At 41.1% G+C, this 288,358-nt stretch overlaps 1 protein-coding gene and 2 long non-coding RNA genes across 6 annotated transcripts in view; 1 reads left to right on the top strand and 2 right to left on the bottom strand.

Annotated features, from left to right (window-relative positions):
* Nucleotides 1–2,519, bottom strand: part of LOC311526526 — a 14,611-nt gene extending 12,092 nt beyond the window's left edge. Inside the window, exon 1 of one of the 2 annotated variants that reach the window (XR_014713040.1) lies at nt 2,271–2,519. This is a non-coding gene — a long non-coding RNA (uncharacterized lncRNA). The remainder of the gene's footprint in view (nt 1–2,270) is intronic. The other variant, XR_014713041.1, reaches the window with a different exon arrangement.
* Nucleotides 2,520–2,535: 16 nt separating this feature from the next.
* On the top strand, nt 2,536–6,818 carry SLITRK2 (SLIT and NTRK like family member 2). Of its 3 annotated transcripts, none has more exons than XM_084639670.1 (2): nt 2,536–2,622; nt 3,756–6,818. In XM_084639670.1, exon 2 carries the CDS (start codon nt 3,801–3,803, stop codon nt 6,375–6,377), a length of 2,577 nt encoding a protein of 858 aa, XP_084495796.1. In that variant the 5' UTR covers nt 2,536–2,622; nt 3,756–3,800; the 3' UTR covers nt 6,378–6,818. The 3 variants fall into 3 exon arrangements, with proteins under 3 accessions (XP_084495796.1, XP_084495797.1, XP_084495795.1); XM_084639671.1 differs by lacking the exon at nt 2,536–2,622 and adding an exon at nt 2,713–2,731; XM_084639669.1 differs by lacking the exon at nt 2,536–2,622 and adding an exon at nt 3,125–3,343.
* A 41,980-nt stretch (nt 6,819–48,798) lies between these two features.
* Nucleotides 48,799–286,982, bottom strand: LOC311525749. The gene is made up of 3 exons (XR_014712856.1): nt 286,881–286,982; nt 156,939–157,040; nt 48,799–48,933 (listed from the first exon to the last, which is right to left on the bottom strand). It is a non-coding gene; the product is annotated as an uncharacterized lncRNA (long non-coding RNA).
* Nucleotides 286,983–288,358: the final 1,376 nt, after the last annotated feature.

Below are 288,358 nucleotides of genomic sequence, written 5' to 3'. Positions count from 1 at the left end.
GTATCCCTATGTTGTATTCAATTCTTTTTAATAGCCAAGGGATACCATGCAGGCTCTAAGACCATGCAGGAGCTTCCATCTGCTGTAGCATATTTAACCTGCATAAGGTGCTCTCACACTATTTGAAGCTGTCTAGGCTTGGATCAAGCGAGTCCTGCATTCATTCCTATCCTTCTACACTTGAAAAATATCTACATGGAGAACAGAGATTCGATAAGAGAGGGGACGTCAATGTCGCAGACAAAGATATAAAAAGATCCTGTAGCTGGAAACTGAAGCTAGAACAATTTAAACTTGAAATAAGGTGCAAATTTTTAACAGTGAAGGTAATTCACAATTGGAATAACTTACCAAGGTAGATTCTTCATCACACAAAATTGTTAAATCAAGACTGAATGTTTTTTTTCTAAAAGATGTGCTCTACTTCCAACAGGAATTAATTCAGGTAAGTCCTATTGTTTGTGTTAGGCAGGAGATCAGACTAGATGATCACAAATGACCTGATCTATGAGTCTTTTCCTCCAAGTGTGTGTGTTGGGGGGGGGAGGTATGGGGGATAACAAAAATTGTCTGGAAAGCCAGCATTTTTGGGCAGAAACCAGCATCTCCCTAAACCACTACAGCCTCTCTGCCTGTTGACTCCTTTGACAACCGAGAATGTAAGTATAAAATTGAAGTTTGTTGAAGGCCACCATCAGATTGAGGCTCCCACACAATCCTAATGCCTGGAATTGATCTGGATTTAATTAAATGAAGTCAAGGGGGGGAGGGGCAAAACAGGCAGAAAAGCAAATGCTTTTACCATTCACTTGTTAAGTAAAGGGATTATAAAACATTTATGGTGTACTGAGAAAATCATAACTTTGCTCCTAAATATCCCCTTTACTCCTCCTACTACCGTGATCATTGTACATATGCACTTGTAGTGTAATGGCATCAGCATCTTCTCTGTGCTTATTACTCCTGCCATCCCCTGACACGCTGTTCCTTCCATCCCACATACAGCTGGCAGTTACTGCTGAGATGCGCAGTGTCTGAATACTCTTTCCACAGACATCATTAGCAAGTGACATAAATGCACCTTGGTTCTAAGGCACACGTATGCAAGCCCAGCATATACAGTTCCACAAACCAAGTCCAGGACAGGACACTTTAACACTAGTACACACTACATGTCAAAATAGTTCATGCACAAAACCGCACATGCATACATAAAGCCATCAGAAAGAAATGCAGTGGACTTACTGTTGCCTTCTGCTTTTGCAGTCTGTTGGAGAGAGTTGTGCATTTCTCAAGAGAGTGTCAAGGATGTTACAGTGTTGTGTATACGTGTGGTGCATGGAAGGAGGCCAGGAGAGGGTGGGTGGATGCCTGTGTGTGTGGACACTGACACTCCAAAGTATTACCCCCCCCCAGGGAAAAAGTGGGTCCTGCATATCTTTAGTCCCAAAGTCTCCAAATTGTATCCTCAAAATAGAGAACAATCTAAACACGCCTACTGAAAAAAAAAAATCATCCAAAGCAGGAGCACTACAAAAACCTGGACCCAGCATATAGATGCTTCTGAATCCAGCCAAATTTTGCCCTCAACTTCTAACGTCGAATGAGAAAACAAGCAAAAAGCGGCTGCAAAAAATTCTGGACGTTGATGCATCCCACTGCAAAACTCTGGATCCTGTACATGGATCTTGGCAAATTTTGGCCCCACGCTGTACTCTATGTGTGTGTGGGGAAACATAGGGCACCCAAAAATTCAGACCCTGTTGCAGGTTGGAGCAGCAGTATTGCAAAAATGTGACTCCAACACCCTGATTCTTTTTTTCAGGCTCCCCCTCCCCATTTCCTAAAATTCCTAAATAGAGAATAAGTGCAGCTGCTCAGATTGCAACGCCAAGCCAGTGCATCCCTGCTCAGCACCATCTCAGAGACGTCTATCCAGTGCTGGAAGCCTGATGGCTCTTACCTTTTTTTTGACACCCCCCCTCCCCCCAAGTCCCCAGCAGAATAGGCAACACATGTTGCTGTTCCTAAAATCCGAGCTCCCACACATCCTGGTTAAACAGCCACACAACCTCCTACAGCAGACACCTAGGTGTTGCCAGGTCCAGCAAATTTTTGGCCAGAAAATCTCTACGTTTAACTTCATAAATAGAGATCTCCCGCTATAAAACTCTGGTAATACTGCATCTTGGCACAGGAGCACTGGAAAACAATCGTCATGAATGATCTTGTCCTTCCCCCCGACAGACCCCCCTCCCCCAAAGTTTTACCTTCTCAATAGACGGCAAGTTCAGCCCTCCTTTTACATCAGATAAAACTGTATCCAATGCATTGTGCTTAAGTGAAGCCCCAGCAACCCGGCTCTGACATCTCGTTCTTTTCTAGCGGCAGCCAAATCTCATGCCGTAACCCTGGCAGTTTGGCAGCCCAGATAGTCTAGCCGGTGTGAATGATCACATTATATGTTGTTTGAGCCTGGTCAGCTCTTGGCTGAGCTACTCCAAGCAACGTAAGGGATTTCGAAACACCTCTCCCATTCACTGTCAACCCCCGCGGAGGGGGAGGCGGGCGTGTTCAGACCCCCTTAGTGGGTTTGCAGCTCTCCCAGCGTTGGGTACGGAGGTAGGCGCTAGGGACGTTGGGGGGCGAGGGTCGGGGCCAAAATTGGGCTGGATCCGGATGCCGGCTCCGGGTTTTTTGCGGAACCCTCTGCTCCGGCCGCCAGATTTTGGTGCGCAGCCGAAGCTGCTGGACGCCTCTTGGCTTTGGACCGTGCGACTGCGGTGGGGGGGTGGAAAGGGGTGTGTGTGGGGGGGGGGGACTCGGGGGCCAAACCCTGGCAGGATCCAGGTGAAGCCGGCTTTTGCCTCCCCCTCCCCCGGCTGCTGGGGAGGGCCACGCTGCCGGTGTAGCGGCGAGCTCAGCGCTCCCGAGGCAGCGGCGCGGGCTTGGGGGGCGCGGTGGGGGGGACCCCGCAAGAAGAGGCTGCGGGGCGGGAGTGGGGCGGGGAGGGAAGGGGGGGGAGAGACGTGCGTCCCCCGGCAGCCCCATCCCCGGGCGTGACGTCAGCCCCGGCTCCGTCCAAGGGCAGCCTGCAAAAGCCTCGGGATTCAAAGCGCTCGGCGCAGCGGCGGGGCGCGGGCTGCAGCCGGGACGGGAGCGGCGGGCGGCGGCGTCTCTCCCCCTGCCCAGCCCGCGGGGCGAAACTTCCATGCGGAGCGGCCGCCTCTTGCTGCCGCCGGGACCGGAGCGCGGCGCGGGGCGGCCGGTCTCCCCGGCGGCCGGCGGGATGCGGAGCGCGTGGGTCGGTGCGCGGGCGGGGAGCCGGGTGCGGTCCTGATGCGTGAGTACCGCGGCCCGGGGTCGGGGGGTCCGGGGCGCCCCGCTGGCGCTGCCCGGCCGGGGGAGCGCTCGGAGTCGGGGCGCAAGGAGCCGCCCGGGAGCGGGGCCGCTCGGGGCTGAGCAGAGGCTCTGCAGCGGGAGGGGCCCTGCTGGGGGTGTGTGTGGGGGGGTCCCCTGCAGCTGTTTGGAGGCGGGGGGGGTCTGAGCCAGTTTTGGGGTAACTCGGGGGGCAGGGGGTTAGCAGGACTGCTCTGGGCTGGGGCAGGGCGAGCTGCCCCCAGGGCCAGTGGGAGGAGGGGGTGTATGTGTGTGTGGGGGGGAGGGGGGGGCTTTTGCCCTGATCTGCCTTCTTGCTCCCCCCTTTCCTGGCTTCCTTAACTGGGGTTCTCCTTCCCCTCCCCACCTGCTTGCAGGTTTGTCTGCAGGTACCGGAGCTGGGACCCACGCGGCGCCTAAAGATGCTGAAGGGGGTCTGGTTGCTCAGTGTGTTGACAGTGGCTGGGATCTCGCCCACGACGGAGAGCCGCAAGCCCGCCAAAGACATTTGCAGCCGGAGCCGCTGCCCCTGCGAGGAGAAGGAGAACGTGCTGAACATCAACTGCGAGAACAAAGGCTTCACCACCGTCAGCCTCCTGCAGCCGCCCCCCTCCAAGATCTACCAGCTGTTCCTCAGCGGCAACGCCCTCACCCGCCTGCACCCCAATGAGTTTGTCAACTATTCCAACGCCGTGACCCTGCACCTGGGCAACAACGACATGCAGGAGATCCGCACCGGGGCCTTCAGTGGCCTGCGGACCCTCAAGAGGCTGCATCTCAACAACAACAGGCTGGAGGTGCTACGGGAGGACACCTTCCTGGGCCTGGAGAGCCTGGAATACCTGCAGGCCGATTACAACTATATCAGCGCCATCGAGGCCGGAGCCTTCAGCCAGCTCAACAAGCTGAAAGTCCTCATCCTCAACGACAACCTCCTGCTCTCCCTGCCCAGCAACGTCTTCCGCTTCGTCCTGCTCACCCACCTGGACCTGAGGGGGAACAGGCTGAAGATGTTGCCCTTCGCCGGCGTCTTGGAGCACATTGGTGGGATCATGGAGATCCAGCTGGAGGAGAACCCTTGGAATTGCACCTGTGACCTGCTCCCCCTCAAAGCCTGGCTGGACACCATCACCGTCTTTGTCGGGGAGATCGTCTGTGAGACGCCCTTCCGGCTGCATGGGAAGGACGTGACCCAGCTCACCCGGCAAGACCTCTGCCCTCGGAAAAGTTCCAGTGACTCTCACCAGAGGGAAAAGCACCCTTCCCACTCAGACACACACATCCAGAGGCTCTCACCCACAGCCAACCCTGCCATCAGCCCCACCAGAGCCCCAAAAGCCAGCCGGCCACCCAAAACGAGGAACCGTCCAACGCCTCGGGTCACGGTGTCAAAAGACCGGCAAATTTTCGGACCTATCATGGTTTACCAGACCAAGTCCCCTGTGCCCATCACCTGCCCCAGTGGCTGTGTCTGCACTTCGCAAAGCTCTGACAATGGTCTAAATGTGAACTGCCAAGAGAAAAAGATCAGTAACATCTCAGATCTCCACCCCAAACCCACCAGTCCAAAGAAACTTTACCTTACAAGTAACTATCTACAGGTTGTTTATAAAACTGATCTCCTTGAATACAGTTCTCTGGATTTGTTACATTTAGGAAACAACAGGATTGCAGTGATACAGGAAGGTGCCTTTACAAACCTCACCAGTTTACGCAGACTTTATCTCAATGGCAATTACCTTGAAATCTTGTACCCTTCTATGTTCAATGGACTGCAGAGCTTGCAGTATCTCTACTTAGAGTATAATGTCATTAAGGAAATCCTGCCACGCACTTTTGATGCTCTGAGCAACCTTCATCTATTATTTCTGAACAACAACTTGCTGAGGTCTTTGCCTGATAATGTGTTTGGTGGTACTTCCCTCACGAGGCTCAATCTGAGGAACAACCACTTCTCACACTTGCCTGTGAGAGGCATCCTTGACCAGCTCTCGGATTTAATTCAGATAGACCTCCAAGAAAATCCTTGGGATTGCACGTGTGACATAATGGGGCTCAGGAACTGGATAGAGCATGTCACTGAGCAGAACAATCAACAGTCAAGTCCCCCTGTAGTTATCAATGAGGTCATATGTGAGTCTCCAGCTAAGCACTCAGGAGAACATCTGAAATTCCTGAGCAAAGAGGCCATCTGTCCAGAGAACCCTAACTTGTCAGATTCTACTCTCTTCTCTATGAGTCATAACACAGACACACCACAGTCCCTTAGCGTCTCGCCCAGCTCCTATCCAGAAATACACACAGAAGTTCCACTCTCTGTCTTAATTTTAGGCTTGCTGGTTGTGTTTATCTTGTCTGTCTGTTTTGGGGCAGGCTTGTTTGTCTTTGTTCTGAAACGCCGAAAGGGAGTGCCAAGCGTGCCCAACAGTGCAAACAACTTAGACATAAGTTCATTTCAGCTGCAGTATGGGTCTTACAACATGGAGAGCCACGATAAAACTGAAGGGCATGTTTATAACTACATCCCCCCTCCTGTCGGGCAGATGTGCCAAAACCCAATCTACATGCAAAAGGAAGGGGATCCAGTTGCATACTACAGGAATCTCCATGAGTTTAGCTATAGCAATCTTGACCACAAAAAGGAAGACTCCGCCAGCCTTGCATTTACAATCAGTGCCGCTGAATTGTTGGAAAAGCAGTCCTCGCCAAGGGAGCCAGAGCTGCTGTATCAAAACATTGCAGAGAGGGTCAAGGAACTCCCCAGTGGAGGGGTTGTTCATTATAACTTTTGCACCTTACCCAAAAGGCAGTTTGCTCCTTCCTATGAATCCAGACGCCAAAACCAGGACAGGATAAATAAGACTGTTTTGTATGGAACACCCAGGAAATATTTTGCAGAACAGTCTAAACCCGAGCATCCTTTGCTGCAAGGAAAGCTACAAACGGAACCAGACTACCTCGAAGTTCTGGAAAAACAAACTGCAATTAGTCAGCTGTGAGGGTGGATGGGGGGGGGGAGGAGGAGGCATTTTAAAAGGGTCTTAAAGTCAAACTTGATTGGTATTGAGTTCTGAATCAGTGTGACTTGTCACATTCTCAATATTTCCACTTTTTAAATTCTGAAAACAAGCAAACACAGCCCTCTTATACTGTGCTGAGGGTGTAGTGTTGCTTTTGCAAAGGTCCCTTTAAGTTATTTCTACATCTTTCTTCTTTTTCCCCTCCCCTTAGGAACTGTCTCTGCAAATGAATGTTTCGACAATAGATTTTTGCATAATTCTCTTTTTTTTTTTTGAGTTGGGAGGAAGGGGGACTTTTTATTTCTCTTCAATTTAAAGTGGAAAGGTAATGTATTATGTAGAAGATCTCCAAAGATCTTTTTCCTGGACTATAACTTTTTTTTGTAAATAATAATATACAATACTGCTGTTTCAATTACAAGTATAGCCACTGGGTATCACTTTCTTGTGTTAAAGTGCCTTTGCACTTTAAGTACATTATTACTTAATTGTTGCTCTTAGCTTTGATAAATTGAACCTATTTTAATGTGTTGTATTTTTGAAATTAAAAAAAATGTAAAATAGATCTATATGTCAGCTGCATTAAATCAAACCATCTTGCTTGAGTTATAGGAAGCCAGACCTTCTTTAAGGGAATGTAGTTCTAGGACTTTATAGATTGAACTGTAAATTATTTGGATTTTTTCCCCCCCTTTGGGTTTGGTTTAAGTGATTCATTGAAATCAACTAAGAGGACTTAGCAATGGATTAGAGGTAATCAGCTGCCTCAGATGGGAGTAACAGTTCATTAATAAAAGACATTTAACATGACATCATAGTGAACTGTACAATTAATGTCCCTTCTCAATTCATTACACTGCAGCTCTAACACAGCCAATAATGTTCAGTGGTTTAAGATTTTTTCATACTAAATAAAACATTACTCTTCTTGTAATATATATTTTCTGCATTAAATTAGATATTTTTATACATTTAACAACAGAGTTTATTTTTCTAACTTAATTGGAATTACCAGTTTGTTTTCTTGCCAGGTGTAGTACTTTTAAAATAAGCATGCACACCAGCAGGGGCCGCCACACAACCTCATTAAACACACAGCCATACACTTAAATGAATAAACAAACTTGCAAAGACACTTCAGAAGTGAGATTAGAACCTGGGTCCCCTCAGTCTGCTAGAGATTGATAGATACATCATACTAACTTTCAGCAACGTGAACAATTTCATGTTTTCCCTATCTAAATAGAAAGTAACAGCACAACCATCCTAACCCAGTTGATAAACAACTCCTACTAAATACAGTAGTTTAAATTTTTAGAGGGGTTTATTAATCAATTACCTTTTAATCTCAATATGGGTTTTAATAAGAACATCAGTAAACATAGTCAATATGTTTTCTGTTCTGCCTTTGACTTGGGCTTGTGTTACTTGAATCTTTACCTTCACAATCTAAAATGTACATTTCTTTCCTTCCTGAAGAATATTGAAAACATTTTAATTAACAAGTGAGATACACAAACTTTATAGAGCCTTAGTAGCCTGTAAATAATTTTTAGATCCAAACATTGTGTGATTTCAACAAACATCCCTTATTTACAACAAAAAGTTTTGTTTTGTCTATTGTAAATCCTTATGCAACTGGGATGGTGATCTGCATATAAAGTAGGCCAGGCTTTTCAATTCCTTATTAAAGCAATTGATGGGGTCTGAAAGAAGCACACTGTTTCCTTTTCATAAATAGGTTACTCCACATAATAATCCTTTATTATCATGCAGAGATTGAAGTGGACTCTGCTGACTGATTTTTAAAGCTTTACTCTAACTAATGATATATTATCTGCAACTTTGAAGAATTTTAAGCAATAGATTTTCGTTATAAATTACTACAATCTGTGTTATTTTAATCAGGACTTTTGCCAGCAGGTAGTAGCTTTATATTTAAGAAGTAAACAAGGTTTGCATGTATAGGGTCAAATATATGGGTCATGCTGCAAACTGTTTTCTAGTGAGTTATGTGACATATAAGTACATTAATATGCTAACATGTCAATTGCTTATCTTTAGAGGCCGTAACTTCTATTGCTGCTCATTAGATCAGGTTTAAAACTGAAGTGCTGCAATGAACCACTGAAGAATCAGTCTTCAAAATGGTCTCATTTCAAGAAGGAGAAGTATTATCATATTAGTTGAAGTTGGAATATTTGCCTGGAATAGCATCCATCTTTGGGTGAGGTACTTATTTGAGAGCTTCCAATACTATTGTCTTATGTCTGGGACACGGGATACAGCTAAATGTATTTATTGCTGAGAAAACTAGGAAAATCAGGTGTAGGGATTACTTAGAGTGACAGTTTTGTGACAGGGTTTGCTGCATTAACTCTTTCTAAATTCCCTTTTAGTACCGTTTGCAAAGACTGGCACTTTTCTGTATCTGGAGTACTTTAGTAAATCGTCTTCCTCCCTTCTCCAAACAGAGCAGAACCAATGCTAAATTTCCTTCTGCAAATTTGGGTTTTCAATTCTATAATGTTTAAGAACAACATGGTAGCATGCAGATTATGAATTCATTTAGTAGCTATTTATGGTTCAATTTTTATGTTTGTTTTGCTTCCCTGAGTTTTGCACATGGTTCACCTCAGTGGCAAAGAGAGATTTTTCAGGTATTGTTTTCCTTTACATTTTTTTTTTTAGATCTATTAATGTATTTTATTTAGTAAATGCATTTTGATTTGCCTTATCAGTGCAAACGTTTCAAAACAATTTTTATTCTAGGATCTTGTTTGTTGTATATTATTAAACTTTAATTTTATTCACAGCTTGCATAGGTTTGAGAGATTTCTTTTTCTTTAACAGTTAAAATGCTGCCTCTGATAGAGCAAGTTGTGTCTCTCAGCTGCTGTCCTGTGGAAGATCTGTCGGCCTCCCTTGCTAGGCAGCAGTGGCGGCTGCTTCTTGCTCCTAGGAGATGATGCCTGCCTTGGTAGCAGCCTCATAGTTAGCAGCAATCTGAAAAGATCTCCCCGGTTGATGGCTCCTTTCCAGAGCTCACCTGTGAAAAAAAGAGTGACCAAATCAGTGGAAGACTGTCTCTGTATAAAATAAGATGAACAGCGTTTCTTTTCCTGGTAAATTGATGTATTTATGACGCATGACAGAATGGCCCCCAGATTAAAGATGATGGGTGAGATAGGGTGGCACAGTACTAAAACTATGTAGCTATTTGCAGTGCAAAAAAAAAGACTGCCTACGTTTGTCTCTCTGGATATAGAGCATTAAATCAATAGGGCTACTGGTAAAGTAAGATCTAAATAAGGTTATCAGAAGTTGACCCACCATGAACACCTGATGAGATGAGGCCGAACGCTACCCTGATTTACACCCCTGTGCATGGGGGGATGGGTATAAGGAAAGGTGTAACTGAGGATAGAATTTGGTCTATGGTTCCTAGGCGGGCATCTCCTAGGAGAAATTCTATTGCATGTGTGACACACCTGTCTTTCCTGTCTGCTTATTTGTAAATGCTCGTTTTTTCGATAGGGAGATTGAGAGAGAGAGCTGCAGTCAGTGGTGTCCATGGCACTTTTCACTAGAGCAGGGCTGCTAGTGCTCCTATTCTGGCCGGCTTCTAGTTTGGGTAATTGCTAGAGGTTGACATTGTAAACCCCCCTCTCCCCTCAAAAAGAAAAGATTGGTAGAAGGGCCACGGGTATGCTATCTCTCAATGTGCCACCCTCTGCTGCTTGTGACTTTCTGAAGCCTCCCGGTTGTCTGCTTCCTTCCCCCCTGAAGATTCTATTCTCCTCGCAGTTTTCTTCACCGCCTCGACTCTCTTTGCCTTCCAAGCTGCCTAATCACCTTCTGCAAGCTCTTTCCCTGCACTGATTCAAGTGCTCCCCTCAGATGTATCCTTCTCTGCTGTCCCCCTTTCCTCACAGACAAGCTCTTCCTGTGCCCTATTTCCCTGACGCTGAATTTCAGCACCGAAGGGAGTGATTCAGCCTGAGCAGTCAAGTTCCCCTTCTTTCTGCCTCCTTTGACAGCAGCAGTGTGTGTCTTTCTTGGATGCTGCTGCCTAACCGTCATAGTAAACATGGGCCTTAGCACTAGAGGGAGCTGCACGTAGCAGTTCCCTTCCCCTGCCACTGTGTGGTCCTCTTCAGCTGGAAGAAGAGGCTAGCTGGCCGGCTTCTAAAACAGAGCAGTGCTCTTGCGTCCACAGTGGATTTAACGTGTGCTACCCAATCTAAGCACGGCTCTGCCTTTGCTGAGGGACGTTCTGCATGAGGCTTGGCAGATTAGTAATCTTAAACCATAGTAACTACATTCTGCCTCCCTAATGCCCTCTGGATGTTGAATTCTTCGTTTCTGTCCCTAAACTGTTGCGTGTTGTTGCTGTGCACTGTTAAACATCTGCCTTATTCCACCCCTGAGGTGGATGCATATTGTTGGTGGCTGAAGTGATCCCTGTCGAATGTGGGTGATTTGGGATGAAAAGCACCTATAAATTCTTTTCGTATCTACAGAGAATTGCACATCAATCTTTTGTCTTTGTTTTTAGTTTATAAAAAAAAGCAACCAAGAAACCCATTTTTTCTTAGTTTTAAGTTGTAACCATTTGTGTCAAGATAATGGTGTAAACAACTTGAATTGCAAAAATAAAACACTTTCAAAAAGAAGATTGACCTTGCATCAGAATACAAATGCCATAATTTTAAACTGCTCATGAGTGAAATGAGATACTGGAAACGTTAATGAAATGTTTTAGGCTCTTCCAGGCTAATCACTGATACAGTTTGTGATTTCACATATTACCACTATAGCAGATGGCAAATGTCAATTAACATAGTGGAAGCATTCCTATTTACCAAAAAATACAGAGTAATAAACTTTTCTGGGAGATGTGACGTTTCTCGGGTTTTTTTTTGTTTTGTTTTCAATTCTTTTTTCAAAGCATTCTGTAGAAGAAGTAGAAAAATGATTCTTTAGGAAGGGGATTATTAAGTCTGTATTATCGATCTCATCTTTTTTTCTGGGCATGGGGCCAATCATTTTGACTAAGTTTTTGTTTTTAATCCTGGATAATAAGAGAGGTGGATTAATGAGAGGGTTTTTTTTTTTCCTTTTTGGAAGTGGACTATTGACATGTTTGTGAATATACTGAGTAGATCATTTTGAATGGAAGAAATTATGGAGGAGCGGTTGGCTTTTAATCATATTACAGAGAAGTTCAAGAATATTAGTAATGTTTGAAATATGAGAAATCATGAAGTCTAATTTTATTGTTGATATTATGAACAAAGTCACCCATTTGACTATAGTAATGGCTTTCATTACATAGTGTTTGGTATCTGGATAGATGAAATTAGAGGTCAGATACACTTCATTTATCCTAAAGTACATTCACGTAATTGAAGTGTTTGGGATTAGCAAGATTTTTATCGCTTTCTTGTTTATTACCCTATGTCTGTACGTGTCTACGAATATAGCACTATTGTTACAGCTTGGCTGTAGGTGTCTAATAACCATAATACAGTTACCAAGAATAAACCTAGTTAGAATATTTCCTTGTCACTCATTAATATACTTTTTTAAAAATGCCCTGGATTAACTATGTAATAGATCCTGTAGTCCATTCACTTCTAAGGGCCTTAGTTGAAACCAGATTTTCATAAGGGCATATAAAGTACATGTTTCTCCCCTGCTGTGATCAAATTAATATGTGTTACTCGTTAGGAAACGAGACCAATCTGTACTTTGCTGACCCTGAAAGTAAAGATCATGAGCATAAGATGGCGTTACCATTTTGAAATGGAGGTGATTAACTTGTGTCTTTGCAAGCAGTAGCAATAACTATTATACAAAAATTATTCTGAAATGTCTGCAATGCCAGATGCAGGTTTCTCTCAGGCTATGACTTGTGCTTCAGCAGCATTGATTCCCTGTGACTTCTCCATTCACCATGCCTCTTGCTCTTGAGTGCAGAAGTGCCGGGTGCTAATTAGCCTCTAAGTAGCAGGCAGTGGGACCATTTGAGGAATGCTGGTTTTGTTCGAGCTGGTACAGTGATTGCGTATGGACCTGGTGTAGCTATCTCCTTTTGAGATTGTTGTTTCCGTGAGAAGGCTGTAAAATATTTTCTCTCGAGACCACTGATATTATGTCAGACACTTTTTTTTTAAATTGTTTTGATTTCCATTTTGAGTGTCACTTCACTGAGGTGGCTTGCATGAACTAGCTTGTTTCTCTTGCTTCCTCCATTTCAATAATAAATCTTATGTCAGTTCATTAGTTGGGCATCTTAAGTTAATAGAAAAGAGTCTGTGAGAACTGTGAAGATTAATGATGAATATGTAAATTTTCTAATACCCACAAATGAAAAAAAAAACACCAATGTTATTCAGAGACAAGATCATAGCGTTTTTTGGTATTGGGCCCTGTTCTGACCTCAGTTATACAGGTGTAAATCCAGAGTAAGTCCGTTAGCTATGAGTCTGAATGATGTCAGTGGAGTTACCTTTAATTCATTCCTGGTGGAAATATGATCAGAATCTGGCCAATAACAGGCAGTCATGACACCATATCAGAACCTCGTAGGGGGAGGGAGAAGGGAAAAGCAATGTTAATGGGTTTTGTCCCAAATATTTTAAACCTGAAAGGCTCTGAAGACTGCCCATGTCAGTTTGACTCATGTGACTTAAAACAATGCTCTGTGGCTGAAATTCATCCTTGTGTAAACAGCTAGCACCATAGACTATGCTGTAGTGTAATTTGGCCCTCTGTAGAGGGTGAATTCCATCATTATGCATAGTACTTCAAGTAAGCACTTGCAAAGGACAGCAGGCTCCTTCCCTCCCTTTTTCAGGAGCGAATGTTCATCCAGAAGTGCTGAAAACCTCATTATTATGCCACAGAGAAGGCATCTTAAAATGGCATTTATGGTTAAGCATTGGTCTCCTATCATTTGATCCATTCCTTTTTTTTTTTTCCTTTGAATTGCTGGGTTCTGTGTGGGCGGGATGAAGAATTTGCTTACTGTTTGACGTCAGCCATCTCCCCTCAATGTAGAGAGAAACTTTTGACTACCGTTGTTAGCTTTTTCTTTTAATTTCAGCCCATCGTACGCTGCTTTGTGGGTCCTCCAGTTTGTTGAATTAATACTTATCAGCTGAAATTCTTAGGTTTGATGAGGATATTTGGGTTGTGCATTAAGCCAGCTTTGTATTTCTCCTTGTCAGGAGCTTTGACTGCAATGGCTCAAACTCATGCAAATAAAAATAAATCTGGACTGTGTCTGTTCCTGCTCCAGTTGAAATTGATGTTAAAACTCTAATTGACTTCAAGGGAAGCTCAATCGGGCTCCAAACTGAAATATATTTATATTACTGCTCTAAAATGCATCGCTTAAAAACCCACATGCATGTTTCAAGCTAACAAACAATTGAACTCCGCTTCAATTTATGTAAATCTAGACTCAATACAGGTACTCCAGATTTAGACAGGAGTCACTGAGACCAGATTCTCACTACGTTTTTGTTACCAGATGTTGTAGCCTGTTTACTTCCCTATTTATTTCTATCCGTTTCTCTGATCCTTAACGCTCCCATCACTGTTCTGTAAGGGGCAGATTTTGCATGTGAGCTCAAGATCATTATCTCTTTCAGTAAAAGTTAAACAAACCTGATCAATAAGGTTGCATTCTTGCAATTCAGGACAAGTGTAATCTATCCTCTCTCTTGTCTTTTCTTCTCCCTCACAAGTGGCCAAGTTCCTCATCACCAGGGAAACTGACCCTTGGCCAACTCAGATGAGTTTCTGAAACTCATTGATCCACTCCAGTGAACAAAGCTCTCAACTGACAAGCTCTGCTAAGCTTTGCCATTCTCATCAGATCTAACTGTTGTGTTCTGCTGAGCTTTTGCATCCACTCAAACGTGTTTTGACTTGAAGCATAAACACACTGATAAATACCTAGAAGAATCTTGTAATATTCAGTTGATGTGGCTCTTTACAATAGCGGGGGGTGCGGAGGGGAATGTAGTTGGGGAAGGGGGGTTGAACTATTTCAAATGTTCTCTGCTTTTCCAAAGGTTTTCTAGGGGCTGATTAAGAGCATTAGTGAATCAAAAGAAAATCCAGCAACTCTTTTTCAGATGCTTTTAGGAAAGGCTGTAAATAGACTCTGTTTGCCTGAACTACCAAGGTGCTAGAAAATGAGGTTAGCAGGAAGCTAAGCACTTTAGCGTTGAATGCTAAAACAGCCAGCTTCAATGTCTGTTTGTTTGAGAACATTTTTTAAAGGCAAAGAATAAATTTAGGCTGGTATTTTGAAAGGGCTTTGGACACTCAATTCTCTTAAGTGGCTTAGAAATCTAAGCCTTAAAGTTACGATACTCGATTTACAGCATGGAACCACAGCACATGTGAATAGACAATAACAGTGGGGAAATGCCTAATGCTACAGTTTACACTTTAATTAATGGTGTAGTTTTTCTTGTTTATGTATTCCTAGACCATATTTACTGTACAGTCTAACTTCTAAGCTACTTACTAGAGCTGAATGGATAATTCTCATTTAGTAATGTAGCCTCTTTTCCTGCAATGCCATGTTTACACATTGTTCATGGGCAGCTTATAATTTTCGTAGCTTTCTGTTGTTCACCAGATAATGTTTATGAATAATTCTTGGTCTGTAGAGTCATCCTCATGAGCAGTTCACAGTAAGTGTTCACTATTTGAAGCGTCAGCTATCTTGCTCAACTGGTAGAAAGTGTATTATTATTGATGCACTTCAGGTGACTTATGCCTTTATCCGCTATACACCCTTAGCCTATTAATTCATACCCTAGTGTGTCTTATATCGGCATTAGAATGTGGTGGATTAATTTCACATTTAGTTCTTTTTTTAAAATTAAGAAGAGTGTGTGGGGGGGCTATCTCTTCATGGAGTCAAGTAGCTCCTGCTGGAAGGAGAGAAAAAATATGGGGGAAAGTAATAGAGTAATTTTTGCAGCTTATTTTTAATGCTAATTTTTTTTATCCTTTCTCTTTCTGTTTTAGGTGCCCTAGACTAGACCCTGATCCTTCCCATTCCTGCCTTAAAGCAGTGTTTCCCAATGGTGGGTCCTGACCCAGCAGCGTGTCACAAGAAAGTACTAGATTGGTTGCAGGCCCGGTGTGGAAGAGAGACCTCGGGGGGAGGGTTGGAGAGTGAGCCTGACCTACCAACCCCACAGTGGTGGCTTCTGTCCTTTGGGGCCCAGCTTTCCATTCCAGGTGTTGCCACTTGATGCAGGGGATCAAGTGCCCCTCAGGTTTGGACCAGTGACATTTCCACCATGACAGGGAGAGGAGCTGTCACTGTTGGGTGAGTCTGGGATGGGCTTGCTGTCCCATTCTTCCTGCCCATCCCCTGCGGCTTTTCCTACACACCAGCCTGGACTAGGGTTGTTGGGCTGGAGGGTGCAGTTGTGGGTTGTTGGGGCGAGGAGGAGGAGAAGGGTGCTCGCCTATGATTTTAGGTGCATGTCCCACTCCCATTAATTTTGACCTTGGATGGGTTGCAAAAAAAGGACAAAATGCTGTAGGTGGGTCACCTGAGTGAAAAGCTTGGGAACCCCTGCCCTATGGAGTCCTTTCAGCAGCAAATAGCCTAACTGTTGTTCTCAACTAATTTTCTTCTGTATAAAGAAACGTCCCCTGTCGAACACAATTGTCACACTGGAAAGTGAGTTAAAAGTAGCTCAGCATGAGAGAGACTTTTGCTGAAATGGCAGCTTGACTCTTTGAGGACAGAGTTTGGCCTCTTACTTCCTCCTCATCCCCATCCACAATAACCTCTTCTCTCTTCCTGGCCCCAAAGGGTGCTTTATTTTTGTATCCCAACCCCCTTACCCATTGTTCTCTCATCCCTGAATACAAGGACTACAGAGGGGGCTGTGTGTGTTTTAGTGATGAGGTCCCAGCTGCACACTGTTGGAGATTTGTACACTGCTGTCAAGTAATCAAAAAGGCCCAACCAAAATCTATCTTTGGACAATCAGTATCCCCAGCCAGACTTCAATCATATTTGAAGAAGACACATAAATTGTGAAACACCTCTTGATCAGCAGTTCTGCACTAACAATAGTTTCCATGTGTACATGCATGTATAGACACAGTGGTGCAAATTATATGTTAATAGCAAAGTTAAGGTAGTGCTGGGGTGAGAGACAATCCAAGACACAAAATTCAGATCCAGACTTTGATTTTTCGAAAAAGAGCAAGGCTAAGTGGATCTAGAGTTTTGGGGTGGTCTCTTTATGTAAGGTCTGATTCAGGGATCCACTGAATTCAATGGGATTCATTCATCTCAGTGAGGCCAGGATTTCACCCACAGTAATGTCAGTGGACTTTGGATCAAGCCCATGAAGTTATTGGCCAGCCATGCAGTTCTGCTCCAGGTTCAGTTCCAAGGCCCTCCAAAGTTTCAGGGTGCTTGGTACGTGGTTTTGGTTTGGGCCCATCTCTAGGTGAAATAGGAGATTTTAGGCCCATGTATGTGTGAGATTGTTAGGTAGTGTAAATGATGTGATTTTTCTGCTGATTGCAACGAGCTAAATACTATTATATTCACATTTCTTTCCAGCTAAGATGAAGCTATTTAGAGGCAGATTGTATAAAATACATACGATACATTTTGCACCACAAGATATTTCTAACACTGCAAGGTGTCCTGGTAAGTAGCTCTTCTGTACTGGCAGAAATGTTTAGAATACAAAGGCTCATATAAACACTCAAATTGTTTATTCAAATACTCACTCTGTCTAAGCTCTTAGAAAACACTTGATCAAGTATTGAAAATAGTTAGGGATTATTTTGATGTCTATTTTACATTTCATTATAAAGAGTTAATGTGAGAGATTATTGTTATCTATGGGTTTGTTTGCTTCCTCCCCACCCCACCTAATCTCTAGGGTGGTGACAAAAGAAATAGGGAATTTGAATTTACGAGGTAAACCACTATTTGTGGTGAAGTTGTTGTTCTGTGTTTGTAAAATATTTTTGTAGTGTGCAGTGCATAGGTGTTTGACATTTGTGTCTAATCCTGCTGTCATGGGAGTTAAGGGTAAAAGACCCCTTTACTTTAATGTGAACAGGATTGAGCCCTTAAAATAACAAGTGTGGATGACTTGTTTGAGAACGTCAACTCTGTATTTGCAGTGCTGGTAAAAAATTATTTCAATGAAGGGACTTTCAGTTTCTCTCTCTCCCCCCCCTTTACAAGAGGGAAGTGTGTGTGTGTGTGTGTGTGAAATAAATAGATCCTCATATGGTGTAAAATGGTGTAGCTCAGTCTGTCTTCAGTTGTGCTGACTTCATTCGCCCCCTGCCAGTTTACAACATCTCAAGATCTGGCTTACTTTCTACATGCGATTTATACTTTGACTTCCAGTCTCTTACTTCTAAGTAAATAAACATTTATTTAAATGACTTACCAACATTCTTATCAATGCAGTAAAATATCATTCATTTGTACTTTGGTCATTTGTACACCTGAAAGTTTACAAGGGCTTTTGGATCTTTGAGCCTCTGAAATCTACTGTAGAAATCCTGGGATCCTCAGCAGCTAGTCCTCATTAAGATGCAAATGAGCAGTTTATAGCAATAAAATTGCCTCTTGTCAATACATTTTGTCATGCAGTTATTTACAAAAATCATTAATTCTCAAAGGGCCTTGCAGTCATTAATGTGCATTAGTGAGATAGCAGGGTATATCTTTTTGTTGTATATTTGGGGCTTGTAATTCGCATTTAGAGAGTTGAGGTATTTAACACACACCCTCTACTTTTGGGTCTGATTCTTTAGTCAGATATCAGCACCTCCAGTAATATTAAAGATGCATTCAGCGCAAACACTGTGGAATCTAAGCGCAGCTTGTGGCATGGGTGAAGTCATGTTCAGCGTGTCATGTTTTTCCATGCTTAGTTACAACTGTCTTATTGTTTTGTGACCAACGATAGGGTTGTCTTTAGCACCTAACATATAACCTTGTTATCATTCAGCTAGCTGTGCCGTGTTCTAGAATCAGGCTTGCTCTGTTCACAGTAAATAGTGTTCCTATATCACTACAGATAACAAAAGTCCAATTTCAGCTAACGTTCTGTATATTTTTCTCCCCTTTTTTTAGTGAAAAACTGGCTGACTTTTTTTGGCCCTATTCAGTACTTTCTACAGCGAAAACTGAAGGTCTGCTTCCCCACACGTTGAGATGCTGATCATTGAAATCAGCTTCTTTCTTTTTATTTCCTTTAAATAAAGGAAAGTGCTAGGGGGAAAAAAGACTTTGCTCATTCTGGAATGATACAAGAAGTGCAAATCAGGAATAATTGAAAATAGTTTTGATCATTCCTTGAAATCCTAGATGAAGTAGTTTTGCTAACACTCAAAGACTTTCATTCGAACCTTTTGATTTATTCCACAATGCTTAGAAAGCTTCTTTTCTTCCTTTTTAGGCTCTTACCCTTCCAATAGATGTTTATTCTCTAAGTAGCATTGAAATGAAAGTTTGAAGTTCTCCACTTTTTCCCCTTTAACCAGCATTCACTTGGTAAACACAGAGCATCATGACTAGAGCTGTGTTAATCCTCTGAGTTTAGCGTAGTGAAAAAGCCACAGAAAAAGTGGAGAAAGTTTTAAACATTGCAAAATTAGCAGAACTTTGCACAGAGACTGCTAAATATCACTAATTTCCCACCACTCTGAGATTTCAGAATAACATTACTGGCCTGTTCGCTATTGTTTGAGATTTCAATTCAATAATGTCCTTGGCAAATTGTATCCATTCATAAAATATGAACTCGTAAATACTGAAAAAAACACAGGGCCAGATTCTCAACTGCTAGTAAGGCAGTATGTCTTCAATGGAATTAGGCTGATTTATGCCTTCTGATGATCTATCTCACATTTTTCAGTCTTTGCTAATCTCATTGGAGATCTGATAGCTTGGTAAAAAGAATGGGGCTAAGGACCTCATCCTAAGTGGCAAGTATTGTAGCAAAGAAAAAAGGTTCAAACAGCACTCTTAAGAGTGCAAGATATCCCACCCAGAGGGAGTACTAAGAGGCTGTCCACATCTTCCTGATTTCATTTATTACACAGCGTAGACAATCAACAGGACGGAAGGAAAGGTAAAATATAAGAGGCCCTTCTGCAGGGGCCAGCCCTAAGATAACTGATGAAACTGTCAAGAGAGAAGAGGTGCCTGGTGTTAGGCACACTAAGCAGGAGTCCAAAGGTGGATCCTCTGAGATAAGGACAAGCCGCCTGTTTACAATACTTTGAATGCCGGTGCTGCTGTTTTGCTTGAGCGTGCAAGATGCTGCCGCTGTTGCCACAGTAGAAATAGCGGTAAGATTACAGTCTGTGCTGCAATGTGTTCTGCCACTATTTCTCATGTTGAGTCGGATTTTGCTCTGTGAGTAGCCCCCCGAAAATCAGTGTGACTACTCATAGAATCAAGTACTACTTAGCAAGAGTAAAGGTTGCAAACTCTGGCCCTGTGTCTATTGTAAGGGCTAGATTGCTACTTGGATTGCATGTCTGAGAGGGGAGTAAAGGAAGGAAGAATGTCACTCCATTTCTGCAGGTGGGGTCGGTTAGGTTCAGGCATGCAGAAGAATTCACCTGGAGGAATGGAGATTAGAGTTTAACAGAGACGCAGTATCTAGTTTATGACTTATTCACACGCATGATATGTCCTAGACCAAAGTGGTTTTATTTCCCCAAATCACCCTCAATATCATGCAAAACCTATGTAAAAAAAAAAAAAATGCCAAACTGAAAAAAATCTAGTCTCTGGAACTCAGTATGGGAATGCTCAAAGAACCGGCAGTTCTAATGTAAGATAAAGTCTAATTTGTCCCAAATATATGAACAGGAAATTCCTATAGATCTGAGTCTTAGATGGGACTCCCCAGTGACCACAAGATTCAAAGAACAGATGAGTTCTGTCTTCTTTACTCTCTGGCTCCTGAAGTGCATCCTGATGATGGAGAGAGCTCTGGACTATTTCTGTTCCTGGAATAAAGTGGGTCTTATTGCACCATCAATTTTTAAGCAGAGCTTCCCCACTGGAATCAATGCTTGACTTGTGCTTGATAACTCTAATATAATATGGTCCGTTTAGCCTCCAGCAGAGAATTGGAGCTCTCTAGGCCAAATGGGGCAGTGTTTGACACTGTTTGGAACAGAACAGGAAGAAAATTAGACTATTGCAATTACAGTGAAGGGTTATTTGGCAGATAAAATTGAAGGACTACCTGCCTATACAGACGTTCACAGACAATGGATGTTATGTTTCTTTCCTCCTTTTTTTTTTTTTGTCATTCAGCGACTTATTTTAATAGTCTCTGCCACCAATCTATGTCTGACTGTATGTAGTTAGATTGTCAGTGGTGTGGCTGTGTTGGTCCCAGGGTATTTGAGAGGCAAGGTGGGTGATCACTCCATATCTGACCTCTTATTCCCTATCCTCAAAGGAAACCTGCACACCGTCTTCAAAAGATGATTCTGGGAACTTGAATTCATTTTTGCTGGACACTAAAAAACATGGACTTAGTAAAGGCACAGGGTTTATGGCTCATTACAACACTAACTTGCTATCCACAATTGCAGAAGTGTTAACTTTGAATGGTCTCTTGCAACATGTTGTTAGCTCCTTATGCTTAACAATCTGTTCCACCTTGTATTTAGACCTGAAGAAGAGCTCTGTGTAAGCTTGAAAGTTGGTCCATTATGTCACCCACCTGTTTCTCAATATGTAGTTAGACTCATTTGCCTGGCAAATTAAACAAAGAATTTAAAACAAGAGAGAGGGACTTATATTTGGGCCATTGAACTGGAAACAGGCTTGCCTTCCCCTCTATTAGGGGAAGATGCTACTTCATATAGTACTGTAGGAAAGTAAGTGGGGTCCATATAGGTCTTAAAGCCTCATGTAGAAATGGCTGAATTTCCTGGCGTTTCCTCCAATGTGTATATGCATTAGTGGTGGGGTTTTCAAAGGCACCTAAGCAAGGTGGGTAACTAAATCCATTTGGACTCCATCGTTAATTCCAGTGGTATGTCATTGTGGCATACTATGCCTCCTAAAACTGTTTATTAAGAGGAGGCTGCACTCTTTGACTTCTTTCTTTGTTCCCTCATCTTACTAGTTTATCCCTTTCTCTTCTCATTCCTCCTCTTTTCATCTGTTTTTTTTAAGTCCCTCTGGCAAACACAATAGTTCTTAAGATAACTAGATAACTAGTAAGAGAAGGTTGTTCTATTAAAAGGACGAGGCAGATTTAGGGTTTGCTTTACCTAACCAACTTCAAATGCAATAATGCCTCAACCTGCCATCTTCTAAGATAAGCGCAGGTTGAGCTGAGCACATATTTGGCTGGGCTATTTCTAGAGAAAAGGTAAGTGCTACAGGAAATGATGCCCTTGATTTAGTTAGTGACCTTTGCCTGTCCTGTCTGTTTAGATTGTAAGCTCTTTGGGGCAGGGATTGTCTCATATGTTAGCACAGTGCCTAGCATCATGCAATTGGTTGGCCCTTACACGCTGTCATAATGCTGACTAAAAGATGTTGCCGGTTGTTTGACTACACTCGCATTTCATTCTTTAAAATGTTCAAGAGATCAAATAACTGAACTTAGTCAACTGTATTGTCTAAAGACAAAGTAGTGTACTACGAAAAGGAGACATAAGTACCCTCTTCTGGAAGGCAGATTCTCACCATGTGTTCATCTTATGCAGAAGGTGTGCTTCAAAGACACACATTTCAGTTAGTAGTATTTATAATATGATTTTACAACATACAAAACTCTTTGTGTATCTAAAATCCAACCCACCAGTTTGTAACAGTTCCTTAACTTTTTGTTTTGTTCTCTGCTTTTCTTATCTCTGTTTTGGATACTACATTCCAAACCAGTTGGGCGTAGAGGTACATCCCAACTTGTAGTAGGACACATCATTCATCTATCTTGACTTTGACAGGCTTTCTATTCTCTAATGCTAAAGCTGAGTACAGTTTTGCAAAGCGTTGTGGGATACTTGACATGGGTGAACTGAATTGCGTGGAGAGCATAATACATTCAGGTAGCATAACTTCACAACACTTTATAATAGCCAAAAATGTTTAACAGTAGCAAACATGATAAAAAAAATAACTGTTCGTCGCCTCCTGTCATAAAGTGTCGTATGGTGTTGCTATGTACTGTTAAATATGTGTTAATATATTACATAAAAGTGGCTGCACTTCAGTTTGGGGCCAAATCATTCTTTACTCACACAGATATATACGCATACAAAGATCGTGCAAGCAGTAACGTTTTTAAAGCTCTTTTCAAGCCTTTTGCATGAAAGGTGATCTACAAACACATGAGCGTTAGCCTCATAGCATATATCTAGAATGCAAAAAAAAGGTGTGTTAATGGAGTTAGTTAACTTGGCATAAAATAGCAGTGAAGACACAGCAACTTGGCTCTCAACTCTAGTTAGCAGCTCAAGTTGAAACCCAAGTTCCCTATAGGCTTTAATGCAAAGGACTAATCTGAGGCAAAAGCTGAGCTTCTGTGTCTTCGCTGCTATTTTATGACCCAAGTTAGCTCACATGGATTAGCTCACCCACGTTAAGAACACGCCCTTTTTTGTAATGTAGACGTGACTTCATTGGGTATGTGTACACTGCAGAAAAAGAGCCATGGGAGCACGTCGCAGAGCCTGGAGCAACTGGCTTGGGCTTGCGGATCTTGCACTATGGGGCTAAAACTAGTGTTCAGTCTCAGGCTGGAGCCCACCTTTGAGCCTCACCCACCTTGCCAGGTTTCAGAGCCCAGGCCTCCAGCCCCAGCCCCGATGTCTACACTGCTATTTTTAGTCCCATAGTGTCAGCCCAAGTCAGTTGACCCAGGCTCCCAGACTTGCTGTCATGGGTCTTGTTTTGCAGTGTAGACATATCCAGTGGCACTTTTTCTTTGTCCGTTTGTCCTTTTCCAGTGCCCCCCATCCCCTTCTCCTAAAGGCAGCAGGATGATTGCTTGTATCCTGTAGAGAGTCTGAATACAGCTGATCTCAAAATCCACTTATCCTCCCAGCCTCCTTCCTCTTCTGTGATGCAGGGGTTCTGTGCATTGCTTGGCCCAAATATTACAGCTTTACAAAGTGGCTACCCAGAGAAGGTGCAAGAGGTACATGTTTGAAGGTGTGCTTCAAAGACACGCATTTCAGCTAATTGTGTGTAGACGGTGTTCTTACAAATGACAAAACTCTTTATGTGTCACATTTTTGGCTGTTTCTATGTATATGTGCACATGCTTGGTTTGTGGAGCTGGGGCTTTGGTCTTTGAGACTGCTCTTAAGCCTATTTGGGATTGGAGCCTGCAGACTGATATAGCATTATGTACTCTGAGTAACCTGCTGTCTTTAACAGGGCTGCTCCCAATGTGTAACATGTGGGAGTAAGTCTTTGCAGGATCAAGGTCTTAGAAAGTAATATTTACTGATTTTCTCCCTCCCCGACCCCCCTCATTTTTATTAAAAATGTCTCCCCGCCTCTGATAATTACAGGGGGTGGAGCAAACTGCAGAACAATTTCTGAAATTGATCCCTCAAAGAGCTTCCAAACTATCCAATGTGCTTTGGTTCAGGAAATAGATCAGGTTTTGGAATTCATTGTGTTTGTGAAATGAGTTCTGTGGCTGCGAGGCACAGGTGCAGCTGTGGATGGCAGAAACCTGACCTTAGCCTCAGAAATAAAGGATGACTATTGCCACTGCTGTACAGTATGACAGCTCTGTGCCTTGACAGGACCTGGACAGATTTTATGGGTCTATTGTGGAGAGACCCATCATCTCCTCATAGCTGGGCTTGTGGCAAGCCTTCCTTATGTTAATCTACCAATAGCTTACACATTGCTAACCATTATGGGCAAGATTCTGGGTCCCTTTGTGCAGCTCCAAAGGCATAAAGAGGCCATAAAGCCAGCTCACGCAGGCAACAGAGGGTCCACCCTGCAGCCTCGACTCCAAAGCTAGTGTCGGTGAGGAGCTCTTAAGTTATGATTCTTAGTTGCTGCTGCCACCCCATTGTGGAGGAGGGATGAGAAGAAGCCTGTCAGGGGAGCAAGACATTGGTAGCAGGGTGTGTTCCTGTTCTGCAATTGTTGCATGATTCTTGGGGAAGAGCACAAATAAGTTGAGATCCCCAAGAAATGAGATTGTCCTTTCCTTCATTTCTCTGTCCCTGGCTGTTCTGCTTTCTCACTAGCCCTTCCTCCTGCAAGTGACAGGGAGCCAAGAGCCACTGCAGTTTCCCTGCAGTAGATATCCTTCTTCCTCATCTTTGAAGACTCCCAAGGGCAGATACTGTCCCATGGAGCTTGCTGTCCATTTACACCACATGCCTTCACCCCAACTTGTTTCTCTGTGTTTGGAGATTGTTTTTTTTTCTTTTTCAGATTAGGGTTGGCAGAAAGAAGATGGAAATAACCTTATTTATATGTAATCCTTTTCTGAGCAGGGAATTTGGGGATGATAGAATGGAACCTGCGCTCCACAGATCACCAGCAGTGTAAAAGGGCCACTCCTACTCCCATGTGCCCTGAGTTTCCTCCATATACACACATCCAGCTTGAAGACACCTGTCCCCAGATACACCTTTCCCAACCACAGTATGCACTTTACTCCCTCTGCTCAGCCCTCTTCTCAACATGGGCCACCTTTCTAGTGAAGGTTCTGAACCCCTCATAGATCACTAGGACTGGGGCCATCACCTGCTCCATCAGCATGGAAGGCAACTCAGGATTCTTTCGGGCCCATGGGCTGAGCTTTGCAGTCCCCTCAATAAACCCAGCATGCCCCCCCCCCAATAATTTTATGTACCAGATACAGTTCAGTGACACAGGATGCCCCGGTAGCAGCAACAGATCCACATGCCCTTCAGCTGTTAAAGATGGTGCTGGGAACAGTCTTGCACAAAGTGAAAGATCCAGAGAGCTTAGAGTGGCATTGATGATTGTGTCTCCTCTATTTTCAACTTGCTGAATGAGATGGATGACAGAGGGAGAAAGTCATTTGGAAGAGGCCCTGTGAGTTGCTATCACAAAGGGACTGAACTTGCTTCCACCCTGCCAGTTCATGCCCAGGCACTTAGAGAGAGATGCAACTGTGTGATGCGTACCGTAATGTCAATCACTGAGCCAATGCCAGCCACGTGCAACAATAGCACATGGCAAAATATACATTATTGTGCTTATCCAGCAATTGTGTTTTGATTTTATCAGGGGGTGCTTATAAAGGTTAGCGTGAACACTTTACTATTGTTCACATAGCTAAATCACTCCACACTTTTAACAAACTTCTCTATAAATGGAACAAGGTAAAAACCCAATCAGTTGAGGAAGCTTGCTGGAGTCTGCCTGAGTGCGCTGAACAATGAACTTCCCTAAGACAGCAGTCCAGAAAAGGGAAAATACGTTTTGGGGTACGAATGATTCACTATCTCCTCAAGCTTTGGTTAGGACTTTGTAAAAGACTCTTGATTGTCTAATTTACCCTAGCAGTCGAAGCACGAACAGCTAATTTTTTTCTCAGTGAGTTATGAGAGTGTATAATATGTGGTGGTTTTTTCTAATGAGGTTTTTTTTTATTATTAGGCTAAACGTTTCCCAGGCATGAATGACTTTTAGTATTTTGGCAGATTCCAGATTTGCGGCTGTGCTTGTAAGTAAAAATGAAAGATCCCTTCCTGTGCCTCAGTACTTAAGGACCTGTTCTCATTTCAGTTATAAATTTATGAAAGGGACTGTACACAAGCACACTAGATTCTTTAAGCCTCAATGTACAGGGATTTGTCAGGTTGCATTGCAATTGCATTCTCAGTGAAATTCACCTTCCCAAGGGGAAATCGGGTCCTCCTAACCCATGGAAAGGCTGTTGGATTTTAACAACCTTCTGTCGCCCTTCTTCCAATCTGTGGGTGGAGATCCACACCTGTGAGTCCGCATCCCTGCCAAGCCCCCTTCTCAAGGATTTGGGACCTCTGGAGCCACTGAACTGTGGCCCATATGGCTCTCAATGGTCCCCCCTGCTCTGGCTCTACAGGAGCTGGTGAGAGGCCCTGAGCAACTGCCTTGTTCGCTCGCACCCTTAATGAGCCACACTGAACAGCTGTTTGGAAATACAATGTATGTAACAAAAATGTTTTCCCAAATCAGCTATTTAATATCTTAGTCATAGACCCCACATGATTAATCTTTATCTGTTTAGAAAGCCAGTGATATTAGTTTCTAATAGTTGTAGCAGGTAAATAATCATTCTTTTTAATTAGTTGACACACTAGAAGTAATAATAAAGATAAATAGATAGATATATTTTAGACTCCTGTTCTATATTAAGAAGACAGAAAGATAAAGTGTGTTTCCTTCAACAGTTTTAGTTGAGTCCCTCTTTTGTTCTGTGTTATATATTTCCATGCTACATTTTTCAGGTACATACAGCATTTATGTTTTATATGTTTAGCAAAGCTCTGCCTGAAGGACATATTCAGATTCAAACTGATCAAATATGGCAGTTCACCGCAAGCAATACAATCTGATCTTTTCTATTGGCATGATAGGAAGGATTATAAGAAAAATAACTTGGGTGATTTCTATTCTTGCAGGAATTTTAAATAACAATAGCAAGTGAATTTGGTAAATGGGCAAAAAATGCAACCCATTCATTTCCTTCTCATGGCAATGACCTGAAATATAGAAAGTTAATAACTTGAAACATTTCTTTAAATGCTTTGTATCTACATCATATTTATTAGAAAAATCACTCAATTCTTTTCAGAAAAGGGCCTGACTTCTAGTGTGGTTGTTACACAATTTATTAAACTCCATCTCCTGGCAGACATTACATAACCCTGAGACCCCCAAATGGAGGTGCTATAGAACTGAAAAGAAAGACTTTATTACCACCATTCCATTCTGATTTAACATCAGTCACTCTCTATTTGAGACTGCATGGTAGACATACAAATGGGAGCAATGGCTGCAGCTGTTGTTGCTAGTATCTAGCAAACACTAATGCCTCTCTAGGGTATCAGTTCTCCAGACCCCCACTCCTGGAACGATGCTTCTCCGTCCACTTCCCAGCATCCCTCTGCCACAAAAAAGTTTTTTGTTCTTCAGCTGTGTGCACAAGAAAGAAGCCATTAGAAACAGACACAGAGCGGGGACTGTTACACTGCTCTGGGTATCTCTCCACAGCCCGTGGCGGTGAGCTCCTAGCTCAGGTTGACAGGCTCAGGCTCAGGGGGCTTGAACTACCGCACTAAAAATAGCGGGGTAGACAGCACTGTGAAGCCGTGGCTCGGGCTGGAGCTTGGGCTATGAAGCCTAGGGAGGCGTGGGTGGGCTTCAGAGCCCGCGCTCCAACCTGAGTCACAATGCTACACAGCTATTAGCATGGTAGCACAAGCCCGAGTCTGTTGATCTGGGCTGGGGGGCTTGGTGCCGCAGGCTGTGTGAGCATATCCTCCTAGATTTGAATGGAATTGAATGCGTGTGTCTGAGTGAATGATAGGTACCAAAGGCACCTGTCTTTCAAATAGGGAATAATAACTATTTATTTTCTGTTTACCTTAACCTATAGAAGGCGGGGTGAGGGTGGATGTGTGTAAAACCTGAATGTCCTCATATTACTTCTTAAATAACCTGTTGCTATTAAATGCTTTTGCCCACCTATTTTTCCATGCAACACTCAACATACAAGTAAGCCTGTCTTTTATGACAAAGAGACTCATTCCAAAAATATACAGTTGCTCTTCTGTTAGGATATACTGTACTGCAAAACGTACATCTATCCTGTGTCATTTGCTTCTGAACGGGGGGCCACAACCCTCTGCACTATGTTCCGTCATTGAAGGTCAAGGAGCGGCATTTCGGTATGGCTGACCTACTGCTGTGGAGTGTGCAGAGCCTGTCTCGTCCTGGATGGCTTCGCAGTACCACAGCTACGTGCAGTTTGCCATTTGTCAGCGCCGCCATTCCGTTATTTTCAGTTTATTTAGTTGTGTTTCAAAGACTTCACATTCCTTATAAAAATTCCATTAGCACAGAAGGATAAAAAGTATTATTAGGCCAATAAAATACAATATCTTTTAAAGAGAACGATAAGGAAAATAATATTAACATACGTCTGAGGCAATTTCCATTCTTGACACTGTTCGCTTTAGTTGTTTTTTTCTTTTTAAGTATTAATAGGTTGAAGCTGTCTGAACAATGAGGAACCATAGCTCAATTTTTATACTTTAATCTAGTCAGAGTAAAACCACCTAATACACAAATACACATTTCAAGCAAATATGACAGAATGAGGCCATTATGATTTTGACTCTCTGTATATTTGGAAGAGTAAGAAAAATTTACTAGGATTGTTACAGTAACTGGAATTTATACAGCAAATGTCACTCAAAAGAAGAGGAAACACCTACAAAGAGTTGATTAATTAAAGCTAACTTCAGGGAGGGAGAAATCCCCTAGAAATTAGACACATGCCCTGATGAGAAGAACTCAATTTGCCAACATGTGGAGCTATATTGGTACAGTTAAGATAATTGGGAGTTTCTTCCACTGCCCACTTTGTTCATGCCATAAAAGGAAGGGAAAGTGAAAGAAGAGAGGATATAGATGGGGTAAGTACTAAGGAAAAAATACGATGTGAGTGCAATAAAAGAAAATAGAAGAGAAAAGTAATAGGAAGCAAGAATAGGAGCAAAGGCATATGACACAGATTGAGAAGAGTGGGAAAAAAGATGCACCATTAGATTCACCACAAAGCCTTTAGTATTTCATTGTCTCCCATAGGATGCTGGTCAAGTGGTTAATTTCATGTTGCAGGACACAAACCCTCTATTTCTTTTGGAATTGGAGCATGACGGTGATTATTGTCATTACATCTCAAGTCTCTTGCAGCACTCTCTACGCACTCATGGAATTTCTGCTCTCTTTTTCCTGCGTCGTCATGTGGAAGGTCTCAATACAAAATGCAGTATTGTCTATTCTCTGCGCACTTGAATTTTCTTCCTCTGGGAAATTAGTACAAAAAGTGTTACAAGGGCAAAGGGAATGATTATAAAGCAGTCCAGCCCAGATCACATTCTAAATAATAAAAATATTAAGATCCCCAGTGTTTGTAAATTGGCTGGAGATCTGGCCCATAGCAGTACAAATTAGCAACTGCAGTACATTTGTCATCAAATTTGGTGGATTTCTGAATCTTTTATTGCAAAGAACAGTTCACAATTCCTGTAGCTTGGACATACATTTATTCCATCTTAAAAAAAAAAAAAGTTCCTTGCCCTTATCAGTAGGGCATCATTTAACTCCTAGAATATCAGGGTTGGAAGGGGTCTCGGGAGGTCATCTAGTCCTACCCCCATCATGTTTCATAGCGTACTAGAATGTAGTCCCATAAAACCAGCTACCATCTAAATCTACACTGCTCATCTTTTAAATGGTTTAATTTTTAATTAGAACAATCAAAGGTATATACAAAGGACAAGAGTCTCAGATAGGGAGTGAAATTCAGCCTCAGGGAGCCTCATCATGCAAGGAGAAGGTACAGGTAGAGTGGTTGACTACAAGACCTACACATCCACTGTGTGCCATAGAGCAAGGGCCCATGCCGGCTTCAAATATCCTAGCAGAGAGCAGAGTTCTCGGAAAGTGGAGCCTTGCGTGTGCCATGCCATCGGGTATTACAGCCCACTGGGATGGAAGCCTGTCTCTGGATTGGGGGAATTAAATTTATCCCCCTCTATTTCCTACACAAAGGCAGAATCCGAGAACATTATGGAGGGGAAGGGATTGTGAATTCCCCCATCATACATGCAGTGTGAACTCTTGGAAAGGGCCATTTTGTGTGAGCTGTGTGTAGGACACCACATAATGTGATATCAAATCACGTCCTGAAAATGTGTCACTTCTCAACAACTTCTTCTGCACAGAATAAAATAAACAGCCCAGCTCTTCCCACCATACAGTGAGTTCATATGTTGTCCTGACGTTACATTTACGTCATCCTAAAGATATTATTTATCCTCAAATAGCTCTTTTCTCTTTCTCTGAGAAGCAGCAGAAATTTACCTGGCATTCTTTTGCATATTTTTATTCATTTTTCAGAGTCTTTATCTGTGTCCATCTTTCCTGCCAGAATTCAGTTTTCCTCAACCCTTCTCTCCTTCCCCTACACCCATACACCCACCGCCCCATGCTGCCTTTGATACGAGCCACTGCCCTACAGTCCTTTCCATGCTGGAATTCTTACCAATGGAAGTGGGGAACTGTCAAAATGGCTGTAAAAATCTAGCTGATCAAAATGGATGGTGTTTTATGCCCCCTGTGTACTAGTACAAAGCGCTGAATGAAGGACCTGATCCAGAACCTTCTGAAGTCAAATCGGAGTCTTCCCATTGACTTCACTGAGCAACACAATAGGTCCCAGGTACCAGAGAGTGGAACAAAGGAATTGCCAGACTTGATTGGATCTGAGGTCTATCTAGACCTAGTATCCTATATCCGATAGTGGCCAGTTCAAGACGCTTCAGAGGTAAGTGCTACAAACTTTGCATTAGGCAGATGTAAACTAATCTGCCCTCAATACTATGTCTCTTAAGCCCTCATAGTTAGAGACATATAAATGTCCTTTCTGATGATATCTTTTAAAGTTATGCTTATCTTTTGGCATCAGTGACAACAAATAGTTTTGTTTTTGTTCAAATTTTCCAGCCAACTCTAATTATAACATTTCTTACACATCCTAACATATTTTGCTTGTTTTGACTGCAGATGTACATTCTGCCAAGGTCTTCATTGACCTCTCTACCACAATGCTCAGGTCCTCTTCTTGAGCTAATATAGTTAACGTAGAAGCCTTTGCATTTTTGTATTTATTTAAATATTTTGCATTTGTTCACATTTAAGTCCCTTTGCTATCTTGTTTTTCATTCACCTAGTTTGGAGAGGACCCCCCAAAGTTCCGCACCATCTTCTTTGGACTTAACTAACCTAAATAACTTTGTGTCATCTGCAAATTTTGTTAACTCACTTTCCTAGTCATTAATAAATATATTAAACAACACAGGGCCTATTACAGAACCTTGAGACCTCAGCTCTTAGCCTGTTGCCATGATGAAAATTTACATTTTAACCTTGTCTTCACTGCCTGTCTCAGAGACCGAGGAGATTCAGGCCCACTGTTTATAATCTAGAGGTCCCTTGTCAAAAAAGGGACATTTTGAAAGTCATGGGAACTTTGTGCTTTGTAATAGGGTTTTATACACACAAACATGCACACACACACAAACACTTTTTATTTGGTTATGATATATAGCCCATGAGAGAATACGTTATTCTAAAGAAGAGAGATAGAGTAAGTTGACTATTTGGCTTCAGCCTTCATTAAAAAGGTTAATGATCACCTGGTACTCAACACAATTTATAGTAACAAGGGGGAAGGAATGCAAGCCAAAATAAGGAAAGAACAAGTTAAAGAATATTTGGAAAAGTTAGATGTATTCAAGTTGGCAGGATCTGATGAAATTAATCCTACTAGCTGAAGCAATCTCAGAACCATTAGCAATTATCTTCAGGAACTCATGGAGGATGGGTGAGGTCCCAAAGGACTAGAGAAGGGCAAATATAGTACCTAGCTTTGAAAAGGGGAATAAAGAAGATCCAGGAAATTATAGTATAGATCAATCAGCCTAACTTTATTACCTGGAAAGGTACTGGAACAAATTATTAAACAATAAATTTGTGGGTTTCAGAGTAGCAGCTGTGTTAGTCTGTATCTGCAAAAAGAACAGGAGTACTTGTGGCACCTTAGAGACTAACAAATTTATTTGAGCATAAGCTTTCGTGAGCTACAGCTCACTTCATCGGATGCATGTAGTGGAAAATACAGTGGGGAGATTTTATATACACAGAGAACATGAAACAATGGGTGTTACCATACACACTGTAACCAGAGTGATCAGGTAAGGTGAGCTATTATCAGCAGGAGAGTGGGCGGGTGGGGAGGGGGTGAAACCTTTTGTAGTGATAATCAAGGTGGGCCATTTCCAGGGGTTGACAAGAAAGTGTGAGGAACAGGTGTGTGTGGTGGGGGAATAAAAACATGGGGAAATAGTTTTACTTTGTGTAATGACACATCCACTCCCAGTCTTTATTCAAGCCTAAGTTAATTGTATCCAGTTTGCAAATTAATTCCAATTCAGCAGTCTCTCGTTGGAGTCTGTTTTTGAAGTTTTTTTGTTCAAGAATTGCCACTTTTAGGTCTGTAATCAAGTGACCAGAGAGATTGAAGTGTTCTCTGATTGGTTTTTGAACGTTATAGTTCTTGATGTCTGATTTGTGTCCATTTATTCTTTTATGTAGAGACTGTCCAGTTTACCTCATCATGCTGGCACATGATGACATATATCACATTGGCAAATTTGTAAGCACCTAGAGGCTAATAGGACTATAGCAATAGTCAACAAGGCTTTTTCAAGAACAAATCATGGCAAACCAACTTAATTTCCTTCTTTGATAATGTTACTGGCCTAGTGAATGGGGAAGGGAAGTAGGTTTGATATATCTTGATCTTAGTAAGGCTTTTGACACACTCCCATATGACATTCTCATGAGCATCTAAGGAAACATGGCCTAGACAAAATTATGACAAGGTGGGTTCAAAACTGGCTGAGCCTGAACTCAAAGAGTAGCTATCAATGGTTCGCTGTCAAATGGGGACAGTACATCTAGTGGGGTTTCACAGGGTATGATACTATTCAATATTTTCATTAATAGCTTGGATAATGGCACAGAGAGTATGTTTATAAAATTTGCAGATGATGCCAAGCTGGGAAGGATTGCAAGCGCTTTGGATAACAGATGTAAAATTGCAAACAACCTTGACAAATTAGAGAACTGGTCTGAACAAGATGAAATTCAGTAAAGATAAGTGCAACGTACTACACTTAGAAAGGAAAAATCAAATGCACCACTACAATATGGGGAATAACTGACTAGGCAGTAGTACTGCTGAAAAGGATCTGGGGGTTATAATGGATCACAAATTGAATACGTGTCAAAAATATGATGTGACTGGGAAAAAGGCGAATATCATTCTGGGGTGTATTAACGGGAATGTCATATGTAAGACTTGGGAGGTAATTGTCCCGCTCAGTACTGGTGATGCCTCAGCTGGAGTACTGTGTCCAATTCTGGGTGCCACACTTTAGAAAAGATGTGTATAAATTGGAGAGAGGCTAGAGGAAAGCAACAAAAATGATAAAAGGTTCAGAAAACCTGACCTATCAGGAAAGGTTAAAAAAAACTGAGCATGTTTAGTATTGAGCAAAGAAGAGTGAGGGGGTGGGACGGGGGGGAACCTGATAACAGTCTTCAAATATGTTAAGGGTTGTTATAAAGAGGATGGTGATCAATTGTTCTCCATGTCCACTGAAGGTAGGAGAAGAAGTGATGGGTTAATCTGCAGCAAGGGATATTTAGGTTAGATAGTTGGAAAAACTTCCTAACCATGAGGTAGTTACGGTCTAGAAAAGGCTCCCAAGGGAGGTTATGGAATCCCCATTATTGGAGGTTTTTAAGAACAGGTTGGTCAAGCACCTCTCAAGATGGTCTAGGTTTACTTGGTCCTCCTCAGTGCAGGGGGCTGGACTTGGTGATCTCTTGAGGTCCCTTCCAGCCCTACATTTCTGTGATATTATGACTGTTGACATAAAATGCAGTGAAATCCAGCATGCCTTACGAGGTATAAAATGGCATGTTACCGCTTTGGTACTTCATGGTAATGGACTTCAGCTTAATGTTTTTGTTGTACACAGAGTCTGTTTTAATAGCACTCCAATTGTAACTAAATGAGACCATCATTCATGCTATTCATCCACAGAAAAAAAGTAATTGAATTTAGTTAGGGGTAGTGACGTGAGAAATCCCTTATTCACTCTCATGCACCTTATTAATTTAGCCCCCTTTTAGTAGTCAGGAAAATACTTTGGACTAGCAACAAATAATTAGTTCCTCCAGTTGTTTAATTCATGCTCAGCTACATATAAAGTACCCAAGATCTGGCAGTGAGCACATGCTGGGGCACTCTTGAATCTAGGGATGGATGCGAGAGTCAAAGAACGTCAGGCATAGATCAGTACCATGCCACATGTACAAACTGTACAAGCATCTCATTTTAAACCTATTACCACTTGTTGAAAATAACCTATTCCCAGAGCAAGCTGGATTCTGAGCAGGCAAGTCATCCACCACCAACTGCTGAATATCACTCAGTACATCAGAGATGGCTTTGAAAAGGATATGGCAACAACTGCTGTATTTGTCAACCTATCAGCAGCATATGACACTATGAATCACCAAAGGCTCCTTGCTAAAATATACAAGACGCTGAAAGATTACCACCTCATATGAGTAATCCAATCTCTGTTACAGAACTGGCATTTTTAAGGCAAACTATGCGAGAAGTGGAGTTAATGGCGGAAACAGACAAATAGTCAGCCACAAGGGGACATACTCTCGCCAATACTTTTCAACATCTACATGCATGACCAACCAATCCACCTCAGCACAAGAAGTTTTATCTGTGCTGATGACTTATGTGTCATTGCCTAACCCAAGGATTTAACCCAGATCAAAGTTACACTTACATTGGCTCTGTCTAGGCTTTCAGTTTATTGCATGCCAACCCAGACTAAACACAAGTGAGTCTCTTCCATCTTTGGAACTGTGAGACCAATAGACAACTCAACATCACCTGGTAAGGGGTATCACTTGTCCTGTGCTGGAATCCTGTCTATCTTGGAGTGACACTAGACGGCACTCTCTCCTTCAAGACACACATGGAGAAGATAAAAGACAAAATTAGTGCCCAGAATGCCATACTTAGGAAGTTTGCAAATTCAAAATGGAGAGTCAACCCAGCAACACTAAGAGCCACCGCACTTGCACATTACTAGTGAGGGCCAAATATGCCTGTCTGGTGTAGGAAAGATCAGCTCATGTGAAGAAGCTGGACCCAGTTCTGAATGACAGCTGTTAATATATTGCAGGATGTCAAAAATCAACAATGGTGAACAGCCTTTATGTGCTTCCTGGAATTGCTTCTCTGGCTATCAGGAGATTGGTGACAAGCAAAAGGAAACAGTTACAACAGGTCAAAGATACCAGACATCCACTCGATGGCCACACTGCTGCAGTTAGCCACTTGAAATAATGGAAAAGTTTCCTGTCTGCAACAGAACTGCTTTAAAAAATTGCCAACAGCCACATGACTGGAAATGTGGTGCACACAGGTAGAAATACTCAACAAGGATGTCAAAATGCACATTGATGTTGCTCAGCACCTTCCCTCAGGCATGGAGAAGGATTGGTTGACCAGGCAATGTTTAAATCACGTCCAAATAAAAGTTTGCAGGTCAAAAGTCAATATGCAGAAGTAGGGCTACTCCAATGGCCCAAAAACATATGATTGCAGTGAAACACAGATCCGGGAATATCTGTTGGTTCCTGCAGGAACTGTTCACCATGGAAGACCTTGCCAGGGTCACAGACCAAGCCATATCATGTGCCCAACACTGGAAAAACCTATGATTGTGGTGGAAAAGCACAAGAATAATAATAAGAAACAACCAGAAACTGAAGTTAGCAGAACAGGTGAGGGAGAGTGTCCATGGGAGAGTGCCATTTCTTCATCATTCTTCTCCAATCCCTGGGACTTCACTGAAGATCTTCTGCTTCAGCTTTGTGGGGAAAAGGCTTTAAGGCAATTTAGGGTGGGACTGGGAAGGGATGGAGCCAGGCAAGGATATACAAGTGGGAGTTACTGGGGCTTGAGGCTCCTGGAGGCTCCTCCTACAGCATGACACTTACTGTGCAGCTACCGGGCAAGCAGCTAGTGGAAATGAGTTCTGCTGCTGGGACTGAGGATGGGATTCCCCACATATCTCCAGGCTTCATGGGTTTGAGGGACTGTGGAACTTTACATCCCTCTCATCTGATTGGAGCACGCAAAGGAACCTCTTAGAGTTCTTGGGGCCCTTCTGCTGAGAGATTCCTTTGCATGTCCCTATCAGATGAGATGGGGTTCTCTACAGGAGGAACTCCTGGGACCACTGTAAGACCACTTTATATAAATCTAGCCACATGATAGATGGACAGTATTTCCCTTAATGTCCTTCACAATCCAGGACATTGAAACAGTAACATCAAATGCTAGACTTAATTTACAAAGAAATTAAGCATTTGCAGCATTTGATGAATAATTATTTTCTGGTTAACATTTAATTGGTTATATACCACTGGAAATATAGTATGATAGTGCAGAAGGCTAAAGAGCACATCTGTATATATTTTTGCAAATAGTTTCTTTCAAAAATTGTTAACCCGAGGTCATTACAGTGTAAAGAAACCATACCCTGGTAATGACTCGCAGTTTTCCATTTTAATCTTCTATGTTGATATTATAAAACTACAGAAAAATGTACAGGGAGCAATGAGAAATAGTGTTGGATTGCCTGACATTCAGTAGGTTTTTCTGAGTTAACGAGATGAGGATAATTAGCAGAGTTCCATGAGTAGTAAAAATAATTATTTATAATATTCAACCCTTGGTTTTTGTCTCACAGAATATTAAGGGCCATATTGTGCCACACTCACTACCAAACACCTCCTACCTTCTTAACACATGCCCCTCGTTCCCTTTCGCCATACAGTGGCATGCTTCAGAAGTAGCTTCATTGGACTGATCAGGCTATTCACCACAGCACTACCCAGCATCATTAATGGAAGTACAATCAGGCACAATGTGAATTAAGGCTAATTTAATATTGATCATGAATTATAATTTAGCAGTAAAGACATTCTTTAAAAGCTTTTCTTTTACTGTGTTCAGTTCAAAATATCCTGAACCTACAACGAGAAGCAATCAGGGAACGCTGTCGAGCCCAATGCAATTATTAAGACTCTGTGGGCACAGGGATCCAGCCACATAGAACCATCTCCCTTAATTTGTACTAAGAGGATTACTCAAGTATGTTTTATGCAATCTTAAAAGGAGAATATACAATACATGTAAAGTGACATGCCTTCGTCAAGCAAAGGAAATAAACTTTATAACTTGTAGTGATTGCTGGTAATCTCAGATGTTCATACCTGGTTTTATTGATACATGTGGACCATTTTTAGTCTGCCAAACTCACAGTGATAGAGACTAATGGTGCAACCTGAATTCATCTTTAAGCAAAGTAAGCCATCCAGTAAAATATAGTGACCACTCACGCTATATTTCTTTCCCTGTTTGCACTGGCTTGTTTGCCATCCATCAGTTGTTTTTAAGTCTGGGGCACCATGTAAATGGTCCTACTATCCATTAGAAACACCCTGCTGCAGAATTACTTTCAGATAAGCGCTTTTGACTTTTGTATAAAAGGTTTGTAAATATAGTGGATGAACAAGTGAAATGGCAATTTTTGGCCCTGGATTCTGAACTGCCCAGTGGGTGTGCTTCACATTTTAAAAGCTTTTCGTCTGCCAGCAACTGCGAATCTTTGAACAAGGTCAACAGCCTCCTGCTTTGCCATGAAGAATGTTACTTGTAGAAGTGACGGTTGATATGCTGGGAAGAAGACATTAGTTTTGTTTTATCAACAAGCAAACCATATTTATATTGTTTATCTATATTAAATTACACTAAATCACTAAAAGAGAAGAACCGTGGCAAAAATCAAAGCTGTGACCGGAGATCAGCTATCCTGCTATGTGGAGAAAATAACACTAGTTAAAATTCAACTTTTGCTAACATAAATAAAGGTCATTCTTTTGTGGTGAGGTTCTTTGGGAAAATAAATTATAAAATGGCTGTGCAAAAATAAATGATCATTAGTGATCACGAGGTGTTAATAGATCATTCCAGTTACTCAAAGCCAATTTTCAGCTGCATCACTTATTTCTTTTCCTTTGACACAGGTTGCTGTGGCTTCAAAACTATGACTTAAAAAGAAGCACGGTTTTACATTGTCTGATTTGGGGCAAACTAGTTCAGCGAACTCTTCTTGAGGGGTCTGGATGCCCATTGTTGAGTAGATGGGGTCAGCTCCCAACTGCTGCACTGGGCAGCACAGTATGGGGAGGGGGTGACCAGCCCTCTGTGAAGAAAGAAGTGGTTTAAGACTATTTAGAAAAGCTGGACGAGCACAAGTCCATGGGGCTGGATGCGCTACATCTGAGGATGCTAAAGAAGTTGGCGGATGTGATTGCAGAGCCATTGGCCATTATCTTTCAAAACTCATGGCGATCGGGGGAGGTCCCGGATGACTGGAAAAAGGCTAAGGTAGTGCCCATCTTTAAAAAAGGGAAGAAGGAGGATCTGGGGAACTACAGGCCAGTCAGCCTCACCTCAGCCCCTGGAAAAATCGTGGAGCAGGTCCTCAAGAAATCAATTCTGAAGCACTTAGAGGAGAGGAAAGTGATCAGGAACAGTGAGCATGGATTCACCAAAGGCAAGTCATGCCTGACTAACCTAATTGTTTTCTATGATGAGATAACTGGCTCTGTGGATGAGGGGAAAGCAGTGGACGTGTTGTTCCTTGACTTTAGCAAAGCTTTTGATACTGTCTCCCACAGTATTCTTGCCAGCAAGTTAAAGAAGTATGGGCTGAATTAATGGACTATAAGGTGGATTGATCATCAGGCTCAACGGGTAGTGATCAATGGCTCCAGGTCTAGTTGGCAGCCGGTATCAAGCGGAGTGTCCCAGGGGTCAGTCCTGGGGCCGGTTTTGTCCAATATCTTCATTAATGATCTGGAGGATGGCATGGATTTCACCCTCAGCAAGTTTGCAGATGACACTAAACTGGGAGTAGTGATAGATACTCTGGAAGGTAGGGATAGGATACAGAGGGACCTAGACAAATTAGAGGATTGGGCCAAAAGAAATCTGATGAGGTTCAACAAGGACAAGTGCAGAGTCCCGCACTTAGGATGGAAGAATCTCATGCACGGCTACAGACTAGGCTAGACAGCAGAAAAGGACCTAGGGGTTATAGTGGACAAGAAGCTGGATGTGAGTCAACAGTGTGCCCTGTTCCCAAGAAGGCTAACGGCATTTTGGGCTGTATAAGTAGGAGCATTGCCAGTATATCAAGGGACATGATCATTCCCCTCTATTCAGCATTGGTGAGGCCTCATCTGGAGTACTGTGTCCAGTTTTGGGCCCCACACTACAAGAAGGATGTGGAAAAATTGGAAAGAGTCCAGCGGAGGCAAACAAAAATGATTAGGGGGCTGGAGCACATGACTTATGAGGAGAAGCTGAGGGAACTGGGATTATTTAGTCTGCAGAAGAGAAGGATGGGGAGGATCTGATAGCTGCTTTCAACTACCTGAAAGTGGTTCCAAAGAGGATGGATCTAGACTGTTTTCAGTGGTAGCAGATAACAGAACAAGGAGTAATGGTCTCAAGTTGCAGTGGGGGAGGTGTAGGTTGGATATTAGGAAAAACTTTTTCACTAGGAGGATGGTGAAGAACTGGAATGGGTTACCTAGGGAGGTGGTGGAATCTCCTTCCTTAGAGGTTTTTAAGGTCAGGCTTGACAAGCACTGGCTGAGATGATTTAGTTGGTGATTGGTCCTGAGCAGGGGGTTGGACTAGATGACCTCCTGAGGTCCCTTCCAACCCTGAGATCCTATGATTCTATGTGCAGGTATTCTGCCTACACCCAAACAGGTGCCACCATCTTTGTTGTAACCATAGGATCCATATTGGCAGAGGCACACCATCTAGCTGAAAGACAGTGACTGTTAAGTACAATGTAGGAGGCAGCTTTAGAATGGCAGGTTATTAGATCAATGGTTTTCTGTTTATCATGCACTGATGCAGTGTGCCTACTTGATGGATGGAGACTGGCATACTACTTTGACCCTTCTGTAGCAGCACCACAATATTTGCACCTCACTACTGTACTCTAAATTGAACGGGAAGCTGCAAAGATTTAGAAGGTAATTGCAATTTGTTCTATTTCCAAATAGGGATGGGAAAATGATCTCCTTTTGGACAAATTGAAGTTCAGATAGCGAGGGAGTGGATGTGGAGACCAGAAAGAAAGCTATTAAAATAAATCCGATGAGAGGAGATGAATGCATGAACAAGAGTTTTGGCATAGGACTGGTCAAGATAATGTGTAATGGAGGTGATGTGTGTGAGACTTGACAAAATTATTGATACATGAAATGGGGAAGGCAACAGAGAATTTCTATGACACATGGGCATGTCCATGATTTTTGATTGGAGGAAACGGATGGCAGTGTGGAGTTTTGCTGAGGTTTTCTTCTTACCAGTTGGTAAGATAAACGTTTTGGGTACTTTGGGTCTTGTTCATGCCCAAGGGCATTGGTAGCTACCACCCCTGTCACCTGCAGGGGTATCATCTCTGGAGGGGAATTAATCGCTAGAGGAAATAGAATAATGGTACCACCACTTCTCTCCCATGGGGTTCCTGCTGAAGATCGTTGCTGTGGGATGAGCCCACTCTCTGGGGTACACATGCCAGCTCTGGTCCCCTGGTGGTTGGGGATTGTTACCAGACTGGCTGGAACCACTCTGGGACCAGGGGCCCAGAATCTGAATGATACCGGCAGTGAATTAAGCCCCTGGAGCTCAAGATTTGAAGTGACTTATGGAGGAGCAAGAGGCTGGTATGGATGAAGGCTACAGGGGTCAGTACTATCAGCTTAGAAGTAATATCTGTTGCAGGCTGAATATAGAAGGAAGGAGGTTAAGGGAATGATGTGAGGAATACATGGGGGCTAAGGACTATACCATTGCAGAGATACCATAGTGGAGAGGTTTAATGGTAGAGGAGCATTCATTACTGTATCAAGTACAACAAAAGAAAAGCAGATGAAGAAATAGGAATGAAACCAGGTACCCCAAGAGACTTTGCTAGAAGCCTGCAGGCTACAAATGGTAGTGTCAGATGAAGCAGTGACCTCAACTAGGATGAGCCAAAGAAGGGAGCCATGAACAAATAAACAAAGTTAACTAAGCACATACAGGGCATGCCTATATGGAGGGTTAGCACAGAGCAAGCTGGGGTGTAAATCTACTGCACTCTGATATGCTTCACAGTAACTGGCTGTGTGGATCCTGCAGCAGTAAGTCAAAGCACAGGATGGATGCTTTAGTGCACAGTAGCATGGTCGGTATACCAACTTAGTGCATGGCCCTCTACACCACTATAGATTTACACCCCAGCTTTCTGCAACTTAGCTCTCCACACAGATAACTCCATAGCAGGCTAATTACAGTACCCCTGTGAAACAGGTGGAAGTCAGATCAGCGACAGCTGCACAGAATGTTGGGCAGAGCCAAGATAGGGCATGTAGTGAGGTGGTTGCCCCACACCAGAAGAGCAAGGGTTAAAGCAGGTCAGAGGGAGCCTACGCAGAGCCCTCCAATTAGAAGAGGGCTCGCTAAGCGAGCCAATTGGTAGGTGGCTTGTTGCAGCAGCCAATCAGGGCCAGCAGGGGGCACATATAAAGAGCTGCTCAACAGAGCAGATGGAGTCTCTTCCTAGCCTGCTGGGGAGAAAGACTAGCTGCTTTGGAGCACCACAACTAGAGCTGTTCTAGGCAGGGTAGCAGAACAGAAGGAGCTTCTGGCTGTCCACTGCCAGACTGAGGCCCTAGAGGAAGGACAGATCCGGGGCTAGGGCTGCCCCCACTTGCCCTGAGGGAAGTGGCCAACACAGACTGCAGTTTGCCCCTGGAGCAAGGGACTAGACTGGTGACTGCAGCAGGCCACCACGGCAAGTGGTTGGACTACAGACTGCTGGTTCCCCCGAAAGCGGGGGGAGACAGCAGAGCAGGGCACAGCCAGAGGGCTGTGCTCAGAAGAGGACGTTGCGGTCCGTGGAGTGATGCGGGTCACAGAGTAGTGCAGACAGCAAAGCAGGAGTAACGGCGAGTGAGACACCCACTGGAGGAGGGCGCCCTGTGGAGGGGTTTGAGCTAATTCCAGGATGGCCAGCAGGAGGTTCCATGGTGGTGAGTCCCGCACCGCTACAGGGCAGTACATAATCATGGTTTGACAACCTAGTGAAATGTTGCTGGGGGTGGGGGGGGTTAAATATTAATCACAGCACATTAACAACTCAAGATACATTCAAATATTGGTTCAAACACCAAAATTGTCTGTATATTTCCCTGTCAAAGTTACAGTCTTTTCCCAGTGCTCCCAAGAGAGTGCCTTTAGTTTTCTGTGTGGAATCGTATGAGGGATTAAAACCCCACATTTCACAATATGTAAAAATAAACAAGTACGAGGCTGATGCTCTAGGTTAACAAATATAGTTTTCTCAATCAATTTAGTTAAACCAGTGTAAACCTCTGTAATGGCACACCAGCCTTTATCGATATAGCTTAATTCGTAAATGACCAAATTAAAAAGAAACTATTTTAGTTAAAGTTAAGGTTTCTTAGGTAGATAAAACCTGATATGTAGTCTATACACAGCTGAGCCACCAATTTGATGTATATGGCATTAATAAATTCACTTACTGATGAATTTTCAATGTCTTTTTTGAGTTTTTGTGTTTCTGTATGACTCCTTTTTCAGCACCTTAAGCATTTTGGAAAGTTGGAATTTAAGCATCGGGTGCCAAATTACATAAAACAAATCACCAAAGAATCTACACAAATACAGAAAAAGTTTCCAATTTCTCTCAGTTCTGCAGTGCATATAATTTCTGATTTCATCAGTTTTCCCAACAAAGGATATAGTACAACCTGGATCAACCTATTCATAGTGCTGACAAACTAAACCAAGTTTGCTTGAGCGGTCTCACCAACACATTGCAACCAGCTCTAAGAGAAGCTACTCCTTGCTACGATTACACATTGACAGTTTTCAAGAAAACTGCTTTATTTACATTTACTTTCCCAGTGAAATGTTGATGACTTCCTCTGCTTAGAAAAAAAATCGCAAAATGTCTAAGCATGTGGTGAATTCAGTTCCTAAAACTCTTCTGATTCCAAATATATTTAAAAGAAAAATATACATAGGATTTGAATTGTAACACAAGATTGATACACTATTGTTGGTGGTTTTAGTGTAATACAGCTTCACAGTTATTTCATACAGAGAAGTATCCTATCAAAAAACATGAGACACAAAAGAAAATCCCTTCACCCCAATACACATGCTTAGATTTGAAACGGATTGTATTTACAACATGTAGATTCTGAACCTTGCCATACTTTAAATGAAAACATGGTCCAGCTGAAATCCATGAAGTACGCTTTCTGCCATGTGTATCGTAGGGGAGCAGGTTAATTCTGAATAGGAATCCCAATGGAGGAAGGAGTTGTAACTAGTCATTACCATATGTTTTGTTATTATTAATTTTGAAACTATTGTCCACAGAGAGGCATTTAATTTGAATTGTGTGGAAACGATTATTAGTAATATAATATAAAAAATGCTGCAATAAAACACAGACTTTATTTTACATTGAGAACAAATTTATAATTGCAAAGGATCATATTCTTTGAAGCATATTTCCAAAGGGACCCGTCATTTTATTTTTTGCCTAGATTTGCTGTTTGAAATTGAGTCTTTCCATAATATTAGATTATTCATTTAACTTCATTTATTAGTTTCTAGCTATCGGCCTCGTGCGTCCTGACCTCTTTTATTCCATGTCTTGTTGTGGGGTTTTTTGTTTGTGTTTGCATTTGTTCGCAAGTAAACACAGCCTTGTCTCTCTAGCTGTGTTTTAAGTGTTATGCTTGCAAAAGTAAGCTAATTCCCTGTGGGAAATTCTAGATATTCTTTAAACAGAACTTTCCTGGCCAGATATGGTATGACAGATGGCACAGTGCTGGGTGGGATATATAATAATATAAATAAAACTGCAGTGAGTATCTGATTTTCAGAAAATAAAGGATCACATTCTTTGCAGGTTATTCTTTTGAGAAAGGAGTCTGCTATTCTTAGAGAACTTTGAAACAGCCTTTAAAAGCCTTCTTTGAGGACACCTTAAATCGTTTTGGTTTTTTTCCCCCCATGGAAAAGCAAGCTGAATCATTGTGCCAAAATACACACTGAAGGTCTCATTTTTCAAAAGGTCAGGTGCCTAAAGCCAATGCAGAATTGCATGAACAATTGTGTGCTGTTTGCAAATGCAGTTACAATTGTGCTCATAAATGACCCATTACATTTCTAACTCATGGATTTTTTTTGCTCTGTAGGGAAGAAAATTCCTTGTAGGGTGGACTTTGGCCTGGTCATTTAACTGAAGGTGTGACATTAAACCAATAAACTGTAAAAACTGTTGCCTCATTGTTTGCTTAGGCTCCTCCTGTCTCTGTGTCTGCATCTATCTATTGTCTCTTGTCTTACAATGTAAACTCTTTGTGGCAGAGACCATCTGTTTGCTCTGTGCTTGTACAGCTCCGAGCACACTGACCCAAGGCTGGGCAATACAAATAAATTACAATTTGGTTAAACTAGTGCACCTTTCTGGGTGGACATTGTTATCAGTGTAAGAGTTTAGGAGTGTGTTAAATGAGTTTAGCTTAAGTAGGTTTATGATCAATTGTGCTAAAGTGTTTTAAGACTCTCTTAAAATGACTGAAGAGTTTCCACACTGTGGTGGTGGGAAAAAGTGGGGGGGGAGGGAGTTGTGTGCAGAGAGGAGTGTACTGATGTAATGACAAAATGGGATTCTACAGCAATGTAGTTAAATCAATGCACAAAAGAGTGTGTAGACAGATAAATCAGTGCACAGTTTGTGTATAGACAAGGTCAGTGCTTCCAGGAATAGAGAGGAATTAATTAGGGCGGCTTAAAGGGGTATGACTAGCTGCAATAGGCTGAATTCAAGTAAGGGGAAATTCAGGCTAAATATCAGGAAACCTTCCTGCTATTTGATTGACTAGATGCTAGAACAGTCTCAAATGGTCATACATAGCACACGGTGAATGAAGGATATCTGTCTAAGTATCTGCCTATGTGCCAGCATAAAGCTTATGTCCTTCTCAACTCCCACAGAAATCCTATTTGGAGGGCAGTATGGTATATCGGTCTTGTGTGGGCTGTCTGCACATGGATGAATTTCACCCTAAATGAATAATGACTAATATGCAAACTACAGAAAGGAAGAAAGCAAGTTAATCAGCAAATAGCATACAAAAGAATAAGCTACTGTATAAACTCTCAGTAACAGAATGGTCCAATTTACACTGTGCAGATTTTTTCTTGGAGAATTGTGTTATTAATTAATTATCAATATTAATTATTTGTTTATGTTTCAGTAGTGCTTAGGGGCCCCAGTCCTGAGCCAGACCTCATTGTGCGAGGCGCTGTACAAATACAGAACCAAAATCTGGTTTCTGCCCCGAATGGCTTACCATCTACATAATTAAAGTAACGCATTCAACTATACCTTTGTACAGAATGTTAAAACATGCTCAGTGCTTCAGTAGTAAACCATTCTCCGTTCACTCCTTCCACTCAAATCCTCTTCTTCTTTTTTTTTTTAATTTCAAAACAGATTCTAATCAAGGAACTTTGGCGAGATCCTCAGCCGGTGTAAATCTACAGAGCTCCATTAATTATGCCAATTTAAATCAGCTGGGAGATCTAGTAATGTACACATAGGGCTGGTCTACACTACTGCTTAAATCAATGTAATTTACGTCGCTCAGGGGTGTCAAAACAGCACCCCCCGGAGCAAAATAAATTACATCGACTTAAAGCAATGTCCACACCGTGTTATGTCGGTGGGGGAGTGTCTCCTGCTGACATAGCTTCCACCTCTCATGGAGGTGGAGTAACTATGCCAACGGGAGAGCACTCTCCCGTTGGCATAGTGCATCTTCACCAGACGCACTAGAGTGGCACAGTGGTGTAGACTTGCCCTTAGAAAGGAGTAGTGCATCATTTTTGTGAGCCAACGTGGAGCTGGCATCTCTTTCCTTTGTCAGTCTCTTGTGTGGTTTCTAGCAGCATTGTGATCACACAGCTCTCCTTCAGCTGCTGTTGAAGCTGTCCCTTGTGCAGTTGTTCAGCTGGATCCTATTGCCTCTCAGCTCTCCTCAGTCTTTCCTCAAAATAGCTGAATTAGAATTTTCCAGGGCTTAAAACTGGACCCTTATCAGGAAATAAACACTTCACTTGATTGTAGATGCATGCAAGGCCGTCCCAAAGGGGGTGCGGGGCCTGGGACATAGGTACCAAGTTTCTAATCTGCCAGGGGGTCTCCCCCTGTCTCTGCCCAGGCCCCGCCCCACCTCCCCCCAAAGCCCCACCCCTGCCCTGCTTCTTCCCTCCCTGCTCCTCCCCCGCCCCACCTCTTCCTGCAAGGGACGGCTCTGGATGCACGGTATCCAATGTATTACACTATAATATTATGAAAGAGAGAGAGAGGAAGAACAAGTGGTGACGGGGAAAAAGTGGATCTGGGTTAGAGGCACTGAGTCCAAATTCCTGATTACGCTGGATGGCCCATGTAAGCATCCTCTGGAGGTACGCAGGAAGAAATTCATCCCAGACAGCAGTTAGTCACACTACAGTTCCTGGTAAAATTTTCAGATTAAATTATGTGTCCAATATATTGATACATGCAAAATGGATTCCCCTATAGTTAGCCATGTGAAGCTGGGTGTAAAGCCATTACTTCCTGATTGGTATGGTTTTGCTTTAGGATAATGTTTTTTTTGTTACCAGTACATTCCATGGGACCATTTTTAAATGCCAACTGTTCCCCAATTTCCAGCAATGAAATGTCAGTATTCAATAACATCCATTTTCTTTATGACTTCGAAATAATAGCCTCTTAATAATCAGTCTGAATGTTCAAAGTACAAACCATTCAGTTCTTCTTCTAACCCCTCTAACAATTTAAAGGTGAGGCGATCCGACATTTTAAAATTCTAGCATATTAAAACAATACATTCTAAATGACAAGTGAAGAATATAGAGGTCACATGTGCTAAATGAGATATTAGTGCTATGATCCCTAATCCCTCTCTTCATAGATCAAGTGGTAATCATAGTAACCCTCCAGCTTGTATCCATAACAATTCTGGCAATAGCATAAGTTAGTCCATTACACTGAAAATAAATCAGTCTATGAACTAGAGGAAAGGTGTAGATAACACAGAATTGTGTTTCCAGGGCTATGGAAACTCTGAAAGATTCTTTTAAAAAAATCAATAGTCCTGAACTTGTTGATCAATTGCAGCTCTGACACAGAATTGAAAATCTCTCCCTCTCTCTCTCTCTCTCTCTCTCTCTCTAGATATATATGTATATGGTTACACTTTGTGTTTTACATATACAGAAATGGGCAGAACTACCATTGAACAAGCAGAACTGGTAGTTCTGCCCATTTCTGTATATATAAAACACAAAGTGTAACTAAGGCATCTTTAGGGTGACTCCCAAATCATGTGTATTATTATTATTATAACAAAGACTTTTCTGAGGTGCTCAGGCTAGATAAAACAAAAGGAAGCATAAATTGCAGGGAACCTAGAGTCTTGCAAGTTAATTGGAAGTAATGAGAATTCCACTATTCACCAGCACATTCAAAGAGACAAGAATGAAAGACAATGACCAAGGGATTAAAGCTGAAATGGCAATAGAAGTTAGAAGGGTGTCAGGGTGAAGAGGCTAAGCCATGTAACTACTTTAATAGAAGGACAAAAAAGAGGAAGAAATTGTTGTCAGAGCTGGTTGGAATGTAGTTGTTGTTTCCTCAGAAGTCAGGAAAGGTGATGGAGTAAATTACTTGTTTGAGCAGTAGGGCAGAGAGAGATAATCGGAGACTTTTACTGGCACTAAGGTTGCTTGAGTTGACTAATGGACCAGGTGCTGAAGTCCAAAGATGGAGTGGAGCTCTTGGCAAGTTAAGCACTGTGACAGATGGTGTTTGCTTGAAAAAGCACAAGAGGAGGAGGAACAACTGTTTATTGACTACACAGGGAGTGCAGGAAGGAATCTTGGAGGCAGCTAACAATTCTTCACCTGTGGTGCAACAAATAAAAAGATCCCTTCCTGGGAGCACAAGAAAATTGTGGCATGGATGTTTGTTAGCATGATAGGAGAGAAACACGTTTGCTGGTTTATTGATCTATGTGAGATATATAGGAATTCTTTTCTAATATACAAAGAGATTTTTAAAGAGAGACTTTGCAGAAGTCTACCCATGTTCATGGTAAGAAATATGCCAAGCAATGGAATTATGGTAACATTCCAGATGTTCTTTTAAAGAGATCAACAGTGTGGGAAATATTTGCAAATGACTTAATCCAAAGCCCATGGAAGTCACCTGGGGGCTTTCTGTTTTTTCTTCAGTGGGCTTTGGAATAGTTCCAACAGCTACATCATGATCCTTTGAGGTGTCGCGGGAATCCTGGGGAAATGTTCCCGCCCTCATGGCACTGGACCTGTAATGAAGAAAGTGCAACAGTAAAATGGCTGCTAATGGAGACAAAACAAAGCTTCACAGGAGAGTGACAACATGCTGGCAGTGTAATCAAGAGTTATAGTTTGTCATGAACAGCAAGAAGGAATTACTGAGGTACCCGGAAGTGGAGAGCAGTGAACATTGTGAGAATACATTGCAAATCACTTTGGGTTCCAAAAGTAAAATTTATGGATCATAAAGCACAAAATATTTTCAAATGCAACAAGTAAAGTCTCATTTGAAACTTCCTGGCTTTTGACCACTTCACTGTGACCTGAAACTCTATTGAAGACTTTTTTTAAAAAAATACCCACCAGTGTGTATATTTCTCTTACATTAAAAATATTTGCAGTTTGTGAGTAGGTCTAGCCCAGGAAACAAGGTTCATCTTGATTCTTGGTAAATTAAGTGTGATTAAATAATATTTAGATGTCAAATTCATTACCCCAAGAGAAATAACCTGGCTTCCCTAATAAAACACTCTTAATGTTGCCTGACTAAAAGATCAGAGCTAGTGTCAATTACAATGTAGCAGTTTGCCAGCTTCTCTTTAAGCAAAAGTGTGCAAGATGACATAAAGCCAGTGGGAGGGAGTGCTGTCACTGAACACTCTCTAGATGAGGACACTTAGGCAATGTCAGCCTAATATGTCTTACTGCCACCGGCAACAAGGGGAAATAAAATACACTAGGAGATCAGACAAAAATAACAACGAAAATAAAACATGTTCCATCCATTTGAATTTTCCCTTTTAAATAAAAAAAAAAAAAGCCAATCTCAGAAATATCTCAACACACAAGTTTCAGCCTCAGTGTTCCTCAGCGAAATGGCAGTGACAGACAAGTCATTTCAAAGCTGCTCACAACACTTTCACTCAGAGAAAAAATAATAATCTGCAAACTCCTTGCAGTTAATTCTTAGTGGATTGGCCAATAGGGCTTATAAATAAATAAATCAGGATGAAGATTATCAGTGAGAAAGAGAATAAAAATGCAGACAGTTGTGAGGTTTAAGTCCTGCAAACCCTCTGGATTTCAAACCACCAGGCCCATTTGGGTCAGGTGTAGGCAGGCTAAATTGAACTGAGTATTATTCCCAGCTGAGGGGAAAGTATTTGATAAGTAGAACTGTGCTTCTAGTGAAATGCATGCCACCTGCTTCTACTGACAAGACATATGTGTTCCAAGGCAACAGTGAGGGCCCCTGTGGATTGTCACTTACTCTGGAAAATAAAAACATTGCAATGGAACCATGAGTGTTATCGTTTTTGTCAATTACATTAGGTGGAAACAGTGAATAAAGGATGACTTGCTCTTTTTATGGATTATTGCATGTTTTTATTTATCAGTAGTAAATATATTGGTCGTAGTCAGCATCCTGTGTGGTACAGATTTAATCATTAATGCTGTCTCAGTTTTAATTTACCGGTAGCTTTGCATTCACACACAGTCTTCCTTAAGCTTATACTGAATATAGTAGTTTTTAATAAAAAAAAATCTCAAGGGCTAAAAGATTTTCAGTCTGCAGGCAAGGTCATGTTGACTGAATAATATATCTGGTGTTCGCTGGGAGGGAAATGCTGTATCTGTTTCATCATTGTGAAGTGTGAAAAATCCAGCTATTTGAGCAGCCATTTAGTACTGTGCTGTAATATGTGTATTCAGGTATTATTGAGATGAATAATCCCAAATCTGAACCAACAATATGTAAGGTAAGAAATGACTTTAAAAGACTAGCATTTCAGTTGCAAAGTCAAGCACTCAAAACTTTGGAAATGGCAGAGTTAAGGTTGCCCTGGCAAGCATAATTCAGCCCCCTTGTGCATAGGCATTATGATACAGCCTCTAATTACATGCCTACCTACTATTTTTCCTGCAGGCCCCCTGCCTCATTCAGGCACAGGATGGATGATGCTCACTGAATGAAGTAACTATTTGATATTTCTTTTTTATCCTCCTGATTCAATGTGTGGCTGACACATCTTACTGACTGCCTACCATCCAAACCCTGCACTGAACATGCAATGAGCTTTTCTATGGTGCTCATCTCTGCAGCATCAGAGTGCTTGGCTCGAGTCTGCAGCTTAATCTGTGCCCACGCTGCAAAATGACAGGGCTCAGACCCAAGTCTCAGTGGGACTTGGGCTCTGACCCACCCCCCTCACAGGATCCTAGCACCCGTGTCCTAGTCAGACTGATTTGTGTATGGACAGAAGGGGGACTTGGGCTCAAAGCTGAGTCAGAGCCCGGGTACTGTGTGCAGTGTAGGCATACCCACAGAGAGCACTAATTTACTTGGCCCGTAAATGACTTGGACATTTCATTAATAAGAGGTGTAAATCTAAGGAGAATGGATGAATAAATACTTCTCTCCATGGAGAGCTGGAAGCTGTTTTTACCCATTTCCATGGCCATCATGTAGCTTAAAAGGATACCGACAAAGTTGACAGGCCCCAAAACGTAACCTTAAGATTACTGGGTGAAATCCTGGCGTTATTTGAAGTCAATGGTAGTTTTGTCATTGACTTGAGTAGAGCCAGGATTTCATGTAAGAGTTGGAATTGTTATATGGATCTATGACAATTTGCACCAGCTGAGGATCTGCCCAAAGTGTGTGTGATTAAATGTCACGTGCAAAATTGTAGAACTGGTCAGTTGTTCAAAAGTAGGACATCAAAACTGATGAAATAGAAATTTAGCTACTTGCATCAAGCTACAATAACTAAACACAGCTGCTGGATTTGTTCATGACCATGGGGCTCTGCTGGCTCTGCCTGGCCTGTCTCTTCTTGAATATGGTCAGGATGCTGCTATGGTTCACCTCAATTCCACTAGCCACTGAATAGTCCTTTGGTCAGAGTAGTGTCACACTTGGGGGGTCATGTGCAGGCAGCAGTGGTAACAGAATGAACTTGGTGTTTTCTTATGATGCCTTTGGCTTTCGTGAAGATATAGACACAATAGGTGTCACACTGCATCTGAAGACAGTTTTAGCCTATACGTTGCTCTAAGGAGCCAAGGAGGATCATCCATGGAGGATGTCTAAGAAACTACCAATGCAAGAATTAGGGGTGAAATTTGGTGGAGAGATGGAAATGGGAAGGAGTGGGGAAAGGAGTTGGCAGTAAAGCAACTGAAACCCCAATCAGATAAAATAACCAGTCAGTTTCCACAGCTTCCATAACCCTGCACAGCTATCTCAGTCCCCAGTGCTCCTGAGCCTTCAAGGGGTATAATCGTCGCTGTCTTGCTAGTATAGTGGTGTGAACAGCTTTGGACTTGGTGCGTTTACAGTGACATAACTGGATGTGTAGTCAATGTGATGTCAAGACTGTTTAAACTGTAGTAAGAGGATTCTGGGCTAGATTCACAAAGGTAATTAGGAACCCAAAGATGCACATAAGTGCCTAGTAAGTGTGTAAGGAGGTTAGGGAGTTCGGTACCCACCCTTCTTAGATGCTTTTGCAAATCCCACTAGCACCTACTTGCATCTTTTAAGTGCTGAAATACCTTCATAAACCTGGTCTGTTGTTGTTTCTTGAAGCTGTGGCTCAGTACTGTTCCCTAGTGGAGCCAGGCTAGGCCCCTTCGAATTGTTGGAGCTACACGTATATAATGAAGTGTGAAGAAACTAGGATTTTTATGACTGTTGATAACTTGCTTGTTCATGGGCTCAGAGGAGTGACAGCGGTGTGACGACATGTGAACTGGCACGTAGTTGGTCTTCCAGGCATGCTGCTGCTGCTGTAACTAAATGACCTAAACTTCACCAAATGGGTAAGACAAACTTCTGCCCTAAACCTTGGGCAGTTCAATATTGAAATGAAAACTATCCAGTGGACTTCAGATGCTTTGAGAACCACAATACCAAAAGCGAGAGGGTTGATAATGAACAGAAAACTGACCTTGCAATAGGATATAGTAGCAAACTAAGTGGGTCACAGTATAGTATTGGTGATACAACATCAACAATACCAGGTACAGATTTGGGTACCAGAGAGCTGTTGAATTCTTTAAGTGAATTTAAAGGAAGAAAAGCCAAATGAATTAAAAGGCTGGAGAGAGCGACGTTTCAAGTTATGAAAATCTTGATGGTTTCACTTCACAGGAGTTTGGTTTTGACGTGGGTGGCATCATATCTCCTGAATTTTGCTTCATTTTGTATTAGAACAACTCCCAGATGTCAACATGGAAACTCATTTGACATATCTGTGTTTCATCTTGTTTTGTCTGAATATTAAACAAATTGCAAATTTTACAAGATTTCTATGCACAACCATAACCTGTGCTCACATATACTCGAAAAACTTCATGAACCTTTTCAGTAAACCTGCCAAGATTGCAGTGAAAGCAAAAACCAGGATAGTTTTCTGAACATGCGTTCAAAGTCAGGATTAGTATTTTGGCTTTAGGTGCTCATTTGCAAATGAGCAATTCATCATGTGAAACAGAAGGGAAATAGCTCCAGGTTTGTGTCATATTGTTATGATGTGAAGTGCTGCTCATCAATGTGACTTTGATGTAGACCTTACACGTGATGAGAATAGTGTAAGTGATTTTTGCTTCAGACTTTTCACATTGCTCCGTTTATGACTGGGAGAAAGATTCAAATATCTTAATATGTTCAATTTGATCAAACAGATCAGAAAAGTTTCTGAAGGATGTGAATACCAAGGAGGGCAAAGTCTTCTTTAAGGTGGTCCCAGGTGGTTGTTAATCACAAGAGCCTGAGCAAAGAGAAAAAGTAAGCTAACTTCCCTGGAGAAAATCATTAAATGAGGTCTATTGGTCTGTGGAGCTATCGCCCAGGGGAACAATAAAATAAAATTTAAAAAATCTTCAGTCATTCAAGATAAGACTGCACAAAGCAGTCAAGGTTGTAGAGTAGGAAATAATCCTGTATGGGCAGTGGGGGTTGGCCAAGATAATCTAACATATCTTTTACAGCTCTAAATTCTACTATTATGTGATGTTTCTGAGATTCTCACTTGATCTGAGAGTTATGGTAACTGGAACAAACTGTATGTGAAAAGGGTATTTGTGAGTGGAGTCAACTTAATGATTGAGCCAAATCAGCTGGGAGGAAGAATTTAATAAGAAAAAATGTGAATGATAATGGGTAATCATTTAAGAACACCTAACTAGATGCCCAAAGAGCCAAAATCCCACAACGGGTGAAGACTGTGCTGGTTTAAAACAAAAAAGACCTGATTTAGAGAGGAAGTGAAGGCAGAGCGCTCTCTCTCTCTAAAATAAATGGGAGAAAGGGGATATTGATAGTAATGAATATAAATCAGAAGGAAGGAGTTGTAGAAAATTAATAAGGGAAGCCAAGGGACACAAGGAGAAATCTATGACCTGAAGAGTTAAGGACAATAAAAAGGAGTTTTTAAAATATATTAGAACAAAAATACAATGGTATTGGTTCATTACCAGGTGGAAATGGTAGCATTATCAATAATAATGCAGAAATGGCAGAAGCGTTCCTATAATATTTCTGTTCTGTAATTGGAGAAAAACAGATGATAGATTCTCAACATATCATGATGAGTACACTCTTTCCATTCCACTAATATCTCTGGAGGATGTTATAAAGAAGCTATTAAAGTCAAACATTTTTGAATCAGCAGTTCCAGGTAACTTGAATCCAAGAGTTTTGAAAGAGTTGTCTGAGGAGCTTGCTGAACAATTAATGTTGATTGTCAATAAGTCCTGGAGCACTGGGGAAGTTCCAGAAGACTGGAAGAAAGCCAGTTTTGTGCCAGGTAGTTAGAGGCCTGTGAGCCTGACATCAATCCCGGTCAGCATAATGGATAATGATACAGGGCTTGAATAATAAAGAATTAAAGGAGGTTAATGTAATTAATGCAAATCAATATGGGTTTATAGGAAATAGATCCTATCAAGTTAACTTGATTTTTTTTTAATGAAATCACAAGTTTGGTTGATAAAGATAATATGTTAATGTAATATCCTTAGACTTCTGTAAGGCATTTGACTTGGCACTGCAAGACATTTTGATTAAAAAAAAGAATATCAAATTAATGTGGCATGTATTAATGAATTAATAACTGTGTAACTGATAGGTCTCAAAATGTAATTATGAGTGGGGAATTGTCATCAAGTGTGTGTTTCCAGAGGTTTCCTGCAAAGATCTGTTCTTGGCCCTAAGCTATTTAACATTTTTATCAATTACCTGAAAAAAAAAACATAAAATCATCATTGAGCAAGTTTGCAGATGATAAAAAATTGGGGGAGTGGTAAATAATGAAAAGGACAGATCACTGATTCAGAGCAATCTGGGTTGCTTGGAAACTGGGCAAAAGCAAACAATATGCATTTTAACATGGCTAAATGTAAATCTATCCATCTTGGAATAAAGAGTGTAGGCCGTACTTCCAGGTTGGGGGAACCCTATCCTGGGAAGCAATGACTCTGAAACAGATTTAGTGGTTATGGTGGATATGAACATAATCTCCCATTGTGATACTGTGACCAAAAGCAGTAATGTGATCCTGGGGTGCATAAACAGGGGTGTCTCGAGGAGGAGTAGAGAGGTTATTCTGTAATTGACACTACTGTGACCACTTTTGGAATACTGTGTCCAGTTCAATTCAAGGGGATGTTTGATAAATTGGAGAGGGTTCAGAAAAGAGCCACCAGAATGGTTACAAGATTAGAAAACATGATTTATAGAGATCGATTTCAAGAGCTCAATCTATTTAGTTAAACAAAGGGAAGGTTAAAGGGTCACTTGTTTACAGTCTATAAGTATATACATGGGGATCAAATATTTAATAATTGGCTCTTCAATCTAGCAGAGAAAGGTATAACACAATCCAATGTCTGGAAGTTGAAGCTAGATAAATTCAGACTCGAAATAAGATGTAATTTTTTTAATAGTGAGAGAGAATAACCATTGGAACAGTTTACTAAGGGTCATGGGGGATTCTCCATCATGGACAATTTTAAAATCAGGACTAAATGTTTTTCTAAAAGATATGATGTAGGAATTATTTTGGGTTTGTTCTATGGCCTGTGTTATACAGGAGGTCATACTAGGTGATCACAATGGTCGCTTCTTGGTCTTGGAATCTGTGAAACTTCAAAACATATGAATAGAGCTGGCAAATAATTGTTTTTTACAGTTCAGCGGCTGACCCAAAAATCCCATTCCCTCCACCAAAAAAATTTTGTTTGGGTTAAATTAAATGTTTTGAATGTTGATTTTGAAACAACATTTCAAAACAAAAATATCAGTTCAAATGGAAATATCAAAACAGTTCTTTGCTACATTTAGGAAATGTCAAAATGGTTTATTTAGAAAATGTTGAAATCAGTTTTTTTGTTTTGTTTTGACCAACACTATTCACCAAATGAAAACCAAATTCATTAATAGTTTCAGTGCCCCCCCATTGCATTTTTCAATGAATTTACTGTTTACCCGCACCCGTCCGCCCCCAAAGTCATTCGGGACCATCCTGCAGTCTATTCCATAGGCTTCAGGGTGGCATCATTTCTGACTTAAAGCTGATATTGTATTCTCAAAGGAATGCATGGTATCTGAAAATGGATTGACAGGGAACCAGCTGGATTGGTTTCTTAACAAATGATAAAAATCAGCAGGGAAAAAAAAACTTGTGAGATATTGTTATTCCTCTCAATATGCTTCCCACTTACCTGCTTGCTACTTTATTATGGTTAGAGCAGTGGTTCCCAAACTAGGGGTGCCGTTTGTTCAGGGAAAGCCCCTGGTGAGCTGGGCTGGTTTACCTGCTGCGTCCACAGGTTCGGCTGATCACAGCTCCCGCTGGCCGCGGTTCGCCATTCTTTGCCATTGGGGGCTGCGGGACATGCTGGCCACCCTTCCCACCACCCCCAATGGCCTGGAGCAGTGAACCACGACCAGTGGGAGCCGCAATCAGCTGAATCAGCCGCAATTGAACCAAACGCAATCGGCAGGTAGACAGATTCGGCAGGTAGACAAACCGGCCCGGCTCGCCAGGGGCTTTTCCTGAACAAGCGGCGTCCCTAGTTTGGGAACCACTGGGTAAGAGAATGTGCAATCTGTTATATAATTAAAGAACAAACATCTGACATATCCTATGAAAATGTCGTTACTTTAAAAAGTATATTTTGGGGAAATTAAGTATATTTGTCCCTTGCATGTTGCCATATTATTTTAATGAGCCTAATGAATACTTTTATTTTTTAATTGCATCAAAAGGATGGATTGAATTTAGGGCTATTCCAAGTACCTATTCCGATTTTGTTAGGGAGGTAGATGTTAGTTCAATTATGACTAAATATGTATTTCTGTGAAAGAACAGGAATGCCTCTTTCAGCCATGACATCTATAATGTCTTATTACATATGCATAGATGGTTGAAAGTGATTTTGTTTTTCATATTCAATTATAATAAGCGTAAGATAACATGTGATGTAGCTCATTACAACAGAACTAGAAATCTTTAGGTTTACCTTGCTACACCGGGCACACAGATCATCCACTTGTGATCCTGCCCATGGTAAGGAGCACTCTTGGTGCGCTGCCTTTCGGGAGGTTGTGACTCAAGGAATCAGTCTCTTCTCTGGTCCACAGGGGAGTAAACTATGCCATCTCTACACAGCAGTGTAACGATTCTGCTGGACATGTGTGTTTGTGTGCAAGGGGCAGAGTCAAAGCTCGTGATGGTCCTTGGGAAGCCTGGTACCACAAGCAGCCTTGTAACCCCCGTTCCTCCAGCAAGAGGGAGAATGGCTTATTCTTAACTGTGTGTCATCTCCCTGACACCTCCAGTGTGTTAGCCAAACAAACAATCTCTCTGGGCTATGGCAGCCCTTACTTTGCCTTGCAGGTTAACAATAGGTACAACCCAGTCCCCATGACTCTTTGAAGCATTCCCCTGTAGTGTTCAGCCCCTTATCCACTGAACACGCACACACTTAGGAGGTCAGCTGCCCCTAAAGGAATAGTGCACAGACCAGCTTGTTTGGTTCAATTCTGAGTCTGCTCGTATGCAACTTCACAGCACTGAGATTGATTTAGAGTGAAAACAATCATAAGTTTATTTTCAAATGTTAAGATTTAAGAGAGGGAGTAAGGCTAATGGAAACGGAAGGGTTATATATAAAACAAAATCATAACACTAGTCCTAGAGACTAAACTTAACTTCAGCAGGCTAACCATCTGTCTAAAGAAGCTTGTCTCACCCCAAATGTCCTTTTCAGCTGTTCATCCAGGCCTGGTTGAGACCCTGTTTTCATGAGGGTAAATGTGCTGTTCATTTACTTCCTCAGGTGCACATTAACTGTGTGTCTTTTTGCCTTCCCTTTATATTCCCCAAAGTTCATTGTCTTTGCACACAGTTGGGCTGTTGACTCCACACGTAAATGGAGTCTCCATTGTGTTGGCTCACAATGCTTACTCTGCGTCCTTGATCTGATCCCAGACCTGTTTGTCATGTCTGCCGTGGACACAGATTTTAAATCGTATTTTCTGTCTGTATGCACATCTTAAATATCATCTGTCCATAATCTCTCAATGATTATGAGGGTTGGTATGACATAAGCTTTTATTAGAGACCTCACATAACATCATTGATGGATAAATACCATGAAAGTGGAGTGCTAGATGTAATGAGTCTGTCAGGCCTGTTAAGAGTTGGTGTTGCAGAACGCTGAACCCTTTGCCAGCTGACACTCATGGTCTGTGTGCCACAAGGCTACACCCTTTTCCAACCCCTTCCACCTCACATAGATGACCAGGGAACAAAGAGGCTCTGTGGTGCATGTATTCCTGGCACAGGAAATAGCAGTAAGGTGTATCATCAAAAGGGTGAGAGGGGCTGCATTATGACCCCTTATTCCTTCATACCAGTGTGCACCATGCACCATCAGTCTGGTCCTTGAGAAATATTAATTTTGTTCTATAATCTTCAGAATAAGTCATGTCTTTGACGGCAGTCAGTAATACTTTTATACAGGAGTTAATCCAAAATCTATTTAAATTGATGGAATAGCTCCCGCTGGCTTTAATGGGATTTCAAGTTGGCCAGTTCTGATTTTTTTTAAAAAAAAATATAAATGAGAAATGGTATAAGTTATTGCCTAGATACTTCTAAAATTTCATGAATAGGTAGGTGGTATAGTTTAAAGCTGGGAAACAAACACAAGTAGGTTTTTTTTCCATTAACAAAAGCTATTTATATATTTGGATCACTGGGAACTCTGTACATAGGTAGTGGAAGCCAATAGTTTCATTCAACCAAAAATAATAGAATGGGCAATTTCCCCTCTATTATTCCCGATGGCGTAAGGTCTAGACAAAGTCACATCGAAGAGCAGCAGTTAACATCGGAGCAATATGACACAAACCTGGAGCTATTTCCCTTTTGGTTCACATGATGAATTGTTGATTTGCAAATGAACACCTTGAGCCAAAATACTAGCACGGAGTTTGCCTGCATCCTACTATTCTGAAGAATGATTATAACAACAATATCTATTGATATTTATGTAGGAACCTGATGTGATTTGTCACTGAATAATTTAATTTGTTAGTAGTTAATATTCACAGACATAGTCTTCTAAATTAAATCACATTTCACAATGCACAAACTCTATTAACCTTTGTGTTTGTTAGTATAGGCTGGTATTCTGAAAGCCATCTATTTTGTCACTTCTGTAGCCAGTTTCTGGGTAGGGGAAAGAGATCTTGTTGAACAAAAGTAAAGACTGTTCTTCTACAGTTCAGTAATGGGAATGTCACACTGAGGAAAGTGTATATTTTAAAATTAGGATGGTCTTTAACAGCTACCTTTTCATATCTCTACTTTCTCAGGTTAATTCATACTTATAGCACAGGACCTTGATTTTGGCTTTAGATACTAGTCCTATGAATGGGTCAATGTGTAGCTGCTCAGCTTTGGGAAGGAACTGTGTCTCTGAAGCACAAAACCACTCTCTACGTCTCTCTTACTCTGTGGGGAGATAGTCATTTACAGCTGGCTTGCACCAGCTCAGCGATTCTGGCTGCTGCATTGGGAATGATTGAACCTCTCCAGTCCTGCCCACTCACCTGGTCCAGTGTGCCCAGACCCAGGCATCAGGTAGCCTGTGAAATGGCATAAGAGGAAGGTTCTTATTTACCCTTGCTCTCCTGCACAGGACCACAGTCCAAGATACACTCTAGCCCTTGAAAAACCACATGTGCTATGTATATTTACATACAGAAATCTATCATAGAATCTCAGGGTTGGAAGGGCGCTCAGGAGGTCATCAAGTCCAACCCCCTGCTCAAAGCAGGACCAATCCCCAGTTTTTGACCCAGATCCATCTATGGCCCCCTCAAGGATTAAACTCACAACCCTGGGTTTAGCAGGCCAATGCTCAAACCACTGAACTATCCCTCCCTCTGTCTGTGAGCAAACATTCTTCACATAAGGATCATCCCATATCTGACCTTTCAGTCCTCATCCTCAAATGAAATCTACAAAAGATCTTTGAAAGATGAGCCTGGGAGCTTAAATTCATAACTCTGCTAGACACCAAAAATCAGGGACTCAACAGAGACACTTTCTAATTTTGTCCTTACATTCTTGTGGTGTTGGGTTTTTTTATAGTCATCCTTCATAATATGATCTAGTTTCCACTTTTTGTATAACTCTTTTTTGAGTTTCAGGTCACTGAAGATCTGGGTAAAAGACCACCCTGACTTAACATATTTCCTATCTTTCCTATGCATTGGGATAGTTTGTTCTCGTGCTCTTAATAATTTCTCTTTAAAAAACTACCTACTCTCCTGAACTCTTTTCCCTTAGACTTGTGTCCCATTGGCTCTTACTAACCAATTGCGCAAGTTCGCTCAATTCTGCCTTCTTGAAGTCCATGGTCTTTATTCTGCTGTTTTCCCTCCTACCATTCCTTAGAACCCTGAACTGTATCATTTCATGATCACTTCCACCCAAACTGCCTCCCCCCTTCAAATTTTCAACCATTTTCCTCCCTATTTGTCAGCATCAAATCTTGAACAGCCTCTCTCCTAGTCACTTTATCCACCTTCTGTTATAACAAGTTGTCTCCAATACATTCCACAAACTTTTTGGATAATCTGTGCCCTGCTATCCATGTCCTGCGCTTTGGATGATTGTGTTCGTTGTTTAAAAAAGCCTCCCCTACTTCTTTTTCCTGGTTAGGTAGTCAATAGAAGACCTCTATCATGACGTCACCCTTACTTTTTACTCCTCTTTTCCTTAACCAGAGACTTTCAACAGATCTGCCTCTTACTACTTATTTTAACCTGAGTGCATGAATATCTATTTTTGAGATACAAGGCACACTTTCCCTGCCTGTCCTTCCTGAACAAGTTGTAACTTTCTACAGTGATATTCCAGTTGTGTGAATTATCCCACCAAGTCTCTGGGAAGCCAATTATGTCACAATTGTGAATATGTTCTTTAAATATATAGTTTTGCCTAGGATATATTCAGTGGTGACAGAAGTAGTATTAATTTTGTTTCAAGATATTAAGGCTTTCTTACTGTATTGCAGGCATATATATATATCTCATTTTGCTATAGTATGATTTGTAGGCTTAAAGGAGCACCAGAAGTATGTTTTAAATGGCCTCTCCAGCACACCGTGCATGTGTTTAAATTATGATTACAGGGCATTGCATACATGATTGTAACATTTCATGAGTCTGAAAACACAGTGAGCTAAATTAGATCATTCTAAATTTTCTGAAAAAAAATATAAAATATCTAAGCGTGTACAAGATGAATAAAGATTTGATTATTATGTCCTCTAATGCAGGTAAACAGGTTCATTTATTTCCACACCACAATAAACATTTTTAGCATTACAATATCTATGCAGATCATTTATTGAAGAGGCTAAATAGGTATTTTTAATAACTTCAGACCTTGAAAGCAAATGAGAGAGAATTCTGGGAGGCCTGTTTCCCATGAACCCTACAATCAAGAGATGGCACATTCTGTGAACTATAAATTGACATTCTCAAAGGAGTGGGGAAAAGTTTTTTGCAATATACATAAATCAGGTCAGGGATGCCAATTAGAATATTATACCAGTGTTTCTACTGCTGTAAGGGACTTCAAACTGTTTGAAAATAAAAATCCCTTCAGAAACCAGCATCTGAGTGCTTTATTACTGCTTAATCTCAAATTGTGAGGTTTTTCACCAATTCATTTCTTGTATTTTATTTTTTTAAATTACAGTTAATTTTTTGTGTCTTGTGAGTACACTCCTGTAAAACCTTCAGAATAAATAAAAATATTCCAATTAAAGAGCTTGTTCCTGCTGGACAGCATCATTTGTATTTGTTAGTTTCCATATCTGGTGTTTAACCATCATTCTGGCATGTTTTAGTATATGCCATGGAGCCCCCAATCTACTCCTCTTGATTAAATATATATTAAAATAAACCAAAACGCATGGATGTTTGAAATAAGAATAAAACATAACATTCTCCTTGGGCGAAATATGCTCCTTCTTAATCTATTTAGCAATGCTTCTAAGAAAAGAGTGCTGTGAAATACTTTAGCAAATCACCTCTTGTTCCATTCATTCAAGTCTTTCATCTGTCATTATTACTTAGTTTTTAAAGATCATATAAATGCCATTGTCTTCTCTTTTTAATAATATAGGCATCTTTTCAGCCCATAATGCTCTTTCTTTCTTTGGGGATATTGGGTGGGAATTATTAATGATGTATTTTATCAGCCATGAGTCAGCAATTCAGGTCTATCTTTCATTCAGGCAAGAATAGCACTAATGTGTGATAGGAAACAGACAACTGGACCACTGGCTGCAACACAGATTTTTCCCTCCTTTGTCAGCTTGGAAGCCATTACGTATTCCTCCGGTGGTAAATCATGGAGAAAACTGAGAATTTCGACCACTTTCTGTTGTTCAATTGTCCAGTAAATCTCTAAAAAGAGCACAAGTGCTGGGGGAATTTGAAATACTGACTTTGAGTCCTCAGTTACCCTGACAAAGAAAGAGATCTGCTTCTGTATGAACAGCTGGCAGCACAGGCATTCACTGACACTTCCACATTACCTCCTCAAGGGGATATTTCCTGATGAATGTAGTTTTGGATTTGGACACCGAGAAGGATTTTCTAAAACAAGGATTATTGATCGATAGGCCTGGTAAACTTACACAAGCATATACATCTATTTCACAAGCTTGTGGTGATCATCATCTTTTTTGCAAGTGGCAGGAGACTAAATCAACCTGCCCTGAAGGCAGAGAAGGAGGGGAGGCAGTAGTCACATTCATTACTTAAATCCTAATCATGCAGGGCCTGACCAACCCACTGAGACCCATTTAAGTCAAAGTAAGTCCTCCTGAACCCCATTACCAATGACTGGACAGGACCATGGATCCAATGCTCTTTAGAACAGGTTGGTTAATGCCTAATTTGCCAGACTGGGCATTTACCCTGTATCCTGGCCTGTGTAGAATTGGGAGAACCAAGCACACCCAGCAGGGAAATTATAAGATGAGGCAAGTGGAGTGACAGGTAGGGGAAAACTATGCAATCAGCAACCAGTTAATAATGGATTCTTGAGTGTATCACATGGGCCATGAGCATTATAAACATCAAGCCCCCACCCTCCCAGAAACACCTTTTAAAAGAACATCAGCAACCTTCTGATCTGAGTAGTCTAGCAACAATCACCAAAGCCCACTAAATAGAACTGGAGTAGCGGCTCTTTCTTGTACAGGGTCAACTTCACCCTCTCTGAAAATACAGGTCATTCCTTCAAAGAGCCTGGCCTTCCCTGCCAGCAAATTGGCCCCTGTGATGACCACCACATATAGTATATATATACACACATTTGCAGGAAGAAGATGAGGTGCCAAGTGGACTTGTTTGCCATCTGGCTGCTGGTTGTACACACGCAATGAATTGCCATTTCCAGGTTATCAGAGAGAATCAACCCTAATTACTGACCCTTACCTCCCCTAGTCATTTTAGTGTCTTGAACCATCTTCCTGCAGAAAGATGCATCACAAACATGTGCTCTTCCTATAATACAGTCTGAGCTTTACCAGTAATATGTCGACATTCATGCATAGACAACCATCTGAGGCTCTTGCTCAGTGATTATGTCCTGCTCAAACTGAAGGGTAGCCACCAGTTGAATACGTTTAAGCCACAGCAAAGGAAAACATTCTGCATTTTCCGTCTTTCCTGATCCATTGATTTTCATTTCTGGGGAGACACAAAAGGCGTATGGCATCATAAAAGTCTGAAGTTTAATTTTCTTTTGCCTTTAGGGAGACACACTGCACCTCATAATAACCCTATCACTTCCTGTTGTTTTTTTCAGTCACAATCTTTTATGCTTCGAGCTTTAGGATGTCTGTCTAGTGCAACATGAGGAAAAAACTGAAAACAGCTGTAAGGGTGCTGTCTCTAGAAATCCACATTTATCCCATCGCATCACCAATTTGCTATAGGCTTAGCACATCACATCCAGAGCTAGGGCTTATAGAAAACTGAAGGATCTCTAACATTGTAGCATTTTCTCATTGATGTGTGATTGTTCCTGGAAATACCACAGTCAGGAATTATACTGACATCCTTGCTTTATTCATTTTTACAACTTAAAAAAAACCCACCTGCCCCAAACTCTAGGAATTAAGAATAATGCAAGATGGCAGCATTCACCACTTTGAGCCTAGTCCTATACTTCTTATTTAATCATTTACCCTGATGTCTGTCAGAAGTTTTTGCCTTCATAATGAGCATAGCCTAAGGCTCTGTGTAGATTGGTAAGAAGTTAAAACACCTGACTTACTTGCATATTTCTACTCCTATTTGAACCCTTCAAATTCTATATGGAAGCGAAATTTTGTGGAAAAGTGGTTTTACTTGTTGCTAAAATGCTGATCCTGGACGTTTGGGGTGAACTCAGACCAGGAACCCCAAATCCCTTGGGCCTTTCCAGATCTGAACTACTCCCAATGATTTTTGGTTCTGTTTTCGATCTTAAACTGGGAGTGGCTATTTTCTGGTTCTGCACTAGGCCACTGTTTAGTCAACCCGGCCTTCTGTGAGTCTGCAGTGACATTGCCTGAGGGCTAGAGGGAAGTTACTGTGCCTCAAATGAGTGAGCTAGAGCAAAGGCTAAAGCAGAGGATGATGCTGGGGAAAAATGCCTTAAAACTAAGTATGAAACCTGATTACATTCAGGAATTCTGCATCTTTTTAATAACCCCTCCAGACTGTCAAGCATTTCTCTATGGTACCACAAATGCTGCCACAGTCAGTTTCAGGGAATGTTTTTCTTCTTCCTTGCATGCTGAGATTTGGATCATGTTTCTTTTAATTCTGGATGGGGCAGGTGAGGTATCTAGAGAATAGGTTTCCATCCTCACAGTCTCATGGTTAGCAAATGCAAATGTTTTCGTACTTACAAAATCGAACCTTTTAAATGTGAAGACCATGTTTTAAAATGTGGTAAAGTTCCTTACAACTGGCACCAACAAAAGTCATCAGTGTGGTGTGCTACGTGTGACAGAAAGTACCTGCCCTTGGATGAGCACCGTCAGTGCAAGACTCTTATGTGGGGGATCATAAGCAACAGGGAAACACAATTTGGCTGCACAAAAGCAACCCAAAGCGGATTTAACCCTGGTGCCAGAGGGCAAAAGATCCTAAATGCTCACCCACAGGGAAAATGTCCTGGGAGGGAGAGAATGAGCTCCTAACACATCTTTCTGTACCTTTCAGCTTTAAAAAGGAGAGTCCTACAGTAGATTGATGTATATCTGTAACAAGGGTGGATGCAGTTATACCAGTATAAATATGATTAGATTTACATAGCTTATTCAGATAAGGCACCTTTATACCTGTGTAACTGCATCCACAGTAAGAATTGTACTGGTGAAAGCAATTCACAACCCTAACTGAATAGTTATACCAGTACAGCATTTGTGAATAGACTAGGCCTAAGTAGGTTAAGCACAGTAAACATAATTTATTCATTTAGCACATAAAGCTCACAAACATTGATTATTAGAAGATATTTGCATTCTCTACCGGGAGGGTATGTGTGTTGATATAGTGTTTGCATAGAGAAAGAGATGACAATTACACAATCAGGTATTGAGTGTTATGAGAGGCTCACAGCTGGATCTCGGCGGGAAATGGATTTCCCAGCCCACTACAATTTTCAAGATTTGGAAAAATGTTCCCGTTCCAAATCAGGACAAAACTGAGACTGTTCAAAGTTCTACACACAAAAAACAAAAGGAGTACTTGTGGCACCTTAGAGACTAACCAATTTATCTGAGCATGAGCTTTCGTGCTCAAATAAATTGGTTAGTCTCTAAGGTGCCACAAGTATAGACAATCCAGGAAGTTTTTGGAAAGCGTAGGGGACAATTTCCTGGTGCAAGTGCTAGAGGAGCCAACTAGGGGGGGCGCTTTTCTTGACCTGCTGCTCACAAACCGGGTAGAATTAGGGGGGGAAGCAAAAGTGGATGGGAATCTGGGAGGCAGTGACCATGAGTTGGTTGAGTTCAGGATCCTGACGCAGGGAAGAAAGGTAAGCAGCAGGATACGGACCCTGGACTTCAGGAAAGCAGACTTCGACTCCCTCAGGGAACGGATGGCCAGGATCCCCTGGGGGACTAACTTGAAGGGGAAAGGAGTCCAGGAGAGCTGGCTGTATTTCAAGGAATCCCTGTTGAGGTTACAGGGACAAACCATCCCAATGAGTCGAAAGAATAGTAAATATGGCAGGCGACCAGCTTGGCTTAATGGTGAAATCCTAGCGGATCTTAAACATAAAGAAGCTTACAAGAAGTGGAAAGTTGGACATATGACCAGGGAAGAGTATAAAAATATTGCTCGGGCATGTAGGAATGTTATCAGGAGGGCCAAATCGCACCTGGAGCTGCAGCTAGCCAGAGATGTCAAAAGTAACAAGAAGGGTTTCTTCAGGTATGTTGGCAACAAGAAGAAAGCCAAGGAATGTGTGGGCCCCTTACTGAATGAGGGAGGCAACCTAGTGACAGAGGATGTGGAAAAAGCTAATGTACTCAATGCTTTTTTTGCCTCTGTTTTCACTAACAAGGTCAGCTCCCAGACTGCTGCGCTGGGCATCACAAAATGGGGAAGAGATGGCCAGCCCTCTGTGGAGATAGAGGTGGTTAGGGACTATTTAGAAAAGCTGGACGTGCACAAGTCCATGGGGCCGGACGAGTTGCATCCGAGAGTGCTGAAGGAATTGGCGGCTGTGATTGCAGAGCCATTGGCCATTATCTTTGAAAACTCGTGGCGAACCGGGGAAGTCCCGGATGACTGGAAAAAGGCTAATGTAGTGCCAATCTTTAAAAAAGGGAAGAAGGAGGATCCTGGGAACTACAGGCCAGTCAGCCTCACTTCAGTCCCTGGAAAAATCATGGAGCAGGTCCTCAAAGAATCAATCCTGAAGCACTTGCATGAGAGGAAAGTGATCAGGAACAGCCAGCATGGATTCACCAAGGGAAGGTCATGCCTGACTAATCTAATCGCCTTCTATGATGAGATTACTGGTTCTGTGGATGAAGGGAAAGCAGTGGATGTATTGTTTCTTGACTTTAGCAAAGCTTTTGACACGGTCTCCCACAGTATTCTTGTCAGCAAGTTAAGGAAGTATGGGCTGCATGAATGCACTACAAGGTGGGTAGAAAGCTGGCTAGATTGTCGGGCTCAACGGGTAGTGATCAATGGCTCCATATCTAGTTGGCAGCCAGTATCAAGTGGAGTACCCCAAGGGTCGGTCCTGGGGCCAGTTTTGTTCAATATCTTCATAAATGATCTGGAGGATGGTGTGGATTGCACTCTCAGCAAATTTGCGGATGATACTAAACTGGGAGGAGTGGTAGATACGCTGGAGGGGAGGGATAGGATACAGAAGGACCTAGACAAATTGGAGGATTGGGCCAAAAGAAATCTGATGAGGTTCAATAAGGATAAGTGCAGGGTCCTGCACTTAGGACGGAAGAACCCAATGCACAGCTACAGACTAGGGACCTAATGGCTAGGCAGCAGTTCTGCGGAAAAGGACCTAGGGGTGACAGTGGACGAGAAGCTGGATATGAGTCAGCAGTGTGCCCTTGTTGCCAAGAAGGCCAATGGCATTTTGGGATGTATAAGTAGGGGCATAGCGAGCAGATCGAGGGACGTGATCGTTCCCCTCTATTCGACATTGGTGAGGCCTCATCTGGAATACTGTGTCCAGTTTTGGGCCCCACACTTCAAGAAGGATGTGGATAAATTGGAGAGAGTCCAGCGAAGGGCAACAAAAATGATTAGGGGTCTGGAACACATGAGTTATGAGGAGAGGCTGAGGGAGCTGGGATTGTTTAGTCTGCAGAAGAGAAGAATGAGGGGGGATTTGATAGCTGCTTTCAACTACCTGAAAGGGGGTTCCAAAGAGGATGGCTCTAGACTGTTCTCAATGGTAGCAGATGACAGAATGAGGAGTAATGGTCTCAAGTTGCAGTGGGGGAGGTTTAGATTGGATATTAGGAAAAACTTTTTCACTAAGAGGGTGGTGAAACACTGGAATGCGTTACCTAGGGAGGTGGTAGAATCTCCTTCCTTAGAGGTTTTTAAGGTCAGGCTTGACAAAGCCCTGGCTGGGATGATTTAACTGGGAATTGGTCCTGCTTTGAGCAGGGGGTTGGACTAGATGACCTTCTGGGGTCCCTTCCAACCCTGATATTCTATGATTCTATGATTCTAAGTACTCCTTTTCTTTTTGCGAATACAGACTAACACGGCTGTTACTCTGAAACACAAAAAATAGAGATACCTAAGTAGCTAGGCCATTCATATGAGCCTAATTCAGAATGATTCTTCTACATCCCAGGTGCCCTAGTCATTGGGTTATCCCAGTCTCTTTCTCTCGCTCTCTGCTTTTGACCTGAAATTCCACCCTGGAGCTAAGAAACCTTTCCTGACTAAAGCTTCATTGAAACGGATGCATTTCTGTGAAAAGTTTAGACTTTGATCTGGCATTTTCTGTAAAAAAGAATTGTCAAAAAATTCCTGACCAGCTCTACTCAAAGCATTAGTTTGGCTTCCAGGCTTCCTCTAAACCAAGATGGCTCTGAAACCAGATTCAGTGCCCTGTGGATTATGTCACATGCCATGTTTAGATGTGTTTTGAAAACTAGGTTTATTTCTCACTAATTTCCCAGGTAGATATGCATACACAGACAGATAATATTACATCACAATTGTAAATGTAATGCCATGCACTGGAAAAAATTAACCTATAACTAAAGAAAATAATTCTAGAATACCTTAGCACTTGGGAGTTTTTAGGATACATACAGTGTACTCTAGATACAAAGAGTGAGGATAACATTGCTCTGGACACATTACTGCAAGTGCACTGTACATATGCAAAGGTCTGTAGGCTCCTTTGAACGATTCCATTTGCCTCTGGGGATGATAAGCAGCTCTTGAGTAATAAGATGCACAAATGTTTTCTGCTTCCATCAAACTTTGGGATGCCAGAAAAACAGCTGACTCCTTGTTGGCCTCAGGGATAAATGATATTAGATACCCACATAAACTGTATAGTGGTTTACATATAGTTCAAACATGATGTTGAGATCTCCATTTTGTATCTGGACATGCTGGGCAATCAGAAGAGTCACAACTGGTGGAAGGTATGATTCACTAAGCCAGCATTACTTTAGATGGTATAGTTTAAATACAGAGGAAGCAAAAGAAGGGAATAATTACAGGCAATCAGCCACCATAAGATGATAAAGCAGTTTCAGATAAAACTTCATTTTACAGTTTCTTGCTAGTTGCTTTCTGACTAGTACTCCATTCTTCTGACCCTGGTCATGAAAGTTGCACCAGCTAACAGAGCGTCCTGTGGCAACTCTCAGCTCCTCAGCTAATGTAAACTTGTATTACTTTACTCTGGAGCTATGCTAATTTACATAAGGGGAGGAACTGGCCCTTTAAATCTGGTGAGTTGACTGACTGTGAATACTTACACTCTGGACAGACAATGTAGGTACACAATGTATAGGCACTGAAAAGGGTATAGGCAGCAGCAAAAGGACTGATCAAGTTTAGCCTGTGCCTTGGTAGTACCATGCCAAGGGTTAATTGATCCTTAAAAGGAGAAAAGATTTTCAGTCAAATTCCCTGTTACTGAGGGTTAAATATTTCTGAAGATTTTAATCACATATCTCTTAAGCAGGTTTGCAGTCATAGAACTTGTCATTACACAGGCAAGCCATGTGGCAGTGATTTAATCTTACTGAGCCAGATTCTGAAGGCCTTACGCATGTTGGATAGTGACTTACTCCATGAGTAGTCCCACTGACTCACCAGTGAGTGAAATCAATGAGGTTACTCATGAATTAAGGGTGTCTATTAAGCATGAATGAGGGTGTACAGTGTAACTGCCAAATTATCTTGAAGCAGGATATTTCCAGCAGCAGTGGACTGGGGAGAGAATATTTTGATCTAGTTTAAGGCTTGGGCCTAATGGTGCAGAAATCTGGCAAGTTATTTTTTACAAGGCTTTGTTCCAAATGGTGGAACTCTTCCAAGTGATTTGGCAAAGGATAACAAGGCTTATGAAAAGTGTGATTGGGTCTTTACTTTCTATGCAGAATCAATATGACTTTTGTAAAAGTTTTTAGCTGAGAGACCTATCAATGATTGATATTAATAAACATTAGTATCTGATTCATTGTTTCATAAATCAGAAGTATCCCTGTGAATTACTGCCAAATCATTTCTAAAATATGTGCAGTAATTACAGTGAATTTTGCAGTCATTTCCTTGTCGGGTTCTACTATTTTTGTACACATGTGTGTTTGTGCTGTTGACCAGCTGAGAGAATATAGCGTTACTAAAGTTAAGATTACGGTGTCATATAGCTCCATTTTCACATATAAATGACATGCAAATCAGATTTATGCAGCAGAATAAGGACATACTTTTAACACAGTTTGTGACCAATTCTCTACCTGTGTTCTAGCCCTTCTTTGCCTTCTGAGCAGTACAGTGGGCCCAAATCTGACTGCAGGTATCTTTTCAAGACTTCCCCTAGCTGCAGGAGAGTTCTCTGATGGTATCAAGTTGGAGAATCCAGAGCCTATGCCATCTGCACCCCCCACTTCACTTCCTGCTGCATGCCAGTAAAGGGGACATGCTGAGGGCAGGGTGGCTGTATTGTGTCAATTCACAGTTCACGTGTGTCCCCGATGTACCATAGCCAGTTTTCATAAGTTAGAGCAGCCTATAAACTGCATTAATTTATTACAAGGCAGCTTAATGATGAAGGAATCGTCATCTTCTCTCTGACAGCACCCCCGGTTCCTGTGCTGAGACGTGTGTGGAACAAGAGAGAAACTCTGCCTTTTTCTTTCTTTTTACTCTATTTTTAGGAGCCATCGTACTGTTTCTGAGCGATCCTTTCCTAATTTCAAGTCCTTTCTGTTGCCATAGTGAATGCTGGGTTTTTTGATGCCTCACAAAGAAAAAAGTAACGCCGTATTCGAAGGAAGCAAGTGTTGGATTCTGCATAATTAATATTTTAAAAACATCTTTAAAAAATTCAGCTTATTAGGTTGCTCTCACTTCCTAAGCCCCATCAAATTCTATTGTAGTCACAGTGCTGTTCCAGTTTAGTTTCATTTATTTTAAGACCCATGGAGTCTTTAAAATGCTGTGTCCCATCCCCCCGACTCCCTCCCCAGCTTTATGGCACTGAACTTGCTGTAGATGGGAGGAGAATGGAGGGTGTTCACAGAAGCAGAGGGATACACGCTTTTCCGAGGAAGAGTGCATTCCTTTTTAGAACTAAGGTAGATCTCCACCCACCTGTTTATAATCTTGATGGAGGTTTCTTCCCACAGGGCCAAGTCCGTCCCTTATGCAACTCCATTGACTTCCCTTTGGCTAGAAGCAGTGAACCCCAGGACAACTGGAGGTCACAAATGGAGTAGTCACTGAATTACTAAGGGTATGTCTACACTACAATTGTGGGGTGTCTCTACAGCTCAGTCAGGCATACACCAAAGTAGCTTTAATCTCACTAGCTCGGCTACTGGAACCGTGAAAATAGGGCAGTGCACACTTCAGCATAGGCTAGCCCTGCAAGTGAGTACCCGTGGCTCCAGATGGGCTTGTATAGCCTGCACTGTAGCAGCTTTGCTTCTCCAGGACCCATGCTAGGTAAATTAAAGCTAGCTCGGGTATGTTTGCATGAGCTGTAGCCACACCTCATGAGTGCAGTGAAGACATCCCCTGTGATTAAAAGAATTGGGAAACCAACTTTTCTTTTTCTCTACTATTAAGTGCCTAACTGCTGAAAAGTCATAGGTGGTCCTATGTGACATGAACAAATACGGGATCATACAGTTTAAAGTAAGGATCAAACTACTGCGTACAATACTGGCCTGATCCTGCCACCCCTCCTCATTTGAGTAATCCAAATAGGACTAGGGATAGGATACAGAGGGACCTAGACAAATTAGAGGATTGGGCCAAAAAACATCTGATGAGGTTCAACAAGGACAAGTGCAGAGTCCTGCACTTAGGACGGAAGAATCCCATGCACCGCTACAGGCTAGGGACCAAATGGCTAGGCAGCAGTTCTGCAGAAAAGGAGCGAGGGGTTACAGTGGACGAGAAGCTGGATATGAGTCAACAGTGTGCCCTTGTTGCCAAGAAGGCCAATGGCATTTTGTGATGTATAAGTAGGGGCATTGCCAGCAGATCGAGGGACGTGATCGTTCCCCTATATTCCTCATCTGGAGTACTGTGTCCCGTTTTGGGCCCCACCCTACAAGAAGGATGTGGAAAAATTGGAAAACGTCCAGCGGAGGGCAACAAAAATGATTAGGGGACTGGAACACATGACGTATGAGGAGCGTCTGAGGGAACTGGGATTGTTTAGTCTGCGGAAGAGAAGAATGAGGGGGGATTTGATAGCTGCATTCAGCTACCTGAAAGGGGGTTCCAAAGAGGATGGATCTAGACTGTTCTCAGTGGTAGCTGATGACAGAACAAGGAGTAATGGTCTCAAGTTGCAGTGGGGGAGGTTTAGGCTGGATATTAGGAAAAACTTTTTCACTAGGAGGGTGGTGAAACACTGGAATGCGTTACCTAGGGAGGTGGTGGAATCTCCTTCCTTAGATATTTTTAAGGTCAGGCTTGACAAAGCCCTGGCTGGGATGATTTAGTGGGGATTGGTCCTGCTTTGAGCAGGGGGTTGGACTAGATGACCTCCTGAGGTCCCTTCCAACCCTGATATTCTATGATTCTATGAATCTATGACTATTTTTGAAATAACACACTCTTCACTAGGTTAGATTTTGATCTGAGTTTCACCAGTGTATATCTAGAGTTACGTGTGACTGAACTTGGCATTTGGCCCAGTGTTATTTTAAAATGCAGAATCAGGCCCTAAATGTGCAAACTGTACTAAAAATTAAATAGTTCTGTTATTGAATTACATCAGACAAGAGGAGGGGTGATTGTTCCAGACACAGTACAGTATTAAGTACATTCGGAGTTGGAGCCAGTTGTTCTAAATAGTCATTTGACTTTTTTACCTCTGTGACACAGCCCTGAAAGCCTCTGGATAAATATTGGTACTGTCAGCAATCAGGGAAGCAAGGGGACATGAATAAAGTCATAGTATTGGTTTGAGAAATCACCAGAAATTACTGTAACTTGAAAGCCTCCACAAAAATCTCAGGGTGAAAGTTCCCAATGGATCTCAACCTGGCTTCTAGCACTGTGCACACAGAAATTTGTGTGCCCATTTTTTATATTCAATTATTTCTGTCATGCAAAATTCATATGTCTGCATACAACATAGACAATTACAAAAGGGCAGCTTCTCATCTCCTTATTCATGATGAGTAATACCTTACTTAGCAAATAGTCCCGTTAGGAGGACATGCGGAATAAGACACTAGGTTATATAAATAAAGGTGCCAGAACCTGGCACTTATGTATTTAACTACTCAATATGCATCTGTAAATATAGTTCAGATGCAAATTCAAATGTATAGTTCCCATGCAGTAAAATGCAGGCATATAAAATGTGCATGCAAACATGTAGGACTAGACTGGGGTAGCCCATACATGGCCATATATCATGGGAGGGAGGGAGTTCTTAGTCCTGCCTTTAAATCCATTTAAGGGCAGGCCAGAACCACAGTTCTTGTGCTCAGGAGAGTGCAGCGGATGCTTCTGTGTCACTCCCCTAGAAGCAACTTTCTCAAAGAGGAAAGGGGAGTAGACAGAGCCATGACTCCACCTCCCTGGACATTTGAACTTGCTGGTGGTATGGGGGGTGTGAGCAGGAATCATGTCATAGCTTTTTGAGAGCTTTAAGAAATTGTTCCTCCCCCTGGACAATCGGGGAGCTCAGAAGGCATCTCTTACTTGCTAGAGGCTCTGCTTAATTATTTTGCCTTTGGATGCGCAATTTTAGCGGCCCTGTTTAGAAACCCTCTTCCTCAATATGCAGCTTCATTGCAAAAGTAAATGATGTCACAGAATCAATCATTTAATCCTGTTTGCTCTTGCTCGCTCAGTCTGTCTTCAATACAGTCTACTGCATGTTTTCATAAAAGAAAGAAGAAAGGTCTTTTAAAGTTTAACAATTATCCAGTGAATTCAGTATTGCTTAGAAAGTATGGTTTTAAAAAGCCCACTGTTTGTGAGCTAATTGTTTTATATAGATTAATTACTTGACGTTTCCGAGGTAATTGGTTTTTTTAAATCTGTTTTCTGCATCCTATCCGTGAGACTGGAGATCTGCATTGAAAGTTATTTAAACAGACAATGTAAGATGGCTTGATCATTTAATTGTTTCAGGAATTTGAATATAATACTCAAGGCAGTTATTAGCAGCTGAGTTTAAGCCTCGAGTTACTGACATAGATTCATTGTGTGGAAAAATGTGAATTGTAACTTTTTTAGGGCTACCATTTGTTTTTAACCACAGCATTTTTTTTTCCCTCTAAAAATTCCTGGTACTATTAAAATAATCAAAGGCTGAGTTCTCAGATGATTGACAACTCACACACATCATTGGAACTGGGGGAACTGGGATTGTTTAGTCTGCGGAAGAGAAGAATGAGGGGGGATTTGATAGCTGCTTTCAACTACCTGAAAGGGGGTTCCAAAGAGGATGGATCTAGACTGTTCTCAGTGGTAGCTGATGACAGAACAAGGAGTAATAGTCTTAAGTTGCAGTGGGGAGGTTTAGGTTGGATATTAGGAAAAACTTTTTCACTAGGAGAGTGGTGAAACACTGGAATGTGTTACCTAGGGAGGTGGTGGAATCTCCTTCCTTAGATATTTTTGAGGTCAGGCTTGACAAAGCCCTGGCTGGGATGATTTAGTTGGGGATTGGTCCTGCTTTGAGCAGAGGGTTGGACTAGATGACCTCCTGAGGTCCCTTCCAACCTTGATATTCTATGATTCTATGATTGTATAGGAGAAAGTCACAAAGACCAAACACTTTGCACAGCTGACATTAAATTGGCTTTATTCATCGAAGTTGGTTACCCATTGTTTAAAGGAGCTACTTTTCACATGGGTGTTCAGGGGCTGCGTACAAAATGGAATGAAAATTTAAGAAAAAAAAAAGTACTAGAAGGATCCCCCCACAAGTGAACATAAAATGTAGAAAATATTAGATGCCCTCAAAGAGCTTTAACTTGCGTTATGCGATCTGCACTCCTATTGCATATTCAAGATCTGACTGAGGTAATTTTGGCAGCATATTATGGGTAAGATTAACATAAAGATGAATTGTTCTGGAACAGTTTCTCCAAAGCACTGGGGACAAACATGTTCTCATTTTAATCATTTGTCCATAAAAATAAATGTTTTTGTCTAAGAGCAGAAAATTGAGATACAGAGTTGAATAATGGGAATGCTTTCTTTGGAGCATTATTCTGTATATACCAAAATAACATACATTTATTTGTTTTAGTATATTCATATTTCATATAGCTCTGTGACAGCTGGGCACTTCCTACAAAATCTGTAAATACAAGTTCAGTGGCAAGAATCTGTGGAGTTTCCTGGGTAAAATAAGTGAAATATGTGACTCTTTATGCCAGCTATGTACCTGGTACCTGAAATAATATAGAAACAATTACAAATCGTAAAAATAAATGTTTTTATGAAACCCCATTTGTATGCTAGTTCAGGTTGTATCTGAGATCTCTGTAAAATCATGGTTTGTCTGTGCTAGTCTATTATTATCCAGAAAAGGAGCAAAACTGGAACACTGAATCCATAAAAACATTTGAATTTTAGGGTTTGACTCTCTAGCCCCAAGAGTTGTGGTTCTGGGTCTGATCCAGGACTGGAAAAGGCCCATTTTACATTCCTCTGTGAATCATAAAATTGTACACCAGCCTTCCATTGCATGAAATGAATGATTTCATAGGTAGTAATTGGTGAAGCATATGAAGAGGTCATCTGGTTCAGGAAGCTGGTAGCAAAGTGAACTAAGCATATGTTCTTTAGCATCCGTTGTTCTTTTACTCAACAAATATGAATAGAAACTGAAAGCTTATGAAGAGAAATAAAGACCAAAAAAAAAAAAGAACAAGGCTTCTCACAAGAGTTTGGGATTTTCAAATCTGACCTTAGTTTCAGCCCTTAATCAATCCCTGATTCTGAAACGCAAACTGTACCCTGAACTCAAGCTGGGCAGGGAATGGTTTTCCCATCCTGTGAATATTTTTGAGAGTTCAAAAATTTTCCCATCCAAAGCTGGGACAGAAAGTCCCAATTTTGAACCAAAAAACAAAATAAAAAAAATTGGCACAGGCCAAATATTCAGGTCAAAATTTATCATTTTGGTCATTTGAAAAGTTTCATTTTGATTTTGACCTGTTTTCTTTTTATTCTCTTTTTTTCAGTCAATCTAACTGAAATTTCAAAATTAAAAGTCATTTCAAACTGGAAAACTGGAATTTTTCATTAAAAATGTCAAAGCAAACCATCTGGACAATTCTGAAACTTTTTGCAACAAGGTTTTCAAGTTGGGAAATTTGTTGAAACTGTTGTATGAACCGTTTTGGTTTCATTTTTTAAATGAAAAAAAAATTGGCCCAAAACTTCCCCACCAGCTCTAGCCTAAACCTCTTTCGGATATAGTCACAGATCTGAACCAACCACACTTATTAATGCAGAATGGGAAACTTAGTTTTGCCCTTGAGTGCCTGTTATTTTAATATCTTAAATGCTTTGGATTTTGTTTCACTGTCACACAGTGCATGATTCAGATTTTCACAAACATGATGTTACTGAGATGAGTAGCACAACTCTGACATGTAATTAACATGAAAATTGTTCTGCCTTTAAAAAGAAAAGATGCATACCACATGAAGACATGCCAGCAAGTGAATGTGATTTAGACGATTGTGTATGTAACTGCCAAACTGGGAAGATAGACATGAAAGAATCTTTTATTTCTATTAACTACAATTCTTTCTGTTGTTGTTTTTCAGAATACTAGTAAAGGTTTGTACAGAAAATAATTGCCTACACATCTCTGTGGGCCACGTACATGTCGCATAAGATGATGTGTCATTACCTGCTTTTTACCTCTCAACCCCAGTATTTTATCCTCCTGTATGAACATGACTCAGGTTGTGGGGGAGGAAATACAAGAGAGAGAAGGAGGAAGAATTTAGTTCAGCCAACTTCAGTATTCTAGTCCTAAGTAAACAGAAAACCCAGTTATGTAAAATGCACATTTTAACAATGGCTGTAACTCACTCCTGCGCATGAGATATATGTGAATCCCTTCAGAGGGATTTCAGAGTAGCAGCCGTGTTAGTCTGTATTCGCAAAAAGAAAAGGAGGACTTGTGGCACCTTAGAGACTAACCAATTTATTTGAGCATAAGCTTTCATGAGCTACAGCTCACTTCATTGGATGCACAGGCTGTACCTTCAGAGGGACTAAGTGTCATTTCAATGGTGCATATGCCTTGCACTAGCTACCTGCACAATGGTGAGTTTCGCTCCGAAAGATTAATGAATGTGTAATTACTGGAAGTATCTCAGCTTCACAATCATATTCTTCTCACTTGTTCATGTCAGACTTGAGTCTATCCTCACTTACACCACCGCAAATCATGAGCATCTCTGCTAAAGTCAATGGTGTTACTCTAGTGTGAAAGGAGAATCAGACCCTCTAGGTATAATTAGAGCCTGCTGACAAGCTGCTTGCTTGCTCTGTAGAAAACCTTCAGGTTCAATCACAGTTGACCATGCCTCTCCATGGAGTCTTGTCTCTCTACTGGAAAATGGGAGCAACAATTAGGAAACCTAAATGTGCATCATTACATGAAAATTGCTCTCTAATTTAAAATCAAGAAGCAGCTTCTCTGCTCTCACTGCTCCACTCACAGGAGCTATTTCCTGTAATTGGGTTTAACTTAGAGAGTGAGGTCAGACCAGTGGGTGTGACTGTAGGCCAAGCTAGTAACACATTAGACACAGTAACATTTTGATGTTCTACTGTTGGCAAATCCCAGCAGTGACTGTGCTACTGGGTAAGTCAATCATAACTCAAGAACTCAGCAGGGGGTTGGACTAGATGACCTCCTGAGGTCCCTTCCAACCCTGAGATTCTATGATTCTATGAACTCGTCCACTACTCTACCTTATTCAAGGAAACTCATTGCCTCAGAAGCATTTTCTCCTCTTAATTGATATCATTTTTACACTGCAGCTTTGTGGCCCAAGACAGTAAATACACAATGTTTATCATTTAAGACAAGATAATTGCTGGGGTCAGTTATAGGCAGAGCAATGGAAAGGACTAGCCATAACTAACCTTTACCTTCTCATTCATATTTAATCTTTATGCTCAAGATTTTATATTTAATGTTATGTTATAATGTTTTGAAATTATTGAAAAAAATGAACAGTATCAAAACAAAACATTTCAGAAATGGTCATTTCAATATTTCCAAAACTGGGTATTTCAGAATTTCCATTCTGTGGTATATTTTGAAATTTTGACTTTTTGCCTCGATTCAGGATAAAAGGAAATTTTTGGAATGTTGCTATTTCCTGCAGAGTGGAAATTCTGTTTTCTGACCATCTGTAGTTTGCATCTTTTCCCCTGTTGGGGATGGTAATGGTTTATTCATGCTTTAAGTTCTGTGGAACAAGAGTTATTAGGGAGCCTTAGACTGAGAAGCTACAAAAGACTAGAAATGATGTCGTCATTCTTTGGGGTGGAAATGGTATGATACTAAAACAGGCCTTAATTTGGTAATTCTGGCTGAATTTTGCTTTGAGACATCTCTGCCTGAAATGCTGGTTGCTGCTTGCAGACATTGCTGTTTAATGGAGGCTTCCTGGCAGGATCACTGAGAATCAGATTGTGATAAATTCATGCCAAGGTTTCTCAGACTTTTGAAAGTTGAGCCTGCGTTTCAACCCCACCATGTTTGCAAGGCAGCATGGGGATAGCTTGGATTATTCTGTACCCTTCCACATACTTCCTGGCTAGTTCTTCATGCTGCCTCAGGGGATGTGTTTCACACTTGAGAAAACACTGCCTTACTCTCATTGAGTACCAGGCCCTGCTGACTTCAGCAGGGCACCCATTGAACTAAGATGCTGTGCAATGGGTGAAAAGGGTATCACTAGAGATTGTCAAAATCCGGGTTTTCAGTCTCACAGGAAATTTGGATATTTTGATTTTTTTGACCCAGTTCGAAAAGGTCAAAACATTTTGTTGAATTTCAGCATTGAACTGTGTCCACGAATAGTGCTTCATGGGAGTACCTCCAGTGCTTCCGCATTTTCATTCATGGGGCAGGCTCCGAGGATGAACTACATCTCCCATAATAAAACAATGGGACTTTCATGATGTGCTGTGGACATTCCACCGGAAGGGAGACTGCTGTGGAACAACGGACATGTAGTCCAACCCCAGAGTCTGGTCCATAGAGAAGAATGGGGGCATGAAGCACCCAAACTGCAAATCCCATGAGGCACTGCAGTTGCTGAGGTGGACACAGTCTGATGTTGAACTGAGCCGAAATGAAGCCATTGGATTTGGGTCAATAAACTGAAATATTTTGTTTAGATTTTTCTGACATAAAATTGAAAAATGTTGACTTTTTCTGGAAACTGCATTTTCCATTAAAAAAAACATTTCACTGGAAAATTCCTGACCCACTCTAAGTAACACGATTTGGAACTGACCTGATAGAAGAATTAGGCTCTTTTTGGCTGAAAGACAAAAGGCGAGTCTATACTAGAAGCATTACCGCAGTGCAGGTGCACCATGTCGACAGGAGAGTGCGTTCCTGTCAGCACAATAACTCCATCTCGGTGAGAGGTGGTGGCGATGTCGGTGGGAGAGCGCTCCCGCTTGCCAACTGCTGTCCACACCAGTGCTTTGGTTGGTGCAACTTACGGCACACAGGAGGTGTGGATTGTTCACACCCTGAGCGACGTAAGTTATTGCGAAGTAAGCTCTCGTGCCGACCAAGCCTCAGGCACTAATTGTATGTTTCACCACAGAATCATGACAACCTAAAGTCTAAGCCCATGGCTACACTATTATTTTGTCCCACCATTACAGGCCCACTCCATTGATCCCACTGAGGCACTAATGCAACTCCAAAGGCATTTGATTTTCCCCAAAGATTCTCCTTTAACAAGTTCAATGTCACTCTTTTTTGCCAACATTTATATTAACTGTGCGCCACACAGTACAGGAGCAGAGCAGCATGTGTGTGTGAGAGGCGGGAAGAAGAGGTTCCTTCCATGCCCTTCCCCATGCTCACAACCTCCCATAATGGTCACTCAAAGCCTGCCCCTTAATTGGCATCATTTTGCATCCCACACATAAATGTGTCGTCAACTGCTTTTACTATATGCCAAGAAATTTAAGGTCAGGTTAAAATGTTGCCAAGCTTTACATTCGTACATTTCAGAAATCACAGAGCCTGCTGACTTCAGTCAAGTAGCTTACATACTATTTATACTTTTGGCCAGATTCTGGCCTCCTCTAGACTGTTGTCAATCTGGAGAAACTCTGTTGGGTCCGGTGAGATTATTGTGCATTTACACTGGCCTCATGAGGTCAGATTCTGCACATGAGTGAGAACAAATGGCTGGATTAGTTTTTATTTATACTACTGCTGCAAGCTATTGCTCTTAGCAGCACGATGTGGAAATCTCCAGAAGTATAATTGTGCCAAATTGTGCTGCTTAATTTATGATAATTGTGACATGAGGTACAATCTGAAAACTACTCTGAGACAAAATCTTTTGATAAAACAATCTAAAATGGTCTCAGAGGTACAAGTCGGTATTTATCAGTTCTTCTCGCCTTGTGATATACTTTAGCCCATATTTAAAATGCCATTTAAGAGAATTTCTAAACTTAACTTCTGGGATTAAGTCTTCTGCCCTTTAATTGTATGAAAGCCCATATAATCACTGGCCATTTAAATATAAAGAGAATACGTGAAAGCCCATATATCTAGGTTATGAGGCTCAGGCATGGGAAGAAGTGTCTTCTTGAATAAAGTTAATGAGGTTAGAGCATGTCCTAAAAGCTTTCAGTCAAATAACATTTTTCAAACTCACAAAATATTAACTGTAAATCATTATATTTAATTGGGAACAGTTCTCAACATACTAAGTTCGTGGTAATTAAAAAAAAAATCTAATCTTTTATATCTATCAAAATGTTGCACCACAGAAAATGACCGGGAATAAACATTTTCCATTGCTCTGCAACAGTCTTTAAATAACTAACTTAATCTTTGTCTTTTCTCTATTACATAGTCACTTTGATTAAAAATTCAATATAGGAACCGATCTTGCTGGATTAGCGGCTAAATCCAAGGCCTTCCATTGTTTTTATCCAGAATTAAGTGCCACATAGTATCTGCTAAAAAAGCACTCAGGACAGAACTGATGCAAGGAGACAAAAAACACTTTGCTCTTCCCAAGATGAGAGACAGCCTTCCACCGGTCTATGTTGGGATGAAGATGCTTTCACAACATATGGGTCCATAGCTAAAAAAGACATTCTTTCCCTCAGCTGCCACTCCCTGATCATTTATGAAAATAAATTCTCATAAATAAATAAACTAAGTGTGTGTGTGTGCGTGTGAAATGAACAGAGTGTTTGCACAGCATCTCCCTGACATGCTTTTACTTCAATGTCTCATTATTTGTTCTTTGTCTCTGTGTTTTTGCTAGTCTCAGGAAGGAACTAATATTTACAATGAAATTCTGTTGAGCGGGTATAGGAGTTATTTAATGATGAAAAAGACACAAGCTGATGGAAGCAACCTACATACTTCTTCCTGATAAACAAAGCATGACAGGTGCTGGCTATAGGGTAATGTTCCTAATGGTTTGTCTCCCAGCATATGGCACGGCTGGTAATAGTGTCAAAAATGTCCCGGTGATGATGAAGGAAGGGCCGACCACAGACACTTCAAATATTGTCTATTTTGCAAGATGCTGTCTTGTAATCATACCCTGCTGTGTGTTGTGTGCAAGATATTTGTTATCAATATAATTTAAGTACGTGCATATTGTCTGTATTATACCTATTGCCTTTACGGTACAGCACCAAGTCTGGCAATAGATACCCTGTAATGCAAAAGTATAATGCAACTAATGTGCTGTAATTATAAATGCAGCATCTGCCTTTGAATAGAAAGGAATCAAAAGTTAAAAGTGACTACCACTAGAAGATGCAGTGTTGTAGCTGTGTCTGTCTCAGGATATTAGAGAGACAAGGTGGGTGAGGTAATATCGACCAACTTCTGTCGGTGAGAGAGAGACAAGCTTTTGAGCTTATAGAGCTCTGTGTAAGCTTGAAAGCAGAGCTCCATGTAAACACAAAAGCTTGTCTCTCTCACCAAAAGAAATTGGTCCAATAAAAGATATTACCTTACCCACTTTGTCTCTTGTACAGCTAGAATAATAACTCGATCTTGTGTCCTCCAAGGGAGAAGGAGTGACATTTATTAGTGAAGAATTTCATTGTATGAGTATGAGCTTTATCTCTTGTAAGGAGAACTCTTCCAAAAATCAGAAGACATAATCCTGTTGTGTTCTTCAATAGGATCTCATGATTTTTGTAAGCTACCATATCATTTCCAGAATTTGGACTTGATAATGGTATTATGTGAAATAAGAAGCTCTCTTACTAAAAGTTTGGGGATACAACACTAACACAATCTTCTCTTCAGGAGAGAACTTTGGAACTGGTGTTAAATACATCCAAACAACTGCATAATTTAGATGATCATTTCCTTAGCTCTGAGCCTAACCTCTGGGAACATTCTGTTCCATTTCCCAGGAATTGGGAGCAAACCCAGCGAACATGAAAACCAAGACAACCTTTTTTGTTTTGTTTTGAGTCCACATTTAGAAACAAAAATTATAATTTTGACATGTCAAATCATTCTGATCAAAAATATCAGCATTTTTCTTTTTTCCATTTCCAATTCCAACTTTTCAGAATCTTTTGTTTGGCAATTTTAAAAAAAAAACATTTTGATTTCATTTCCTATAGGATGAAAATTCTGTTACCTCACTAACTTTACTGTTTATTTAGCCTTCAGTCACTCATATAAGTATTAATGTCCTAAGTGGCCATGTGAGCCATACGCCTTCCTCTGACGACTTCAGTGGGAAATGAAAATAGGAGCATCTAGGAGAGGTAGACCAACACCTCAGAGGATGAAAGCTTCTATAGGATGGTCCCTGTGTCTATGTGGAGCTGTCAACTGAGCTATGGTTGGACGTAAGGGTCCACTCAACTGTATCCAAATACAGAATCAGATCCTAAGCCTTTTCAAAGGGGCCTGTTTGATTTTTTTCAGAGGCTCAGTGAATTTCAGTGGGGCTTGGGGACCTTTGATAGATCACATACTCCACACTGGTAGAGGAAGAGTTAACTGTAGCCGGAGAGCAATTAGTACATCCACGTTGAGCCAGGCCCAATTTAGGACTAGGCCCGATTGGGGAGGAGATAGGTGCCTGAATTAAGAATGAATCCCAGCTGGGTGGAGTGGGGTGACTAATAATTTCAGGGCAGTAGAATGGAGGTTGGAGGCCCGCGGGAAAAGTAGGCCTTGGGATCCTCTTCTGAGAAAGGAGCTCTGGAAAGGTTCAGGAGAGACCTAGGGAAGCTGAGGACTGGTAGGGAGCAAGCTTCTGTGGTGATCTTTGACAAAAGACCACAGGGAGGCAGGCTGGGGGTTGGATTTCTGGAAGTAAGAGACATGGACCCATAGAAAGCACTGGGAGAGGCAGATACTAGTTGGGTCTGCAGAGAAAAAGTTCTGGGAGCACTTGCTTGGTACAAGAGTAGGAAATAACTGCAGAGCCCCAGGTAGGGGCAAAAAGCCTGTACAGGAATGAGCGCAGGAAAGGGCTGGAGAAAAAGGGCACTAAAGGCAGGTTTAGGTAAGAAGTGGGCCAGGGAGGCAGCTGCTTGCTATGGGGTCAATGGACTGGAACCCAGAGCTTGGGTTTCCCTACCAGCCCTGAGGAAAGTGGTGTGAAAGCTCCCTGACATAGAGGTGCTAGGACAATTGAACCCAGAGTCAGGCTGAAGATCATCTGTAGGGTCACTGGACTGTTGCTTGGTGAGACTCACACTCCAGAAGGGAGGGCAAGTCATGAGAGCAGCAGCCTTCCACAGGACCCAAGTGACTATCAGGATGGGGAGCCAGAGGAGAAGAACTAGCTAGGTCACACCTAGCCATGAGGAAGTGCACTGGCTGGTGAGTCATTCTTCTAAAGGGCCTAACTCCTGTAGGCTCATTTGAAAAGTTCCAATGTCTCTCTGTGCATCTGTAAAGCGATACCGACATCCAACTAAAACATCCCACATTTTAAATCCTGAATCCTCCAGAGACCTGCTTGTATGTGAACAATCATTACCTGAAGAATAATTCTGAATATTGAATAAAATGAAGACAGTTGCAATCTGCTCACAGGCAATTCATGACCAGAGAAAGAGTTCAAATTCATGGAATAAGTAGCTTATCAATGATTCACCCAAAGCTACTACCAAGGTTTAAGACAATGGAGGATAAAACCTTCGTCAAAGGCAAAGGGGAGAAATATTGGTCTCAGTGCTACAATCTGATCCAAGCAGACAGACACACATCGAAATCTGTGGAGATCTTCATAGGTGCAAGGGACCACTTCCACAGATCCAACTGGAGGATCAAGGCTATAGTATTTGTGATGATACTTTTCCAACAGGGTGTAGTATAACATGTAGGTATGCATAGGTATAGGGCGATGTCTAGGAACGTAGAGAATTCCACTTTCAACAAGTACTTCATAAGAGAGAGAACAGCATATGTGAAGGAAGGAATAAAGCCTGAATGTTGCACTGTATTTGCTCTTTCTCTTTTTATGCTCAGGCATACAACAGTATTAAAACAGCTTCTGATCTACTGATTGATTTTTGATGGGATCTCTCCTGCATTCTCTGCACACTCAAAATTCCCTTCAAAGTGGTGGAAATCCAAGGAATGGAGGATGATCTTCAACAGGAGTTGCATTATTTTCTAGTTTTATACAAAACTAGAAAAGCAACTTCAAATGTTTATTAAAGCATACAATATCCTATTTGCTTGTACAATTGCACTCCTACCTAAACACCATGAAAGAAATTAGATTGACAGTGTATGATGTTCATCTTGTAAATTATATTTTAATTTAACAGGCAGTTTTACAACTAATACCTAACCCCTCACAACAACATACTTGGTATTTAAACTTAATTCAACCTGTAGGTCTGTTCCTTTACTTTGATAGAAACTTATTAAGCTATTAAAATATCAGACCTGTCTAAGGGGTAATTCAGAATGTGTGAAATGGATGAAATTTACTGGTTTTTTAAAGTTTTTTAATGTTACTTCCTTTGGCATGTGCATGCAGTCAGACCTGGTTAATCCAAATGCATTTATTTCCCCCCATTTACTGCATGAGTTACATTCTATTTATATTGTATTAAGTCAGAAAATTTTCTTTCCCAAGTAATAATATCTATCATGGACGTGATGAAGAGTGCACTGGGGTAACTTTAGTTTGCATCATTAACCATTAGAAATAGTTAGAGAGGAATTATATAGCAATTCCTTACTGTTTTAAGTAGAAAGCATTATTTTCTAAAATGAGCAATCTAAACATAATCACACTTTATGGCAGGCAAACAAATTCACTTTCCTTATGAAAACATCATGGGCATTCCAAAAAAGTCATTATCATACTTCCTTAACAAGCTGTCGGTTCAAAATGGCCTTAAATATTCATGATTAGCATCGTGAATATGCATGATGCATTTAGTCAGAACTCCAATGATACTCCAATGATTTAATTGGGGTTGGTCCTGCTTTGAGCAGGGGGTTGGACTAGATGACCTCCTGAGGTCCCTTCCAACCCTGATATTCTATGATTCTATGATTCTATGGTGTCGCATGAGTTGGTTAAAGAGCAAGTGCTAAATTAGAGGTCTAATTTATTCACAACAAGGTATCAGAATGATTTCTGGAGGGAAACAATGAAATTGTACGTAGCATGTGAACAAAATGTTATAGGTCAACTTCTGTTCTTGGAAGGCTGGTAACAACCACATTGAAGTGTACTGAATTAGTTTAACATAGAATGTTACCCATGGGCACCAATCTATTTAGGATTGTTGTTTTGACGGTGTGATAAACAGTATGTTTGAGAAATATTATTGTACATACAAAGTATGGTAGGTAGTAACCGGGATGGGTGAAAAGCATAGTCTCCTAGTGGAGCGACAAAGGAATTACGTAGGCTGATGATCTGGCCCATTGACTCAAGGGTAGATGAATCATGTGTAACACTGTAAGAGATGTGCTGGCTTAGCTACATCAGAGTCCACATCAGAAAATCTCTGGAATATGTATTTTTTTTTCTCTTTAAAGTGGCAGCTTTTCATAACTTTACATCCTAGACAGCCTCAGATACAAAATGGGCAAATACTAATGAAACATATCAGTCCAGGTGTTTCCTGTTGCAAATAAATCAGTGGTACTAAGCTAATATTATAAGTTATAACTGCACCTTTTTGCCCACGTTGGGGTTTATATTTTAAAAAATCTGGGGAGGGGAAAATCCTCTTCTTTAAAACTAAGGGGGTTATACATTTACATTAAGTCCACAACCCATTTTATGAAGGCTATATTCAATACTTTCCTGGATGCAACACATACGACTTGATTGGGGAGATAGTTTGAAATAGGTAAAAGTCAAAGTGCTTAAATTGATATCTTAAGACTGCCAAAAGTTCTTCTCCTTTCTGTCCTGCTGTTGCTCCTATTGAAAGTCAATGAGAGTGTTGCCACTGACTTTCATTAAATAAGGATCAGGCCCTGGGTTACAGCACCCAAGAGACTAGCAACCCAATAGCTGGAAGCTAATGCGTCTTAGACTTTAAGGTCTCTGGGTCAGAATGTGTCTCTTTTGTTCTCTCTCTGTACAGCACCTACCATGAGGCCCTTAACTGGGGTTCCTAGGCACGACCATTAATACCAATCAATAATAGTATTTTCTGAAAGATCCTTAGAAAAGATTGTCAAAGGACAATGTGCTGCATCCGCAAATACAAATATGATCTATACGCTGCCAATGTTCTTTCTACTCTCAAAGAATGCTAACGCAGTAACTTAAATTCCAGGCTGATTATTTTAGAAAACATGTATTTTCAATTTCATTAGCGACATGTACACCTTGAATAATCATAAGATTCCTTTTTCACATACTCTATTAAATTACAATCAAAGACACTAGGCAAAAATCTCACAAAACAGTCAAATTGATGCTCAGTCAGATGATTAATTTCAAATCTATAGAAATAGTTGTTCCTCTGAGGTGAAGATTCAACAGATCTACACTATCTTACAAGGAGTGAAATTACATTTGAGACAATGATGGATGAATGGACAAAATGCCAGACAGAATTATTTTGGTCTCTCCCATTCCTTGAATGCAATAGGCTCAAAATAAACTTTCCTACTTATGCAAATATGCTTTTTTAAAAAAAATAGTAACTAAACCCAGCAAGCACTGTAAAGCTGTCCAAAATAATTCACAGTGCCGTCACATGGTACATTCCATAGTTAGGCCTGTGATGAGCTGTATAAAAGCAATGAGGGAGCAAAGCAGGGCCGCTCATAGCAAAACCTCAATAGCACGATACTCATGTGGTGAGACTAAAGTATGTATTTCATTTTTTGGCCAAATAAGTTCAGTTCTCAGTGGGGGAAAAAAATCTACACACTCCTTTTTATGGATTTATTTGAGTTGAATGGGCATAATGACTGAAATCTCCTCGCAGCCCTAGAGGTGGTTCCTCTAGGGCATTGGTAAGGCACAGTGGTGGCCTTGGTCCATGCTATACGTCATCCATGCCAGAGTCTTCTGTTTAGAAACAGATCCATGATGTCCAAGGTGCAGTCCCTGGTGCTGGTAATTCACCTGGGGGCACAGCATTACAAGCGGTTCTACAGAAGGCTCATACACCTCTATCGCTGACCCAGCCACTCCTGGAAGGGGACAGAGTGCCTCACCAAGTGGGTGCTACCAGCTCAAACACCTGTTCAGAGTAGGGTTTACTGTCAGTTAACAATAAAAAGGTTGCGGAAAAGTGTCAACCTGCAATCTTTCATGGCCATGAAGCTTTAAAAAACCCCAAAACCTGAAAGGGAACAGTACTGTGCATGCCATTAATTTATATCTGAGTGACTCTGAAATGAGATTAGAAAAGAGGAGTTAAGTCATAAAAATTCACACTTTGAATGAATTCCACATTGATAAATGTCATTTCATACATTGTAAGAAGATAAAGTGCATCACATGGGTGGTAATATGCCCCCACATAGGCCTCAATGTGCCACTCTACTAATGGGTTTGAAAAGTTAGGCTACTAAAAGTCACTCAAGCCACTTCTGAAAAGTTGATATGGGTGACTACTTCCTGACCATGAATGGGTAATGTGAGGAGAACAGGATAGGACAGTCAGCAATCTATAGTGATTAACAAGAGTATGGCCCACCCAAAGAGAGCTGTAAATTTTAGAGGCCCCTCTCCACAGTCAACAGAGATAGCTTTCTTTCCACCCAGATAGATAGTGTTTCTCTGCTACAGGAATCAGTTCTACCAAACATTAGCCAAATCCCTACCGTGTGGATATGAATTTAATGACTTAGTCTCACTGGAGATAAAAAAATGCGAAGATGGGTAAAACTTCCTTTCTAAGACTACTTATTGGTAGCAGCACCTTGCTTTTGTGGATAGTTTTCCCTGACAATGGCATTTAGGGAAGCCTTGCCTGTGTGCTTACATATACCAGCTCATTTTTTATACTGGAAAAGCATGCATCTGCTGAAGAGCCCCAGGAAGTGAAACTAAAGGATAGGCACTTATAGTGATCCAAAGAAGGTTTTGCTGCTTTGGATAAAACCACATGAATTGATTAGCTCTCACTCTTTATCCAATGGGTCCATATATAATATATGAAACGGCGTACGTTAGGTTTGCTCTAGCGCTTGTGGAACTAAGCACTTGAAAAACCAATGAGTAACCCAGGGGCCAGATGCCCTGATATGCTTTGATTGTTTTGCACTGCTCAAGCCATGCAAATTAGCTGTAAACCTACCTTAGCCACCATTGAAAGGCAGCTGAAGGGTCTCAGTGAATCTGGCTCCTGGTCTGGCAATCAGCATATTCCAGCTATCCACTGAGATTAAAATACTTCTGTACAATGGCTTAGAAGTAGCTTTCAGATTGCCACAATTCTCCCATATTGGTTTATTTGCCTCTTCATTAATAGATCTGTTGTTTCTGGTGGGCTATTTGGCTGGTTTGTTTATTTTTTTAAATTGTCTTAGTGTCCACATTCTTCCAAAAAATAATTAGCTAAAAGTAATTTTTGGTTTGGCTTTTCGGGTTTTTTATTGTTCTGTTTAGTGTATTAACCTAAAGTATGGCCCCAGCCCCTTGTAAAGTGACAACATTTGAAAATACCTATAGATGAACAGAGATAGCAGATAATTAAACACCTGCACTATTTTGACAATCATCTTTTCTTCATTTGTTGCCATTGTTCCATAACAAGCAAAGCCTCCAGTCCATTTGTGAATCAATAAACATTTGTATTGTTTTTGCAAAAAGCAAATGCAGCTTTTGCAAAAGAAAATGGGCATATTTCAACTAAAGTCCTCCAGGTAGCATGGCAGTCTCCACCGAGAAATATTTGCAGAAGAAAATAAGTTATCCAATCCTTGTGAGTATGTGACTGGATTGCGATGAAATCTAATTTATGACATTACCCACCAATAAGAGCTTCTGGGATTTAGGGAGGGTTTCTGAGCAAGCAAACAACAAATGACTTTCCAGTGCCCAATATGGAATGTACTAGTCTTTATTTATGCTATAAATTAAGAGCTGCTCTGGGTTAGATATTCAGGAAAGAAAAAGGAAAGGTAATGGTACGACCGAAGGAAAATAGTAAAAATGGTATTTCAGATTAATGAAGCCTTTTGATCTCAGATAACACAGAAGTGCTTAAAAAAGCAGCAAGTGTAGTGCACAAAGCTAAAGAATATTACTGATCTGCAGTGGGTGGAATATTCAAAAGTTTCTTTTTAATAATATGAAAACTTTGCACTTATACAGTACGTAGGGTGACCAGATGTCCCATTTGAAAGGTACAGTCCCATTTTTTGGGACTTTTTCTTATAGAGGCGCCTATTACCCGCCCCCCCCCCCACCCCTTCTCCCGTTTTTTCACAGTTGCTATCTGGTAACCCTAACAGTACTTGTCATCTGAGGGTCTCAAAGAACCTTATAAAGATACGTTCAATTTCCAGATAGTAGATGGGGAAACAGACAAAAAAAAGGTACTTGCTCCAGCTCCACCCAGTAAGTCAATGGCTGACTCAAGAAGACCTAGAAAGATCCAGGGCGTGAGGTAATATATTTTATTGGACCATTAAAAGTTGGTGCAGTACAAGATATCTCTGTTTTTTTTCACACCCCTGAGCAACAAAAAGTTTGCCAACATAAGTACTAGTGTAGACGTGGCCTGAGTACCTTTCCCAGGCCTGAGGAAGAGCGCTGTGCAGCTTGAAAGCTTGTCTATCTCACCAACAGAATTTGTACAGGCTTATGCTCAAATAAATTGGTTAGTCTCTAAGGTGCCACAAGTCCTCCTTTTCTTTGTACAGGCATAAACGCTTGTGAGCACAGTGCTATGTTGGCGGAGACGCTCTGCCGCCAACATAGCTACGCCACTCGTTGAGCAGGTTTTCTGTCGATGTTGCCATATAGCATGGCTATATAAGCGCTTAACAGTGGCACAGTTGTGCCACTGTAAATGTAGGTTTCAGAGTAACAGCCGTGTTAGTCTGTATTCGCAAAAAGAAAAGGAGGACTTGTGGCACCTTAGAGACTAACCAATTAATAAATTGGTTAGTCTCTAAGGTGCCACAAGTACTCCTTTTCTTTTTACTGTAAATGTAGACGTGGACAGTTAAATACAAATGTAGTTAGCAATTAGTCTAAGGGACCATTAAAGGTGAAGTGGCCCATTAACACTCCTGTAGTCATAGGAAAAAAGGAGGGCAAGTGGGTTACAGGTTGTTGTAATCACCCAAAAATCCAGAGTCTTTATTAAGACCATGAGTTTTAGTGTCTAGCAAAGTTATGAATTGAAGCTCCCAGGCTTGTCTTTTGAAAGTGTCGTGCAGGTTTCCTTTGAGGATGAGGACTGATAGGTCAGATATAGAATGACTGCTTTGTGAAAAGTGTTCCCCCACAGGTGATATAGCGCTTTTTTGTCTCTTCTCATTTTCCTATGTGAGTTCATGTGGTTGTCTGGTTTCACCCACATAATTGTTATTGGGGCATTTGGTGCACCGAATGAGGTACACTACATGTTGTGATAGGCATGGGTAGGACCCCTGGATCTTGAAAGGTGTGTTGTGGGGAGTGCTTGATCATTGCAGCAGTGGAGATATGTCTGCTTTTGCATCTGTTGTTCTGGCAGGATCTGGTGCAGCTTGGAGTTGGTGTGTGCTGCTCTGTGGGAAGCTAGCTTCTCATGATGAGCTTGGAGTGGTTGGGGGGGGTTGTTTTGGAGGCCAGAAGAGGAGGTTCAGGAAAGGGGGTTCTTTCAGAATGCGGGGCCCATTGAGTATGGATTGTAGTTGTTTGATGATACCCCGTATGGGTTCGAGTGCGGGGTGGTAGGTGACAACTAGTGCTGTGCGGCCAGATGGGGGTTGTATTTCTGTACTGAAGCAGGTTCTCTCAGGGTATTTGAAGAAGAGCTATGGAAGTCCTTGGTAGCTGGTAGATGGCACAGTCCAGGGTAACTGCACTTGTATTCATGGGCATAGTTTGTGGGGGACATTGCCCCTCTAAACTGCAAGCCTCGGCCTGGCTGGAGCTCCCTCCCCCTCCACAAACACAAAAAATAGAAGTCAAACTACACCTTTATTCCCCCCTTTTATGGTCCAGCAAAGGCACCCATTCTATGCTCATACCTTCTCCACCCATGTCCTCTCTTGGGTGGAGATCAGTATCTCTCTTCTTCATAAACAGCATATTTCCAGACGGCACAACTTCCTGCCTATGCTGTGAATTTCCTAGCAAAGTCCAGCTGCCTAAACAGGCCTGCTTTACTTTTCTCCTCAGAGACAGTAAACAATGTAATTACACAGTCAAGTTACCACACAGTTCTTTCTTATGCTAATACATTTATTCTTAAGGTAAAAGTTTCAGAGAAAACATGAAAAAAAAATAAAAAAAACTACATACATGCTAATAAGCTTACCAGAGATCACCCCCTCATTCCAATAAGGGCTCTGTTTGGTAATTAGTCCTTCAAATCCAAGACAGGGGTGTTTCTTGTGGTCACAAGTTAATCACAGCTTCAGCTCAGAATAAGCACACTCACAAGTCAGTGAATCCCTCTGTTATCCAGTTTGGGTCTTGGAAGAAACTGTGAACAGCTATTTAGCTAGACAGTGGTCTCCCCCTTCAAGGTGATGATTCAAAAGGCTGAGTTCTTGTATAACCAGAGTCAGTGCATTTGCATACCTCTTAAAAGAAGTTACATATAATCCCACAGTAGTACATAAACATTTGCCTTTTTAATACGAGTTCCTAAAATACTTAAACAATTTAATAAGGTATGTCCAGGATATTGTCATGTATGTCACAGATTTATTCTCAAGCTCTCTGCTCTAGCCGTTAGCTGTAAGAATTGTTAGATTATTTCTGCTCCTTATTAAAAAAGGAAACAGACAATGAATATTTGTATCTTCATGAGAAGTTATTCCCATCAGTAGTGTAAATATTTTGCAACAGCTTCTGATAGTAATTACCCCTTTGAAATTTAGTTGTCAAATAAATCAAATTGCCTAAATTACATAACAGATATTATCTTATGTTCTTTTGTATTCTGATATGTTTTCATGGACTGTCCATCCATATGAACAAAGATAAGGAAACACCTGATGTGTCATTCAGTGTTCAAAATGTCAGGTATGCTTAACTTTATTATATATTCTCTGCTTCAAATGCAAGCGTGTGTCATCTTTCTCAAGGAGATCCCCTAACTATAAGTGCCCCCTTTCAATAGACACTCTAAGGAAATGAAGGGTTAAATAATGTGAGTTACTTCCGTAGGGAAAATGTCATCTCCATCAAACTGGCATGTACTTAGATCACCCAGCTCAGTACTTCTGTTGTAGAAAATAATGCAAAATATATTTCTTTTTAGAACCACACACAAACAATAAGAAGTCTACTCAAGAAAAACATTTGATTCTAATAGTCTTTGCTGGTTAAAAAGAAAATGCCTTCCCTTCTATTAATTTTGACAAGTTCAGCTTAATTGTTTTCCAATTCTGTCACTTGCATTGTTCATCTTAAATAGGAACATCAGTTGAAAGTGGCATTAACACTTTAACTAAAGGTTAGTTGTTCAAACAGTATCCTGTACAAAATGGGGTATAAAAAAGAAATACCTTCCCTTTTCATTATTGTGGGAAGTCACCTTATTTTCCAAACAAAATACGAGGTGGATACAAACCGTGGAAGAAGTCCAACATTTTAATTGTGAGGATTTTGATGGCAGACACTGTCAATAGAAAATACCTCTTGTAAATGGGATCTCATTTTATCTTAATACCCTCATCTCTGTTACACACTTTCTATTCTCCCTTATGTTGTCATTAATTTTCTAAATCTTTTGCATGATCTTTTCCCTTTTGTGCTTTGCTGAGTCTTGTGACTTCTCTGCTTATCACAAAAAACTGACAGGAAACAGAATATGATTTAATGAACAAAAGTTACAAGTTCTCGAACAACTGGGGCAGAAATTTACAAGAAATACATTATGCCTGGTTTGAAGTCATTAAAACACGATCATTCAGCACAAAATGTGGTAACACTGTGGATTAGCATTTAATTTAGATTTAACAAAACTACGATTTTATAGAATTTAATATAATTCCTCTCTTAGAAGAGCACATCGGGGGGGGGGGGAGGGTTGATGCAGATACATTTAACGTATTATACAAACCCACTTAGTTTGTTGCCATTTAAACACCTTTTATTTAATATAATAATAGATGTTCAGGTAATGTCAGTTTTTCCAATACTAACTATATAAAATATCTAGACATATTAAAGATGCATTTTTTTTGTGCTGTGGTGAATTTCACTCCAACACAGAGGGCCAGCTACAGGTCTATGCATGCACCACTTATATTCCACTTAAACCCTATGTGTCGGCCCTTTCCCTTTCACCACCAATATACCTCAAATATATTAAGGAAATGGCCTCCAGGGCTATGTAAGGGTAAACTTGTTCCCCATGCTTATTCACTCCTTGGTCTTTGCTAATCCAGCCAGACCCACTTGTAAGGACTTTTTTTTCAAATGTGATCATCTGTCCTCTAGGACTTGGACTAGGTCACATAGAAAACCCAAGAGCCAAGCGGATCATTTACTGGCCGTTGCCAGATTCAGAACTGAGAACCAGATGTGCAAACTTCCACGTGTCATGGCCAGTCCCTGAGCTATACAATTGTGACTCCATTAAATGACAATGATACGCACCCCTTCCTAATTAAACCTCACTAAGTACCCTTTTATCAATCGTTTGGTATTGAATTAACATAGAAAAGCTGACCTATAAAATTGAACTCAGTCCTAGCTAAAATCCATTTCTCCCGAGGCTCCCTTCTTCTGTGTCAGATGTCACAAATGTGCTATTGATAAAAACCAAATTAGCCTTAAATAGCACAGCCTTTGGGGACTTGCGGAGTGTGACACTTATGGAGTCTGCTCAGTTGAGACAAATTAGTATTAGAAATTCCATGATCAAACTTTTTACTCCATTCATAATATATGAGAACGCAGACACAGAGGCAACTCTTTATATGGTTAGTGTTTTACCACATTGTATTTGTCAGGGTGTAAAAACCCACTAGACCAGACTCTTTACCAGTGGCATACCAATGTAAAACAGCATAACTCATCCACAGCCTTCCCAGACCCTGACATGCCCCCTCAACATACCCCTATGCTGCGGGGGTGGGAGGGAGAGGCAGGCAGACAAACCCAGAGCTGGCTCAGTTACACCCAGCAGCAAGTTCCCTTATGCCTGGGGGAATCCCCTGATGAGAATTGGCAGCTATATTATAGCAATTTTATGCTGTCTAAGTGATGCAAAAAGGCTGGATCTTATGTGACTGAATATAGTGGGCCAAATAAAGCCCTCAGATACATCTTTTTAGTGGCATGGGATGGGAAGAACTCTCCTATGCAGAGGAGGATTGTTTACCATTGATGGGAGATAAGACAGTAGTTGATAAAAAGTATATAAAATAATGTATGGTCTAGAGACGGTAGTTGCGGAGCTCATGTTCCACCTGTCTCATAACACAAAAAACTAGGGACAGTCAATGGTGGAATAAAAGTTGTCCAATACAAAGCTGATAAAAGGAGGTACTTTTTCACTCTGCGTAATTGGTCCTCATTGCCTCTGGATGTCAATGCCCACATCTGCCTGCTGTGGCATATTTTTGTACCTTCCTCTGAAGCCTGAGGTACTGGCCATTGTCAGACAAAATAGCAACCAGCTTTCCTGTGGATATGATCCAGCATGGAGTTCCTATCAGTGAAATCTCATGGCCCAGCTTCTTCGGGTTAGAGCCGCTTTCTCGGGACCTTCGTGTTATAGAACAAAATGTTTAAAAGAAATGTAGCATTGTTGTAGCCAAGTTGGTCCCAGGATATTAGAGACACAAGGTGGGTGAAGTCATATCTTTTAGTAGGCCAACATCTGTTGGTGAAAGAGACAAGTTTTCAAGCTACACAAACCTGAAGGAGCTGAAGAGAAATGTATAGACACAAGCTGGATGAGGTAATATATTTTATTAGACCAGCTTCTGTGGTGAAAGAGACAAGAGGAAGATAATACCTCACCCACCTTGTTTCTCTAATATTCTGGGACTGATATGATTACAATGTTGCATACGCCAGGGAAATGTAGACAGTCTCCATCTTACGCACTTCTGGCACCATTATTGTAGTATCTGAGTGCTGCACTGTCTTAATGTATTTATCCTCTCTACACCTCTTATGAGGTAGAGAAGAGCTATTTCTCCCACTTTACAGATATGAGGAGAAACTGAGGCACAGAGAGACACTAAGGATATTCCGACATCTTTGGGCACTTAACTCCCATTGAAACCACAGGAGTTAGACACTTAAATACCTTTTAGAGGAACTGGGCCAAAGTGTCATTTTAACACCTGTTTCCCCTTTCTGTCTTCCTCCCCCTCTAGTTTACTTCCCCCACCTTAACCAACTCCCATCACTTTCCCCCACAATCCCTTCCTTTCCTGCATATCAACCCAGGGAGCTCCTTCCCCCACACTGAAGCAGAGTCACAAATGACGTCTGTGGTGGAACAGGGACTTGAATCTGCATTGCCATCTGATGACTGCACCGCTGGACCATCCTTCCTCTCAGTTCTGTTAGCTAGCAAGATAACAGTGCAATATCCCATTAGAGAACATCATTTCAGAAGTTATTACCCCTTCTGGGAATGCATTTCTCTCCAAGGTGTTCCCACAATAATAGGGGCGAGTTCCAGGTCCTAAGTAGGTTTAAAGTCCATCCTTCCCTGAAGGAAGCAAAGTCTCCTGTCTCTTCCAAATTCACCTACAGCATTGATAGGTAGCAGTATAAAATCTTAACATAGATAGAGCTTCCCTGCCCACCTCATAGGGATATTGTGAGGGACTCAGATAGTATGATAATGGATAAGTACCACAGATAGATTTTGGATATTTCTCAGTTTGCATTGATATGTCTGTCAGGGAGTTTATGGAGAGTTGGACTACTAAGGGGTTAATCACAAACGGGTCCCCTTTTTACTTCATATCTAAAAAATGTAGTATTTAAAAACAAGTCACCTCAGAAGCGGAGTTTAAAAAGGATGTCAAATATGCAATCTCCCAGTGCAAATGAGTTCTTACTAAGCTGTTTTCTGAATATTTCAGCAATTGTCAGCGCCACTTTTCACACAACTGTCTGCAATCAGAGCTATGCAAACAGAAGAATGCTGTTCTTCTGTATTTCCCTTCAGAAGCAGGAGACAAGTTTGATCTGGTTGAAAAACATTCTGAATTTAAATTGCAAATTTATATCTGATTGTTTTTGTTTTCTGGAGAGTTAAAATGCATTTAAACATTGCTATTGTCTTTTTAACTTCTGCATATACAATATGTATTAAAAAAAAAAACACCCCACTTTAATATAAAGCATTAGATTTTCTCAATTCAATAAAACTGGATTTATAGCAATTTCAGTGATTAACAAAGGGCCTAGAGGGAAAAGTCCTTTTTAAATGGTTTGTTGAAACTGAAAACTTCTTACAGTAATGCGAGGATAAGATTCTTATTGGCAATTTACCAGTAATATATTCCATAATATTCACAGGATTTTCAGAGATTAAACAATGGGGAAGGAACACATTCAGGTTACCCAGCATGGAAGGAAGAGAGCGTAGCTCCTAACTAAATGTTAGATAGCTTAGTTTAATCTCACAAGGAGGTCCAAGCTATTCCCTCCCCACCTGGGCACATTAGGCCTAGAAGAATTGGTTCAGTTTCATTGTATGGAGGGTAGTGAGATGGGGAAACCCTGGTCGTAGCCCCTCCCCTGCCCCAAGCCCCCCTCCCCAGCTTGCTATACAGGCTTTCCATCCTGCTCAAGGGGAGATTGTGGTCAGTGTTTGCAGAGGTTTCCACAATAACTATAATTGGGTTAAATAGAGTTCAGTGGGTCCGGCCTTATTATAATCATCACCACTGGAGATGCTTCAGAGATTTGCATTGATAAGTGCAATTTCTTTCTGTCTATACCCACACCTCCGGTGTGGAAACTGGGAAGTCTGTTTTGACTTCTTTGTAACTTTGAATCCCATTCTGCACTGGGACTTGTTTGGACAATAATACCAGCTGTAGTCAGCACGAGGAGCTACTCAGCACAGAGAGAATAGGGTTATGTCTGAGGGGGAAAGCTCAGAAGGTCCTTTTGTACCTGAACATGCGCTAATTGTACTGTGATTACTGTCTGATTTGTCTCCTTTGCTGCTTTGCCATTCAGAGTATTTTTATTACATTATAGTACAAATGACCAGATATTTCTTCTCCAAGGAGAGTATATTTTGATCCCACTAATCCCACGTAGCCCACCAGCCACTCCTCAGCTTATACTAGTGCAGAAGATGGTACAGAAAGACCCATATATATTTACTTGATTAATGTAAAACTATACCAGTGGACTGCTGACTTCAGCGGAAATGCTAATGAAAGGCTATTAGCTATAGCAGTGCAAATATATATATAACATACAATTCATCATATGGTTGTGCAGGAAAACAAACCCTTTAGGCTAGATCTGGGCTTGAGACCTAGATTCTCATGAGCAGTGTAATGCCTGACTGGTGGCTGCATAAGGCAAAGGGAGTTGACTCTAGAGGCATTTGGAAGAAATTGCAAGTTCCTTTGACTGTGCACAGCATGTCCCTCCCGCACCCACACCCCAATAGTGTCCTCCAAGTGCTAGTGGATAAGCAGAGGGAGACCATATTCTAAAACCACGTCTGGCATCAACCAGCACCACAGCTTTCCCTCAGAACACATATTCCTCAAATCTTACTGCTCCCTGAAAAAAAAACTTCACCCCTAGCTCCCGGCTCTTCCATGCAGGGACAGTCAGTGCTATTCCACTTCTCTCTTCCACTGTCTGGAGGCTAGGTGTTTTGATGGTCCCCGGTCAAGTATGTTTACTGTCACGCTGTCTGGTGCGGCTCACCACCATGAATGCCTACTTCAGGGCAGTCACCCCAACCCAGCACCAAAGTGAACTCCCAAAATAATGCAATCTTCTTATAATGGAGTCAAGCGACAGTCCCCTTCTACACTCCAGTTTATCTTGCCACTTAGGCAAGCTGGACTATGTGATAAAGGTCACTTACACCAAAAATCACAAAATCAGGGACAGCCTTAGGGAAAATAGCACCCTGGGTGAACTTGTATTTTGGTGCCCCTGGCCCCCGCTGCCACCCTGGGCTCGCCACAATGGGTCAGCAGTCCAAGGGGAGGTGCAGTGTCAGGAGGGCACCAGAGGGCTTCGGTGTCAGGGGAGCATGGTGAGCTGAGGGTCCCGGAAAGGGTGGGAGGAACCAGAGGAGTATTGATAAGAGTCTCACTGGTGTGGGGATGCAGAGGGGTCAGTGACATGAAGGATCCAGAAGGACATCTCTCTCCCCACACCCCTATAGTGAGCATCCTCAATATTCAAGTGCCCCTTCCCTGTTCTTGGGAAAGGGTTATTGAGGGGTGGGGGATTTAAAATGCAAATGCTCCACTGCACTGGAGATAGCTAAGGTGGGTTGTGATAGTGGAAGATTCGCTCCTGAAATAGCCTCACCCCCCTGCACTGACATCTCCCTTTGGGATAAGCAAGAAAAAGGAGGAGCCCCTGAGAGTTGGGGAGCATGGGGAACTTGGGGGGTCAGAATGTAGCATGTGGGAGGGAGGTGTCAAAGACCTAGTGAAACACCCTGAAAACTGGAGAGAATGGGGGACCCTGAGAACTGGGAGGCTAGGATCTGGGGGCACAGGGAGGGGCTACCTGGAAAATCGGGGGGGGGCTGGGAATTGGGGTTATGGACAGGGATCTTTGGGAGCTGGGGAGTACTATAGAGGGGGGCTGGGACCTGGCAGCACAGGGAGGTGTCCCCTGGGGGGCCCTAAAGGGAGGGATGGGACCTGGGGGCATGGGGAGGGGCCCTCTGGAACTGGGGCACAGGGTCAGGACCCCTGAGACTTACTCATCTTTCCCCTGAAGTTTCAGCTCCCTTCCCCTCTAAACCCAGAAGAGGCTGGCAACTTCCCACTCCCAATGGCTGGCCGAGTTGCCACACTCACTTTCCGTTGGGTGGCATCCCTTTCATTCAGGCTGCCCATGGAAGGAGGAATGGCCAGGGCTGGGACAGTCCCTGAGTGTGGGGGGAAGAGGCTTGTGATAACCCATGATTTCTAGATGTATCAGTCTGACTCATGACACGGTTGAGTGACTGACTGATAGAACTGGGTGGGTAGGCTGCAAGACTCCATCTAATTGTGTAGCTCTTATCATGACAAGAGGCCACTTTCACAAGCATCACTTTTCCAGGAGTGGAAATGAAATGTGTCAACAGTGGTGGGAACAGGTGAAAGGTCGAAGGCTGTTCTCCACTTGTTGCTACATGTATTCTGGGGCTGACTGCACGGAAGATCAGCTTCCACCTGGGGGAATGGGGAGTAGGGGAGAGATCATGTGGAAAAGCCTTAGACAGAAACAAAGGAAATAATCAAAACAGATTAATTATGTAACCGTTACACCCTGCTTTGAACATGTAAAGTGCCAGGAGAATGCCACTGGTCTAATCCTCACCCCACTGAAACCAATGATGGGATCAAGGGAGAAGAGTGATCTTCTAGTGGATAGGGCATGGGTCTAGGACTCAGGAGACCTGGGTCCAATTCCCTGCTTTGCCACTGACTTTGTGTCTGACTTGGGGAAGTCACTTAATCTGCCCTATACCTCAGTTTACCATCTGTAAAAAGGGGCTGATACTTTCCTACCATAGAAAGGAGTTATGAAGATAAACATGCATTAATGACTGAGTAGCTCCCATACTATCGTGATCAGAGCCATATAGGTACCTAGGAAGATTTGATCCTAAATATCATTAATACATATCAATACTGTAAATCAGGGGAAGGTTTTCCCCCCTAAATAAATGATTGAAAAACCTTATTTACCCTTTTAATTTCTTTTTCAGGGTGTGTGTGGGTCAGGGAAGGTTAGTAAAATGAGATCTTTTGCGGTTTCATATTTTAGTGCAGCCAGAGTTGCAGAGGGAAATTAAACAGAGACGTGCACGGAAAAACAAAGGGGGAGGAAAGGGTGAGAAGAGAAATTCAGTACAGGCATAAAACTCTTCCAGCTCCAGTAAAAGCCAATCCCGCAGCTAACTAAACTGTGTTGGGCACGGCAACCATATAAAAGCTAAGGTTCCCCACTAGCCATCCAACCTGGCAAAACAAGTCCTACGGCAACGATAAAAGATCTCCCTCCCCAACTCCTGTCCACTGATGTCTTTCCCTGTCGTTTAAAATAAGCAGAGTAAATGGCAGGGAAAGATACAGGAAGAATCGGCTGCTTGCATGGCAGCAATAACAGAGGCAGGAGCACATGCTATCTCGGGGAGCCGCTCCTTAGCATTTGCTCTGCCTCCCCCTGGGGTGTGTGCTAGCAATACCAAAAGCAACCGTTACGTTCATTTCAATGTAGCTGCAGCTTACTTAGGATGTTCAAGTACATTGTGTATTTAGTCCTCTCAGTCTGAGCCAGTCCCTCGGCTGATTTGTACCCAGGCTTGTAAAAATCTTCTTGATGGGACGCACAGCGCTCCCATGTGCGGGCTGGGTGAGCCAACAAGCTAAAGCCAAAAAGTGAGCGGCATTGGAATAGGATGTGAATGGGCCACCCTGGATGGTCATTTTGGAAGACAGATAAATGGGAGGAGAGTAGAAGGTTGCCACCTGCCATGCACCGTCTCTGCCTCACCTATAAAAACATCTTATAGAATTACTTCCAAGGAAAAAGAATGACCTTGCTATAGGTTTTTAAACCACCCTATAGAACAGGGATCGGCAACCTTTGGCACGCGGCCCACCAGGGTAAGCCCCCTTGTTAGGGGGCTTATTCCTTCACCCACTTACTTCCCTGGTCCTTCTCACATGAACAGAGAGCAACAATACCCGAAGTCCAAAAGTGCAAACAATTCGATGTTTATTGGGGTGAACTTCCAGCAAGCATGATTCCAGTTTCCTTCCTTAGTATCCTCCTTCCCTGCTCTGACACCACAGAGCCTTACACCTGTGTCCCTTGTTCCCATTCCTGCCCTTAGCCAAACATGATTCCAATTTCCTTACTCCCATTCCCTGTTCCCATTTCCCCCTTTAGCAAAACATGATTCCAGTTTCCTTACCCCCCATTCCCTGTTCCCATTTCCCCAGTAAGCAAAACATGATTCCAATTTCCTTACCCCCATTCCTTGTTCCCATCTCCCCCACCCACACACCCACCCCCATTCCCTGTTCCCATTTCCCCCACACACATTCCCACCCCCACACCCACTCACTTCCTGACTGACTGCAGACTATATAGTAAAACTTGAGTTCTGCTTTGCTATACCTTAACCAATCATTTTCCTGAAATTTAACTAACCAATCCTAACATATTGTAACATGATTATGTAACCAATTATATCCCACCACCTTAATTAGTTCACACCCAGCAAAATTAATTATACCACAGACAGAAACAATCACAGAACCAGACAGAGATTATACAGACAAACAATAGCAAAGTGGGAACTATAATGACAAAACAATACAGAAGTGAGGATTTCACATCCCAACTATTGATAAGTGAGTTCTTGCCAGACAGGATGCTTTCAAACTAAGTTTCCTTTTACATTTTTTAGGCACTTCCCTTTCTCTGGAGGTGATAGGCACTATCAGGACAGGATTGTATTCCTAACAGCCCAATAGCACCTTATTTCAATGTGACTAGTTTGGAATGCGAGGATGTGACCCTTCACTTCCCAGCTTATGGCTGCCTCTGTTGCTTAGCCAAAGGCCTTAGCCTAAGCACAGGGCCTCAAACTGTCACAGTAAGACAAGGACCTTACACTGGCAGACAGTGATTTTGATTCTTTCTTTTATACCTCTATAACTAGCCAAGTGATCAGAATACACCTAAATTCTTAAAGTACAGGCCTTTGCAGACAGGCCTGAATATCTATATCCTAACATCCCTGGCGGGTTGGGCTGGTTTGTTTACCTGCCGCTTTCACAGGTTCAGCCGATCACAGCTCCCCCGGCTGCGTTTCGCTGTTCCAGGCCAATAGGGGCTGCGAAAAGCAGCAGCGAGCACATCCCTCGGGGGCTTACCTTGGCAGGCTGCATGCCAAAGATTGCCAATCCCTGCTACAGAATTCAGTATAGAATTCCAAAGGATGGCTCATAAAACTTTCAGAAAGGATACTCTTTATTGCACACTACAGATATCATTAAAATTCTATTCCATTCTGTAGGCTGCAAGAAGAGGAAGGGTGGTCCAAGTGTTAGGTTGTTAACCAGAGATTCAGGAGAGCCACGTTTATTTCCCTGCTCCTCCACAGACTTCCTGCGTGACTTTGGGCAAGTCACTTAGTCTTGCTGGGCCTCAGATCCCCATCTGCGAAATGGGGATAATAACTCTGCCCTACCTCACAGGGGAGTTGTAAAGATAAATTGATTCAATATTGTAAGGTGCTCAGATGATGGTAATTATGCCTTTGATAGAAGAGCAGCCCTATTGATCTAATGGTCACACTTTTAAGGGTCCATTTATGAACGGTTTAGAAAGCGGTAGTACATGATTGATAGATATCATCAGCATGTTACAGACCAGGGTAGTATGTGTTATAGAATGGTTGTAAGCACTTCAGCAGAAGGTGTTCTGGACGACTATAACCCACAGCTACAAGCAATCCATTGACCTGCAGGACTCTATAGACATCTATTAACCATTTATTAACACACCTACTCATCAGCTATTAAAGTGTTTATGAACTATTTATCGACAGGACCTTCATATAAAGGGTAACACATGCTTTCACAGAGCTGGTGAATGTGCATGATAAGAACAGCAATGGGAAGGCTGAGGTGCATCCAAGGGAACATGCATTATTCCCATCACCATGTCCTGCTGGCAGAAAAGGCAGTAGCGGGTAAATACAACTTGAGATGCACTAACTCATCCGTGGCTCACTCTGCGCTGTGGAAATCCCTCTTAAGGCAGGCTGAGGGGAGGGGATGAGATAGTGTCTGTGACACGTGAGGGAAGCCATGGCAGTAGAACTGCAATGGAAGTGTGCTGTCAGAAAGCAAAGCGTGGGTCCTGGAGTCAGTTGAGACACACAATACTCCCAGGAGCCATGGTCACAACTGATCAAACGTTTTCTGACAGAACATTTTTCCCATTGGAAAAATGCTGATTCATCGAAATAGAAACTTTCTGTGGGAATGTGTTGATTTGGGCAACATTTTTTGGGGTGGGGGCAATTGAAATGAAGCATTTTGTTCAGGTCAACTTACTGAAATGTTTTCATTTTTCGTTTCAAAATGACTTTTGTTTGAAATTAATTTTGTCTTTATAATATCAAATGAAATGAAAAGTTTTGATTGACTGGAATTTTTTTTTTAAATTGGATTATAGAAAAGTTCATAATTCTACCATTTTGCTCTGATCTGACATGAAAGGAAGTGTAGACATTCCAGTTCCCCCAAATCTCTCTCTGTGGTATTGACTGATTTCCCCAGGGAAATTATTCTGGCAAAACATGAGAGGGCTCTGACAGTATCACCTCTTCTCTCCACTCCCTGATGGGTATTTGCAAGGGAGAGGAGACCAGAAACTTGACGGTAACTAGATTTGGTTGAATAATGAAAGAATGTATTCACAAACAAATTACTCCACAATTGACAAGAAAAGATAGCAAAAATAATTACTCCAAATAGTGATTTTTTAGTCTGGTTTGTTAACATCTGACCATTGTGTTCCAAGCAGAGAAAAGTCTTACTTTGCCTTCTCCTTTGAACTGTTCTGGAGAACACGGGTCACTTCACTCCCCAAATCTGTTGAGTTCAGTTCAAATAATCAGATTAATCATAGCAGCTCAACTTTAGGCAGACAACAACCCCAAGAATCAAAATCTCTCCTTCAGCACTGAGTCAAAAACCACACAGCTTTAAGGCTTGACCAAGAACTGACTTAGCACTACAGATAAAATCTCAGGGTTTTTTTAGGCTGACTGCATAGAGTAAATAAATTAAAAAAAACCCTCTAAATCTACCACAACTCTGGGGGGAAACCCCCCCCCCATTAGGGCCACAATTAGACTCCTATATTCATATGTAGCTACATAAGTAAAAGGCATGATTTTCAGATGCAATGAACAGCAGTTCTCTTGGGCCTGATTTAAGAGAAAGCAACAATAAATTATTTTTCATCCTTTAATGTAAGATATTTAGTTATTCATTTCTTTTCTTTTATCTTCCACTGGTGCGATCAGTCATTTGGGATGTGCTCTCCTATTTGTCTGGAATACCTTGACAAAACCTGAGTGTGGGATTAGGCCATTTTGTTGTTGTTGTTGTGGAAGACATTTTCTTCTCTCGCTTATTTTAGCTCCCTGAACATTTTCTACTGAAGAATTCTACTTGCCATTTTTTCTGTTACCTCAAGCCAACAGGGATTGCCACTGGCTACAACAGTCACTTCCTTCCTTCTGGATAGAAATCAAATGTGTCATCTCTGCAATGCACTCAGTCTCTAGAAGCCTAAAGACGAATGGACTTGATTTTCCTTTCAAACTGGAGTTTACACATAACACTGCTACCATATCAGTCAGCTTGTTTATTGCAATTTCCTTTGTTTGAGAGCTGCAGAGCCCTGACGTTGCATTAAGGCAAAGAGGCTAAGATTCTCAAAAATCACAAAGTACATGACCTGCTTTTCAGAAGAGCCAGGCACCCAACACTGACATCAACGGGAGCTGTTTGGTCCTTAGCACTTATGGAAATTGGATCACTTATCTAGACTTTTATTCTTCGTGCAGAAGGTATTTATCATTATACAAGGAGGGATTTTTGCTCATTTCAACACAAAGTAATTAGGCTTGTTAAGGTTTATCGTGCAAGTTAGTTGCCAGTTGCCAGTTCAGTGATGACTCTGGTGTTTTACCAGATAAGAACAATTAGCTTAAAGTAGATTAAGATAATTTATTCAGTTTGGATTTATATTAAATATTTTTATGCATTTTTCATGTTCTGTACTTTCCCTTTTTCAAATTCTATTCAAATTCTATTAATTGTTTTAAACTCTAACATTATTTCTCATTATAATATGTCTAGCGTAGCTCATTCCAGGGGTTCTAACCTACAAAGTACTTGTATACATATGGTAAAAAATCCAGCACTCATTTTATGGCAAGCAGGTCATACAATCCAGGCCAGAACCTCAGTTGCTGTAAATCTGGGTAGCTCCCTTGATGTCAATGGAGCTATAGCCTATGACTATATACACCAAATTAAGGATTCTGATCCGCTCTTTCTAAATTGCACATTACTAGTAGCTAGGGGATACAAAACAGCAATGTGCTTTAAAGCTTCCTATTTCCCCACCCAGCCCAGGTGCTAAAAACATTAAATGTGCACTGTTCTAAGGCATCATCTCATTCCCAAAGGTGAGCTGTCAATCCTGAGGTTACTCCTCAAGTCATAAGGATAAGCCAGGCAATCTGCCTGACCTACTGGGTTTTGATATTTCACTAATTATTATTTCATAATCACATGCAGTTTGAAATAAAATTTCCTGGATTTAAAAGAGGTCCCAGAAGACAAGGTTTTGGGGCTTAGCTTTGACTAAATCAGGACATCTGGTTTTGTCTCCAAAGATTACAACATTTTTATGCTACTTTTCACTTTACATAACACATTTACCATTTATTTCCTAGAGACTTACAGCATCTCTCTCTGGGATCATTTCCCTATTGTCCTAATAACACAATTTGTTCTCAAAGTTAGCTACCTAATATTTTAAGTTTTACTTTTACAAAACCTTGAGCCAATTGCTGAAATCCTGACTCCGGCAAATCTCTCCTTTGGAGATGGTTCTGGGATAAAATTTGAGGGAGGAAACATAGTTTTGGGGATAGAGTGGAGGACAACTGGGAGTCATTCCAGATTCTGTAGTCTTGGGAAAATCTCTCTCCTCCTAAGTAATATTTGAGATCAGGGTGACACTACTTATGTTCTTTTGTAAAGTGTTTTAATATCCCCAGGTACAATGTGCAAAGTATTAATATAATCCTGCCTGGAGATCAGAACCCTTCAGTATATCCCCAAACCTTGGGGTGTTTAGTAAACTATTTTGAGGAGAAGTTAGACTGGGAGAATGTAACCTGAACACTGCAAAGAAAAGGAAAATAGTAATCTGATATCACTCTAAAGTCAATAGAAGTAGGCATGCTGAAAGAGTCCCAGAGGTGAAAGCAATGCCCAAGCCTACAATATGGCCTGTCACATGAGTAGCTGCTTAAAAATGTTGAACCAATTGCAGTAACTCTTTTATTGGTGGTCTTTGATGGCTCGTGGTTCTAGGACTCCTTTGAAGAAGACACTAAAGTATCCAACAATCAGCAGTTTGAACACTGCAGTTTCCTGACTGAGCTGAACTCAGGAATCTTGCTGAGAAATAGCCAAATATACTTCACAGAGTGGTTGGTATTTCAGTGGGAATCATAAAGACTGTGTCTAGTGTACCTACAGACACTGGAAGCAGCTGGCTTCACCTTGAGCTGTTCTTTACAATCAATTTTCCAATCTTGGATGCTGAATTACCAAAGCATTTTGAGGGACATGGTTGTCCAAACAAGCTTTGAACAACAGTACTGCTAATTCTTATTAATATGTAATAAATCCAGTTTAGTATCTAAGATAAAATCCTGAGGCAAACCTCAGGATTAATGGACCTATTATGCTCCCACTGAAGTCAGTGAGACTTTGTCAGTGACCTCAGTAGGCATCGATTCAAGTTCTGAGGGCAAAGGGACTTCGCCACTTATCTCCCATTGATTTAAATGGAAATCAATGGGAGTTCAGTGCCTAAACACCTTTGAGGATTTGGGCCTAAATGCTTCATCCTTGGTTAACAGCAATGAGTACCCTAAAAAAATCCTGAGAGCTTAAGCAGAGCATTACTTGCAAAAGAATTTGCTTGTATTTAAACCATGTTCTGTGTTTCTTCAATACAGTTCTGTCAGCTGGAATGGCTCCTATTCTCCTGCCCACACCTGCATCCTCTATGATTTAATTTGCTTGGAGGTGTCTGGTATGAAGAGGGAACAAATACTTCAATAAACTCAGGATGGATCACTGAATCCTGTGCAGGGGTTAAGGTAACAGATGTCAGAGAGGACTATAATATCTCTCAGATGCTGACCCAACATGCAAACTTGTAACGTGCAATAAAAGGAAGGAAAGCATATGCAAACTCAAACTCCACTTACAGATGCAGAGTCATGCAGCACAGCAGGTTATGATCAAATATTCTTGGGTACTGTTCTTTGTTGCACTTCACCATAATGTCCAATTTTCCCACAGTCATTACATTCTGCCTTCAGCACAGGGGCATACTTAGAGGAATTTGCTAAGTGCTTTGTAAGGCCATAACAGAACATGGGCATGAATATTAATTTGGCTTGTGAAGATAGTGCTTATAGTGTGAGTGCAAAACTTTCACTTACCCTGTTTGGATTATGGTTCTTCAAGACCACTTAATATAACTCATTACTATTGGCTGGGTATCTCTTCCAGCAAGTAGCTATGAATTACTACCTAGTTCACTTTGGTTTACTAGAGTAATCATTTTCCATACTGGAAGATTAGGTTCAAGTAACAGCACACACAAGTGTGCTCCTGATTTCAGACTTTGTTACCCACATGAAATTCAGCCTGTTAGATACGTGCTTCCCATAGTGCACTAATGCAGTAACTAAAGGTTAATTAACTAAGTGCATACAAATAGGTTAAGATGAAATTCCTGTGTGTTGCTCTCTTCCTCTTGTTTCATGAAATGTTAACATATTTTTTACACTGCCTACTGCTTTGTTGTGCTTAGATTTATTTTGAATTTGTTCCTATATTTCTATTACATGCATTGGAAACTGAACCAAAGAGGTGTCATGCTGTATATGCAATTGAAAAGGACACAGTAACTTAACGAGTTAGAAAACATGCCTTACAGTGATAAAGCCAAGGAGCTCAATCTATTTAGCTTTACAAAAAGAGGGTTCACTTGATTAGCCTATAAGTATGTACATGGGGAACAAATAATTAATAATGAGCTCTTTAATCTAGCGGAGAAGGGTATAACATGATCCAATGTCTGGAAGTTAAAGCTAGACAAATTCAGACTCAAAAGAAGGTGTATATTTTTAACCTAGAGAGAAATTAACCACTTAAACAATTTCCAAGAGTCAATTGTACCAAGTACGGACAATTTTTAAATTAAGACTGGATGTTTTTCTAAAAGTTCTTCTTTAGAAATTGTTTTGGGAAGTTCTGTGATCTGTGCTATACAGGACGTCAGACTAGATGATCACAATGGTCCCTTCTGGCCTTGGCACCTATGAACCTAAAGAATGGGTAAAAATGATAAGCTAATGTCAGACAACTGAGCGAAAGGTTAGTGTTGAAATCAAAGGACTCTCTTCCACTGTAATGGAGTGAAATGTGGGTCACAGGTTGTTGCGTGCATCTAGGAACCTGAAGGCCTCATCACTGCAGTATTTGAGCATCTCACAAACATTAAGGAGTGAGACTTTAAAGAAACCTAAAGGATTCAGATGCTTTTTTATTATGATTCACGGAAAGTAACTGGCTAAATTCCCTAGACTGTTTTGAAAATCTTCCCACACCCCTGTCAAGTAGGGAAGTATTATTGGACCCATTTTACATAGAAGGAACTGATGCACAGAGAGAATGGGTACTAGAATGTCCTAGTTGGTTGCAGAGGGGACTAAAGCTCCTAGTATTCCTCCGCTAAGCCCAGCTCAGATGGCCAGGGGGCTACTCACTTGATCCTATATGCTGTGAATACTGGCTGGGGAGGGAATGTATAGGGGTGGGGTGAAGGAGGAGCTTTGTGTCTGCCCTATCTCTACAGAAGCCATCCTGACTAGCTGGCCAGTTCACAGCCGGGAGTAGCACACAGAAGCTGGAAATGGGCGACGGGGGATGGATCACTTGATGATTACCTGTTCTGCTCATTCTCTCTGAAGCACCTGACATTGGCCACTGACTGAAGACAGAGTACTGGGCTAGATGGACCTTTGGTCTGACACAGTATGACCATTCTTATGTTATGTAAGCTGTGTCATGAAAAAAGATGAAGTAACTCAGTTCATCCCAGATCAAATGGGGAGCAGGGGACAAATTGTAAGCACATGGTAAGAACTGGTTCTCTGGTCTGCTTCTAGGACAGTGCAACTACACACTACCTCTTCCTTACGGTACATTGTAAAGTTAAAATCTATCACTAGGTGATTGTCCAAAGTGACATGGGAAGACCAGTCTAGGGCACAGCCTGGAATTGGATTCAGACCACCTGCTTCGCGCACCAGTACCTTTGCCATAAGACCATTATTCCTTGCCACAAAGCAGCTCTGTAATTATGAGGTGAAGATGAAGGTGACAGGGTTGAACATGCTGTGGATAAAAGTGCTGAGTCTTTCAAGAGATATTGACATGGAAGGGGCAACGCTAGCAGGGTTAAGGGATGAGATAGCTGTCCTGGCATAATGAGGTAACGAGGACACTGAGTCATAATTCTGAATTTCCCTGCTTCTGAGGGATTAAGTCCAATTTCAGCCTGTTTAAATAGTTCTTGCCATTCTGAATTCTTACTGGTATAATGTGCTGCTGTTCATTTCAAAGTACTGGATGGATTCTCTAAGCATGTTCTCACTCTGTTTTCCCTCTAAGTTATTGGCTCTGTGAAATAGCTGAGACCATTTAAAAAAATAAAGTCTGTTTCATTATCTTTCACTTGCATTGTGTCTCATGAAATATCATCAACCATAAGGATTCGGGGGACATCTTTTTGCCATAGCAATTTTTATGGAAACTCTGAGATTTATCATGGTGAACAGGATGAATTCTCAGAAAGACAGTGCAAAAAAGGCACTTAGAGGAGACCACTGATCACATGTGGCGCTCTCCTTTTCCCCAGGCCAGCCAAGAATCAAGGCATTCTGGGATTTGTAGCTCCCAGGACTGAAGGTATTGTCGGAGTTTGCACCACGGCATGCTAGGAGGGGAAAAACTATCTCAGTGACTACTCCCAACAGCAGGCTGCATAAGCAAGAGTAAACATTTAAAAACCATAAAAAATGGAATTATTTTGGAACAGTTTTTTCATTAAGAAATGGCATTCAGTCTTTACTTTTCTACTGCCAGCCTATTTATTCCCACCCACTCTGTGCTTTACTTCCCCTCAATGCCTACAGGGAATTCTCATCACTTTTAATGAATAAACAGGCCAAACAGATTTTTAAGTCAATGATTTTTGTGACTGTCTAAAGTCTAAATGGCAGAGTTAATCAATATTTCAGAATCCTGCTATCTTTTTTTTTCAAAACAGTGGAGCATTCCATGGATGTATTTTACAATCTGGTTGTTTATTTTAAATTAAAATATTAGCATCTTTCCTCCTGTTTCTTAAAACAAGATGAAGGAATTTAAAAGGGGAAAAAAACAGGGCTAATGAAATGCTAAGGTTGCAAAATCAAGCATTCCAAAATTATTATATTTCAAAAATTAAAGGTGTCTGTTGCAGCTTTAATTAATTGTATATGTGTAGTATTTTAATGAATTCCTTTTTTGTTTGTTATTAAGCCCTACCATAATAAATAAAGGCTATGCAACGTGGACAAAGTAACACAGGAGTAGGGACATTCTGATTTTTGTGAGATTTCCTGACATTCATTGTCATGTATGCAACTTTTTTATTTAATAAATATTTAATAAGTAAGTTGCGACTTCTTATCCAAGGATGTGACTGTGTGCGACAGAGCCATTAAACCAACAACATTCCATTTGGAGAGAACAAAGAGGGGAAATATTGAATGGCTGCACTGATGGAAAGAAGGGAGAGTTAATCCAGTCCCATCTGTCTTTATTTCGTTAACCCACTCATGTGGAAAACACAAATCGCTGACAACAGCGACTGTTGTGCTGTTGTTGCTACTTCTGCTTGCTAGGTTATCTCCTTGCCCAGGACATCCGATGATGTAATTTAAAATATGGTTGAAGATGCTTGAGAATGATCAGCTGTGATTCATGCGACAAGGCAACCATGACATGAGATACATGTGTAAGCTGTTTTATTGCAATGCATTATAGATACAAGGGCCACCTATGGTCGTCGCTTCTGAGGCTGGGTCTTGCGTGAGACTGGCATGGAATCAGAATCAGACTTTTGATCTATATCCAAAGATGGTTTTGAGTTCTGTGTGGGTGAAATTATATATATATAAACATTTAAAAGTCACTATGGCAACTCTTTCCCTGCTTCTCATCACCTCAAGACCCCAACTCAAAAACAATTAGACTATAAATGTTTGAAACAGAATGCAATACATCATGACCACATACACAAAAAAGGCCGGCTCCCCAGCTGAGGTAAATCTGTGTCATTCTATTGAAGTTAATTTACACTAGTTGAAGATCTAGCCTCAGTAGTGTTTTTGCTGAAGATCCCAGGTTTGATTCTCACTGACTTCCTAGCTCCTTTAGCTCACCATAGGTATAGAGTTGCTGGGACTAACCACTAATGGGAGACATGATCACTTGTACTAGACAAGTCTATTATATTACACTTTAATGAGGCGTATTTAAAGGGTATGTCCATGATCAAATTTGAAAAACAAATTGTGCTGAAGTTATAAGCAACCAATGACAATTTAGCACCAGAACTCGATGAAGTTTTTTTATGCACTCATTCCCTGCTTAGCCTGAGCCAGGGCTCAGTAGATCCAGGCTGCTGCTGAGAAAATCTGCATGATGAAAATTGTTAACATTCAGCAAACAACCGAAGAAACACTGTCTTAATATCAGGAAGAAGGAAAAATTGTGGTTATTAAATAAAATGATTCTTTTAGGGCCTCTCTGCAATTTCATTTGCATTTTGCAACAATCTTCAATTTCTAACCTTTCATTACAAAAAATTGCCTTCCGCTTTGCCAAGACACAAACATCACAGTATAAATAGTGGTGGTACCAGCTGATCTGTTAACCCAGCCTTGCAGAAAACAACCAAAAAACCCGCAACCCCTCTCTTGCCCTAATTCCACCTCCAGCTTACTACAGTGTTAAAGTTGCACAGTTACAATCAAAAATCAGAAAACACAAAAGTTAATATCCCTAAAGTGACACTAAGGGCATGTCTGGAAGGTATAACTTCCAGCTTGCAGAGCCATACCCATTCTAGCTCTGCTAGAGTCAGCATGCTAAAAATTACAGTGTGGCCATGTCGGAGACTATAGATCCTAGCTAGCATGGGTATGTTATCTTAAGCTGGAATTTACACCGTCCCATACTAGTGCAGACATATTCTAACTCAGGGGTTCTCAAAATGGGGGTCGTAACCCCTCAGGGACTCACAAGTTTATTACATGGGGGCTGTCATGAGCTGTCATCTGCCACTCCAAATTCTGCTTTACCTCCAGCATTTATAATAGTGCTAAAGATATTAAAACATGTTTTTAATTTGTAAGGGAGGGGCGCATTCAGAGGCTTGCTCTGTGAAAGGACTTCAAATTCAAAAGTTTGAGAACCACTGCTCTAACTCATACATGTTGGCAATAAGTATATTATACAATGCCTAATTTATGGCATAAACCATGATATGTTGGGTTCCTCATTTAAGGCACTATTTTGCTTAATCATGGACAATGCCTCCTGAAGCTGTGCAGGAGATCATTTTACTCCAGCTTTCTTAAAAAGGGTGTTGTGTTTGCCCCACTGCATGCCTGCACTCAATGAGAGGCTTTAAAAAATCAAGTTCATTGAGCAATGGATCAGGTCCTCAGTGGACACACTTATGTGATTTGTAGCCTATAGGTATAGGGGAAGGTAACCTTGCTTTGAATTTCTGGTTGTGATGACCTGAAAACTTAAACTCATCTGAAAACAGTTTAGTGTGACTGAGATCAAGAACACAACTCTGGTGGCACTCACATGGAGCAAGAGGGTTTGCTTGAAACCTGACCTGATCTGATACCACTATTAGCCTAGGCTTTCTTGGCAGGTTTGTGTAACTGGGCTGAATTTCTTGGAAGTAGTACCACCTTATTCAGACCCACCTGGATGTTTGTAACTGCACAAGCATTGCAGGAAAAGATATTTAAGGCCAGATTCTGCCATCCTTTTGACTTGTGTTTACTCAGGTAGTTCCACAGACATCAGTGAAGTAAGGTACTACACAATGCTAAGTAGCTGGCCCAGTGAAATTAATCTAAAACTCCAAAATAGCAAAAGCCCGGATATAGTGTTAAAAGCAACATGGAATTTCATTCTTTATAAATGCAAGACGAAATATGGTATGTGAGGCATTATTCAATAGTTAGAATGAGTGAAGAACTGTTGTTTCTTAAATCCCAATGGGCTGAGTATACAGTAGGTATATGATGTCATCAGATGTAGCTGAGTTTTCTTTTGTTCTTTTTCTTGTCTTTTCTTCTTGCTGTTACTTTTAAGGTTTGCTCATGTAATAATAGAAGAATATTACCAGTAGGGAGATCTGAAATGACTACACCAATTATACAGTGACACAAGGTCATACCAGAGCATATTCAGGCCAATTCACTTGTGTAGTAGCATAGATCAAAGCGCTTGTTGAAGGTAGAAGAGTTCATTTGGTGTTTAGACTTATAAAACTAATTGGACGCTATTTGCATTGTTTTCTCTTACCTATTTCCTGTTATGATGCAGCAAACATTTAGATTGTGTATGCCCCGTAACTAAATAACCGATCCATGAAGCCTTGTGGACTGCTAATGGAGGACTTGTATCAGAAAAAGTGCTAATTTCAAAGCAAATGGCCATTGATAACTGGAGGTCAGAGACTCAAAGTGCATTCCGCACTCACTGTCATGAAAGGAAAAGCCCATATGGGTTGGAACACTGTCTGAAGAAGTTACAAATATGGATTTGAGGAAAGATCCTTTCTCTCTGGATTGTTTGGACTCTTACAGAGAACTGTACCAGATGCAAAGCAGAGATCCCCAGACACAACCCTGAAAAGACTTTTGGGAAACTGTCAGTTTATTACATACTTTCGCTATTTGGAATTACAAACTGTGATTCATCTACATACATTTTAAACTCTCCTTTCCTTTTCTTAGCTAATAAATCTTTAATGTATTATAAAATTGGCTGCCAGTGTTGTCCTTGATGTAAGATCTGGGGTAAGTGACTGGTCTCTTGGGACTGGGAGCAACCTGATCTGATGTGATTTTTGGTTTAATTGCCCATTATCACAAAGTCCAGTTTGTCTGGATGGCAAGACAGACGGGAGAGTTTAAGGGGACTGTCTGTGACTCTCTGGTAAGATGGTATAGTCATATAGAAGTTTACATTTGTTACTTGGTTGGTGAAGTCTAATTATAGAACATACCACCAGTTTGGAGTGTCTGCCCTGTTTCTGGCAGTCTGCCCACACTTGTGAGCCACTCCAGACATCATGACAATCAGTTGTAAGATCTGAGGCTTATGTTGCAGATATACAGCAAGAAATAGCACTGTATTGTCGGGCAAGGCAGAATGTTAACCTAGCTACTCCTTGACACTGATTTAATTGGCCTAGCACATATGCGTGCGGTGTTTGCGACAGTAATTAAGGTTTTCTGAGCACTCAGAAAAAACATCTTTGTTATTGTTTTCTATTTTTTTAGAAAAAAAACCAAACTCCCTCTCAGATGAAACTCATGGGCCTAATTAGGGATTCATTAAAATTACTGGCTTCTACTTTAAAATATGCTTGCTTGGTCAGATTCCAGCACAATGTACATATTTTAAGTGGCGGGTATAACCATTTCTATTTTCTGTCACTGTCCCCATCCAAACTTTTGCTGATCAGCAAATTCATCTGAAATAGAAATATTTGCCTGCTTTTGTCCCCCACATCACAACTTTCAGATTCCCATCCTAACCTGGCTTTAACAAACTGATTTGTTTAAAGAAAATAATGGCCCTTTTCTGCTATTTGTGTCCAGCTGTAGCTCATGATCCTGCACCTAGAGATGCTATGATGATAGGTGTGCTTATGGATGCACAGCTGAACGATACATATCCCAACTATAGGTATAAAATGATGGGGTCTCAATTAACTGGTACCACTCAAGAAAGATCTTGAAGTCATTGTGGATAGTTCTCTGAAAACATCCACTCAATGTGCAGTAGCAGTCAAAAAATTACACAGAGTGTTGGGAAACATTAAGAAAGGGATAGATAATAAGATAGAAAATATCATATTGCCTCTATATAAATCCATGGTATGCCCACATACTGAATACTGTGTGCAGATGCGGTCGTACCATCTCACAAAAGATATATTGGAATTGGAAAAAGTTCAGAAAAGGGCAACGAAAATTATTAGGGGTATGGAACAGCTTCTGTATGGGGAGAGATTAATAAGACTGGGACTTTTCATCTTGGAAAAGAGATGACTTAGGATATGATAGAGGTCTATAAAATCATGACTGGTGTCAAGAAAGTAAATAAGGAAGTGTTATTTACTTCTTCTAGTAACACAAGAACTAGGGGTCAGCAAATGAAATTAATAGGCAGCTGGTTTAAAACAAACAAAAGGAAGTATTTGTTCACACAACGCACAGTCAACCTGTGGAACTCTTTGCCAGAGGATCTTGTGAAGGGCAAGACAATAACAGGGTTAAAAAAAGAACTAGATACATTCATGGAGGGTAGGTCCATCAATGGCTGTTAGCCAGGATGGGCAGGAATGAATTCCCTAGCCTCTGTTTGCCAGAAGCTGGGAATGGGCAACAAGGAATGGATCAATTGATGATTACCTGTTCTGTTCATTCCCCCTGGGGTACCTCACATTGGCCACTGTCAGAAGACAGGATACTGGGCTAGATGGACCTTTGGTTTGACCCAGTATGGCCGTTCTTATGTTCTTATGAAATAGAAGAAATAAAATTAACTAGGTAGGTAGCTGTCTAGACCAGTAGGATGAGATAACTGGTAAATAGCTAAATTGGATAGACTACACAACTGCAGACTTCAAACTACATACAATAGTGATGAATTGGTGGGGTAAACTGGTTGTGAACCAGATTTTGAAAATTTTTCAGCTCCCATTTAGGCACCGAAATAACAACCAGATTTCAAACTGGATCACACTTGCACTGGAGCTTGGTATTAAATAAGATAAGAACAAGATGGAGCCAGTGATGTGACTCAGCTAGTGTTGTGATGAAGGTGGAAACATCTGAGTCCCCCCTGGTGGGCTGAAGTGACTATAACTACAGAACTCTTTAGTCAGGTAGAAGTGGGCTGCATGCCACCTCACACAACACTGGAACATAAGCAGTAAACATCACTCTGGCGTTTTAGTATGCCCTTGGTTCAGTAGAGACTCATGATCTAGAGTTCCTGGAAGCAGCAGATTTGGCAGCATTGTCTGCCAACATCCCACAAGTCATGATCTAGTTTGAGCTGGCTGAATAATGACAAACTGAGACAATAAACAAATACTACCAGAAAAACACCTTTCTATACATATCGGCAATAACTTGCATAAGGCACTCTCCAGAGCTCTCCACAATCAATGGTTAGCAGTACAGTGGCACTCTCATGTTAAGTTTGCTTTGCTTGACACCCATGTTCATGCAAAGGTATTTCAAAGTCATTTGAAGCAACAATTCAGATCAAATATACACAGAGGTGCTTTTCACAACATATTTAACTTAACAAAATGCTGTGATTGCATTACATTTTAGTTGTCTGTTTGTTGTTAGTACCTGCGTACACAACAGAAGCAGACTTTATTTTACTACTAATACAATTAATATGGGGCATAAACATGTCCTTGTTTTATGTTTGTTTAGGGTTAATGCACCCAGAACACTTTTCTTGCATTTTTTTTTTGGTCAGAGATTTCTCATATCCTGTTGTCACAGCAACAGCAAACATAACTAGTTAGCACAGTCTTCCCCCCCCCCCCCTTCTGTGCCATTCAGATTGTAATTCAAACATCAAGATTTGCTAATAATGTGACATTTTCCTATTAAGTATGCTCTGAAAGGCTTTTGTAAGCTGTTTTCCTGAAGATTAGACTGCTTGTTTTTCTTTGCTTAAATAAATGTTAGAATTTTTTCCCCTTTAATTTCAAGGTAGACACTCAGCCTTGTAAGTTCAGATCATTTACTGAGGCTATTAGAAAGAATCTTCGAGGTGGAAATGTTCAGAGTCAGTCTGTATTTTTACAACAACATGGCCAGATTTTCTATATTAGACTATATAATAAGGACTTATTCCTTTGAGTACTTCAGAAGGAAGAGTTACTCATCTTACAAATTATTCAGTTAACAGCTTATAGTTGCCACTTTTCTAACCAGTAAATTCTTGTAGAGATTTTCTGCCTAATACATACAAAAAGGAACTGAATTGCAACTCCATTAAAAGAACAGAACAGTTCCAAGATGGCTGCCCAAGTCTCCAGTGCCAAAGTACTGTGAATTAAAAAGTATCTGAAAAAATGATTTGATACAACAACTCCAGAGCATCCAGAAAGGGTTGTGGATAACCAGGACATTGATGTATGGCATTGACGTGTTAGAAATAGATGTCACATTCACTGCCATTATCCAAGTGTTACAATAATAGAGTCACATTGCTCAAAGAACAGCAGAGTTAAGGTTGCATTGGTGTATACATTAACTCAGTATTCCCTGGTTTTCAGAGGTTTGAATTTTGCTGAACTCTTCATTCTGGAAAACCATGAGATATTATTGAGCAACTTTAACTCTGAAGTAATGAAGCTTTTGTGGCAGTGAATAAAAGGCTCATTTCAGTTGCTTATGACATTTTTGACAACTTTTTTTCCCAGCATGAAAATTGGAACACGCTAGGCCAAATTCTTCTTTCTTTCTATACTACTGTAAATCTGAAGTACTGTATATGCATTGGTTTTACTTCGATTTACACTGGTGTCACTGAGAGCAGGATTTTTCTTATGGTCTCAGCTTGAGATCTTAGTTTGTCACCAATCTGGAAAATATCTAGACTGGCCAGTTTTAAGTTGGAGGTTCGCAGAAGTGATATAGTCTACAGAGGGTCTCAGACAAGTTCTTGAGAACCAATCAGTTTGCCTAATTTTAAAGAATAGATGGCATATCTCCTCTTACATCATTCCAGTTATCCTGATTTTTTCCAGCTGCAGTTATGGCCCATTAGTTTTGTCACGCTGTGGTATGTACCGTGACACATTTCAGGTATATATTTTCTTCTGTCAAAGAGATTGCTGTTTAGTATATGGCAGTACCCTTTACTGAAAAAGCTTTATCCCCTGCCACCAGAAATACAGTCCTGGCAACTGAATGCAGAAATGCATCAACCACACTTTTTGCAGTACTTCAAATGATGATACGTCATCCCTCAAACTTGGGTCATAGACCATTTAGAGTTTTAAAGAAGACCTCAGATTGCCCCGTCAAGGTTCCTTCCCCACTCTGAACTCTAGGGTACAGATGTGGGGACCTGCATGAAAACCCCCTAAGCTTATTTTTACCAGCTTAGGTTAAAAGTTCCCCAAGGTACAAACTATTTTACCTTTTGTCCCTGGACTTTATTGCTGCCACCACCAAGCGTCTAACAAATATAACAGGGAAAGAGCCCACTTGGAAACATCTTTCCCACCAAAATCCCCCCAAGCCATAAACCCCCTTTCCTGGGGAAGGCTTGATAAAAATCCTCACCAATTTGCACAGGTGAACACAGACCCAAACCCTTGGATCTTAAGAACAATGAAAAAGCAATCAGGTTCTTAAAAGAAGAATTTTAATTGAAGAAAAAGTAAAAGAATCACCTCTGTAAAATCAGGATGGTAAATACCTTACAGGGTAATCAGATTCAAAACCTAGAGAATCCCTCTAGGCTAAACCTTAAGTTAAGTACAACCTTAACCTTAAGTACAAAAAGACACAAAAACAGGAATATACAATCCATTCAGCACAGTTTATTTTATCAACCATTTAAACAAAACAAAATCTGATGCATATGTAACTAGATTGCTTACTGACTTTTTAGAGGAGCTCTGACCTGCATTCCTGCTCTGGTCCCGGCAAAGGCAACACACAGACAGAGAGAACCATTTGTCCCCCCTCACCCCCCTCTGCTCCAGCTTTGAAAGTATCTTGTCTCCTCATTGGTCATTTTGGTCAGGTACCAGTGAGGGTCTCTTAGTTTTTTAACCCTTTACAGGTGAAAGAGTTTTTCCTCTGGCCAGGAGGAATGTAAAGGTATTTACCCTTCCCTTTATATTTATGACAGCCCCCAATAGTGATCCACAGCCAAACTATTGTCTGAGGCACCAGAATAGACATGCTTGTGTCAGTTCACCCTACCCAGAAGGTAAATAAATGTGTGTAATCTGATACTGTACTATAGTTAAGGTAGGGAACATTTCTATTCGGCAATCCTATATAAACTATATTTGCCCAGTATTATGCCCTATCCCCCAGTGTTTGATTTTATAACAGACATGCTGATGTATAAACAGCCAAACATAAGTACGTAGGTTGACCAGACAGCAAGTGTGAAAAATCGGGATGGGGGTTGGGGGTAATAGGAGCCTATATAAGAAAAAGACCCCAAAATTGGGGCTGTCCCTATAAAATGAGGACATCTGGTCACCCTATAAGTATGGCGCAGCAGGGGTAGTCACAGTATCCACTGATTTGGGAGACAGGGTTGCAGATAAAGAGAGGAGGCAGCAAACTTGGAGGAGGCAGCAAATTTGTCCCAGGATTTGTGGATTTTATGGGTTTAATTTCAGCCTTGACTTCCATTTAATGTACTCTTTTGATTAGATTATCTGCTGTGCCAAGCTGTGTATTAAGGTGTCAGTGATCCTTAGACAGGTTTTGAAGCCATTCCATCGCATAATGGCTATTGGAATCAAATGTTTGTTAGGGTTTGTTACCTCCTTAATGCATAAATTGACATTAGCCAATTAAACAACCAAAAAAGCTCAACAACATTACGTGAAAATTAAGGCTAAGATTTGAACCCAGAGAATCAGGACATCAAGGTTTCTTCACTAGGAAAAAATGTGTTCTTAACTCAAGTTACTTAATACGTGGTAATTAATGCAAGGTAGAATCCTAGTGAAGATAGGGCAGTTTGTAGTTTTCACATGAGTTAGCAAGCCAAAGTAAAGCTGGGATTCCCCGTAGTCTAATTGAAGCTGCTAACTTCTCTTTGCTAGCATTTTACATGGTCTTACTTACCTTCAGTTAAGCCACACGTATCTTCCTTGCGAAGATGCACTCTCAGAGACAGAGTGTAATCTCCACTCCTTATTTTCTGTCAGTAATAAGCACAGTGACAAATCTGCCCCATGCCCCTGATGAGAGTGGCTTAAACAGAGCTGTTAAGGGCTGTCTTGCTGATCCATGGACTGAATAGTGGGGACCTCTAAATACTCTATCGACACTAAGTGGTAATGGCTCGATTCATTGTGTCAATGATCTCTACAGACACGGCCCCTACAAGTCATGAGAGGTGGTATGTCCTTTTTCTTTTCTTTTAACTCTGAGGTATTTTTTCACACTTTCTTTTCTTTTTACTTTTCATTGGTTGGTAACGATAGAAAGTCAGTCTAAGGAGCACCACCAGTACCCTCAGAGGGCTGGCCTTTTCTGGATTCCTACCAAAATGTGGGCTTGCAAGGGAATTTCCTATATGCTATGGCTGCATGAATCCTGCAGCTTTTGATTTTCAAGGTTCTGCTACCAGAGGCCTGTAGAGAATGGTTCATGAGTCAGCACCACCACGCAGGTGGTTCCCAACAAATGCTGCATTCGGAGAGCCACTCTGAGCTGAAACTGCTAGGGAGCCCTGATGATTTCCCTGGGTAACCAGTGCTAAAGACTGTTGACTGCTACCTATTTCTTGGTTGAGAGTTAAATACTGCAGCAGAAGCAGAACTGTTTCCTGAGCTTAACCTACCCCAGATGACCTGGTTGGGAAAGGCTTCCTAGCTGTGCCCTGAACTCTGCAAAGGGTGGCAGAGAAGCCATCCCGAAGACTTTAAGAAGAGAGGAAGGCTCCAGCCCCTCTGCAAGTCTAATTATTAGGAAATGAGCACTATGGGTGGGACCCTTCAACTGAGTGAGGCAACTTCAACCTTGGTCCATTGGTCCTGGGTTTGAATACAACTCAAATGGATTTTAGTTATGACCATTCCTGCCACGGCTGGTTGGTCATTAGAAGTTTGAAGAAGGCTAATTTCACCTGGCAAAGGCCCTTAAATCACAAGCTTTCTCAAAGGACTCAAGACCCAGCATATTCTAATCCTTCCAGGTATAAGAATGTAAGACAGCTAAGAGTAAGTGCCTCTGCACCCTGAGCTGAATAGTTCTTAAATGACCAGGATCAGTTCTATTCAGCACTAAAAAAAGATATCCAAACTATGTTTCCAATGTGATCTTAGCTCTTGTTGGGGCATTGTAAATCTGTGTCAAAGGGAAGATTAATTATTACCATCAGTGATGAAAAACTCTTTGGAATCCAAGCTCAGACAACCACTTCGAAGGTAATGATCTCATCAATTTATTCTAATGACAATATTTTTAGAGAAAAATCACAATTCCACCCCTGTCCCACGCCAAAGAAAGAAACAAACAAAAGAAACCCCAAAACCCAAAAGACAAAATCTAACTATTTTCAGACTCCAGACTCTTAGGTTACCTGTTTGACACGGTTCAAGTGAGTGATAGTCACTACACTCAGTTCAAAACCATGAGCACTTTATTCAGGCTGTTTGATTATCTACCAATGGATTAGTGTGAAAAAAATCTACAGGTTGTTGATAGGACTGGACCAAAGAGAGCACAGATAGAAATGCAGTGTATTGACAGTTGGGCATAACTCGGTCCTTGAGGATTCATTCTTAAAGACTGTTAGAGTTCCGGAAATTCCACCCCCCACCCCCAAAGAAAAGTGACTTTATTTTAAGTGATACAAATGTATGTTCATGTTTAGAGTGTTAGATCTTTGTGAATATTTTTTCCCCATAATAAAAAAAAATAGTGGCAGAGGGAGATGCTCATATCAGTTAATTAATAAGAACCTGCCTCTGGTTTTGAGGGTATCTGAGTTTTTTCTACAGGTTACTTCCCAACCAACTGCTGCATATTTGTGATTATGACTGCTTAGTCATGGGGAGCTATACCACTATAGGTGTATGAAATGATATTTTTATTGCTAATACCGATGAAAACAGCAATGTTTTCTGTCAAGCATAGATTTTCATTGCATGAAAAGTTATGAGTCTAAATATAGGTGAACTAAGATTTTTCCAGTGACATTATTATGAACATACGATGTAGAGTTATAAACATTAGTTATGAGTTCATAAACTGGAGTTTTCGTAAACTGGAGTTTTCCTGTCCAAGTCTAAATGCTTATCCAATACTTACTATTAAAATGTCAGAATTTGCCAACAGGTACCACACAGTGAGATTTGAGATACCAACATTAAGCCCTGTTTTGAAGAGTTAAGAACAACTACAGTAAAAACTGTGTTATCCGGCACTTTACCAACCGGAAAGCTCTAGAAACCAGCCTTTCTGATATCTCCCAATACAATTTTCAATAGGTTTGCCAGGTGTCCAGTTTTCAACCAGAATGCCTGGTCAAAAATGGACCCTGGTGGCTCTGGTCAGCCACACTGACCAGGCCATGAAAAGTCCAGTTGGTGCGGGGTAGGCAGGCTCCCTACCTGGCTCCACGTGGCTCTCCAGAAGCGGTGACATGTCCCTGCTGCTCTTAGGTGGAAGAACGGCCACAGGGACTCCATGCACTGCCCCTGCCCCGAGCGCTGGCTCCACAGCTCCCATTGGCTGGGAACCATGGCCAATGGGAGCTGTGGGGGTGGTGCCTGCAGGCAGAGGCAGTGTGCAGATTTGCCTGGCCACATCTCTGCCTAGGAGCAGCAGGGATATGTTGCCACTTGCGGGGAGCCACCCGAGGTGAGCGCCACCTGGATCCGGCACCCCAAAACCCCTCCCACACCCAAAATCCCTGCCCTGAGCCCTCTCCTGCACCCAAACTCCCTCCCTCCATTGGTAAGTATAACTCTTAGTTAACCAGAATTTTTGACTAACTGGCACCCTCCGTTCCCCCAACATGCCGGATAACAAAGCTTTTCCTGTAATGTGTTGCTTTCTGCTAGCACAGTGCAAAAAGGTGATTTTTTTCCATGGGAGATAATATTCTTTTCAGGTCATGATCACAATAGATATTGACGGTACTCTGTAGATTTTCATGCTCTCTATCAAGAAATAATTTACAGCTATTTACTCTATTTGTAAAACTTTCTCCTTGGGACCCAATTCCCTGAATTAATCATTTGTTTATCTGTCATTCATATCAAACGCCACTTCCTCAGCACAAACAATTAAGCTTAAATTGGTTTTTACCTTCTCAGTTATCTAATTAAATAAATGCTAAGCAACTTCTGTAATGAGCTAGATTAGAGTGTTAATACTTGTCTGAGTTTGTGACAGAGATACATGCAGATATTTAAGGTTATGTATTCAATTAAGCAAACTAGGGCTACCGATCAGCTTGTGGTAAGCAGGTATTTAATTATCCAACACAGGTTTCCACATGTCTCTTTGAAAACCCTTTGCATCTAACCTATCATTCTAATTTCTATTTCAGAAAATAGAGTAGATTGACTAGAAACTTTACATTACAATAAAAGGGTTCCTTTAATTCAATTTTAGTCAGTCTGTTGGAGGACCCTCATTGGTTTTCACACATAGAGTTAGAGGCTGAGGAACAAGTGTTAAAAATACAGGTTGGGTAAACAGTAAGGCCCTTGAGAATTATGGGATTTAAGAGACAGTAGGACAACCAGATCTCTTTCAGGGATAGATAGAAGTCAACATCCAAATAAGATTTTTGTTTTTGTTTTTTGCTAAACCCACTTTAAATTCACCTCCCTCCTCAGTAAATTAACCAGCTGTAGCCTTAGTCCTGACAGAATAGTACAGGGTGGAAATCAGATTTTGTGGAATAAAAGGTGACTGGTGGGTATTCAATTATTTTATGAACCTCCACTGCTGAAATGTTACGTTTTTCTGCTTTTGGTTTCATAGGCAGCAGTTCTACTTGATATGTGCAGTTGTGATGGCCTCCACTTTGCCTGACAGACTGGCTACGGTGTCAATGGTGCTCAGAATAATTTACTGTGGACGATCAAGTGGGAGTGGGAGTAGAGGCAGGAAGTACCTGGTGTCTCAGTACTTCATGTGAGGCAACAAAAATTATTAGGGGACTGGAACATATGACTTATGAGGAGAGGCTGAGGGAACTGGGATTGTTTAGTCTGCGGAAGAGAAGAATGAGGCGGGATTTGATAGCTGCTTTCAGCTACCTGAAAGGGGATTCCAAAGAGGATGGATCTAGACTGTTCTCAGTGGTAGCGGATGACAGAATGAGGAGTAATGGTCTCAAGTTGCAGTGGTGGAGGTTTAGGTTGGATATTAGGAAAAACTTTTTCACTAGGAGGATGGTGAAACACTAGAATGTGTTACCTAGGGAGGTGGTGGAATCTCCTTCCTTAGAAGTTTTTAAGGTTAGGCTTGACAAAGCCCTGGCTGGGATGATTTAGTTGGAGATTGGTCCTGCTTTGAGCAGGGGGTTGGACTAGATGACCCCCTGAGGTCCCTTCCAACCCTGATATTCTATGATTCTATGACAGGTGGCAAGTCAGACTATAGGGTGAGTAGGACATTCCAAGGATCTCTGCTTTTTCTCTCTTTTCTCCCCCTTCCATGGATTCAATCACCCACCTTTACTCCTCTGAGAGATGGTACAAACCATTTTTGGAAATAAGGAAGGTTTTCCTTTTAAATCAAATTCTAAAGTCTTTCAATGTCAGCGCCTTGTCTATGCTGAGTTGGCAGGCAGCCTCTCTGAAGCCAGCAGCGTGAGAATGAACAAATAGTTTCCTTTTCAGAGCTGGCTTTGTTTCAGAAAAATGCCATTTGCAGGGAAAATCAGGTTCTCGGCTCCTATGGAGAGTATTGTTTTTTAATATGTGAATCGTAGGAAAACATTGGGTAAAGAGTTAATAAACTGGACTCTTTTCTTGATGTGCAATATGATAATAATACAATCATAGTTATTCTGTTCAAAATAATAACAATGATCAGAAGCATACATTATAGGCCCAGCTGTGAAACAAATGTACAGTTGCCCTTTGCAGCTTATCCAAAGCACATTAAGCAGAATGGGAAAAACTCTGATCCACTTACATGGGCTTTTGTTCAGATGGCTGATTGAAACACACTACTAACATGCACTTGTGCTCTGTCTGGCATTAGTCCCCTACACAACTGCTCCCTCTCTCCCCGATCAACTCCACATTCTCACCAAGAGCACTAATAATTCTAAAGTTGTGTGTATTGTCTATTGCTAGATCATATGAATGAGCATACAGACCGCTTCACCCAGGCCCTGTCCCACAAAGCCATGGAGGGCATTCATGAAGAGTAGTTTTAGGATGAACCAGGAGACCAGCTTCGGACCCCTATCCCCACCGCTTTTTGCATGGTCGTGAGTTCTTCAGTAGTTTCTGTATATACTTCCTGCCAGACTTAGGCCCTGGGATTTTAGGTGAAGATTTTCAAAAATGCCCAGACATTTTTAATTCAATCCCCACACACCAAACTTTCAGGAGTCTTGCATAGATTCCAAGGCCAGAAAGGACCACTGTGATCATCTAGTCTGACCTTCTGTATAACACAGGTGTCAAGGTTCCTCCCCCACTCTGAACTCCAGGGTACAGAAGTGGGGACCTGCATGAAAACCTCCTAAGCTTACTTTTACCAGCTTAGGTTAAAACTTCCCCAAGGTACAAATTAATTTTATCTTTTGTCCTTGGAATAACCACTGCCACCACCAAACTCTAACTGGGTTTACTGGGAAACGTAGTTTGGACACGTCTTTCCACCCAAAATCCTCCCAACCCTTGCACCCCACTTCCTGGGAAAGGTTTGGTAAAAATCCTCACCAATTTGCATAGGTGACCACAGACCCAAACCCTTGGATCTGAGAACAATGCAAAAGCATTCAGTTTTCTTACAAGAAGACTTTTAATAAAAATAGAAGTAAATAGAAATAAAGAAATCCCCCCTCTAAAATCAGGATGGTAGATATCTTACAGGGTAATTAGATTCCAAAACATAGAGAACCCCTCTAGGCAAAACCTTAAGTTACAAAAAAGATACACAGACAGAAATAGTTATTCTATTCAGCACAATTCTTTTCTCAGCCATTTAAAGAAATCATAATCTAACGCATACCTAGCTAGATTACTTACTAAAAGTTCTAAGACTCCATTCCTGTTCTATCCCCGGCAAAGCAGCATACCGACAGACACACAGACCCTTTGTTTCTCCCCCTCCTCCCAGCTTTTAAAAGTATCTTGTCTCCTCATTGGTCATTTTGGTCAGGTGCCAGCGAGGTTACCTTTAGCTTCTTAACCCTTTACAGGGGAGAGGATTTTTCCTCTGGCCAGGAGGGATTTTAAAGGGGTTTACCCTTCCCTTTATATTTATGACAACAGGCCAGAGAACTTCCCCAAATAATTTCTAGACAAGATCTTTTAGAAAAACATCCGATCTTGATTTTAAAATGATCAGAGATGGAGAATCCACTACGACCCTTGGTTAACTGTTCCAATAGTTAGTTACCTTCACTGTTAAAAATGTATGCCTTAGTTCCAGTCTGACATACATGGTTGTCCTGTTATTCAACAGTTGGCTTGTGATTACCTCTGAACAGAGCTGGTCAGAAAGCAGATTTTCCATTCCACAGGGAATTCCAGCATTTTAAAATTTGTTTTCATTCTGAATCAGAATAAAGAGTCAACATTTCAAAATTTCTTACAGAACAGAAATTTAGATAAAAATTAGAAAAATGGAAATGTTTAAGGTAAAATTGTTTTGTTTCAATAGTGCCAAAATACAATTTTAGAAAACATTAAATGTATTAAAATTATACAAATATTAAAATTAACATTAACAATTAAATTTATAAATAATCAATTATTTAAATTAAATATTTTAATGTTTTATACAAGTAAAAATGAATCAAAAAGTGAAAAAAATAACATTTTTACCTTATTGAAATAAAAGGTTTCAGTATCACCAAAACAAAATGAGAATATTCTAAATGATTCATGTTGACGCTTTTCTGGCAAAATTTTGTTCCATCATGAACGTCCCATGAAACACTGATTTCTGCAAAACCGAATTTTCCCATGGAAGACTCTTCTGACAAAAAAATTTCAACCAGCTATACCCTTGAAGAATGCTCCGGCAAACCATTCTCCAATTACCTCCTAGTGATTCCAGTGACATTTTTATTGTCTAGCAGATGTCAGAATCCAACTGGAGATTGAAGTGGAGGACAAATAATGAGAGAAATCTCCAGAGGGGACAGAGATTATATTCAGTCTGAGGCTCTCTCATTGTGCACCATCTAACAGAAGACTCCTTAGGAATCAAGAACTAGAAAATAATTATGAAAGAGTTTTCATATATACTGTAACTATTGACACCAGGGGAAAAAAATCTAAGCAGCCATCTGCCAGAACTAAAATACAGCACATAAAATATACATGTTGCCTCAGCTGGCCTATGTAATTCATTTAAAGCTCAGACATCATCTGCCATATAGTGAACCTTGAAAATGGTGTGTTTGAGTCAACATACTCAACATGAAAACTATGTCCAACTACAGAATTAAAAATGTCTGGGCATTTTTCAAAATCTTCACCTTAAAACCTTCTAAAACCTCATATTAGCCTCACAGAGCTGACTGTTGTCAACATGCTGGTTGAATCAGAATCCGGGTTCTGAAATCATTAGCAGCACTAAATTCTCTCTTCCTTGGAAAGCTATTTTTGTTCATAACTATGGTAATCTTTATGAGGCTAGTATTTAGGAGAGCCACTTTTAAAGAAAATTAGTTGGAAAATGATTATGAAGGGGAGAAGAGTGGGGGTCTTGTGGTCAGAGTGTCTTATACTGAGGTATGCTATCCTCTCATCTTCCACACTGCCATTTTGTACTTCAGCGTCAAAGCTTTGCATGTATACAAAATAAAGTGAGTATCTATCCCTTGTAGCTGTGAAGAAAACTTTCACAATCTGAGGTAATTGTAACCGATAATGATGCCTGAGTTTGCGGAAAGCCTGAAACAGCAGCTCTAAAAGGTATGACCTGCCCCTATTCATTCCAGTGAGGTGTTAATGCAGATAAGCAATGATAATGATTTAAATGTTCACATTATCTATTTCACCACTTAAGAAAGGAGAGAGAGAGGATTGAATTATGAACATCTGCACAATGTACAGTGAGCAACAGCTCATTTTGAAACCACAGCTGAGTGGGCCACCACTTACTCATCACTCATATGCTGCCTTCTCCTGCAAACAAGATGACATAAAATCTAAGGATTCTAGCAGAGCTCAGGGGGTGCATTCAAACCTCACTGATAAGGAGCCAAGACCCAGGCACCCAGAAGAACTTTCTTGATTATATTTGAACACCTGCACAATTGTCTAAGAGTGGTATCACAGGACACCAGGTGTTCTGGAAGAACTAATTTTATTTTATTATTATTAACAGCATGATTCCTAGTGGTGAAGCCTGGGACTGTGCAAATCAGAAAGCTATCCCTGGGCTTTGGCACAGGCTTCCTGCGTGATCTTGGCCAAGTCACTTATGCCAAAATGTTCAAATTCAGGCACCTAAAGTTAGGCTCTTCCATCCATATTTAGGCACCAAAACCAGTGCCCTGATTTTTCAAGGTGTCGGAACCTAACTGCAGAGACCCAAGTTTAAAGATTTTGGCCTATAGTTGTGTTATCTCCCATTTTACAGATGGGGAAACCGAGACAAAAGACTTCCCTGCCTCACAAGTAGGTAGGGAGTATAAATACATGGCCAATGTCTGGGGGATAGTATGGCGATGAACACCACGGCGTGCTTGTCACTTGAATGTTCGTAAAGGATTACAGGCAATGGCCATGTGATAAAATAGGTTAGAGAAGTTACTGCTTGAAAAGGCAGCCTGTTGCTCCTTCTTGTGCAACACCCTCTGAAAGCCAACTCCGTGTATGCTGCTATTATCCTCCACAGGCAACAGAACCGCAGATGCAGCCATCGCACTAGTGTCGCTGATAACACTCTCTTGGATTAGTTGGCTAAAAGCTCCAGAAGAAAGCTACTATTGTATGCAGTTATGTAGCACATGCCACGGGATAAACCAGAACTCTTTGCTGTCTTAGCAGTCCAATATTCCCTAGTCTCACCATTAGAATCTGACTTACTAGGCATCAACCCATGTTTGTTCTTACAGGCGTGTAGGCTCATTAGGTGATGCTCTCAGTGACAAATGACCAAAATAAATCCAAGTGCTGTACGGATAAGAAACAACCTTTTTCCAAGTTAAATGGATCCTTCAGAACAATGGGGCTGGTTTCTGTTGTTCAAGCACAAGGCCCTACCAAATTCACGGTCCATTTTGGTCAATCTCACGGTCATAGGATTTTTTAAATCGTAAATTTCACTATTTCAGCTATTAAAATCTGAAATTTCACAGTGTTGTAATTGTAGGGGTCCTGACCCAAAAAGGAGTTGGGGGCTGGTTGCAAGGTTATTGTAGTGGGGGGTTGCAGGCCTGGAACCCTTATTTCTGCGCTGTATGCAGCTGGCAGTGCTGACTTCAGAGCTGGGCAGCTGGAGAGCGGTGGCTGCTGGACGGGTTCCCAGCTCTGAAGGCAGAGCCACCGCCAGCCGCAGGGCAGAAGTAAGGAGGGCACGGTATGGTATTGCCACCCTTACTTCTGTGCGGCTGCTGGCGGGGCGCCGCCTTCAGAGCGGCCACCCAACTCGGAAGGCAGCACAGAATTAAGGACGGCAGTACCACGACCCCCCCCACAAATAACTGTGTGACCCCCCCTTTCATTTTCATTCCCTTCATTTCATTTTTATCACTGAATTCCTCAGCGAGCTTGCCAGTGATCCTTGCTCTCCGCTTTTGTCCCCTGGCTCCCCGGCAAGTTATTTTGCCAGAAATAGTAATTGGATTGTCTTTTTTGTGTTTGACTTTAGGCTGGCATTTCTAAGGGGACCTGAGGAAGTTAGCCCCCAATCTCACTGAATTTCCATGGGATTTGGGCACCTACTTCCTTTATGCCCATTTGCAAACCAGAACCTAAATTCTGTATGTAAGTATCCTTCCTTTTCCACTTTTTGGAGACATTCTTCTGCACCAGCTTAATGACTGTGACGCTGGGCTCCTTCTGCTCTTACACTTTTCTGGGCCTGCCTGCTGGTATGCTTTTGACAGCCTCTCTTGCTCTCCCTCCTCTGTCTTTTTTTATTATTATTTAAGTGGATCAAGCTGCTTTCTAAGAAGGTTAGCTGCTGCTCCCAAGCAGGCCCCCCATGGACCCTGAAAGCTGTACTGAGAGGCTTCCCCCGCCCCAATTCTCTGACACAGTAATGGGAACAGAAGCTGGGATTCCAAACGGGGCTGAAGAAAAATCTCACAGGATTCTCAGTCTCAGTAATTCCCTCCCACCCCTTCACATCATGAAGTGGACTGCACACCCTGCTGATATATGGCCCCATTCACCATGCCCACGCCCCTTGTGTTAACGCTGCAAAATGCTACTCACTTTGCACTAGTATGAATGACTGCACGTGGCAGAAGTGAATGAGAGCCATGATCAACACTGGGTACTATTCACATGCAGCAGGGCCATAAAAAAACCGAGGCATATTTACCTGCATTGGTCACCCTTACGTATTCATGATCTAAATATAGGGAACACAATACAGCTTTCCCATAGCCCTTCTGATACTCCTTGGACTGTTAATACCACTATAAAGGTGACCAATGCAAGTAAATATGCCCAGTATTTTATGGTACTGCCACTCACGGTTTCAGAATGGCTTAGTAAATTTTTAACAGAACTTCCCCTTCTTGATGGGAACCACTTTTGCTTTTCAGTTGCTGAACCATTCACTTGGTCCTTTTAAATGCCTCGCCCCAGCAAAAGAATGGGGTGGAGAAAGAGACTGAGATGAGAGGGGAGTGTCAGGGTCAATCATTAAATGAAGAGGGAAACTGGAGGGTATAAAGTGTTAATGAATTTAAGACCCTTTTAAAAGTTAAATCTCTTCTTCCCCCACCCCCACTTCCGTTCTGGGCTGCTGTAAATGATGTGAAATAATTGTTGTGACAGACTTATTTTTCCCCTAGACCAGATGTTTTGATCTCCCTTAGGCCCTTCTTACCAAAGTGACAGCGGGTTTTAATATTCCTGTGCCCATTGTAGCAGCTGTGCAAATATTTCATTAACAGAAGAATGGCGGTAAGTATCTACTATTAATATCTTATGCTTTGTACTTTTCAAGCCATTCAGTTTAATGACATAAATGGGTGCAAATATTGGGATAAATAAATGCATTCTGAATCTCACATTGCATCCAGGAACTTGTTTGCATCCAGGAACTTGTGTATCGTAGTTCACAGAAATGGCATTTTTAGCTTCAAAATCTTTTGCATCAGTACAGTGCTCAGGCTAGAGAGTTGTATAACAAGCATTCAAGAGAATTAACAGAACAAAGCAAATTTTCTACAAAAATATCCATATTGTCAGAATGTCCTTTTATTCCACTTTTCATTAGCATAAAACTCAGGCTATGTCATGCAGCATCTGTTAACTCGGTTTAAACTAATGTTGACATTTTAAGTTTTTGAATTTTCTTCCATAAGGATTGTGAATTATTTTTGCTCTTGGAGGTGATGCAGCTCTTCGATAATTAAAAAATCGCTGTCCTATGTGGACTTTTCTTGGTATTTTCCTTCTTTACCCATCTCATTTCGTAGCTTGGAATTTATTCACTTTGAATTATGGCTATTAAATCACTGCTTTTCTTTTCTATTATGGTGAGTGAATCCATCAACATGGCTGCACATTTAAGAAAAATAGCAAATATACATTTCTAATGATTTTATCCATCTCGTATTAAATGAGTTCGTAGGCAGCTAAGAGATTTCCCAAGCTAGGCCCTGCACCCTCTCTCCCCATTGCTGCTCATGAGTAAGGCTACGATTTAGTCAGAGGTATTTTTTAGCAAAAGTCATGGACAGGTCATGGGCAGTAAACAAGAATTCATGGCCCATGACCTGTCCATGACTTTTGCTAAAAAATACCCGTGATTAAATCTTGGGGGTGAGGGGCATTGGGGCCGCTGCTAAGGGGGGGTTCCTGCATGGGGGATGATGCTCAGGGGGTGCCCGGGGCCAGCGGCACCAGCTGCCCTGGCCAGCGGACCGTGGCTGCTCCAGCCAGCTGGCCAGGGACTGCTGCCTGAGCCAGTGGACCACTGACCGGGTTCGCCAGAGCAGCAACTGGTGTGGCTGTCTCCCAGGCCGCTCCAGCAGTTGCTGGTGTTGCTGTCCCAGGGGCTACCTGAGCAGCTGGTCCTGGACTGAGCTGCTTGGGCGGCCCTGGGGTCACCCTCACTGACCCCTGCAGAAGTCACGGAGGTCACAGAATCCGTGACTTCCGCAACCTCCGTGACAGACACAGAGCCCTACTCATGACCGCATTGGTTTTGACCCCCTCTCCTGAAGCAATGGATCAAAAAATTAAACTGGAAACAGCAAGTCTCACTGGTTTCTTTGGTTTTCGCCGTTTGGCAGTCACGTACTGTATAACCAAATGTTCCTCTCTTGCACCAGCTGTCACCTATGAAGCGTATGTCTGGCTAGGAAAGCAGACATATGCCTTCTGAAGCCGATATATCCTGTATTTCCGTAGTTTGCTGACAGGAGGTGGCAAGGATTGAGCCAGTTGGTGAATACTTTGAGACATTTTTGGATGTGATATGTTGGTGGTTTCCAAACTGAAGAGGAGAAAAAGAATTTGCGTGTGGATGTCAGAGATCTGTCTACCCCTTGCTCATCATCCAGTTACCTAGGCTCTTCTTAACCTCTGAGGATAAGACAAGAAGCAGTGGTCTTAAATTGCAGCGAGGGAGGTTTAGGTTGGATATCATGAAAAAGTTCCTGTCAGGGTGGTGAAGCACTGGAACAAATTGCCTAGGGAGGTTGTGGAGTTTCTGACTCTGGATTTTTAAGAGCAGGTCAAACAAACACCTGCCAGAGATGGTCTAGTAATTATTTAGGCCTGCCTTGAGTGCAGGGGACTGGACTATGTGACCTACTTATAGGGCCCTACCAAATTCACACCATGAAAAACACGTCACAGATCATGAGCTCAGACCTCCCCTGTGAAATCTAGCCATTGGAGAGGTAGGAGAGGGGCAGGGCTGGGGGCGCCCCAGCTGGGCGGCTCCTACCATTCACCAAACTCCAGTTGGTAGTCCACAGGATTGGAGAGGGATGGGATTTCCTCTGCCCCTGCAGGGCCGCTCTTGAGGGAAGATCAGATCCACCTCCGGGTACCTCCCCCGACTCCAGGAAATTCGGTGACTGATGACAGTTCTGAAGGCTTCCAGCAGCACAAGGGAGATCAGACCCACCTCCCACTCCAGGAATCTCCCCCAGATGCAGGAAGCTCCACAGATCCTGCCTTCAGAGCTGGACTCTGAAAGCAGTACAGCCACAGAGCTTCCTGCAGCCAAGGGAGGTACCCGGGGGTGGGGCTGATCTTCCCCCAAGAGTGGCCCTGCAGGGGAAGAGAAAGTCCCATCCTTCCCCAATCCTGGGGACTACCAACTGTAGACTCCCCCAGAGTGGCCATGCAGGAGAAGAGGGAATCCTGTCCCTCCCCAGCCTAGCTGGGATTAGCAACTAGGAGCCTCTGGAAGGGGTGTGCCCAGCAGCACGGGGGAGATCAGACCCACCTTCACATCTGGAAATCACCCCTGGCTGCATAGAAGTGAGGGTAGCAATCCTGTGACCTCCCTACATCAGCTTTGTGACTCCCTGCGGCCCCCTTTTGGGTCGGGACCCCCACAACTAAAATGCTGAAATTTCAGATATAAACATCTGAAAGAAGAAATTGACCAACTAAAAAACCCTCTGTCCATGAAATTGATCAAAATGGATGGTTAATTTGGTGGGGCCCTACTTATTGAGGTCCCTTCCAGTCCTACCCTTCTATGATTCTTCCTCTGCAGATGTGTTGCAGATTGTAGCCAAAGGACTCTGAGCCAGATTCTAACAGGTTCTTACACTACCTCTCTGACAAGGGTCTAGTATTAACCAGGCTGTATTGTAGCTTCTTCAGAAGTCACAGCACCAGATTCTGCCCTCAGATGTGAGCACACTGCTCGCACAGGTGTGAGATCAGAATCAGCCCCAACCTACTTCTGTGCAACCCCACTGCGAATGGACAGAGACAAACAGAATAGTTTTGCCAATTTCTCTTGTTTTGACATGAAAAGGCAAATAAAGTTGTGGAACTTGGTTCAACTTTTAACATAAAAACAAGAGAATGCCTAGAGGTGACTTGTCCTGCCTTAGTGAAAGAGGAAGAAGCAGATGCTTTGAGTTCTTATCAGCCTCTCTCTCATTCTGGCAAGAGCATCTTAATGAGTTCTGGGCTTACTGCAGTCCACTACAAACTGAGGCCGTATTGGGCTCACCTTATTCCAAGGTATCGATCTATCCCCTGGCCACCCCCAGTCAAAGTCCCAATCTATCCTCTCACCTACCACATACCACACCCTGAAGCTACTATTGAGCCTCCCATGAATCCAAACTCTTCCTGCACTGTATGAAGGCTGCAACAAATTACTCTAATTCCCAATGTCCGGGCCCTACCCCAAGGCATATTCACTCTATTCCCACTAAGGAGAATCTAACCTCTGCTACCAGCCCCAGCTGCCTGAACTTGTGTTCCCTGAGTGATACATGAGTTAATTGCACTGTTGAACTGCGATTGTGTGTCTATAGATTGTTCCAGTGTTATGCACCTCAGCTGCCATGCAAACTCACTGAGGGCTATAACTGTGTTATCTCAGCCCTATGCATAATCCTATACAGACAGGTCTACTCAATTACCATATCTCATGCAACCGGTAACCCAAAGGAAAGAGGGATTTTCACCAGGGGGAAGGGATGGAGCAGGAAAAGATCTGCTACTGGCTGTCCCTATTATGAATGACCCCTTGCTACTCAATCCTAACACTGGTTAAAAGTGCTATCATCGACCAATTGCAGCCCTCATAAGAAAGGGCCGCTCCAACTGGAAAGTGATGATGCCTTCCAGTAGGAAGTAGTAGGAGTAGGCCCTGTCCCACATTTTCCTTTAAATTCAGTGGCATTCACTCCTGATTTACAGCAGTGTAATCTAAAGCACCACCAGACTCCATTCTAAATTATGCATTTGTAGCTTGCTGACACCGGGGATCAATCCAGAGACCAAGAATTAAAGCTTGAATCTATACAGCTTGGGTTAATGAGCCAGGATGTATAGCTAAGGCCTGTAACAAAACCCCACATCCCCTATGGATTGGATGCAGACTGACCTGTGTTTGACACAAGCATCCAGGGCAGAACTGATCCCACAAAAGCTATTGACTAAAAATTATGAGCATTTATGATATTGTCAGAATTTTAAAATGTCAAGAAAATACAAGACATTGACATTCTCCACCATCAGTACATAAAAAAGCCCTTCTGCTCCATAATTACTGTAGAGTTGAATTTTAAACTTGTGAACTCTAACCCGCCGCCCCCCCACACCCCTTTGAGTTAATTTTAACTACTCCTGGAAGGTGACAGACATCAGACTCCAGGATTGTCAATCTCTGTTTTTAAATCACAGAACAGATACAGCATGGGCAGCAGCAGTAAAAGTTTCTGTGGCCTTTCCTTGGAGGTAAAAATGTCCTTGCAGCCCTAGCTGGAGAAAACTGACGCAGAGAATTCTTTTGTTTTGGCAACAGTTGAGCAAAATCAGTGTTGGTTTGAAAACAAAAGTTTCCTGCACAGTGAGCAGTGCGCAGCCGAAAAAGAGCATGTTGTGGATCTCAGAAACAGGCAGAGGTCAAATAGAGTGCTCAGTCAAATCCACCTTTAAAAGAACTTGCTGGGAGAGGACAGTACTCTAAATATCTTATGGCCCACTTACTCTTCTTTGACTACTAGAACGCATCCTGCACCAAAGTCAAAAATAGACCTGATCCCACCTGATCCCCTGATTGCTGAGTTTCAGGGACATTTGGAACCAAACTTTGCAGGTCAGGCCATATCTTCTGCAAAACACAAGATAAGCACAAGAATAGATCAGGATTTTAGGCAACTCCCGACCACGGGGAGGCACTGTACTCCAGCAATACCCCTGAGTGTCCCAATTCCCTCTCTCCTTCATGCATGCTCCTAGTCGGGAGTTACTTACTGCCGGACTATGCCTACAATACCTTGTAACCCCATCCTGTCAGTGGCTTGGCTATTCTGGCCAGTGAGTAAAGGGGAAAAACCAGGCTAACCCCACCCACTTACTCTAAGGAGGAAATAAGCAGACGAGTAGCCCAGTTCATCTCTATGTGTATGGGCCCAGGATGTGGGTAGCTCAGGTAAGAGTCTAAAGGGAGTGCTTTCTCTTCGGGCCTGGGAGTAGTTCGAGTCACAATCTAGCCCACTGTCTAGATAGCAGTGACTGCTAGGCTCTCAGTGTGGACTCTTGCCTCAAGTGGAAGCAGCTCAGTAGAATGGTTGGTAGACAAGGCCTAGGACTGATTTTGATCCTGGCTTGGATGCTAAACCCGCTCAGTCGGTCTGAGGGTAGCTCTCCACTTACGGCGGTGGGCAGGGTACCCACGCGGCCCTGCCCAGCTAGCACCGGTACAAATGGCAGTGTAGCCGGTCAGGCACGGCTTAGGCGAGTACAGTACCAGACATGCCAGAACCCTAGGGCATATACCCTACCCGGCTCTCCACATGCCCAAGCTCTGCTTCCCACATCTACCCTGCAATTTGCAGCAATACAGTGTCCTGCTGCCTCCACCAGGCTGGAGCTTTCCCCTGCTGCAGTGAAAGACTCCAGCAGCAGGGAAAGACCCTGGTTGTGGGAGGCCGTGCTGGGGGAGCCCCTCCTCACTACCTCCCCACTGCCGGAGACTTTCACTGCCGCATGTATCTACACATTTTCACTAGGAGGGTGGTGAAGCACTGGAATGTGTTATCTAGGGAGGTGGTGGAATCTCCTCCCTTAGAGGTTTTTTAGGTCAAGCTTGACAAAGCCCTGGCTGGGATGATATAGTTGGGGATTGGTCCTGCATTGAGCAAGGGGTTGGACTAGATGACCTCCTGAGGTCCCTTCCAACCCTGATATTCTATGATACACACCGCAGAGAGTGGACGCGCCCTGCTTTTCACTGAAGCATGTAGCTACATGTAACCTACATGTTGCTGCAGCGTGGGCACGTGTAGACAAGGTTTTATTCCCCGTCAGTAAAATGGAAACAACAACAACACGCAGCTCACAGGGGTGCTTATTGTGATGATTAATCAGGTTTGTAAAGCTCGGAGGAGCTATAATTCAACTTCAGGCATACAGAACACTCTACTGGCTCCCCAAATGTCCATCTCATTTGGACAACTGTCTCTTGAAAAACATTAGAAATGTTGGCCACAATGCAAAGAACCTGTGATGTGAAACAGGGCATAGTTTCTCCTAGGATAGGGGGTCAATGGGGACACAAAGATCCTTCTATCTACTTTTTACATAAAGTTAGTTCATTAACTTTGGCTGTCACAAACATACACCCTGCTTGCTCTGATAAAAATAACTCCTGCCAGTCCAACGCCTAGTGGGTGGGGTCCTTGAGGACTAGAATCTGTTACATTTGAACATGGGGTGTGTATGGAGAGAGAGGGGCAGGCAGCAGAAAATGATTTGGCAGACCCTTCTACGAATGCTAAGGCAAGTTGTAGAGACACAATTTGTATTCAAGGCAGCTCATGAAGTTTTAAATAGGTTTTTCAGATGCCATTCTGCAAAGTTTCCTGTCTGGTATCAGACTACTGCCAGTCGGTACCTCCCAAAAGTCTGTGACCTTCCAGAATATGAATTGGTTTTCCGAAATGAAAACTATTACCAAATACATTACACAAACATTGTAGCACTCACTGGCATTGCATGCATACAGAAATCAAATAAAGAAAGAAAACAGCAATCTAAATTCCTTTCCACTGAAGCAGCAGAGAGATATAACTATGCAGTATCTTTAAAAAGAGCAATAAAAGTTACTTTTGAGAGCTAACCTTAAAAGAGGGACAGTGAAGCAATGATATTTTGGAAGTAGTAATTATGAACTAGAGCTGTGGAATCAATTTTGCATATAATGAGAAATATCTGTTTTCATCTTGTCATATTGTGCCATGGATATTTGTGCAACATTCCTATTGGTTTCAAGGCGAGTTCTGTGCCTGGCTCAATGCCCCACACCCATATTTTCCTGTCTCTCTCTTTTTAATCACACCCCTTTTACTGTATTTTTTTTTTACTGTATTTATTTTGCAAATACAGACTAACACGGCTGCTACTCTGAAACCCCTTTTACTGACACATCTTTACTCTTTTCCCCTTCAATTGCTGTAATTCGGAGGATGGATATGTTTTCCTCTGTATCCAGGAAGGATGCATCGGATAAAATAGGTGAAACCCTCCAAAAACAGTTAAGTGGTTTCTCAAACCTCTCTCTTAGTCTGCCTTCTACCAATTACCGGCATCACACTTGCTCACTTCCTTATGGGAACCATCTCTCAGTAATGTAATAGAATTCTTCTGTGCTGTTTTGAAGCACTTTTACCCAATAAGTAAGTTATTTAAAAAATATCTAGCACTGGAGGTCTGAGATAACAGCCAGCGAACAAACAGCACGCTTCTGGCATACAATTGTTTGCAGTTGAGTAAACAGGCACTCAGAGATTACAGTAACAATTGCCTTTAACAACTCAAAGATTTTCCTAAAACTTCCAACAATGACATATCACCTGTGTCCACATTTCTCAAAAGCTGATGGTTTAGCCCAGGCAATAATCTGAATTGGATTCATGTCATAATTACATCTCTGTACATGGGGCCATTTGTCAACAGGCAGGCACTCTTGAAAGTCCCCCGTATTTCTTTCAACCGTATTTCTTGTGTGCATTTTAGAGGGATAATTTATACCAAAGCTCTCTTGACAAAGAACTCTGTAAATAGATGGTAAAAATTAAGAGGTAAGCGTTCCGATTACTGGGGCAGGGACCATCTTTTTGGTCTGTGTTTCTACAGAGCCTAACACAATGGGGTCCTGGTCTATCACTAGAGCCTCTAGGTGCTACAGCAATATAAAAAATAACATTGTAAAAGCTTGATAAGAGACAGTGAGATTTTATTTACATGTTAATGTTGGAGAAACAGCTACAATCACCACACAAATGGTATACAAACAAAGTGGGAAAGGGACAAGAGGCACTTAAAAAGGATGTGTGAGATCCTGGTATTTATTTTCAAGATAAAAACAGGCCATGCATACACATACAGAGGTGGATCTGATTTATTTATAAAGCATCTGTCCAATTCTGAGCTTTCACTTCAATTTACTAGAGAAGTCCATAAGGAGCATTGGAAAGGAGTGAAAAGGGAATATAGCAAGACCCAGTGGAGGAAGCAGAAATCAAAGAATAAGATTGCAGGACAGGAGATGGGATCTGCCAGTGTCCACATGAGAACACAGTTCAGTTAGGAAGCTCACTATTGTACAGCTGATAGACAAAGGAGCATCAAAAAGGGTACTTGGGCAAGGGCTAGGGGACCATAGATTTATAGGATAAAATCCTAGCCCTATTGCAGTCAGTGGTTTCACTCCCGGACTCCAAGGCCAGAAGCAACTTTAGATCATTTATATTGTGACCTCCTGTATCACACAGGCCATAGAATTTCACCCGGTTACCCTTGCCTCACACCTAATAACGTCAGAGAAAGCTGGGGGAAGTGACCCTCAAGATTTTGAGACAAATATCAAAAAGTTCGGATGGATTTTTTTCTCCGAGCACTTCTTTGTGGTGAAACTATGACACCACCAAAATAGCCAGCAGGGGCCTCAGATTAAAAGCAAGCTATTTAGATCCCAAACCTGCAATTGACTCAGATCACACTGTCTCTGTGTAGGCTTGGAGCCAATTGCAGGATCAGGGCCTAAAGTAATGTACCCATCTTCCTTGTGCCTACTGCACAAAGAGAGTGAGATTACTCTGCCTGGGTTATGTATTTTTGTCACGCTGAATGTTTTCTACATGCAGCTTTATGGCCCTTTCCATCACTAATCGCCAATCCAGTTTCATGTTTACTGTGTGACGGCCAATCCTTTCCTCTCTATAAGGCCTTTTTTGGCTCTAAAGTTTTCTGCTATAGGTGTGAATCCTCAATACAAGTCCTCTTAATGAAGAAGAGCCTAGAAAAGGACAGGAGCAGGCGGGCGGACCACCACCTAGAGGGTAGCATCTTTCCTCTTGCCAAGGATGCCATGTCAAGCTATATCCTGAGCCCCAGTGCTTGCTGGGATTGTAAATGAGACTGACTGTTTCTCAGCCCTTGTCAAAGGAAATTGTCCACGTTGCAGCACAGTCACAATACAGAATGCAGATCAATATGGAGAGAGGAAACATATCCCTACAGCTTCCAGATTGAATGACAGATTTTTACCTCCTACATGCTGAGAGTGGTGACTCTAATTCCTGAGTTCAGCAGAAGCTGAGACATTGATGAGTTTCTTTTGGTGACTAGAGCCATTTCTCATGTTATTAAAAATAAACCACCCGCGGTATTGAGAGTTATTTGTAACAATTACCGTTAAGAAATATCTCTCTATCTCTTTCAAGTCTTAACTCTGTAGTGGTCAATTTTCCTTTCATTCATCAAACTAAAACATCTGACAATGGGAGTGAAACAAATAAAAATCTTCAGCTAATAAGATGTTCTGACAATTTTACAATAGATACCACGTGAGAGGTCCTAAAGGGATGGTTTCATCCTCATAAAAACATTTAGTACAGAGTTTTCAAGAGCACCTAAATAATTTAACAGCTTGAGTCCCATTGACTTTTAATCCTTTCACCACCCTCCCCATGTGTCTAAATCCCTGGCCCATCTGTCAAACCTGCCCACAATTCCAGATGAGGCAGATAATTTCCCCCACCCCTCCAATGTCTAACTCACCATGGATCGTACATCGAGCAAGGAGCTTGATCTCCCCACACATTCTAAATGCCCTATGAGTGAGTTTCTATAGGCATCTGTCTGACTTTGTGTTGGAATTAATATTTTAATGCTGCTGGGATTCCATTGTTTAATAATTTATTAATTTGTAATGACAGGAAGAAACATTTTGGATAGACTTCTCTGTGTCATTTTAAATCTAAATGAAGTAAAAATATCCTCGCACAATTGAGTGGGACTTTCAGTAAAAATTTCCAAAGCACAGAAGTGACTTAGGAGCCTAAGTCCCATTTTCAAAAGTGATTTAGGCACTCATAGTGAATTTTTCAAAAATATGGAAGCAGATTAGGTGCCTGACTCCCATTGACATTCATGGGATACAGGCACCTGACCTGCTTATTAGGTACTAACAGGGTGAGATTTTTAAAAGAGCTCGGTGCCCAAATTTTCAAAAGTAGCCAGAACCCTATGGGAGTGAGGAGCCTTAAGATCTTTGGGATTAAGGCCCCCATTATCCAATCTTATTTGAGGCAGAGATGTGGGCACCTTTCCAATATAGGCTGAAGAGAGTCTTTAAGAACCTATTGTTAATGGTCCTTCTGCAAGCACTGCCTCCAAAACGGCTGACGGGCTTTCACAGCCGATTAATATGCAATTAACATGCAGAACTGTCTTTGTTCAGCTGTGTACACAAAGAATTGTTCAACTTTCCTTTTTTTGATCATTAATCTAATTGAGGCATCACACCACTGAGTACATTAATTAAAGCAAGTGCTGTATGATCCGTATGGAGTCCTGTTATGTCAGAGGTGGTATGGGAGATTTTGTGATTAGTGGCGAATTTCTATCCTGCTACTGGTTTAGGTCACATCTTTATTTATTTTACAATATTTTTCAAATCTGAATACAATACTGTCAGCTCCATTTGATTTATATTCTATTTGTCAAACTCATATTTATATAGTCTTCATACTTGACTTTGATTTTACATACCTTCTCTGTATGAACATACACATCTGAAGGGCAGCACGACTCAGGTTTTGAGCTACTGAGCCTTTTACCTTAAGTTTTTAATCCAAACCCGTACTAGGCCAACAGTGATTGAAAAATCACTGCCATTTGACAGCAGTCTGGTTTTCTGTGTGTGACGTTCTCTGATAAAATATGACCCTGTAGATCATTGTTGCTACCACTGTTATAGAATTGTGTAACAAATCTTGTACAAAATGTGGCATGTAAGAGGTCTATGGAAAGGTTATGATTCCCTGAATAGGATTATGCTGTATGTATCATTTTTGTAGCTGACGTTAGGAATATTAAATATGTACCTGTATTTCTAAAGTGTTTGCTTTTGGGGAGCACAAACAAGGTGTTTAGCCAGCACATTGTGAAGGAACTATTCAAATTAAAAACAACGAGGAGTCTTTGTGGCACGTTAGAGACTAACAAATTTATTTGGGTATAAGCTTTCGCGGGCTAAAACCCACTTTATCAGATGCATGGAGTGAAAAATACGGTAAGTAAAGTATATATATCACAGCACATGAAAAGGTAGGAGTTGCCTTACCAAGTGGGGGGGTCAGTGCTAACAAGGCTAATTCAAACAGGGTGGATGTAGCCTATTCCCAACTGTTGACAAGAATGGGTGAATAACAACAGAGGGAAAATTACTTTTTGTAGTGCTAACAAGGGTGGATGTGGCCCATTCCCAACAGTGGACAAGAAGGTGTGAGTATCAACAGAGGGCAAATTACTTTTTGTAGTGACCCAGCCACTCCCAGTCTTTATTCCGGCCTAATTTGATGGTGTCAAATTTGCAAATTAATTCCACTTCTGCCGTTTCTTGTTGAAGTCTGTTTTTGAAGTTTTTTTGTAGGTTTCCAACACTCCACACAAAGATGGACTACAAGCCATCAGGAACAGTATCCCCGAGAATGTCACGGCAAACCTGGTGGCTAAACTTTGTAACTTTGTCCTTCTATTTGTCCTGAAATAGAAACAACTATTTCAGATTTGGGGACAAATTATACCTTCAAGCACAAAGACTCCTTATTGTTTTTGCTGATACAGACTAACACTGCTACCCCTCTGAAACCTGTCTTCAAATTAAGTGGCTCATCAAGGAACACTTAACTCACAATAGACCATGGAAGATGCCTATGGACTCTTAATGGACTTTCCTGCTGTGACTAAGTGAAGTCATGCACGGACATGTGACTCCGAACTCCATCTTTTACCTGTAATTTTCCACTAGCCTGTGCTGAGGGCTTTGTTTGAAACAATGGATTTTCCTCCACCTGGCAGAAGCTACAAAAGGCATGGGAAACATCTCCAGTTTGCCTCTTTCCTGCTCAAACCTCTGGACTATGGACTTATAGTAATGGGAGCATTATAACCAAAGGGCTGAGGACCGTCCAATGATTTGGAAGCAACAAAGACTTATCAAGCCAGCATTTTATCCCATCACTGCTACAAGCCTGATCCAAGATTTTTGCAATTGTTGTATGTATTTGATTCCTTTAACCAATTTTAACTCTCATCTTTCTTTCTTTTTATAAACAAACCTTTAGATTTTAGATACTAAAGTATTGGAAACAGTGTGATTATTGGGTAAGATCTGAGTTATATATTGACCTGGGTATATGGCTAGTCCTTTGGTATCAGAAGAACCTTTTATTTGATTAAATCAGTTGTAAATAACCACTCATCTTAAAGTCTAGTGTTTTTTATGGTAATACAAGGCCTGGAATGCCTAAGGAAACTGCTGTTCTGACTTGTTAGCCAGTGTGGTGAAACAGAAGTTTACTTTTGTTGCTGGTCTGATATATCTTAAAGGAGAATAACCGCCAGTTTTGGGGTGTATCAGCCTTATTTCTCAGCAGTCTGTCCTGAATTTGGTATTCTCAGTTGTGACCCACGGAAGCACGGTTACACTGTGTACAACGAGTTGAGGGTAGGGTTGAGCCATCTTACTCTGTCAGAGCTACCCGTTCCGAGATAAAGGATGCTATGCTGTGAGGTCTCAGTAGGACTAATTGCATGAGTAAGTTACTGGTGTACGTAAGTGTTTGCAGAATTGGTTCCACAATCATGGCCCAAACCCTAAGTATGATATTTTAAAAGATTTTTTTTAAAGTTGGGAAAAGCAAATATAATGATGATTAAAAGTGATAATATTTCAATTCACTTCACATCAAAACTTGACTGCTCCCATTATGGACAATATACATAGCTCATGTGTTTGACCATCAGTCTTTAAAGTCTCCTGGAATGAGTCAACTGAAAGACAGTGCGGTCTAGTGGATAAGACACTGAATTTAAAGCGAGCAGACATGTTGTGACACCTTGGGCATATCACTTCACTTCTCTCTTTCCCCTCCCACACTTGGTCTGTCCTGTCTATTTAGACTGTAAATTCTTTGGGGCAGGATCTGTCTCTCATTACTTTTATGTACAACAATCAGTGCAATGGGCTCCTAACCTTAATGGAGGCGTCTTGGCACTCCCATATTAAAGAAAAAAAGATTAAGGAGATAAAGGAAACATGTCAGAATTCAGGTGTTGGAAAGATGCTTTTTATATATCCTTTCTATCTATTTCTGAGTTGTTATCTGCATCTAAATCCAGCACACTTTTAAAAGGAAATACAATATTTACATCAAGAAACCATTTTGCATTGTCAATCAGAAAAGATGTAGCCAAGGTCTTAATGAATAATACTTATTTTTCCTGGGTTAAAAAAATAGCTACTTCAACACTGAACTTAAAAAAATGTAGGTTTAAATACAGAAAGATTTTGACAATCTGCCTGGAGGCAGGGGATATCAGGAAACACTCATTTCCTATTTTTCTTTACATAAATTGTTTGCCTCCACTGGGAAGTGGCCAAATTTAATCCACTGAATAGAAAACAACAACAAAAGGAGCTACTACAGCATGGAAATTACTGTTCCTGATTTCAGCATCTCAGAAGGCTTAGTGCCCTCCTCCTTAATTAGCAAAAAGGAAAGGAGTACTTGTGGCACCTTAGAGACTAACCAATTTATTTGAGCATGAGCTTTCATGAGCTACAGCTCACTTCATCAGTATGCATCCGATGAAGTGAGCTGTAGCTCACGAAAGCTTATGCTCAAATAAATTGGTTAGTCTCTAAGGTGCCACAAGTCCTCCTTTTCTTTTTGCGGATACAGACTAACACGGCTGCTATTCTGAAATCTCTCCTTAATTAGGGGGACTTCAAAACCTTTCCAATGGGGTCTCTCTGTTTAAAAGAGAAGCGGTTCACATTCTGATTAAAAGCCTCAGGCAAACTAGCTGGTGAAAGTATAAGACCTGTTCTTTCAAAAGGTCCTGGAGAGTATTATCTATCATATTTCTAATGTGTCTATCATCCTAACAACCAGACACACGATACGAAATTAAGACTCACGTTAAACTTCTGTTGCTCCATTAAGTCTTGACTTGGAGACAGTCCTTCGCTGCAATTCTGTAGGCCAAACTCCATTGCCCTTCATTTGTATTTGGCAGAAATCCGCGCAATTTGCAAGGTCTAGTTCTAATAAGTTCTTGAGCTAAATCAGAATAACTATTAATTTATTCACTTTTCCTTCCAACTGGTCCATTTTAAACTTGCACAATTCCCTGCCCTGTATAGTACCATCATGTTGATGGTGGAGATCATCTTTTTGTTCTCTGTTCGTACAGCACCTAGCCCAGCAGGGTCTTGGTCCATGAGTAGAGCTCCTAGGCACTATAGTAATACAAATAATAAATAACCCTTCCACTAAGGCAAACATGTTCATAGAGGAGGGGAAAACGAACAAGAGACTGCCCTGAAGCCTCCTTTTTCACAATCCCCTATCCATGCTTGGATTTCCTTCATACTTCTGTCCTATAAAGAGACTAAATATAATAACTCTTCAACAGTTAATGGGAAAAATCCCACTCTTACTATTTGGGGTCACTGAGGTGAAAGAAGCTGAGTGATTCTAGACACATGTCATGGAGAAAATGCAGTGCATTTATTTTTTTTGCTCCTTTGTAAAGCATGCCAAACATACTGCTTCCAATCCTACAGACCAAGCCCCAACAGTAGACCAATTCGTGGTGTGATGGACAGAGCAGTAACTGGTCTCCCAAACTGATGCTCCCTTTGCTCCTCCCTCACACACACACACACACACTCTTATGGGGGCATAGGGCGGGAGGGCAGGATTTGAGATCGCAGTCATTCATCAGTTACAATGACATTAAATATTGGTACTGTTTTAATTTAAGATCACCCTTCTGTTATAATTGACACACATTACTATAACTACAAAGCCACAATCAACAACAATCAGTCTTTACAGTACACCCTACTGACACATATTAGAAGTAGTCAGGGAAATTTGGAAATGTTGGCCATTATGTAAGACCAGACAATAACTCAGACTTACTACTGTAACAGCAGCAACACGATGATAGCAGAAACAGAAGGTCCTTTCTCATAGGAACTCAATTAATTATCACTAAGGAAACTAGCAGCAGTGTGCAAATGTAACCCAAGTGTTGTCATAGGGGACTTGACTCCTGTAAGGATAAATGCAAACTGAACTGGAAAACAAAGCTAGCTGCAGTAACAATAGCAGAAGCACTAGCTTTTACGCTTGTCATTTCACTCTGGACACTGTAAAATATTTGACAGGGAAAAATATATTTGTTGGCAATATATGTATACGATATTTCAAAGATGGAATAGAAGGCAGACTTCTAGCCACTGAGAACACAGAAGCCTCCATCAACTAACTTCACTCACTCCTCCCCAGATCCCAGCCCAATATGTCTTAAGAAGCAGAAGTCATACCAGTTCTAGAAACATCCCTTAGAGCAAATAAGGCCAGTGAAATAACAAAGAGTAACAATGACACACTAGTAAAGAATGTGAATATCCATTTTCAAGTTAAGTGCACATATGGATAGTTGGGCCTTGTGTTATCATTTGGCAATTTGGGTGCACTAGACAAACCTAATGCACACATATGATTACGTATATTCACATACATGCATACACACACAAAATGAATATGTATGCACAAACACAAATATGAATGAGATCTATAAAAGTGATTGGCTATACTGTACTGTTTATGTTTTGTGCAAATATGAGAAACCGAGCACGATATTTTGATACTTACCCCAGAAGTAGTCTGTTTGAAGTTAACGGGACTTTATATAGCAAGGTGCTGTTCAACAGGAGTTATAATATCAGAATCTGGCTCCAAGAGTACCTTGAGGTCCTACCTCAAACCAGATGACCATCCAGCTTTCTTCCTCCATCCTTCCCTCTTCCCCATAAAAAATATCCCTCTACCTCTTAGAAAGCCCTTTGGGATCCTTCAAGATGGAATAGGTTATTCTACAGATCGAATAATATTTTACTGTCATAACACCTTTCTTGAAGCTACTAAGATTTTAGATGAGGCTAAGAGTTTTCCTGTGCTATTTGCTTGCCATTAAGTGAGATTCCCATAATTACAGAAGAGGAATAAAATGAAATTCTGCCCAATATTTTAGCAAATTACAGGATATGACTTTATGAAAAGGTAGTCTAATAATCAGTGCTGTACATGCAAGATAATACTTATTGGTTAATATGGAACAACACGACTGGTAAGAAGCTAAACAAACACAGGCTCTCCTGCCATGAAAGCACTAATATGGAAGACATCTGCAAGTTTAATTTGTTGAATTTATTTTAAAAGCTATTTAATTTTTTCATTTCCACTGATGCTTGCAATCCCTTAGAACTGCAGGAATTATTAGTTTCCCAGGAGGCTTTTCCAGCATATTCTGAACCCTAATTCGTTAGTCTCTAAGGTGCCACACGTCCTCCTTTTCTTTTTGCAGATACAGACTAACACAGCTGCGACTCTGAAACCTTTTATTTTGTTGTTATCTAATCAGGATGTTTGTGCACTTTATGAAAGTGAACATTCTGTATGAGACCAGAACTGTGAGTAATGCATTCTGGTTGCATACACATATCCATGCCCTCAACCTTAGGACCTTCAGTACCAAAAGCCCCTACCACTTCAGATAAGTCTCTGTTAATTATGCAGAAAAAACAAGACTAATAATTGCTGAGGAAGACGTGATTATACACAATAAGCCAGAGTGTTATACCAATTCCACAAAGGGATGAGTGACCACAAAAGATTTTAATTCCCTGCATAGGACTGATATTTTGATAAAGAACTTCTACATGCTATTGTGACCTTTGTTTACCTGGGATCTAGTTTGACCTGTGTACCTGTGTATTTACGAGTACTGTATGGAAATAAAACCTATTCGGGGCATTTTTTGAAAAAGTCTTTAAAAAAATCTTCCTCTTTATGTACACTGACAACTCTCAATTGCTACAGTTTGGATATTCACTACGCCAAGCTACCCTCAGCTTTAATGCTTGACCAGTCTCCCTTCAGTAGCTGATCATCACCTCTGCATAACACATTTCTCCCTCAAGCAGCTTTCCCTTTTTTTCACACAATCTGTGAGAGCAAAGGATATATACCAACACTTTTCCAAACAGCTTTCTCTCTGCTAGAAATGTCCACTCCTCTGAACTATGTTACTTATTTATGCACATTGTTCATTTCAACTAGAGAAGATTCAGCATTGTAATAATATCTTTGCTTTTTCCTCAGCCCTATATTCATATTTTTGATGTCATTATCTGCATTGCCAGGATGATATCCACTGTTTGGTAAAGGCAAATTTCCTTCATATCTTTCCCTAACCCATACAGTGTCAGATTTCTTTCCTTCTTTTTTCCCTTTGGAAAACATTGTTCATAAAAGAAACTTTTAGTTATGACAACAAGAGCAGTGGAAGCCAAGCACAGAGGCGACATTCCAGGATGGCTTTTTTGTAAAAGAGATGTTGCCTTGTGCTGTAGGATCCTGATTTGCAAATGAGCATCGTGAACTTAATGAGTGTCTGCATGACCCTCTTTGGAACACTGGATAAATCAGGCTGTTCTGTTATTATAATGTTTTGAGTATGCTTCCCAAAGTTGTACAGTTAAATGACCCAAAGCCCTTTGAATAAATTCCATGGGATTTCTTAACTACTAAGAGATTCACCTTGGTAATGATTCAGTTAAGAGAAATCAGCTTTTGCTTTGTGATCTTCTCATCCAAACTGTGCCCTGACAGCACAGTCCAATGCAGAAAAGACACCCTCCTTATATTTAGAACGTATATTTAGGAGCAATTCTGAAAAGTACCGAGTAATAAACAGAATCCATCAGTTCTAGTGTATGAAGTTTCATGAAAATACACACACTGGAATTTATAGAGCAGCTATTTTGTTCTTTAGGTACTCATTAAGAAAAAACCCACAGGAGGAGATTTGCAGTTGGGTGCTTTAATTCCCATTGACAAATAATGAGAATTAAGCTTGTAAATGGCATTTGTGCCTTTGAAAAACTCCTCCATTTCCAGAGCTGTAACAACATTACTGTAAAAGTCTTTTATAGCTGTTGAAGAGGAACAGAGCTATTGAAATAAATTGGTTTTTAATATATTATAAATGATTGTGACATTTACTGGGATGTACAGGGTCTATTTCACAATAGAAAGTAGTCATGTTTAAACAGCAGCTGTTGGACAAAAATATACTTGGAGCTTTTACAAATGCATAAGAAGATAATGTATGACTAGCATAACTGATACATTTTAATACACATTTTAACCATTTTTTATTGGAACAACATACAAGAAGTATTATTCGTGTTCAGCTGTGGCCACAGGTTTGTGTCCAAAGTCATTTTCTGATGAGCGAGTTGGATCTTTTCTGGTGATGTCACAGAAGTGCACGAACTCCCACACCATAATGATGCACAAAAATGACGATGATGGGAACAAAGAGAAAAACACCTCTGCTCACAGGGCTTGTTCCAAACCTCACTGCAATCATGGGAGTCTTTGACATCAACAGGCTTTGGATCAGAACCATAACAATGTATGCTTAGAAAAAAGGGGGATTTTAGTATTTTTCCTGCTCAGTTTCTCATCTTTAAAAAAACATCTTCTATATGGAACAGGGAGTTTCCTCTTAAAATGTCATTCTTTGGCAATTGTGGTATATCTAGTTATTTGTGCATCTTCTCGTTCAAACTGTTTTGTCAATACTGCAAGTGTAGTGGTGTGCTTATCTAGAGGGGCAGATACTATTTGGGGAGGCAGAGCAGATGCAGCATGTTAGAGAGATAATACAGATTTCTGTACCATTTCATGCAGACTTTTATTGTATTCTTTCCCCCATTCCTTTCATATAAAATAAAAAAGCTTTCAGACAGAGTATATGCTCTTTGTACAAGGAAGACATATCAGATACAAAAAGCCAAAGCTTATAATCGAAGGAAAGGGGATTATTTATCACTCATTTGTTATCAATTATTTGTGTTACCAGGATCCCCTCTCCTGGTCCAGGATGCTGTGTTTATCTGTACAGAAGAAAAAGTTGGTCACCGTCCCAAGGAGCTCATGCCTCTAGTTTCCAATTAAATGGTAAGATTTTTGGGGCAGGGAATAGAGCTGCTGTGTGTCTGTGTAGTGCTTATCACAATAGCACTGTGATCCTGACTGAGCTTGTTTTATGGCATTACTAAAATACAAAAACTAAATACGAATAACTGCCATAACTGATCCCTAGTAATTATGGGGTTTTGTTTCATTTCCTTCAAAATTACCATGAAGTCTCCGGGCTGGGCACTTTTTGTCTAGTGCCTGCTATTATGCTATGCTGGTTGGAACGCTCAGGTACAATTGAAATAAGGAAAAAGTTACTAGCAACATTCTTTCCTTTTGGTGGCTATCAGGAAGTAAAAGAACCCAAAGTAGAACAACCCACAGATAACGAAACAAATAGTCACTCTTGCCAAAAGAGTATCAACATCTTCTGTTTTCAAGACATGCCAGCTGTTTTTCGGAGGTAGCTAAGTTATTGACCAAGCCAAAAATGTAACTGTAGGGCATTTGAGGGTAGCTAGAGTAATCTGGCATGTCACATTGTACCAGTAACATGTTGTATCACAATATGGCATTTGCAATTAGCGATGTGCATGGACAGAAATATCCTCAACTGTCGACAGAATGGGATAATATCTTACCTCTCAGGTGACCTGACACATTGATTATTTACAAGACTGAAATGCTAAATGAAACAAAAAGTAGTAAAAGTGCAAGATTGGAAATATTTCCCAAAGGCACTAGGGGCTAGATTCACAAAAACCTTTAGGCAACGCTCAGCATCGCCACACCTTGCTTTTAGGTGCCTAGAAAATCTCTGGGATTCACAAAGCCTGAGTTTGGTGCCTAGGCTTCCTATGCCATGAATGAGGAAAGATAAAAGCCACAAAAGCCAGCCCATTAGGCAGCTCTCCCACCTAAGCTAGACTGTGGGAATGCCAAACTGAGGTGTGAGTTAGAGATAGGTGCCTCCCTCTGCTTGGGAATCTCAGCAGCAAACCCTCTCTTGAGGTTTGGTGCCTATGTTTTTTTTATGCAAGAAGCGGGAGGGAGAGGACTGCCCTCCTAACTTGTAGCCCATTGGTTAATGGGATGTAGAAGATTGCTGGTTCAAGTCAGCCCTTTGCTAGAGGGAGTTGAACAGGGATCGGCCACATCTCTGATGAGTGTCCTAGGACATTATCCTCAGCAGAACAGCTTCAGAGGTAGAGGCTGAGGGGACCCCACATTAGAGTCTGTCCTAGCCTTGTGGTTAGAGCACCCACCTGAGTTGTGGCAGATTTTTGTTCAGGTCTCTTCTCCCCCTCAGGTAGAGGGCAATTTGAACCAAGGGTCCCCACATCCCACATGAGCACCCTAACCAATGGGATAGAAGTTATGAGGGAGGTCTTTGCTGCCATGTATAAGCTCATGCATAGGGGCCGATTCAGAAGGTGAGCTCTGAGCATGCTTACCAGATTGGGCCCACGGCTGAGTTAAGTGAAGGAACACCTATCTTCTCCCATATTGTGCATTGCTCTAGGGTTTAGGACACCTGCCATGGGGTTGCAGTGCACATGTGCAGAGGCAGGAACATAGATACCTAGGAAATTTATTGCAAAAAATTAAGTACCAAACAATTTTCAGAGCCTATAGGCTTTGGTGGCAGCTGAATGGGGGCTTTGTGATCCAAGTGGGCCTGATTCTGGGATTTAAGCACCTAAAGTGGCAGTTAGGTGCGGTTTTTTTTGTGAATCTAGCCCTAGAACTGCTTCTTACTTGGTTTTGGGACAACCTCCACGTTATTTCATTTTGGCTGAACATTAGATATATACCTAAACCATCATCAGAAAGCGTGTTTATTCCATTTTTCCACTGTGAACAGCAAAAATGTAACGTTGTGAATCACAAAACATACTGTGCTCTTAATGAATACCTTAGGCTCAGGGTGAAGCAGTAAAAGACAAAATAAAGGAATTCCTGATTTTTTAAAAAATTAAACATGCTACTGTAAAATAATGTAACACTATTATATAAAGGACAGATTGAAAAGATCCTCTACACAACAGCAGAATATGCAACCTAAGATGCACTGCTGACCTTCACAAAGGAAATGGAGGAAAAGGCAGAAATGTGAAGGAGAAATGTACTGTGTCTACACTGACCAGTGAGAGAATATTTCTGGAGTGCATTTTTTTAAGAAAAAAGTCTTTTCACTTGTCATCATAGATCCATTGGCAAAGAAGGATTCCTTTGCAACATGACATTCGACATCTATTCGACATTGGTGAGGCCTCATCTGGAGTACTGTGTCCAGTTTTGGGCCCCGCACTTCAAGAAGGATGTGGATAAACTGGAGAGAGTCCAGCGAAAGGCAACAAAAATGATTAGGGGACTGGAACACATGAGTTATGAGGAGAGGCTGAGGGAGCTGGGATTGTTTAGCCTGCAGAAGAGAAGAATGAGGGGGGATTTGATAGCTGCTTTCAACTACCTGAAAGGGGGTTCCAAAGAGGATGGCTCTAGACTGTTCTCAATGGTAGCAGATGACAGAACGAGGAGTAATGGTCTCAAGTTGCAGTGGGGGAGGTTTAGATTGGATATTAGGAAAAACTTTTTCACTAAGAGGGTGGTGAAACACTGGAATGCGTTACCTAGGGAGGTGGTAGAATCTCCTTCCTTAGAGGTTTTTAAGGTCAGGCTTGACAAAGCCCTGGCTGGGATGATTTAACTGGGAATTGGTCCTGCTTCGAGCAGGGGGTTGGACTAGATGACCTTCTGGGGTCCCTTCCAACCCTGATATTCTATGATTCTATGATTCTATGACTCGGTAATCTTATGAGCACATGTTCTTCTCATAAAACAATTCATGCTTCAAACTTGGTTTGCATTTGTTGAAGCAAAAGGTACAAATACTGGGTATGTGACAGTGCCTTGTTTAATAAATGTCTTAATTCATCCTGCTCTTAGGTAATGACTTGCCACTTAGGCAATCAGCAGAGTTTGATGGGGTCACTGAGAACTGCAGAATAGGCCACTACCACTTGAGCTAAAGGAGTATCTCCACCAAGTGACAGCAATGGTAGGCTATTGTCCTCTATGTTCACAGACCACCACAAGGGGATGAAACACTTGCTTTGCCCCTGTATTACATTCGCACAGTTCCCTATATGCAAATTTGTTGGTCTTCGGAGCATCTTGAGCACATATTAAATGTGTTTGAGTGAGTAAAGTAATGACAAACTTTATGTACCACTAGAAACTTTACATAAACTACCACTTTTCAAGGCAAAAATATAGCGCACATACTAAGTTTTTGACAATTTACAAATATCATCCAATAGGGAATATTATAAATTCTGCCAGTCATGAGTGATGCAGTTGTTGTTTTGGTGGGAAGGAAAGGGAGACCGTGATAATGGAAATAATGTATCTTAAGTAATATTGCAGGAAAACAGGAATTTTCCTCCAGAATGAAGTAAAAAAAATTCCGAAGTGGCAGTTTCTCACCTTTACAGGCTGCCTTTTGATTTACTGAAAAAATCATACACGTGAGGGGACACTGCAAAACAATTCACTTTTACAAAGGAGCCAGGCAAAAATGTCGTTTTCCCCACAGGTACTGCAAATCTTTTTTGCACAATCCGAAACAATGTATTTTTCCCTGGCTTCATATAGAAAAATAGAGCTATGCTGTTACAGTTGTACCACTGTAGCATTATCCATGATCATCTACGTAATGTACAAAATAATTACATAATTGTTTCATATACACACAGTGCTGTTCCCAATGATTCATGTAATAGCAATTGCTGTGTGAGTTATTTGTGCTGTGAAATCCTTCCATGCAGGTGGCTTTGCACTGTGCTTCTTAAGATTATGTGGTTTGGTTACGTTTACGGTGATGGTGCATGACTGATAGATTGCCTATTATGCTTGTCACAGGTTTATAATCTACTAGTTGTCCACTGAGGTGTAGCTCAGTGGTATAAATAGGACAGCTGATGCCCTTCAGCTACTTTAAGGTCATGCAGGAGGCCTCCTGCCTGAACAGATCCATATGGCTATAGACTAGGTTTCCTGGCAATGAAAGGTTTCAGAGCACCAGCCGTGTTAGTCTGTATCCGCAAAAAGAACAGGAGTACTTGAGACTAACTTGAGTACCTTAGAGACTAACAAATTTATTAGAGCATAAGCTTTCGTGGGCTACAGCCCACTTCATCGGATGCATAGAATGGAACATATAGTAAGAAGGTATATATATACACATACAAAGAAGGTGGAACTTGCCATACAAACTGTAAGAGGGTAATTAATTAAGATGCGCTATTATCAGCAGGAGAAAAAACTTTTGTAGTGATAATCAAGATGGCCCATTAAGACAGTTGACAAGAAGGTGTTAGGATACATAACATGGGGAAAGAGATTTAATATGTGTAATGACCCAGCCACTCCCAGTCTCTATTCAAACCCATGTTAATGGTATCTAGTTTGCATATTAATTCAAGCTCAGCAGTTTCTGGTTGGAGTCTGTTTTTGAAGCTTTTCTGTTGCAGAATTGCCACCCTTAAGTTTTTTACTGAGTGGCCAGAGAGGTTGAAGTGTTCTCCTACCGGTTTTTGAATGTTAGGATTCCTGATGTCCGATCTGTGTCCATTTATTCTTTTGCATAGAGACTGTCCGGTTTGGCCAACGTACATGGCAGAGGGGCATTGCTGGAAATGAAAGACCAAGGAGAATTAATACAGGCTTTGTCTTAGCTATAAATGTCCTGGCTTGTTTGACACTAAGGAATGTGGTTTCAGTGCTCAAATGAGTATTGAATTGCTTCCACTTAACAACCCTTTTTCGGACAATGACCCAGGTCCTCAGCTGGTATAAATCAGTGGGGCTCCACTGAAGTCACTTTACACAGGTGGAAGAACTGACACTACATAATCCCTGTTGAGGCTACGGCGTCACATATCCAGACTTTGCGCAATCCCCCTCTCACACATCATCTTCTTTTAGGAGACTTTTATATCCTCACAACCCAACTGCATCTTAAAGCCAAGGTTCAGTAGACTAATTTAAACTTTGTTGTTACCAAATAGGGCTTTGAAGGGGTTCTAGGTTTCATCCTGACCACACTGCCAAGCCAGCTACATAGCACCATTTTGACAAAACAAACAAAAAACACAAACACTTAAAATTTGCCTATGAGCTTTTTTAAAACTTGGTTGTTAAACCAGAGTAGATTGTGCCATAAAGGTGACCTCAGTAATCACTCTCATAAGACAATATTTGAGACCTGGGGTGAAATCCTGCCACAATGAAGATAATGACAGGTTTCAGAGTAGCAGCCGTGTTAGTGTGTATCCGCAAAAAGAACACAAGTACTCGTGGCACCTTAGAGACTAACAAATTTATTTGAGCATAAGCCCACGAAAGCTTATGCTCAAATAAATTTGTTAGTCTCTAAGGTGCCACAAGTACTCCTGCTCTTTTTAATGAAGATAATGAGAGACTTGTCACTGTTGTCGATGGGGTCAGGAATTCACTCAAGTTCTAAAACCATTTGGAATCTCTGGAAGGAATCCCTTTGACGTCAGTGGGGTTGAAACAGTGTTCATTCCTACAGGCTCCTGACATTTCTGAAAATTAGACTTGAATGAATGGTCCTATGTTAATTCTTCCAACTCTACGCTCCTTGGTACTGAGGTTTGGTGTGTGTGTGTGTATTTGTTTCCAGATACTGGCTTAGCCATTATTCTAACATCCACTTGGTTCAATCTAGCGGTAGATCAAATTGTAAGCTGTTCCGCACATTGTTAGTATTATCATTTATTACTTGTATTAGAGTAATACCTAAAGGTCTCAATAAAAATCAGGGCCCCATTATGCAAGGTACTGTACAAACACAATTGCACAACTATTTTACTCTCTCTTGATATTTGTTTTGTATAACTATAATTTCATTATTAACATGCTTCACAAACTCGCATTTACTACACAAATATTGTACATATGTACGCTGCCACCCTTTATGTTATTCACTGTTCGTATGCAGCGAAAACTATGTAGAACTAACTAAACACTCTTGTATGAGTCTCTGATGAGGGCTTCAACTACTCTCACATCCTACTACAGGCATTCATTGGTAATTGCATTTCCTTTAGCTTTCCAAAACGTATGCCCTGAAAAACAAAAAGATAATTGAGAACTACATGCAAACAAGGGTTTTTATTTACATCTACTTCACATTACTGTCACAGATAATTGCAGACCTTAATGAGAATAGGTTATACATCTTTAATGGATCAAATTGAAGTATGATAGATATCTGAAGTAGATTTCACTCTTTTTTAAAGGAAGCAAATGCATTAAAAAGATCAATTAGGGAAAGCACCGGTTGGTTGAAAGCTGATGATATGATGGAGTGCTTCTCTCATAAGTAAAGAGCTATTTATTAAAATAATATTAATTATTAATTTAACTCCATTTTTGATTATTGAATCATTCAAGAACTAATACACCTTTTTCTTTAAGGTATTTGCTATTCAGAAGTATTTGTCAAATAGTTTGGTCAAATAATGTTTAGGCCATGGGTAGTTTGAGAATTGTCCACTTTTTCAATATACAAAGCCTTATTTTGTGTGTGTGGTTGGTAATTTAAATCACAGCATTGTTTCTGCTTCCTCAATATAGGCCAGAAATTTCTGAAACAGAAGAATAATGAATAACAAATAGCAAATAATGAAAAATGAACAGTACACTTATCTGAATTTACACGATTGTTTAGGTGATATTCAAATCAAGACAAGAAGAGATATTCTTGCAAGCTTTTGGTCTCATTCAAACCCAGCTAGGAAAACAGGCCACTTCTGGTTTTGGATCAGGCTGTAAACCCACCTCTGTTACCCCTCTCCTCACCCCAAAACAAAATATTTTAAGGGGGTTGGATATATAGTTGTAAACTTGCCTCCTCTCCAGGAGTTACCATCTAGTCACTGTTTAGTGATCAATGTGAAATGAACTGGTATTTTGGTGGATAAGTGTCTAGTCCACAAACAGCATCACCACAATTGACACTAGTGGATGCTCTTATTACATGTCTTGGCTGAACAGAACAGAAGATTCTTCTAGGTCCTGGTTGAGTCAGTTGGTTGGTAAGTATAGGAAAGCCTTAGCCTGAATGACTGCAGCATGTGCTCCCACATAAGAATTTCAGATTACAGGGCTAAAAATTGACAGTTTTTTAAGCACTAAATTCTTTTGAAAAGGTAGCTAGAGTTTTATGGTTGGATGCTCAACTGGTGTAAACTTGTATAGCTCCACAAGAGTCAATGCAGATACCTTGATTTATACCAACTGAGGATCCCATCCATTGTCTTCAAATTAGATGCTCATTGACACCTGTGAAAGTGCCATTACCTTCAGGTGTTACTAACTGGAATTTAGCAAACAATGTGTTGAATACGCAGAGGGAAGAACTGCATTTCTACACCTCTGAGCTGTGTTGCTTCTGCAGTAACAATTTACTTTACCTCTAAAGTACACATCTGGCTTGGAATACAAACAAGAAGCTGATCTGTTAAGTAAGGTGGAGTCATTTTTACATAGTCATTTTTCAGAGAAGTACTGCACAAGTGGTTCCTTTTAATCCACACTCTCTGGCAGAGTTTAACAAATTCCTAGCCACTATCATTCCTTAGCTACTTGTCTATAATATTTTGTAGTCAGCCGGTGGAAGCTCTAATAATCTTCAGTAAAATTACCACCAACTTTGACAATATTAAGTGTTTATCTTAAAGACCCAGCTCCTGGATTCATGGGATTATGTAGGAATCTCAGGTGCAGTTAAAAAAAGCAAACAAGTTTTTATCCCTCATGATTATGGAGCAAAGCTTGAGAAGGTGATCTCAGTGTACCCCAAAGACTCAAACACCAGAGGACAAACAAAAAGAATCCAACATGCATTATTTTTAAAATCTCCTGATTGGGGAGGGAGGTGCTCATTCACAATTTTTTGAGTGCTTGAGGTTGGAAATACCAAGTGCTACCCTTGATTTACACCAGTGTAACTGAGAGGAGAACATACGTCCTTGTGTTGTGAGCTTCCACCCACGGCTGGCATTAGGGGTAACAAGCAGGGCAATTGCCCAGGACCCCATGCCACAAGGGGCCCTGTCCAGTGGGACCCGGGCTTCAGCTCCAGACATTCAATGTGTGAGTGGGTAAGGGAGGCGGGGTGGAGGCACACTCCTTAGTTTCTGCCCTGGGCTCCCTCGAGTCTAATGCTGGCCCTGCTTCCACCAGAAAGACACAGTGCCGTCTTACTTTTTGTGAATGCACAGAACAGGAAGTTCCTGGTCTCCATTCAGAGCTTAAATTGTGCTGGGCTTGTCTGGGGCTCAATGTGACCTTGCATGCACCACCTCTTTCTTTACAATTTACACATCCTCCTTCCTGGGAACTGGAGACCTAGTAGCTCTATGGTTCTACCTGCCACACACACACACACACACACACACACACACACTTCTCAGACAGTGAAAGAGGTAGGGCTGGTTTTAAGCACAAACACCAAAAAGCATTGTGCTGTTGACGGCTCACAGAGAACTCACAACTAGAGCTGACCAAATAACTGAGGTTTTTGGTTTGCTGGCCAAACCAAAAAATAAAATAAAACAACAACATAAAAAAAATTGTGAGTAGGAGGATTTTGTTTGTTTTTTCTTGCTGTAAAATGAAGACAACAAAAATTGTTTCTGGAAAAAGAAAATATGTTTTGCTGGACCCAAAACAAAACCAGGGGGTGGTATGTCACTTTATTTAGTTTTGGGGTGTACATTATCCTTTAAAAAAAACACTTAAAAACAAACCAGTTAACTTTTAAATGAATTGAAACATTTCACGTAAAAAGTGTAAAATCATTTCAACTATTTTTATACATTGTTCAGCGAAGTGAATTTGACCCAAAATTCACCAATAGTATTGGTTGCTCCAAAATTGCATTTTTCAGCACATACACTATTGAACCAAAAATGTTCGCCCAACTCTGTGGGCAACTCACAATCCACTTCTTGTATGGGAGGCACACTTGTGGTCCAGTTTTCCCTCCTGCCTCATGACCAGGAAGACTTCCATTTCTTGCAGTGAACTTTTGACAGGGTGTTCTCCGTGGGGACCCTCTGACTTGAAATTCAACACCCTGGCCCTAAATAGACCATGTTGGGGTTCCTTCACCACATGTTGAAAAGTCCTACTTTTTTTGGTCAGGTGTTTGGGATGAGATGAGGGGAGTATCCTCTGCAGCAGGTCCAGATTTTGGGGGATTGGCTTCTGTTTTTTCTGTGGCTTTCTATTATATTTCATTGCCATGAACTCCATTTTTAATATTTTGTCAGAATGTCTGGAGCCAGAGCTTGGGATAGGCAACTCTTTGTATATTCTAAATTGAAATAAATAAAAGGGCTCAAAACAGGCAGAAGAGAGCCCTGAGACAGTATGTCAGTGCTTTAAATGCATTTTTTCCTCCAGGGGCAAACAGAATTTTAGGTCCCATGTTGGAAATATACAGTTCTGTGATCTGAGTCGGGCTAGTCAGAGAGATAACAGAAGAGAAATATTGTTAAGACTGAACCCGTGAGTTTCAGATACTGATACTGAACATCGTGAGTTTCAGAGAGAAATGAAAGAAGGATAAATCATGAGAGAAAGTTGTCCACACGCCTCAGCTACTTTAGCTTCGTCCACTGTACAGTCTTTGCAGTATCAAAGAAATGCAAGTTAGATGGACAGAGCTATGTAATTTGCTGCTCCTATCTCCAGTGTTTCTGGGGAAATTTCCCGTTAAATACCACCTCCAGAAGAAGGAACACATGACTGATAATATACAATACTGACTGATAGTTTGAACAGCCCAGTATTCTCTATTCCTCCTGTGTGGGAGAACCTGCAAAACAGCCTACTGTACATTTTAGAGTAGCAGCCGTGTTAGTCTGTATTCGCAAAAAGAAAAGGAGTACTTGTGGCACCCTAGAGAATAAATTTGTTAGTCTCTAAGGTGCCAGAAGTACTCCTTTCCTACTGTATATATGGCTCCAGTGAGTGCTAAGCAGCTCCTCACCTGCATGAGCATCACAGGTTTGGGTTTTTTTTTCCCCACCATAAATCTTTTACTCTATAACATGTTTCTGTTAAAAAAAATGCACTAAAGCAACTCCATGACAATGCATATAATGCTCAGTTATAGGAGTATGGCAACATTATAATACAAATACACACACAAACAGGTTTCATCAGACAACTGAGTATCTTTGGAACCTTCAAAATCAAAAAGACGAGAAAAAGGACAAGAGGAAGTAGAATGATAATTGAAAAGGCCAGTAAACTAGAGGAAGAACCCAGAAGAAACATGGCCATATTTCATAAGTTTACATGAATCAGCAGCCCAGTAAGAAGAGATTCAACCGTGCTATGGGACAAGCAGAAATAGTTCTATAAATATTCTGTGCAAAGAACAATTTGGCATGTGTTATGTAAAAGAAACGTTCAAGATATCTTTAAGCCTGCCAGCACTGGCAAAGTTCCGAAGATGAAATATTTGAGTAAGATCATGTACCAAGGGATTGCTCAAGGGTATGGTTTCCAAGATGAGATCTGAATATTTAGAAGGCTAATTACTGATATGTTACAAAAAAGTTCAGGTGATATGGCTGGCTGCAAATGAAAGAGCTAAAGATTTATCAGTTTACAAAAGGGATATCTTTCTTCCCTTTCGGAACATTAAGTTAGGAGAAAGATGGTTGTATATCTGCAAGGAAATAGAATAAAAACTTTAATATGATCAGTATAATTATAATACTATCTGACAAATGTGACAGGGAGTGCCTTCTGGGAGCTGCCTGTAAGAAAAAGAAATAACACAATGAAAGGAACAGGGTTTTGTTCTCATATTTGAGCATGGCTACCAAACTCATAGTTAATATTATTGTGACAGAGGGAGCAGAAGTGTCTCTTATTTTCCATCATGCTGTGAATCCTGCATCAGGAGGGTTTTTTAACTTCTAGGAATCTGCAGAAAGTCAACTAATCACTACCTGGGAGGAGAGAAGTGAAACAAGGAAATCAGAGTGAATTTGTGTGGGGGGGTGGAGGGTGAGAAAACCTGGATTTGTGCTGGAAATCACTTTAGATAAGCTATTACCAGCAGGACAGTGGGGTGGGAATAGGTATTGTTTCATATTCTCTGTGTATATATAAAGCCTGCTGCAGTTTCCACGATATGCATCTGAGGAAGTGAGCTGTAGCTCACGAAAACTTATGCTCTAATAAATTGGTTAGTCTCTAAGGTGCCACAAGTCCTCCTTTTCTTTTTGCGAATACAGACTAACACGGCTGCTACTCTAAAAGGAAATCATAAGGAGTTTGGCTATGAAAGTAATCTTGGTGGTTGAAATACGATTGGTATTTGTGCTGAAGTGTTTCATAGATTCATAAATATTTAGGTCAGAAGGGACCATTATGATCATCTAGTCTGACCTCCTGCACAACGCAGGCCACAGAATTTCACCCACCACTCCTACAAAAAAACCTCACACCTATATCTGTGCTATTGAAGTCCTCAAATTGTAGTTTAAAGACTTCAAGGAGCAGAGAATCCTCCAGCAAGTTACCCGTGCCCCATGCTACAGAGGAAGGCGAAAAACCTCCATGGCCTCTTCCAATCTGCCCTGGAGGAAAATTCCTTCCCGACCCCAAATATGGCGATCAGCTAAACCCTGAGCATATGGGCAAGATTCATCAGCCAGATACTACAGAAAATTCTTTCCTGAGTAACTCGGATCTCACCCCATCGAATATCCCATCACAGGCCATTGGGCCTATTTACCATGAATATTTAATTACCAAAACCATGTTATCCCATCATACCGTCTCCTCCATAAACTTACCGAGTTTAATCTTAGAGCCAGATAGATCTTTTGCCCCCACTGCTTCCCTTGGAAGGCTATTCCAAAACTTCACTCCTCTGATGGTTAGAAACCTTCATCTAAACTTCCTGATAGCCAGTTTATATCCATTTGTTCTTGTGTCCACACTGAGCTTAAATAATTCCTCTCCCTCTCCAGTATTTATCCCTCTGATATATTTATACAGAGCAGTCATATCTCCCCTCAACTTTCTTTTAGTTAGGCTAAACAAGCCAAGTTCCTTGAGTCTCCTTTCATAAGACAAGTTTTCCATTTCTTGGATCATCCTAGTAGCCCTTCTCTGTAGCTGTTCCAGTTTGAATTCATCCTTCTTAAACATGGGAGACCAGAACTGCACACAGTATTCCAGGTGAGGTCCCACCAGTGCCTTGTATAACGGTACTAAAACCTCCTTATCCCTACTGGAAATACCTCTCCTGATGCATCCCAAGACCACATTAGCTTTTTTCACAGCCATATCACATTGGCGGCTCATAGTCATCCTATGATCAACCAATACTCCAAGGTCCTTTTCCTCCTCCATTACGTCTAATTGATGCGTCCCTAGTTTATAACTAAAATTCTTGTTATTAATCCCTAAATGCATGACCTTACACTTCTCACTATTAAATTTCATCCTATTACTATTACTCCAGTTTACAAGGTCATCCAGGTCCTCCTGTATGATATCCCTGTCCTTCTCTGTATTGGCAATACCTCCCAACTTTGTATCATCCGCAAACTTTATTAGCACACTCCCACTTTTTGTGCCAAGGTCAGTAATAAAAAGATTAAATAAGATTGGTCCCAAAACCGATCCTTGAGGAACTCCACTGGTAACCTCCCTCCAGCCTGACAGTTTACCTTTCAGTAGGACCCATTGTAGTCTCCCCTTTAACCAATTCCTTAGTTTCTTGATGTGTAAGTTCCTTAAGTGACACCACATGATGTTTAAAACGGGGAACTGATGAACTAGTTAATCAGTTAATATAAACATCTCCTCTCAACCTTGGTCCATTTCTAGAACTCAAGTTAAGCCAAAATATTTCAAGATTCAGAACACAGTAAGAAACACACAGAGAGAAAGACTGAGAGAGAGAAATTTTTACACTTCTATTTCTGACTAGGACCAGACCTTGAAATGCTAAATATTGAGTGAGACACTTCTGCATAAGAGAGACTGTTCTGAAATTTCCATTCCCACAAGTTTGGAATGCTCGAGATGTTCAGATAATAATTTGGAGAAACATATGACTTGATTATTTTTTCTCTCCATAATCCCTCCCCCCATCACCAAATAACATTGAATGCATTTGCATACATGACTAATGAAGTTATGCTTACTTTCACTTTTGGTCTTATGATGGTCAATTTATTAATCTCTAAGTTATTGTCTTTGGTGGGTGGTTCTTTGTTCATGGTTAAGGCTAAGGTTTTTGCATATTTTTAGTAAAACTCACGGACAGGTTCTAGGCAACAAATAAAAATTCACAGAAGCCCGTGATCTATCGGTAACTTTTACTAAAAATATACATGACAAAATGGGGAGCTCCAGGCCTGGAATGTGTCAATCATTCACACCACACAGGGGGCCTGGCTCAGAGCTGCAGGGTTCCCCCACCACTGGTGGCTCCAAGCTCAGGGCAACTCTCCACTTGTGGTGGCTCAGAGCTCCAGGGTTCCCCTTCCGCCCATGGTGGCTCCATGCTCCAGGGCACCCCCCACCAACCGCAGTGGCTCCATGCTCTAGGGCACACTGGCCAAACATGGCGGCCGGGAGCTGCGGAGCACGCTCGCCGCTTGTGGTGGCTGGGAGCTCCCGGGGGTCCCACTGTCCCTGGCGGCTGGAGCTGCAGGGCACCCCTGCTGTCACCGGTGTCTGGGAGCTCCCGGGAGACTCCTATCCGCAGCGGCCAGGAGCACCCCTGCAGCAGCTGGGAGTTCCTGAGAGCCCCACTGCCTGCAGCGGAGGAGCTTGGGGTCTCCCCACTACTGGGGAGCTCCGGGCATACCTGCCACCCTCAGTGGCTGGGAGCTCAGGCCCCTGTTGTTCCCAGCCACCAGGACTGGCGGGGGACCCTACAGCTCCCAGGCACTGGGGGCATAAGTCACAGCGGTCTCACGGATTCCATGACAAAATCATAGCCCTATTCATGATTATTGTCTATCAGAAGCAAGTCATATACAGAGATAAAAAAAGACCATTGATATATTAAATTAATCTCCCAATGCCAAAATAGTTATGCAATTTTTCTTTAAAAACCCCAACAAAATACACATCTCAACCTGTTTTTCTTACATGCATCAGAATTATTGACCTGACAAAATATAACCCACAAGCATATGAAGGACTCTGGAGTAATCTGGCATGTCACATTATGTTTGTGACATATTGCACTACAATATGGCACTTGTAATTAGATGTACAGAAAAGTGAATACTCCGGACTCTTGATGGAGTGGAAAAATACATTATCTTACGGGTGGCCCAATGTGCTAATTATTCAAAGTTAACACCTGGCCTAAAACTAACTTTGTGAGCAGAAACTCCCAGATGTAGAAGCAAAATTATGAAATGTTTGAAATATAAATCTGTGAAACCAAAGGATTTAGGACTAAATTCACCACCCTGGATTATCGCTTCAGCAGTGGTGTTTGAATTTATAGCCCTCTTGCTTTGCCCGAAAATGTACAACAGAACATTATACATTACAGCTACAGTATAAATGGAATGTGTCAATCTTTCACAAGCAGACAACCTTGAAACTTGGCAAGGAATTTCCATAGATCTACAGTGTCATCTGCCAAAAATGAAAAATGCAAATAATATAGTTAGTACTCAGGAAGACAGACCTAAGAATTCATCTTACTGTATTATGATATATTAGTATCATAAGAAGCCAGCTTCTCCTCCTAACACAGTTTGAATTATCAGATTGTTCCATGTTGAATATGATGTAGAATAATTACTAATTTAAAATGTAAGAGACTAAAAGAAGTTCTCATTGTTAGCATATGGTATTATCTTCACTTAGTAAATTTTGGGATTTTTCTTGGGTCACAGATGGGTTTCTAGTTAGATGCATAAAATGATGCATAAAGTATTATTCCACTTGTCTGGCAAATACAGGGTTTTGACATTTAACTATATTGTATTCTCTTATCCCATTATTATTTATTCGGCACCGTAAATGTGCACAACACTTGGCAAGTAAAGTGATCATGTTCCCTCACCGAAGAGCTTTATAAAAATTGAAGGTCCCAATCCTGCAAATCCTAACTCATAGGAACAATCTTGACTCATCCAAAGTGTTCCACTGAAGTCAACAAGTTTACAGGATACATTTCTAATGTCAGATATAATGAAACTAGTAACATCATGGCGGGGGAGGGAGAGCGCTGGCTTCAACAACAGCGTGCGTCAATTTCAGTGCTCGTCCCACTGAATGACTTACTGCCCTGGGAAATTTCCAATAGAAGAATCACTATAAAACAATCCAAAAGAAATGTGTAAATAAATATACAGCCGGGACTGTAAGTAAAGCTGGCTGATAGAACCATGAATAATAATGAGACCTAAATATCGTCTAATCTCAACCAATATTCTTCAGACAGTGGCCTGCAATCAATGTGCAATACCAAATGTGTGTAGGTGGGATGGAAAGAATCCATTAGCCTATTCACAGCAACATATGATCAAGAATCAAAACACATGATGGCAGAATTCTAACTATGGGTCCCTGAAACATTAAAAAGCTGAAAAATAAAAACAAGCTTCACGCATCAAAAAGTCCAGACAAATGGAATATCGCTTCCCACAGAGAATGCAGTGGATTTTGGAAAGCGCCCATATTCAATCATTTTAGCAGTTTTTTGCACAAGAGCCATTTTTTGGCCTACCGGTGTTTCATCTTGATGGTGAAGGGGTGGGGATGGTTGTGATGGTTCCATGGCCAACACACACATTCAAGAGCCAGGAAATGTGGCTCTGTGGATGAGGGGAAAGCGGTAGACGTGTTGTTCCTTGACTTTAGCAAAGCTTTTGACACGGTCTCCCACAGTATTCTTGTCAGCAAGTTAAAGAAGTATGGGCTGGATTATTGGACTATAAGGTGGATAGAAAGTTGGCTAGATTGTCAGGCTCAACGGGTAGTGATCAATGGCTCCATGTCTAGTTGGCAGCCGGTATCAAGTGGAGTGTCCCAAGGGTCGGTCCTCGGGCCGGTTTTGTTCAATATCTTCATAAATGATCTGGAGGATGGTGTGGATTGCACCCTCAGCAAGTTTGCAGATGACACTAAACTGGGAGGAGAGGTAGATACACTGGAGGGTAGGGATAGGATACAGAGGGACCTAGATAAATTAGAGGATTGGGCCAAAAGAAATCTGATGAGGTTCAACAAGGACAAGTGCAGAGTCCTGCACTTAGGACAGAAAAATCCAATGCACCGCTACAGACTAGGGACCAAATGGCTAGGCAGCAGTTCTGCAGAAAAGGACCTAGGGGTTACAGTGGACAAGAAGCTGGATATGAGTCAGTGTGCCCTTGTTGCCAAGAAGGCCAATGGCATTTTGGGATGTATACGTAGGGGCATTGCCAGCAGATCGAAGGACGTGATCATTCCCCTCTATTCGACATTGGTGTGGCCTCATCTGGAGTACTGTGTCCAGTTTTGGGCCTCACACTACAAGAAGGATGTGGAAAAATTGGAAAATGTCCAGGAGAGGGCAACAAAAATGATTAGGGGATTGGAACACTTGACTTATGAGGAGCGTCTGAGGGAACTGGGATTGTTTAGTCTGCAGAAGAGAAGAATGAGGGGGGATTTGATAGCTGCTTTCAACTACCCCGAAAGGGGGTTCCAAAGAGGATGGATCTAGACTGTTCTCAGTGGTAGCTGATGACAGAACAAGGAGTAATGGTCTCAAGTTGCAGTGGGGGAGGTTTAGGTTGGATATTAGGAAGAACTTTTTCCACTTGAAGCGTGGTGAAACACTGGAATGCGTTACCTAAGGAGGTGGTGGAATCTCCTTCCTTAGATAATTTTAAGGTCAAGCTTGACAAAGCCCTGGCCGGGATGATTTAGTTGGGGATTGGTCCTGCTTTGAGCAGGGGCTTGGACTAGATGACCCCTGAGGTCCCTTCCAACCCTGATATTCTGTGATTCTATGAAATGTGGGCTCTGCAACGGGTTTGCTGTATGAAACTTTGGCTAAATCACAACCGCTTGAAGCTTCTGTTTCCCCATCTATAAATTGTGGGTAATAACGCTTACTAGAGCTGGGAAGGAGCCAGAATTCTCCCCCCTTCCTCCCCCCCCCCAAAATGTATTTGAAATCTACACAGTCTTGCAGAAAGTGGCATTTTCCAGTGAAAAACACATTTTGTCAGAAATGTTTCAACAAGCTCTAATGCTTACCTAACCTCACAGGGGTATTCCTGCCTGTTTGGGAGGTGCTCAGATACTGTGGTGATGAGTGGCATAGAGATAAATACTAATCAAAATCCATCCTCAGTCACTCCTGAGTAAGGAATCATGTAAGAAAAAAAAACCTATAGATACCCCATGTGGTTCTTATGTTCCCATTCATGGGTCCATATTCTGCACTCAGATACACATGCCACTCCCAGCGAAATCAAGGGAGCTGTATGCACTTATCTGAGGGTGAGATTTGTTCCAATGAAATTATTTAAAACTACATGATTCTCTTAGAACGTGTTACAGAGGGGAAAATATGTAGGAGAAGTGGACACAGCTAGAAATACATTGTTTCACGGTCAAACAAGTTTAGTACAGTTTTGTAAGAATCGGTGGATGTTATTTGGATTCAGAAATCTGAATGCCTTTGGGTGTATCTGGGCTTGGTAATAACAAGTACAAGCAAATAGGGAATGGAGGCAGCTAATGAAAGCAGTCAAACATCTCTTAGCATTTGTCTAGCTCTGATGAACTTCCATAGTCACCTTCTAGAAAGGCAAAAAGGAAATCTGAGTGATACACCCACTGATTTTATGATGATTTAAAGCAGAAGGACAAGAGGGCTTTTTGCAGCTGAAAAAGATTCTAATCAAGTTATTACCATCTATTTTCATTCTAAATCCATTTCCCAGTAAGGTAATAAATGAGAGCTCTGAACAATCAGACACTAGTTGTTTTTTTAAAACGAATAATGTATAAATTTAGGCATTTTTTCCAGGAAGGCTGGCTGGATGTTCAAAGGTTCATAGTTAATGTCTGGTGGAGGAAGTATTCTTCCAAGTGTAAAAAACAATGTCCTTGTCGATGAGAGATAAACAATTATGCAAGCTAAAACACTTGTAACATGGTTATACTTTATGTAAAAAGACAGTTACAATCTACTTTGCTATTGTGCTAAAAGGTTAGTAAAACTGTCGAAAGGTATCCAGTTTCTCTTGAATGCGCCAGGCAGACAGATCCTGGATTATAACAACATGCTCTAGAAACACACAGTTTAGAGTGGCTAACAGCACTCTTGGTGCAGGAAGGCTTTCCTTACAGGTGAACTGGAACGAAGTGTTTATTTTTTATAACTTTAATAAACTGTTTATGATTCAATAATATGAATCAAATTTTAATCTCATTAAAACTGAGCTCCTAGGAACCACCGAGGATCAAAATCAGCATCATTCTAGCCCTGTAAAAGGGATTCTAAAAATTTCAAATGCATTTTAAAATCACACGGTTTACTATCATACTCCTGACTAATTGTAAGTGAGTTCAGGATTCTGTTTGTTCCCAAGGTAACTATTAATGACATTTCAAAGACCTGCATGAAACACAGAGAATGTTACATCCCTTTTACTATTCTACCCAATCCCATTGCCAGCATTCATGCAAAATTCCCATTGACATCAATGAGAGTTAAATTGCTGTACTGTTCAGATCCATAAGCTAAAGGTACATGATCAGTGGTTGCAGCAACACCACGGATCTCCAGATCAGCCCAATAGGGGAAAGGCTTTTTTTGTACACCTAGAAAACACATGCGCACACACACGGTGACCTGACAGCAAGTGTGAAAAATCAAGATACTTTTTTTTTTTTGGAGTGGGGGGACACGACAGGGATATAGTTGCTTATATAAGAAAGTCTCTAATGTTGGGATATTCCTGATAATGTCAGGATGTCTGATCACCCTAGCAAACATACACCAATGCTCAGGGCTCTGCAAACTGGTGTTAGCTCTTCCAAGAAACTCTGCACAAAACTATTTTTTACCAGTTTTTGTATCATCTCCATTTGACGGATGGGGAAATTGAGGCTGTGAGGTTGAGCGACATGATTGATACCACAGTGCAAATGAGTCAGTTTGAGAAAAAGGATTAGAACACAGACTTTGCATCCACTTAAGCACACCTATTTCTCAATATACTGGACTCTGATTCTGCAATAGATCACACGTAGGTGGAGTGTTGAGGCTGCATGGAGCTCCAATAAAGATAATTGTGCCCATCCCAATGAACCATAAGATTAGGATCTTAGATTGTGCCATATTTCTCCCCATGATCATTTCTAAGAGCAACTGAATTTCAGCTTCTCCAGAAGTGCCATATTGATCTCTTATTTTAACTAGCGCTGGTCCTTCCCTACCTTTGCGGCTGAGGTGCATTTACCTCTATGACATGAATGTCATATTCAAAAAGGGACTGATTGCGGAGTTGTGAAATCTGTGTTAGTTTATCCTCTCTTTGGCAGAGTCGGCATATACAGTAATACTTGGGGCAAATTGCAAAGCTTTCCTTAGGAACTTGGAAATTAGTAGAGGGAGGATGACCTTGAAATTTACAGATGAAAGGGAAACATTATGTGACAACTACAGCTGTGAAAACGCAAGGAAAATCCTTGACAACATAAATTACAACTCTACCTTAAAATAATAATAATCCTTGTGAAGAGTTAAAGACGATGGAGACTATAAAGATGAAAGGGGAAAATCTGAAGCAGAAAATGGGATTTCAGTTCTTCCTAACATCACAGATAATAAAATATGGGCTAAACCAATGTTCCCAAAACGTGGGACTAACTCCCTGCCTCCTGTGTGAGACACAAAGTCCTACAAAAATTTAACAGCCAATTGTGGTCTATAAAAAGTAGTTTAGGTTTTACAGAAATTACTCTGAAAGTGGACAGAATTGTATAGAGACTGATTTCTGATCTACACAAGTTTGAAATCATGCTGTAGAACTTAGAGTAATATATCGCGACTGTGGGACCACATACATTTGTTTGTAGAGAAATCTACAGACCATTCTCTATTTCAATTTCATATTTTTCCATAAGCAGTAAGCAACATATTACAAACGACTGAAGAGTCTAACCCACTTAGAACCCTGCAGACCTTTCTCTCTCTCTCTGAGCTCTTCTCATTAGCACAGCTCTGACTAAAGGCTAATTAAGTAAACGTAAGCAAGACATAGCACTTTTACTGTTCCCGGGCTCTTCTAGCCAATAGGATGCATATAATATGGAATATTATTAGCCTGCATTAATGAGATGTAGCAGGAAAAATATGGTGTTTAGTGATGCCACTGACCTTGGTAAAACTCACTCTAGTTTTAAAGAGCTACTTGTTAGGGCAGAGTAATGTGATGAAAGTGGAGGGTTCCCAGATGCAGAAGCAGCATAAATGGAAATAGAAAGAAAGATACAGATTGCACAAACCCAAACTTTTCTGTACTATGTATTGCAGAATGTGTGCTGCTCCCTGAATGCCTTTCTGAAACTGCCTCATCTAACCTTTCAATCAGGTCCTTAGACTCTGACAGTTAGCGTGGTCAATTCATGATTTTATCATGATATTTGGGGGTTCCCTTAAACTCCAGCTCCTGGAATCAAGTGACGTGAAAAATCACCGTTTTCATTGGTTTTTTTAAAGAAAAAAATCACCTCTGACTCATAGTGCAGCAATGGCTGTCTGCACACCATTTTGTGCTTTTAACAACTGAAACATTACTCCACAGCTTCATCGACTTGACTGCTAATTCAGAGAAGAACAGCAACAGGCCATCTCCAAATGGCTGGAAATTAATTGACTTCCTTGATCATACACAGTTTGAGTGAAAACAGGGTTGCAAATATCTCCCTTTTTGCATCCATAAATTAATACTCAGCAATGCAAGTGCACTTTAGTGCCCCAAATGACATCCTGATTCAGTTCAGTCATTCAGATGGCTAAGTAATGGATTATGCCCACATATTGTATGACAGGCATTTCATTCATAAGTAACTGTACCCACAAGGGGAGGCTATGTCATAGAAATCTGGCTCACAATGTTTATGTTATATAAAAACACTTATAACTTTAAGTTGAAATGCTGTACAGGAAGGGCCAGGTTCTCAGCTCTGCTGAGCTGCACAAAGTGGACTCAAAATGACTGCAGGAACTTCCTGAAGGATTTCCCCTGTGTTGAGGCGCTTTTCTATACTTGATTCTCCAATGACGGCAGTTAAAGTTGTCCCTCTGCAGCTTTTGCTTGTACTAAGGCCAGACAGAGCAGAATCAGGGAACTGTGACAGGATCCTTGTCAGCCCCCCAAATCCACAGGGCCCACCTCTGAACAGATGCACTGGAGAATTCAGGCCATACAACTATTTATATTCTCCCCCATCATCATTTTTATTCTGGAAACAGATGCACGTTTCAGTTTCATGCCATACATTTTCAACCATAGCTCTGTAGCATCAGGAGTGAAATATTTTCTATATTTGGATCCAGTTGGATAATCCTTACACCCACTTATGAAAATCACCACAATGAACCAGATTCCGCATTGTCCTGTGCCTTGTGTAGTCATTCACCCCAGTGCAAAGTGAATGCAATACATCATCATTCTCGTTTGGTAGCACATTGTATTCACTTTGCATTGGGGTGAATGAATAGAGGCCAGAAACAAGTGACCCTTAACCATTACTACAAACAACATACAAGCAAGAGCAGAGCTACTGGTCACTGGTTTATAATAAACATGAGGCAAGCAATTACTACATTTACCCATGAAGTTCCTGATTCTGATTTATACTATGCCCCTTCACACTACTCTAGTAAGGTAAGAGGGCCTTAAAATGGGTGTCAATGCATCTTACTCCCATTCTAAGTTCCCATTAAACTGGCAAAGCAATGTAAGGGAACCTTAGTTAAATGAGAATCAGACCCATTGTATTCTAGTTATACAGAAAAGATAGTTAAATTATGAAAGATTCTCATGAAGGAAATGTGATGCCTTTGTTATTACTTGGCATTTTGAAATGACAAGTTAGAGGAATGATTGAGAATAGCTTCATTTTCTTTTCTCCCCACCCACCCTCCATACATTTGTGTTACTACAGCCTTATACTGCTATGATGTGGACACCAACCCATCTTGATCCCCGCTGTTGTACTTTGCATCCACTCCTTTCCCACTACCTGCTCTTTGTCTCTCTTTGGATCATGAATTCTTCAAGGCAGGGACTTTTTCTTCCTTTCAGTTTGGAAAGTGCCAAAGACATTGTGAGTACTACTGGAAAGAAAGAATAATTAGTAAAGCAAAGGGGAGTCTATCAGTGATAGACTTTTGATACAAATAAGAGATAAAAACCTAGGGCAAACTCCATAGACTTCAATGGGATCAGAATTTCACCCTTAGAGTCAGTGACATTAAACTCAAGACGGACGTCAACCCCACTAAAGCAGTAGACTCACAGTGCCAGTAATTTCCCTTATTCTAAGAATGGGACATGCCTCTGTACATTTAACAAGGAAGGTTTTGAAGTGTCTAGTGTCTAATGACAACTTTCATAGGTTCCATTCACTGCAGATGGTGCCTCTTCCTGGCTGTTTTGGGGGATTAGCTCTTTTCGGGTCTGAGGCCCCCTTCTGCTACTCACCACATGCCCGCTGCCACACTCTCTTTAACTCTGCAACTCAGTGTGCTCCCTCTTCGTGACATGGTGCTCCAGCCATATCACTATGCATGATGCGCCCTTCCAGGATATCAAAGTCTTTCTTTACCAGCACTCTTAGGCAGTCTTCTCATTCTCTGCCCCTGTGGTGCCAATGGCTGGCAGGGGGATCTGGGGGAATCCTCTACTCCAGATTCCAGCTCAGGAATCCTCTAATCAACAGCCAAGGTCTGCACCATCCTGAATCTTGCTGTGTTTTCCTCTCCTTCTGGTTCCCCTCCTCTGGGTTTCCCAGCCCAAACTCCCTCCTCCCAGGAAATAACTGCAGACTAATTTCTGTAACCCCAAACACACCTCCCTTCCACCAAGGAGTGACTGCAGATTATTTCCCTGCAGCCTCTCTCTACAATCAGCTCCCTGGCTCTCTATAAGCCCCCACCTGTTCCTGCACAGGTGAGCTACCCTTAATTAAGGCTTTCCTCTCAGCCTTAATTCCTCCCATTTTGCAGACTAATAGGCTATTTGGCCTCTCTGGCCTACATTAAGCCCTTCAGGTCAAGTGAGGGGAACGCACCCTATCACGCCAACCAAAGCATCTGAAAGATTCCCAGTGAAAAAGGACTTCAGCAGTGCCATAGAAAACGCTCACCCTCATAACCTGATCAAACTAAAGAGGCTGAGCATGCTGAGACTTAAATGAGATTGCTCACAGGACGGGAAGAAATTAGACAGTGCCAGTACATGTCAAAGAGCAGGGGCTGAGTATCCGTACGATAGGATAACAGAAATACAGTACCCGTTAAAGAGAGAGAGAGACAGAGACAACAGATGCAACCAAATAAGCCCGCATGAAATGACTAACACTCAGCAAACGCCATTCTCAGCATATTGCGAAAACAAAAACCTTCTTTTGGGGATCCCTTGGATGAGAACGTGACTCAGACCTTGCTGGGAGAAAGAATTTAAAGATGGGCAGCTCAAATATAAAAAGGCAAAAGGGCTGACGCTTTTGATACCAGAAATTATTTGTAGCAGAATTCTGCCACCCACAGCAATAGCCAACTGATGTTACTTTGGAATGAACAGAAAGGAAAGGATAATCTGTGGCAGAGGAAGAATTACAGGCCAAGACATGCAGGGCGGAAGTTTCAAATATATCTAAGTGACTTAGCCTCTTTTGAAAATTCCCACCCATTGTGTCCATATTTTTGAAGTCTGCAAGGAAACGGTTGATAGCAGAGAATACAATGGGTTTAAAGTCAAATGTAATAACCCCAACTGATTCTGCTTTGTTTGGATAAATTGTTATCCTGAAAAGCTAATGTTTAAGATATTTTTGAAATTGTATTTATTATTTGAATTATGGTGGCACCTACAATGCACAACTCAGATAATAGCCCCATTGTTTTAGGCACAGTACACACCCAGTAAGAGACAGATTTACAGTTTAAATAGACAAGAAAATAAAAACAAAGGTAGTATCATTTATACCATTTTACAGATGGGAAACTGAGGCACAGAGAGACGAAGCAAGATGACCAACATCACAAAGGGAGTTAGTGGCAACACCAGGAATTGAAACTAGACCTGCTAAGCCCCAGTCTGGTGCCTTAACAGTAAAACCATCTTTCCTCTAAAATCTGAAGTTCTGTTTTGCAAATACAGCTTAGAGAATCTGAAATCCACTGGTGGAGTTAGAGAGACTGGACAGTTGTGGAGATATAGTGAGGAAACCATGGACCAACTAAGCAGTGCACTCCTATTGTTCTATCATGAGAAAAGCAGTACAGCATTTAATAGCAAACTATTTTTTTCACATTTCTGAGAGATATGACACCTTCTATCTACAACAGATGAGCGACAAAGCAAACTGTGTACGAGAAACGAGAAAGTAGAGCACAGTTACCAATATATCAGACTAGCATAAGTGTGGGAACAAGGGTGTGTATGGGGGGGAGGTGCTACTGCACCCCCTAGATTGAAGTGGTTCCCATCATATCCAGGGTTTACAGTTTGGTTCAATGGCTCTCAGCACCCCACTATACAAATTGTTCCAGCACCCCAGCAGACTAGCACAATATACCTTCACTTAACAAGATTTTGAAGAGGATAAAATTGAGTAAAACAGGGAAGGAGTCACAAAAAGTTTTGCATGGCAAAGGTTATCTTCCCTAGATTCTAACCAAATCAGACCTGGGCAATTAGGTCAAAATTAAAGTAGACAGCAAAAGCAAAAAGTCAAGCTTGCAGTCAGAGTATATACGCCAAGATCCTATACTATAAAACCAACCATCCAACGCCTTGCAACTTGCGTAGTCATTTTTACCTCTGCACAGAAAGTCTGGAGAGCCATTCTGCTTTGATCATATCATACACCTTCTTTGCATGGGTATAAATGATTCCAAATAGTACAATGCAGTGAAGAATCAGGCCCACTGCATTTATGTTCCCACGATGTGCGTCCTAATACACTGGGGTCTCCTGAGAAAAAAACAAACAGGTTGTCTTGCATCTGTAGGGGAAATACGGACAAAGTAAAGCCCTTAATATTGAAATCCCACTAGGTAGTAAGGGGAAGGAATTCACCTTCTTTTAAAGTTAATTTCAGCAACTGCAGGGTTCCATAATACATTACAGGCAAAAAACAGTAATCTTAAATCATCAGCGTTTCAAAATTATAGGCTACTGCAGAAGTCTGCAAGGTACTTCAAAGCTGTAACTAAACTACCTGTACAATAGTTTCATCAACTGAAAGAAGTGTCTGACATTTCCTCTTTCTGTTACAAGTGCCTTCAGAATATGCAAATAACCCACTGTGCACACTAGCAGAGTGCTCCTGCTTGTCCTTGTATAAGGAGTGCTGGTAGGGGACCTAATTCATGTCTTGGAATCTCTCACCAGGTATGGATCAGGGTTGCAAATGGTTAATCCTAGAAAACTGGGGTTTTCTTCCCATGGAAAATGTTGAACCTTTTTAGACAAAAAAACAACACCCCTGGAAATGTTTCTGGACTCTTCTAGTTTTCAGCCAAAACCTAAAAGTTTGCAGGTGAAAAAATTTCGGTGTTCCAAGAAAAAAAAAATCAAAGCAGACACTTTCCACAAAAATATTTGTTTTTTCTAAAACTCAGTTTCCCATTGAGCTTATCAACAAGGGTTGGTAATAGCCTTTTACATGACAGGGATTGGTGTCCGCTGATTCGTGTGTCCATTGTTACACATATCTCACAGAAGGAACTACACAGATTACCACTTCTAACATCAGTAGTGAAAAAGTGCTGACAAGACTGAGTTCATTAAACAACAACAGAGAAACTCCAGTTAAGACACAATATCTGACAATTATGGTATGCAGTGTTGCTGTAGCCATGTCAGTCCCAGGATATTAGAGAGACAAGGTGGGTGAAGTCATATCTTTTATTGGACCAACTGCTGTTGGTGAGAGAGACAAACTACCGAGCTTACACAGAGCTCTTCTTCTTCTGAAGACCTCTGTGTAAACTCAAAAGCTTGTCTCTCTCTCTCCAACAGAAATTGGTCCAATCAAAGATATTACCTCACTCACCTTGTCTATCCTTACTATGCAGCATTATCCTCTGCAGGTTCCAATCCACATGCTACCTGCACACTACTGTGAATTCCTTATTCAGGTAAAACTCTCTTAGCTCTAACAGTGGATGAAAGGCTCTGTGCCATATACGTATTATTAGCAATAGCATTTTTAAAAGAGAGGTCTTTAAATTACACATTGATTCTCTACTGCTGAGGGCATTCTGTGCCAAAAAATTAAAAATTCTGAGGAAATAAACCACCTGCGCACAATATTTTAAAATTCTGCAAATTGTATTTGTCAAATAAATCTGAAGGCTCCAGCATGGCACTGGGGGGCACAGGCCACTGACTGCACAGAGGTGGGAGATCACTGTGCAGCTTCCCCCTGGGACACTGACTCAATCATAAGGCTGCACCCAGCCCTAACCCTGCGCAAGGACCAGGCCTGTCCCAGAAACACCCCAGGGCCCTTCCCCTCCATTCCAGGTGCACCAGCTTTGTGCAGACAGGCTCAGCAAGGCAGGATCAAAGTGTGGAGGGGGGGGGGGGTTCAGTGGTGGGGTCCAGATGCTGTGGGAGTGGGGTTTGGTATGGTGGGGATCTGGGTGTGGGTGGCTCATAGGGGTGGTCCAGGTGCAGGGGGAGTGGGGCTCATCGTGGGGGGGGAGGGTCCTGGGGGTGGGGCTTGTCAGGAGGGTCTGGGTATGAGAGAATCTGGATGCACAAGGGTTGGGCAGATAGGGGAGCAGCTCCCTGTACAGAGATCCCTCCCCTGCAGCTGAGGCACGATGGGTGCAGGAAGCGTGGGGGTGAGGGGAGTTTGCAGAGCTTCCTAAAGCTGGAGAAATCTGGGGGTGGGTCTGACACAGCCCTGGATGCCGTGCAGGGGAAGAGGGAGTCCCATCCTCCCCAGCCCAGCCGGGACTAGCAGCTGAAACTGGCGCAGGGTAGGAGCTACCAGCTGGGTCTTCCCCAGTCCCACCCCATACCCCACAGTGATTTACCTCTCTGCCAGCTGCCCTGGGCACCCAAAATATACTGCTGAGGAGTGTCACATGACCCCTCTTGTGGCTTCCCTTTGCTTCCCCATCAGAAAGTCATTTTTCTGCGGGGAAGCAAAGAAATCTGCAGGGAACATGAATTTTGAGCCTGCACAGTGCCGCAGAATTCCCCTGGAGTAATTCTCAACAAGCTGAATTTCACAACTTTAACTATAGTACAGTACCTTTTCTCTTGAAAGAGAAAATTTTACATGATTATATCGTTTTGCTCATCAATTCCATTATTACCAATGTGAAATGTCAAAATGCCATGTTTTCAATAAATGCATACTGAGCCACTCATTACTGATACAGAACATTGCTTCACACACATTGCTCGGTCAGACAAAGTGAACCTTAGAGTGTCAGGCATAATTGAGGATGAATGGGAATAAACATGCACAGGAGGAAGTAGTTTTAGAAGTTACCTGTATCTCAAACTACCTTACAATGAATACAGTTATAATGGGATAACACCAGATATTTTTGCTAAGGTGGAGTTAGCTCCAGAGCCCCATCCAAACAAAGAACTCTTGCATTAAACATTGCAGCAGAGAAAGTGAGCAGAGCCATGATTTCACTTTGGGATACAGGGTGGGACGAGAGAAGATAAATCATTTCAGTAGTTTCGTATAACAATGGTAGTTTTGCCTGAGTGAAGACTTCACAAGAAAAAGGGGAATTTTCATGTCCTATTTTGGAAACAAAAGCAGAGATTCTCCTTCATGAGATTAAAAGGCATGTTCTGTTAACATGGGGCTTTTGCAATCCCAGCAAGTCACCTTCAGATAATCAGACACACCCTTCTAATTCCATGAGTACTAAATTTGTTGCAATACAATTAATGTTAGAGACATAAAGAGGCCAATTTCTACAGGGCCTTAAGGCAGTTTACTTCTGTGCCTGTAATCACTTTAACTGACAATGTGCATTCACAAATATTTGCAGGTAGACATTCAAGTATCTGGTTTGCACACAGAGTCAAACACTTGGCCATCTAAAAGCTATTATTTGCAGACACAACATTAAAGGTCGCTTTAATTTTTGAAAATTGTTCTGTATTAGCAAAAATAAAAATTGTAATTAATTGTGTAAAATAATATTTCTCTCCATAGAAAATTATCACAGCTTCCAACGACGACACAGCTTTCTTTAGTTGGTCATTTTATGTGTATCTGTCATCTTAGATAGACATAGTAATTGAAAGCAAAGGGATGCATATCTACCTATTATGCTGCAGTGAAAAATGCAGGGCTTAATAATTGCTTTGCAAAATTCTGTATACATCAATCACAGCAGACCTGATCAATGCTATCATAGCCTTCATCTTTTTCACCAAATGCATAATTAGAAATGTCTTCTGCCTAAACTCAGAACTGTATCTGTTGACTCATTAACACAAGTCATTGCTGTAATAAGTATTTGGCTTGGTTTCTATAAATTGTTATACTTATTTAGACTGCATCAAATTATGTGCCAAATTAAAACAAAAAATGCACTAGGAATTACGAGATTATGCAAAATTATGTGCATAGAAAAGCATATTTTTGTATCTTAAACATGCAAATCAACAGAAATTATATGAAATCATGCAGAAATATATTTAAACTAAAATGCTCATTTATTGAAATTCCCATTATTGATGCAGATAAATATGGGTAATTATGTGAAAGCATGAACTGTGGGCACTGTAAATTCTTGAGAGATGTCACATTTACTATACATCATACAAAAAGTTTTCTAATAAACTGTTCTGCCAGTGTTAGTTAGTGCAACAAAATTTACTGACTTTCTCTGAACTGGAATACTTTGGCATGTAACCAGAAAATTATGGGAGACATAATTTTTGCCACAGTTTTCAATACAAAATGGATTAAGATAAACAAGAATAAGAGTCTTCACACATAGAGTTATTCAGGAATAGCCATTGTGCTTTAAATTCTCACGTTACCTTAATACAAATTAACTTTCAAGTGTAGACAATCCCTAAATCTCATTGAAAGTCAATCAGACTTAGGCTTCTATGTGCTTAAGCCACTTTAGAAAATGGGATTTGAGAACTTTTGAGAATTTTACTCTAAAAAAACCAAAATGGCATGAGTAAAGGACTGGGGACTAAGAGTTCGGGAGCAAGATGCCCCCTTTCAGATCTCCCAGTGTAGAAGTCATTAGGACAAGTTTCCAACTTGGGATGAGTGACAAAGCAATTTGCTGAGCTTGAACTTTGATTCTTCCATCTCCATGGTGATTAGGAGGGTGAAGCATCCAAAGTTTCAGTATTTAGCTAACTCTAAATAACTGGCCTTTGAGGGATATCTTTTGACACTCTTAATCCCATGGAGTAGTCACTGAATAGCACCATTTATGTGAACAGAATAACTAAAGGAGTAAGGTGCTATGAACAAGGTAGGCACAATCTGGCCCTTAACATTAAATCTGGAAGTAGTGAATAGTACCAGGAGGGGTCACAGTGTAGGAAAACTGTTGGGAAGGAACCAAAGTGGGAATTGGAGCTGGGAAAGAATTGGCAGGAGGGAGTGGACTTGATGTCTGCACATAAAGGAGAGGTGATGGAATGGGTCTCTGCAATAGCGAAGCTAAGTCACAGCACTGGGAAGTAGAACAGAACAGGGTCCCAGAACACCTTCTGTCACGGCCCAACTTCATTAAGGGGAGGAAGTGGGTATTCACCAGCATTAGGGTCACTCTTCATATTAGGGATCCATGTGTACACAGGTTATAAAGGGTCAATAAATGTCTGTAGATATTTACAGACATAGTTAATTAATCACTTTAGATTGTTATACAATCCAGCATGTCAATAGGCTGCTTATGATAATCTATAACACCTGATTTGCTTATAACCATTTACTCATATTTGCTTATAACTATTAATGATGTATTGATCCTTTATAAATTATTTATACAAAGTGTGACATTTGTTTTCAACGTTTCAAATATACAATTATGCTACTGATAAAGTGCTGCTGAATCTTTAACTAAATAAAATATCTAATTAAAGGAAAGCTAGAAAAGGATTTTGATCCACAGTATTTATTTTCAGGGGAGTGGTAGATTTGAAGGTGGTCCAATAATGAAGAAAAAAACTATTTATGCTAAAAAATCCATTGTAAACTTTGGCATAATTAATTATTTGACCAAATTGGGAAGGGACATATAAATCTCTCTCTCTTCTTCAATATTAGGAAGGAGCATTACATTTCACCAGAGTCACCTCTGAAAAGATATGCTTATAGAATAGTTTATTTTTTAAACTGTGCCACCCAATAGCTATAATTTATTAAGACTTTAGCTAGTTATTGACTCTACATGTTTATCATATTGCAATAAAGGACATTAAAATAAACAATTAAAGCAGAAACTGAAGGAAGTTTTCCCCATGAGTCATTTACTTAATAAACCAGATGTAAATGCAGATAGAAAAGTTAGGAAATACAAGCACTGCAGGTTTAATAATACAGGAGGGTCACTACCATATTAGCTGTTCTCTCTCTGTCTTTCCAACCTCTGCAGCTGTTGTCTCCATTTGGACTGTGCTAGGTCCACATAGTAAAAAAAGGACGATCTGAAACTCGTGTTTACACATTGCTTTTGGCTCTTCATCTCATTTAAAAAATTTGGTACAGTTGTTCATTTCTTTGCTTGGGAGAGTCCATTTTGCAAATACCTTCTTTGAAGAAATTTTCCAGTATACCTGATTAATCAGGTTATGGCAAGATAGGGAATTAACAACTTGGTTTACACACTCTGGAAAGTGCCATCCTCTTTTGTAAATGCATAGTCTATAAAACCTGATCCTGATCCTGATCCTACTACGATTTGCACACATGCTTAACTTTATGACTTAAGTGGGACCACAAATCCATACATATGGGTAGAAATGGTTGGGAATTTTCCAATGAAATATTTTTTTTTCATTAGATAACACCAATTCATTGAAACCAAACCTCTTCACGGGGTCAGTTTTGATGAATCTCCCAATTAAAAAATAACTGATTTTTTTATAAAGGGGGATATTTTTACATTTTCTAAATAAAGAGATTTATTTGTCAGTTCAAAATAACTTTTTGGTTTGGAAATTTAGTTAATTAATACCCCCGCAAAAGGTAAAAAAACAATTAAAAAGGTAAAACTGAGAATGAAACATTTCAAATGATTTACACAAAATGTGTCAATAGACCAAATACAATTTTGGAGGGAGGATTTTCAGTTTGCAAAAGTTGTTGAGATTTAGACTTCTTGTCCTGACTAGGGGCAGAAAATAATTTCAAAAATATTGAAAATTCTCTCAGGATGGAAAAAAACTATTTCCCCATTCCATAAAGAGCTGTTGTAAGTCTTTGCATGATCACAGCCTAAGGGCAGGTCTCCACTCAAAGCACTGCATCGGCTCAGCCGCATTGCTGTAGCATATCTGGTAAAAATGCTCTATGCTGATGGGAGAGACACTTTTCCATCACTATAATTACTCCACTTCCATGAGGGCAGAAACTATGTCGGTAGGAGAGCTTCTCCCACTGACACAGAGCCAGTGTGGACAGCGCTCAGGTCACTGTAACTTGCGTCTTTTTCACATCCCTGAGCAACGTAAGTTAGATCAACTTAAGTGGTAGCATAGACCTGCCCTAAGCATTGTGGAAATTGGTGGGGTACTTGAATGAATAAGGCTAAGCACTAATAGCACCTAAGAGCACTAAGGCTACAATCTTGCAAAGATTTATGCATCTGCTTAACTTTACAACCCATCAGTATTTCCAGTTGACTTCAATGAGATTCCTCACTATGTGTTAGGGTAGGCATGTGTGTTAGTCTATGAAGGATGAAAACCTATTTGCAGTACGCTTTAAGAATTAACAGTCAAGGAATGGGAATCCACACAGCATTTTGCTGAAATAAACTAATTGTATTTGGAATATAAACGACATACAGAATAGACTAATATAGTGACTGTATGGTAACTATATATTTAAAAGGGCGTTAAATGAAGTACAAAGATATACATTTTTGAGTTAAGATTTTAAACTTGTTAGGATTTGATGCTCTGCTGTACTTTTTCAGACAAGTCTAAAATCTGAATTCTATTTTCAAAGAAAATGAAAGAAAAAAGTGAACATTTTTATCTTTCATGTTATAAAGAGATAACCCTGAAGTCGATATCTAAAGATTCTTATGAAAAGGAGACTCTTTTATTCATACCAGTGGTCTCTTTCATACTTTTCTGAAGTTTATATACATATATCCCCCCAAACTTTGTTTGAACTACTTAAGGTTGCTTTGGGGCACAGGCCACCCAAACCTTTACAATCAAGCACATGCCAAGCTAAGGACAGACTCGAACAGTCTATTCCACTTTTAATTCCATGGACCACTGTCAATTACACAGTATGCATCCCACAAGGACAACAATGCTGCCTCCAAAATAAATCACAACCCTCTACATACCCAACACCGCATTTGTGCTGTAAGAAAAACCTGAGCAAATGCCCTCACATTGTCCTTACAACCCATGCCCCCTTGCATGTCTGTGCAGGAGCCAGACTGCAAGAGAACAACAAGTAGGGAAAATGCTGCAAGTGTTCCAGAAGCTGTGTATAAGTTAAAAAAAAGGAACATGAAAACTCATCAGCTTTTGTCTTGGACAATGTCTGTCTTACATCAGGAAGGCAACGGAATGTGACAGTAAATAAACTGCTTTCTGGAAACACGGTTTAAAGAACTATGCTTGCTATATTTAGTATTCTTTATTTACCCCTTTCCAGGGGAGAAAGAGAGGTTTTCATTTTCTCGTAGACTTGCGTGAGCTCACATCTGCATGCGCATGTTTTGATCAATAAGCTGCATGGGCATGCGGTGGACTATATTTCCAGAGAGACCCATCTGGGCAAACAGAATTTACATCATCACCTTCATGCACAGGTGTTAATGCTTAAAAAAGAAGAAAACACAAGACTATGCTGAAAGCTGTGTGGACTGAAGTTGAGGCTGGATTGAGGTCTTTTTGAAAATGTATCTTGAAGTGTACGTCCAAACTAGCTCCTGTGTTTCCTGCAAGTCTTCCAAGTGCCAACATGATGTGCCATAGATCCGTCAGAAAAGTCAGTCCGCTGGTTTTAAACCTTCATGAGTCCCCATGATTTAGCTGTAGTGTACATGGTACAAAGAAAATGCAGTTTCATAGATTTCTGTTAGCATACTAGCCCATAGCCATAGCAGATGCAGTGCAGAAAAGGCAGAGAGCTAGAATTTAGTTTTGGCCCCTGTGAGTATAAATGGTGATTTATATCAGGCCTCTGTAGGAGTTGTCAACATGGCCATATTAAAAAAGGCCCACAAAAGGACACAAGGCCGACTCCCACTCTAAGTGGGATACATTGCTTAGCTCCGATTGATTTCAACGGAAATAGAAATAGGCCCTAAAATGGTGTCTATGAAAGTCTTAATATAAAAATAACAAGCTATTGACACCTGTTTCTTACCACTGCTCATCTGTACAGTCCAGCTGTTTCCTCTCCCTTGAATGGGTTTTACTCTAGATTCTAGATGGCACATGACAACTGAAGTGAAAAATAAATGTTGCTAGCAGCGATTAGATCACCAGCTCTTCTGGTCAGGGATTGGCCTTTTCTTCTGTGTTTGTAGAGCACTTTGCACATAGCAGCCCTGGTCCCTGTCTGGGACTACTGGGCTCAATTGCAATACATCTTAATAAGAGGAAGAGGAACAGAGAATGGTTAAATTAGTGCTGAAAGTAAAGAAGTGTTGCTGAAATAAACTCATCCACAGAGAAAGTATTATAAAGGGAAGATAATATTATGGGTCTAGCACTCAAGACACCTGGGTTCAACTCCCAACTATGCCTCAGACTTCCTCTGTGATGTTGGGCAGGTTATTTAATCTTTCTCTGTCTTAGACCCCTATCTGTAAAATGGGGAAATCATGTTTCCTCTCTCCCATCCTTCACCTGTGTTGTCTTTTGAGCAAGGACTATCTCTTTCTGTTTGTATATAGAGTGCCTTGCATAGCACTATTTCTGTTACAACTTTTTATGCTTTTGATGAAAAACAGCTTGCTTTTTAAAAGAAATGTCCTGCTTTGCAGCAAACCAGCACCCGAAAACAAACAAACAATTCTTCAGTTTATTGAAAACCAACAAATGTTACCAAAGGTTTTAAAAACTGGAAACATGTATTTTCATTTATTCCACCACACCCAGTAAATTTCCATGGAAAAATTCAAAATCTTATATTACTAGCTTTTCTCTTCCTTTTCAGAGGAACAATGCAAACATTTTGATTTTAAACTCAAGTTACTGTCAGTTCAAGTTTATTGTAAGTAGACAACAAGCAAATCTCAAATTCTGACGAGTGCCACGTTAAAAATACTTTTCTAAAATCCAAGCATTTTTTTCTAAAATTTGGTGCCTTTTAAATCTTGCAAGTATGTATCCACATACCTAGATCTATTGTCACAACTGGGAAAAGATATGCACAATCATCTAACACCTACATATACCTAGCTAAACGTTAGCTTTGTTGGTCAAAATAAACTCAGGCCCAGTGAAATGTTAATGCAGTGCTATGTGAGCATGTCACTACAGAATTTATTACTTGAGTTTTCCCTTTAATAACAAAGTTCTGCAAACATATATTTAGAAGCCCAAAATTAGTGGCCAGGCTGAGTTCAGCTGTAAAAATTAAAGGGCAATTCTAACTACCTAAGGGTAGGTTCATAGGCTGCAAAGAGACTGCTCTTTGTAAACTACATTTGGTAGTGCGTGTGGCATCAGGCCCTCATTTTGTTACATTTAAAGTGTTCTCAAATGAAACCTTTGCTGAATTATAATGAAAGAATCACAGAATGGCTGTGGAAGGGACCTCAAGAGATCATCCAGCCCAGCCCCCTGTACTGAGGCAGGGCCAAATAAACCTAGATCATCTCTTGAGAGGTTTGTCTAACCTGTTCTTAAAAACCTCCAGTGATGGGGATTCCACAACCTTTCTTGGAAGCTTATTCCAGATCTTAAGTATCTTTATGGGTAGGAAGTTTTTCCCAATATCTAACCTAAATCTCCCTTGCTGCAGATTAAGCCCATCACTTCTTATTCTACTTTCAGTGGACTTGGCAAACATTTGATAACCATCTTCTTTATAACATGTAACTTTATAACGCTTTGAACATATTGAGGACTTATCAGGTCCCCCTTCAGTCCTCTGTTCTCAAGACTAAATTTGTCCAGTTTTTTAAATCTTTCCTCAGAGGTCAGTTTTTCTAAACCTTTTATCATTTTTGTTGCTCTTCTCTGGACTCTGTCCAATTTGTCCACATCTTTCTTAAAGTGTGGCACCCAGAACTGGAAACAGTACTGCAGCTGAGGCCTCACTAATACCAATTACCTCCTATGTTTTACTTCCTGTTATCCACCATAGAATTATATTAGCCTTTTTTCCATGACTGCATCACATTGTTGACTCATTCAATTTGTGGTCCATTATAACCTCCTTTTCTGCATTACTACTCCTTAGCTAGTTATTTCCCATTTTGTATTTGTGCATTTGATTTTTTCCCCCATTCCTACATGTAGCACTTTGCACTTGTCTTCATTGAATTTCATCTTTTTGATTTCATACCAATTCTCCAATTTGTCCAGGTTCTGGATTCTCCAAAGTGCTAGCAATCTGTCCCATCTTGTTGTCATACATAAATTTTATAAGCATAGTCACCACTCCATTATTCAAGTCATTAGTGAAAATTTTGATTAGTACTGGACCCAGAACAGACCCCTGTGGGACCCCACTAGATACATCCTTGCAGTTTGATAGCAAACCACTGAGTATGCTCTCTGAGTATGGCCTTTCAACCAGTCTTATAATAATTTCATCTAGACCACATTTCCCTGGTTTGCGTTTGAGAATGTTATTTGGGACCGTGTCAAAAGCCTCACATCTGTAGCTTTGCCCCTTTCCTCTAGGCCAGTAACCTTGTCAAAGAAGAAAGTTAGGTTGGTTTGGTATGATTTATTCTTGACAAATCCATGCTGGCTATTACTTATCACCCTATTATTCTCTAAGTGCTTACAAATTGATTGTTTAATAATTCATTGCAGTATCTTTCCAGGTACTGAAGTTAAACTGACAGGTCTATAATTCCAGGTCCTCTCTGTTCCCCTTTTTAAAGATAGGTACTATCTTTGCCCCTTTTCCAGTTCTCTGGGATCTCATCCATCTTCTCTGAGGTTCTCAAAGATAATTTCTGATGACTTGAATACATCTAACTTTGCTTAATATTCTTTAATCTGTTTTTCTATTTCGGCTTGCCTTCCTTCCCTGTAATAATGAATACATTTTAACACTAAGGATACTGAACTGAATATTGGACAGTCCAATGTAAGAGCAAGAGAAGGCAAAACAAGAATAAATAAGATTAAAATACAGGGGAAAGAAGTTCATTACTGGAATATCTCTTTGAAACAAAAAAAGAAGAAAAAGAAACATACACTCACCTGCAAAATAAACCCACTTCTGCCATATTTTTCCTGTGCACAGGCTGGTTTGCAGTTCAAAACTCTTAATAAAGCTAAGCTGTATTATAATTATTGTCATTATCTTAATCTTTATCCTCTAAAATACTTGAGCCATGCCATTTATTGGATCTTTGCAATGTGCTCTGTCTCCACAGTTCCTTTTTAACTTAATGTGGTATTTATATCATAGCCGTGTCCTTTGATATGCCTGTGACAAACAGCAATTACAGAAAAATTATAAGCTTGTTTGCCATTACAGCACTTGGTGGCTGATGGATGTTGAAGTTTTTTTCTGAACTTCTTCTTCTTCTTTGAATTATAGTCAGACTTGCTGATAAGAGACTGAATATTAATTCCAATATCAGTGCTACAAAAACTTCAAATCCTGTTGTCATCTAAACCACTGCAATTGGGCTTTCTCTTCAAGCACCACATCTTTCCCCTGCTTCCAACACACACACATTAAATCACTACTTTTCATAATATTTGTTTTAAGTAGCTCTGTTTGCAAAAATGTTGATTTGTGCATGAAACAAGGCAAGCAGCTCAACAACAACAAAAAAAGATTTTTGTTCCATAAAGAGCATCTTAATGATATCTCTAAAATGAAGATAACCACTGAAGAGCCTCAATCACCAATCCTACTTTCTTTTACTATTGCACCTTCAAACCAAGGAGCTCAAAGATATTAACAGATTGTGCGAATATTACTACTTCTGTTTTACAAACTGAGGAAACTGAGGTTGGAGAGGTGATGTGATTTGTCCGGAGGCACAGAGTCAATAGCACAGTCAAGAGCAGACTCCATTCCTGTGATTCCACCACTAGATCATACTTAATGTGGTCTTAAAAGTAGCATATTTTCCAAGTAGTTTCAACCTCATCTCTGACTTTGTGGAGCTTAGTGTTTGAACAGATGCAAACTAGTTCTTCTCGTACAACTTGAGTAGTTCTTATTACATTAAAAGAGTTGTATGGGCAGATCTACATTTTTGGAAGGCAAAATAATCAGGTGTAAAAATTAAAGGTAATTTTAAAAATGGCCCAAGAATAGCAGCGGCACTCTTCTAAAACCAAAACATAAAAGCAAGAAGTCAGGTTGCGTATGCCCTGCAAACATTGGAAACATCTCTGCCACCTAAACTGGGACAACTCTCTATACTGCATTTCAGGATGAGACTGGGATGGCTGGGTGAACATCTGGCCTATGTCATGCAAGAAGTCAGACTAGATGATTACGGCATTAAATTCTATGAAGCTACGAATAATTTAATTAACTTTTGTAGGACAAACAGAAAAATTGGAATTCATAGCTGGGCAGCCAAAAATATTGTTTGTTTCACCTACAGAATAAACCTGGCCCTAATTTGAAAATCTGCAAGTGTTATGTTTAAATAGTTAAATTATTTGTTTTCAAAGTTATTATGCTAACACAGAATTGCTAACTGCCCCATATGCTAGTGGAAGGGGCCACATACAGAAATGTATAAATCTTTGAACTACTGGAGTTGTTCTTTTGATTCAACTAGGTGAGACTCATACTGTTAGGTCCCAAGCTCCCAGCCTCAGTGTCCACTGATGACCTGGCTGGGGGATTCATCACATCAGATTGATTTTTTTTTTCTGCTTTGTATTTGCTTTCAGATCTACCCACAGTAAGATGGTAAAGTAAGGGAGAGGCGGAGAACTTATTCTTTCCCCCAAACAGACCAGTGTCCCAAAAGCCCAGCTTCTTAGAACCAGAAAAATAAACAGCCCAAGGGCCAGATCTAGCCAGCCTTTCCCCAGGCAAGTAGTTGACCTAAATGGGATGATTAGGGTATCGGAATATTCAGCTTGATCTTCAGTGGAACAGATTTTTTTCCAACTTTAAGGCTTTTACAGTTTTTAGTAACTTTTATATCAGAATCAATATTATGTCTGGCATATTCATAATTTAATAATACAGTGATACCCAGGCTTGCCTATTCTGTGCTGGTGTAACTGGTGAAATCAGGCAACTGGATGAAATTGATAATATTGAAAAGAAGGACATTTTTTCCCTATTTTGGGATGAGCTGGTTTACTTTTATACACACTTGTGCCAAACTCTCATAAACCGAAGGGATCAGAGAAACCAAAGTGCCAGTACTGAAAATGACAAAGCAATCTGAAAGCAATCACAACCTTTCAAGAGGTCCCAGTGCCTGTGTGTGGTTTCCTAGACCTGATCCAAACTGGTCCTTTGAAGTCAATGATTCCCCTTGAGTGCATGCTCAAGCCTTCCAATCCTGTGTATTGACAGGTTTCAGAGTAACAGCCGTGTTAGTCTGTATTCGCAAAAAGAAAAGGAGGACTTGTGGCACCTTAGAGACTAACCAATTTATTTGAGCATGAGCATCCGATGCATCCGATGAAGTGAGCTGTAGCTCACGAAAGCTCATGCTCAAATAAATTGGTTAGTCTCTAAGGTGCCACAAGTCCTCCTTTTCTTTTTGCGAATCCTCTGTATGTGTGTGTGTGTGTGTGTTTGGGAAAGGCGTACGGGGGGGGCGGGGGGGGAATGCACGTGTGTATTTACTGGCTTAAAGCTAATGGGCTTGGTCCTTTGGTGCAACTAATCTAGTAGAAAATCGTGCTTTTAAATGGACCAAGGACCAAGCTGATTAGCTCAAAATCAGTAAATACACACAAAACACACATACATGGACACAAATCTGACATCAGGAATCATAACATTCAAAAACCGGTGGGAAAACACTTCAACCTCTCTGGCCACTCAGTAAAAGATTTAAGGGTGGCAATTCTGCAACAGAAAAGCTTCAAAAACAGACTCCAACCAGAAACTGCTGAGCTTGAATTAATATGCAAACTAGACACCATTAATTTGGGTTTGAATAGAGACTGGGAGTGGCTGGGTCATTACACATATTGAATCTATTTCCTTAAGTTAAGTATCCTCACACCTTGTCAACTGTCTAAATGGGCCATCTTGATTATCACTACAAAAGTTTTTTTCTCCTGCTGATAATAGCTCCTCTTAACTAATTAACCTCTCACAGTTTAGATGAAGTGATGAAGCTCAGGAAAGCTTATGCTCAGATACATTTGTTAGTCTCTAAGGTGCCACAAGTACTCCTTTTCTTTTTGCGAATACAGACTAACACGGCTGCTACTCTGAAAACAGTTTGTATGGTAACTTCTGACTTATCTGTGTGTGTATCTATCTATCTATCTATCTATCTATATATATATATCTATCTTACTATATGTTACATTCTATGCATCCGATGAAGTGAGCTGTAGCCCACAAAAGCTTATGCTCTAATAAATTTGTTAGTCTCTAAGGTGCCACAAGTCCTCCTGTTCTTTTTACACAACGTTCAAGTGCTCATAACTTTTATGAGCATGCACCATCTGTGTCATGTGACATGAGCACTTTTTGAATAAAAATAACTTTCTGACCTACACTGTTTAACTCATGCATTAACACGAGGACAAAGACATTTTCGTCTGACAGCCATTGCCAAGAATTTTTTCAGCTCGGCAGTCAAGGCCAATAATTTAAACTGCACTGTTGCAAAGACACTGAAGCTGCAGAGCGGCATGAAAGTATAAGCAGTCCAAGGCAAGAGAAGGTCTGTCAAAGCTTTTCTATGCAAACAAACAAAAAAAGAAAATAAACTCTACCAGTTTTAGCCTCCAAAGGAACCCTGTTGTGTGTATGATTGGAGGTAGAGAGCGACACATTCAGGAAAGCCATCAAAGCAGCATATTTTTAATGCTGATGATATCACGATAAAAATAAATGAAATACTCACAGCAAGACAAACTTATAAAAACAGTAAGAGAATCTTGATGAAAAAAAGAAGAGCCTGAAAGATTCCTCCCTCAGACAGACACACTTAAAAGCAAAGACAGAATTAATTTAAGCCCGTCTTCTCTTTCTTCCCAACTTCCCCCGAGAAAAAGACTAAAAAAATAGGGAGTAAAACTAGTTTCTGCAGGGCTTGGTTTTCCCATTTGTAAATTAGAGACCTAGGCCAAACATTTTAAGATATTTTTAAGCATTGCTCCATTCAGCATTGCACCTAACTGATTTAGGAGTTTACAACTCATGTTCAAGAGGGATGTGGGAATCCCTTTAACTGTCAATGGCCTCCTAAATCTGCTCGGTGTTAAAAAGCTAGGCCCTAGCATCTATTGTAAGGAACACTATTAATTCCAGAAGCAGATTACACTGGTGGGCTCTTCACCAGTTTCCCACTACATTTCCAGGTGGAAGTTGAGGTGTCTGTTTTAGCCTAGGTTTTGACGTAGGTGGTTTGGGATACCTAGTTCCCAGAAAGAAAAGGAGTACTTGTGGCACCTTAGAGACTGACCAATTTATTTGAGCTTAAGCTTTCGTGAGCTACAGCTCACTTCATCGGATTGACTGCATTTTCCACTTTATGCATCCGATGAAGTGAGCTGTAGCTCATGAAAGCTTATGCTCAAATAAACTGGTTAGTCTCTCAGGTGCCACAAGTACTCCTTTTCTTTTTGCGAATACAGACTAACATGGCTGCTACTCTGAAACTAGTTACCAGAGACACTCCTTTCTTCCCCAGGCTGCAATTCAGATCATTAAAAATCCTAGACGCACTATCTTCAGGGAGCTTCTGACTGAGAAGCTGGTCAAAGATAGGGATCAGAGAAGGAGAGGCAAGAATTAAGTCTGGTTGACAAATTTCCATGAAAATCTGTTTTGACAGAAAATCGTGTTTTCAACTCAATGACCTTTTTTTTTGTGAAAGCTGTCTGCTTTCTGTGGGCATTTTTAGCTTCAGTGTTACATTTTCAGCCTTCACATTCTCCACCTTACCTATTTCTGAGTCACTTTCCATGCTGTCTAGGCTCTTCTGTTATTTCCAGAAGGGACCATTAGATCATTATTTAATTATTAATTATTGTTATTTTAGCATTGCCATGGACTAAGTTCCCATTGTGCTAGGAGCTGTACAAACAGAACAGAACAGATGGTCTGGATCATCACCTCTGACCTTTCCTGCTCTTCTTCCATGAACTATTTCACTTCTCCATTAGTTCCTCTACCTATTGCTAGTCCATTTTAGTTAAATAATTTATCAGACAGGAACCCAACTTTGATTCCTGTAGCTGCATTTTTTGGTTGAAGTCAAATGATTAAATCCACAGGCCCATATTTTGGAATGATACCATTTGGGCAGGAGCCTAAAATAGGAACTGAAACTCTCTTTTGCTTATTCATGCTGGCCAATAGTTAAACAAGTCTATGTGTATAGAGACAGAGTAATATTCCTCTCCCCTCCACATATACAAATGAAAGGTGAAAAAATGCATCTCGGCAACTAGGATATTGCCTGCTAAAATCTTTCATCTATTTCCATGCACGCTTCTTAATTTTTAAAAAGACAGAAAGGACAAGAAGGGGCCAGGACAGTCAATCCTGTCAGATCTAGAGAAAACCTGCATTAGTCTTTTCCTCTAAATTGCTTCATATTTCAGCACTCTCACAGCTTATTTAGCAAAGTGAATATTCAGTATACTTTTCTGACCCAAATCCCATGAGCTGCAGACAGCCGGCGTAACTGTGCTGGTGCCATGGTTTTCCACTGCAAGAGGAAAGAGGAGTATTTTCCATTAGGATACACAGTGACAGCGGATACACACCACAGAGATTTCGCAGCCCTGGTAGCTACAGACTAGACGTGGGTGCAAACTATATTTTTCATTTAACAAGAAATTCTATTATTTACATTTTTTTCTCATTCCAAAATGGAAAAAAATCAAAACATTTCAAAACTTCCCGTGAGGAGAAATTCTGAGGGGAAAAAATCATTTTTTGGTCAATCAAAATATTTTATTGGGATAAAAACTGAAACATTTTGTTCCAGTTTTGTCCTTTCAAAAGTTTTTTCAATATATAATTAATGAAATTTGTTTCAAAAGTCATTACGAAACATTGGCACATTTCTTTCTAAAAATGTCAAAATGGGACATCTCAGCATTGTTGTAATGCTTTGCTTCATTCTTTAAAATGAAATTTCATTAAAAAATGACCCATTTTCCCACTGTTTGGATTTTGATGAAAACTACATTTTTTGTCAGAAATCCATTTCAGTGAAAAATTTCTGACCAACTCTAGTACAGCTCAACTAGCCCTGTTATTATGATTATTTATGTGAATTGAGATAGTGCCTAGGAGCCCTGGTCATGAAGCAGGGCCTCATTGTGGTAGGCCCTGTACAAAACAGACCAAAAAGAAGCACGTAGCTTATGTCACAATGAGCCCATGCTCCAAACAGCGCCAGGGATGTTTGTTGGGCTGGACTCTGCACTGCGTAGGCTTCACCTGGGACCCCTTGCATTTGTGGAATAGATCACAGGATTTGCCTTCACTGCAAATACCAGCTTTACAAACTAAAGGCCCACTCCGCTAACGCTTGCTCATGTATGGAGTCCCATTAAACTCACTGGAACTTTTGCACGAAGAAGAGTTACTCACATGAGTAAAGTTTGTTGGGGCAGGCCCTTAAGTATGTTTCTCTTTTCAAGGTGCTGCTTGGATCTTTCAGATTCAAGTGTATGCGCACACCCAAAAACATATGCACATTCTATATATTAAACTTGTAATCAATGAAACAGAGTTTATAACTGCTGGCTGACCTGGTACCCAAAACATAATGCTGGGGAGGGTCACAATGACCGCTCTTGTGGCTTCCCTTTGCTTCCCTGTCAGAAAGCCAGTTTTCTGCAGGGAAGCAAAGAAATATGCGGGGGACATAAATTCTGTGCACGCACAGTGGTGCAGAATTCCCCCAGGAGGATTCTCTGCAGCTTGAAGTCTTTAAACCATGATTTGAGGACTTCAATCGCTCAGACATAGGTAAGAGGTTTATTGTAGGAGTGGGTGGGTGAGATTCTATGGCTTGCATTGTGCAGGAGGTCAGACTAGATTATCATAATGGTCCCTTTCTGACCTTAATGTCTATGAGTCACATCACAGGCCACAAATGGACTAAAAAGAATGCAGCACATTGCCTTTTGCAATCTATTACTATAATAAGGTACAATTACCTGTTTTGGTTCTGCTTATTTCACTTTTTTGTTGCGCTATTTATGATAACAGGAATGTTTGTGATAACAAAACAAATATAAAACCTTCCCACTGGAAAAGCTCTATTGGATAGATCTTTAGATATGTTATCTTAGCAATGCAACAGTATCTCTCTCTCCCACCCCCCTCCCCCGCCCAACACACACTTTTTCAAAATGAAAACGTCTTTATGGCTGTTATTGTAGATCGGGGGGGGGGGGGGAAGCGGAGGGGAGGAGGAGGAAAGGAAGAATATGAAAAAATCAAAGTGTGGAAAGAAAACAATCTTTTTTTTTTAACTACCAGTTGCACAGTGAGAAACATACAGTGCATTCTGTCATCAAACTAGTCATTACATAAGATCACATGAGAGAATATAGCATCCTGTTGGATAGGGACAAAAGTTTTGTGCTTGAAAGATGACACATCAGAACAAAGAACAATACAGATTTCCATTTTCATAAAAATATCACAGACGAGAACCTATATTTTGGAAGTGATTAGATTCTGGCTGAAAAATAGGACTGAAAACTAGTGAAATAGAATAAAACCTTGAAAGCTTAACCCCTTGCTTATCAAGCAAAATATTACCAATAGTTATATATAGTTCCTAAATTATTCCTCAGGAATGACATAATTAATTTGCTTGATGAAAAAAGACCATTTAACAGCACAAGATTATCCTTTTTTGTTTACCTATCCTGGCCCTGCTGTATCCTTCTCTTCAATCAGTCAGCATCATCATGGACTCACAGGAATTATAGAGAGAGACATATGAGATCATTTTGTCAGTTCTCATTCGGTATGCTGTCTTTTGCTGTGCCCATCTAGTTTTAAACATCCCAAGTGATGGGACTTTTGCTTGTTCCCTTTGAACACTAACCTCCAGTCTTTTATCAAACTGTTATAACAGAGATTACCAGATTTGTACATAGAGTCTCACAAGTTCTTTTTTTCTTGGCATACAGCAAGTTTTTAGTCTTGGATGAAATACTGTAGTGTTGTTAGGAGGAGCTGCAGCAAGGAACAAGGGAAGTAAGAGATTAAGATGGAGACCAAACTAGATTCAATTTGTGAGGCAGATTGGTTCCCTGGGAACCAGACTTTAGAGTTTGGCTGAGAACTGTAAAAGAAAAGATTGTCTGCATGCCATATGCCCACCTCTGTTCACTGACAAGTGCATATAGCATAAAACAAACTGGTTGCACAACCCAGACTCTGATTTGATCATTGATTTCTCCTCCAATGGGGAACCAATCTGCAAGGCCTCAACATCCACTACTATTCGGCAGAGGGGCAACAATACACTGGGGCCAATTACAAATATTGCATGTACTATACCTCAGTAATTAACATACTCTCTGTACTTAGAAGGGGAAGCAATGCAAATGCCCTGATATAATTAATGACTACATTTGCACAATACCTTGTGGCCGAATATTTCCCCTCCCCACCCCATCCATATTTGGATGGAACCTTCTGTGTGCATTTCTACTCCATATCTGAAAAACTAATGTATAAATAAAATGAATTAATTGGATGTACTGTTTACTAGCAACTTCAAAACAAGACAGATATTGTCTGAGATATTTTAGGATCAGCATATGTACAGTAGGTAGACCAAAATATTAATGTGGATATTATGTTCATACTTAGTTCTGAGAATTTTCTCCATGTTGTTTACTAAGCCTTACCAGGGTTCTACCTGAAGGATGGTAGAGTGGAGGTACAGGTTCTCTCTCACTAACTTGGAACGATCCCTGACCTGTCCACATGTGAGGACATACTGACTTATGCAACACGGCATGCAAATTATAAGACATTCCTTATACTGATCATCTAATTAAACAATGATTGACATCAACTTTGAAGACAGACCAGGCTAGGGAAACACACACCTTTTTAATACAACAAATTGCTATGGTGTTGTCGCTAATTAAATATCACACATTACAAGCCACAATATTGCCAACTGTTTACTGCCCTCTGTGGTGCTCGTAGCTCCCACTGGTATCAGCAGACGTTCCACCACGCATCAGAAGGATCATATAAATCTTGGATGCATTGCTATGGAACACAGGAATGCCCCTTATGCTATCAGAATACTTGTTGACATGAACTGCAATTGTACATGTTTGTGTACACTGTTTGAATTAAAGGAGTTCATAGAGCTTAACCAGGAAGAGCGTAAGCAATGGGCAGGATATGTGTACAATAAATAGATGGCAATCAGTATGTTTATAAGATTTAGTTTGGATTAAGAAATTATTTTGAACTGTATCACATGGGGCTGGCTACTCTGTAGAACAAAGGATGCTCAATTGTAAGCCTGATCTACACACATTTTTTGTACCAGTTTTTCAGTTAGGGGAGTCATATTTTTTTTTAAGCTGTGAAGTTATACCAGTACAACCCTAATGTGGACACAGTTACACTGGTATAAAGGTGCTTTATATCAGTATAGCTTATTCCCCTTCCCATATAGGAATAGGCTATATCACTACAAGTATTTTGTGTGGTGTAACTGAGCCCACACTGGGAGGGCTGTACTGTTTTAACTATGCCTATATGTACCCAAGGCTGAATGACCACACCGCACCTTCAAGCGGGGTGGATATTGTCCAGCTGGCCGAATGAAGGCAACGGTGCTTTACTGCTGGGGGGGGGGGGGAGATCAGAAACTGCTGCAAAAGAGAAGGGGTCAGTGTGATCCCTGTGAACCAGAAGGGTTTAAAAGGGGCAGCCCATGCTGTGAAGCCCCCTTTCACACGGAGCAGGCTAAGGCTGCACCCTCCTCCTCCCTTCCCTTTAGGTGATGAAATGCCAGGTTTGGTTAAGACCTGCTGTGGGCATTACACTAGCCATCCCTTTTCACGGGGGCTGGGAAGAAATTTTCCCCTGACCATCAGATTAGCCTAAATGGAGTATGTGTGTGTGTGTGTGTGGGGGGGGTGGTCACCTTCCCCACAGCGGGTTCGGGGAGGGCTTTGTTGATGTGTGGCATGAAGGATGGTAGGCTATATGTCGCAACTTATTATGTAAGTGTGGGGTGGGTGTCCAGTGCAGGTACTCCATAGGGAAGCCATCCAGTGACTGGATAAATGGTTTGGAAAAGGACTTAAAAAGGAGGTGTTGGTTAAAGGAACAGAACGGGGATGTGTGTGTGTTTGGGGCCCCTATGATGGGTACAGCAGGGAGCCAACCCCCCTTTCTTATAGTCCATCTTAACCCTCCTATAAGGAGAGGGGAATGGTAAGGTCACAGCAGTGGACTGGCTGGGGGACCTAGATGGAAAAAGACGGGGAGCTGGCGGAAGCCCCCTGGGTAATTATTGAACAAACATGTGGTAACCTGCACTGTACACTGTTATCTGCCAGCTAGTCCCAGACATCTAATAATAAAGTTGGGGCCTGATTAAAACCTTATCAAATGTCTCCTGTCCTTCTTTCAGTATAGCCAGACAATTCAAGTATGGGCAGCCATCCTTCCTCTGCACAAAAGCTCCAGTTGCGCTAAGAGTCCATCAAGTTCGGTGGCACCTTTTGTCCTCCTCAGTCATCTCACCCCTAGCTAGGTGTAGCTGCATTGGCCGTTAACCGTTTCTGTAGGTTCACTATCCCAGGTAATACATGTCAATAAAATTATTACATTTATATGTCTCCTACTTTTTGCCATAATAAATGTGAGAACTGTTAGAGATGAAGTGTTAAGACACATCTATAGAGCTATATCACAAAACACTGGGTAGGACAACATATGTATTTTAATTCAGGGGTTCTCAACCTTTTTGTTTCTGACCTCCTCCCCCCACCCTTCCCCAACATGTAGTAAAAACTCCACAGCCCACCTGTGCCACAACAACTGTTTTTCTGCATATAAAAGCCACGGTTGTCATTAGGGGGTAGTAAGCAGGGCAACTTCCTGGAGAAGCTACATTGCTCAGGCTTCCTCTTCAGCCCCAGGTGGCAGGGCTCAGGGCCTCAAACTTCAGCCCCATGCAGAGGGGCTTAGGCTTTCTGCTCTGCGCCCCAGGAAGTCTAACCCTGGCCCTGCTTGGTGGACCTCCTGAAACCTGCTTGTGGCCCCCCAAGGGTCCCCCGGATCCCTGGTTGAGAACCACTGTTTTAATTATAAACAGTAATAACAGAGGTAGGAACACAAAATGATTAATAATGTGCCTTTTCTTTTTCATGATCAAGATCAGAAATAATTACAATACTTTCCTGAGCAACAAATACTTTAAGAAACCAAAACATAAAACCTTCATTTCAATCTAAAGAAAGTTCCTGATGCTTTCAGCTCAACACTTTCATGATTTTTCATTATTGGTATCAAACAAAATATTCTTATTTTATTGAAATTTTTGCTGGAAAAAAACTACCATGCTGTAAATAAATAAATGTTAGCATGTTCTTTCCTAAGGCAACCTTAAATTGATAAAGTAATTTTGCACTATACAGATCAATTTTCTGGAGGTGGAGTAAATCCATTTATTTAAAGTTATTTCATCTACAGTTATTTCATCTACAGACTTTTGCCCTTACATCAAAATATTTTTGGTTCGTTTTCTAGCATGCAATTTAACTTATGGTTCTGTGAGTTATGCTTCCGTCAAACTAGAAAACATTGTGGTGCTGATCTAAAATGCATGAAGTCAATGGGAAAATTTCCATTTACTTTAATGGGCTTTGGATCAGGCCCTGTTTGGTGATGCATTGTGTAACAAGGGTTTGATTTTCAGACCTTGTAATTTTAACTTGTGCATGCACAGAATTCCATTCCAATGGGACCGATGTTTCACGGATGCCAGATAAAACTGGACAAAATTGTTCAGCTAAAACTTTTGGCAAAAGTGCAGATTCAGTGACCTCAGAATGTTGTGCAAATATGCTTTGGTTTTGTTGAATTGTTCTTGTAATTTCCCTCCCCAAAAAATTCTTAAATGGAATATTTTTATTTGTCAGTTTGAAATAGCTTTGTTTTGAAATTTTATTTTAAAAAATCAAAAACATCAAAAAACGCTCACAATCAAAATGAAAAGCTGCATTTCAAGTCAAATGAAATGTTCTGTTCAAGTCAAAATTTTATCTGTTTACTTACTTCTTGATTCACCTAAAATGTTGAGAAAAAAAACGTTTTTTGTTTGACCCAAAATGGTATCATCCCCCCGCCACCATTTTTCAGAATTGCCAGTGAACTGAAAAAAATTGTTATTCACACAGTTCTGCCATTGAAAATTAAATTTATTTGCCTTCACATTATTGACCTTTTAATATGCAAGCCTTTACATGTATAGTAGGCTGTTGCCCCCTTTAAGTGCAGTCACACATTGATGTATGCACAGGTGAGATTGGGAAGACAAGCAGAGACACGTCTAAAAATATATTCCCCTGCTTTAGTGCCACCAGGATCCTTGAGTTCCACAGATTGGAAAGTTCTGCCTCATAGTCCTGACCCTTATTCAAGGTCACAAACCTCTCCCCAATGACAGGAGAATGCAGTAGGATGAGAGGGTCTGCTCAGACTTTTTATATCATTTTACATAAGTCATGCTTCGGTCTCTATGGGAGGAGGCCTTTTAGCCCTAAGGCTAAAACAGGGTCTAATTAATTAACTTCCTAAAATGTAATATTGATTCGTGTAATTAATGGGACTAGAAAATTGGAGAACAGAAATTAAAATGTGAACTGACTGAATTTTGTAATTGTTACTTTACCTTAGTGAGATTTTGAAGACATGCAACTGAGCGATGACAACTACTTGATGGATACCCTCTACCACCTCCTGGCAGAGGGGGAAAATATCAACCTATGGGCATGGGGTGAAATTTTAAAAAGCATCTAAGTGACTCAGAATAAAAAAAATCACTGGTACTTGTGGTCCCAAGCCACTTACGAACATCTAAAAATCCCACTCATAAACCTAGAGCAGCAGTCCTGTATCTAAAGAGAGAGGATGAGATTTTCAAAAGGAGCAGAAGGGCATGTCAACATTTAAAACACTACCAAAGTTGTGGAGCCTAGTTCCTCACCTACACCAGCTGCTGTGACATTCTGCTTGAAGTTGAGAATTGTCTGTATAAAATGAGGGTAGGGGGGATATTTTGTTTTTAAACATCAAATATATGTGATAGAAAAACAAAATGGAACAGGAAAAGAAAGGAAACTGGGATGAATCGAGCTATGCACGGATAATTCAGAGGATGTGTGACTGGAAGCCAAGAAATTAAAACCAACAACAACAAAAACAACACAAACCCTATGTTATAATTTGGTGGTTTAAAAACAGAGTAAATGAAATAACATAGTATATGATGTTCCACACGATGAAGAGAAGCACAAATAAACTCTTTAATTTAACCACTCATAACTACTTTTCCCAGAGGCTACAAAATGTAGATAGCTACTAGCTCTGCCTATGATTTTGAAGGGCGCAGTGAGATTTTCAGCGTCAGCAGATACCTTTCCATCATGGAAAGAATTCCAATGGAATATAATCACTTACTTCTTCTGTACTCACAGCACCAATCAGCATCAAAATGATCTCAATCCAATTCAACTTCTATTAGAAAGGAACTGAGCAAGTATGTCATCACGTAGTATATTCAGCAACTGGAAAGATTTTGATCACACAAGCCAAAAGGTTAATGCAAATCTGTTAACATATCTTTGACAGACTCCTACCCCTTATACTAACACTATAAGCTGCTTTATACATATAGCCTCCTACAAAACAGTGATAGATATTGATTTTCTATATGGTTTAAAGAGCAGCAGGAAGGAAATGAAATATATTACAACTCAAGAATAAACCTCACAGCTATAACATGGCTAAAAAAATACAATCTATACCAGATTTGGTATGGATATCAGTTTAGATTAAACAGTCTCAAAACTATTTAAAGGACTGCATGCTCTTAGCCAATAACTATTTATAATATTCAAGAAACAGATGCAGTATTGATCTTGAACTACACTGTTCGGTATCAATCAATCATTGCTTATTCCTTTACATAGTAAATACCTTAGGTGAAATCCTTGCCCCATATTCTTACCTCTGTATGAAACTTGTACATTAGCTACATGTGTAAGTAAGTATTATATTCATAAGATATTGATAGACAGACATCTTCAGAGATAATATCTATATCTAACAACGTATATATGGACTACACTTTCAAAAGTGAATTTTGATGCCTAAATGATTGGGTGTCCATTTAGAAGTTCTAAGTACTACCCTCTAGAAATTAAGAATATTTCAAGTGTCAAGTTTGGCATCAAAAAACTCAAGATTATTGTTTTCTTTTGAAAATATAGGAGTTCTATCCTTAAACCATATGCTGTGTTGTGTATTCTAATACTACCCTCAAATACCTGAGCATAAATTTGGGTATCAAAGTGCACTGAGTATGCATGAAACTGTGTTCATATATGGCTCATGTATATCTGATTTCTAATTTTAACTAGGTGCTTTAAATATCCATTGTAGCCACCCTACCATCAGATAAAAGATCTCAATCATGCTTAAATATATGAAGTCCAAACCAGTGTAACGTGCAGTAATAGAAACACATGAATAGTTATCTGTATATTTTACATGGGCATTTACTTGCAAATATCCCTGTAAAACACTAACAATTAAAACATATTAAAGCTTGATTTCTTTTTGGTAAATATCTCTTGAGTATAATTTTGTGGCCACACACCACAATTAACACCTATCATTAAAGGGACTTACCCAGAGTCCACTGGTGTCAACAGACATCGTTCCATAGACTTCAATGGGATTCTCTATCTTCCAGTTAAAAAACAATGCATTGATATTAGTGATAGGTATCTTGATTCTATTTCTTAATAGTCCATTCAACTATATAAAAACATTAGCACCTTTAAAGAATCATTGTTGGTATTAGAGCTGATAACATTTCATGTAACTCCTTCACAGAATCCTTAGGGATTGTTGAAAACTATCCACTCTTATTCCCTAGCCATAAAAACCATAAATCTTGCTTTTAGTACAACTCAATTGCTCCAACCAGTCTGAGTCTCTACAGAATACAACACACTACATTCCTCCAAGGATTAGCTATCTCTTTCAATGGTTTTCTCAACAAAACATCGGTGGGCACCTCATGACCTGAATAATACTTATTATCCTCTCTCTTAAAGATGTTTAGCTATTCTCTTCTGCTGTAATAGAACAGCACAAAGATGTATGAAGATAAAACAATAGATGATTTTTTGTGAGAATAATAAACTAGAACCCCTATAAGAAAATAATTTTGGAACCTTCCCCTTGTAAACAACTTCAGGGCTAACAATTCCAATGTTGTGTTACTATAATTTTTATGTTTTTTTTTTTATCTTTCTTCTCACCAGGCTTTCCATATCTATTGCTATAAGGCATCATCTGTCTACTGTCTTTTAGTCCTGTGGCAGGACAATCCGAAACCTTTCCTGGCTGGATTTTTTCTCTCTAATTAAAGGACTATCATAAATCACAACATTTAACAGTGGGAAACTTGTCAGTCAAGGTTGTGACTCCATTAAAAAATTAGGATACGTCTGGGTTTTCTAAAATTCTGTTCCTGATCTCTGCACCTTTACTAGAGTCTTTCACAAGATAATGAAGTGGTCTTATCACCACTGCATAATCTTGAGAAAGCAACCTGCAAACATTTAAAAAGGACTAGAGCTTAATGCTGAAAAAGGGTTCTCTTCAAGGGATGGAAATTCCCAAGGAATATCAGGGCTAAATGTAAAATTTCTGTACCTTTTCACATACCAGCAATTCTGAATGTTTCATGCAACAGCTAGAACTTTTAGAGGAAATTGCTCTCTCTCCTGACTCAGCATGAAACTCAAGAATTCTAAGCCCCATGAAATTCCAAAAGACTATGACCTGAATGGGAATTTTGGGTGACAAGCAATGCAGGACTGACTGGACCCAGGGAGTTGTGCATATTGTTTTAGTTCAGACGAGGCCTGAACAACATGAGCACGTGTGTCAAGCTACCAGATCAGTATCTGCAGTTAAGTAGCTGGAGGTGCAGGTCCTCTAGTTTTATGCATTCAACTAAATTGCAGGCATCAACATGGAGGTAACAATTTTTCCGAGCATAATTTGTGCCTGCAAAAGGGAAAAATCTACACCGCCATGCCAGACACCCAAAATGTTTGATTTTATACTAGTCAGATTTTTGTGCCGAGGATCATTCCTGGTGGTAACAAAAAAGCTAGAAGGAGAGAGCAAATGGTAAGAGTTGACAAATATATGTTAGAACAAGTGCTGTGGAGGAAAGGATTAGTAATGCAGATGATGATATTTCAGGCATTAAGAAGAATAAAGAATAATATGAAAAGGAAATATCTTATCTTCATGAAAAAGTTGACAATCTGGAAAATTGCCATAGAAGATCAAACAAGAGAGTAATTGGCATTTCAGAATGAGCTAAGGTCTCTGACTTTGTAGAATTTATTCAGTTTCTGCTTAAAGATTTAGCTGCCAGACATAATTCTTATTTTTCCAGTTACAGAGAGGGGTCACAGACCCCAGAAGTGGTAAGAGGAAGCAAGACCAATTCTTGTGAAATGCTTAATTTATAGAAATAAGGAATAAGTAGTAAAAATGGCCCAGAGGCAAAGAAAACAAATTCAATTAGAAAAATAAACTATTTTTTCCTGAAAACTTCTCTGCACAACTGTCTAGAGGAGAAGAAACGTGTAGGTCCATGAACTTTTGAGCCTTTTAATATGCTCAACGATACCTAGCTAAATTGGAAGTTTATTGTGAAGGTCAAATTACGTTTTTTCACTGGACCTGGTGATGCATGAATGCATCAGAACTGAAGGCTATCTGCTGGATGATAATTTGTGTTTGGGTTGCCATTTTCTGATATAAATTCATGGAAGGATACTTCAGGAATGAAAACTGGATGAAGATCTCCTCAAGTTCCTTCTCTACCATTCAGTTGAGCATTACCCTTGCACAATGGGATGGACTGTGGGACCCACTCCCCAAACTCAATGGATTTGTGGAGATCAGTGAATGCCACAATCTGATTAAGTGGGTTTTAGCCGAGAAAGTTTATGCCCAAATAAATTTGTTAGTCTCTAAGGTGCCACAAGTACGCCTCATTCTTTTTAGTGGTGGCAATGAGGTTAACTATGTGGTTGAGAGGTCTACTTGCTCTCATTAACACTGAGCGCATTATGTGAACATGATGAAACCATGTGACAATAATCCCTTTGCAAGCACAGCCAAAGCCCTTTGCCATGAGCTGCAGTGACACATATTGACAAGAATTATACTAAAACTGGAAGTATTTTACATAATGAGCACCTGGGTGGGTTGCTCTAAAGTAGTATCCATTTTATTTTTTACCCTTTATAAATCCCTTATATACCTTTGTCAATATATGCTATGCCTCTTACTGTACTGCATATAGAAACTGCCATTCATTCCCCTTTCAGATCACCCATTTGTAGATTAGCCATAAAATATTTGTAAGGCTTTCTGTCAAACCTTTCATCAAACTATTCCATTGACTTCAAAGACAAAATTATCATATGATTCAATGGGACAAAGAGTTTTTTCTGAATACTTAGGTCCTGATCTTGCAGTGGAATGTGTGCAGTTGGACCTCACTGATCATACGAAACCCCATTCACTTCAGTGATTTCCTTAGGCATATGCACATATCCCATTGCAGTATCTTTACACCATATCTAAAAGCTTAACTTTATTGAGCATCTAAAAGTTGTTTACCAACAGTGGGTTCACATTGGTCTTCGGATAATATTGCACACCAGGTTATTGCAGAGCAGAAGAACATGTTTGCCCAAATGGTGGAAGGCTACAAAAATTGTTCAGGAATTAGGAGAAAGTGGATTGTAAGCAAGGACCTATGTACTCTGTGGCAAGGAAGACCTAAATTCTGCAGCCACTCCCTGCATTCTACAAATACTTTAGAGCAGCAGGCTGAAGATTTTGCAGCCGCTATATTTAAATTTGAACAATGGAAGTTTTTAATGAATTAACTATGAAAATGACCAGTACAACCCCTGCAGCAGCTCATTGTTACAAGTATGAAGAAAGGCTAAAAAAGGCAACATATATTTCTCCACAGTCACAAAACGTCTGAATAACTGTATTTGCAATGAAGCTGAAAAAAAAAGATATTAGTCATTTATCTGTATTTACTCCAGCTGGTATACTGCATTCATTTGTAGTAGTTTAAGTTTAGCCTGATATTTCAACTCTTTCCACCATCAATTCTCTACTTCCTTTTCTAGGACAATCAGGTGAACACAAAGCTTAGATATCACCAAGATAGTTTAAAATATTAACTTGATGTTAGGCAGATTTAATTGAGCTCCATTAAAATAACAAACTGTTAATTCCTTTTCTTTGTTGCAATATAAAGAAAGACGTATATAGAACTCTAGGGGAAATAGCTTGTATTGTTACTATTCATTTCATATCTATGCTTTTAACTGCTGAACTAATTACAATAGATCTTGCAATTCATCACTCTGTGCACAATAGTCTAAAACACAATTATACAGTAGCGTTTCATAGTATGGAAACACTGACTGAGCCTTGAAATTCCATGTTTTATTGTCTTATTAAATGAGCAGCAATATTAAATGTAATGATAACACTGAGAGGAGATATTTTAATTCAGCACGTGGCAAAATAATGCACATTGTGTGGTAATGAGGCTGTCAGCGTGTGTGTTATGGTGCTTTTTATTCTTACCGATGAGACTATAAAAAAATGGAATGAACTATACAACTGTCTCTTAAATTCTACAGAATAAGATTTAGGTGTCAGTCAACAATCTAACACCTCTGACATTAGCAGCAGAAGGTTGCACATCCAGCAGCCCAATAGTAACAAGGTGGATCTGTAGCTCATTAAAAGGATTGTATTATACACTAAAGTAGTTTCAGATTTTGGAGTCAGCCTGATCATGACACCCACTTTCTATTACTCGTTAACTGGAGCAATATTAAGTTCTTTTCTGATACCGTATTATACTTAAACCATCACTCCTGATGCAAAAGCAGGAAGGCCTGATAATTATACAAATATCAAAGGTATTAAATTTTTAGCCTACCTAGAAATGAAAATAAAACCTTATCTACCCTAAGATTTCACATTAATCAACATTTAAGTTTGCTTAACTAAGTTGCTCGACATGGTACAATCTATATACTAACCCCATAAACACACCTACCCCTGTGTCTCAGTCTTCAGTGTCAAATTGTAATAGCAAGATAGGATAATAGCATCTGTACTATCCAGAATTTACCAGCTCTTCACTGCACAATTTCAAACACACAAACACACGAAACAGGGCTTGTTTTTTTTTTTCAAAAAGGTCGAACAATCTACTGTGTACCTAATTTGAGCATGCATGTGTATCATGTACAAAAAATGGGTATTTCTGTACACCATTGTGTGAGCAAGTTAGACATGCAATTGTGCTCCTGGCCTTTACAAAAATAAATGCACCAAGCCTTAATTGTCTGATGGCTCTGAAAAGGAAGTGCTCATGGCTCTTCCTTCTGTAAAACAGCTTTGAAGCTCATCCCCAGTTCCACTGATAGTACATGTGATTGCAAAGCACGCAACATATGTCCATCTCCTTCCCCTTCACTGCTGCTATTGCTGGCTCTGGATTGTAACTTGAGCATTGTTCCCATGGCCTTTATTCTCTCTCATCCCAAGCAAATCCAGATACCCAGAAGAACAATTTGCCTAATGAATCATTTATTTGTAGATAAATATAACTTCAAGGAGGGGGCAGCTCTGTACAGCTCCTCTGGGGAAGCTTGTCCTTGGGGCACGGATTGCACATGTAACATTCACAAACCCCAGTCGTTGGCGGGCGGGATTGAACCGGGGACCTCAGGAGCTTAGTGCATGAGCCTTCACAGCATGAGCTAAAAACCAATTGGCTGGTAGCTAAGGCTGTAGAGAAGACTCATTTTATCTCTCTCACTCTAAGTGGTTTCAGTGCCACTAGATGAGACAGAACACCACACCCAGGAGGTGTGTGGGTTACACACGGACATAACAAAGGCACATTAATGACACATCTGGATGCTCCAATCAGCACTTGAATATTTAGGCACAATCCCTAATAGGGAGCCAATGGTGATCACCTTGTAAGATCAGGTCCATAAAATAGGCTTGCAAATACCTACAAACAATGCATCCAAATGTGAGGTATCGTTGTCCAATTCAGATGCCCATGGCTGACAACTGGGACTGCCTTTCCCCATCTCTCCCCACTTTTTTATATATGGTTTCCGGGATGGAAATATTTCCTTGTTTTCTTATTTCAAAATATATTCACTCATGCAGGTAAAGGATTTATTTAGTGAAGAGAGGCTCTAACAACGATTTCATCTATAGAATAGGATGTATATTTAGCAATTAAAGAAAAGAAGTTATGTAGAGCTGGAGCAGAAACCATGGTTCCAAACACTCTGGAACTTTTGGGAAGTTCTAGTCTAGATCCCCATCTGAACTCAGTGTTTTAGATCCACATTTAAAAATTAAGAAATCTCACTTCAAGGTTGTATCGGGTCAGAGAACACACGACACATATGCTTATTCTACAGAGCTGATGGATTTTGCCTGTGGAGGAATGGTTAGACTGCACAGGTGGATTGAAATGCTCTTATGAAAGACAAAACTCTTTCAGTGTGAGAATACAATCCTCCCTTCCAATGAAATATAAAATCAGCTCTGCTCTGCCTGTGATCCCTCTAATAAACGGCATTCAAGAAGAAAAGAATCTGGGGAGAAGACAAGAGTGTCTAATAATTAAAGAAAGGCCAAATGATGTTTGAAAATATAGGCACTGCAGCATGAATGCTATCTCCATTCTAAAACTACTGTGCATTCCCATAGAGAGGCATCAACATTCTGCTGTTCATATCTGTATCCCCTGCACGCGCCCTTCCTGAAGCTCACTTTTTCAGATTTTTTAAAAGTCCTTTCCTAAAAATCATTTTGCGCAAGTTCTGTGGGGCCGAATTTATTCATCAGTTAGTGAATTGACATGAAGAATTTCATTCGGACAAAATTTCATTCTATTAAACCTACAAGGTTTGATTTGCACAGAGAGTGGAATTTCAAGACTTTGCTGATATAAATATGTTGGTGGACAATAAATGCATTTAAGTCTTGACATCTTATAGAACCTAACTGATATGATTGCACTGGTCTGCTTGCTTTTTATGCTATTAATTCTCTTACATAGTACAATGAAAACAAACTAAACAAAAATAAAAGGCCAAATTCACTATTGCCATAGTCAAGTTAATAGATTTATGCCCACAAAATCTACACTCTTTTCAGCAAAGGAAATTTTAATAAGAGAAGTAGTTCTAACATACCAAAAGAAGATGCCAAACCAGATCAGCCTGGCAGTCCAGTTTGGCAACTGTTTTATCTCAACTGTGGCTAGTACCAAGTCCTTCAAAGGAAAGTTCAGGAATGATAGTTTAGTGTTCTGCATAAAGCTGTTGTCTAATTGTTCTAAAACAGACAAGATGGGCACAGCAGCCGAGTTAGCATTGCCCTTGGAATCATAATGTTCTGCATTTCTTGAATTTTAGCCATTTGAAAAGTGCAAACTTACCACTGGCTTAATGGAATTTGGTTTTGGTTTGGCAATTAATGTACATTTTGACTTGGTTTTATATTGGCTAATGGAGAATTTCACACGCTCTGTACACACAAAGTTCCAAATTTAGGTCATGGGAGGAACGTGGGGAAATACATGACAGGTGTTGGGAATGGTGGCTGCTGCCACTGTGCAGGTGTTCTGAGCCAACAAATTCAGCTGAGAATCCAGTTGTTCCTCTCCCTAGGATACCTACAATGCTCCCTGCTACTTGACAGGGCTTCTGAGACATAAAGGACTAAGCTTAGGATACATTCCAAGGGGTTGAATTCATTGAGGGATTAATTTAATTCTAAGCACACATTTTCTGAAGCTTCTTCTACACGTATGGTTGAGTCAGATCCTGTGAGTATAGATTCTTATTCTCCAACAGAAGAAGAGTGTTTCCTCTGCATTGATATTAAATTGCTTTGAGGCTTACCAGTTTCATAGGTGTAATGCTTTCATCACCACTTGTAGTGCCTAACAAGAAGAGCAAAGGTGCCCTTTTGATATGGTAATATAGTTCTTCCAAAGATGTTTTAAATTGTTAAAGCTATTGTACTTTGATCATTGGCTAACACACATTTTTGCTGTGCTTGATGGATTTCTTGTACAAACGTTGCTCAATATTTAAATGAATATCGTACTCTATTTAATGTTTAAATTTTACTTCTACTTGTTCCAGTGAAAGTGAGTATTTTTCAGCCTGAGTTTCCTGGTGGCCACTTGAAGGCATTCTATAGGAAAAGACTGAATACTGGATCAAACCATTGGTTCAACAGGGCCAGTATGCTGACTTTGGCAATACTCAACACACGAAGCTGTAAAGGAAGGCATAAACCTTCTTCAGTGCATATAGGACCTAATCCTGCATCACTGATGTCAACAGGAGTTTTGTCATTGACTTCAACGGGTGTAGAATTAAGTCCTTTGTTTCTGAAGTTATTTTGAAGGAGGGGGAGAAGGAAGAGGTGATCTTCTTAAGATTTGAAGCATGACATTTCATTTCTCAGCTTGCAAAATCATCACTGTGCACAAAATTAGCCATCCCTGTCTAAAGTTCAGCAAGACTGTTGCCTGCTTGTGCAATGTAGTCCACAAGCTAGCAAAAAACTGGATGAGGTTTGGTAGGTCCACCCAAGACCTTTCACACCAGTTATATTGCAAAGTCGGATTGTACAGTGGGAAGCAGAAAGGTTTTTGAAATCCTTGCATGCTGCTAGGTAGATTTCTATCTTACTTCTCCACAGGTCAGCCTGAAGAGGCCATTAAGAACTAACCAGGTCAGGGGTAGGAGATTACACAAGGCCCAAAGTTCCATAGAGGGCAAACTCAGAAGCTGAAATGGCAGCTACAGAGGAACCTGTGCACAGGGGCATGGATTGGTGTATACTTGATTGATCCAAAGAAAACAAAATGGACTTTTGGTTCATGAAAATGCAGGATTTGACAACATTCTGATTTGGGATGGGAACATTTTTTGATATATCAATTTTTTCAGGATGGGAAAAGTTTTACAATGAGTTCTAGGAAGCATTTCAATTTTAGTTATTTGAAATGTACCTGACAAAGTCTCCACACTGAGACGCCAAGGGGATAAGGGCCTTATAAACATTTACACACTGGATAAAATAGATTGGACTAGACAGAAAGAGAGAAACTGGGACTTAACTTGTGAGCTCCCTGTAATTATCTCCAATAAGAGCTACTCCATACATCAGCAGATAAGAAATTAATGGGTGATCTTTGCCTGTCCTGTCCAGTTAGGCTTTTAATGTAGTTAACATTTTAAAATGTAGTAAATTTTGATTTGGTCAAAAATGGCAACAACTACACGTTAAAATTTTATCTTCTAAGCTTCATGACTCCTATTTTTGTATGGTTTGCCCTCTCACTCAGACCTCAAAGTCTGAATAGCCTATACTAAAATTCTTCATGATGTAACCTTGGTCAGTGTCTTAATTTGGTTAAGGACTCACACAGAGTTCATATGACCAGATATCAATTACCAAAGCTTACTTTTAAATCTTTAAGTTAATACTGCTCTGTGTGAACTTTCCAAGAACAACTCAGACAGCTCTTCCTGCCACTTCATGCATAAATTATCCCATCAAAGAGCTGGTGTTTATTCTGAGCTCTTTGAAATTCTAATCACTTGTACACACCTCCTCAGGCCAGTCTGTCCCTTGAAATTTGGATGACTTACAATTGGCTATTCATAGGATTGGGCTTACAGTGCAGCTAGCCACAAATTTACAAGCCTCCACATGCCTGAACTGTCATCCTCCTGTGCTTTCGACTGACAGTTTAAGATGCGGATTTCCAAATATTTTTTCCCAAACTAAATGTTGTGTCAATTAATTGAACCAAAATACAGCATTACAAATTATTTAAAAAGTGAGAGTGAAAGAAATCAGCCAATCTATGTGTAAGCATATGATGCCATAATCGAGCTGTTAGTCATCAAAATGTTTGTAAATGTTTGGATTGAATGGCAACTAGCAGGGTATAAGAGTCCTTATGAAATGTGAGCTCCAGATTATAGTGTCTTTGGCAGAAAGCACTAAATCAGCCAGTTATTCCAAAATGGCACTTCATTTTAATGCTGTGAAACCACAAAATGAAGTTACTAGTCGGGATTATTTTATGGTCGGGGGGTCCTGTAACACCTACTAGGACAATGATTTTGAATTTTCCTTAAGCAATCTGCCAGAGGATGTAAAAAAGGATGTTTATGAAGAGAATAAACTGTTTTAAAATTAAAGGCAATCTGCTGTTAACTCTCTTGAGGTTTCCCCCCCACATCTTGTAGGAAGATATGAATTTTGAAGAAAGAAAACTGTCACTTCTGTAGATTAGCAAGTCTAGACACCATTATCTTGTAGGGCTACAAGTAACTTAGTCATTATAGGTTTCAGAGTAGCAGGTGTGTTAGTCTGTATTCGCAAAAAGAAAAGGAGTACTTGTGGCACCTTAGAGACTAACCAATTTATTTGAGCATACGCTTTCGTGAGCTTATGCTCAAATAAATTGGTTAGTCTCTAAGGTGCCACAAGTACTCCTTTTCTTTTTATAGTCATTATAGCTATCCATCCAAATGCAACTGAAGTAAACACAATAGTACTCTTTCCATTGATTTCCACTGGATTGGGAGCTGGATTAGGATCCGAATGCTGAAAAATGAGTTAAATCTGATTTGAAAAATACCCCTTTTTATTCAATTCCATTGAGCTTCTGCCAATTTGTCATATTTTCTGTGTTATTTTTGGTATGCTCCACAGATGCATACTCAAAACTGAAGTCAAGTATTTCAGCAGGCTCAGTTTCTTAACACCCATTTTGTTGCTACTATAATATAGCAGAAATAGGTTCCTAGAGAAGTTAGAAGTTCTGTTCAAATGAATGGAATATCAAGACCCGAGCTGCCCCAAACTCATTTTCTGGATATGTCCGGTCCATTTCTTCAGCAGCAATTAAGTTGCCAGAATTCTGGACAATAAAGTAAATTTCAGCTTTTGATAATTAAGCTTCACAATTAACATTCTATTAAGAGAACAAGGGAAATTGACACTTCTCTGTCCCTTTAGTCTATTAGAATATATCATCGATAGAATATCAATGTATAGTTGAACATTAGATTTGCAACCAGAAGAACCAGAGAAATGTTGGGTTTTGAGTCGTTTTAATTTTACAGAAAATTTAGATTCTTTAGTACTTTAGAACATGTATAGGCACAGACTCGTTCTATGGATTCAGCCCACCAGGATTTCTTTTGTCCCTTTTTACTAGTATAAATGCAGAAGGAAAGAGGGAAGAAAAATTGCAGTAGTGTCTTCTTCCACATCAAAAGCTTGCCTCCAAAAACGGAGTATCAAGAATGACGGTCAACCATGACACTGTATTCCTTGTGTTGACAAACAGAAACCAAAGGGATTCATGTCGTTGGGAGTTTTGTTGGAGTAAGGAGTGCACAGTCAGAGAAACAGTAGTAACTGAAATTCCTGTGGAGGTGTTCCTGGGTTTGAACATCTTTCATTCTCAACAATGGTACACAGATTTTATGGATGGGTGTACAGATAACCCGAGAGATCCCTCAGACCTCCATAACTCTGGTCATTTTCACAGTTTATTATTGCACCCTGACATTTCAGTAATAGACTGTATATCTGGTTCTTGTACAGCCATCAGCCATTTTCTCTTTTTCTTCTTTTTCCAATTAGTCATACCTCCACAGTCTATTGATTTCTCAGTGCCACTTCAGCAACACCACCCCACTCCAATATATAATATTTTTTCTCATTTACATAAATTCCATGAATGCTTGCATAGAGGCAGTCAATATTTTGTGTTATAAATGAAAGAGAAAAAATTGAGAGAGATGGTTAATAAATGTAAGATCATTTATTACAGAGGTCCCTCGTGAAAATTCTTATCAACATGTATCAAACAAGAAAACAGGGAAGACTGCCCTTATCATTATGAATTATGTTTTCTAATATAACTAGGGAACTAGCTATATGGGTCTCACAAAAAGATTCCATCTTATATTATTTTGTCTCCAATGGAGTTATAACAATTTACACTGCTGAAGATCTGGCCCAAGGTTAGAGAGATAAGTTAAAGGCTGAGTAAGGTAGGGCTTTGAAAGTAAAGGAGTTTGAATTTGATACACCACACAATGGGGAGCCAGTTGCAGGATCTGAAGAGGGGGTGATGGGATCAGAGATGCTTCTGGCAGCAACACACAACAATTTCCCAGTAATAAAGCCCCTATAATACTGACTATTCCTTTGCACAGTAATATTTTGGCAGAGATGGCCAATCACTTCCCAGAATACTTCTTTTCATCCCAGGGTGAGACACAATGGTGTACCTTTTAAAACAAATTTCTTCACGTTTTAGCTGTTTGGATCTCACTGACTTTAGCAGGAGTCATTCATCTGAAAAAAATACGTATTTTAAAACTGTGCTTCAGCTCAGCCAACTCATCAGGCCACTGGAAATTAGGGCTCTTTTAAATCATTTACCGTGTACCTTTACATCATGAGACACTTCTGGGATTCTTATTTATTGTTCAGAGATCTACTGCTCAGTCTGTCCATAATCTTATGTTTTTTTCCCAAAAAAGATTTTTGTTTCTTTTCTTTTTTTTTAGTATGGGTAGGGTATTGTTATTATTCATGATTCCCCATAAAAATCAAAGCAGGATATTATATTCCTATTTCTTTTGATTACAATAAGAATACAGTCATCATCATGAATAAGTTGGAATATGAACAAGAGGCTGCTAGGCAGCTCTCTAACTCCACATTCTATCCTCTGATCCCACTGAGGATTACCAAAAGAAACTACACCATCTGCTCAAGAAACTCCCTGAGAAAGCACAGAGAAAGAACAGATCTGTGCAGACACATGCCTAGAACCCCGACCTGGGGCATTCTATCTGCTTCCCAAGATCCATACACCTGGGAATCCTAGACGCCCCATCATCTCAGTCATTGGCACCCTGACAGCAGGATTGTTTGGCTATGTGGACTCTCTCCTCAGGCCCTACGCTACCAGCACTCCCAGCTATCTTCGAGACACCACTGAATTCCTGAGGAAACTACAATCCATCGGTTTCAGAGTAGCAGCCATGTTAGTCTGTATCCGCAAAAAGTAAAGGAGTACTTGTGGCACCTTAAAGACTAACAAATTTATTTGAGTATAAGCTTTCGTGAGCTACACAGAAAACACCTTCCTGGCCACTATGGATGTAGAAGCCGTCTATACCAACATTCCGCACAAAGATGGACTACAAGCCGTCAGGAACAGTATCCCCGATAATGTCACGGCAAACCTGGTGGCTGACCTTTGTGACTTTGTCCTCACCGACAACTATTTCACATGTGGGGACAATATATACCTTTAAGTCAGCGGCACTGCTGTGGGTACCCGAATGGCCCCACAGTATGCCAACATTTTTATGGCTGACTTAGAACAACGCTTCCTCAGCTCTCGTCCCCTAATGCCCCTACTCTACTTGTGCTACACTGATGACATCTTCATATCTGGACCCATAGAAAAGAAGCCCTTGAGGAATTTCACCATGATTTCAACAATTTTCATCCCACCGTCAACCTCAGCCTAGACCAATCCACACAAGCAGTCCATTTCCTGGACACTACTGTGCTAATAAGTGATGGTCACATAAACACTACCCTGTACCGGAAACCTACTGACCGCTATACTTACCTACATGCCTCCAGCTTCCATTCAGGACACACCACACGATCCATTGTCTACAGCCAAGCTCTAAGATACAACCGCATTTGGTCCAATCCCTCAGAGACAAACACCTACAAGATCTCTATCAAGCATTCTTAAAATTACAATGCCCACCTGCTGAAGTGAAAAAAACAGATTGACAGAGCCAGAAGAGTACCCAGAAGTCACCTACTACAAGACAAGCCCAACAAAGAATATAACAGAACGCCACTAGCTGTCACCTTCAGCCCCCAACTAAAACCTCTCCAACACATCATCAAAGATTTACAACCTATCCTGAAGGACGATCCATCACTCTCACAGGCCAGTCTTCACTTACAGACAGCCCCCAAACCTGAAGCAAATACTCACTAGCAACCGCACTCCACACAACAAAAACACTAACCCAGGAACCTATCCTTGCAACTGTCATAAATATAAAGGGAAGGGTAAACCCCTTTGAAATCCCTCCTGGCCAGGGGAAAGCTCCTCTCACCTGTAAAGGGTTAAGAAGCTAAAGGTAACCTCGCTGGCACCTGACCAAAATGACCAATGAGGAGACAAGATACTTTCAAAAGCTGGGAGGAGGGAGAGAAACAAAGGGTTTGTGTGTCTGTCTGTAGTCGTCTTGGCCGGGGACAGAACAGGAATGGAGTCTTAGAACTTTTAGTAAGTAATCTAGCTAGGTATGTGTTAGATTATGATTTCTTTAAATGGCTGAGAAAAGAATTGTGCTGAATAGAATAACTATTTCTGTCTGTGTATCTTTTTTGTAACTTAAGGTTTTGCCTAGAGGGGTTCTCTATGTTTTTGAATCTAATTACCCTGTAAGATATATACCATCCTGATTTTACAGGGGGGATTTCTTTATTTCTATTTACTTCTATTTTTTATTAAAAGTCTTCTTGTAAAACACTGAATGCTTTTTCATTGTTCTCAGATCCAAGGGTTTGGGTCTGTGGTCACCTATGCAAATTGGTGAGGCTTTTTATCCAACATTTCCCAGGAAAGGGGGAGTGCAAGTGTTGGGAGGATTGTTCATTGTTCTTAAGATCCAAGGGTCTGGGTCTGTAGTCACCTAGGCAAATTGGTGAGGCTTTTTACCAAACCTTGTCCAGGAAGTGGGGTGCAAGGTTTTGGGAAGTATTTTGGGGGGAAGGACGCGTCCAAACAGCTCTTCCCCAGTAACCAGTATTAGTTTGGTGGTGGTAGCGGCCATTCCAAGGATAACGGGGGTAATATTTGTTACCTTGGGGAAGTTTTGACCTAAGCTGGTAAAGATAAGCTTAGGAGGTTTTTCATGCAGGTCCCCACATCTGTACCCTAGAGTTCAGAGTGGGGGAGGAACCTTGACATGGTGGCACAGTGGTGGGATTAACCTGAAATCATTTTGAGATCCAGTTGAGATTTTTTGAACTAGAAATACAGATTTTAAAAAGGAATTTTTAGGAAGTCCAGAAGCAGCTTTGAAACTGAAAGCAGCTTGGTTTCTCTCTGCTTTGTGGCCAAGCAGAGACAAAAGGGGATTATCTTGTGAATTGCAGGTTTTCTTTGCCTGGAGGCAGGGTACTTAACTCCTGCAGGGAAATTCACAGTCTTCCAACCCAGAGGTTTTTTTTTTTTTTCTTTTCTTCCTAAAAGTAAATAGGGGGTGTGTGCTCTACCCATTTGCCTGGAGACAAAAGTGGCAGGGTTTTTTTTAGGATTTTGATTTTTTTTTTGTTTTACAAGGAGCACAGGTTTGAAAAGAAATTTTTTTCTTCTTTGGGATGGGTAAGCAGGTTTCCAAGTAGTTGGAGGGTTTTTGCTTTAATTTGGGCCCAGAGCAGAGACAAGGGAATTGTCTTTTTCTGTAGGCTGACAATCACTATCAGAGAATAGGTATTCTATTCCAGCACAGCAAAATTTTACAGCCAAGTTTTGTTTGTTTATTTCTAAACCTCGGGTGTAAAGTTAGTTAAAAACAGAGAGGTTAGAATGGCCAAATCCTCAGCTCGACTACAGCTGGAATTAGCCAAATTTCAGGCTGAGGAAAAACAAAGGGAACATGAAAGACAGATAGAACTCATGCAGCTGAAGAAGGAACAAGAAAGGGAGGCAGAACAACACCAAGAGGCTGCCCACAAGAGGGAAATGGAGGCAAGGAAGCATGTGGAGGAGGAGAGGGAAAAAGAGAGGAAGCATGTGGAGGAGGAGAAGGAAAAAGAGAGGAAGCATGTGGAGGAGATGGAGAGGATAAAGGCCCAGCAGAATATACCAACAAACCCTAGCAATCCTTCTCCAGGTACCACTTCCCATCCCAGAAAGTTCCCCACCTACAAGGCAGGTGATGATACTGAGGCCTTCTTAGAAAACTTCGAAAGGGCCTGCCTTGGGTACAACATCTCTACTGACCAATACATGGTAGAGCTGAGGCCGCAGCTCAGTGGACCCTTAGCTGAGGTTGCAGCTGAAATGCCTAAAGAACACATGAACAAGTATGAACTGTTGAAATCCAAGGCGAGAGTCAGAATGGGGATAACACCCGAGCAGTCTCGTCGGAGGTTCAGAGCCCTAAGGTGGAAACCAGACATGTCATTTACCCGACATGCCTACCACATTGTAAAACATTGGGATGCCTGGATATCAGGAGCAAGTGTTGAATCTCCAGTAAATTTGCCCTTCCTAATGCAAATGGAACAATTCTTAGAGGGTGTTCCTGAGGAAATAGAAAGATACATCCTAGATGGGAAACCCAAAACTGTAATTGAGGCAGGAGAGATTGGAGCCAGATGGGTGGAGGTGGCAGAGAAGAAGAAAACTGGTCGCAGTTGGAGCGGAGACCAGAAGGGACCACCCCAGACCACACCCTATTACCGGGGGCCGCCCAAAGCCCCACCTACCTCCCAAAGAACCCTCCAGACCCCTTATCGTCCCACCACCCCGTTCTCCAGCAACCCTCCTCGCCCCAGTGACCCGTCAGCTGGACGATGTTTTAAGTGTAACGAGCTGGGGCATGTAAAGGCCAACTGCCCCAAGAACCCCAACAGATTACAGTTCATTGCACCGGAATCACACCAGAGGTCCACAGGCCCAGATACCTCCCAGATACCCTTGGAGCGGAGGGAAACTGTGAGTGTGGGTGGGAAGAAGGTCACCGCGTGGAGGGACACCGGAGCACAAGTGTCAGCTATCCATGCTTCCTTAGTGGACCCCAATTTAATCAACCCAGAGATCCAAGTGACGATTCAACCCTTCAAGTCCAACTCTTTCAATTTGCCTACAGCCAAGTTGCCTGTCCAGTACAAGGGCTGGTCAGGAATGTGGACTTTTGCAGTCTATGATGATTATCCCATCCCCATGCTGTTGGGGGAAGACTTGGCCAATCATGTGAAGCAGGCCAAGAGGGTGGGAATGGTCACCCGCAACCAGGCTAAACAAGCCGTGAGGCCTAGCTCTGTTCCGGAAACTTCTATCAGGACCCAGTCAGAGGTGATGGACCTGGACCCCAGGCCAATGTCTGCAACAGCAGTAGTGGATCCAGTCCCAGAGACCCAGACGGAACCAGTCCCAGAACCGGAACCAGCCGAACAACCAACATCAGACCCCGTGTCAGCACTGAATCCAGTACTTGCAACCTCAACACCAGAGGGCCCCACCGAACCTGAACTGGCAGCAGCCGATAACCCTACACAAGAGGCTCAGCCGGAGCCTGAATCCCAACATAGTACACCAGCGGAGAGCGGTTCACAGTCAACAGAAACAGCTCCATCCCCTATATCGCTTCCAGAGGGACCAAGCCTAGGTCCACAATCCCATGAGGAACTGATGTCTCCAGCATCAAGGGAACAGTTCCAGACCGAACAGGAAGCAGATGAAAGCCTCCAGAGAGCTTGGACGGCGGCACGGAGCAACCCACCGCCTCTCAGCTCTTCTAATCGATCCAGGTTTGTTGTAGAAAGAGGACTTTTATACAAGGAAACTCTTTCTGGGGGACACCAGCAAGACTGGCATCCTCAGAGACAGTTGGTAGTTCCAACTAAATACCGGGCCAAGCTCTTGAGCTTAGCCCATGATCACCCTAGTGGCCATGCTGGGGTGAACAGGACCAAAGACCGTTTGGGGGGGTCATTCCACTGGGAGGGAATGGACAAGGATGTTTCTACCTATGTCCAGTCTTGTGAGGTGTGCCAAAGAGTGGGAAAACCCCAAGACCAGGTCAAAGCTCCTCTCCAGCCACTCCCCATCATTGAAGTTCCATTTCAGCGAGTAGCTGTGGATATTCTGGGTCCTTTTCCGAAAAAGACACCCAGAGGAAAGCAGTACATACTGACTTTCATGGATTTTGCCACCCGATGGCCGGAAGCAGTAGCTCTAAGCAACACCAGGGCTAAAAGTGTGTGCCAGGCACTAGCAGACATTTTTGCCAGGGTAGGTTGGCCCTCCGACATCCTCACAGATGCAGGGACTAATTTCCTGGCAGGAACTATGAAAAACCTTTGGGAAGCTCATGGGGTAAATCACTTGGTTGCCACTCCTTACCATCATCAAACAAATGGCATGGTGGAGAAGTTTAATGGAACTTTGGGGGCCATGATACGTAAATTCGTAAATGAGCACTCCAATGATTGGGACCTAGTATTGCAGCAGTTGCTCTTTGCCTACAGAGCTGTACCACATCCCAGTTTAGGGTTTTCCCCATTTGAACTTGTATATGGCCGTGAGGTTAAGGGGCCATTGCAGTTGGTGAAGCAGCAATGGGAGGGATTTACACCTTCTCCAGGAACTAACATTCTGGACTTTGTAACCAACCTACAAAACACCCTCCGAACCTCTTTAGCCCTTGCTAGAGAAAACTTACAGGATGCTCAAAAAGAGCAAAAAGCCTGGTATGATAAACATGCCAGAGAGCGTTCCTTCAAAGTAGGAGACCAGGTCATGGTCTTAAAGGCGCTCCAGGCCCATAAAATGGAAGCATCGTGGGAAGGGCCATTCGTGGTCCAGGAGCGCCTGGGAGCTGTTAATTATCTCATAGCATTCCCCACCTCCAACCGAAAGCCTAAGGTGTATCATATTAATTCTCTAAAGCCCTTTTATTCCAGAGAATTAAAGGTTTGTCAGTTTACAGCCCAGGGAGGAGACGACGCTGAGTGGCCTGAAGGTGTCTACTACGAAGGGAAATGTGCTGGTGGTGTGGAAGAGGTGAACCTCTCCATGACCCTTGGGCGTATGCAGCGACAGCAGATCCAGGAGCTGTGCACTAGCTACGCGCCAACGTTCTCAGCCACCCCAGGACTGACTGAACGGGCATACCACTCCATTGACACAGGTAATGCTCACCCAATTAGGGTCCAACCTTACCGGGTGTCTCCTCAAGCTAAAACTGCTATAGAACGGGAGATCCAGGATATGTTACAGATGGGTGTAATCCGCCCCTCTGAAAGTGCATGGGCATCTCCAGTGGTTCTAGTTCCCAAACCAGATGGGGAAATACGTTTTTGCGTGGACTACCGTAAGCTAAATGCTGTAACTCGCCCAGACAACTATCCCATGCCACGCACAGATGAACTATTAGAGAAACTGGGAAGGGCCCAGTTCATCTCTACCTTGGACTTAACCAAGGGGTACTGGCAGGTACCGCTAGATGAATCTGCCAAGGAAAGGTCAGCCTTCATCACACATCTCGGGCTGTATGAATTTAATGTACTCTCTTTCGGGCTGCGAAATGCACCCGCCACTTTCCAAAGACTTGTAGATGGTCTCCTAGCGGGATTAGGAGAATATGCAGTCGCCTACCTTGACGATGTGGCCATATTTTCGGATTCCTGGGCAGACCACCTGGAACATCTACAAAAAGTCCTTGAGCGCATAAGGGAGGCAGGACTAACTGTTAAGGCTAAGAAGTGTCAAATAGGCCTAAACAGAGTGACTTACCTTGGACACCAGGTGGGTCAAGGAACTATCAGCCCCCTACAGGCCAAAGTGGATGCTATCCAAAAGTGGCCTGTCCCAAAGTCAAAGAAACAGGTTCAATCCTTCTTAGGCTTGGCCGGTTATTACAGACGATTTGTACCGCACTACAGCCAAATCGCTGCCCCACTGACAGACCTAACCAAAAAGAAACAGCCAAATGCTGTTCAGTGGACCGGAAAGTGTCAGAAGGCCTTTAACAAGCTTAAAGCGACACTCATGTCTGACCCTGTACTAAGGGCCCCAGACTTTGACAAACCGTTCCTAGTAACCACAGATGCATCCGAGCGTGGTGTGGGAGCAGTTTTAATGCAGAAAGGACCTGATCAAGAATTCCACCCTGTAGTGTTTCTCAGCAAAAAACTGTCTGAGAGGGAAAGCAACTGGTCAGTCACTGAAAAAGAATGTTATGCCATTGTCTACGCTCTGGAAAAGCTACGCCCATATGTTTGGGGACGGCGTTTCCACCTGCAAACCGACCATGCTGCACTAAAGTGGCTTCACACCGTCAAAGAAACTAACAGAAAACTTCTTCGGTGGAGTTTAGCTCTCCAAGATTTTGATTTCGACATCCAACACATCTCAGGAGCTTCTAACAAAGTGGCTGATGCACTCTCCCGTGAAAGTTTCCCAGAATCAACTGGTTAAAATCGTCCTTGAGATGTGGAAAATATTGTTAGTCTTTATGTACTTGGTAGTATATTTAGAGATGCATGTGTCTTATTAACTCTGTTTTCCTAGAGCTCCAGGAAGAAATCCCAGCCAGTGTTTCACCCTAGCTGAGATTTGGGGGGCGTGTCATAAATATAAAGGGAAGGGTAAACCCCTTTGAAATCCCTCCTGGCCAGGGGAAAGCTCCTCTCACCTGTAAAGGGTTAAGAAGCTAAAGGTAACCTCGCTGGCACCTGACCAAAATGACCAATGAGGAGACAAGATACTTTCAAAAGCTGGGAGGAGGGAGAGAAACAAAGGGTTTGTGTGTCTGTCTGTAGTCGTCTTGGCCGGGGACAGAACAGGAATGGAGTCTTAGAACTTTTAGTAAGTAATCTAGCTAGGTATGTGTTAGATTATGATTTCTTTAAATGGCTGAGAAAAGAATTGTGCTGAATAGAATAACTATTTCTGTCTGTGTATCTTTTTTGTAACTTAAGGTTTTGCCTAGAGGGGTTCTCTATGTTTTTGAATCTAATTACCCTGTAAGATATATACCATCCTGATTTTACAGGGGGGATTTCTTTATTTCTATTTACTTCTATTTTTTATTAAAAGTCTTCTTGTAAAACACTGAATGCTTTTTCATTGTTCTCAGATCCAAGGGTTTGGGTCTGTGGTCACCTATGCAAATTGGTGAGGCTTTTTATCCAACATTTCCCAGGAAAGGGGGAGTGCAAGTGTTGGGAGGATTGTTCATTGTTCTTAAGATCCAAGGGTCTGGGTCTGTAGTCACCTAGGCAAATTGGTGAGGCTTTTTACCAAACCTTGTCCAGGAAGTGGGGTGCAAGGTTTTGGGAAGTATTTTGGGGGGAAGGACGCGTCCAAACAGCTCTTCCCCAGTAACCAGTATTAGTTTGGTGGTGGTAGCGGCCATTCCAAGGATAACGGGGGTAATATTTGTTACCTTGGGGAAGTTTTGACCTAAGCTGGTAAAGATAAGCTTAGGAGGTTTTTCATGCAGGTCCCCACATCTGTACCCTAGAGTTCAGAGTGGGGGAGGAACCTTGACAGCAACAAAGCCCGATGCCAACTCTGTCCACATATTTATTCAAGTGACACCATCATAGGACCTAATCACATTAGCCACGCCATCAGTGGCTCGTTCGCCTGCACATCTACCGATGTGATATATGCCATCATGTGCCAGGAATGCCCCTCTGCCATGTACATTGCCCAAACCAGACAGTCCCTATGCAAAAGAATAAATGGACACAAATCTGACATCAGGAATCATAACATTCAAAAACCGGTAGGAGAACACTTCAACCTCTCTGGCCACTCAGTAAAAGATGTAAGGGTGGCAATTTTGCAACAGAAAAGCTTCAAAAACAGACTCCAACCAGAAACTGCTGAGCTTGAATTTATATGCAAACTAGATACCATTAACTTGGGTTTGAATAGAGACTGGGAGTGGCTGGGTCATTACACATATTGAATCTATTTCCTTAAGTTGAGTATCCTCACACCTTCTTGTCAACTGTCTAAATGGGCCATCTTGATTATCACTGCAAAAGTTTTTTTTCTCCTGCTCATAATAGCTCATCTTAACTAATTAGCCTCTCACAGTTTGTATGGTAACTTCCAACTTTTATATATATATATGTATATATCTTACTATATGTTCCATTCTATGCATCCGATGAAGTGGGCTGTAGCCCATGAAAGCTTATGCTCTAAAAAATTTGTTAGTCTCTAAGATGCCACAAGTACTCCTGTTCTTTTTGCAGATACAGACTAACATGGCTGCTGCTCTGAAATAAGAATACTGTTATCTGAGGCAGGCAATGACAGAAGATTGATCACACTGCAGTTAAGGCCAATACACATTATTGTAGGAATGCGGTTTGTCAGGAGATAATCCTGATATTTTCCAGCCACTTGTTAGAAAATACAGAGCAAGAGGGAGATTATGGGCATGATCCTGCAAACCTTCAATTGCAATGAGAGTTTCACCTTTGCAGGGTTGTCCTAGATGGTGATTTTACTTGAATTCCAGATACTTTGTCAGACAGAACAGGTAAATAATTCAGCTCACAGAACTCATCACACCAAAAAAGAATAGAGAGAGATAAACTGCAGTCAGAACTTAGGACATTATTATGCAGCATTAAAAGTTTACCCTCATGCCTTCGTAGGTCAATATGGAACTGAAAATGTAGTTTTACACAAGATTAAACAAGGCTGAGTGAAAGGGAAAAATCCTGTGATAGCGAGACTATTTTATCAGTGTTTCCTCTGAGAGATTCTGATGTGAAATCATTATGCACTATGGAACTCAGATGAGCTAGATACTGTGCAGCAGGAAGAATAGAGGGTATTATTTCAAATGCTATATATAATTTCTTGATTTTTTGCTACAGAGAAAATATTTTAGGAATGTATTTGTCAAAAGGATTAAGCTTGCATAGTATGTCAGTTAGCGGTTTGGTTCTTTTAACCTCTTGCTCCACTAACAATACTGCAATAGAGTAAATAGCTTGTAACTCATTTGAACTTGGAACATTCCAATACTGGGAATATGACTCAGACCTTCAGTGCAAAATAATTGGCATAACACAGCATGCTGGAGAAGAATGACATTATTAGAAGCATTCTGACATTAAGGCCTGATTCGAAGTGCATTGAAGTCCAAGAGAGTCTTTCCCATTAAGTTCAATGAGCACTGGTTCACATCTCGTACTGACAAGGGCAATGAGGACAGGACATAAGTTACTTATTGAACCCCTGACTCTTGCACATGACAACACTGACGGCTGGATTTACTTATGTTAAAGCACACTACTATGCACCAGCTGGGTCTACATAGACCAATGAATGTGCATGAGGTTAGAAATCACACCCCTGTGTCCACATTGCTGGTCCATGGAGATAAGCCTTATGTTATTCTGGGAGACTGAAAACCCATGGGAGAACAAAACTTGACATACTGGTCTACAAAGTCTTTACACTGATACAGAGTTGCCAACCCTCCAGAATTGCCCTGGAGTCTCCAGGAATTAAAAATTAATCTTTCATTAAAGATTATGTCATGTGATGAAACCTCCAAGAATATGCCCAACCAAAATTGGCAGCTCTAGTCTGGAGAGTTCAGTGGACCAGCCTTTTTCAGTCACAGTCTGCTTGATCTGAGAGAGAAAACAGCTTTTATGCGGGTCGCCTTCTCCCAATAGCTTCCCCATTGATTGGGTGAGAAGGGAGCCGTGCCCAGCCCTCTCTGCAACGCTTCAAGCCCTTGGAGGATCAGGGTCAGGATTCTTTTTCCAAGCCTCATTCTTTCCCAGGCCCATTGCATCTCACTTTATATTGATGGGACTCTTCTGGACCTTGAAATCTCCATGCCTTGTGGTGGGGTGGCTGACCACCAGGTGATACTGCCTTTCATCCTGTCACACTCCCCTAGAGCTGTTCAGGCACCATGCAGCTTGGCACCCCCTCCTGTACAGGACTGAATCCTAAATGTTCAATGCCACCATTACAATTTGGAGTCAGGCTAAGCAGAGTGCAGAGAAGGCCCCTTGTGTCTCTAATTTCAAGTGCCTCCTAGTCCCAGCTGTTACAGTGTCTGGCCCAACTAACCAGTGAGAAACTGCTAGTTCCCCCCTCCTTTGCAATGCAACATCACTTAATCAATGGAACAAAATTATAAAGGGTTTCAGAAAGTTGCTTAATAAGCCACTGAGATGTCATGCAATAAACTGTGTAATTGCTAGGAGAAATTAATGGTACCTCTGTGCAAAACTAGTTTTTTTAAAAAAATATGTTCTTGGTAACTCTTTCTCCCTTGAGAAATACTGATAATGACTTGTAACTCATCTGCTTTCCTTTCATCAATCCTGACTTTGTTGAAGATTTCTGATTGCACACTCCCTGCTGTTCTGCTTTTTCTCACTTTCTAATTTAAATGTGGCCTGCTCACCAGGCAATAGAATTGATTAACCTGTTCTTACCTGATGGAATGTTCAGGCCTATCATGTTGCTGGATGCAGTTAGAGTAGAGGGATATTATTCAATAGTTTAAAAACTATCCCTTTTGGTGGTGGTTATCTTTGAAGAACATTACCTACAGAAATACCTTTTCCACCGGAATCAATTGATTCATTCTGAACAAAGCTTTATTGCAAAAGAAACTATAGCAACGAAAACAAAAAAAGCCAATTCATCACGCTGACATCTGTTACAGTGGGGAAAACATGCTTAGTTTTGTATGAAAAAGAAATCCACAGCATAAAATGTCAGTGGCATACGTAATGGCAGATATGCAAACTTGAATTTTTTTTTTTTAAATAATGGTTTGAAATGCAGGTTTTATGTTATTTTTCCCATCTGAAATGCTCAGTCTTCACTCAGGACACTTCCCTAGTGAAAAGCATATTTAATTAAAAGTAAATGGGTAATACAACAAGAAGAACCACTTGTGCACAAGTGGGACTGATTCTTCACTGTTTTGCACTTAAGTCATCATTAACACTGTGTAAAGTGCAAATACAATGCTACCAGTTTACCTTCACTTTGCACAGACATGAGTGATCACATCATGTATAAGGCACTGGAGAAATCAGGACTGAATATCATTCTCTACCTTTATGGATGTTGGTCTAGAACAAGTTTCAGAGTAACAGCCGTGTTAGTCTGTATTCGCAAAAAGAAAAGGAGTACTTGTGGCACCTTAGAGACTAACCAATTTATTTGAGCATAAGCTTTCGTGAGCTGTAGCTTACGGAAGGTCCAAAACAAGTCCATATTGGATATCCATGTTGTTGGGTGTGTGTGTGTGTGTCTGTGTGTGTATACACTCACAGGGACACTTTATTTATAAGCATATACACAATTTTAAACATAAAATAAGGTATTAGAAATTATTATTTTTGACAAAATAATTCAAGCTTATAGAATCGATGTAGATGTAACCCTTCTGCAATGTGTTGTTGGCAGCAACAAGGGAGTGTTCAAATAATTTTAAAAGGAACCCCTACTTAACAACCTCCAGTTTGAGTCTCCACACAAAATTTTGGAGACAACTAAATACCTTCCCTGTGCACCCTCATTAGGCAATACTTCCCCAGCCACAAGCAGTGAGCGTGAACAAAACAAGAAAAACCATTAGGGGGAAAGGATCAACTTGGGAAAATATCAACAATATAACTAGAGGAATGATAGTCAAACACTCCCCCATGGTAATTTCGGCAGTAGTCTATTAACTAGACTCCTCACCCATCAGTGTTAATATCCAATAAGCAAATGTCTCTTTAAGACATCACTTCCCTCTGCCCCCTCCACTAATTCTCACTCATAGTTTGGTGTCAGTGGGTAGCGTAGTGCCAGAACCTTGCGATCCATGTGGGCAGACCTGTCTCTAGTACTTTGAGAAGTGCTGCTTGGTCTCATCCTGAGATTTCACCAACTAACTCAGCTCTAGTAATTTTAGCTTTATTTAGTGGGTGGGTATGAGGACTCCAAATGAATTTCACTCAGCTCTGCTACTATCCTCTGCATTATCTCTCATCAAAGAGTCCTCCCAGTGTTGCAGGATCCTCGGGGAGGGGAACCAGTAGCACATAGGTCACTTGAGCAAAAACCTTGCAACAGAGATGTACTCCTTGCCACAAAATATGTGTCCTTTTCCCCTCTTTCCTCTCTCAATCCAATTCCACTACCCAGCCAATTCTGAGTTTGTACAGTTACGGTGACGCCTAGTATGACACTGGAAGAATTCTGCGTAGAAAACTTATGCAAATGAAGCACTCTTTAGACACAAACAGATGGGGCAGAGGTCCTTCCCTTCTGGAATTCTGGGTAAACAACTTCTGAAGATAAAATGGGTCTATGGTCATTTTTTTCTTTTTTCACCAGAAGATGGGGGGGCAGAAATCTCCTTACCCTCTAGAACTTCAGGCCACAAAATTACGTAGGTGGAACTGTCTTAATACTCTTAGGCCTGGTCTACACTGTGGGGGGAAGGGAGGGGGCAGGGATGGATCGATCTAAGATACGCAACTTCAGCTACAAGAATAGCGTAGCTGAAGTCGATGTATTTAGATTGACTTAGAATCACTTACTTTGCGTCCTCGCGGTGCAGGATTGACCGCCGCTGCTCCCCCGTCGTCTCTGCTTCCACCTCTCACCATGGTGGAGTTCCAGAGTCGACGGCAGAATGATCGAGGGCTATCTATACTAGATGCAATAAATCGATCCCCGATAGATCGATCGCTGCCCACTGATCCAGTAGAATCTGGTAGGAGCACTGAGCTGTGTAAGTTAACATCCAGAAATGAGAAAAATGAGTCATGGACCAGGGTACACTGGTAGGTGAAAACCTAACCTTTCTGAAGCCAATGGGAGTTTTGCCATTGACTTCAAAGAGGCCAAGATTTTGCCGTTAGCCTCTACAGAGTTTGGGTATTTTTACCCACAGTAAGCATCATTCATCCTTGTCTAACAAGAACCTTTCATCTTTTCACGTGACCGTTATAAACTTTTTATACAAGCAATAAACCAAAGCAAACCAAATTACTATTTATTTGGATTATGACAACACTTAGGAAATCCATTCAGAGAGCCTATGCATTGTATGGACAAGTAACAAAAGACAATTCCTAGACAAAAGAGCCCATAGTTTAGATTTCAGACTGGATACAACAAAACAGACAAATGGGGTGAGACAGGACAGAAGATGCAAGAAAATAAATCGCATTTAGCAGAAAACAGAAACCATTGGACATTAGTCATTAAGACTCATTTTCCTTTGTAAAACTGTATAACACACTTCAGACATTGGTAAATCAGTGTAACCGCACCGAAAGCAATGGCTACACTATTTACACCAGCTGAGGATTTGGCCTGGTATGTTTAACAGCTACAGTAGCACAGAGGCAGCCTGAATGCACTGCATTGTGGATACAATAGGTATTCAAATTTCAGACCAAATCTTCAGCTGGAATGACTATGAATAGCCACGTAATTTCAACGGATCTATATACCAATTTACAGCAACTCACGAGCTGACCTTTCATCATTAACTATGAAGTTCTGTCCTTCACAGGTGTAAGTCATAACCATAATATTTTCAAGTAGCTATTTCAAAGTTCTATCACACTGTTCTTTTTTGTGATGCATGTTTTTCATTAGCTAGTGCATATGATTTCAACGTGTGTTTATGGGAGTACCCCACCATCCATTATGCTCAGAGCAGTATCTCATGCTGCATTCCACTGTGATAGGTAATTAGTTCCTGCTGAGTAATTAATTATTAATACAAATATTTATTTAAGAACTATTCTTTATATCAATTGATATTATTATTTTCTGCTTCACAAATATAAGTAATGAAAGCAATTATTGCCATCTCATATTTAAAATTGTATATATTCATCCACAACATGAAACAATAAATAAGCTATCAGTGAAATAACACTTATTTGACAAAGCAAAAAGGGACAAGACATTTTGTTCAGTTAGTAATATCATTGGATTATGAGTTCCCCGGTGCTGGGAACATAATATGTGGGAGGAGCAAAGTTACGCAGATCTCTAGATCTCGGCACAATGAATCTGGTTCTCCCTTGTTTTACTCAGTTTGACATCAGTTTAAATTCCACTGCCTGAAGTGGTATTACTCAGGATTTACCGTAGCATAAGAAAGAAGAACGAAGGCTATCATTTGGCTGGGCATAGATGTGGTTGAAAAGTTTATCAGCTTTCTTAGATGGCTTTTTTCAAGAAAAGCAAATTCTTTGTGGAAACTTTTTGTTCCCTTCAACGATTTTTTAAAAAAACAATTTTTTAAACCCTAAACTGCTTTTTACTAAAATGATACGTGTTTGTTTTTCATAAAAAAGATGCCCATTAACTTTCCTCAGAACACTTTGAAAGATTTTGTTTCCCAAAATGTCCCACAAAAACAATTTGTAGGATCATGGACTTTCAAAGGGACAGATGTAATTATATACACTGGGAAATCACTTGGATCTCAGGGCATATACAGAGTCATAAATCATTTGTGCATAGCTCTGCCTCTGTTACACTCCCATGCCAGTTGGTTCCCTCCAGAGCTATGCTGCTATATCTGGCATCCATACTTGACCAACTGTGCCCACCATCTCTGATGATGTCTTAAAGTACAGAGAAGGAGCCTACGTAGATTAGGGCAAATAACGGATTTTTGGGGTTGTTGGTAATTCAAAAATTTGGAAAAAACATTAGTTTTGGGTCAAAGCAAAACCAATTTTTAAAGATTTTCAGGACCTCAAAAAGTGAACAAGAAAAATTGTTAGGTAGAATGAAACACTTTGTTTGAAATGTTTTGTTTTGCTTTTGGGCCCTTAGTGCTTTTGAAAAAAAAAAGTCCCACCGAACCAACAAAATCAAAACAATGTTTTGAAAACGCCAAAATGAAGCATTTTGATTTTAAGGGGTTTTTTCACCCCATGACTGAAACAATTTGGCAAAAATCAACATGAATTTACAAAATGTTTCGGTGTCACTGAATTTGTATTTTTCTCCAAAACACTTTGGCTGAAAAATTTTACCTAGCTCTAATTTTGGGTGAGTGAATGCTAATAGGAACATCTTTAATGTCGCCATGGGATGACAAACAGTAGCTGTCTTCCCACCAGACATACAACCCAAACCCATGGTGTTCATGCAAAAATGTTCCTGTGGATCCGGGTGGCTGTGGGAACTTGTATCTCTAGCCCAAAATTGCACGTCATTCATCACTTTTGCATTTAAAAATGGAGATGCTAATTGGCTTTAATTTACCATTTAATGAAGGTTGTCTTTTCCAGGTGAAATATACACTTTATATGCCTAGTGCTTGTTGAACTTTTGTGGGAGACAGATTGCTCCCTTTGTGATATTTATTGACCCACTGAAAATGGAGCATTAACAGATGGAAGGCAGCCTGCTATTAATTATATTGACACATTTGCATCAAGCTGCAATAGTCAAGGACATACACTATCAATATTTCCAGTACAAAACCCTATTTTCAGGGGTCAATAACTCCACTCTGAAAGTTTAAATGGCTTGGATCTTCACAAATGAGGATTTGTTTTAAAAACTAGTGAATGAAGTAGTAGTTGATACAAAAAATGTGTTTTGGAAACCTCAGGGACTTTTGGCTAAGACAAAAGTGTTACCAGCTTAATATCAGATCCCTCCCATAACGAGGATTATGCCCTGCACTTTGAAGGAGATGGTCTTGATTGGTCCAGTGAGGAGAGAAATGATCTTAATCCCTCTGTAATAAATGGATGAGTAATTTATGTAAATGAATAAGCATATATGCAAAAGAATGGGCAATGGTGCACTGAGTGCAAATGTCTGATGGAGACTGTACGTTATCCAGCAATTGAAAAACCTGCTGAGAGAACTTGGTGAGATTGAACTCACAATATTTCTGGGATAGCAGCATTTGGTCATCACAGACTGTGGGTTGCTTTTGTACTAGCAGCCCAGAATTAAGAGTTTATGATAAGTTCAGAAACAGAAATATATGACAGTGTTGCTTGAGCTAGCAGAGAACAGGACTCTGACACAGGAGGTCCCTTCCAGGACCATGTCCCCTTAGGGAAGGAGGCTGGCTTCTTGTGCATATATCAGTGGGGCATGGCCTTGAAACAGATCCACGTCCACATGGAACTCAGTCCCAGGACAACCCTGGCCCACTCCCTTAAGAGCTCTACTGTTATCAGCTCCCCTACTGTATCTGACTGTACTCCCCTCTTCCCTTGAAGCAGACAGAGGGAATGGATGGAACTTAACACTGATGCAAACAGTGGAAGTCTTGTAGGCCCTTGCAGAGTATGTCATGTAGCACTCGCATGCAATCTATTATCTCTCCATCCATCATTCACTCATCACAGTAATAAATGAGCGCCATTATATCCCAGCTGAGTGTGGCACCTCCCCACAGCTCTGTGAATACTAAGGTTGAGCCTGCCAAAAAACCACCACCCAATTCTTCGAATTTAGGTGGATTTTACAGTCGTTTGCTTCCTTTTCACTTTGGTTTATAGGTTGCCAGTGCAAACTTACCTGGATTTAGTTCATGTGAATTCTGTACCGATTTTCTAGTTCAAATGAACCCAAAGAGTCAAAATAAAAATCACGAATACCAATGTTTTTGTTTGTTCTCAGGTCAGAGCCATATAAAACCCACTGAGTTTCACACAGTTAGTGCTTGTAACTGTAATTGTTCTAAATGTGCTTGAAAGGCAGCAATTCTGACCCAACAGGTGTTCTTGCATAGCAGTCATTTTCTTCTATATTTGCACAGCACCTAATACAATGGTGTTTTGGTCCTTCAGGGCTCTTAGAGTATGTCTCCACCGCAATTAAACAGCCCCGTAGTCCGAGCCCTGAGTCAGCTGACATGGTTTTAATAACCTTAGGTGCTATGCCACTGTACAATGGACAATATCAGCTCCTGGGATATCAGTGTACTAATGTCAGTCACTGAACCATACTGGGCTCGGTCCTGCCGTTTTTATTCAGACCAAACTCCCATTGACAAGAAGTGTATCCTGATATTGCAACACTTAGTGGGATCTTTGAGTAAGCTTTCCAAAATTATGCCTACCATTTGCATACATAATAAAGGGTCAACACTTGCCATCTGGTTGCCCAGAGATACAATGTGTTGTAGCAATACCAAGATACCGACTTGCTGCATGTCCACTCTCCAGCTAAGCTATGTGATAACAGAGAAAAATGCGTGGCAAACCACCACGAAAGGAAAGAGCTTCCAGCTTTATATTTTTGCCTTTGATCCCAGAAGAGTTTATCAGTAATGCAATTTTTAAAGTTTATTAGCCAGCTGAAAATATTGTACTATATAATCCAAACATTTACTATGTAGCTATGAACATGCAGCATCTCTGAAAATCAATCCTCTGCTGTGCTGTGGCTATCTCTACCTAGAGAGACAGAGAAGTACAATTTGTAAGCATTTCACACGCAGTTACCAAATTGTTGTCCTGGGCTTTCCTATTTCTCTAGTAACCTTGGACAAATAATGCCAACACCAGTGTTCTGGCAATGTTGAGTAAATGAGAAATTAATTACTTAGGAGCGATTGAGGCAGAAAAGAAACAAAAATTCATCAATAAATTTTGGTTGGCTGATTTATGAGTGGTTAACTCAAATGACAGCAGTTTGGAGCTTCCAAATGAGGCTTGGAGCTTCCAGGCTTCCAAATGAGCAAGGTAACACTGGAGGAAGTTGAAAAAATGTTGATGGAGAGGCAAAATTAAAGCCAGCCCAGTGGCACTGCATGGCATGTTCCTTTATGAAGAGAAGAAGCATGTGGATGTGTGAAGAATGTATGCTGGTAAATCCAACTGTGATCTGGCAGGATGAGTATATGGATCAGGTGCTACAGAACCAATGACCAATAGTGGAATCCCCTCTATTATTCTTGTACTTAAAGCTAAGGCTAAGTTCTCAGATGCACCTGGCTCTAAGTTAAAAGTGAATGGGATGGAGCTACACAGGCACATATCCAAATGGGCAATTTGCTCCCTACCTCTAAGAGTTTTGGGAATTTACCAGGAAAGCTAACCGGAATTTACCAGCAATTCTTACAATTCTGCAGGCTCAGATCATGAAACTATTATTCAAGCATTTATTAAGCCAAGAGCAAAAACAACTGAATGCTTAAATGGACTAATTTCAGACTCTCAAACTTTTGGAAATACTCCATTATTTGTCACTATAGAGCTTGCTGCATGGAGATACTTCTCAATCATTCTTCCTCCTCTCCCGCTCTTTTCTCCAGCGCATCATGTAAGTTTATTTCCTGAAAAGCATATTTTAAAATAGTGTACTGAAACTTAATCCAAAACCCTTTCTATGACTCTTGTGTGCAGCCCTCATGACTCTAAAGAAAACTTTCAACACATGAGCCAAGTATCAACAGATGCAGTAATGCCTGTCAGAGTTTGCTGACAGCCTGAAACAATTTGCTCACAGAAAAATGTTGTTCAGATCCTGAGCAAATTGAACTGTCTCTTGTTTATCGCACGGTGTTAAATCTGATGCCCAGCAATGATCACTTAAACACAAATATTAACTGTTGAATAAAAAACATACGAAAAGAGGAAGTATCGTAGCGTGAAATTCTGTACACGCTATGGAGTGATGTCTTATTTAACATTGCAAGTAAATGGAGCTTTTGGCTCCAGCATGGGTTTACCACATACCCCCACCACTTATTTGACCAGGGGGCACTGGTAATGTAATTATAGCCAAGGAAATAGAGAATGCTGAACTTAGGTCTTCTGAGGTAAGAAAAGAGAAATTTATTTTCCAATTTTTTTTAATTAAACAAGAACGAGTTTTAGCACTCATGAAAGGTATCAGACTCTGAGGTACGGAGATTGAAACCTTGCTTTTCTCTGTCGGACATGTTCTGCCTTTGTTCAGGCTTCCCAATGCGGTGCTGCTAACATGGCTCAAAGTGAACCGCTAAGGTTGAGACAGTAATTCAATGTCCATTTTTATTAAATCTATGGCTTTCAGCTGAGACTGCCAGTAGTAACTATCATGAACTGACTATAACTCCAAAACAATAGTGGAGATGAATATCTGTGAGCAATCTACAGGCTGACAAATAACATTGTACAATGAATAAATCTGTACAGAATCCAAGTCCAGTCTCAGCTAATTCCTGATCAGAAAATAGTGAATTTCTGTCGGTAAATTACTCAGTGCAAATAGCTTGATCAGCTCTGGTTTGAACTGTACAAATTTCTGCAACAATTAGCGTAAAACAAGCAGCTCCTCAGGCAATAGCTGTCCTGTGAGGAGCATATACCGACTGTACCAGTTTAGAACCAGACAATTTCAGAGCTTTCCTGCAAATTGATGTTTCCATTTAGAGTTTCTGGGAAATAGTTTAACCAGATGTACCTGCAGCTGGCCACTGCTATGCTCTTTCTCCTTGTACATTTTTCTAAAAGGTTATTCCACACTTTTATGAAACAGTGGAGAGAAGAGCAGTGCCTGGTTTCTTTTAAAGCAGGCTAAAAGGCTGCTATCAATTACACATGATCTCTAGTAAGATGGTTAGTTGCCTGCTATATGAAATGCATTGGGCAGTGTTCTCCCAAACCAAATGCCATCAGAAAATAGGCAGTACTGTTTGTTAAAAGATCTCCCTGCAGTCAATTTGCTATAGGAAATACAACTAGGGTGACCAGATGTCCTGATTTTATAGGGACTGTCCTGATTTTTGGGTCTTTTTCTTATATAGGCTCCTATTACGTGTTGGTCCCCGCCAATTTTTCATACTTGCTGTCTGGTTACCCTAGATGCAACAGTCTGAAAAATGTTTTCCCTTCATGTTTCTGCTCTGAATTAATTTTGATTAGAAAATGATGCAGTAACAGATACTTGTGCTCAAACACAAATACGGTATCAGTATGGAAGAGAGCTCATTACTTACAGCTGTTAACGAGGGACTTCTCGTGTGATAACCATAGTTCTAAAACCTATGGAAGGGACATATACCATCTACATTGCTCACTTTGATCACTCTGTGAATTAAAAAAAAAATCATGCTCTAACTCTGGCAGGCAGTATTTGTATATCTCTACGGATGTAGCCTGGTATTCCAATATAGATACATAACTGCACTTACAAAAACCACACAATTTACTCTTTCAATACAACCATGAACCAATGTAAAAGCGGCCTATTGATCCATTAAGTGTCAGTTCAGCCTGAATGAATGCAATTCATAATGTATTGCTGAGTAACCTGCTGGAGAATGACTGGGAGTTCATTAACATACAGGGAATGAAATGAGCATGCTGACACACTGTATCATCTATTTCACAGCTTCATATTTTACTTACAGAAATTGTGGTAAGTGAACAACTTTCAGGGGACCTGACTATCAATCAACTGTCACACTCTGCTTACAAACAAAACAGCTAATTGATTTAAAATCTCTTCTTAGCATGTGCAGCGAAAGTGGTTACACGCTGTCAACATTTTAAAGTCATTTTGCTAATGTGATGAGACAGGTTGTTTGACTATACAAAGCAACATATTCCCTGTTGTTGAGAGGCAACGAGGTCTATTGGTTAATACAGTAGACTGGGATCCTTAGTTCTAATCTCAAATTAGCCATGACTCTATGAGACCCCTTGAGCAAGTCACTCATCTCTCAGCATTCAGGCTTTCTGATGAGATTTTAAAGTCCTATTTTATACTAACCTGACACCACTGTGTTTGCTGGACCAGGAGAACAAGTTTTGACAAGCGGCACTGGTGCTGTAAGCTTCATCACCTCAGTCCATTCACACACCAGTGAGGTTTGATCTAGCTGGACTTTAGATCCTGGTAATCTTCAGCTAAAGGCAGTCTTGTTATGATTTAGGGTTGCATGATCAAGCCATCTGAGATATCTGTATAGTCAGTGAGTTGCTGTCTTTGATACAGGAAGTGGCCTACAGAACTTTGTAAAAAAGTAAAATCTAGCTGCTAATGTCCTTGAGAGCGATGGCTTATCCTGCTGTGATGAATTAAGCAATTAAAAGTATTACTGGTCTATTTAAAGATGCCATAAGATGTGTCAACTGCCGGTCTTCCAGCGTGAATTAAGACAACATCTTGAGTCCTTTCAAGAGGTACTGACAATGTAGTTGTAAGACAAAATGTTAAATTCTTGAGGAATTGGAAACATTATCTATTCTATATTATCTCTACAAAGTATGATGAGTCAGATGGCAATACAAAGGTAGCTATGATCATAAATACTTTGAGTATTATGCCAAATGACTCATGTCCCTGGATCAAGAGATTTCAATGATAATGTTCTGATTTTACAACATTCACTGTGGATTTATGATCTATGAACCCAATGTTGAGCTGCTGCCCTTTGGCAAAACTCCCACTGAAATCAATGGAGGTTTTGGTTGAGTAAAGAGTTCAGGATCCAGCCTTAAGTCAAGTTCGCTATAGGAGAGGACTTGTTGGGTCACAAACCAAGATGCTAGTAAAATGGTATAATAAGAACCTTGTGATTACTGTCTAATACTTCATAAGCCATCAGAACTATGCATCAGTGGATGTCTGGGATCCCTCAGCTTTCCAGTGGTGCAGAGGACAAAGGCCTGATTATCTGGTCACTTACACACATTAAACATGATATAACACCACTGATTTCAATAGAGATGCTTTTGATTTGAACCAAGAACCAGGCCTTCAGTCTCTTGCCTTGGCCATTCTTGAGATATCTTGAAGTTATCTATCCCTCAGACCAAGCATAAACATCACCACACCATTAGCAATCATTTCACAGCCAAGACAGGGCACCTTCCACCACTCCAAGCTTCCATCCTTGCCAAGGACTGCTGCAGAGGAAGTCACACTAGGGAGTCACCATAAAGGAAGAGCGTACTATAGAAAAAAGGAGGAGAGCGACAAGACTGACAGGTACATTAAAAACAGTTTAAATAATTTTAATTTGAGATCTACCCCTCCCCTGGATAGACAATCACTGAAGATGAATAGAACTTTGAGAAGGGTGGCAATTATCAATTTTGATATCCCTATTATTTCCCCAGCTGATTTAGCTAAGCGCCATTAGAGTTTTACATAATAATAATTAATTAATTTGTCTTGGAAAAAGTGAATGTCCTTATTTCTTCCTCTTTGAACACTGTAGTGACATTATTCAGAGGATCTGAAGAGCCCTGATTGTAAATGCTGTGATACAGAAGAACAGAAATGGTCTGATGAGCTTTCAAAATCTATTACTTTTAGTCCTTTTATTTTTGTATTACATTCTAAACACTAAGTACCTTATGCATTAACAATCTATTACACGGTGGCAAAAAAGTGGCAAGCCAGGTCATTTAGAAACATCAATGTTACATAGTCAGTTGGAACAAAATTAGTCCATATAACCCACTTAATCTAAGAGTAACATGCAACAGATTGATTAATTGACCATTTTCAAGGCCAGTTGTGCAAAATAGCTTTACAGATGTGCCAAGTTTACTGGAAACAATTCATTTTCCTGGTGCCAATGGTATGGCAAGCAACCACTCACTTAGTATGTCAGTAAACATCTATAACTATTCAATACACTGACATGGCACAGAAAAAATAAATAAAATAAGAGCTGGAACAATTTTCATAATCCTAATCTGGTACCATGGTCAGAAAAACAGTCACTTTGGGCTGATTCTGCAACCGTTACTGAAGTGAGTAATCCTGTGATGAATCTTTACTCACATGAGTAGAACTGGCCCAAGCTAGAAAGCATGATCATTGCTTACAAATCCACAGAGATCATCACAGAACAATATTGAAAAGGGTTTGTGAACACAAAACTCATGCTTCTGCTTGATATATTTTCTATGTCGGGTTCTCAACCATTTTCTTTCTGAGGCCCCCAACATGCTATAAAAAGTCCATGGCCCACCTGTGCCACAATAACTGATTTTTTGCACAGAAAAGCCAGGGCCGCCTTTAGGAGGTAGCAAGCAGGGCAATTGCCTGGGGCCCCAGGCCACAGGCGTCCCTGCAAAACTACATTGCTCAGGCTTCAGCTTCAGCCCCAGCTGGTGGGTCTCAGGGCCCTGGGCTTCAGCCCCATGTGGCGGAGCTGCGGCTTTCTGCCCTGGGCCCCAGCGAGTCTTAATGCTGGCTCTGCTTGGCGGACCCCCTGAAATCTGCTTGCAGCCCCACAAGGGGACCTGGACCTCTGGTTGAGAACCACTGTTCTATGTGACGTACTTTGTGCATCCTTTTACTTTTGGCACCTGAAATCTTTTTAGTAGTAATAAAAGAGATTCTACATGCCTCCCAGCATTCCGATTCTCCAGTCTTTATCCACACCATCAAGAACATTAGGAATTTTGGTTCTGCAGAAATAATGTGTCCCCATTTGTTTCTGATCCTGTGCTAGTGTCCCTCACACTGTAAGTCCCTTGTTGCCTTTTTTCTCCTTTCACGCTTTAGGGCAACAATATTCATTCATCTAAAAGATCTTGGAAAGCAAATTACAAATTAGTTCCATGCGTTACAACTCCGGAATAGCCTCTCCAGTTATAGGTCTTTCAAATGCAGGCTCTGTTTCACCTTTCTGTGTCTTTCACGGACCAGATTAATTTACTAAATGCAAGCTATACAACTTAACTTTGATCCAAAAGTCATTGTGAAAGTGACTAAAACAGAAAAACAACAATTTTATTTCTGGTAAAGTTCATCTCCTCAGAGCCCTTCAAATGAGATTTCACCATTCCTTTAGAAGGCTTCTTCCTTCTTCTAAACATTTGACCACTGGAAATGTACCTACTTGTCTGTGCATGAAAGGCCAAGTTTTCATTAGGTGCAATTAGGCATGCAACTCCCATTATTGTTAATGCAATGAAGAATAATAAGGCAGAAATAAGAACATTAACATTAGTCAAGGTAACAAATTATCCTTAATGGAATTTGTATGCCTAATTCCATGATCATAGCAATGCACATGTATCTTATTTTGTCATTGTATGAGGAGAAATAGGACAAACCTAAAATAAGATACAAGGAAAACAATAAAACAAAAGCAAGGATGAAATCCTGGTCCCAAAGAAGTCAATGGAAGTTTTGCTATTGACTTCAATGGGACCAGGATTTCACCCCAATATTCCTTGTTTTCCTTGCCCTGTTTAAATCAGTAGACATTATGGCTTTATATTATCTATAATCTCCAGAAATGCAATAAAATAATCTTGAGTTTTTTCTAACATAGGGCCTGATCCCACACCAATTGAAGAGAATGGGAATCTTTCCATGTAGAGATTCCACACTGATGAGATTTTGTGCATCAATCAGTATATTCTGTGTCTAAGGATGTTCCGAGTATTAGGGGAAAATGTTACTTGATTTGAGTGCAATATTAAATTAATATAAAATCACCATTCTGACTTGAAAATGGAAAGGGAAGGTTTATCTTTTCTCTGGCTATACTGAAAGGACAGGAGACATTTGACATGGGTTTAATCGGGCCGCAACTTTATTGAGGCTTCAGGTGCACAGCTGCCCCTTTTACAGCCTGCATTCCAAGGGGATGAGTCAGCGATCACACTGACACTTTTGCAGCAGTTTTCATCGCCCCGCCCCTCCCAGCCATAAAGCACTGTTCCCTTCATTCATCCAGACAGCCAAATACCCTCCTACTTAACGGTTCAGTGCAGTCACCCTCTTACATTAAATAAGTATTTCAAAAAATAAATAAATGAAATATAAAACATATTTTTCATTATTATTAAACTGCTGTGGAAGAAGTTATTGTCTCTATCACTATTTTTTCTTATTTATTTCATTTTCTTACTACAAAAAGCACCTATCCACAGCTTCTGAACCTTGGTGAATGCTAGAAGCCCCAAACAGAAAACAGAACACATTCCATCAGAGATGTATGTGGAGAATACTTGGTGTCCATTGGCAGGATAAAGGAACTAATGTTGATGTGTCACATAGGACTGGTAAACAGACTGTAAAGACAATGATCCGAGAAAGAATTCTGAAGTAGTTTGTTGTATGGATGTCAAAAAAGCCCACATTCCCGAGACAAACCCTTGACTGGATAGCACATGGGGGAGGACGGAAAAGAGGAGGACAACAGGTGACATAAGAAAACCACTGAGAACAATATCACTGTCATGGCACTAGACGGAGGTAGAAACACTGGATTGTCTTATGTCACAAAGAACAAGAGCATTTAATCTATTCACAGCAGCTGATAGGGACTTCAGGAAACCGCAAGGTAACAACCAGGCTAGACAATTTGCTAAATGTGTTGGATTAGTTTTCCTAGGTGGTGATAACAGAATCCTAGTTAACCACAAGACCCAAAGAAGAGCTCTGAGGCGCTCAAAAACTTGTCTCTTTGACCAACAGAATTTAGTCCAACAGAAGATATCACTTCACCCATCTTGTCTATCTCATTTACCAAAAAGTCAGGACAGCAACTTTACAATAAATACTTTTAACCCAATCCAACAAGTTGTCTTTGAGTGAAACTCCCATCAACCTCAATAAGAGCTCTGCATGCAGAAGAATTTTAGAAACAGAGAAATAGAGGAATTGCCATATTGGATCAGACTATCGGTCCATCTAATCTAATCAAGTCTAATCCAATATCCTGTTTCTGACGGTGACCAGTAGTAGATGGGTAAGAGGCAGGTGTAAACACCCTGCAGGAGGCAGTTATGAGATAACATGTCCTCAGGAAAGTTTCTTCCTAACCCCAAATAGTTAGAGGTTTACCTATGCTCCAAAGATTGAGGATGTATATCCCTTCCAAAACCATTGTTTTTTAAAATCCTTCCTTATGTGACTTTGTACTATTGTATCCTCATTATCTATAGAAATATACAATTGTTTTTTGAACACTGTTAAACTCTTGGTTTCACTGATTGGAAACCATGTGAGTAAGGCTTATGAAGAAAATACAAGATCCAGACATTCCATCTATAAGAAATACTGCAGGTCTAGGAGTGATACAAAAGACTTTTATACAGGAAAATGCACAGTAAATTTTGTGCTACTAAGAAGAGATGAAACCTTGACTCATAGGCTTGCTTTTACTAAGTATTTTGTGAGTGTCTAATTTATTTTGTTTAATTTTAACTGTTACCTTTGACCATCTAGATATTATGATGAATGTATTTTTATATTAGGTTTCCCTTGGATAATGTGCAAGATAGAAACATTTGAATTAAAAAAGGGGCATGGATGATCACAGGAAATATTTATTTTTCATGGAGCATATTTTTCAAAGCCAATATTATTTTGGTAAGATACTAGGTATCTATTTCTTCTCCCCATATGCCCTCCCTGCAGCTCACCTGACCCCAACAAATAGCAAGTTGCCACTTACCAAATAGCAAGTTGGCTGCTATAAAGCTTTTCTCTTGAGCTACAGAACTCTAAACTTTGAAGGATGGATTCTCTATGTGGGTCTATTTCCATCTTTGTTGGAGACCTCAGAGAAGATTTGAATACAACTGCTGTGCATCACTTTGAAGACCACTTTGAAGACTGGCATGTATACTATAGCAGTTCAATAAGTTTCCCCTGTTATGTTCTCTGTGGATCAGTGACTGCTCTCTTTTCATTTTTTTTTTAAATAAAAAAATCATGGTATGTAGGAAGACATGAAAAACCCTTAAAATGCAAAAGTTCAACTTCTTTAGAGCTTCAACTGCATCTAATGCAAAATGTCACCGGTAGAACAAGTGCACTATTGAGGATGAGAAGAATGCTGGTCCCATGGCATCAATTGCAGCTACTGGTTATGTACCACTAAAATCCATCCGAATAAATTATAAACAAGAAAGATTTTTAGCATTGCTGTTATGTGATTACACTTGCAAGGGGAATGGCTTTTTAGCTTACTCAGTATGGCTTTCAAAAGTAGGTGGACTTTCATGTCTTCTTTACATTTCAAAACCTAATTGCTTAGGTGTTCGGAGTTCAAACTATTAATGCAATAAGTAAGTAAGAAATAATAAGAAAGCATGAATATAATTCATGGTCACCACATCAGAATCTTAGCAATGGAAGCTTTCATACCAGGGTATTCCCCCTCTACATCCTGGAAGGAGTACTCAGGTCTTTCTGCTAGGGTGGCAGTGAGAAGAACAGGTTGATGTGGAAAAGATAACATACTCTGGGTCTTACAGGTAAAGTCTGTTGGTCCAGACAGTGGACCATAGGTTTCCCATTTCTTCTCCCAGTACTAGACCTGCAGTATTTCTTAGAGATGGAATGTCTGGATCTTGTATTTTCTTCATAAGCCTTACTCACATGGTTTCCAATCAGTGAAACCAAGAGTTTAACAGTGTTCAATTAACACTGATCTCCTAGAGATCTTCAGTGTTTTGCTCAAGGTCCCACAGCAAGCCAGCATCCAAATTTGAATCCAGGTGCCTGGACTCTAAGTCCTAGGAGTGATCAAACAACAGCACCAACCAATCAAACTCTTCTCAGTTGCTAAAAGGGAATAAAGCCTCAGACATTTTAAATTCTATGTTTCTCAATTTTATCCAGGTTAAATATAATTACCTCATTTTACAGAAGAGGGGAAAGAGGCTGTGGAACATCATTCAATTAACTCTCTAGGAGTGATGCAAAAGACTTTTATACAGGAAAATGCACAGTAAATTTTGTGCTTCTCCCAGTCCACCCACTACTCCCTGCATCCTGTTCTGACTCCAGCCCACTCTCTGCACAGATTCCAGACTTTGAAGAGAGATGTCTGGTGGGTCCAAAGAGGGAGGATGGACAATGCCATGGAGGTACCTAAGGTCTCCTTCCAAGTGGATAGTTCTCTCTATATGCATAGGGGCAGGATCCAGACCCAAATGTTGACAGTTGGTTCAACAGACATAGAAGCAGATCTAGTCCCAGTCCCAAAGTGTTTACAAGAATTAGGGGGGTTATTTGCAATATAAATATTCTCTCATGAAATCTGCCTGGTTCTGAAGTCACAAAGCAATATTACAAACTCCCTAATTTATTTAATTATGGGTTCAGTCTATTGATCTGGTGCTGAAGTAAGGCTGACTGTCATTCCTAGCATCACCCCAAGTGACTCCTTTAAAAGGCCCTGTAACTGATTTTAATGAAAGAATGCATGCTTTTGATAGCTACTCAGCCATTTCATTGTTAAGTTTCTTCAGATCTCTTGGTTTTGTACCATCCCGTCCCGGTGACATGTCACATTTTATTAATTCTGTATAAACCAATTGAAATATCCTTTTCACCAGCTTTGCTTGCAACACACATTTGTTTCACAGCCCCACACAGCCGCAGGTCTAATCATGTATCTGACAGACCTCTGCAGTACCACAGATGTATGCAAATGTAATGTACGGAGACAAGCACAAAATGGCAAAGGAGGATTGATTGGCTTTAGGTACTATAATCTGATTTTCAGTTTAGATGGTCTTCTTCACCCTCTATTGTGATGGCCAGACATCAAATGCATGCTGCTGATGCAAGCTTAAACTGGCTCCTGTCAGGCAAGAGAACATCTACTATCCTTCTGAACAATCTAAACCCTGTTTTGAAAATGAAAAGGGCACTGCCATAGTAACTGCAGGAAGAAATATATGACTCTTAATATTGGAGAATAAGTTATCTGCTTGACAAGGGGAAAATATGTGCTGAAATAAACTAAAGAAAAAGAAAATATTGCACTATTATTCCCCTGGATACACAGATTAAAGACGGGTTTCATGAAAGACGTAATATAGAGTCAGATGCGGCTCTCCTTCATTCTTCTCTTTGGGAGTCTCAGTAAATTATTCACAGCAGGCGTGACCCAGCTTCCTCATGCTTGCAAAATTCTCATCGACTTCTGTTATGGACTGCAGCACCTCCACTCGAAACATAAGTCTTTGGACCAGAAAGCTGGTCTAATATACTTCATGAGTTAGGCTATGACACACGCTATCATTACAAAGGGTCAACTTTATATTGTACTCATTTCCCAAAATGTATGAATTTGCCCTTGCTATTGATAATTTTCTTGCTCTATTTAACCAGCAATTATGGCACTTACTCTTCACTATTCTGCATGGCATTCACTTTTCTATTGAGACACAATCCTGCATTTTTTTAAGTGGTGGAGCCATGTTGGTTCTAGGATATTAGAGAGACAAGGTAGGTGAGGTCATATCTTTTATTGGACCAACTTTTGTTGGTGAAAGAGATCTGTTCTGTGTAGCTCGAAAGCTTGTCTCTATATTAAATTAATCTTTTCCCATTTCCCTTTGATCATGAGACAACAGGATCTATATCTAGGGCTGAACCCTACTCTGCACCCAGCATTGCACCTCTGTGCAGCCGCAAGATACAACTGCAATCCCGATGCATCTCAAAGGACAAGGACTGCTCATTCACTGCATCCTCTGAGATGCAAGATGTCTCTAAAGGGACAGGGACGAGATGGATCTACTACCCTGACCTTCTAGTTTGAATTACTGGCAGGATGAATGCAAGACTGTATTATCCTTTATACTTCCTCTAGGAGACTACGAGACCTCTTCCAAATTGGTAAAGATTAATGTAGAGAAAAGGAGCCTAATTTAGAGCTTATTAGAGCACAGTGAAACTATCCGATCTTTCCTCTGAATGCCTCCTGCTAAATTACTTGTCCAAAATCTAAACATCTCCCATCTCAACCACTGTAACTTCTTTCCTCTCTAATCTCGCTGCAGTCATACTGCCCCAAACGTCACTGCTAAACCTCACCTTTCTTGTTCTTCCCCCTTTGAAGTCCCTCACTTGCCTCCCAGCCACTGAGCATAAAGTTCAAACTTCTTGCTTACTTGGCTTCTACCTTCATCTCTAACCTACTAGTATACTTTGTGTGCTTGGCTGTTCATGAAGCCAAGCTGGACAGCCCTTTGGTGCCTACTCCGCTAAATATCTCTATGCCAACTTCCCCGTCTCTATCTATTTCCTCTAATCCTATTTCCTAGGCCACCAAAAGACCCTTAGCCAATCTACACCTAGGTCTCATTTCTGATGCAAAGCCCAGTAAATAAGTTAGTGAAAAGTTAACATTTTTAAAGACACTTTGTGTGTTAAGAAATGTATGTGTGAACTGGTGCACCGTATTTGTGTAGGCCATGTGTAACACCTAGCACTTCACAAGCATTAGTCACTCAGGTCTAAAAGCACCTTTATTAAGTAGGTAAGTGTTCCTACTCCCATTTTACGGATAGTGAAACAGGCTCAGAGATCTTCAGTGTTTTGCTCAAGGTCCCACAGCAAGCCAGCATCCAAATTTGAATCCAGGTGTCTGGACTCTAAGTCCTAGGAGTGATCAAACAACAGCATCAACCAATCAAACCCTTCTCAGTTGCTAAAAGGGAATAAAGCCTCAGACATTTTAAATTCTATGTTTCCCAATTTTATCCAGGTTAAATATAATTACCTCATTTTACAGAAGAGGGGAAAGAGGCTGTGGAACATCATTTTAATTTACCTAGGAAGCTATGGTTTAGTAACACACACAATTTCCAATTCAGAGTTTTAATCCTAGTTCCCTGAATGATTCTGGGCATATTTCTTAAACTTTTTCATCTATTAAATGGGATCAATGACTTTCTCCTTCGTCATAAGGGATTGTGAGCTTAAACATCCAGTGCTTATAAAATGTTATAGAGTGGTCACCACTAAAATGGAACAGTGTCCAATTTTGATCGAAAAGCACTTTCAGAATTAGGATTATTAAAGTGGGATATTCTTTTGTGGCACATTTTCTTGACCAAGGCCCACATCCACACAGGTATTTAGGCTTCTAACTTCCATTGAAAACTCACTGTCAAGACAGAATTTGATCTTATTAAAGATCAAGGAAAACCTGAGAAAGTCTTCAGGATTTGGAATTATATGAAACATATATATATATAATCAACTTTCATTCTTGGATCTTGACTCGTTTTAGAAGACGTTGGCAAGTATTAATATCCTTATTTTATAGATGAGAACTGACGCACAGAGAGATTAGATGACTGTGTGCCCCCGTAGGTGAGACAACAGCTGAAAATAGCTCTCTTAGTTCAGATCCCCCCTGCTCTAACGCAGATGCCCACACCACTCAGATAATGTTCTGTCATTTGCTTGTGTCTCTCCAGGTGACAAACTGTGACCAACTGATAACTGCCAGTAAATCATGGCATGCTTCGCTTTGTAATAAGCATCTTACCCCTATAGGGTAGTCAGGGTAATTACATCTTAACAGCTGCCCCCGGGGCTGGCAGTTGATATCGGCAAGAAGAAATGCAACAGCTGATGGAGCAGGAGTAAATGATGCTGCCCAGCATTAAATATGACAAACAACAAGCCAAGGAGCAAGGGGAAGGAATTGCTGCCCAAAGGCATCACTGAAAGAAATTTGCTATTGCTTCTAGAGCTGTAATTCTATTCATTGCTAATAATTTACATGGTAAATGTTGGCTTTTTATTTTGTAGGACTCTATTGCTTGCAAATACATTAGTGACCCTGCACATAGGTGGATTTTTTCCTGTGTGAAATACAGATTCTCAAGTTAACTTGCCTTACAATGTTAAAGCTGAGAATAAAGCCAAGACTCCAGATGTGTAACACTTAATGGAAGTCCCCTGATTTACACTGCTGTGGATGTCTTCCATTTAAATTGAGGCCTTTCTGCTCAGACTGGACATTAATTCCAGCTCTCCCCATGCTTTAGCACCTCTCAAAAGCCCTTCAAACCTCTCAAAGGTTCAAATTTCTCTTTCCATAACCAACTGAGGTAGAGTATGCCATGTGCATTAGGGACTTCCGACCAACTCCCAGGATGATAATGGAAAGGCTCCCATTGATTTCAACAGGAGTTGGGTATCACATCTAATTATCCACCTGCCTGCTACCCAAAATCCCCAGAGGTGGCTGCATTTCTGTGCTGAAATGAGCCCTCTTGGGCCAAACTCAGCTCTGGTGTAAGTAGGTGCAAAGCCTTTGAAATAAATGATGTACCAACAGGGCTGAATTTGGCTCATTGTTAGAAAAGCAACTCAGTTTTAAAGCGTAAGTCTTCAGTTTCAAAACAAAAACAGACCCCCATATACTCTTCTGCTTTATGTCTATGCACCCATAAATGTCTGAAATACCGCCTAACCTCCAGCTCTTCCGCCCCCCCGCCCACTCACTCATAGAACCGACAACCAAGCTTTAAGGCTCAATCCTGCAAGATGCTGCTTGTTGGTCCTGATCCAGCAAAGCACTTCAGCAGGAGAACAGTCCCACTGAAGGCTAAAGTTAAGAGCATGCTTAAGTGCTTCAATGCAGTAGGGCCAGAGGGTTAGGACCTTGTGGGCTGAGCTCTTAATGAACAGAGAAAGGTGTGAGAAGGCAGAACTCTCTGCATCTGTCTTTGTCATCACTGAGCTGGTGCAATCTACACAACAGTGACTTTACAAATTAAGCAAGGAAACTTTGAAAAATGTGTTAGGATATAGATATTCAGGCCTGTCAGTAAAGGCCTATACTCTAAGAATTTAGGTGTATTCTTATCACTTACCTAGTTATAGAGGTATGAAAGAAAGAATCAAAATCACTGTCTGTCGGTGTAAGGGCCTTCTCTCACTGTAACAGTCTGAGGCCCTGTTCTCAGGCTAAGGCCTTTGACTAAGCAGCAGAGGCAGCCATAAGCTGGGAAGCGAATGGTCAGATCCTCACATTCCAAACTAGTCACATTGAAATAAGGTGCTATTGGGCTGTTAGGAATACAATCCTGTCCTGATAATGCCTATTGCCTCCAGGGAAAGGGAAGTGCCTAGAAGATGTAAAAGGAAACTTAGTTTGATAGCATCCTGTCTGGCAAGAACTCACTTATCAATAGCTGGGATGTGAAATCCTCATTTCTGTGTTGTTCTATCATTGTAGTCCCCATTTCCCTATTGTTTGTCTGTATAATCTCTGTCTGGTTCTGTGATTGTTTCTGTCTGCTGTATAATTAATTTTGCTGGGTGTAAACTAATTAAGGTGGTGGGATATAATTGGTTAAATAATCACGTTACAATATGTTAGGATCGGTTAGTTAAATTTCAGGAAAATGATTGGTTAAGGTATAGCTAAGCAGAACTCAAGTTTTACTATATAGTCTGCAGTCAATCAGGAAGTGTGTGTGTGGGGGATGGGGGGAATGGGAACAGGGAATGGTGGTGGGGAAGTTGGAATCATGTTTTGCTAAGGGCAGGAATGGGACCAGGGACCCAAGTAAGGCTCTGTGGTGTCAGAGCTGGGAAGGGGGACACTAAGGAAGGAAACTGGAATCATGCTTGCTGGAAGTTCACCCCGATAAACATCAAATTGTTTGCTCCTTTGGACTTCGGGTATTGTTGCTCTCTGTTCATGCAAGAAGGCCCAGGGAAGTAAGTGGGTGAAGGAATAAGCCCCCTAACAAAATGACCGACCACCGTTGTGATGGCTAATACGTATCCTGCATATTTCAGACATCCATGGGTGAAAAAGTTGCCGGGGAGGATCCCTTCACTTAAACAACCCCTAATGCCCATTCTGAAAACACACCTCTGAAGGGTATATATTTTCTAGATCACACAAACCAGAGTTGATGCAGAAACCCAGAAAACTGTGAAGCAAAAGAAATCTTGAAGCGTCACATTTTGAAAGCAATTAATTGAGAACATTCAAAAGGCTGAGAAAACACACAGAGAAAATGATAATAATACAAATAAGATAATTTTATCTACTGTGAAAAAAATGGTTTGGGTGAGAATGATCTTCCGCTCTTTAAAAAAAAATGCAATAAGGACACATGGTCCCACTGGAATCCCTTAAATTATTTTGGTGAGAGGTTTGACTTGGCCAAGTTGTATTCTGTGATCATTTGTTGCTGTACAATTTTAACTATTATTGCTTTTTTTTCCAGAACTACTTTGAAATATTCTGGATTGGATTTTGGAAATCATATGGACAGGGAATTCTTTTGAGAATCAAGGGTATTTGGGGGTAAGTTCATGTAAGGACAGGAAGCAGTCACAATGAATATCGTTACTTAGCAATGTCTTAGGCTTAGTAGCTAGAGGCCTAGAGGAGACAATCAGTGCTACTGTTACTGACAGTTGAAGATTATCCTGTAGCAAATGCAATCTACACCAGATTCCCACTTCTGCACACACGAGTAACTTGGCACACATGAATAGCATCATTGATCTTAATGGAACTGCTCATGTATGAAGTTACTTATGTGCATAGGTGTTTGCCATATCAATGCTTTCATTACTAAGCCCTGGTCTACACTAGGACTTTAGGTCGAATTTAGCAGTGTTAAATTGATGTAAACCTGCACCTGTCCACATGATGAAGCCCTTTATTTCGACTTAAAGGACTCCTAAAATCGATTTCCTTACTCCACCCCTGACAAGTGGATTAGCGCTTAAATCGGCCTTGCCAGGTCGAATTTGGGGTACTGTGGACACAATTTGACGGTATTGGCCTCTGGGAGCTATCCCAGAGTGCTCCATTGTGACTGCTCTGGACAGCACTCTCAACTCAGATGCACAATTGTTTGCCGTTGCTCTGACGCAGGGAGGGGTGACTGACAACGCGGCTTACAGGGTTGGCTTACAGGGAGCTAAAATCAACAAAGGGGGTGGCTTTACATCAAGGAGTATTTCAGGCAGGACTTCACGGAGGGTTCCAAGAAGAAATGGTGCACCTAAGTTATTGTTCTTATTGGAACAAGGAGGTTAGTCTGGCCTCTGATTGATACATGGCTAGATTTACCTCGCTGCACCTTCTCTGTGAGTGACTGCAGTGTGACCTAGAGGAATGAGTCCCCTAGACGGAGGGCGAGAAGGGGGTGTTGCAAATGAGTACAAAACAAATCTGGTCTATTTCTTGTTTCGATACACTCCATCTATCTTTTACATCTTTGGCTGGCAGCAGACGGTGCAGAAGGACTGCATGCCATCCACATCTCATGGCTGCTCGGCAGAAGATGGTACAATAGGACTGCTAGCCATCTTCATCTCTTGCCTGCCCGGCAGAAGATGATGCAATAGGACTGCTAGCAATCCATATCACCTGCCTGCTCACCATAAGATGGTTCAATAGGACTGACTGCAGGACTAAAGAGAATTACTTGATCAAGTCTCTCCAAATTTAGTCCCTGCACCCATGTCTGCCCAGGCGCTCCTGATCGACCTCACACAGGCGACCAGGAGCACCTCGGACATGACGATGACGGCTACCAGTCCTATTGCACCATCTGCTGCCACAAGGCAATGGGTTGCTGCTGCTGTGTAGCAATGCAGTACCGCGTCTGCCAGCACCCAGGAGACATACGGTGACAGTGAGCTGAGCGGGCTCCATGCTTGCCGTGGTATGGCATCTGCACAGGTAACTCAGGAAAAAAGGCGCGAAACAATTCTCTGCCCTTGCTTTCACGGAGGGAGGGAGGGAAGGGGGGCCTGACGATATGTACCCAGAACCACCCGCGACAATGTTTTAGCCCCATCAGGCATTGGGATCTCAACCCAGAATTCCAATGGGCAGCGGAGACTGCGGGAACTGTGGAATAGCTACTCACAGTGCAACACTCCGGAAGTCGACTCTAGCCTCGGTCCTGTGGAAGCACTCCGCTGAGTTAATGCATTTAATGCACTTAGAGCATTTTCTGTGGGGACACACACACACTCGAATATATAAAACTGATTTCTAAAAAACTGACTTCTATAAATTCGACCTAATTTCGTAGTGTAGACATACCCTAAGAGATCCAATACTTGTTATAAAATCCATATCTTTTCAAACTGGAAGATGCAGTCGTTGACTTATATCTGACAACAGGAATTGCCACACTTGGATGGATCTGGTAGCCTGCTCTGATAACAGCCAATACAGGATGCCTCAGAGAAATACATAAGACACCCCATGCTGCACCTACTTAAAATACAATACCATGAAGGACATTCCTTCACGTCCTTAGCTGATGATCAGCTTGGGCAATAAATCATGAGGATGATATCTGAGTCTTAGGTAGTGCACTTACAGACACTAAAATTATTCACGTATAGTCCTTTTCTGAATCTCACTAAGGAGTTTACTGCATACCCTTCAACAGTGAATTCCATAGGCTAATTATAGACCGTGCTTTTTTGTGGTTGTTATTGCTTTACTTAATGCCCTTAATTTCATGGCCTAGCTTCCAGGTCTTGCACTGTGGGTAAGATAAACAACAGCATCTAGCTGGCATTCTCTTTCTCAGTCATCATTCTGTATACATCTGTATGTCCTCTCATTCTTCTCCTTGCCAAGTGACAAATGCCTAAGTACCCCGGCTACCTTCCGCTGTGCAGAGTAATGAGTAGGAGAATACTAGTGCAACTCCCGCAGACCTGGTGCAGTGCAGAGCAGTGACTCTGGGACAGGGAAAGAATGAAGCAGAAGGCCTGCCCTAGAGTCTGGGGCCACAGGTGTGGATTGTAAAAGGAGGATCAAAGGACATTCTGAACTCCATGTCATGATCCTGGGGTGGGGGGACAGGCAGAGGGAGAAGATAGCTGTCCCACTGGAAACACACACCGCTGCACATATGACCAGCTGTAACGTAAGTCTCCCTTTATGACTGCAAACCTACCCGTACATGAGGCCCCTTTGGGCATTTCTCCCACACGGATGAAGCCCTTTGACATGGCAGTTATCATCATTGAGTGGACCTGGCTCATTCCCCGTCTTAGTCCTTGCAGTTGGCTCTGCATTTTGAGTAATTATATATTTCTTTACCAGGGTGTGGCAGTGACCAAATGGAAACAAATGTTCCAACGCAACCCAGAATAAACTTTTCCTGGTGCCACCTCAGAAGAAAAAAGGCCAGCAATAGCCCCTTACTTCACGAGAGCCCATGTAGTGGGCCCGGCAGCCGATTCACGATCTCCCTCTCAGGCTTACCCTGGGAGATAGCTGCACTCCTCATAGGGCTGGGGGAGGGCGGCCTCTGGGAGACTGCTGATTCAGGAGCCACTCCAGCCGTGTCCACCTTTGGGTGTCCTTCCCACTCCCCATTCACTGTAGCTTCCTCTTTTTTAAAAAAACCCTCCCTACCATGCATGATTGGCAGGGATAGGGATACCCCCACACATATAGCCTTTCTAGGCCCTTCCCCATCTGTGTGGTATTCAGACACCCCATCACGCTGGGCAGGGCCCTGAAGACACTGCTGACAGGGATTTCAGGAAGAGGCGATGCCCACAAGCCCACAGAGTTTTGTGGAGGGACTAGGCTTCTGATCAATAATCCTGTCTCTTGACTATTCAGAGACAATGTGGATTTCAAGATGCGCCTGGGGTTGGAGAACCAGCCTCCTAACCAACTCCCAGGGTTGTGAGAAAACTTTAGCCTGACACACCCAATTTGCTTTATTGGGCCTACATTTACAGTACATAAATGCCCATGTGTGAATCTGAATTCTGCCCATCTGAATACCATTTATTGGTGCCCTGTTGTACCCACATTCGAGTCCCCATCTGTCCTAGGATACCACAAACCACCAACACAACATATAACGAGTTTATCATGAATGCGACAACCTTTAATTTACCTAGGCACACACTTTTAAACTTGTATTCATTTCTGCCTGACAAACTCAGCACATTTATTACACAAACCTGTGAGACTTGCGGTCTATTTGAACATTTATTTAGATGTGATATCGCACAGAGATGGGGCAAGCACTTAGAGTAGTTGCACAATCCTTAAAACATGCAGGGCAAGCTAAATGGTTCGTACTGCTACTGAACCCCACACTGCATGCAGGATGCAGGTAAAACTGTCGTGGAGGGCTTTGAAGAGAAGTGAAGAGTCAAGTGCAGTAGAAGTCGGTGGGTCTATTGCTTTGAAAAACTAGTTAGTTCTGATTACTATGGCAGTACCTGCCTCTTTCTACCACTCTGGGTAGCACAGTTATGATCACAGGATAGATAGATAGATAGATAGATAGATAGATAGATAGATAGATAGATAGATAGATACCACTTTATCAATCCAAGGACTAGCAAATTTCTCAGAAAATGACAGGGACGTATAAGTAGAGAAAAAGAGACGAGGCTTGGGTAAACATTTGAAATTATGCAATCCATTCCTATACAGCATTTTTAATGGTGACCATCACCCATGTCCCTTGGCCTCTGCTAAACGTTTCCAGCCTTGGACATTTTAGTGTTTATTTTCTTAAATCCCTCTAGTGACTGTAAAATGAACTACAAACATATAACTTCCTAAGTACAGAGAAGGTCATTAGTGAGCTGATTAATGTGAAAGGCAACAACGGACGCTGTGACTAGTGTATGTTTAAGAGACAGACAATATTAAGAGGAGAAAAGGCATCAGTTGCAAGTAACTACAGTAGTTCGGCTATCAAAATTGTGATGCCTCCTTTCATTCCAGTATATTGCTGTAAAAATCGAGCTGCATAAACACAGATAATACAAGCTATGCTGTGTAATCTCATTGCTGAGCAGTAACATTCATATCAGATACAGTTAGCAAAGCCCTCAGTGGTTTTAAATAATGGGGGGGGGGGAAGAGGAGGAGAGCAGTAAGAACATTTTAAGTTTGTTTCTCTTCCAATTGTTTACTTTAAGTTTCCCAGTACTGAATGGGGTTCTTTGCTCAGTGCTATCTGGCTGAAACTTACATCCCCTGACCTGACTACTACTTTGGTTTTACTATGGGCCTGATCCTTCTATCAGTGAGGTCAATAGGAGTCTTGCCATTTTTTCTCAAACAAAAGTATTGGACTCTATTTATGAGTTAATTTCAGGTAATTCCATTATTCTTTTTAACCTTCTTCCATTAAAGAGGAGCTACTACTGCTGGTTTTCTCTAACAGGAGTCCACCAAGATAGTTTCAGGTAAACTGTCTCAACTGCTTAATGGTGATAGAAATGGTAGCAACGTCAAGACATGGTGGAAATTGCAAAATACTTTGGGGTTAAATCTTCACGGTTTACAAAAGATTGAGTTAAATATATAAGACAGTGGACACAATTTGTCTTTTGCAGGATTGGATAATGAGATTTTAATGCATTTTCCTCTTCATATATTCTTAAAGGAATTTATTGCTTGCAAAAAGAGCCTGAGGGACAAGCTTGTCTCTGTTTGTCCACGGAACAGATGCAACACTGGGCCTTGCAGTACAAAGTGCTTTATTCTTGTTCAGGAGGGCTCACCGGCCTTACGGGCTTACATGCCCTTTCAATCCTTTGCCAACGAGGGTGTCATTCATTGTGATATCAACCAAACTCTGTGCTAATAAATAGCACTTCACATCTTCCGAGTTTGGTACAAACACCCATAAATTAATGTTCAAAGCAACCTTATCACTTCAGTATTATTATCCCATTTCACAGATGGAAACTGTGACAAAGAGAGGTTAAGGGACTTGCCTAAGGCAACCCAAGGTCAAAGATTAGCAGAGAATTAAACCTTTGGAATTCTTGGGTTACAGACCCACACTCTCTCCACTAGGTCATTCAGCACCTTAGTGAATAGCCATCATCTAGTAATAACTGGTTATTAAACACTGAGACTGATTTGAAGTAGTGACTCCTGAGATGAGAAGTTCCACTTCCCATTACAAATTGCAGGTCTATTGTTTTTTTACTATTATTATTCTCTCTTCTCTTCCTAGCAAAGGGAGCTGCTGAGAAATTTCTCAAAGCCCACACCTCTCGATTTCCATGCTTGGAATTTCATTTTGATCCGCAATGAGAGGAATTAAAATTATATTACTTAATTAATATTCCATTAAATCTGAAAGTTACCCTGACTGCAAAGGACAATGGGAAATTCTATTTTAATGGTCTCTGTCATTCCATAAAGCCAATGCATAATAAAAAGAAAAGGAGTACTTGTGGCACCTTAGAGACTAACCAATTTATTTGAGCATAAGCTTTCGTGAGCTACAGCTCACTTCATCGGATGCATAAAAGTGGAAAATGCAGTGAGGATATTTTTATGCATACAGACCATGAAAAAATGGGTGTTTATCATTTCAAAAGGTTTTCTCCCCCCCACCCCACTCTCCTGCTGGTAATAGCTTGTCTAAAGTGATCACTCTCCTTACAATGTGTATGATAATCAAGGTGGGCCATTTCCAGCATAAATCCAGGGTTTAACAAGAACGTCTGAGGAAGGGGCGGGGGGAGGGGGAACAAGGGGAAATAGTTTACCTTGCATAATGAGAAAAGGAGTACTTGTGGCACCTTAGAGACTAACCAATTTATTTGAGCATGAGCTTTCGTGAGCTACAGCTCACTTCATCGGATGCATACCGTGGAAACTGCAGAAGACATTATATACACACAGAGACCATGAAACAATACCTCCTCCCATCCCACTCTCCTGCTGGTAATAGCTTATCTAAAGTGATCATCAAGTTGGGCCATTTCCAGCACAAATCCAGGTTTTCTCACCCTCCGCCCCCACATACACAAACTCACTCCCCTGCTGGTAATAGCCCATCCAAAGTGACCACTCTCTTCACAATGTGTATGATAATCAAGGTGGGCCATTTCCTGCACAAGTCCAGGTTCTCTCACTCCCTCAGCCCCCTCCAAAAACCACACACACAAACTCACTCTCCTGCTGGTAATAGCTTATCCAAAGTGACCACTCTCCCTACAATGTGTATGATAATCAAGGTGGGCCATTTCCAGCACAAATCCAGGTTTTCTCACCCCCCCACCCCCATACACACACAAACTCACTCTCCTGCTGGTAATAGCTCATCCAAAGTGACCACTCTCCCTACAATGTGCATGGTAATCAAGGTGGGCCATTTCCAACACAAATCCAGGCTTTCTCACCCTCCCCCCCCCCCCCCCCCCGGAAATACACACACACACACAAACTCACTCTCCTGCTGGCAATAGCTCATCCAAACTGACCACTCTCCAAGTTTAAATCCAAGTTTAACCAGAATGTCGGGGGGGGGGTGGCTAGGAAAAAACAAGGGAAAATAGGCTACCCTGCATAATGACTTAGCCACTCCCAGTCTCTATTTAAGCCTAAATTAATAGTATCCAATTTGTAAATGAATTCCAATTCAGCAGTTTCTCCCTGGAGTCTGGATTTGAAGTTTTTTTGTTGTAAGATAGCGACCTTCATGTCTGTGATTGCGTGACCAGAGAGATTGAAGTGTTCTCCGACTGGTTTATGAATGTTATAATTCTTGACATCTGATTTGTGTCCATTTATTCTTTTATGTAGAGACTGTCCAGTTTGACCAATGTAAATGGCAGAGGGGCATTGCTGACACATGATGGCATATATCACCGAGCCTCTGATAGTGTGGCTGATGTTATTAGGCCCTGTGATGGTGTCCCCCGAATAAATATGTGGGCACAGTTGGCAACGGGCTTTGTTGCAAGGATAGGTTCCTGGGTTAGTGGTTCTGTTGTGTGGTATGTGGTTGCTGGTGAGTACTTGCTTCAGGTTGCGGGGCTGTCTGTAGGCAAGGACTGGCCTGTCTCCCAAGATTTGTGAGAGTGTTGGGTCATCCTTCAGGATAGGTTGTAGATCCTTAATAATGCATTGGAGGGGTTTTAGTTGGGGGCTGAAGGTGATGGCTAGTGGCGTTCTGTTATTTTCTTTGTTAGGCCTGTCCTGTAGTAGGTGACTTCTGGGAACTCTTCTGGCTCTATCAATCTGTTTCTTCACTTCCGCAGGTGGGTATTGTAGTTGTAAGAAAACTTGACAGAGATCTTGTAAGTGTTTGTCTCCGTCTGAGGGGTTGGAGCAAATGCGGTTGTATCGCAGAGCTTGGCTGTAGACGATGGATCGTGTGGTGTGGTCAGGGTGAAAGCTGGAGGCATGTAGGTAGGAATAGCGGTCAGTAGGTTTCCGGTATAGGGTGGTGTTTATGTGACCATTGTTTATTAGCACTGTAGTGTCCAGGAAGTGGATCTCTTGTGTGGACTGGACCAGGCTGAGGTTGATGGTGAGATGGAAATTGTTGAAATCATGGTGGAATTCCTCAAGGGCTTCTTTTCCATGGGTCCAGATGATGAAGATGTCATCAATATAGCGCAAGTAGAATAGGGGCTTTAGGGGACGAGAGCTGAGGAAGCGTTGTTCTAAATCAGCCATAAAAATGTTGGCATACTGTGGGGCCATGCGGGTACCCATAGCAGTGCCGCTGATCTGAAGGTATACATTGTCCCCAAATGTAAAATAATTAGGGGTAAGGACAAAGTCACAAAGTTCAGCCACCAGGTTAGCCGTGACATTATCGGGGATAGTGTTCTTGAGGGCTTTTAGTCCATTTTTGTGTGGAATGTTGGCGTAGAGGGCTTCTACATCCATAGTGGCCAGGATGGTGTTATCAGGAAGATCACCGATGGACTGAAGTTTCCTCAGGAAGTCAGTGGTGTCTCAAAGGTAGCTGGGAGTGCTGGTAGCGTAGGGCCTGAGGAGGGAGTCTACATAGCCAGACAATCCTGCTGTCAGGGTGCCAATGCCTGAGATGATGGGGCGCCCAGGATTTCCAGGTTTATGGATCTTGGGTAGTAGATAGAATATCCCAGGTCGGGGTTCCAGGGGTGTGACTGTGCGGATTTGATCTTGTGCTTTTTCAGGAAGTTTCTTGAGCAAATGCTGTAGTTGCTTTTGGTAACTCTCAGTGTGATCATAGGGTAATGGCTTTTAGAAAGTGGTGTTGGAGAGCTGCCAAGCAGCCTCTTGTTCATAATCTGACCTATTCATGATGACAACAGCAACTCCTTTGTCAGCCTTTTTGATTATGATGTCAGAGTTGTTTCTGAGGCTGTGGATGGCATTGTGTTCCGCACGGCTGAGGTTATGGGGCAAGTGATGCTGCTTTTCCACAATTTCAGCCCGTGCACGTCAGCAGAAGCACTCTATGTAGAAGTCCAGTCTGCTGTTTCGACCTTCAGGAGGAGTCCACCCAGAATCCTTCTTTTTGTAGTGTTGGTAGGGAGGCCTCTGTGGATTAGTATGTTGTTCAGAGATATTTTGGAAATATTCCTTGAGTCGGAGACGTCGAAAATAGGATTCTAGGTCACCACAGAACTGTATCATGTTCGTGGGGGTGGAGGGGCAGAAGGAGAGGCCCCGAGATAGGACAGCTGCTTCTGCTGGTCTGAGAGTATAGTTGGATAGGTTAACAATATTGCTGGGTGGGTTGAGGGAACCATTGCAGTGGCCCCTTGTAGCATGTAGTAGTTTAGAAAGTTTAGTGTCCTTTTTCTTTTGTAGAGAAGCAAAGTGTGCATTGTAAATGGCTTGTCTAGTTTTAGTAAAATCCAGCCACGAGGAAGTTTGTGTGGAATGTTGGTTTTTTATGAGTATCCATTTTTGAGAGCTCATTCTTAATCTTTCCCTGTTTGCTGTAGAGGATGTTGATCAGGTGATTCTGCAGTTTCTTTGAGAGTGTGTGGCACAAGCTGTCAGCATAGTCTGTGTGGTATGTAGATTGTAATGGATTTTTTACCTTCAGTCCTTTTGGTACAATGTCCATCTGTTTGCATTTGGAAAGGAAGATGATGTCTGTCTGTATCTGTACAAGTTTTTTCATGCAGTTGTAAGTTATCTGGCAATGCATAGTAAGTTATCTGGCATGCACTTCCATTTACCAAACCTCAGAGAAATACAGCTCTCAGAATCTCCTTTAGGAAACTCCACCCCTCTTCCAGGACAAATTGTTATAACTGTTACTATGCATGCTGTTCCCTACTTGTAACACACAGGTAGGATGAAGGACAGCTTGGAGCAAAGCTACAGTGGAATAAATCCCAGAGGAACTGTCCAGCTATTGGTGTTTGATGCTTAAGCATGAGCTTACTTATCTAATGTGATAAAACAGACCAGCTGTATGGCACACACAATTCAATGTAATGTTTAAGTCAGAAATATTTCTTATTTTCCATTGAATGTACTATATTCCAAATGATCACAGGATATTATTAGTCAGTGTGCTTCAGCTTTACATTGTTCCAAATGTCAGATCCAGAACATATTAGAAACTCTTACTCAAATCATCTACATTCCATCTATGTTCGACAAGACATAGGATATTACTTTCATGCTCTTGATTATTAGATCTATATTAGTTTCATAGATATTTATCAGGTAAGCCAAAGTAGCTGCTCTTCCTTTTGTTAGCCATCTGTATTTGCATTACCATTTTATGTACTGGTTTATAAGTAATAGAATTACTTTAAGACTCCAGCAAAAAAGTTCATCTGATTGGATTTGTCTGCAAATTGAACTATTACATTCAAGCCACCTTAGATAAATCTCTAGAGATCTGCAGATTGTATAATATTCATGGAAATGAGCTATCTGTACACATTAAATAATTACGCAAATATTACAGGTATTAATTTTATTTAATTTCCTCAAGATCATATATGTAACGTCTCCCATTGAAGTGCATGAGTGAATACTCAGCTAACAGCCTTTTGCCAGCCCTGTCAGAAATCTCGATGGTTGCCATTTCAGAATTCCTGGAAATGATGCGAGAGGGCAAGATTCAATTTTATTAAATTATTTGCTCAGATCCAAAAGTTACATTTGTTTAATATCCTGTGTAATAAATAACATAACATGAAAATATATTAAACACAAAAAATAACATGCAGAACATTCCCTTGTTATATTAACATTACACACATTTGTGTTACAAAAAACTTTTTAATTTCACTAGTAAAACCACATGGCATTTATATAATATAAATATGCAATCAAAGGGGGGGAAGTGGAGTATAAAAAAGACATTTCATATCAGTTTTAGTACAAATAAATAGCAAGTGTTTTGTACTATTGATTGTAATTGTACTGACCTGATGCGTTAAGGGGAAATTCTGAATACTACTGCAAGTCACAACGGGCCTAGTCATGCTCTCATTGAAGTCAATGGTCAAACTCCCTCAATTTCAATGGAAGCGTGATGGGTCACAGTTTGGGCCTAATCCAAAGACCAGTGAAGCCAATGGAAGTCTTTCTTTTCACTTCAATAGCTTTAAATCAGTCAGGTCCTTAGTCATTTTCCTCCATTAACATTTTAAACAAGTCCATATACTTTTGAAATAGTGCCTTGCTAAAATGGATTGAAAAATACAAAGAATAGAAGATGATACTGACATTTTGGTTGATTGCTCGTATTCTGGTTGGAAATTATTGCCGTAAGTAAGGTCCGCCTGAAGCCACTGAACCGAAAGACATATTCAAATTGTTTCTAAATGGTTTGCCACAGTCCAGGAGTGATTGATCAGTCCAGGAGTGAAGGGTGATCATTAATCCATTTAGATTAGAAGTAATTTGCTTGTAGATTAACACTATGTTAACCTTTGAAAGTTTTGATGAGCCATGCCAATTTTTTCACACTAAAAGGAAAAGAAAAATATTTTCTCCTTTTTTAATACTACAGTGATCAAACAGCTTAGACTTTAAGAATGTACCCTTACATTTAATTATGAATTCTTTCCTATGAAATTTCACAATTTTTTTGGGCATTCCACAACTCCACCCCCCACCCTCCAATTTTGGCTGAAACATGAAATATTTCATTCCAGAATGCTGTTTCATAGGAACTGCAGTTTGTGTCCCTCATGCCCTCCCGCCCCCTGTAGGCCAGCTCTCTGGTCAGATTACTCTTGGTGAGAGGAGGCAGTGCAACATGGGGGAAAGTGCAGCTGGGGACCCTGGGGAACCTAGACCAGAAAGGAGAATAGGGACAAGAGATAACCTAACTACATGTCCCAAGAGGCAGCATACCCAAATCAAAATATTTTGGTTTCTGGTCAGAAGCTGAAAGCTTTTTGGGTTTCCAGCATGTGTCATTTCAATGAAAAAAAATCAAAAATTTCCATGGAAAGCAGAAAATTTTGCTGAAATTCATTGTCGAAAGACCAATTTCCATCCAAAAACCAGTTTAGTCAGAAAATTTTCATCCTGCCTAAGTTATTTCATTAGGACCCATGTCATATCTTCTGTATCAGAATGATTATTTTCAAGTTCATTTAATAAACCACTTATTTTGAAGCACCTATCCCCTAACATTAGACATTCAAAGACCTAGATTGTCTCCTACTTAGGTGCCTACTCCAGCTCCCATTAAGATGGGGAAAACACACATTGACTTTAATTTATGCAGCATTAGGGCCCATGAGAAACCTGTGAAGGAGACAAAACACTAAAAGGATTCCCACACAAAGTTTCTCAGAGTTAGGTCCTTGAGAGCAGAGTTGAGCTAGAGAACTATGACTAGGAGTGCAGGAGCATCTATGTGCAGTCTCTTTGCTTCTGCATGGTCTCCCACCCCAGCCTTCTTTAGTTCCCTTGTAACACAGCTCTAAAGGACTTATGTAGCCATGTCCTCTCATGACATAATACCTGTGCAACGTAGTCAGAAATAACTTCCAATTTGTGAGAGTGTTAATTTAAGGTGTTCATATTCATTTATAAAGCCTTGTGTGGATGAGTTTTACCTTAAGAGCTGAGATCTACTGAGATGCTTGATCAGTCTGCCTCCTGATTCAGATGGGGCCTGTTCTTCTGTATCGTTTGCAAACTGGATAACAATAAAACAGATTGCAGAGGAGAGTGACATTTTGCTGATGATACTGTCCCTCCTTATCTTTCAAGGGCAAAGATAATATCTAGTGTGGTATCTTGCTTCAAGCTATGGCTTATCGTAGCTGCTTTAGAGGAAGTTACACCTAGTAATACATATGGCCTGTGGTGCAGTACTGCCTACATACAGTGGACCAAAAACATAAATAGTAAAAATTGCTGCTAAGGTTTCAGTATTAAATTACTGTGAGGGACAAGCCCTGCCTGAAGCTTGGATGCATGGAGAAATTCCTTGATGATTCACTGGTTTGGGAAATAATCAAATTACTTTCAAAAAGTTGAGTTTTTCTCAGTCTGGGAGAAACTGGCATCATCATGCGTTTTCTGCACCATGTGTAACACTTGGCAGTGTCTCCTTGTAGAGCCATAAAACAGCTGCCCTTTACAACTTTGGAAAAAAGGCAATTTACTGAAATTAGGTGATTCACCCATTGGGAACACCTGTTCTTTACTCAAATTGGGAAATCCCACACTATCTCTTAAGAAAGGCAAGATAACACATTTCAGTTATACAGAGCTATTAGCCAAGTAAGAGAAACAGAAATTCACTCTCAGGTATGTCCATACTACGTCAGATCAGTGGGGTCACGTAGTCCAGCATCCTCTCTCTGAAAGTGGTAGTAGATGTTCTAGAGGAAGTGCTTCAGAGTAATAAACATACCCACAGGGAAAGTTTCTTCCTAACCTCCCATCAATAATTTATGCCCAGAAGCATGAGGGTTTATACTAAAGCTGGTTGGGAATCTTTTCCACTAGAAAATGCCCTTTCCATAAAACTTTGATTTTTTTCATGGGAAAATTTCAATTTAAAAAATATCCTCCGGGGAAAAAGCAATATTGACAAGAGCCTTCCAGGAAGGGAGCTGGTAGGAGCCACAACCTGGCCCGGGCAATGGGGTGGAACGTATGCACTCAGCCTCTAGCAGCCTGCCTGCAAAGTTCTTGTCAATTCAGTTTTTTGCCAGTAAAAAATAGTGCTTTGGCAAGGCAGTTCTGACTGATCTGAGTTGCAAGGCACACTGAATGAAAGTTTAAGTAGAGCACCGTGGATAATCAGTGTAATTCCTAATCATTTAGGGATTTGTTTTTCAAATATTAGCTATAAAATGCAATTCCACTGACTTGTTGAGAATATTGTACATTTTTAAACTCTGCTGTATGTTATTAAAGGTAAAATCAGATGAGCTCTGGGAGAACACACATGCACCCTAAGAGCACAGCATAAAATGTACATTTCCCTTGTTTCATTTAAGGTAGAAATGAATCTTCGGTTGCCAATATAGCCATAGTATGCAGCACTTACTATAGACAAATCATTAAATCTCATCAAAACAAACAAAAATTAAGACATATCTGCATTTCCTTTGCCATAAAGAAAATTGCATCTCCACCATGGTCCAGGTTGAGCTTAAAGTCTGAGTCCATAAGTAAATGTAGCAGCAGCCATATTTCATGCTGCTGGTGTTGACCTCCAATATTGCCTCAGGTACATTGCTTGACTCTTTTGGTGTCCACCTCAATTACTGTCCCTTGAAAGATTTATTTAAAATATTTAACGCCTTCATGGCCCAAGTGTTTGTTAAGCCATGAGGCTTCAGCACGACTCCCAGCAGCTGCTTCTTCTGGAACAGTGGCTGCAGACACTCCATGCCATTTGCAGAGCCTGCTTGGGCCTGTCCGTAAATGCACACTCAATCATCTCCATTGCCACTCTCTGTGCCAGCCAGTGGAACAAAGGGCCACCTGTGCCAACATACTGCTGCCCTCAAACAACTGCACCCCATGGCGTAAGCAGCAGGGAGGGCCCCACTCTAAGGTGAATGTCAGTCTCAAATGATTGAATATGTCAATGTTTGTGCATCAGAGAGATACAGATCTAATCTGTTTGCGATTTCCCTCTTCCCTTCTAAAAATAAACTTACTTCTTCTAGTTATGCAGCCATCAGTACTTCTATGCTTTTGCTTTTTGCATTTTTAAAATGTTCATCTATTCAAAAATTAGGAAACATCCTATAATCTCTGATTACATTCAAAATGTCTCTTTATTTGGGGGAAAAAGCTTGTACACATAGTTCTCGGTAGATGAATTCTCTCTCTACACAAAGGTACTTGACATGTACTTCAAAAATGTTCCTAAGCAACAATATCAAGATCTTGACCAAAAATAGTTTCACAATGCTTGTTTCATCTGGAGGAAGTGCCAAAAGCCACAGGATGCCTGGCACCTTGTCTCATCATTTTCTCTGGTCTCAAGTGAGTGAAATGTTACTGTTCTGATTTACCGTTGCAATCTGCACTAGCATAAATGACAAGCGCAGATGTTAGTATTTCTTAATCTGGAGGGAAGAGGTGGAGCAGGGACGTGGCCTTGGGGGAAGAGGTGGAGAAGGAGGCAGGTCCAGAAAAGAGGCTGAGAAGGGGTCAGAACCTCAAGGGAAGAGGCAGAACGGGGGCAGGGCCTTGGGGGAGGGAAGGCAGAGCAGGGGACACGGTCTTGCGGGGACGAGGTCCAGTTGCCAGCCATTAGATAGCTAGCAACCCTATCAAAAGACTCCATCTGGTGCCTTAAAACCCTATCTGATTATGAAGGTTTTGTTTGTAAATTTTCGTGAAAGTTTCTGTAAGGTTTAGGGTGGCCATACGTCCCGTTTCAGCTGGGACAGTCCCTTTTTTAAGCATTTGTCCCGTTTGCTCTTGCCAACAAATATCCACTTTTGTCAAAAAAGTGGGATGCAGGGAAGAAAGGGGAGAAAAGCGGCAATGACAGCCCTGCGCAGTGGAGGAGGCAGGGCTCGGGCAGAGGGTAGGTAGGGCTCGGGCGAGCACAGAGGGGAGAGGAGTAGGCGAGTAGCGACACCAGCCCCAGACGTCCACAGGGTGGGGAGCTTGGGAGAGCAGCTTGGCCCATGTGGAGGGGAGCTCGGGAGAGTGGCTCAGGCCAGCTCCGGGGGCAGTGTGTGTGGAGGTGGGGCTCAGGCAAACAGCTCGGGCCAGCCCCATGCAGTGATGGGGGCCTCGGGTTACCCCACCCTGTATCTCGTTTTCCCTTTGGGAAATATGGTCACCCAAGTTAGCGTGCTACGTTCTCTCCTCAGAGCATCTGTCTCCGCTCAGCCTTTCATGCACCATATTGTGTTCTACTAACACTGAGCAGATGTACATACCAGGCCACTGCGGTCATGAATGACACTTACAGAAATGATCACAGGAGATGGCAGCATCCCTGCTCCCTTCTCCCTATGCCACCACTTGAAGTAGGTTTCCCTTTGGAAAAGGGAAAAGAAAACAGCAATGGAAAGGAAAGCAACACCATATGAGGCCAATCCACAGCTTTAACTGATGAAGATCAAATCAGACCAGGCAAATAGGATTTTTTATTTGTACTGCATTAGAAAAGCTGGCGGAGGGAAGGAAGGCAGTGGATGCAGTTTTGTGTCTGAACTTTTAGAAAGCGTTCGATGCAGCATTTCACAAGCTGAAGGGATACAGAAAGAGGGCCACGATAAGCATGTATCAAGCCGGTGAAGAACGAGGAATCAGCAATATCGAGAGGGATGCCCCCGGAATACGTTTTGATCATTTAACATTTTTATTATTGGTCTGGCAGAAAGGGCAAATCGCACATAAAGGTGGCCAGATGTGTGATAAGTCTCAGCTCCATCACTAAGACGGGGAACATATTTTCAGCAAAGTTCTTGGCAGATTCCTGAGGCAGCTGGTCAAAGGCCATCAGTGTCCGGCATTATAATCTTCACTTATAGTTCTCTCACCTACAAAGCTGGAAAATGAGAAATTCGTTTTCTTTGTTTTGCTGCTCCAGTTCCAGTTAACAAAATGTATGTTAGACTAGTTTGGCTGCAAAGAAGAATTCTAGGAACACTGGGGACAACACCCGATTCCTATAAGGCTGCAGAAGTGGGCTGACATCAGAATCCAAACATCCTCTGGTCAGTGCAAGCAGAGGCATTCCTCTAACGATTTGGACTTGATGTGATGCAGTATGGATGTTATAGATAATTCAGACCAATGGGGAGAAACAGAATCAAAAACACTGTTTAAACACCTTTCATTCCCACCATCCTTCCTCTCTTGAGGACGCCTGACCAATGTAACAGCACAAAACATATGCTAAGAAACTTAAACAAAGACTTTAAGTTTGTTAGCATATGTATTGTGCTGTTAAAGCCATCTAAAGAATGAATGCCCCCCTCCCCCATCTGCGTTCTGCTCCTCTAGGAGGTGCGGGGCATGCTAGCCCCAAGTCTTTCCAGTATCCCGTACCGCTAAAAATCTCTTGCCAGTACGGTGTACTGGAAAGTACCACTCTACTTCCACTCCTGCTTTAAGGTCAGAAAGGACCGCCGTGATTATTTAGTCTGACCTCCTGAACATCACAGGCCACAGATAAGCTATCTATTATAAGAATGCAGTGCGCACTAGTTGGTCATTTACTTCCTCTTCATTCATAGCCATAGCATGCTGCATGAATTCCTCATATAGTGGGCACATATTACGAAACACACAATCTGAGCCTAAGGTTTAATTAGTATCTAATGGGGCACAGAAACTCCATTCTGGGAACTGTATACCTGCTTTACCACGTAGGATGAAAAATGTGCATATTCAATTTCCAGAATTACTTTCCTGTTTGCATCTTGATGAGCCACAGGATATGTAAAAGATTTACTTTTCATATGGATTCATGCAATGGAGGGGCCCTCAGATTTACATTTTTTTAATGTAATTTCCCATCCCTGGCTGTGACTAGACTGTAAAATACACTGCTTGGCTTGAGGTAATTCAGAACATGTGCTTCCAGTCAGAGCAAGAACCAGGCAATGCGCAGGTCTTGGAACCTTCCTTTTGAAAGATGGTTATTTTTTGCTGAACCTCAGTGAAAAGCTTGGAATCAGTTTGAGTTCTGGACAATAGATTGGGTGGTTTATTTTTTTATTCATATTATGGTGCTGAGCCTGTTCCTCTCACTGGTAATAACAAAATTACTATTATTTTTTCTGTGGGGTCAGGATTGGACCTCTAGGAAGTGATTCTGTTCAGTTTATTTATGCAAAGCTCCCGCTGAGTTCAGGACCTGCCCGCTAGTGTTGTCTATATTATAAAACCTCAGCGTTAATGGAAATGACTATGTAGCTTTAGTTTAGAGTCTTCACAAACATAGAATTAAAAGATAAATATGGCATTAATTCTATTGTGTATAATGCAGGGTGATCATTAACTTTAAACAAGTAAATTAATAGATAGCCACTGATACTGTTCCAGGACCACTTCTCTGCAACATTATTTCCTTCCCCGTGAAAAGAGGAATGCCATTGATTTGAATGACATCTTAAATGGCTGTGGGAAATGAATGGTGAGGCTGGGTCCTTTCAGTTACAATTCCAGTGGGCACTATGAACTGGCCAGAGTTCAGCATACATATATTAACTTTCAAGGCTGAAATAAATTAGAGGAAATGTTCACATCATAATTGGAACCCAACAAAATGTTTCCATTATATCTCCTAGTGCATTGTTGTGTGTTAGATCCAGTGCCAAATGTTAGGGATAGAAGGGAGCAATTTAGAATAGGAAAAGCTATGCTATTAGCATACACAATTATCTGAGAAATGGTTAAATAGAGTTAACTACCACTCATTTATTAAATGCCCTGGTAAAATCACGTGGATAATAATAAGTCCATATAATATCACTCCCTCCCATTCTCCCCCTGAAGATCCTGCCATGACGTAGAGCCTACGTGATCTGTTTATTATTTAATTATTATTCCGCATGTCTATTTCCGGAATTACCCATTGCCATTGTGTGGGTGGTATCACAATGCTGGGTGTCTGTTGCTCAAAGGAATCTATTACAAAACAACATTATAAATGTTGCTCATGTTTGCATAGTCGCATAAGCTACGTCTACACTACAAGCTAAAAGTGTGATTCACAATATGCATAAACATACCGGTGCTAGCTGTCTTGGAGCTAGCATGCTAAAAACAATGGTGTCGCCACATTAGCTTGGGCAGTGGCAGTCACCCTGAGTGCAAACACACCTTGGAAACTCCTTGGGTACGGACTCATGGCCGCTATCCCAGTACTGCCACAGCCTGTTGTACTGGGGTTACACTACTGTTTTTAGCATGCTAGTTCAGAGGAGAGCTAGCACACGTATACCTAATCGCTCCCCTAGCTTGTAGTGCGGATATAGCCACATTCCGAGGGTGAACGCATCTTTCAATCCAGGTACGTTTCACTGCCTTTTAATTCTACGGAAGAAGATCTTTAATGGCTGTTTAATCATCTCGCACTCTCTCCTGCTCTTCACCACCCCTAAACCTCTGTGCACCTTCTGCATCTGAATAAATTTCACCATTGAAGGATAATTTTGGTGTCTACCAACATTCTTTTTGCAAGGATTGTGGAAGTTTACTGTAATGCATCGCTTAAACATGCTGCAACATTTTCCCTTTTGTTTGTGTTTATTTCTTCTGCAGTTGTATACTATAAAATGGAAAAAAAGAAAAGGAGGACTTCTGGCACCTTAGAGACTAACCAATTTATTTGAGCATAAGCTTTCGTGAGCTACAGCTCACTTCATCGGATGCATACTGTGGAAACTACAGAAGATATTTTTATATACACAGACCATGAAAAAATGGGCGTTTATCACTACAAAAGGTTTTCTCTCCCCCCACCCCACTCTCCTGCTGGTAATAGCTTATCTAAAGTGATCACTCTCCTTACAATGTGTATGATAATCAAGGTGGGCCATTTCTGGCACAAATTCAGGTTTTCTCTTCCTCCCCCCCCAAAAAAAAAAAAAAGAAAAAAACAACAACCCCACTCTCCTGTTGGTAATAGCTTATCTAAAGTGATCACTCTCCTTACAATGTGTGTTAAGGAGAGTGATCACTTTAGATAAGCTACACATTGTAAGGAGAGTGATCACTTTAGATAAGCTATTACCAACAGGAGAGTGGGGTGGGTGGAGAGAAAACCTTTTGTAGTGATAAACACCCATTTTTTAATGGTCTGTGTGTATAAAAACATCTTCTGTAGTTTCCACAGTATGCATCCGATGAAGTGAGCTGTAGCTCACGAAAGCTTATGCTCAAATAAATTGATTAGTCTCTAAGGTGCCACAAGGAGGGATAGCTCAGTGGTTTGAGCATTGGCCTGCTAAACCCAGGGTTGTGAGTTCAATCCTTGAGGGGGCCATTTAAGGATCTGGGGCAAAAATTGGGGATTGGTCCTGCTTTGAGCAGGGGGTTGGACTAGATGATCTTCTGAGGTCCCTTCCAACCCTGATATTCTATGATTCTAAGTCCTCCTTTTCTTTTTGCGAATACAGACTAACACGGCTGTTACTCTGAAACCTATAAAATGGAAAACTTTCTGTTTACATCACATCTCTGACATAACCAACTGTATCTCAACATAGCACCTAGATATTTTGCAACATGAGTTGGGTTAGGGTCTCTTTTTTATGTCATTAGGCAATAATTTGGGCATGGTCACTTAAAGATAAGACCCCTTTTCACCAGGAGAGAAAATACAAAGCAAAAACAAATGCATCTCCATCTTGACTGGGATTAACGGGAAGCATAACAGTCGACTTTGTAACCCTAGATTATTCAGGACGTTTACAAATTAGTTTTATCTCAAATTAAAATACTCCAGCCATGATGGAAGGGCAACGGTTCAACGTGCTGGAAGAAATTGACATGAGGCAGATTGCTAAACTGGTTCATGCCGTGAGCTTGATTGCTGGTATTTGACAGCAAAGCCTCTTTCTCTTTCTCAAACAATAAAAGGAGAAGGATATTTTCGCTTGCAACTATAAATCTGAAAACAGCAAATTTGGCACATTTCATGATTAACCACCTTCCTTTCTTCTATGAATTTTTAATGGGAAACCTTTCATCCCTCTGTAAATTATGGTAATGGCTGTGTTCCGTTCTGTCCCTGAGCATGGTTTGCTCTCTCTGCCTCTGTTTTCACAGTGGGTGTTACACAGCCGTAGGAGTGCTCCCGCAGCAGGTTGTGTTTGTGTCCCACTCACTGGGCCATGTGTGCTTTAAGCTTCCTGAGTCTGAGTAGAGTGCAGGCCTCACTTTTAAATACATGCTCCTCTGTCTAGAATCTCCTTCTGAGAGCTGAGATGCCATGGTCTAGCACAGAGATCCCCAAACTGTGAGGCATGCCCCCCTGGGGTGGGGGCAGAGGAATGTTCAGGGGGGCACAACTGAGACCTGGGCTAGCCCCCATGGGGGTGAAAGGGAATGCCACCCAGCTCCACTCCTGGCCCCCTCCCCAGCTGCCAGCCCCACGCCCAGGGCCCCGGCTCCCAGCCCCAGCTGTGTCCCTCCTCTTCCAGAGTCGCAGCCCTGCTCCCCGCCCCAGCTCTGGGGGCAGGGAGGAGGGCTGCAGACAGGGGTTAGAGGGGGCTCGAGGTAAAAACTTTGGGGACCACTAGTCTAGCACCTAAGACTAAGTGCTGACTCACCAGTGGCTTAAGCATACCCTTTCCCAGAGCTCCAGCCTTGTGAGTGCTCTGAGGTTTACAGTTCATGTTTTCAGGGACACACAAGCATAGTACATAACACACACACTCCAGATCTACACTAAAAAGTTAGGTCAACCCAGCTACATTGCTCAGGAGTGTGAAAAATCCTCACCCCCTGAGCAACACAGTTAAGCCGCCTTAAAGTGCGGTGGAGATAGCACTATGGGATTCTTCTGTCGACCGAGCTACCACATCTCAGGGAGGTGGATTAATTAGAGTGGCAGGAGAACCTCTCCCTTCATTGTAGACTGGCTACACCACTGGGCTGCTGCAGTTGCCCTGCTGTAGACATAGTCACAGACTTTGCAAAGGTTTCTGAACACAATTACTTAGTATTTCTTGGTGCATTTGCTTACGCTGACCAGGTCATATACTCCGTAATGCAAGGTTATGTACTTTATGTTTATTTCACCCAGATCTTATTTTAAACTGTAGCTTTAGCAGAGGACAATAAACTTGCTTTCCCCAGATTTCAGTCAGGGAATTTTAAGCACTGGTGAAAAATGTCTGAGTGAAAAAACCCTGGAGGTGGAAATCTAATTGATCATGGTCGGTGTGTCCCATCTTGGGAAGTTCAACCTGCAGGCCAAGCCAACACTTGGCTCCTCTATACCAAGAAGCTGCTGGCTAGTGCCAACTGTGGTGGCTGTTTGGTAGCGTGTATACCTGTTCATTAGGAACCACAATTGCACTGAGGACTATGGTTTCACAAAGGTCAGTGAACAGCTATAAAAATGCTCTCGTTTCCATTTGGTATGTCCAACCCTTTGATGTCAGCTAGGTTCACATGGCTTGTCCAGCCATTAACCCTGCTTTGCATGTTAAGCAAATTTTAGGAATATCCCTTTTGTAAGCGAATACCTCACCCTTCTGAGACATAGTGAGGAATCTGCACCTATATGGAGATAAAAGGACACACTGAATCACTGGCAAGTGTTAGTTTAAAACTGTGGAAAACACGACCCAGCATTTTCCGCCTGCAGAAATTATATGGGAATCCTGTGGAAACGTGCTAGTTCTTTTATGAACAAGCCCATGTGACACCCACATGAATTATTCATGGCACAGGTGCAGAGAAGGACTACGAGGATGATTAGCAAAATGGAAAACCTACCTTATGAGATAAGATTCAAGTTTGTTTAGCTTAATCAAAAGAAGGCTGAGCGGAGATATGATTGCTGTCTATAAATACATCAGAGGGATAAATACCAGGGAGAGAGAGGAGTTATTTAAGTTAAGCGCCAACGTGGACACAAGAGAAAATGGATATAAACTGGCCAGCAACAAGTTTAGGCTTGAAATTAAATGAGGAATGAATTTCTAGAACAACCTTCCAATGAGAGCAGTGAGAGCAAAAAAACCTAACTGGCTTCAAGACGGAGCTTGATGAGTTTATGGAGAGGATGGTATGATGAGACTGCCTACAATGGCATGTAGCTGATCTGCGACTGCTAGCAGCAAATATCTTCAATGGCTGGTGATGGGACGCTAGATGGGGAGCACTTTTGAGTTACTACAGAGAATTATGTCCCAGGTGTCTGGCTGGTGTGTCTTGCTCATGTTCTCAGGGTCCAACCGATCACCATATTTGGAGTCAGGAAGGTATTTCTCCCCGAACCCCCCAAGGCAGATTGGCAGAGACCTTGGGGTTTTTTGCCTTCCTCTTCAGAATGTAGCATGGGTCACTTGCAGGTTTAAACAAGTGTAAATGGTGGATTGTCTGTAAACTGAAGTCTTTAAATCATGATAGCATACTTTCAGACCATGTTATGCTGCTCAAAGGGCCCCATTCCCCTCAACTTCATTTGCCATGTGGATTAGGAAGAATAGATAATCATTGGTGGCTCATATAACCAAGGATTTTGCTTAGCAAAAATTGCAATGTAAACTTCAAGAACATAAAGTGCTGGAGAAAGCGTCCACAAAATACCAATTCACGACTGGCGCTGGAGGAGGGGAATGGAGCCAAAAAAAAAGTGGTTTAGAACTGGGGGTTGATGGAGCTCTGCTGGTTCACACCAGCTGACTTCGTCAATATTTGGCCCTGGGTTCTCAAGAGTTTAGTGTATTGGAATAGGGCATGAGAGATAATAAATTGAAGTGGAAGGACATGCAGAGGACAGTCAAGAAGAAGCTGGAAGGACAACTGAATGTATTATTATGGCCCTTTGTGATAATTCCACTTATCTATTGTGCATTAAGATGGGATGCTCTTTATATAATCAATACATAATGATGGGCAAGAGTGGATGACTTGAAAACTAAGCAGAGATAACCAAGTGACCTGATGTGCTGCATATGAATTCTCATAGCACTGGACACAGGAAAACTGACCAAAGCCAGAGCTACAAAGGCAAAATCTTTGTGGGACTGAAGGTAAATCCCTCAGGGTGTCCATGCAATTGGATCATTGCTGGGGAGGAAGGACAGAGGCAGCCTGCTGCTTCTCCTACTCCAGAATTTGACCCAATAGTTCAATTTTTGTTGACGCCACTGGTCTACCCATAACCCGTATCTAGTATGTGGTGCACAGCAGAGACCCCTTTTGGAGATTTTGGTAGTGCACATGGATGCATGGGGAACTCAGCACCTTTTGCTCCTCTGCACAGCTGACACTAAGCCTTTAGCTACATGGTATATGGAAAGCATTCCAGAATTTGCCCTATGAGCAATTTCTCCCCGCCGTGTATGTTCTCTCTCTCTCTCTCTCACACACACACACACACACTTCAGCTGTTAACAGTGCTCCTCACAGAATGCAGATACGCTCTAAAAAATTACCACGTTACATTAATGAAATCTACTGAAAATGTACTGAAATCCAGGGCACCAAGGAGAGACCAAAATAAATGGCTAAATACAAAAATCAATTCCAATAATTTCAAAATTAGCAAGCTGCCATGGCTCCTGTGATGCAAGCCTTCTGTTTGCTGTAGAATTAATGAATACGATTGATTTATAACTCCAATAAATCAGATAATTACATAATTTCAGTGCAAAACCACTTTCAGCAAATTGTCACGAGGACACTGAGTGGAGGCAGGGCGGGGGAGAAGGAATGTTCAATTCAAAGTAAAGAACAATAGGCCAGGGTCTGGGGTCTAGGAAACCTGTGATCAGTGCAGGCCCTGAGAAGAAAGAAGAGCAAACATGGCATTACACCACCTTTGCACTCCCTTCATCTTGAAAGAATATGCTCATATAAACTTGAGGCTGCTGTAACCTATGCAAGCTGAAACACCCACTGGAGTCATTCCTTTGGTTCTAATTCCATTATGCCCCTGGACATTTCACTGTGACCCCACCTCCCTAATCTTCACCCTGACCCTCTTGTTCATCTCATCCACCTGTTAAAGCTTGTTTTTTAGATTCTAAGCTGTTCCTGGAAGGGACTGTCATTTTGAATATATCTGCACAGCACCTAGCACAACGTGGCCTGGTGGAAGGTTCTAGATGTGACTAAATATTAAATAAAAAGACAAATATAATCAAGGCAAGCTGATCCAAAAAGCCTTTTCTATTTCAATATAAAGTTGCATGAATCAGAAGAGAATTGATCCTGCTTTGAGAAGGGGGTTGGACTGGATGACCTCCTGAGGTGTCTTCCAACCCTAATCTTCTATGATTCTATGATCTAGAAGTATTTACTGCCATGAAGGCTCAAGATTAATGATACAGAGGAGTTCTTTGGGCTAAAATCTGTGGATACACAGATGAATGCTGTCTGTGACTGGAGAACAGGGCTTGATCCATGAAATTGAAACAGCCTAGAAAAATTCAGTGTTTTGTGATAAAGCTTAGGAAGCCAAGGTGATAAACTTACAACCGTTAATTATCCATCTTTGTTTTTTAAAGTTTTCTTTTTATTAAAAAATGGGGGAGATAGGACAGGGAGCAGAAGTGTGAAGAGAAGCTCAAGAACTATCTCCTTCTCCCTAAACTACAGTACATTTTTTTAAAACCAGCAGTAGGATACAGAGAAAGGAAAAAAAATCAAGGCAACTTATTCCTGTTTAAAAGACTTACTAGTACTGGGAAGTGAAAGTCCAGGAAACAAACTATTACACTATGTATATATTTTGTTTACTTTTTTTAAATTCTGGAAGAGCAAAACTACAAAGTGCTCATATAAATTAGCTAAGCATAGCAACATACAGGCAGACAGAGCTTTCCCCCTGTGTAAAGCTTTACCAGGCTTTACCTTGAAGTTTTGGTCCTGATTCTCTTTTCAATGATATCAGCTGCAGTTCTCATGAAAGCACACATCTGCAGTAATTACACAAGCAAGGCTTTCATTCACAAACACTTTTGCACATGCAAAATAATGCAAATCTGGGCCTGTGTGTAGCTTTAAGAGGAACACAAAGCGGATGGCTGCAAGTGATCTTTCGTTTTGTCTTTCTTTGCCACAACATTTGATAGTGATGCGTCAATTGCTACTTGTCACTTATTATTTACATGGCAGTAGCATCCATAATCGGGATCCCATTGCGCTAGAGTATACATGTGCAATTAAAAATGCACTTTGATGTGTTATTACTGCTACATACCTATTTTTACAGATGGATCATATTAGCTTTAGTGGGAGACAACTAGAGGGCAAAAAGTCATTCGAACACCAAGAATCATGAAAAACATAAGCTAACTTGATGAATGTTAGTTAAATGGCTTAGCACATATAAGGCTCTGGTTTGAGAGCAATCTTGGGATTCTTATTCATTAAACTAGAACATTTTTGAGAGGTAAGGCTATCTCCGAGGGAGAAAGCTAACTAGCTCTGCATTAGGGACACCATTTAGCAGATGCAGTGATATTCTGCTGACAGTACAACTACAGCAAGAGAAGAAGCTGTGACTAAAATGAAGGGGAATGAAACGCTACAGTAACTTCAGAGACGTTGGTAGTTAAAACCAAAACCTGTTGAGAATCAGAGCAATAAAAACGTAAGCGCCAAAATCGCAGACCAGCTTCCAATAAAGTCGAATAAGGTGAGCAGTTATTCAAACGACTCCGAGATTATTTTGACAAACGTGGTCTGTTTCTCTAGGAAATCGTGCAAAAACAGGTAGATTTTCTAGTTTCTAATATAAAACCAAATGTAATGTAGTGGTTTCTAGAGCTATTCAAACATTTTTGGATGGAACAGGTTTTTCATTGGAAAATGCAGTTTCATCACAATGGAAGTGTTTTGTGCGAGTGTGTCCATTTCAACCAAACTGCATTGGCAAAGAGTGGAAATGAATTCTACTGACTTTCTTCTTTTATTTTGAAAAGGTAAAAAAATATTTCATTTCAAATGTATCTTCTGATTTAGAATTTGATATTATAATAATGTATTAACAGTATGTGTTTAATATTGCATATTATATTCTGAAATTTCAGCATTAACTAAACAGTTTCAACATTTCCAAACTGATTTTTTTTTCAGAATTTCTATCTTGCAGAAAAATTCAACTTTTCATTTGGATGTGGAAGGAATATTTTGAAGTGTCAATTTCCTGCAGGACAGAAATTCCATTTTCCAGCCAGATATAGTGTTTTCATTGTGAGTCCCAGATTTAGACCCTGGTGCTACATATGCGTGGTGGCAAAGTCCATTTATATGAATGAGATTTCAGGATTGGGGCCTTTGTTTGTTTAAACCTAAAACTCAAACTGCAAGTCTGGGTTGGGTGTTGAGTAATACGGATTGAAATCAAAGTAAATATTCGCCAAAAGTCTTGCAAAGCAAAGTGATAAGCATTTTTCACAGCTTTAGTAGCTACCCCAAGTATTTTGCACAGGTATCCTAAATCTCCTCAAATAAAAAATGTTTAAGCAAAGATGACCAATATCTAAGCAAAATGAATGGAGGAGACTTCTTGACACTGTGTTATTTAGAGATGCTAAAAAAAATAACAAACAGGAAAATCTACTTTTAGAATGGAAGTTAATTTAAGTTACTATTCACCTTAAAGGGTAGGGGAAGGGGAAGCAGATCTGGGAGCTTTTGATCATATTCCCATTCTCTGTACAGGTAGGGTGAACAGTTTAATGAGGTACCTTTCTAGTGTGAATTGTAGGTCAGAAAAACCCATGATAAAAATAATGATTTGCTTTTTGAAGACCTGTGAGTAAGAGGAATTCATGACATGACTAGAGAATCGAGTTTGTTCAGCTTTGGTAATTTTGTACTGTTTTTCCCCCCAACCCAACACTGTGCATTGTTAGCGATCATCTGTACCTGTCATGTACTTGTCCTGCTAGCTGATAAAAAGGATTTTTTTAAAGCTATATTTTAATAAACTAATAGTCTGTGACATTCAATCCCCTGTCTTGTTCACTATTGCTTTTTTTTTCTCCAGCAAAAATCAGGGCCCCACTGTGCTTGATGCTGTACATGGTATCAGACAGTCCTTGCCATGAAGAGCTGACAATTTAAGTAGACAAGGCAAAGGGTAGGAAGTGAAAAAAAATGCTCAGAGAAGTGAAGTGAATAACCCAAGTCACACACAGGTCAGTGGCAAAACCAGGTCTCCCTGACTCACTCGAGTGTCCTAGCCACTAGACCAGTGTTTCTCAACCTTTTCCATTGGCGACCCTGATTCAAAGTAAAAAAAATTAACCCTTTTAAAACTCTTTTTATCGTAAAAGAGTCAATGATAACAATCACCCAATGTAATGTGCACCTTTCAAGAAGTCGACAGAGAATACTTAACTGTGAAGGGCACGGGGGTGTGCAGGGTGTGGGACAGAGATTTTCTTTGCTTTAGAATGTAACAGTCTTTTCAACACCTGGTGAGCCCCTTCATTCCCTGATTGCCTTAAATGACCCTCCATGGGGGCGGGGCGGTGTCACAGCCCATCAGCTGAGGACCACCACGCCAAACCATGCTGCCTGTCATAGTTGACAGTTGCATCAACATGACCCATTTTAACACATCCCAGAATACTTCTCCCCTATTCATTTGTGCTCCAGCTGTGCATTTTGTCCTCCTGGGTTCCAAGCAGATGGGTGCTGTTCCGTGTACTTGGAGAGGAAAGGTTTCAACCAAGGTCCACTTCCGGTTGTTACTTCTGACAGTTGCGTGAGACAGCAGAATGTTTCCTCAGCTTGTGCTTTGACACTGGGTTCCCCTGCCAGCTGTGCTAGTTGTTGCTCTATCCTGATAGTTGGTGACACTAGCTATAAAAAGCATAATATATTCGTTTTCAAAACTGTACTTGTACATGAGGCTCCCATGACAGCTAGGCTAGTCATTCTCCTGTCCTAATTGCTGTGTGTTTAAGGGAGGAAAACAACAAAAAAACCCACACTTTTTTTTCCCCACTGCAATTTTAAAATGGAATCGTGTGTTCTTTTTGTGGTGCCCTTGAAGCTTTCTTTAGCACGGCTCTTTTCATTCCAAGTTGATGATGAAAGAGATGCTGTACCATAGCATCGCCTGCCTGTAGTTAAAAGGGTATAATCTTGGTATGACGGACTAATAGCGCAAAATTCGTTTTTGAAGTGAGAGAAAGACCCATTAATCCATTGCTCAAAGGCCATTGCTGCTTCTATAATGGATCATGCCTGTGTACTTAAAAATAAGAGAGAGATCTAGTCATCAGCTCTTCTGTGCATAATCAATCAGCTGGCTGGATCATGCTGACAAGTTTTCTGAGGATGGCAGGGGGAGTAGATAGACCAGCGTTAGAATCAGTGGATAGTAATAATCCTTTCAGATGACAGAGATCAAACTTTTGTAACCCTGACGCACATCACAGGACAGAGGACAAGGAATAAAAGACGGCTCTCTTTTGTGTGTCAAACCCTTATTACAGGTGGCTCCAATAAGAATATAAGAATGGCCAGCTGGGGTCAGAAGAACGGTCTAACTAACCCAGGAGCCTGTCTTCTGATGGTGGCTGTTACCAGATGCTTCAAAGGGACTGAACAAGACTGTTCATTTGTTTTGCTTCTGCTGTGCATTGTAGAGCACGACAGATGCTGAACTGATGTCCCAAATGCTGAACAAACCATCTAAATATAGAAACAAAACTTAAAATACAGCCAAATTCCAATCTCTGCATAAACAATTACAAAGGTTCAGTTACACCTATTAGCTAAATCCCTCATCCCAGTGGGATCATCATCTTTATTTGATAATTGGTCCATTATACTCCTTCTCATCTGGCATGGCAGGGGCTCAGTTTCTACATTAGTCCCCTCTCTGCATTATGTAACAGTAATTGAGTTAACTCAATCGTCACAGTTGAAAACATTCTTTTGAGATCTTTCACGTGTTGCTTCTGCACAAAATGAAAAGTGACTATCAGTCTCTGCCATGGAGCCCACCCCATCTGCCCGAACTATTTATTCGTGTTCCAAGTCCCCTAATTGAAACTTGGAAAACCATAATAATGATAATCATAATAATAATACTCTGAAGTTCCATAGTGCCCACTTAACACCTTCAAACACCGTGCAAACTTTAACAGCTTAATTCATGTACCAATCCAATGAGATAGGCGGGAAGGAAAGAACACAGAGACACTTAGGGTTGCTTAAGGCCACACAGCAAGCAAGTCTTTAGAACTGGGACTGCAACTCGAGAGTTACTGGCTCCCAGGTCCATTTTATACTCATCAGATGTTGCTTCCCTAAGATGTGTCCTTGCTGCATCAACTTTTGAGCTAGCCTTCTCTCAAGTTCTAGCATAGCCTTGTATATGAAAACAACCCCACCCCTTAAAAAAATGTTAAGGCTACAGTCAAGATAAATGCTTTTGGAAATATGCCTAGAATATGAATAATTTTATAGTAAGGAGGTTAAGCTATTTACCTTATCAAAGAGAAGATTAATGACACAATCTATAAGTATGACTACAACAAGAAAGTTCCTGATAGCAAAAAGCTCTTTGATTTAGCAGAGAAAGGCATAATAAGATGCAAGGGCTGGAAACTTAAGCTTGATACATTCAAAATGGAAATTAGGTGCAAATTTTTAAATAGTGAAGTGGCCCTAAAAATATATGATTGTCTAGGACAGCTATAAAACAGTTATGGGAGATAAATATCTTTTGATTGCTTCCCACCCCAACCCCACACACATCATATTTCTCCGTTCAATACTCTGAGCAGCTCTTTTCAAAACAACGAGCAACATAACACATCACATGTGGCTGCATATTCTTGTTTCATTTATCTCAGGGAGCATGTTCATCAAAATTCCCCAAACAGGTTTTTGGGCAAACATAAATGGAATATATATAGTTTCAAACAGTTTTGACTTGGTGAAAAATGCAAATTTTGAGATGGTTTGGTTCTTCAACAAAACCCCCGAAACGTTTAACGAAAATTGAAGTGTTTTCACCTAAAGATGCATTTTATCAAAAAGCTTCTCTCTCAAAAAAATGTTTCAACAGAAAATTTTTGACCAGTTGTAGTCATCATCCTCTTTATTCGGGTGGCAAACCTTCTCCTCCATGCACCAATGAGGAAGAAATGATTTCATGCCAGAAAGTAGTTAACTAAAGTGCTAAATAATGTTAAGTAGAGGCCCCTCCATTAAGAGTACAGATTTATTTCATTCTAGAAACAATTCTAAATCTGTAACAAAAATTTATACTGAAGAGAGAAGTGCTTCTAGGGTGAACTTTTCAAAAGGGCTTCAGCTTAGCCCCTAATTTTGCATTCACAGTTTGGCAGGCCAAATCAATTGCAAGACCAGAGTTTAGACATCTAGCTCCTTAATCCTCATGCAACAACAGCCAGGTCACTTGGGTTGCTTGTTAAGCTCCAGGATTCCAGCCTTAAAGAGACTCAGTTGATAAGAGAAGTTTTGATGGAGTGAAATCAACAGCTTGAAACAGTAGCAGAGGCCCATAAGAGCTTTCATAGACTGAGTGAAACCGAAAAACAATACTGCATCATTAAATTTATAAGGCAGCTTTCTAGCAGCTTGATATTTAATAGGATTTCTTGTAACATTTTTAGTATGTATTGTCACCTTTTTAGCACTTTAACGAGCTGACCATTAAATGTAACATTGATCATCATCACAATTTGGCTGCTGCTGTTGTAAGAAAACCCAGGCTAGATGATCCTAGGACATACCACAGCTCCAAGCGGCCTTGAAAGCTAAATTAGTTTAGACTCAGTGTGGAGACCAGTGTACCAATGAGAGAGAGAAAAATTAGCTTTGGAAGCTGGAGTGAGGAGAATAAGCCAAGGAATCATTACCCGGTTGCTGTTGCCTCTATCAGTTTTGTGCTATAAAGGGGCTACGAAGAAAATGCATAATCCTTTGCAGCAATTAGGGATTCAAAGGCACTTTGAAAGTGCTACAAAAGTAGTCCTGGGACTTGTAGTGCTATGAATATATTTAGCAGACTTTTCCTAGCCTCTCCTACTCTAAAGTGCTGCCCGAGCAGCCATGAGACTGCTGTAGAACTACCGAGTCGTAACACATAGTAGTGCTGAAGAGGGATTTCTCGTGAACTCATATTGTTCCGTTAAGATGGTGAAGTAAGAACTCTCAATGAATTCGCACTCTACTTCCAGATATGAAAAATGCCCCAAAATTAATCTGTAACATTTGCTTTTATGATATTTTTGAGGCCAGTATTAAAAAGTGGCAGTTGTTAACTTTACCAGAAACAAATCAAGAGGGAACTTTTCTTGGGCCTCAGGGCACCCAGCAGCAAGAACGCAAGCTTTCCATTGGTGAGTAGCACACATGCAATAGTAGCACAAAAATAACCGTGCCCACATTGGTTTAATGCACAAAACACACTGTGAATGGGACATAGAATCATAGAATATCAGGGTTGGAAGGGACCTCAGGAGGTCATCTAGTCCAACCTCCTGCTCAAAGCAGGACCGATCCCCAATTAAATCATCCCAGCCAGGGCTTTGTCAAGCCTGACCTTACAAACTTCTAAGGAAGGAGATTCCACCACCTCCCTAGATAATGCATTCCAGTGTTTCACCACCCTCCTAGTGAAAAAGTTTTTCCTAATATCCAACTTAAATCTCCCCCACTGCAACTTGAGACCATTACTCCTTGTTCTGTCATCCACTACCACTGAGAATAGTCTAGATCCATCCTCTTTGGAACCACATTCGTGTGTTATATAAGATTGCACAGAAATGGCTTTGCTCCACAGTCAGGTTAAAGGCCAGATGCCATTGCTACTGTTACAGAGTTGGAAGATACTCTGCTTTAGTTCAATAGTAGATAAACCTTTGTATTAACGGACTGGATCCTGGCTTCTGCTATACAGATGTACTTTGGAAGGGTACAGAATAGAGAACTTCTTCCTCAACATTTAAGCAGCAGGAATGGCTTCCTCTCTAGCAATCAAGGGAGTTCTAGGAGCAACAATCTGGCTCCATTTGTCAGCCTGAGCCAATGAGCAATGCTTTGCCATCTAGCCAGACCCCCAGCCGAGTAGTGTGTATAAAGCAAAGAGCATGTGCAGATCCTATTAGAAAGGTATAGAGAAGTGCCCCCCACACACACACTCCTTTTCTGTATTATTCTCACCCAAACAAGATTTGAGGATACATCTGCTAGTATTCCCACTCTTCCTACTCATCCTCCACTCTTTAGGGAAATGGTCCAAAGCATCTCCACTTAGTAGAGACAGATACAAAAGACAAGGATCAGAGCCACAAAAAACACAACTTGAACCCTGCTCTGTGGCCAGTCATAGACTAAAAGGAGACAACGTGTTCTCCATGGGGACTATTTACTTGTTGGATTCGTGAGGATGAGGATAATTCATTTACAGAACACCATTCCCCTCTAACATGGCCCTTTACAACAGACGGATGTATTATGCTCATTGCTTTTCACCTTCCAAGAGGCTTACAAGCATTAACTAATTATCCCAACCTATTTTTTTCTGTTCTATAGACAGAAAGAGACAGAAGAAGCTCAGGCAAAACATTTTCAGGGTGTCCACTGACTTGGAGCGTCCAATTTAAGGACCTGGTTTTCAGAAGTCAGTTGAAATGAATTAGGACTACAGGGGGGCTGAGCTGGAAAAAAAGTCAGACCCTAGCTGTCAAAAGTTGAATCCCGACCTCCCCAAAAATTGAGGGTCTGGAAATGAGTAGCTCTTTCTGAATATTTTGATCTAAGTGACTTACTTAGGGCCACAGAAGGGAGGAAGAGCCAGAGTCACGGGAGCTTCTGGCTCCCATTCTTGTATTCAGACCACTAGCACATCTGTATCAAGTAAGCAGAGTCAACCCGACAGAAGATGAAAGACCCATCCAAAAGAGTCAGTCCTCTATAGAGTCTTAAGGGTGTTACACTGAGTAGAGTTTTGTAGCACTCCACAGCCAGGGTGAAAGAATTTTCACCCACTGGAGACAACAAAAGAACAGGCGTGCTTAGCTGGAGTCATGATAGCATATATCTAGGTTGCCTGTTTGACAGGTCTTCTCATGGAATAAAGTCATAGCACATTTCCTAGATATTCCCACAGGTATTTGATCAGCTTCACTTTTTTCTACAATAAAATAAAGAGGGAGAAAAATCTAAATGTTGGCTATACTGGAGGCTTGCTTTTGTTGGACTGGAGGGAAAAAATATAATTACATTCTGCAAGAAATGCCAACCCACTCATTTCTATTTTAGGCAGACACTGTATAAATCAAATGGGGGTAACGTCATCTTGGAATCATATGTAACAGTTAATAAATATATCACAGTTCCAAACTATGCTGGTAAGAGGGACTTAGCTACAAAATTAAGTTAACTTTTAAATTTCTAAACATCTTTACCATACATATGACAGACCATGGCTATTTGTGAATATATTTTATTTATATATGTAAAAACATACACACATTTTTATTTACCTTGTTAAATGACTAGATGCAAATAGCACCCTGCCCCCTTTCACCAGTTAAAAATTAATTTAATTGGGTGAAATCCTGGGTCAAAAGGGCCAGGATTTCAAAAGGGCCAGGATTTCACCCACTGATCTTAACCTACATGATAATATTCTCCAGAGCCATGCTACGAACAATTCCATCCAAGAAATGGTACCACACGAACAAATCAAACCTTAAAAAGGCAATATTCTACTCCTCGAGGAGAAAAAACACTATTCTAAAAACTGTAAAAAGCTGGATACTACAGTTATCTTTGTAGAAGCTTCACCTTATCACAGCACAATGCTCACCACCCAGTCAGAGCCTTACAACTATAGAATCAGTTATCACAAATTAATACTAGAAACCAGTATACACAAAGCCAAATAGAAAGTGAAATGGGGACAATTCTGTAACCAGCATGATAGAGGAAAAGATTGACAAAGGCATTTTCTTCTTCAATGTCCAAAATATCAAGAAATATGAGAAAGATACCACTTCGAATTATAAGTAGCTAGAAAAAAATCCATTCAAAAAAGCAAGCAAATAAAACTGTGCACACCTTCGGGAAGAGAAGAAGAGATTAAAAAAACCTCATCATGATTCATAGCATGGAGATACAGTCCACCAAATTTGAACTGGTCAGTAATGCTAAACAGATACAGACCAAGACTTCTGTATCTTGTCTATGGCAGTACAGACTGTGTAGAAGTAGACAAGTGGGTTGGAGGGATATTGTTTTCATCTAGCTAGAGGACAGCCATCCAGTTAGCCCCTACTTGGAACACATTATTTCAAGAACTGTGTGTTTCTTAACTGTTATTTAGATTTAAAGTTTTTGCAAAAAGTTTGGAAAAAATGATCCACTAACCCTAAAATGAGTACATTTGCTTCTGGATGCAATATTTTACTGATGTTAACATTATACCTTTAAATACGAGCATGGAACAGAGCTGGGATTCAGAATGCAGACAAAGGATTTAGCCACCATACTTGCCTTCAGAAATTTAACTCTTTTATTCTAGGTGAAGAAGGACTTAACCAGCTTAAGCAGAGTTTTTGTTTTAAAACTTGCAGGGATGGCATGTAGATCATTGCCTACCTCTGTAACAAACGGAAGCAATTTAATTACAGATGCTTGTCAGAATAACATGATCACCCCTAACAGATAATCATCTGATCAAGAGATTTTAAAAGTACAGGGATGGGAACACTCCATTGACAAAATCAGAAAACAAAAAAGTTATTGAGGAGCAAAAATCCTGGGCCAGGTTTTGCTTTTGAATATACTCACATGCAACTCCCATTCACTTCAGTGGAAGTGACGCACATACAGCTGAGAGCAGGATTCAGTCTGTGGTGCTTTCACTGAGGAAAAACTGGGTCTCACGTCCTATTTGTCCCAAGCAGCAGTGAAAGGCTGGCACCTAGACTTTCTTTCCTGAGAAAGCTATCACTGAAAGTTTATAGGGTCTCCTAATCAACAAAAGTTAACATGGAGTAACGTTACTGGGCGTAAGAAAACACAGTTTCATGCACTCTCATAAATCATGGATATGATTCATGCTCTAACAATTGCATCCTCCCAAACAATCAAATCACTGTCATCTTATACATCTAAGCACTTAACGGTAGCCTCCCACATGGGTAGCATATTAAGAAAAGTGTAATTTACAGTCCCCACAGAGTTGAAATCCTTGTCTATGCACTGAAGTTACATTGGTTTATCTTATATCACTTTTTACATCATCTCTTTACAGCTAGCCAATATCCATTTATCTTCCTTTAGAATTTGGTGAAATGGATGGCAAAGTGATCCACTGGTGTCTACAGAGGGTTTGCACCGGCTAACTAAATCAATTTAAAAGTGGATTTTAGTTTACAATCTGTGGGTTTAGACAATGACTAACAGCAATGCTAACGAAACCAGAGCAGCTCCCTTCACTTCTACCTTTTACTCTCCTTTATTGTAAGATGCTTTTCCCCCATTAAACAATGCCTTTGGCCTCCCCACCCTGCTGTAGTAAATCACAACCATTGCATGCCCACTGAATGTCAGACTGGGGCCTTCTATGCTATATATTTTGCCACTTGGTACCTGTTTTACTGCCCCACTTACACCCAAAGTGTATCTTACACTATCGGTTACGTCACCATGGAATTTGGCCCGTACCTATACATATGTATGAATGTGCAATGAATCCATTACATGCTTGTTGTGCAAAGTAGTCATGTATTCAGCAGGTAGAGGCCACACTCTATGAAATACTAGCCGCCTGATGTTTAATGGGCACACCCCCTCCAGCTGTGACGTATAAGCCACTACACTTCTCTGTGAGCATCAGGCTTGGGGGCTGAATCAACTGCTGTGAACTATGTGGTTGCCTGGATAGCTGCGATTTCTCTCCAGTGGGGCAGGAGCTCCCTCTGCACTACTTCTGCTGCTCTCGCAATGCTTGGGAACCTGCTTCATGTGCTTGTGCTGCTTCACTCTTCTGAACTCCACTTCCTGGGCACTACAGTGCTCATAAACGATGGTCACAAAAACACCACCCTATACCGGAAACCTGCTGACCGCTATGCCTACCTCCATGCCTCCAGCTTTCACCCAGACCACACCACACGGTCCATTGTCTACAGCCAAGCTCTAAGCTACAACCGCATTTGCTCCAACCCCTCAGACAGAGACAAAAGCCTGCCGGATCTCTATCAAACGTTCTTAAAATTACAGTACCCAACTGCTGAAGTGAAGAAACCAATTGACAGAGCCAG

Source organism: Lepidochelys olivacea, assembly GCF_965140295.1.
Source record: "Lepidochelys olivacea isolate rLepOli2 genome assembly, chromosome: 9".
Taxonomy (NCBI): Eukaryota; Metazoa; Chordata; order Testudines; family Cheloniidae; genus Lepidochelys; species Lepidochelys olivacea.
The sequence above is the reverse complement of the archived record's forward strand: the minus strand, read 5'-3'. Positions and strand labels throughout refer to the sequence as shown.

What these genes read in the sequence shown, in the direction of transcription:
- SLITRK2 (XM_084639670.1), top strand. Translation starts at nt 3,801, where the DNA reads ATGCTGAAGGGGGTCTGGTTGCTCAGTGTGTTGACAGTGGCTGGGATC.